This window comes from Diabrotica virgifera, chromosome 9 (genome assembly GCF_917563875.1).
Source record: "Diabrotica virgifera virgifera chromosome 9, PGI_DIABVI_V3a".
In the NCBI taxonomy this organism is placed as follows: domain Eukaryota; kingdom Metazoa; phylum Arthropoda; class Insecta; order Coleoptera; family Chrysomelidae; genus Diabrotica; species Diabrotica virgifera.
In genome coordinates this window covers 211,884,840-212,170,246 of record NC_065451.1, presented here as the reverse complement: position 1 = coordinate 212,170,246, position 285,407 = coordinate 211,884,840, and the positions used below count along the sequence as shown (strand labels likewise).

Here is a 285,407-nt window from a genome sequence, read left to right as displayed (position 1 = left end):
TAACAATTTTTTTTAAACATTTAAAGATTATGCAAAAAAATGAACAATTTATATTTTGTCGACAAAATATTAAATAGGCATCACACCTTTATAATCTATCTAAGTTTGATCAATGTCTCATGATTATTCTGGTTGTTATTGCGACTGTAAATTGTTAATTAACAATTGAATTGTTGCTAAAATATTCGTTTCATTTTAACCGGCTTCTGAATTTATAATCTATATCAAGAAAGCTTTTATTTCACCAAGCTATATAATTATTAATAAATAATTACTGGCCCAAAAAAGTTATTTGAAAATTCGAGATTTTGTTGGGAAAACCCACGTTTTCCGAGGAAAATTTTCGTCGGAGCAAATCGGGAAAAACATGTAGAATTAAATTGGGGTGAATTTTTATTTGAGTATTTTTGGTGTAAAGTTAAAATCTTCGGAGTTATAGAGCAATAATTGAAAAAAATACGATTTGTCGGCGCCATTTTGTTTATAAAAAAAGTAGCACACTATCTGTGGACTTTGCATACCTATATTAATAATATATAGGATCTTATAATTCGATTAAAGCAATAAAATTGCTGGTAAATAACTTTTCTTTGTACTTTACTAATTAGACCAACGTATTATAACTATTTTTTTTTCAAAATTTAAAATTTATGCAAAAAAAAGAAAAATTTATATTTTGTCGATAAAATATTAAACAAGCATCTCATCTTTATAAGTTTGATCAATGTATCATGATTATTTTGGTTATTATTGCGATCGTAAATTGTTAATTAACACTTGAATTGTTGCTAAAATATTCGTTTAATTTTCACCAGCTTCTGGAATTACAATCTATGCCAAGAAATCTTTGATGTCACTAAGTTATTTAATTATTGATTAATAATTACTTACCTAAAACTTTATTTGAAAATTATCGTTTTTGTTAGGAAAACCCGCATTTTCCGAGGAAAATTTTCGTCGGAGCAAATCGTGAAAAACATATCTCTATGCAGAATTTAATGGCGGTGAATTTTTATTTGGGTGTTTTTGTTGTAAAGTTAAAATCTTCGGAGTTATAGAGCAATTATTGGAAAAAATACGATTTGTCGGCGCCATTTTGTTTATAAAAAAAGTAGCACACTATCTGCGGACTTTGCATACCTATATTATTAATATATAGGATCTTATAATTCGATTCCATCAATAAAATTGCTGGTAAATAACTTTTCCATGAATCTTGCTAATTAGCCCAGAGTAGAGGTATAGTGTGAATCACATGAAAGGAATTTTAATATGAAGATCACATCACAGAAATTTTAATTTGACAATAGAATAAAAAGTATCAGAGAACAACTAGAAGATCCAGAGGAACTATGAAATAAATTTAAAATACAAGTTAACGAAATCTTAATAACAGTGATTATAGAAGTAACTTAATCAAGAAAAATAAATGGATGACACGACATCTTGAAATTGATGGAACAAGAATCGACTTATAAAATTTAATGAAACAGAAACAGACATCTACAGAGAAGAATTAAAAGGGAGATCAAATTAGCCAAAGAAAAATGGATGAGAGAAAGGTGCGACGAAATGGAGGATGTGATATCTAAAGTATAATTCAATAAGCGATGCAGGGCATATAAACAACGATAAATTTAGCAGATAATTGTTAAAGATGTTCCAAATGAGTCTACTCGTTCCGATAAGTAACAGTATAATTATGACACTTTATTAATTTTTTTCTTTTCCCAACTATTAATGTTTATTGCATAGTAAATAAATTATTGTTATCACTGAACACATAGGATGTGAAAAAATGATCCGATTTATAAAATTAATGAATATTTTATGCATACATGCAAGTAACAGTTCTTCAAAAATATATAAAAACTAACCGAAATGTCCATCTTTATTTCGTTACTGCGTCGGCAGCTCATACAGGTTCGGACAAGATTTAAGTAGGTATTATTTCGGTATAGGGCTTTTCATCGATTGTCATTTGTTTCGAGCTTCTGTCATATGTTGTATAATCTGTGTATAATATTAATATACACGGATTATATGACATATGACAGAAGCTCGAAACAAATGACTGTGAATGAAAAGCCCTATTAAAATTTTGTAATTTGAATCGATTTGTTAGTAAATTTTTAGTGGTCTTGTTGGTTAAACGACAATAAATTTTATTTATGCTGTTAATGTTGAATTAGCAATTATTTGTCGTGCCATTTAAAACTATTTAAGTATATATTTTTATTTGTATAACGACTCTATCTGTACGTGATTGTGATTACAGTAACAGTAGTAACCACGTATTATTTCAATAACAGATAACAGATATTGAAACCAAAAATGTCATCCACTGATTCTGCTGATGAATTGGTTGAAAATACATGGAATCCTCCTCGAAAACGCAGTAAAAGAAGCCCTCTTAGCGTTGAAGTTAAAGAAATAATTTTAAATGTTTTTAAATGTGAAAGACAAGAAAATCCCGGGATAGTGGTTGAAGATATGTATTGTGAAAAAAGTGGCCAATAAAGTTGAAGTTTGTGATAGAAGTGTTTACGCTGATCAAGGAATACAAAACGAATCATCAATTCGCTGAACCTTAGGGCTTGTTTATATGCAGGCGGTTTGCCAACGTCGACGTCGCGGTTTACCTGAAAAACCCAACCGCCGTGGTTCAAGTTAACATAGAAACAAATGCAACCGCTCAAAATCGTACATATACAACCGCGAGTTTTACGCGGTTTACCAGCGTTTAAACAGGTTAATCGCGACGTTTACGTTGGCAAACCGCCCTATCTAAACAAGGAATTAAACCTATCATTAAACCTAAACCTCATTGCTTGACTTTACGTTTAGTTCTGATGACATTTACAGTAATATGCATTCCCCAAAATTTTCAAATTTAGATAAGTTAACAGTCACGAGTCACGACATATTAATAATTAATTATGAATATATAATATATAGGGTGTCCCAAAACTAGCGGAACGGTCGAATATTTTGCGAAATAAACATCGGATCGAAAACTGAAAAATACATATTCAATAATTTTCAAAAATCTATCAAATGCCATCAAACACCAACCCCCACTACACCCCCTGGAGGTGGGGTAAGGGGTAACTTTAAAATCTCAAAGAGAAACCCCCAGTTTTTAATGCAGATTTGGATTCATTACGTAAAAGTAAGCAACTTTTATTCAAAACATTTTTTCGAACTGTGGATAGATGGCGCTATAATTGGGAAAAACGATTTATCCTGATACCATAGGTAAATTAGAAACGGTCTAATATCTCGAGAAATACACTTCCAAATGAGAATCCAAAAAACAGGTTTTTAATATTTTTCTAAAACTTATCGATAAACACCAAACATGACCCTTCAACCCGCCCCCTGGATGTGGGGTGGGGGGTTACTTTAAAATCTTAAATAGCAACCCCCACTTTTTATTGCAGATTCGCATTCGTCATGAAAAATTAAGCAACATTTATTCAAAACATTTTTTAAAATAGCATAGATGGCGCTAATAAATGGTATTTTTCCAATTAAAGCGCCATCTATCAACAATTCTAAAAATGTTACGAATAATATGTTGCTTAATTTTTTATGACGAATCCGAATCTGTAATAAAAAGTGGGGGTTGCTATTTAAGATTTTAAAGTTAACCCCCACCCCACCTCCAGGGGGTAAGTTGGAGGGTCATGTTTGGTGTTATTCGATAGGTTTTCGAAAAGTATTAAAAACCTTTTTTGTTTGTTTTCTCATTTGGAAGTGTATTTCTCGAGATATTAGACCGTTTCTATAATTTACCTATGGTATCAGGATAAATCGTTTTTCTCAATTATAGCGCCATCTATCCACAGTTCGAAAAAATCTCTTGTAATCTGCAAATCTCAGTAACGAATCCAAATCTGCAAAAAAAACTAGGGGTTTCCATTTGAGATTTTAAAGTTACTCCCCACCCCACCTCCAGGGGGTGTAATGGGGGTTTGATGTCATTGTATAGATTTTTGAAAATGATTGAACACGTATTTTTCAGTTTTTCGATCCGATGTTTAGTTCGCGAAATATTCGACCGTTCCGCTACTTTTGGGACACCTTATATATTATTTCAACATAATTGAGTAATGAGTATTTTTTTGTTATTATTTTTATGAAACTTTTTGGAATTGTACACACAACTAAGTATATCAAAAATTAAAAATAAAAGTTATATTTTTTGTAGGCACTCTGTACATAAAATTGTTGGCAAAAAAATAAATTCTTGGGTTTTTCGCCCTGTATAAATGGTTCCTATTATCGGATATCAACTAAAACAATCAGGTTCTTTGTCGAGCACTTTTGCAAAATTAAAATATACATTTCGTATTTTATATGATAATATATATTCTGACTAAACAAAAAGATAATCCTAAATGCGGCCCTGTTGAGGCCTACACGTGGTAATATTTACATCGCCCTGCATCGCTTATTGAATTATACTATAGATACGACTTATTTAATGTGCACAAAAAAGTAAAAGAAATAAGCAACATATTTAAAAAACGAGTTACCTCTACTAATTGACAATATCAACAAAATTATTGTAAATGAGAACGAAATAAGAAAATAATGGCAGCTGTAAGTATAAGTGCCGGCGCAAATTGATCTTAAGCGAACACAACCTGGCACCGGCGAGGTGCGTAGAGAGTTCTGCGCATCCTAATATCAGTGAATACAGTGCCAGGTCTAGCATGCGAACGTTTGTCATCGGCGTACAGTTTTCTGGTGTCGTGGGACGCGTAACTCAATTCTCAGTTGCGGTTTTGTTTTCGAGATGGACGTAGAAAAGCTAATATAACTCGTTCGGAATTACTATTATTATAAACAACACTGATTGTGATTGGATTGTCGTTGCAAAAACTGCTTACCTATTACATATATTTATATCTTGTCTACATATTTTATTTTTAAGCATGAACAAGCCCGGTATGATGACACATTTTATTTGAGGGTTGTGCGATATTCACAGATATGCTTAACGGTTTTTAATGATAATGTTGTGTAGATTTAAGAAATGAATGATATTTACAAAATTTTTATACCTATAGAAAAAGGATTACGTCATCATTTGTGACATTGTATTTCTAGGCCTGGATCCCGCGTACCAACAAAAAATTGATTAATAGCAAGCTGAAAATTTGTTAATAACTTAACGGTGTCTCGTCAGACAAGCTTTGATGTACGGGAACACTGAAACAGGGGAAGTTTTAATTGTGGAACAGGTTAAAAATTTGGAACGTCAGACTACAAAAACGTTCCATATATTTTGTCGGACAGAACTTCCAATTGATTTGTGACCATTTCATTAAACTCTCATGGAAAAATTAGACTGGTGTTTATCGCTAACTGGGCATTTTAATGAGTGAAACAGGAAGAACATGTCAAATAACAGGAATCATGTTGGTTAGTAATAGCAGTCTGATTTTTGAATGGGAGTTTAATGATAGGGTAACAAATCGATTGGTTGTTCTGTCCGACAAAATACATGGGACGTTTTCGTAATGTGACGTTCCAAATTTTTAAACTGTTCCACTATTAAACCTTCCCCTGTTCCAGTGTTCCTGTACATCAAAGTTTGTCCGAATAGACACCGTTAAGCTACTAACAAATTTTCAGTTTGCCGGATCCAGGTCTATAAAGTATGTTTTGCTTTTAAAATAAAAGGTGTCCTTCATTTTGTGTAGGTTCATTTAATAAAAATAAAAGTTAAGTTTCTGTAATACTTAAGAGGCGGCATTTCGAAGACTTGCATCATATTGAAAAGATGTACCGCACGGCTCTGTAGTTAGTGTGGCTTTTGCCAATAAATCAAAGTTATGCGTTTACAAGAGCATATTATTGTTTTCACCCAATTTTGAAAAAAATGTGAAAACTTTGATTTGAAAAATAAGGAGCACCATAATGTGTCATAATTATAATCTCCTTTATACAGATCAAAAAATTGTTTAGTATGTATTTCTAAATCCACACAATCATTGGAAACTGATTCATGGTAAAAATATCTATTAATGACACTGTTATCGACAAAGTCGATCAATTTTAAACTTGTCATCATATATTTATTAGACTTTTGTTTATCGTTAAAAATTAAATGATGGTTGTGAATTGTATTTTTTGTAAAATAAAAATGTATACCATTTTTATTCAGTCTACTACTTCGTCTGTATTTTTTGTGTTATTTAATATTTTAGCAAAAACATAATCAGCAAAAATCTTATTTAAAACATGCGAACCGTTTTTGCAATCACAATCAATGCAGTGTTTAACTTATGCTTGTTATTATAAAGGTTGTAGAAATAGAATACTCAGTGTAAGATATCTTTTTATGCACCCCGCTTATGATCAAATTCGATGTTTTCGAAAGTCATACCGCTACGACTACTAGGGACGTGTAAGATATTTTTAAAACGTTACTAGTTACATGTACGGAACTACCGTTTTTTAGTTGCCTACTCAATTCAGCACAAGGATCAGATACATCAGTATTTTGTAATCAGTATTTGTACTCAGTACCACTGAGAACCGGTATCAATAGTAACCGTTACACGTTTGCACTTATTTTGCCCGTCTCTATTCGTTACTGCGACAGCCGACGGTCGGGTTAGCTTGTGTTTAATATGCGGCACGCTAGAAAAATAACTGCACAGGTCACCCGTCCCACCGGCGCAGGTTGTGACTCACTTAGGTTCAATATGCGCCGGGACTAAGAGTTGTTGAAGATGAAGAAATAATATCGAATTCTACCAAAATTGTACTGACTGCCCAGAAATTATTAAATCAGGTAGAACACGCTATAAAAAAAGCTTAAAGTGAGGAAAGCATTGTCTAGGTGATACAGCAACTGAGTTGGTGAAGATAACATAAAAGTAGTAGTAGCAGTGGCGGAGCGTCCTTAGGGGCCGGGCCCCACCAAAAAATATGTAAATTTTTAGTTACGATTCTATTATACAATATTTTATATAAATATGCATTAAATAATTTATTTGTTCATGCATATCGTTTTTTCTCGTGATATAAAAATAAAATATATTGCACAATCACGCACCGTACTTCTCTATTAATTGTCACCATGCGCTGCACTGGCCGCATAGAACCATTCGATAGGGCGTTTACCCTGGCCCTTGCTCCAAACAGTATTATTTCTTTGACTAGTCATTGCAGTCACGTAGGTACCGGCTGTATTGCATTGCATGTTCTTCTGTTATCATCGATAATCCTAGGCAGGCCGTATAAGATGTTTAGGGGCCTGTTTTGTGTGGCCCTTCTGTGTAGTTAATACGCTGTTTCGGTGTGATTACGTTAATTTAAAATGAACAAAGTAGACTATTTATTACAAAGTCCTTTTTATACGTTAGGGATAGAGGAAAAAAATGAAATTAAACGATTAGGTGTAATAAATAAATAAAAGATTAAGTAATAAATAAACTAAGTCATTCGTTCTTCTTTTGGCCTTTAATTCGTCCAATTTTGAACCTAGGTTTCCTCCATTCTTTTCTGTTTCCAGAGCGTTCCTCCTATCTTTTTAATGTCATCTCCCCATCTCATCTGGGGTCGTCCCCTTGCTCTCTTTCCTGCCCAGGGTCTCCATTGTTGTATCGTGATATTCCACCTATTGTTCGTTTGTCTGGCGTTATGACCTGCGAAGCTCCATTTTAGCCTGGCTTGTGTTGTCCTGCGTCTTTGACTTTTGTTTTATTTCTTACCCAGTTGTTTTGCTTTGTGTCTGTTAATTTTACTCCTAACATTGTCCTCTCCATGGCTCTTTGTGTTTTGATTATTTTATCAATGTTTGCTTTGGTCAAGGTCCATGTTTGACATGCCTATGTAAGAATTGGGAGTATGCACTGGTCAAACACTCTTGTTTTTAAGTATTGTTGTAATTCGAACAATTAAGTCATTAATATGAAGAAAAACTTTTATAGCTATCCATAAAGTCAGGTGGCTTAACCACATAAAGTAATAAGAGGATATCCCATTACTTAGGGCATCCAAAGTAACGTTCAGTATCAAGCCTCCCCATTTGTTATGTCCTTCGATGGGGAGAGGTGGTAGTATAGCTTGAGGGTCAGATAGGTACCACTTCATCACGGAGTGTGACCGGTTTGATCTTCGGACATGTGGGTCCCACTGTTCCATTGGAAAACATATCTCTCGAAGCTGGGGTTGTACGAGTATGTGTGTGTGCGTGTTATTGGGTCAGTTCAGTACAGTACCTGTATATATTTTTTTGATCCATGTTTTTCATTCTTCGTTTTTCTTATTGTAATTTCGTCAAATTTATATGCGGTCCAGGCCCCACTAACTGAAATTGTCACGAGCCGCCACTGGATTTGAGTGATATTTTTTAGTATATTATAGCTTTATTCTTTAAGAATATCGATGTAATAATATGATTGCTAAATATTTATGTGTCATTGTATACCGGTTGTAATAATGATAGTGTGTTTTTTCCTCAAAGTTTGAAACACCCTGTGGAATATTCTAGCGTATATAAAATATTGAAATTAAAACTCAACTGTAGCCTTAGGCTTTCTTAACATTTTGCTTTTCGATTCATTCGCTTATGTTGGATAATAAAAAAGTTTCTAAATAAGTGCGACAAACTTTAAGGGGTAATTCTGCATGAAAAAATCATGACCGGTTGCTTTATAAACATATTAGTCTAGTAAAATAAAATTACACTACATGTAAATCAAAATGTAAATTCGTACAGGTTGAAACAAATTTTATATCAAAGTTTAGGTGGGTACAAAAGGTATTTTCAAGAAAGTATCCAAATCATACTAGGGGATCATTGTTTAAATAATTAAAAAGGGGTCATTTTGGCAAAAAAATTACTTTTTTAACGGCTGAGGTCATTCAATTACTAATGAAGGTCTATAGGAGTGTTTTCTGAAAAGTTAAAGGATATATCTTTCACATAAGACTTACTAAATTAAATTTGACCCCCCATTTATTTAAATAATTATACATAAAACTTTAAAAACAAATTTGCATAAAAATATTTTTAGCGTTTTAAATAAGCACTATAAAATATCCTATTTTACAGGACAAGTTGCGCTATGTTATCAGTATTAATAAAAAAAAATGGTCCAAAAATATTTAATATTTTTGGAGATATTGAATTTGTTTATTAAATGTTACTCTATTTTCAATTGCAAAAACGCGGTTGTTGCCAAAGAAATATTCACCTATATTAAATCTTATTATTTTCATTTTTATGTATGTTTTCGATAAATGTATTGATACATTCAAATTTCAATTAAACTTCCCCCTAAAATGGCATTTGAAAATTATTCAAATTTGTTTATAATTTGTTTTTTTTAATAACGTCGCGGAGATTAAATATTTTGAAATGCCGTTTCGATCATTGCATTCCTGGGAATTTTTCACTAATTAACAAATTTTTTGTCTTTTTTTTTCCTCTTCTTTTTTTTTCTTGGAGTTATATTAGTACAGGCCCTTTTATGGTTAAGTTTCATTAAGAATGTCGAATCTCTAAGTTTTATAGATTCCAGACCTAAGAATATTAAGATTTAACTAAAATCACTTAAATAAAATGTGGCTACTTACTGAGTTACAGGATGTTTTATTTAAAAATTTAAAAATTATTTTTACCAAGTACTTTCAAACTATTTGACGTATCCTTATCATACTTGGCAGAAAGTGTGGGTACTATACAGTCTACTAAACTGCGATAAATAAAAGTTTCTAGCTACTACCAGAGGCGTACGACAGGGGATAGTTAATGGTTGACCCTTCCCAAATTCTACGCCACTGAGGGAATTACTATTTTAGCGAAATTGTTCGATTCTCCAATACTTTCTATGTAAATAATATACTCTTTACTGGTAACGATTAATTAATTAGTTTTCGAGATATTGGACGTTAAAAATTAAACGGCATATTTATTTTGATTCATTCATTCATTCATTTTAAACTTCCAATATCTCTCAAACTGATGACTTTATCGATACCAATAAAGTTATTTACATATAAAGTATTGGAGAATCGAAAAATTTCGCTAAAATAGTAATTCACTCAGTGGCGTAGGATTTGGGGAGGGCCAATCATTCACTATCCCCTGTCGTACGCCTCTGGCACTAGCTAGAAACGTTTATTAATCACAATTTAGTAGGGTGTATAATAGCCAGACTTTCTGCCAAGTATGATAAGGATACGTCAAATAGTTTTAAAGTACTTGGTAACAATAATTTTTCAATTTTTAAATAAAACACCCTGTAACTCAGTAAGTAGCCACATTTTATTCATGAGATTTTAGTTAAATCTTAATATTTTTAGGCCTAGAATCTACAACTCAGAGATTCGACATTCTTAATAAAATTGAACCCTAAAAGGGGCCGTAGTAATATAACTCCAAGAAAAACAAAGAAGAAGAAACGACAAAAAAATTTTGTTAATTAGTAAAAAATTCCCAGGAACCCAATTATCGAAACGGCATTTCAAAATACTTAGTCCCCGCGACGTTATTAAAAAAACCAATTATAAACAAATTTGAATAATTTTCAAATGCCATTTTAGGAGGAAGTTTAATTGAAATTTGAATGTATCAATACATTTATCGAAAATATACATAAAAATAAAAATAATGGGATCTTAAACAGGTGAATATTTCTTTGGCAACAACCGCGTTTTTGCAATTGAAAATATAGTAACATTTAAAAAACAAATTCAATATCTCAAAAAATATTCAATATTTTTCGACCAATTTTTTTTGCCTAATACTGGTAACATAGCGCAACTTAGTCTGTAATATAAAATATTTTATAGTGCTTATTTAAAACGCCAAAAATAATTCTTTGCAAATTTGTTTTTAAAGTTTTATATACAATTATTTAAATAAATAGGGGGTCAAATTTAAATTAGTAAGTCTTATCTGAAATATTTACCCTTCAACTTTGCAGAAAAAAATCCCATAGACCTTCATTAATAAGTGAATTACCTCAGCAGTTAAAAAAGTAATTTTTTTGCAAAAATGACCCCTTTTTAATTATTTAAACAATGATCCCCTTGTATGATTTGGATACTTTCTTGAAAATATCTTTTGTACCCACCTAAACTTTGATATAAAATTTGTTTTAACCTGTACGAATTTACATTTTGACTTTTTTTTATTTTATTAGGCTATATGTCGCAAATGCTTTGTTTCCGAGATACGGGATGTTGCATTTTTTTCTTACAAACTGACGATTTATTTATTGCTCTAAAACTAGTTGAGATATACAAATGAAATTTGGTAGGTTTTAAGAGGTAGTTATTGCGCATTTTTTGACATACAATTAAAAATTTTATATTCACCATTGGCGTGCATATGGGTATAAACATTTTATATACATCCCGTATGCACGCCAATGGTGAATGTAAAATTCCTAATTGTATGTCAAAAAATGCGCAATAACTACCTGTTAAAACCTACCAAATTTTATTTGCATATCTCAACCGGTTTTAGAGCAATAAATAAATCGTTAGTTTGTAAAAAAAAAATCAACATACCTGTTATGTTTATGTTTATAAAGCAAACGGTCATTATTTTTTCATTGAAAATTACTCCTTAAAGTTTGTCGTACTTATTTAGAAATACCCTGTATTGATGAATAACATGGCTAGTTGTTAAAGTACCTAACTTTTTTATTATCCAACATAAGCGAATGAATCGAAAAGCAAAATGTTAAGAAAGCCTAAGGCTACAGTTGAGTTTTAATTTCAATATTTTATTTACGCTAGAATATTCCACAGGGTGTTCCAAACTTTGAGGAAAAAACACGCTATCATTGTTACACCCGGTATACAATGACACTTACCTCTTTAGCAATAATATTATTAAATACATCGATATTCTTAAAGAATAAAGATATACTAAAAACATCACTCAAATCGGACAACAGGTTTAAATACGAGACATCAAAAATGTCCCATTTTTAAGGTGGTGTGTTAATTTTGATAGTGTATTTATGGATTACCAGCGAAAGCCGACTTGATCAACCAAAAAGAAGATGTATTTGGTGATTTTTCTAATGACTTTCTTGGGTGTGAATCTGTCTTTTTAGTTTACTCCTGGTTTAAAAACAAACCATTGTGTAAATTGAAAGATCGTCGTGTAAATAACTGAATGAAAGTAGGTCATTTATTTTACCTGAAAACATTAAAAAATTAATACAAAAATAAAAACCAACCATGTTTTATTAAAATTTATTGAAAAACAAATACAAAACAGAAATATAAACCAATACTTCATATTTTATCAAATATATTTTAACAATAACAATGGAATTAAAATACTACACCCTTTTATCAAAAACTATATCGTACACTTGATCAAAAGTACCGACAAAATGTACTTCTAAACCTTCTGTTATAAACGCCGGTAAATCGTTAAAGTCTTTTTTGTTTTCCTCTGGAAGAATGATGCACTTAACACCTGATCTCTTAGCCTAAAAAAGACATATTTCATTTTTCTCTGTGTAGAATATCGAAATAAAATTTCGCGAAAACTACTGCATAATGTAGCATAGCAACATCGTAGCAAAATAACGATAGCTTTGTTCGCAGACAGTCCATACTGGTTTCTGACCGTTTCGCATACCCAGTTCCGTTTTTAAGCGCTTGAAAACGGAACTGCGCATGCGAGACAGTCAGAAATCAGTCATGAGTAGTGTGACCAACTAGCCCGAATTACGAAGTCGTGTCCCGGACAAGGCTTCCGGGCCATCCGAATTTTCGACGTTTTAGTAGAATCTAGTTTAGTAGAATTTAGTTTCTATTTTGAAATTTGTAATACGTTATTCTTCTAAGAAATTGGTGAAACGAAAAAAGTTGACAATTTCTGGAGTGTGAGACTAATACCACATTGAAAACGCATCCATTTTATATCGTGATATTATAGTTCTACGAAAACTCAAACTTTGGACTTTTTTCGTTTCTGTATTTTAAATATTGTCCTGAAAAGACGATTCAAAAACAATATGAATTCATGTATAGGTGTACACATGAATAAGCTGTCCGAGGCATGCCGCATGCAACGATGTAATGATGGCTGATAAATGTTTTTTTTTCTGTTTTTGGAAAATGGACCCGTTTTTCACTGAAAAGTCCCGGATTTCAAGTATTTTTTTCAGCCTTGTCCCGAATTCGACTAAATTGGAGTTGGTCACACTAGTCATGAGCAGTGTTCGCGCAGTACATTTCGAACGTATTCAGAGTAAGTTCGGGATTAGTTTCCAATGCGCAGGCGTCAACGTAAACTTATCCTGGACATGCTCAGGATTTTTCGCTCCGCGAACAATTTTCGGATTCGTAATGTAATGACGGGTTGCATACATTAAGGTTAGAGAAGGAAGCGTATTGTTGTCCCTTTCTTATTTCGAAATCAATGTCAAAAAAATGCAAATGCAACAAATTTGTATGTCAACAAAGAGAAAGAGAATAAAAGCAACAGGCAAAGGATTAACTTTCTATTCATCAATGCCTTTCTTAGAAGTTAGAAATTTGATTAGCGTCTTTCTTTATTATTTCCACATTATTTCGATAATTTGGTATTTCCACGCCGAAATCCGGCTTACATTTTTGTAGAGAGTAAAAGATTGTTATGTATCACTTGGAAATGGCAGCTTGATATTTAGATATAAAAATTACCTTTAACTTACTGGGGGTTGAACATTATCTGAAGGAAGGAATAATTTAGTAAAGCAATCATTTCCAATTTTGATATTATATGTATTGAATTTGATAGGTTGTGGCATTGTGGCATTCAGTAGAAGATTTTTTTAGTCAATAACTAAGAAATTATAGTACCCTTTGCACAAGTAGTATTTTTATTATTTTTTTATCTATATTTAGGTGTCATATGCAGCAGCTTAACTTTTTAATTTTTAAACCTTTTTTATTAATTATTAGGTAGACTATGCATTTGCAATTTATTTAAATTTTTGCAATTGATTATTTCTGTTTTAACTTCATTATTATTATTATTATTTAAATATATTGACGATTTATGTAATTTTAGTAAATTGGATTGTTACTGTTTTGTTTTTTTGACTATAAGCTTTCTCGATAAAATTGTAAAAATTTTCATGGCAATAAAGCATATTTTTATTCTATTGTGTTGTGGTTTATTACACCACAAAAATAATGAAATATAACAATACACAAGAAATAGTTTCAGAATACGTTTGATGTGTTGTTTATGTTTCATTATATTCAATAAGAGACTAATAATTTAACTCATAAATTAAACTGAAAAATAAACCACAAGAATATGTAGGTACTTATAAGCTCATCTAGATAGAAGAAATTAAGTAAAAACAGAGTACAATTTATTGTAATACATACTACCGTAATAGATAATTATCGAATATCGAATGAAAATAATACTAGAAAAGGTACCTACTTATTTATAAACATACTAATGGAAAACATTGACAAACACAACTAAAAAAGCTTTAATATAAAAAATATTAAAATTTGTTTGAAGAATATTTAAATGATACAACACTTCTTTACATAATTTTAAAACTTTAAAAACCAGAATCCACATCTACAAGTTGTTTAACAAAACAATATTTTAGGTTAAGAATCGGAAGGAGTAAGAACAGAATGTCAAGAAATTCTTCCCAAATATTTTGTGCGCCTGTGCGAACTTAAAATCCGAAACAAGATCCTCGAACGTCGAGAGCGTATCCCGAACACGTTCAGGATCTTTTTTCTGTACTGCGCGAACACCGAATTAAAAATCCGGAGGGTGTTCAGAGGGAAAGATTTGAACTCCGCGAACGCTCGATTTTGTAATGCGCAGGCGTTCTCCCTCTGGGTATACCCAGGACGTACAGCGCGATCAAAGCTATGGACTGTCAGCACGAACCTTACGAACAAAGCTGATAGCAACTGGCACAGCGCTGTTGCCAGAGTTAAAAAATATCAAATTTTCCGAGAATTTAAAAGTAAGGGATTTTTTAAATTTCTAATAAATTACAGCTTTATAGATTTTACAAAACAAGTAATCGTCAACGTTAGTTTGGATTATCACTATAAAAGAAATTGAAAACCACTTACAGCTATCGTTTTTTCCTTGATACCGCCGACAGGCAAAACTTTTCCCATCAGGGATATCTCGCCCGTCATCGCAACATCTTGCCTAACGGACTGATCTTTGGCTAGCGACAACAACGCCGTAACTATCGTACATCCTGCACTGGGGCCATCCTTCGGCGTAGCACCTTCAGGAACGTGTAAATGTAGATGGCTATAACAAATAAAAAATACTTAAACACCTTAAACAGTCCATATTTAACCAAAGAACTGCTAATATGACATACATGACCTCATTTGTCAACTTGCAAGTCATGTGTTAACTGTCGTAAGTCATTCAACGTCATGTGTCAACTTTCATAAGCCATTCAACGTCATGTGTCAACTGTCATAAGGGACTCAACGTTAGGTTTGTTCCAACATGAACTTTTGGACGGTCCAGAAACCGTCACGAAACTACTTGTACCGTTTGTTGTGCGCATGTTCGTAATTGTATCGCCCAATTATCGTCCCATGACGGTAATCATATATTTGTCATTTTTGTTGGTGACAGATTGTGTGCTTTTAGTCGATCAAAGGCTCAAAAACTTTAAAGAATTAAATCCTAGTGCGCAAGTCAGTCCAACCAGCACATTATGCATTTGCCCGATTACTGAAATGATCATCACGAAACCGTCACCGAAAGATCACAATTCTTGTTGGAACAGTGGGAAGGACGATCCGATGACGATCATATTTCTGTTGGAACGGATTTTGTTTACTGCGCAGAAGCGTTACCGTTTCGTGACGGTTCTCGGTCGTGTTGGAACAAACCTATAGTGTGTCAATATATTAACCTTTTACTTACTTTTTTTGTAAAAATTGGTTGCTAGGATCGTTCTTTAATAGAAAATTGCGGGCTACTGTCATCGCTATCTTCGCAGACTCTTTCATAACATCTCCTAAGTGTCCAGTTAGTTCTAATGTACCGTCCGTATCTTTTTCGTTAGACTGTTTCCTTGTCGTTGTTTCTATATACAAAGTGGAGCCTCCTAAAACATTAGAATGATCTCATTGGTTAAAAATTGTCCAGTGATCACATAAAAGGCTAAGAATTACTGAAGAAATGCTTCTTAAATATTCACTTACCCATTGCTGTCCAGGCTAAGCCCATTACGACACCAGGAGGGGTTACTGGGTACATTCTATCCTGGGTAAATACTGGTTTTCCAACGAATTCTTGAAGATTCGTTTGATCGACTTTCACAAAATTCGATTCATCTTTTACAACTTTATACGCTACTTTCCTCACGACCTAAAATTGATATAAATAACGAAAAATTAAAAAAAATCCCATAGTGTCAGATCAGTCGAATAAATTGGACAATTTGACACTTGACAAAATTTACCTTTTCAATATGTTTCTGTAAATTTCTGACGCCGCTTTCTCGACAATAACTTTTGATTAGCGAAGTAAGTGCGTCGTCTTCAACTTTGATGGTCTCGTCTTTAAGTCCGCTATCTCTCATCGCTTGAGGCAGTAAATATTGTTTGGCTATGGCTAGTTTTTCCTCTGCTACGTATCCGGACATGTCGATCATTTCCATTCTGTCTCTAAGCGGCTCTGGAATCGTTTCCACTATATTGGCCGTACAAATAAATAATACTTTTGACAGATCGACGGGGACGTCCAAGTAATGGTCCAGGAAATTCGCGTTTTGTTCCGGATCGAGCAGTTCTAACAGTGCTGAACTTGGGTCGCCCGAATAACCCCTAAAATGAAAAATAAACAATTAAATCACTAATTTTTATCATTTAAGCTATCCAGATGCACACTTTTAATATAAATCGCTGGAAACTGCGAAATTTATAAGTAAATCAGTAAAAAACGGAAGCGATCCATCTCTTAAGAGGCTTAAATTATAATGCAAAACGCTAAAAACATTCAAATTATGATTTAAATCACTTCAAAACGCACAGTTTAGAATTAACATCGCCCCAGACGGAGTAACTTATAATTGTAATCACTAAAAAGGTTCGACATAAAATTTAAATCGCTAATAAAGCAAAATTATAAGTTAAATCACTCAAAAATGCGAAATTTTTACTTTTACATTCGAAAAAGGAAAAAACTTTGAACCATAAAATGTTTAAAATAAAATTCAAATCTTTTTAATAATCGAAAAAATGCATCTTATATTTAAAATTTTAATTCAAATCACTATAAAACGGGAAATTTACCATTTAAATAGCTAAAAAAAACTTAAATTATAATTTAAATTACTCAAAAATACAAAATTTGCAATTTAATCCTCTAAAATTTTAAATTATAATTTAAATCACTCAAAAATGCAAAATTTATAATTTATATCAAGAAAAAAAGCGTTACTTTAAATTTAAGTTACTGAAAACACGTAAATTATAATTTATACCGTCTGAAAATACCAACCTTATAAATCATATAATCAACAATGTTTAAAAATCAGTAAAAACGTGTGTATTGTAATTTAAGTTGCTCAAGAATGTGAAATTTATAGTTTAATAAACTAAAAAACTCAAATTACAATTTAAATTACCTAAAAATAACAACTTATAATTTAAATTGGCGATAACAACTTAATTTAAGATCTAAATTCCTGAAACATGCAAATTTTAATTTATCCTGTTTAAAAATACGAATCTTATAATTTTTATTGTCAATATTGTGCAAAAAAAAATCGTTAAAAATATGCTTATTATAACTTAAATCACTCAAAAATGCACAACTTATAATTTACATCGGGGAAAAAGCATAACTTAAAACTTAAATAACTCAAGTTGTCAAAAATTGCAATTTAATCCGCTAAATAACTCAAATTATAATAACTGAAATCTCTCAAAAATGTAAACCTTTTAGTTATACAGGCGATAAAAGCGTAATTTTCAATTTAAATCGTTGAAAAACTCAAATTATAATTTAAATGTCTAAACAATGGAAAAATTGTAAATTGCTGAAAATTACAAAACGCGTCCATCCTGTAAATTTAAATCACTCAAAAATTAAGAATTTATAATTTATGGCCGGTTGTTCGAACGCTAATCAACAATGATCACTATCAAATATTTAATTACTGTCACCAAAACTGTCAATGTCAACTTTTATTGGGTTGCTGAAGACATAATTGATTAAAATTATGAGATTAGTTAATCAATTAACATAACAATTATTAACATAATTGATTTAGTAATTTCATATTATGTTTTCAGCAACCCAAACAAAGTTGACATTGACAGTTGGTGACAGTAATTAAATATTTGATAGTGATCATTGTTGATTAGCGTTCGAACAACCGGCCCTAAATCTACTAAAAACAAACAAATTATAATTAAATCGATCAAAAATGCGAAATATTTAATGTAATCCGCTAAAAAACATCAAATGATAATTTAAATGATAAAAGGAGTCGAAATTAAAAGTTGCATCAAAACTTACTTTCCTATTTTGTCAACTTCATCAATAAGTACTAAAGGATTTTCGGTACGGGTCTTTTTAAGGCACTGTATCACTTTTCCTGGCATGGCACCCACGTAAGTCCTTCTGTGCCCTTTAATTTCAGCCACATCAGTCATACCACCAACAGAAAATCTAAAATACTCCCTATTTAAGGCTCTGGCGATGGAACGAGCTGAAAAATAATAATATAAATGATAATAACAAGACTGGAATTTGATTATAAACTAGAAAAGTATTTCTAATAGTCATTTACCTATACTAGTTTTTCCAACACCAGGAGGTCCGTGGAAACACAATATTTTTCCTTGTGTGCTACCTTTAAGTTGACTTACTGCTATAAATTCTAAAATACGCCTTTTAATATCTTCCATTCCGTAATGGTCTTGATCTAGAATCTCAGAAGCTCTTTTCAGATTCAAGTTTTCCTCGCTGTGTACTCCCCAAGGCAGTGAAGTCAACCAATCTAAGTAATTTCGTGTTACACTAAAATATACCACATGTACATTTAATAAAAATTCTAGAAAAGTCACTAGAATATAACATAGACACCTACCATCTCTTCGTCGACTTCAAAGCAGTCTAGGACAATGTTAAAAGACCCAACTAACAACGCAAAACGTAAGCTCGTGCGTTAGAATTCAAGGAGAAAACTCTACATTCTTTGACATTAAGCCCCGGCGCAAATTGATCCTAAGCGAACACAACCTGGCACCGGCGAGTTGCGTAGAGAGTTCTGCGCATTCTAATATCAGTGAATACAGTGCCAGGTCTAGCATGCAAACGTTTGTCATCGGAACACAATTTTCTGGTGTCGTGGGATGCGTGACTCAATTCTCAGTTGTGGTTTTGTTTTCGAGATGGACGCAGAAAAGCTAATAGAACTCATTCGGAATTACTATTATTATAAACAACACTGATTGTGATTGGATTGTCGTTGCAAAAACTGCTTACCTATTATATATATTTATATCTCGTCTACATATTTTATTTTTAAGCATGAACAAGCCCGGTATGATGACACATTTTATTTAAGGGTAATGCGATATTCACAGATATGCTTAACGGTTTTTAATAATGAATCATTTTTAATGATAATGTTGTGTAGATTTAAGAAATGAATGATATTTACAAAAATTTTATACCTATAGAAAAGGGATTACGCCATCATTTGTGACATTGTATTTCTAGGCCTGGATCCCGCGTACGAACAAAAAGTTGATTAATAGCAAACTGAAAATTTGTTAATAGCTTAACGGTGTCTCGTCAGACAAACTTTGATGTACGGTAACACTGAAACAGGGGAAGTTTTAATTGTGGAACAGGTTAAAAATTTGGAACGTCATACTACGAAAACGTCCCATGTATTTCGTCGGACAGAACTTCCAATTGATTTGTTACCCTTTCATTAAACTCTCATGCAAAAATCAGACTGGTATTTATCACCAACTGGGCATTTTAATAAATCCGACAAGAGAACATGTCAAATGACAGGTGATAAATAGCAGTCTAATTTTAGCATGAGAGTTTAACCTTTTAATGGCGGCTATACGAAATATTTGGAATAAACAGATAATATGTAAAAGGTCTATTGATTTTGACATATTTTAATAGATTTTGAAGTAAAACAAAATATTGCTGCTGTATTTTGTCTTTATCATGTTGTTCCCATTTTGGGAACGTTGGCATGTAAGGTATTATGTATTTTCTAAAAATAAAATACTTAACTGTTTGAAAAAAGTCTAGTATTTTTATAGTACACAACACAACGCCCTTGGTTAGTGCCTTCGGGAATGTGATTCATCCCGTCAAATTTTATGTCGCTTAGAACAGGGGCAGATGGACCGCCTTTTCTTTTTCTTTGACCTGAACCTGCTTTTACAAGGGCTAGAGCAACGTTTCTGCGAAACTCAAGGTGTGTTATATTTGCATTCTTATGTTGAAAAAAGCGAAAAGCTGCCACAACCGCCAAATTCAATCCATGAGCAATCAAGTTCCACCACCATTTTTTTGATCCAAGTCGGGGACGATAAGAAGCAGCTAAACGTTCAAAAAGGTCAACCCCACCCATTCCAATGTTATATTGTCTTATCAAATTTGGTTGAGTTACATCTTTTATGTTCAGACTTCACTCTTCTGGTGGAATTTTGAACAGGGGTTACTAGAAAGCTTGCTTACATCGCTATCTGATTTGTAATCATAGGTCCCTCGATCTTGTTTTTTGATGGTTGAGGATGAAACTAAAGAACATTTGTTGATCCTATTTTCTCGAACTGTACCACAAGCCCGTATACCGTTTTCTGGTAAAGATTTCAGAAGGGAGTAGCTGGTAAAAAAATTATCGAAATATACAACATGGCTTTTCTTATTTTGCAGAATTTCTAACATAATTTTAGCTGAGTGATGGCCATGATATGGAACCATTGATTCATCAATGCTTACATGTTTATGAAAAACTCCAAACTGCTGAATATTAATTTTTCGAAAAGTGGTCAAACTTTAGCTACTTTTGAGTGAGCTAAATTAGAGTTATCACAAACGTGAAGATATCTTTTTATTTTTCTGAATTTTTCACGGCTCATTGTTTTTGCAAGGTTTGGAGCCTGCATGTCATCCGCCGTTGACCAGTAGTCATTTTCGTCGAGTAGATGATGATATCCGCTAATCAGGAGCAAGCCAATAAACTGACGAATATCTTCATCAGAAACTGTAAAATTTTGAAAATTTTGATCCCTTCGAGCGTAAGTTTCGCTTTGATTACGTATAAAACTAATAATTTCTGGAGTAAAAAACAAAGAGAATATTTCAAACTCCGTTTTACCCATATGCTCGGCTCTTACTTTAGGTGGATCTTGGGCTTCTTGCTGGATTGCCACTTTTTCAGATTTCCTCCTTTTTTGTGATGCTTGACTTCCAACTGATTCTTCTTCGTCATCTGATTCTTCTTCGTCATCTGATTCGGCATCACCATAATGAATTTCTACCTCTCCAGGAACCTCTATTGGCATGTCAACCACGTCCAAAATCTGGTCCTCAAGAGTGTCCTCGTCACTATCAATATCTCGGTCTCCTGAAATGGGAGGAAGTATTACAACATCAATGTTAGAGGATAATGAGGTTTCCACATCTTCCAAAGCATCCCGTACACATGTGTTCTTCTTGAACAGCTCTATCGACTGTTTGTTATTCCTAAATTCCTATTATCACTTGAAAGGCGATTGCACTAATCGTTATTGCCCTTGAAAATTTACGAGCTAACAGAAACGACATTATAATTTATTAGGGTATATTAGGTACTCAATGATGCCAACGTTCCCATTTTGGGACATGGCTAATTCCGACAATTTTTTTCAAAAAGTAATGAAAGAATTCAAGCGCAGTATAAACTATTTACTAAGGTAGTCAATTGGCTACCTTACTTGAAAAAATAATAGCAATAGAATAATTTTTGCTGACTTGATGGCAAAAACCGTAAAACGAATCAAAAAATTGAATTTTTGTGCTTTTTACTTTTTTTTTAAGAAAATGAACCCAAATCTAAGTAAATTTTTTTGATAAACTAGCAAGCCCCTTACCTTTACAAAACATTATATAGTGCGATTTACAAAAATAATTGCATAAACAATCAAAAAAAAAATGTTTTAATAGGTGTTCCCAAAATGGGAACGTTGGCAGTTAAAAGGTTAATGAAAGGGTAAGAAATCAATTGGAAGTTCTGTCCGATAAAATACATGGGAAGTTTTTGTAGTCTGACATTCAATATCTTTAACTTGTTCCACAATTAAAACTACCCCTGTTCGTGTTCCCATACATTAAAGTTTGTCCGACTAGACACCGTTACGCTATTAACAAATTTTCAGCTTGCTATTAATCAACCTTTTTTGTTACGCGAGATCCGGGCCTATTCGTTTTAAGTAACCTTTTTTTTTAATAATGTGTTCTTGTAAAGGCATATCTGTTATCGCCGTTTATTTTGTCTACGAGTAGGTACCTAATAAAGTTATTAGAATTTTAATGACAAAGCGGTGTTGGGTTTTGATTATATTGTACTAATATTTATTTATCACAGTAAATTGTACTTACCATTCGTATTAAGTTACTTTCCGATTTTCTCCCATACTTCGTCTTTAAGTTTCGTCCTCATGTAATCCTTGTGGCTGGTATCATATACAATGGATATATTTCGTGTTGATTTCGATATTACCATAAATTTAGTTTTCTTTATGTTCAAAGATAGTCCATATTCTTCACTGCAGTCTGCTATCTTATTCACCAATGTCTGTAGCTCTTCAAGTGTTTCTGCGATCAGAACGGTATCGTCGGCAAATCTCAGATTGTTTAATCTAACACCATTTATTTTAATACCTATGGATTGCTCAGAGAGTGTTCTATTCATTACGTCTTCGGAATAGAGATTAAACAGGGTTGGTGATAGTATACACCCTTGTCTCACACCTCGCTTTATTTCAATTTCTTCAGTGGTATTATTCTCTACTCTCACTACTGCTTTCTGATTATAGTACATATTTGCTATTAGTTGGATATCTCGTTTATCTAAATTCTTTTCTGCCAGGAGTCTGATTAGATGATCATGCCGCACTTTATCAAAGGCATTGTTATAATCTATGAAACACATCAGATACAGATACATCAGTATTTTGTAATTAGTATTTGTACTCAGTATCTACCACACGCTACCACTGAGACCCGGTATTAAAAGTAACCGTTACACGTACGCACTGATTTTGCCCGTCCCTCTATTCGTTGCAGAGACAGCCAACGGTTGGGTCTTGTTGTGATCAATATGCGTTGCGCTAGAAAAATAACTGCACATGTCACCCGTCCCGCCGGCGCAGGTTGTGACTCGCTTAGGTTCAATTTGCGCCGGGGTTAATAATGGTCTAAGACAGGGGGACACGCGTGTCTCCTCTTTAATATTGCCTTAGAAAAAGGCAATCAGTAAATTAAATATTAGAATGAATGAAACTATTTTTAATAGATCTACGCAAATTCTCGCATTCGCTGAGGATATAGCTATAACGGTGCAGTGTTTTATAAGGCTTGCGGATGCGGCAAGTGAATTAGGACTTGTGGTAAACGAGGAAAAAACCAAATTAATATATGTTGGTTTTAAAAACTCCCGAAATATCCAACAGATAATTCAAATTAACAATCACACCTTTGAGCAAGTCAAGGAATTCACATATCTTGGATCGCTAGTAAACTCAATAAACACGAAAAGCGATGAAATAAAAAGACGCATAGCATAGCAATAACAAACAGAACTGTTCACGGTCTCCATAAACATTTAAAAAATAAAAATATAAAACGTGCAGTAAAGCTCAATATATACAAGACTTTAATAAGACCGGTTTTAAGACCTTATCTCAAAATGATGAAAGACTTCTTGATATTTTTGAGAGCAAAATTCTTAGAAATATTTTTGGGACCGTAAATGAAATGGGCTATGGCTTAGACAAGGAAAGAGAGAGGACGGGTAACACTCATTTAATACACACGTTAAAAAAGTGAAGCCAGTTTTTGGTTTGTTTGTCACCAAAAACATGGCGGTCACGTCAAATATAATGGGTTGCCAGTGGTGGATGTTCGTTGAAGGTTAAAATTTCATAAAAAATAAAGTAAATCCTCATCTAAAATTCGTAATAAAAACATATGTATGTATTGAAACATATGTACGTAATATGAGCAACTTAATAAAACATTTACCGTACACAAATTCTTCATTTTAAATACATTTTATGTTTTCATTTTAAATACTGAATGCATAACAATACCCCAAAGATACGTCGATGATCAAAATCTCTGGTGACGGTTTGGCTTCACTTTTGGTCATAGGATTACTCGTCCTCTCTCTTTCCTTGTCTAAGAGCTATGGCGTCGAAGATACAACATTATCAGTTATACAACGATCCAGATATTGTGAAATTCGTTGAAGTGCAGAGACTTAGATGGGCTGGATACATTGCTAGGATGCCAGATCACAAATACACTAAGAAATTAACGGTTTCAAAACCAGAGGGCACAAGAAGTAGAGGACGACCATGAGGAAGATGGATTGATGATGTGGAAGAAGACCTAAAGATTCTAGCTAGGGGTCAGAAGATGGAGGAAAGTTGCCAGGAATCGACAGGGGTGGCGACTTCTTTGAAAGCAGGCCAAGATCCACAATGGATTGATGGTCGAGCCATTTAATAATCATAATGATGATGACATTTGTAATAAAATGTCTTATTTCAATGGCAAAATGACAATTATAGCAAAGATGCAACAAATATAGCAAATACTTACTTAAACTCAGAGCTATGGCTTTCTAAAAAGTTTAATTTCGTTAATTCTTCATCTATAACTGCTGAAACGGCTGAGGGTAACACTTTATCTTTAATCCTCTCCCGAAATTTCTCACCAATGGCATCTTTATCATCTTTTTCTAATCCTAATTCCTTTTTTATTACCTAATGAAGTAAAAAAATAGATTACAATTAATATTTTGAGCATTATAAAAATAACTGAACGTTAAAAAAAGGAAACGAAGATGATAATAATGAAGCAACATAGAAATACACTGATTTCTATGAGTTAAACGAGATAATAGGCAGATTAAAACAAAATTAGAAGCTTCAGAAGCCTGGAAAGGAAGTTATAGTTAGATCTAAATAACAGATACCAAATTATGTTGAATATTACCTTGAGCTGCTCCTGTAAAATGTATTTTCTATGATGCTTTTTAACTTTTTCTTCCACTTCTCTTCCAATTTTTTGCTGTAATTTTGACAGTTCATACTCTTTCTTCAGTAGGGACAGTGATAACATCAGTCGTTTGGGAATCTGCAATTAGAATAATTTTAATGAGACTAATTCCAAAACATATTAAATATAAATTGAATATTATTAAGAAGAATACAATGTGCTTTTGAAAATGTCTGTAAAATGTGTTTTGTAATCTCTATGCTTAATACAGCAAGTTCTAAATAATAGTACTTACATCCATTTCTTCCAACACTTCCTGCAGTTCTTTGCTCTCTGCTGCAGTTAGCGCAGCCCCCAAATCGCTTAAATATACAGGGTTATCTACAACTCTTTGGCCTTGGTGCATCATTTGCTGCAAGCTATCTCTATACAACGGATTTAAACTTATAATATCTCTAATAGTTTTGATAACTTCCTGGGTGAGAGCTTTCACTTCTTCTGTTTGGCGGAACTTGTTGTGAACTACGTTTTCTACTTCAGCCATCAGTAAGCCTTCAATTAGAGGTTTCGCACTGGCACTGGGGGTAGCTTTTGGGTCTTTACTTTCAGTTTGCTCTTTAGTTTTAGTAGATTCTATTGGGGGTTTTACTACTCTATTGTTGCGTAATTTCCTTCTGGGTTTTTCACTTTCGGTTTCCTCTAAAATGGGTATATTACTTACTTAAACTATTATCATTGCTATAACAGTACATCAAATGTGTATTAATGAGTAGTTGTATAGAAATTGTTGGACAAATATTAATGAAACTTGCAATTCTTGGTAAATTATAAAAAAATGCTTACCTTTTTGCTCTTCGTTTTCAAAAATCTGACCAGTTATCTTAATTCGCCTATGTGCCATCACAACCAGTCTTAAACGATCTCCTAAGTCTTGCATTTCATGAATTTGAGCAAAAACTCCTACATCGTAAACATCACTGATATTACTGACTACCTCTGAATCATTGTCTTCTCGTTTTTTAAGGAAAATACCACAATACGGTTGGTTTAACTTAACTTTTCGTCTTAAGAGCTTAATAAGTTGTGGATTTGTTAGTTCAATTAGCTTGATAAACCTTGGAAATACTAAAATAAAAGCAGAAGAAAATATGTTCACTATTAGTTTCTAGAAAGGGTAGATAATTACAGATATCTAGGAACAAATTTTTGGAAATTTGTTAGTAATAAAAATAGCAAACCTAATATACCATCAGTTATATGTAATCATCAGTCATCATAAGCCATCAGTTAATGGCATTTCTATTTCATCTATATATGAAAAACTTTCCATTTTGGATAGCAACAAGGGGCCAGGTCTAGATGGTCTTCCACCTTCTTTTCTTAAACACTTAAGCTTTTTACTTTCTAGACCTCTTTTTCACATTTTTAACCTGCCATTAAAGACCGGGGTGTTCCCAGCCTACTGGAAAACTAGCTTTATTGCCCCAATACTCTATTCTGGAGATAAGTCTCAAGTGAACAATTATCGTCCGATTAGCATTCTGAGTTGTATTCCCAAAGTCTTTGAGAGTCTTGTTTGTGACTATTTGTCAGCAAGTTTAAAATGCTGTTTCATCGACCAGCAATTTGGATTTCTCTCTAGCCGCTCCACTGAACTTAATTTATTGACATTTACCGACTTCCTTGTGGAATCTCTTGAAGGTGGCTTCCAGGTTCATGCTGTATACACAGACTTTACAAAGGCGTCTGACCGGGTAAATCACAAGATTTTAATCAATAAGTTGAGAGGTCTGAGTATCCAGGGTGATCTTTTAGAATGGTTGTTATCCTACCTATCTGAAAGAATACAAAAAGTACATGTTCAGGGTTTTCAATCGTTTGAAATTACGGTACCATCAAGAGTGCCACAACACAAGGGTCACATCTTGGACCCCTTCTATTCAATATCTATGTTAATGATATTGCCTCTTGTTTCCACTTTGATTTTTTCCTAATGTTTACTGACGATTTAAAAGTATTATTTGAAAATCGAGAAAGATGGTGACTATCAAAAATTACAATCTAACTTGGATCGGTTGAGCTATTGGTATTGGTGTGATAGCAACGGAATGGAACTTAATGTTAAAAAGTGTCACTTAATGGTTTTTGGTCGAAATAAAACTCCTACAAATCATATCTATACTATTAAGGATTGTCCTTTAGACTCTGTATCTCAGATAAAAGACCTAGTTGTTGTGCTCGATTCCAGCTTATCCCACATCCCCCATATCTCATCTATTGTCTCAAAATCACTTCAACTTTTAGGGTTTATCAAACGTTTTGCAAAAGACTTTCTAAATACTTATCCCATCCCTAAAAGTATTGTATTGTTCACTTGTGAGACCTCACCTAGATCACTGTTCATGTGTTTGGTCTCCACACTATAACACCCATTGAGAGAGTTCAGCACCAGTTCTTAGGATTTGTTGCATTTAAACAAAACCAGAGGATTGATGAAATTAACTATTCTAATATAGAAAAGTCACTCAACATAACCTCTCTCCAAATCCGACGCATGCATAAGGATCTCACAATGTTTTATAATATACTACACTCCAATAATTTTGGTCCTCAACTATTGCAGAAAATTAGCCTCCGTGTTCCCAGTAGACAAACGAGGCTAAATCAACCTTTTTACATTACACCCCATTGCACTAACCATGGACGCAACTCCTTCATGTCCAGAACATCTAGGTTTGCTAACCAATATTCGGAAGGTTTAGATTGTTATAGTTTTCCAAATGAGGTGTGCAATAAGCTATGAAAAATGAAAACCTCGTAAATAATAATAAACACAACCTCATTTAAGAAGAAAAACACGTATATCAAGATATACGAGGTTATCATAGTTACTTGGGCAAAGGCTCTATATACTGCAAGGATATTTACGTGTTTTTCATAGTTAATATTTGTATTTCCAATTTAATAGCAACATTTAACACTTTTAGCTCTGTGCCAATATCTGATATTTTTCTCAATGTGCTCGAATTAAAAATACGTAACGTAATTTTTGTTTTTAGGTTATATTATGCAGAAAATCAGTTTTTTGCCTCTCCTGTAAAATTGTAATTTAATGAGATACGAGGTTTTCACACTAAGCGATCGATATAGAGATTAAGAATTTGGAAGCTTGCGAGCCCTGGTGTTATCGAGGAATGCTATGAATATCATAGATAGAGAAGATTAGCAATATTGAAGTCCATGATAGGGTTAATAAGAGGGAAGAAATTATACAAACAATTAAGAGATGGAAGCTTGAATATTTTGGTCATGTAGTAAGAAGTCCTTGTTATAATCTGCTGTTTTATTATAGAGGGCAAAATAAAAAGTAAAAGAGATGTAGGCAGAGGACGAATCCTCCTGGTTATGAAATCTAAGGGAATGGTTTAGTCTCAGCTCTAACCAACTATTAGTTGCTGTAAGTAAAATAAGAACTGCCATGTTGATATCCAACCTTCGATAGGAGATGGAACATTAAGAAAAAGATTAGTTTCTGGTATTGTTACCTATATTTTTGCTAATGGCAATAACAGGAACATGCGGCCAGACTTCTGGAACTGCTACAGTGGCTGGAAGTTGGGGATTGAAGTTTTCTTCAGCTGCTGGTGCCCCATCTTCAGGGCCATCAGGAGTTTTTGTGGCAAAGTGTCTAAAAGCTACTGTTTCTCTAGGAATTAACAACTTTCGTTGGAATAAACTAGATTTTACCGTCTCTTTTCGAAAACTTATTCTTAATCGACTTGAGGAGTTATTGTAAGAGGTTATAGGAGTATTTTGCGAAAGTTTGTAACTATATCTACGTACAGTACATCCTCTTATAGTAAGTGTTTGGGCAATTCTTGTCAATTTGACAAAATTCATTGCTCTGCCTTAAATTCTGAATTGAAAAACTATCTTATGAAATTACATGCAATTATTTTAAAATTTGAACTACTTCTAGAAATTGACATGTCAAAAAGTTAACTTTTAAATCAGGACTGCCAACTGACCTGACTGCCAACAGTGCCAATAGAAAACAGAATAGTACTAAAAAGAGAAATGAAAAAGACCCTTAGACCTTCAAATGAAAAAGACCTTCAATTTTTAAAAAATTTATTTCTAATCACCTTGAACAAAATACTTGCAATTTGAACCAACATTAAATATACAAGAAAATAGGAAAAATCGCATAGAAAGAGCTATCTTCAATGGAGAGTTAAATTTCCTGTATAATTACTCTGCTTTTATATGATATAATTGCAATACGTGACCTAAAGATAACCCTATACCCTATTATTGAAGATTTGTAAAAATGTATTAATTTTTTATTATTTATTTTAAATCAATGTTACAAAACGACGACGTCCTGCACGTCTGTTAAATTGGTTGTATAACTTACAGGCACATAATTAAATGACATTTGTGTCATTTATTGTAAACAAAATATTTAGGTTTTTTTTTAAAATAGAATAAATAGTGCTATAGTACTGATAGATAATAAAGTCAATATAAATGTACATGTGCAATAATCAGTTTTATAATTAGTGTAGTGATAGTGATAATGTCATCCGCCGTGAACCAGGAGGTGTATAAGAAGTTTAAAAATGCTAGAAAATTGTTAAGTACTGATAGTACTGATTCTACTGTTCAGGTCAGTATTGAATATGCAGTTAAGTGGTTATATATTGTGTCTGAACATCATTTTCATCATTGAAAATTCTTCTTTTTCCTCAGCTTTTCTTTTTTCAGGGGTCTCTGTTCCTTGCTCTTCTTCACCTCTCAGTTCTGTCCATCCAGTCTTCTTCACTGAAACCTATCCCTCTCAAATCACTTGCACCACGCAGTCCTCCCATCTTCTTCTCGGTTTTCCTTTATCTCTCCTTCCATCAATTTCTAACAACACCTCTATGGATCATACCACATAGCTTTTATTTCTAGCTCTTGAAGGTGACCAAATCATTGCAGTTTTTGTTCTTAAATCTTTTTTTTGAGATTGTAGTCACTTCGGCTCTTTTGCTAATCACGTTGTCCTTGAACCTATCCCTTCTAGCCTTACCCAGCATATACCTTAACGTTTTTATATCAGCTACTTCCATTGTCTTTTCCTGAATCTTTTTTATAGTCGATACTTCACCATCATACACCAAAGCACGTCTGACCACACTCTTGTAGGTATATCTTTCCTTTCATCCATTCTTTGATTTTTCGATCACAGAGAACCCCACTCATTCGCTTCCAGTTAAACGAACCAGAAGCGAATAAGCGGGGTACTCTGTGTCTGTGATTCAAAAATCAGGGAAGGAAAGATGTATCATCATACAACAGTGCTAGAGGCAAAAAGTGAATATTATATACTAGTACCCCACAATTTTTAGTCTAATTCATAGAATATTTTCTTTAGGTCGATGTTAGAGAAGATGAAGAACAACTCATTAAACTACAGGAGATTATTGACATTTTTGTAGCTGCTGGATACTTTAGGGCCAGAATTAAAGGCCTTTCTGCATTCGATAAGGTTGTTGGCGGAATGGTATGGTGTATAGAATCGTGCAATGTTGAATTAGACGTTGATCTGCTGTTTAGAGAAAACTTAAGCATTGGTCAAAAAATGTAAGTAGACATATTTCACTTATTGATAAACGTTTCACAACTCATTTAGTACAACAGTGCGTCTTCTCCTTATTATTACATGTTACATAGTTCAAAATGATCCCCAGTTCTCAATATTTCATCAGTTAAAAGTATTTTAATGTCAAACATTCACAAGTTGTATAAATTTCAATGTTTTAGAGCTTTAACAGAAAAAATCGTTGCAGTTTTACCAAAAATTAAATGTCCACGTAACATAGAACCACATCAAATCCAAGGCTTGGACTTTATTCACATCTTTCCTGTAATACAGGTAACTAAGATTAAAATTAAGACTGTAGTTTTGAATCTTGTCAAACTACATACACTAAGCATCACAATTAAGGCACCACCTTAAAAATGGGACATTTTTGATGTCTTGTATTTCCTAAACCTGTTGTCCGATTTGAGTGATTTTTTAGTATATTATAGCTTTATTCTTCAAAAATATCGATGTAATAATATTATTGCTAAACAGGGTAAGTTTCATTGTATACCGGGTGTAACAATGATTTATTTATTTATTTATTTATACGGGCAAGCCCAATTCGGTAATACATTAATAAGATATTGATAATTACAGTGTTGAATATATAAGAATACAATGAGAGAGTACAAAACATTTAAAAAGACATGACAAAGTAAAATAATTACAAAACATTAATTACTAACAAATAACAAGGTTATGACATTGCTAAATATTTAATTTGGTAAATGGTTCTTAAAAACATCAACAGAGTTACCAAAAAGTAAAAGGTCACCTAGGGAGTTAGCAAGTCTTAGTGTTCTAGGAACAAAAGTAAAATATGCGTAATTATATCTATGAAAAGAAATATGAAAGGTTTGAATTTGTCTTGTTGATCGTGGTGGAACAAACAACAATATTTTAGCAAGGAGTTCAGGGCAGTAATATATGCCATTGATAATATTAAACAATACTGTAAGATCTTTACGCTTCCTACGGACATCCAGAGAAGAGATATTCAAAAATCGTTCCATATCTGTATAATTATAATTGATGTGTTTTTTGAACCCAATATATCTAAGAAAATTATGTTGAACACTATCAAGTTTGTTCTTGCGGTGTAAATAATGTGGGGACCAAACTGGAGAACAGTAGTCAAGGTGCGTCCTGACTAAAGAACAATAGAGCATTTTAATAGCGAACACGTTCGTGAAATCACGAGTTGTCCTTTTAACAAAGCCAAGCATTTTCATGGATCTTTGAGTAATATTGTTGATGTGATGGTTAAAGCTCAGAGAGGAATCAAGAATAACACCTAAATCTTTAATTGAGTCTACCGTATCCAATAATTGATCATTTAAGGTATAATTAAATACTGATAAATGATGATTCCGACAAAACCGGATAATGTGACACTTGTTGACATTCAAATCCATCCCATTATCAAGACACCAGTTGGCTAAATTATCTAAATCTGATTGCAATGATATTGCATCATCTTGATTATTAATGATTTGATAACATTTAAGATCATCAGCGAATAAGAGAGCAGAAGTGTTAGAGAAACAGGTGACGATGTCGTTAATATACAGGTTAAACAAAAGTGGACCCAAATGAGAGCCCTGAGGTACACCAGAGGTTACTAGAAAAGTGTTGGAGTAATTATGATTAACCCTAACCTGATGTGTTCTATTTGTTAGGTAACTGCCCAACCACTTCAACACAGAACCTTCTATGCCATATAATTTGAGCTTATGTAACAAAAGATCATGGTTCACCCTATCAAAAGCCTTGGAGAAGTCAGTATACACTGAATCAATCTGCAACCCCCTCTCCAAAGCTTCAGACAAGGTATCAACATAAAGCAACAAACTAAGTTCTGCTGATTTACCACAAGAAAATCCGAACTGTTGAGAATTTAGTATCCAAGAGCAGTCATAATTAAGGTAATCAGTAACAATACTCTCAAATACCTTGGGAATTGTGCCGAGAATAGAAATAGGACGATAATTCGTTATGTCAGCTTTATTACCTGCTTTGTAAATTGGAGTGACATAGGATAGTTTCCAAAAGTCAGGAAATTCCCCCAACTGAAGGGATTTGTTAAAAATATGATAAAGCGGCCGAGACAGAATAAAAGAGAATCGTTTAAGAAAAATGGGAGAAATACCATCTGGCCCAGGTCCCTTATTGACATTAAGAGTTGAAAGTTTTTCGTATATTTTTGAAATTGGTATAATATAGGAAGATACACAGACCTTAGACTGTATTAAATTGTCATTATGCTTAAGAGTTTTATTACTAAAAACTGAAGAGAAATGGCTAGCAAATAAATTTGCAATATCGTTGCCATTAGAGGCTAGTGTATTGTTGAGTGACATTGAGACAGGCATACTATTATTTTCTTTCTTACTGTTTACAAATTTCCAAAAATTTTTTGGATTAGCTTGGATCGAAATCTCAGTTGAATGTATATAATTAGCATAACAATTTTTTGATAAAATTTTGCACTGAGCTCTAAGTTGACTAAAACCTGCATAATTCTCAGGAGACCTGTTACTCTTGTAAATTAAATGGGCAGTCTTTTTGTCACATATTAATTGTGTAAGTTCACTAGAATACCAACCAGGAAATTTCTTTGTACAAACTTTTTTCAATGGAACATACATATTAAGCACACAGTAAAGAATATCATAGAAAGTACCTATCATCTCGGAAAGTTCTTTATCACTTATAAGACTGTCCCAATCAATTGCTTCTAAGTATTGATAAATGCAAGGAAGATTAGCTTTATGAAAATCATAGTAGTATTCACCATCGCCTGCAGTAGTGTTTTGATCAAAGTGTAGCTGTAAGATAGTTTCAAGTGGAGGATGATATAAGTCTGGAGGAATCTGTATATCAACTGCCGAGGTTATCACAAGCTCTTCTGATGAGAGAACAAGGTCTAGAATAGCGCCTCTAGAATTGACAATGTTATTTGATTGGAATAGATTATGAAGAGCACACATATTTGAGATAACACCAATCGCCTCCGTTTCTGCAAACGATGTATTAGGTTTAGCAGTTGCCGATGAGCAAAAGTCTTCAAGTTCCCAATCAGCTGATGGCAGGTTGTAGTCACCAAAGAGGTATAATTTAGAATTTGAATATTGTTCACCTATACTAATAAGCTGATCGAAGTGCACTTGGTACTTGTTAGGTGTAGACTTTGGTGGAATATACAATGCTCCCAAGATAAACTTACCACACAAGTGAACAAAAAGTTGCTCAATGGAGGAATCTGACGGAATAATTTTTACGGAAAATTTCTTCTTAGTGGCTATTAAAACTCCTCCTCCTCTTACAAATTTGCTAGATTCAGGTGTACGATCTTGTCTGAAAATGTTGTAATTTGTCAATCCAAGTTCAGCATCATTGAAATCGGCAGTAAGCCAAGTTTCTGTAAAAATGATTACATCGTAGACGCAGTTTGACACATTAATACTTAAATCAGTTAATTTGGTACGGAGTCCTCTAACGTTTTGGTAATAAAGAGATAGCTTGCCCGGGTTTAGTGGTTTTTTTGGTTCCTTTGGACAATTTTTGGTACGTTATTGATATATTTAATTATTAGATCTTGTTCACCTGCATCTTGACGGGCTAGTAGTTCAGTCTTGACAGTGTCAAACAGTTTCCGTTGAGTAGGTGTTTGGTCAAGAGATATGAAGATCTTTTTCTCTCGACTAACCTTTATCTTGTTTTTAATTATCAAATGAACATCCTCATGATAGTGTGTTTTTTTCTCAAAGTTTGGAACACCCTGTGGAATATGCTAGTGTTTATAAAATATTGAAATTAAAACACAACTGTAGCCTTAGGCTTTCTTAACATTTGGCTTTTTGATTCATTCGCTTATGTTGGATAATAAAAAAGTTAGGTACTTTAACAACTTGCAATGTTATTCATCAATACAAGGTGTTTCTAAATAAGTGCGACAAAGAAGGTGTAATTCTGCATGAATAAATAATGACAGTTTGCTTTATAAACATATGTCCGCAAATGCTTTGTTTCCGAGATACGGGATGTTGAATTTTTTCTTACAAACTGACGATTTATTTATTGCTCTAAAACTGGTTGAGATATGCAAATGAAATTTGGTAGGTTTTAAGAGGTAGTTACTGTGCATTCTTTGATATACAACTAAGAATTTTATATTCATCATTGGCGTGCATACAGGTATTTTTTATCTAAAAAACCATTTACCTTTACAAACAGTTCTCAGAGCTCCGAACTCAGTCCCAGATACTTGCCAAGCGTGACTATTTAAACTTTACATTGTCTACTGAAAACTCTCTTCCCGGCGGTCTGAATAAGTTTTGGTCTTTTATCAATAACAAAAGAAAATCAAATGGAATTCCTTCTGAGTTATCTCACAACGGTAAAACTAGTTCATCTGGTAAAGATATTGCGAATTTATTTGCTGATTTCTTTTCATCAGTTTACTCCTCTGTTGTTGTTGATTTCCCCGAAGACATCACTTCTTCACCCTTAAACCTATCATCATGTAAACTATCCATCTCTGACATTTACTCTAAATTGTGTAACCTCAATCCTTCTAAAGGCCCGGGACCTGATGGCATCCCATCAAGCTTGCTCAAGTACTGTGCATTTAATTTAGCTCGGCCATTATTTCTCATCTTTAACAAGTCTTTAGCTAGTGGAAGCTTTCCAAATGTTTGGAAGACCAGTTTCCTATTGCCCTTACACAAAACAGGTGACAAAAGTCTTGTGTCCAACTATAGACCTATTAGTATCCTAAACTCTATTCCTAAACTATTCGAATCACTTGTCTGCGATTTCCTTACACCCTCCTTGAACGGTGTTCTATTGGAACAGCAGTTTGGTTTCAGGCGCCATAAGTCAACTGAACTCAATTTGCTGACATATACTAACTTCTTACTGAACGCCTTGGACGAAGGACTACAGGTACACCGACTTCTCTAAGGCTTTCAACAGAGTTAATCACAATATTCTATTAGAAAAATTGCAGCGATTAGGGATACATGGTTCACTTCTGCTGTGGCTTAGGGAATATCTTCTGGACAGAAAACAAATCGTCAAGCTCTACAGCTATTTTTCCTACGAAATAGTTGTCCCTTCGGGCCTACCGCAGGGATCTCATCTTGGACCTTTGTTGTTTAATGTTTTTATTAACAATATAAAAGACTGTTTCCAATATGCGAAATTTCTTTTATTTGCTGACGATGTTAAGTTTTACTGCCACATTAGGAATCCACTCGACTGTTTAAGGCTTCAGTCCGATTTGAATCGGTTGAATGAATGGTGCAGCAACAATGACATGGTTCTCAACTCCTGCAAATGTTTTCACATTTCATTCACGCGTTCGAAAAGTCCTATCTCTTTCACATACAAAATAGGTGATATAAATATCACAACAGTCACATCCATAAAAGATCTTGGAGTTACACTTGACTCTGGACTATCTTTCAATATTCATATAAGCAATATCATCTCAAAATCGCTTCAACTGTTAGGTTTTATTAAAAGATGCTCCCAAGACTTTAAGCGGTTGAGATCGCTTAAAATGTTGTACTGTGCAATGGTGAGGCCAATCGTGGGATTTGCATCTTGCGTCTGGTAACCCGCCTATGAGACATACAACTGTAAGATTGAAAGGATCCAGCACCTATTCCTTAGGTTCGTCGCATTCAAAACAAACCATAGAGACTGGAATTATATGGATCTTGAACTAGAACTTAACATTGACACCTTATCAAGCAGACGGAAAAAGAAGGACATGTACATGTTGTATAATATTATAAATTCAATTCACGACTGCCCTGAGCTCCTGGAGGAAGTAGGTTTACATATTCCCTCCAGAATCACACGTTCAAGATCTACGTTTCATACTCCCATCAGCAGAACTAACTTCACTGCAAATTCTTTCATCTCGAGGGTTTCTAGACAGGCAAATGCTTGCTCCAATTGTGTGGATTTCTTTGCGGATAGTTCGCGATTTTTAAAAACGCTAAAGGATTGCACCCTCTAGTTTTATGTTCTTGAATATTTTAAACTTGTGATTATATATCTTTACCTGTTATTTTTACTTTTTGACTTGCTTTATTGTCGTAGTGTTTATTGTATCTTATTGTATTTTACGTATATTTGTAATATTTTGTTAGTTCTTCATATCTTCTGTAATGTTTTATTGCAATGAGCTTTGCTCGTAAATATATATAAATAAATAAATAAATAAATAAATTATACGAGTATATTTTAGATATATGCCGCATGCATACCCATGGTGAATATAAAATTCTTAATTGTATGTCAAAAAATGCGCAATAACTACCTCTTTACACCTACCAAATTTCATTTGCATATCTCAACCGGTTTTAGAGCAATAAATAAATCGTCAGTTTGTAAGAAAAAAATCAACATCTCGTATCTCGGAAACGAAGCATTTGTGGGCATAATATGTTTATAAAACAAACGGTCATTATTTTTTCATGCAGAATTACCCCTTAAATTTTGTCGCACTTATTTAGAAACACCCTGTATTTATGAATAACAGGGCTAGTTGTTAAAGTACCTAACTTTTTTATTATCCCACATAAGTGAATGAATCAAAAAGCAAAATGTTAAGAAACCCTAAGGCTACAGTTGAGTTTTAATTTCAATATTTTATATAAGCCAGAATATTCCACAGGGTGTTCCAAACTTTGAGAGGAAAAAACACTACCTATCATTGTTACACCCGGTACACAATGAAACTTACCTGTTTAGCAATAATATTATTACATCAATATTCTAGAAGAATAATGCTATAATCTGCTAAAAAATCTCTAAAATCGTGCAACAGGTTTAGTAAATAGGAGACATCAAAAATGTCCCATTTTTAAGGTGGTGCGTTAATTTTGATGCTTAGTGTAGTAGGGATTGCAAAAAACTTATTGATTTTATCATTTTAGTGGTTAGTGAAAAGATCTTTGGAATGCCGAGAAGAAGTCGCTGCATTTGTAAGAGCTTGTGCTATCGAGCAGTTCAACAAAAAGTTTCACAGTCCAGACCAAAATCAGGAAAATGTAAATTTACTGAAAAATATGAAGTTACTGTCCGAAGTTTATAGGCCTCGGCGGTATTATAAGAAGAAAAGTTCAGCCCCAACTTCAACTTTATCCCAAATACAGTCGACTCTGTTGGAATATGGACATAGTGATGGTGGGATAGGAGATTATTCGATGTTTACTGCTAAAGATAAAGAAGGAAGTGATGATCAGGTATGTAGATATTTTTTGATACTGGTCAGAGTATTTATCCTTGTTTATTTATGTTTTTCAGGAATTTGTAGACTTGGATGATGAACATAAGGAGCAGCTTATGAAACATTACACGTCTCTGCAGTTTGAACTAACATCGGTAAGTGTCACATAAGTATAAGTTGACAGAAATGTCTGAAACTACCAAGGTCAAACCGATCTAAAACTTTGGTTATGCGACGTTGTCAGGTCAATCAGTTTTCAAAGGTTTTTCGGTTTTTTATTTATTACCTGTTTCATAGTAAAGTTTCCTTCTTTAGTGCAAATATTTGGTCTGTTGTCAACGTATTGGGTGCGTTCGACCGACCACAGCAGCTGGACAGCTGAGTAAGCGATAGCGTTTAGACGACACCACTGGAAGTCAGCCGCTGTGAGATTTACTAAGCTTTCCCTATCAGCGCTAAATACAACTACTCAGCCGATTTGTGCAGTCGTCCGAATGCATCCATTGTTTCCTGCCTGATATTTACCCAATATCTTTATCGTGTATTGATTTATAGCCCAGTAAATGAACGGGAAATTCGGCGATACCGTGTAATTTTCAGGGGCAACTCCGAATTGCATGAAAATTTGGATTTAGGTTCTACTTACCCTCCACTTCAAAGTTGAAATTGTGCCGTTGGTTGCTTTTACTTGGGGGGTGACAGTCACCCCTTCTCGGGGGTGAAAAAACATACGTTCAAGATAAGACCGGAAATGGATAAATTGACTTATTTTCAGCAACTTTTGTTTTATAGAGTTTTTTACGTAAGTCAATACTTTTCGAGTTATTTGCCATTGAAAATGTTGATTTTTCGACAAAAAAAAACTACGTTTTCAGACGGTTTTTCGCAAATAACTCAAAAAGTAAATATTTTATCGAAAAAAGTATCCTTAGCAAAAGTGTAGCTTATAAAAAACCCAAAAAAATGGGGTATTAGTAAAGTCTATCAATCAAATAAAAACAAAGTTGTAGCTCATGAAAAATACGTTCCTATTCGTCTAATTCCAAATCGAATATTTCAAGGTGAAATCACCGAAAAATTAAGCACTTTTCGGGAAAAACCCATTTAAACGTTTTTAAAGTGTTTATAAAAAGCTTTGTTTTAATTGTTAACAAAAGTTTTAGCATTAAAAATAAGCGAGTTGCGCTCAAAATAAAGTTGGTCCTCTTTTTTTTTGTAAAAATCATGAAAATCTCGCCGTGTTTAGCTCCCCAAATGAAATTAATCTCTACCGCTTTACAAACAATTTACTTACCTATCTATTTTTTATATGATCTGTCAGTCTCACCGGTTTAAAGTGTTTATTTTTGAAAGGATTATAATTGAGAAAGCTTGAATGGGTCACTAATCACGAGTGTATGCAAATTTTGAACAGCCATATCTTAACAAATTTTTGTCTTACGGAGAAACAAAATGAAACTAGCATATTTATAATAGCAAAACCTACATTTTTTTACTCTTTAAGATTTTTCTTTTCACTAATACTTTTTAAGTTATTTTGCAAAAATGAAATTTTTCAAAAATTTTTAGAAACATTTTTTTTACTATAAAACCAAATGTTTTCAAAAATAAGCACTTCAAACCAATCAAACTTACAGATAATATATATACACATACAGTTAAAATAGATGGTAAAGCCAAACGATTAATTTTATTTAAGGTGCTTAATAGAGGGAGGTTTTCACGATTTTTTTACCAAAAAAAAGGGGTCAACTTTTTTTTTTTCAGTGTAACTCGTATATTTTTGATGCTGTAAACTTTTGTAAAAAACAAATAATAAGCTTTTTTTCGATACTTTAAAAATGTTAATAAGATTTTCCCGAAAAACGCTTCTTTCTTCGGTGATTTCGCGTTGAATTATTCGATTTGGAATTAGACGAATAAGATCGTATTTTTCATGAGCTACAACTTTGCTTCTACTCAATTTGTAGACTTTAGTGTTACACCATTTTTTTTGTTTTTTCATAGGCTACACTTTTGCTAAAAATATTTTTTCGACAAAATATTTACTTTTTGAGTTATTTTGGAAAAACGGTCTGAAAACTTAGTTTTTTTGTCGAAAAATCAACATTTTAAATCGCGAATAACTCGAAAAGTATTGACTTACGTAAAAAACTTTATAGAACAAAAGGTGCTTAAAATAAGTCAATTTATCCATTTCCAGCCTTATATTAAACATGCGTTTTTCACCCCCCGAGAAGGGGTAAATGTCACCCCCAAGTAAAAGCAACCAACGGCACAAATTCAACTGTGAAGTGGAGGGTATGTAGAACCTAAATCCAAATTTTCATGGAATTCGGAGTTGCCCCTGGAAATTACACTCCAAAACGGTCATTTATTGGGCTATTAGCTTTTTTCTATAATTTATGTAGCTATCTCTTTCTGTAGCCTTTTCCCTCTTGCTTTTATCATTTCGTCCGATATTTCTGCTCTTCCTGGACTTTTTTTATTCCCTTTTGTTGTTTTTTTCCCTTATTTTGTTGTTTTTAGTCCCTTTATTTCACTTTCTGTTTCTTCATTTGTAGGTATTTGTAAGTATATAAAAGAGATAAAAGAAAATGTTTCAAATAAAATTTGTTCCTTAATAAAAAGCAAAGAAAGAAACGTTTACTACACTTAAATTGAAGAATTAGAACTCAAGATATTGTAAATTTAGTGCACAATGCAAATTGCAAATTGCAAAATACATAAGTATTTTTTGAAGCTTTATCGATCGTAACTCGGCTACTACGCATGCAAACGAGCCTTAGAATGTCTCATTCTAAAGCTTGAATAAGCTTCCAAACAAAGTTTGTTAAATTACATTATCTTCATTTGTTTTAAAGTTATACCCGTTTGAAGTTATAATTTTCTTTAAAAAAATGTACATTAATTTGTTTATAAGGGCTTCAAGCAAATTTGAGCTATAAACATTTATACTTTAATAAAAAATATTGATAGAAGAACTCAAAAGAAACAATTTGAGCTTATGAAATTGTTCGTAAGTTTATTTTTGGCCAAGATATCGATATTTTAATGGGGCGCTATGAGTATTTTCGACTATGAGTCAAGTATTTTTCTACGCTTTATCAATCATAACTCGGCTTCTACGCATGCAAATGAGCTTTTAAAGGTCCCTTTTTAAACCATAATTGGTAGACTAAGCACTTAATTAATAGACATTTCCTAACCGCAAAATATTCTTGTTCTTCTATTATTATTAATGTTCATTAAAGTATAAATATTGAATGGGTTGCATATGTGAGTCCATATTAAATGTAGTAATGAAACACAGACTTACTCACAATCATTTAATTATACTTTGACGACCTGTTTCGATCTCTACATTATTCAGATCATCTTCAGGTCGGCGTTACAAGTAGTTACATGCTACAATTAAAGAAAACCAGAGTTAGAACATTGTCTGGTTGCACAGATGCTAATAGAAAGCCAAATTTGAAAAATTTTTTGAAATAAAGATTTGCAACTGTTGACATTTCAGAAATTCGATACATACAAATGCACACCTACGAGAAACAGATACTCATAAGCATGTATAAGCACATGGATGCATGCAGTTTATGACTATTTGTTGAGACAAGGGTAAAACTTTAAAATATTAAAAAAACTAATAAAAATATTAATCAAAATTACATATGCTTCCAAATTCAAAAAATAATAATAAATAGTAATATTGCTTTGATCCACTTACATGCCGATACAAGGGCTGCGTTGCCAGTTCGTTGATAACATGTTTATACATCCAACTTATGCTAATTAGTTTGCTGGAAGAGGTACAGGGCAAACAGACATGTTACGTAAGGTCAAAACACAGTAAATTTTTTGATTTTTTGACCTGAAGATGATCTGAATAATGTAGAGATCGAAACCGGTCGTCAAAGTATAATTAAATGATTGTGAGTAAGTCTGTGTTTCATTACTACATTTAAAGTATAAATGTTTATTGCTTAACTTTACTAAAAACCCTTATAAACAAATTAATGTACAAATTTTTTAAGAAAATTATAACTTCAAACGAGTATAACTTTAAAACAAATGAAGATAAAGTATGAGACCTTGAAAAGCTCATTTGCATGCGTAGAAGCCGAGTTACGATTGATAAAGCGTCGAAAAATACTTGTACTTGTACTTGATAGTGAGCCGATCTTGCGCCTCATAGCGCGCCATTAAAATATCGATATTTTGGCCAAAAATAAACTTACGAACATTTTCGCAAGCTCATAATGTTCGTTTTGAGTTCTTCTATCATTATTGTTAATTAAAGTATAAATGTTTAGAGCTCAAATTTGCTTGAAACCCTTATAAACAAATTAATGTACAATTTTTTTAGGAAAATTATAACTTTAAACGGGTATAACTTTAAAACAAATAAAGATAAAATAATTGAGCAAACTTTGTTTTGCAAGCCTATTAATTAAACTTTAAAATGAGACCTTCTTGCTTGCGTAGAAGTTTAGTTACGATCGATAAAGCTTCGAAAAACTTACTTATTTTGCAATTTGCATCGTGCACCAATTTTACAATATCTTGAGTTCTAATTCTTCGATTAAATGTAGTAAACGTTTTTTTCTTCGTTTTTTATTAAGGAACAAATTTTATTTGAAACATTTTCTTTTATCTCTTTTAGTTTATGAGCCAGAGCCTTATAAACAATTAAATTGTTTATAACAAATTTTTGACCACTCGGATCGAAATCCACCCCCGACATTTGTAATCAACAGCCAAAAATCCATAAGAAACCGTTGAGTTTGTCCATCAGAATTGAAAAGGACACGGTGACCTCTATTTGGCGCCTAGACTAAAAGTTTTGAATCTATTTTAATAGAAATGTGAAATATGGATCATTGAATTCCCATTAAAATGTTTTAGGGCGCAGGCGTCCAGTCCAGGGACCAGCTGCTGATTGCTTCTCTGGAAGAGAAAAAGCAATTGTTTACCGAAAAATGCAAAGAGTTTAAGATAAATAAAGCATCTTTAGATAGTGACATTAAAAGCAAAGCCAAAGTTTTACAAGAATTAGAAAGTAAACAAAAAGAAGCTGAAGTAGCTTTAAAAGAACTATCTCAAGAAGAATTGGAAAGTTCAAAGTAAGTAAATAGTAATTAAAGATAAATAAGCTTAATAAATACACCAAATTGTTGTTTTTTGCTATGTCATTTTTTGTTTTAGAGTGAAAGAAATAGAAGAGCTCATTATGCTGAACGACGATTTGAAAACACAAGAGACTCAATTCAAGGAGCAGTGCAAGAAAGAACTGTCAAATTTAAACAATCAAATACAGTAAGTCACTTTTATAACATTTCGAACACACTTTTATCTGTTTTTGTTTGTATATGTATACTAAGGATTTCCACAGTTTTCACTGTATTCCTTCACTCAATAATTCTCTCCAGTTCTTTCTGTTTTGCCAGTCCCCTTCCTGTAGATTTCTTCTCTCCATTGCTTCGTCCACTTCATCTCTGAAGGATCTTTGGGGTCTGCCTCTCTTCCTTCTTCCTATCGGCTCCACTCTGTTATCCTGTTATTGTTGTTATTTGTTATTCTGTTTTTTGTCTGCTTTCCTAACAAGTCCGTACCAGGTTAATCTTTCTGTTCTGTATATATGAGTTCATTCCCATTCTTGTGTTAATCTCTATGTTATTTATTCTATCTCTTCTTGTTATTCTGCAGCTTGTCCTTAGAATTTCTATCTCTGTTGTTCTGATTTTGTTTTTGGATTTCGTATTTATTACCCAATTTTGACACCCATAAGTCAGGATACTTCTTTTCATGGTGTTGTTTATTCTTCTTTTTGTTTTTATACTGATGTCCTTATCCCACAGTACCGGGTTCAATTTTCGTATGCAGTTTTTTTGTTTGTCCTAGTCTATTTTTAAAACGTTTTTATATACTTGGCTTGGTTGTTGTCACGGTCTCCGCAAATTTTGTAATTCATTTTAAAAATAGTTCTAGGCTACCTAGGTACCTAAAATTTTCAGAATAGCTTAGAACTAGCTAACAATGCAATATTTAACTGCTATTATACAGCGTGATTTATTAGTGGGGTAAAGCTCCGTAGATCCGTTATAGTAATTAATAGCGATAAAAGGTAATAACAAAAATTGCAGCCAACTTTGAACTTCATATTACAAAATTAGTTAGAATGTTACAGGGTGTTCGATAACATAGTGACAGACCAAAGTTATGTTTTTTTTTAAATGGAACATCCTGTATTTTATTTTATATTCAAAATCTTCTTAAATTCTCCATTACAAAAATATAAACGTTTAGTATGTTATACAGGGTATTTACAAAGTTATATGAAAATCGTAACAAGTTTAACTCCCTGTATAAATAAAAATAAGCACAACGGCAATGCTTTATTAATCCCATATTTTTTTATTTATTGTAAAAATTTTCATAAATAATCGATATTGCTAATTTTCTTTATATTGAATACAGGGTGAGTCAAAACGCAAGTACATTTTTTCAATTAAGTATTTTCTATGGGAATTAAGCCACAATTCTACTAAAAAATGAATTTATTAACGTTTCGAAGCCCAAATCGGGTCAAAATACAAAATACTATATTATACAGTATGTAACAAAAATACAGGTCATAAATTTAATCACATATTCTGGGACCAAAAATAGTTCGATTGAACCTAACTTACCTTAGTACAAATGTGCATATAAAAAAAGTTACAACCCTTTGAAGTTACAAAATGAAAATCGATTTTTTCCAATATATCGAAAACTATTAGATATTTTTTATTGAAAATGGACATGTGGCATTCTTATGGCAGTATAATTTTAAGAAAAAATTATAGTGAAATTTGGACAACCCATAAAAATTTTATGGGAGTTTTGTTCCTTTAAACCCCCCCCCCCCAAACTTTTGTGTACGTTCCAATTAAATTATTATTGTAGTACCATTAGTTAAACACAATGTTTTTAAAACTTTTTTGGCTCTTAGTACTTTTTCGAAAAATCAGTTTTTATCAAGATATTTTGAATATTTGTCAAATCCACCACATATTTGTATATGGTTAAGTACGATTATGGAGACTTGGTAATAATATGAAAATTTATGAATGATTTACATTTTTAGGTATATTTTGCACCATATTAAAAAAGAAGCCATATCTCGATAAAACGTGCCTTCTCGAAAAAATCCGAAGAGGCAAAAAAGTTTTAAAAACACTGTGTTTAACTAATGGCACCGCAGTAATATTTTAATTGGAACGTACACAAACATTTGGGGGGTTTAAAAGAACAAAACCCCCATAAATTTTTTATGTAAACGTATTAAAAAATAAGTCTCAACTCGATAACAACTGCCTTATCGAAAAAATACTAAGAGGCAAAAAAGTTTTAAGAATATTGAATCTAACTAATGGTACCACAATAATAATTTAATTGAGACAAACACAAAAGTTTGGGGGGGTTTAAGGGAACAAAACCCCCATAAAATTTTTATGGGGTGCACAAATTTCAGTATAATTTTTCTTTAATATGTTCCTACCATAAGAATGCCATATGTTCATTTTCAATAAAAAATCTGTAATAGTTTTCGATATATTGGAAAAAATATATTTGTAACTTCAAAGGGCTGTAACTTTTTTTATGTGCATATTTGTACTAAGGTAAGTTAAGTTCATTCGAACTATTTTTGGTCCCAGAATATGTGATTTTATTTATGACCTGTATTTTTGTTACACCCTGTATAATCATAGTATTTTGTATTTTGACAACGAATTCCGATTTGGGCTTCGAAACGTTAATAAATTCATTTTTTAGTAGAATTGTGGCTTATTTCCCATACAAAATACTTAATTGTAAAAATGCCACAAGGAAATAGCTTCAGAACTACATTTTTTTTTAGTAATTTTAAATGAAACACCCTGTATTTTATATCACTATCGAAAAGTACCATTACCATACTTTAATTTTTATATAACATTCCCTATGTCTAAATTTATTAGTTTTCGAGATATTTTCATTTTTCAGAGCAAATTATTAATTGCGGGTCTAGGGGCCGGTTGTTCGAACGTTAATCAAAAATGATCATTATCAGATATTTAATTACTGTCACAACTGTCAATGTCAACTTTGATTTTGTTGCTGAAAACATAATTATTGAGTACAATTATGAAATTAGTTAATCAATTATGTTAATAATTGTAATGCTAATTAATTAACTAATCGCATAATTATAATCAATTATGTTTTCAGCAACCCAACCAAAGTTGACATTGACAGTTATGACAATAATTAAATATTTGATAGTGATCATTGTTGATTAGCGTTCGAACAACCGGCCCTAAATCTATCCAAATTTTTGGCAAGCCATGGCTGAATTGTCTAAAACTGACAATTTACGATTACTGATTATCAATCTGTAATCAAAGTTGGTTACAATTTTTGTTATTAACTTTTATTGCTATCTATTACTATAACGGATCTACGGAGCTCTTCTCCACTAATCAATCAGCCTGTATGGATAAATCGTTTTTTTTTATTTCAAACTATTTTAAAAATGTAACTAATACAATGATATTTTAAAGTACGTTAATAAATCGATAGCTACAAATTGATGGTGGGTCAGTGGCATTAGATTGCAGATCGAGAGTTTCCTAGTTCGAACACGACTGTTACGTATCTTTTTTTAATTTTTTTAATAAATAATTAAAAGTTGATATACTTAAAATTCATATTTTATAAGTTAATTATTATATATACCATTTTAAACAACCGTGGTATTATAAAAAGTACTTTTTTATACTAGTGTAATTTTTGGAATTATAATTTTAAGAGTTAATACACCTACTAAAAATTCATACTTTATTCTTTCGAAACATGTTGTGTCCTGTATATAACAAAACCGTGTTATAAAAATTACTTTTTTATTATAGTGTAATTTTTGGAATTTTAAGCATTTCATATCGTCAAATTATTTTATACAGTCATTTTATATCGTTAAATATACAGGAAAGAAATGAAGCACATAAGAATTACATACTCAGACGTACTAGAGAGAGAAAAACAGAATTTGAGAACAAAAGACGAAGAGCAGATAAACTGTGTAGGCAGAAAAAGAGAAAGTACGAAAACCAACGGATACTAAACATAGAGAGGGAGTTTAAGGAAAACGAAACACGTAGTGCATACCAACTTATTAAACATTTAAGACAGGGATACAAACCGAAGACTAGCCTCTGCAAAAATAAGAAGGGTGAAATCATTAGCGATATGGACGAAATTAAGATAACCTGGATGACATATTTTAAGGAAGTATTAAACAAAGGGGCACAACCACCATTACAACAACAGAGACAGCAGCAGGCACGGCAGGAGGTACAACAACAAGAGCTGGGGGAAGATGGAGAAGAAAATGAATTAACTAGACCCCCAACGCTAGAGGAGGTCCAAACGGCAATCCACATACAAAAAAGCCATAAAGCACCGGGAATAGATAAAATACCGGCAGAACTACTCAAGCAAGGAGGAAGGAATTTGACACAACAGATGTATCAGCTAATACGAGAGATATGGATAGAAGAAGAAATCCCCCAACAATGGAAGAAAAGTATAATCTGCCCTATTCATAAAAAAGGAGACAAACTGTTGTGTCAGAATTATAGAGGAATCTCTTTACTTTGTTCGGGATACAAAATATTCACAAACATCCTTAATCGAAGACTTCAACCTCTCACGGAAAAAATCATCGGGGAATATCAAGCAGGGTTTAGGCAAAATAGATCTACCATTGACCAACTATTTACAGTTAAACAAATACTAGCCAAAGCATGGGAATATGACATGGACGTTTACAATCTCTTTGTAGATTTTAAACAAGCCTATGATTAAATAGATAGAACAATTCTACCTAATATATTGGAAGAATTTGGCATACCATCAAAATTAATACGACTAGTGCAAATGACAATGACAGAAACAGAAGCACAAGTATGTATTCAAGGACAGATCACTGATGCGTTTACGATAACGCAAGGACTGAAACAAGGCGACGGACTGGCTCCAACGCTTTTTAATCTTGTTCTTGAATATGTAATTAGACGGTTGACGGTAAGCGGAAATAATAAGCGGAAATAACATACTTACAAACAAATCTACCCAATTAGCAGCATACGCGGATGATATAAACATAATGAGCAGAACAATGAATGCAGCGGAAGAAACCTACGTTGAGTTGAAACAGAGTGCAGAAGCAGTAGGGCTAGCAATAAACACAAATAAAACAAAACTACTCATACAAACCAGATCAAATAGACCGGCGCAACAACACTTTGTTGACGATATAGAACATGTGAATAGATTCACGTACCTAGGAATGGATCTGGTTGCAGGCAGTGAAGAAGAACCGGAAATAAATAGAAGGCTTGTGCTGGCAAATAAAGCATATTTCACGATGGGCCACATATTCAAATCGCGAGACGTACACCGGAAAACAAAACTCCGGGTATATAAAACAATAATCAGGCCCATAGTAAGTTATGGCTGCGAAACATGGGTGGTGACACAGAAATCTGCCAATGCATTAGATGTGTTTGAAAGAAAAGTATTACGTAGGATACTGGGCCCAATAAGGGAAAATAACAACTGGCGAATTAGGTATAATAGAGAAATATACGAGCAATATAGCGAACCAACTCTAGCACAATACACTAAACTGCAGAGATTACGGAGGGCAGGGCACGTGGTCCGCATGCATGAGAATAGAATCCCCAGAAAATTGCTGAATGCAAGAATGCAGGGAAGAAGACCGGTTGGAAGACCTAAAAAGAGATGGGAAGACGAAGTCGATGAGGATGCCAGTAACTTCCTGGGAACGCGTTCATGGAAAAGAACAGCGGTAAATCGAAATGATTGGAGAAGCTTATTGAAGGAGGCCAAGGCTCGATTTGGGCTGTAGTGCCATTGGATGGATGGAAATTATTTTATGTTCTCTCCTATAAATAATAAAAAGGGTTTTATTATAAAAAAGTTCTTTTTTATTAAAGTGTAATTATTTATAGTCTTCTTCAGTTGTTTGATATTATGAAACCTAAATACTTGTACTTGTCTGTCCTTTGATTTGTTTACCTTCGTCTATTTCCAACTGTTTTAATTCTGCATTCTCCGTTGTTAGGTATTCAGTTTTCTTAGGGTTCATTTCCATTCCATTCCTTGTATATTTCTGTTCCAGTTTTCTCATCGTAAACCTGAGGTCATCTTCGTCTTGGGCGATCGCGTCAGCAAAATTTAGGGTATCTAGGTATTCATTCCTTATTGGTATGCCCATTCCTTCGCACTTTCTTTTTTATGCTGTCAGGGTTTTTCCAAAATATTTTTAACAGGGTAGGGGATATGGAGCAACCTTGTAGCAGTCCCTTTGTCATCTTAAATCAACTGAATGTTCTATTGCCCATTTGACTGCTAGTTTGTTATTCTTGCAGAGTGCTTTTACTACTTTTATATTGTTTTTGTTTACAGAAACGTCAAAAATGCCAAAGTTAACATTCCAGTAGAAAACCCTTCAGTGGTAATGTCAGAATTGAATGAGTTGTCCGAAAAAAATGCTTCCATGAGGATGAAGTTAGCCAAAGTGAATAGAGATGTGGCTATATTGCATCGACAAATTGATGATATTCCGAAGAGAGCCGAATTGGCACAGTATCAAAAGAGATTTGTGGAATTATACAATCAAGGTAGGTTTTTTATTTAAGATAACTATTAAGGAAGTTTTTTTGACGTAAAATTCTTCTTCTTCAAGTGCCATCTCAGCGACGGAGGTCGGCAATCATCATAGCTATTCGGAATTTAGAGACGGCTGCTCTGAAAAGTTCATTTGATGACACAGCCACGATATTCTACGTCTCCCTATGCTTCTTTTTCCTTGAATCTCTCCCTGCATATTCAATTGAAGCAAGTTGTATCTCTCTCTTATAACCTCTTCGTTTGTAACGTGTTCTGTATATTTTCAGAATTCTTCCATACACCCACAGCTCGAATGATTCCAGTTTTTTCATTGATGCCGCATTCAAGGTCAAAGCCTCCATTCCATAAAACAAAGTCAATAAAACGTAGCCATTTCTATGCTGATTTTGATTTCCTGTAAGTAATCACCTGTGGAGTTGATCATTGTTCCAAGATATGCATATTGGTCTACTCGTTTGACATTGGTTTCGTTTATGAAGAGATTCTCGTTATTTCTTTGAGTTTTCGATATTCTCAGAAATTTTGTCTTTTTGACGTTCATTGTTAGACCGTATTCTTGTCCACACTCCTCTATTCTGGTCACCAGCCTCTAAAGATCCTCAATATTTTCGGCTAAGATGACAGTGTCATCTGCATATCTAATTTTGTTAATGGGAACTCCATTTACCTTTATTCCAGTTGTTTCACCCTCAACGCGTAAAATTAGAAAATAATAAAATATCTGTAGTAAAATTCATGACAAGATTTCAGTGTTGGCTGTTACAGATAATGTAAATCGAATATCAGATAATATTACAGTGCTGTACGATTTCTTCCTTCAGTCTTGACGTATTAAATTTTAGTTAACATACTAATAAAACGACAATAGGTAAAAATGAGGCAAGTTCAACGAACTGTCAACACTGATGGAATCGCCATAAAACGAAGTTAATGGCGTCAGGATGAGATAGAAGATAATCAGGTAAAGTAGGGAAGATAATCGGACAGTGCTAGTCAGGTACGTTGTAGTTGTAGCAAATTTTACCTGACAATTCTCTGTCTCTCTCATGTCTCTCTAGAAGTGCTAGAACCTCTCTCTTGTATGTTTGTATGTTGGCGCCTATCTCGCTTCACTGTTGGAATGGTACGGGGCCATTCCATCAGTGTTGACAGTTCATTGGGCAAGTTAGCCATTTTATTGTCTTTTACATTTTGGACGAACAAAAAAAATTAGCAAGAAGTAAAAATAATCAACACTTATCAACAAAATAATTATTTCACCGGTTGTGTGATTTCGCCCGATTGGTGCTTTTTAAGCTCCATTCCTTTTTATTTTCTATTTTTATTCTCCACTTAGGTATCTTCATTCTGTTGATATCCTCTCTGATCTGAACTTGCCAACTGCACTTTCCTGTATTTTCCCTACGATCAGAATTGTTTTCACACTCCAGGTTCTTGTTTTTACTCTATTTTTCTTGTTCTTTGCTTTTTACTTTAATTTGTACTACTTCGAATTTCAGTTTTCTCAATTTCTTTTTCTATGTTTCCTGAGTTATTTGTTTTCATATCTTTTTCGTTTTCCTGGTCCGTTTCTTCTGCGTCCCTTTTTCTTCTTTGTAACAGTTTTTGGATCTTGTTAGTGTTGAGGTTTCTTTGTTTCATTTCTTTTCAACTTTTTATTCAATTGCCAATTTGTCAAAGCTTATTTTAACTGTTTTTCCATTTTCGCTTTCTTTGTATGTTCTCTGTCTTAATACTTTTTTTTGCATTTTTCCGTCGATAACTCAGAAGAATTTTCCGTCACTGATTGCAGATGGACTTATAGTATGATACAGTTGATCCAAAAAACGGCACAACCCAGACATCCAAAGTGAAAGTTATCCTTTAACACCAAATTGTTCTATATGGTCCGCATATTGTTCATTAAAAAGTTACACCATTTTGATCGTCCGGTTTGGGGGGGAGATGGGGGAGAAGTCGGTAAATTAGTAGTTTTTTTACGTTTTTCGTCAATATTTCTAAATCTATGCTTTAGCGTAAACAATGTTCTGTACAAAACTTTTCTACATTCAATTTTAAACAAAAAAAGTCCTATGCATAATCCTTCTAAAATGAACCGTTCCAAAGTTACGGAGGTAGTATATTATAATTGGTCCAAAAAAAGGCCTAACCCCTTCATACCAAATTAAAGTGTTCCTCCAACACCGAATTGTTCTGTATGGTCCACATATTGTTCAGTAAAAAGTTGCACTATTTTAAGCGTCGGATTTGGGGTGGAGGGGAGGGAAAAAGTCGGTTAATTAATAGATTTTTAGATTTTTCGTCAATATTTCTAAACCTAAGAGGTTCAACGTGAAAAATATTCTGTACAAAAATGTTCTACACTAAATTTTAAACGAAAAAGATCCTACGCATAATTGTTCTAAAATCAACGGTTCCAGAGTTACGGAGAGTGTAAAGTGTTTTCCATATTTTTTACACTGTTTGGACAAATTATACCATTATTACGGAAGAGACTAATGTTTTAACAGGATTTTGTTGTCTAAATATAATTTGCTATTTCATTGGCCGGTGGTATGTTACTAATAGGCCCTTGAAGGAACGTCAACTTCACCAATACAAGAGGCTTCTACAGGCTCAGGCCATATAAATCTATGGTACGGAGAAACCTAACCTGAACTTTTTATGGACAATATCGCATGAATATCTTTCCAATAGTAAAATTTTTGTTTTAAATTTAATGTAGAACGTTTTTGTATAGAATATTGTTCACGCTAAACCGCTTAGGTTTAGAAATATTGACGACAAACGTAAAAAAACTACTAATTTGTCGACTTCTCCCCTCCATCTTCCCACAAATCCGACACTCAAAATGGTGTAACTTTTTACTGAACAGTATGTGGACCATATAGAACAATTTGGTGTTGGAGGAAAATTTTTACTTTGGATATCTGGGTTAGGCCTTTTTTTGGACCAATAGGGAACTTGCACATTTTTTTTTATTAGATAATAATGTTCAGTTTTGTTTAAAAATGAGATTTTCAAAATTTCACGCTTCAAAAACTCGTAATAACTTAGAAATACATATTTAAAGTCTTCTGCGGTATAAAGTAGTTCAAACGGCCCGTGACGTCACATAGTTTTACATTAGTTTTTATTATGGTTATATTTCGCTGTGTCTAGGTACACGATAACGTGTACGCAAATAAAAAAGTTAGGTAGACGCGAATTAAACTTCATCAAGCCAGTGACGTCATTATTTAGCTTGCGCAGTGACTATATATTTTGGTACATGCTATTTTGATATGTTTGGTGTTTGTTTGATAGAAACATATTTGTTTCTATCAAAAGGGAAGGGAAGCAGAACTATTCAAATGTTTCAAACTTAATTGTAATAAATCAATGTATATATAAAAGTATATATTTAGGTTAGCAAAATAATTATATGTATTTAGTTTACATGACATGTAGGTACAAAATATTGTTGAAATAAGTTTTATACGTTAGTGAATTATTATAATCAACTATTCTAAATGCAAAATAAGCCACAATTTAACTAAAAAAAATATTTTATTAACGTTTAGACGTCCAAATCAGATGTCATTGTCAAAATACAAAAATTAGTCAGATTAAATAAATTATTAGAAAAAATTTTTTACTAAGCAACAACATTTTTGTTTAATTTAATAATATTTTGTATTTTGACAACGACATCCGGTTTAGAAGTCGAAACGTTAATAAAATCAATTTTTTAGTTAAATTGTGGCTAAGTTCTCATTTAGAATAGTTGATTACAAAAATGCCACAAGGATAATAGCTTCAGAACAAGTTAATTATTATTGTGAAAGCTTTAGGTCTTCCTTTTATTTTAATCTTTTACGGTAATACTATTTCATTTATAACTAAAAAAATATATATTAATTTATAGTCTCTTGTCTTTTTCGTACTGTTTTAAAATGTTTAAACTCATTAAAAGAACTAAATAATTGTCCACACTCCGTAGTTAATTTAAAAACAAACACTAAACAAATAAAAAATAAGAAATCACTGACACTCTAACTTTTTTATTTGCGTACACGTTAGCGTATACCTAGACACAACCTTATATTTAGGTATATTCTTCTTCTCCTTCTTTAGTTTATTGGCCTCCACCTACTTGGGTATTTGGCAAGCTCATCGTCGTGGAATAAGTCAAAAATATTTATATTCTAATGACATTTATCGTATATCATTGTAATAATATATACCAGTTTGTTAAAATTGTAGTTTTATACTGTTTTTGAAGGAAAGGAACGAAGGTTTACTATTGAAAATAAAACCATTTTGTAAAAGTACAAATTTTCTATGAATAGGTCTAACGATCAAAAACACTTGTAACGTCACATAAATATATTTTCTACTGACGTTTATAACGTCTAATTTAAAATTCTGTTTACTTTATTGGAAAAATGTAAATGTAAAACCAAGTGACGTCACGATGCGTTTTGGACCACCTGTTTTAATTTGAATTTTTAATCGTCTTTAGGGGCCAAACGAAAGACAAACAAAACTTTTTTATCTTTGATACATGTTTTAAATTATGTTCTGTTGTGATTTATAACATTTTTTTCGAATTTAAAAATTTATGCAAGTTCCCTATTATACTATACTACCTCCGTAACTTTTTAACCGTTCATTTTAGAAGGATTATGCATAGGGCCTTTTTTATTTCAAATTTAATGTAGAATATTTTTGTATAGAAGGTTGTTCATGCTAACCGCATAGTTTAAGAAATATTGACGAAAACCTAAAAAACTACGAATTTACCGACTTCTCTCCCACCTCCCCCCCCCCCAACCCAAGACCGACGCTCAAAATGGTGTGACTTTTTACTGAACAATATGTGGACCATATATAATCTTTAGACCTTCTACCCTCTCGGGTGTAGGTATTAACGTGTGCTCTGTTAACACTGCACAAATCTCTTCCATTGTTTCCTGTCCTGTGCCATCGCCTTTGCTTCGTTCCATGCTATCCCTTTTTTGTCTAGAATCCTTGCCATCACTTCGTTCCATGTCTCTCTCGGTCTTCCTCGACTTTTTTTTTCCTGCACCTTCGTTTCCCATATCTTTTTAACTGGTACTTCTTTCTGTAGTCGTTGTAGATGCCCCCACCAACTTAATTGTCTTTTTTCAACATACTCCATCATTGTCTCGATTTTCAATTCTTCTCTTATGTAGTTATTTCTTACCCTATCCCTTCTAGTGACTCCTTGAACTCTGCGTAGATACCTCATTTCTGCTGCCTGTATCTTACTTTTCTGTTGTCTATTTAGTACCCAGGATTCACATCCGTATGTAAGTACTGGTCTGTATATAGCCTTAAATGCCTTGATTTTCGTATGTTTCAATACTTCTTTCTTGTTAATAATTGTTTTTCCTATTGCGTGGTACAGTCTATTCACTTTATCAATTCTTTTGTTGATCTCAGCTCCCTGTCTACCTGTTTCTTCAAGACCATATAGAACAAGTTGGTGTTAAAAGATAACTTTCACTTTGGATGTTTGGGTTTGGGTCTAGTTATACCATACTATTAAGCAGTGGCGGCTCGTCAGAGGAGGCAAGGGAGGCTCAGCCTCCCCATACATTTTTTACACACTCTATACTGTTTTGTTTATCATGAATCGCGAAAACAACAATTACTCTCACTATTATACAACGTGTAAATTCCATATTATCACTAATTATCTATACGTACGGAGCATTAGCATTAGAACGCATGATCGCGTCTCAGTTTTATTACATATTATTGTAGGCAGGACCCTGGGTTATCCCGAGATGCACGAACGGAGCCGAGAAGCCCAGCTTTCTCAGTTGCTAATGCTCCGTGCAGCGCAGCAGGCGTTTAAGGAGAGCCGGTCTCCTAACAGTGGCATCTACGGCGCCATCACACGCTGCCCGGAGATATACCAAGGGAGGCAGTGTAGCTTCTCAGCTCCGTTGGGTGGTTGGGTGCGTCTCGGGACAACGAATTTTAGGGTCCTGACTAAAAATACATAATGAAAAATCTAAAAGTGCGAATTTTGTTATGAAATTTGGTATGTGGGGTTATAATAATATTTGGAACAACTTGCTCAAATAACTTTTTCCGATATCTCTAACTCAAAGCAAAATATCGGTAATTTATCGTGTTTTTGAATTCGCAGTAGGCCGCGTTTAGAATTAAAAAAATTCAGTTGAGTATCTTAAAAAATTTGAAGCTTCATTTATGTATGGACTGCAAAACTTCAAATCTGTATTTATTTTGATATGCATAGGTATCTATTTACAAATAGATGGAATTGTTAACAAATAAACGACACAAACTTTGGTATTAAACTTTTACTATTAGACTAAGTATTTTTAAAATGATGATATCATGAAATTATGAATTAGGATGATATTATGAAATGTAAATAAAAATGGTCAAAAGATGGGGCCTTAAATTACATTTTTTGGCGCATTTTTTTGCTAGTGCAAATTTGTCTAGATATTTTACAGTTAGGTATAACCTCCCCTATTGTAAAAATCACGAGCCGCCACTGCTATTAAGTCTGCCACCATATAATTACTCACACCTTAACACTGAAAACTTCAAGTGAATGTTACTACAAAACCGATTTATATTCCTAATCTAACGTACGTTTATATTTGTCCTACTTCAGTTGCCGTCAAACACAAGGAAACCAAGCAGTATTACACTCTATACAACACGTTACTCGACACCAGAGTGTACATGGAAAAAGAACTATCCCTACTCAACTCCATTTCCGACAGTTATCCCGAAGCCATGAAATCGTCCAAAGGCAAAGACGAATTCCTGGAGCAGTTCCAAAACATCGTCGAAAATGTCTGCCAATCCAAACTGAAAGCGGAACAGAAATTGAACAGAGAGAAACAGACTCGTGATCAGCTCAGTACTGCCTTGCACGTGTTGGTCGAACATCAACGCAGGTATGCTACTGCTATTAAACAGTTGGGATTGGAGTATAGGAAGCATGAAATGCTTATTAAGTCGAAGGAATAGTTCTTGTATGGACGATTTTGGAATATAAGCTTCGAATGTGGCAGTAGGAATTGCTTTTGCCGCTTAAGTAGGGATATGGGGATAATGTATATGAGCAAGGTTTACTGTATCCCTTTTCTTATTATTTAACCAGAATTTAAAAAATTATATCAGCTAGAATGCAATATACTCAATAAAGTTATTTTTATATACTCATGTTTGGTTTTTTTATTAAATACCCTTTACCTCGTTACCTGGAAATATTACAGAGGGGATTAGGGCAATAGGGACTTTTAAACTTTGACAGTTGGTTACGGCCAGATGGTGGAAGGCATATATGTCAAATTGTTTGCCATAGTCATGTTGTTTTGCCAAATCAACATGGATGGATAGAGCTGACAAAAACACGTGCAACTTATAAAATTGTTTAAATTTTGAAATGCAAAGAGGTACAAAGCAAGAAAGAAGCTCTGTGAAAGTCAAATTTTCCCTAACCAATTGGGGTTCATAAATGTTGTTGGTACGAGGGAGGAGAGACTACGTCTTATTTCAGAGATGCAGAGACGTCAATTGCAACGTAGATGTGCATGTCTGGTTGATTACGAGAAAGCGTTTGATCGAGTACAGCACGCCAAGATGATGCAAATACTAAAACAAGCAGGAATTAACAACCGAGATCTGAAAATAATTAGAAACATTTAGTGGAATCAGACCGCATACCTCAGAATTGAAGGTGAACACACCGAATATGTGAAAATCATGCGTGGAGTGTGGTAAGGGTGTATTCTGTCTTCTCTAATCTTATAATCTCTACTCTGAAAGAATATTGGGCGAAACTGAAAAAGTTATTCTACTAAAGCGGTATCGGCTAAATAACATCTGATATGCAGGTGATACCATACTATTTGGGGACAACCTAAAAGACCTACAAATCCTTATGAACAAAATAATGTATATTAGTCAACACTATTAGTCCAAGAGGCAGGGCTGAAAAATCTCTTTGAATTTACTAAAGCTAGATTTTTCACAGTTGATTACTGTGATTGTGTAGAGAAACATACTGCGGTCGGTCAAGCGAAACGTAGCACAGGGGTTACTGAGAGGGTATCAAAGTTGCTTTCCTACGAAGGTAATTAAATCCATTTACTAAGGCTGCAAATCAGTACACACATTCTGAATTAAACATAAATAAAAGTTTGTATAGTCGGTCAGCTGTATGACGGGACAGCTGGTCGGTCGGCCCCGGTGAATGTACAGGGTTATTCACTATATTTTGACCCCCTTGTAAACTGCTTTATTTACAGAATTAGAAAAAAATGTAACCTACAAAAGTTATTCGATTTTTAAATTATGATTTTTTGACATATATATCGTACTAGTGACGTCATCCAGTTGGGCGTGATGACGTAATCGACTATTTTTTTAATGGGAATAGGGGTCGAGTTCTAGCTCATTTAAAAGTTTATTCAATTCCCTATTCAGTAATATAAACATTAACATGATTAATTTTACAGGGTGTCCAAAAAATTTTTTAATTATATTAATAATTGTTTAATTATTAATTCAAAAAAAATTTTTGGACACCCTGTAAAAATAACGATCTTAATGAATAGAATAAAATAGAAGAATAGAATACTTTATTTGTCCTGCAAGATCATTTACATGATATAGGATACGTCAGTTTAAAATACAAATATATGCATATATAAAATATCACTTAAAAATTATTATAAGATAAAATACAAACAGTACATAGAATTAATTATTTACATCACCCATATATTCGCTTATACTATAGAAACAATTTTTCAATAGGTACGATTTTAGTTTGCCTCGAAATTTATTTGGGTTTATTTCAGATCTAATACCATTAGCAAGATGATTGAAAAGTCTTATACCCATATAGTCCATTGAAATGTTACATTTAGTGTGCATTTCTTAGAGGAGTCAATTTTATTTTTTTAATGTGTAGGGGGGTTCAGTAGAAGCTTAAGTTCAAGTTTTTGGGGTTGAGGCCCTTGTCCCCCGGCCGCCATCTTGGAAAAAGTGGTACAAAGGGCTTTCGCGCTGTGTCTCGTAAACTAGCTACCCTACAGAAAATTTAATTTTACATAAAATGAAGCAAATTAAATTTTCTACAATTTTATATCTATTACTATTTATCGTAAAGTGACCAACAAAAAAGTTATAAACAAAAATAGTAGAAAATTTTGTAAGAAATTTCCTTTTGGAGGTTATAACTTTTTTTACGTTCATTTCACAATAAAATAACATCAAAGCGATTTCGTAGAGGATTTTTCAATAAACAATTTTCACTATAAAGTTGTTTAATTTTATTTATCATCTAGGTTTTACATCGCTCCAAACTTGACCAGATTCTGGAATTCTCGTAGAAAAATAATGCTTTTCTATCTATATATTAGACGAGCGGCATTAACCGTTATGCCAACCACGAAAATCAAATTTAAGGTGAATGATCAATTTTGGTCTATTTTTATGTTTTCTAGGTCGCTGAATCCGAATATGAAGTTTATTTTTATCTAGAGTTGGTGTACCATATTAAAAACATAAATTTTATACAAAAATGCCAAAAATCAATTTTGATGATTTTACCTCGCTGTATCTTTGGTCGCTGTAAATATTTCCTTTTAAAAATTTTACTGTGTCATCTTTGAGGTATGTAGATAACAATGAAATTTGTCCAAAATGTTTAAACACATTAAAAAAAGAGTTGTTAATTTATTAATATTTTGTCATCATATTTCGTTAGATTCATGTTTACTTAAAAAAGTTGAGTGACAAACTTTTTAGTTTATAATTTTAACCAACACAACAATAAAATATAGTTCATGAAGAAGTTCTTTGGAAAATTTTGAGTCAAAATATGTATCTAATAGGAAAAAAGTTATGTTACTTCATATACAAGCGGCACACCCCAAAAAACGCTTATATCTCGAGATCCTGACCACGGTGTGGTGAATGGCTAATTTTTATCATACTTTATGATTTTGATATCAAAAATCGTTTTTTTGCTCTGCTTAATAATTTTGCGGTTGCGTCATTCTTCTTCTGAAGCGGCGAATTTGTCCTCAAACAACTTCTTGGGCCTTTTTTATATATGCTTAGAGTTATAAGTTTTATAGTGGGAAGAAAGGTCAAAACAGATTAATAATAGCATAGGAATGTTAAAATCATAACAAATTGTATGAATAAAATATATATATATATATATATATATATATATATATATATATATATATATATATATATATATATATATATAGATAGAAAAGTAAGCCTAACTTTTGTTTTTATTGTATCCCTATGAGTATTCGAGAATCTGGTCAAGTTTGGAGCGCTGTAAAACCTATATAAATAAATAGAATTAAACAAATTTATAGTGGAAATTGTTCGCTGAAAAACCCTCACAAAATTGCTATAATATTATTTTATTTTAAAATGAACTGAAAAAAAGTTAAAACATCCAAAAGGAAACTTGTTAAAAAAAATTTACATATTTTTGGTTATATCTTTTTTGTTGGTCACTTGACGATAAGAAGTAATAGAAACAAAATTGTGGAAAATTTAATTTGCTACATTTTATGTTTAATAGATTTTCCGTACGGTTGGTAGTTTACGAGATGTAGTTGCGAAACCCCTTTGCACCCAGTTTCCAAGATGGCGACCGGGGGACAAGGATGGCGACCCCAAAAACTTGAACTTAAGCTTCTACTGATCCCCCCTACACATTAAAGAAATAAAATTGACTCCTCTAAGAAATGCAAGGTACGGCCTAAAAAATGTAACATTTTAATGGACTAATATAATACTTGGATTTTTCGTATCGTCCAGTATTATGTTTTGGTAGTCTTATAAAGTCATTTTGTCTAGTGGGGTACTGATGATAATAAGAGTTTGAATGAAACGTAGTTATATTAGATTTTACATACAGTATACATTTAAAAATATAAATAGAAGTTACTGTTAAAATGTTATATTTTTAAAATGTTGTCGACATGAAAACCTGTATGGCAAATTGAAAATTAATCTAATTATCCTTTTCTGAGAGACAAATACTCTTGTAGCACTCACAGCACTACCCCAAAGATTTATATTACAGGCCAAGTGAGAATACACAATTGCATAATAAATATTCAATAACTGTTCAATTGTAAAAAAAACTTTTTAATTGTAAAATTCGTAATCGCTACTATTTATTTTCTTGCAAACGTGATTAATTTGAGATTCCCAGCTCATATTACTATCTAGATACAAACCCAAAAGTTTAGTGGTAGTTGTCGAATGAACCATGCTATCATTTACTTTGATAGAGAACTGATGACTTGAGTTAGATCTATAGTAGAATTGCATGCTAGTGGTCTTTTTAGCATTAACAACCAAAGCATTCTTTTTACACCATCCTGTAAAGTCTTCTGATATAACATTCAGTAAGACAGTTAATTCCTCAACACTTGAAGCAGATGTAGCAATAGTTGTGTTATCTGAATACATAAATATGTTATTTGATCTGACATATTTGGGCATATCATTAACATAGCATATGAATATTAAAGGTCCCAGTATTGAACCCTGAGGAACCCCAATATCAACATCACCATAATATGATCGACAGTCATTAAGTTTAACGAGAATTTTCGTAGAATGTAAATATGATGACAGCCATAATGAGAACTGACCCCGAAAACCAAATTTTTTTAAATTTCTCTATAGCAACTCTTACGTTTATAGTATCAAATGCCTTTGAAAGATCAAAGAAAAGTGCACCCACAAAATCACCCCGATCCAGTGCATTGTGAATGAAACTGAGTAATTCAGCAGTAGCACCCTCTGTTGATCTTCCAGGCAGAAATCCGTGTTGGTTAGAACATAATATATTGTATTTATTAAGGAAGCTATACATTCTTTTGTATACACATTTCTCACAAAATGTTTAGAGTACTGTATAGAGAGTTGAATAACCTTTCAAATAAGCTAGCACACGTACACGACCACTATTCCCATTTAAAAAATAGTCGATTACGTCATCACGGCCAAATGGATGACGTCACTAGTACGATATATGTATATGTCAAAAAATCATAATTTAAAAATCGAAAAACTTTTGTATGTTACATTTTTTTCTAATTCGGTAAATAAAGCAGTTTACAAGGGGGTCAAAATATAGTGAATAACCCTGTACATTCACTGAGGCTGACCGACCGGCTCTGTCCCGTCATATAGCTGACCGACTATAATAACTTTTATTTATATTCAATTTACATTGTGTGTACTGATTTTCAACCTTAGTAAATGAATTTAATTACCTTCGTAGGAAAGCAACTTTGATACCCTCTCAGTAACCCCTGTTCTACGTTTCGCTTGACCGACCGCAGTATGTTTCTCTACACAATCACAGTAATCAACTGTGAAAAATTTAGCTTTAGTAAATTCAAAGAGATTTTTCAGCGCTGCCTCTCCGTCTATATGGACTCGATATAAATGTAAAGAAAACAAAACTCATGATAATTAGTAAGAAAAAGATAACAGAAGGTCAACTCTACGTCAAACAAACCCCAGTAGAAAGAGTGAAGCACTAAAATTACCTCAGCACCATAATAAATGAAGAATGGACCAACAGCTAAGAGATAAGAGCATGCATCGGAAAAACTAGATCCACCGTCAACCGGTTTGGGGGTCTTCTTCAAGAGCTACAAGCTTTTCTCTTGATATAAAAGAAAGAATGTTACATCTTCTGTGTACTCTTTTATGACTTGGAAGCATTTGAGGCCCATTTATGGGGGTTTTGGATATACTTTGAGCTCTATACGCTTAACACCATTAGAGGAAAGGCACCAAATTTGGGACACTTTTTTTGAAAAACAAATATAAAACAGAATATTCAAAATTTTTAAAACATTTATTTCGAAAACTTAAATTTAGTGTTTCTACAAGACAACAAAAAATAAATAAAGCGAATAAGACATATATTTTTGCAAAAAAAATACATTTAATTTTTTTGCGACATTTAATATTAAAAATAAAAGGTCGCTTAATTTGATATAGCCAGGTATCCAAATTTGAGACAGGTACCCCAATTTGAGATACTATTCAAAAAAGCCCTTTCCTTCGCAGAAAAGACAAATAAATGTGCTGGACTTTATTTCTCCACAGTCTTCATGTGCTCACCTGCCACATTAATAACACTTTGCCCATCGTTCTCCATATTTATCGTCGGAAAATTTTCCGGTGCAAAATAGACATTCCGCGTCGTTCTCTCCACTTTCGTCAGACGATGAATCAGCTAATGGAAAGTCTTCGCTGCTATCTGAACTTGAACTCGAAGAAACTTTCCGTTTCCTTCTTGATGTTTTGCCTTTTGATGTAGAAGGTTGACCTGCGTCTTCGTGTACTGCTATTTCTTCTTCGGACGTTGCTGTTTTTTCTGATCTAACACTTTTTGTTGAACTGTTTTTTTCTGGAGCTAATACACAATCCAAGTTTAGCTGGGGTACTAGTTTTTTTGCTTTTTTCTTCTGCAAACTTTGCTCTAATTCTTCTTTGTAGGGTGTTAGAGTAATTACTGAAGCCTTTCCTGATCTGGCATGTGGCTTTTTAATGGTGTCTCTTTTGTATATAGGGATCGGACAGATGTCTTTCGGAGACACAAGTTGTTGATGAGGTAGTGGTGGACTAGGAGTTCTATGTTCTCGCATTGGATGATTTGGTTGTTCATGGTTTGGTTCTATTATTTGTTCGTCCCTTTCGTTTTGTGTTTCCAAGTGCTCTTGAATTCCAAATTCAAAGTCCCTAAGAATATGGCGACAAATAGGGACCAGTCCAGTTTTTCGGAAACCATTGCAAGATATTTCCATCGTCGTTATACGCTTTACAAAAAATACTGGCAATGGCATAAGGCGACACAACACTCAACTGATTTTCTCTAAGCCAGTTTTCTATTTCTTGTGCGTAGTAAGTTTTCAGCGGTGCCACAAAAGCAACATCCAACGGTTGCATTTTATGTGTAGAATGTGGTGGGAGGCAAATAATCGTCACATGATTCTGTTTGGCCAAATCTATTAGAGCAACGTTTCTAGTATGAGAATAGTGGCCATCAAGGACGAGAAGAACAGGGTCTGTAGCTGAAGGTTTAGTGAATTTTATGAAGTGTTGTAGCCATCTAGTGAAAATATCGGCCTGTACCCAACCTGACACATGGCATTCTGCGACTGCTCCAGTGGGAGCTCCTAGCATCAACTCTGTTTTCATATTTTTTCTAGGGAAGATTAATAATGGTGGTACGAAAACTCCTGCAGCATTCATACATGAAATAACAGTAATCAGCTTGCCCCTTTCTGCTGAAGTAAGTGACGAAACCTGCTTCTTCCCTCTCAAAGAAATGACTTTGCTATGTTTGTGCTGAACAATTGTAATACCTGTTTCGTCTACATTGAATATACGTTGTGCAGAGTTAGTAAGCTTAAGATATTCTGGTTCATACAGGTCAAAGAACTTGGATACATTTTCATGAGTAAACGATTTTACTCGAGCAGATGACATTCCCTGAGGAGTACGCATTGAAAGCGTCGGATGCCTTTTCAGAAAGAGTCTCAACCATTTCTTTCCGGCTGATTTTTTGACTCCGCTAAATGGATGTGGTATTGAGTTTCGTATTGCAAGTTGAAATGCCAGTCGTTTTATATCACGCGCTCTTAGCCCGAAATAACGTTGCTCCATAGTTAGGACATACTCAACCAACTCATTTTCTAATTCCAAAGGAAGAATAGGTCGGCGGCCAATTGATATCCCGACGAGTTCTTCTGGAGTCTTGTCTGATTTCACATATCGTTCTAAGGTACCTTTTGGTACTTCAAAAACTTTTGAGGCCTTCAAATAGCCCATCCCAGATAGCACGGCACGTCCCGAGGACGTCTGTTTCAGGTCCCACTTAAGTCCGAATGTCCGGGGACCTCAATCGGACGTCCCCAGGAATTAGAAATCCGGACGTTCCCAGGAAGTCCGTTTACGGACATCGCCAGGACGTCTGTTTCAGGTCCCACTTAGTCAGAATGTACTGGAACCTTAATCGGCAGTCCCCAGGAATTACAAATACAGACGTTCCCAGGAAGTACGATTACAGAGGTCCATGGGAATTACGAATCCAGACCAATTCAGGAAAAATGTCAGTTTACGAGCTGAATGGCTCCGTATCGTGTATAGAAAAATTGACCCAACCTTTTTTCTGGTTTTATTTAAAATGCCATAACGTTTTTAGGACTTCATTTAATTTTTTAATAATCCAGAAATTAATTAATTACATACCTCTCATCAATATTTTAGTTATTTTAATTTGTTTCGGTTGGATGGTTGCAGTGAATGCCTGTCAACGATCAACGATCAACGAGGTGTTGGCGGTGGCGTGTGGCGTGGGTGTTTGTGTTTTGTTATTGTGTTTCTTGTTCTTGTTTCTTCATTTCTTCTGTACTTCTGTTTGATTTCATAATTTCATCATTTGCTTTGATCACTTGATGGTATCAACTTGGCGATAATTAAATTGGATATTAATTATTATTAGCGTGAATTCTTGGTAAGTTTTTAAGTTATTTTTATACTTGGTTTTCTTTGCAAGATACTTACTGGTTTATCTGCTAGCTGAGCATATTTTTATTTCTATAGGTCTTGTTAGTTTTGTATGTTTTGGTTGAGCAAAATTTTATTTTTAAGTTTTGTTCCTTTTGTATGTTTTGGCCGTAATTAGATATTCATATCCTTGGAATCATTAGTGTGAATTCTTGGTAACTTTCTAAGGTTATTTTTATACTCCCTTTTTATTAGCAAGATATTTAATTTTTTATAGTTTTGTACATATAGCAATGTAAGTACAAGTACAATGCAAAAGAATTACATGCAGGCAAAAAGAAAGAACAATGCTACTTCTTTCTACTTCTTTACGTCTGAATAAAAGAAGTAGACCTGTTCCAGTCACATCATTGTTGAGAGCCATGAAATATCCAATGTTTCTGAGAAACCGTCCAACAATGAGCTTCAGAATGTTCATTCAACTGACCAGCAGAGAACTGAAGATTCTGTAAAACCTAAAGATTTTTAGTGGATTGGGCTTTGCGTCACAAAATAACTCGTACAGCCATTAATGATTTATTGAAATACTCACAAATTACCTTCCAGAACTTCCTACTTATGCAAGAACATTATTAAAAACGTGTAGAGAAATACAAAGAAAAACTGTCCCACCTGGAGAATATCATCACTTTAGTGTAAAGTCTTGTTTAGAAACGTTATACATTCAGAATATTAATTTATTGAAAGACAAAAATATTTTTAAACTTGTTATTAATATTGATGGTTTACCTTTAGCAAAAAGTAGTGGTAGTCAGGTGTACCCTATTCTGTGTAAGTTGAAAGGAACAACATTTGTAGAAATGATTGGTATTTATCATGGCTATGAGAAGCCAGCCTGCAGAGGCTAATGTTTTTTTAGACATCTTTGTATCAAGCCTTATTTACCTTATAAATTATAAAACGGTATTGAAATAGATGGTCAAACATTTTCTATAAAAATTAATTCTATTGTTTGTGATGTACCAGCAAAAGTTTTTATTACATACACAAAGGGTCATTCTGGTGATGCTTCATGTAGCAAATGTATAATTATTGTGTACGTAAATTGTGTATGTAAATTATTAATTTTCAATTGGTATCTATTATAGGTAAAAGACATCAAAATTTGGCAGATCAAGCACTTATAATTTTATCAAAAGAGTAATGTCAACTATATTGGCAGACAGTCTTATTATTGAGTATAGTTGGCTGGGTCGAAAAGGAAAACGTAACCTTGAGAGTACGATGGTGGGAAAGCTGTTTGCATGTGAGTATTATATCACAATAACTACCACTTAAAAAGATATTTTAAAAATATGTGTTAGATGAACTCACATATTTAATTCATATTATAATCAAACACAACGCAACAATATTTGATTGTGCTTTTGTTTTTCAATAACTGTTAATTCTAATTTATAAAATTTATTTACAAATAGGAAACCTCTTATTTTCAGCAATATAATACTAGTATTTTCAGCAATATGTAGATTGGATAGCGTAGCAGGACGAACGGTTGGCCGCACATCACTTTGCCTTGATGAATGTGAGTTAAATCCCCAGCCCGTTGAAAGGAAAACAAAAAGGCTAACATGTCAGTTTAAAATTCATAAGGCTGATCAGCCTATGTGATGGAGCAGTACGACAACTGATAGGGCATGTGGCTCAGTGATACTCCCTCATAGATCCCTACCGGAAGGATATATAATCATATATTTTCAGCAATATAATATAGTAAACACTGACTAAAAATGTAATAAAACTGTAATGTAACAAGACAATCGATAGCCAGTAGTTATTTTGTATAAAAATTAATTATTTTAAATATATTATAGTGTTTATTTTTCAATTTTAGCTGCAGCTGACAAAAGTGGTATTTCGCCAAACAAAAAAACGGAGGAAGCGATTAGAAGTTATATGAAAAGGGGAAAGGAGAGGCTGACTGCGAAAGAAAATAAAAATATGAATTAACATGAATATTATTTATGAAATTTTAATAAAAATTTGTTTAAAATATATTTGTTTTTTTTTTCATTTTAAATGCAGATTTCATCTTTAAAAGTTTCAAGTAAATTCAGTATAAAACAATTTAATATTTCCTTTTTGACATTCTTTAAGAGCTTAGGCGCAAAATTTTGTGCCAGTGCTTTTTAAATACATTCATTTTTTTTAATCCTGAAAAAGGATTTTTGTAAAATTTAAAAACTGAATGAAACATTACATTATTACTGAGGGCCGAAAGTTCCTGAAAACTTCTATAATGTTTATTTTAACAAGTTACAGGGGTAAAAAACAGAAAATTTAGTGTGATTTTTAATATCAAATATCTCATTCAAAAGAAACTTTGTTTATTTTAAGGGACTTTCGGCCCTCGGTAATAATGTAATCTTTCATTCTGTGTTTAAATGTTTCAAAAATATTTATTAGTTTTATCAGGATTCGAAAAAAATGAATGCATTTAAAAAACATTGGTGCAAAATTTTGCGCTTACGCTGAAATTTTATAAAAACTTTCGGTAGGCAGTCCCAAGGAGGGTTTGGTCGGCCGTTCCAAGGAGGGTTTGGTTGGACGTCCCAAGGAGGTTTTGGTCAGACGTCCCTAGGAAGTCTTGCTCGGACGTCCTAAGGAGGGTTTGGTCGGATGTCCTGAGTACGGATGATTTTGTAACATCCGACGTCCTCGGTATGTCCCGAGGATGTCCCAGGACCTGAAACGTATGTCCTCTGGACGTACGAATGTCCTAGCGGTACGTCCCGGGTAAGTCCCAGGGATGTACTTGTGCTGTTTGGGATCTCTCTATTTCTTACTGTATTTACAACCCGTATCATATCATTTGCATTCCATTTTTTATTTTTTAGCGGCATCTACAAACAAAAAAATCATAAAAATAAAAATTTTACACAGGGTCCTAATTTGAGACACTCTCAAATTTGGAACCTACAGGTGTCTCAAATTAGGATTTTTCCGTCAAAAAATAAAACGGATTTTTGTTGGTTATGTATGCCACATAATTACCGTTTAATTTGCATAAAATGTACTAACTAATATTAAACTACCAAAAAAAATTACTGGAATAAATGTAATCATCTTACCTCGATGTATTGTAAGTTTTTATAAATTCTGAAAAACTTTGTGTATGGTGTAAATCAAATTAACGTCGACAAAACAACAACGGTCACTTCTAAGCGCCAACTAAAAGCAGATCTACTACTAACTTCACAGAATGATCAGTTTTCAATATTTTCACTAGATGTCAACCCATCGTACACAAATATACGACGGTGTCTCAAATTAGGCGCCTGTCTCAAATTTGGTGCCTTTCCTCTACTATTCATCGATACCCCCCAGAGACCATCAACTAGTTGTAACCCCTCTTAGGAACATCCTGGTTACACCTCTGTTTGAGATGTGGCTGTATCGGAGAATACTTAAAGATTTACTGAGTCACAAATGCGAAATCCTTCAGAAGAATGAAGAAGAACCGAAAGGTACTGACCATCATTTATACTTCGAAAGCTACACCTATGCCTACTTCGGATACGTATGCGAAATGCGAAATGAATCCAGATATGCGCTGTTACAAGCCATCCTTCAAGGAGAAACGTTTAGAAGCCGAGGTCCCAGGGGCGGCCCGTCGGGGTAGGCAAGGTAGGCGCCGCCTACCCTCTTCAAATGTAGTACAATAATATAAATTATTAATATAAATTACTTATTTCAAAATTGTAATTTATAAATTTTGACACAATACCTACAATAAAATAGCAAAAATTATCCAAATTATTTTTAAAAATATCCAAAAAATTTTCTCCGTAGTTATAATAATAATTGTACGCTACTTGTAGTATCAGTAGTACTGTATAAGATTCTATATTCTTCCTTGGTCAGGCACTTGAAAACGTAGCCTGAAATAGAACGACGCCAACACCAAATTGACGTGCGATCTCTCTCTGTTTACGCGAGCAGGCCTGCTGCAGGTCTGCTGGTACCGACCGTATAGGGCTTTTCATTCACAGTCATTTGTTTCGAGCTTCTGTCATATCTCGTATAATCCGTGTATATTAATATTATACACAGATTATACAACGTATGACAGAAGCTCGAAACAAATGACAATCGATGAAAAGCCCTATTCTACGATTTTGAAAGCGCGGATAGGCAGAGTCTTATAGCCGGACCTACAAAATTTTATCAGTTGCTTCTCTTGTGTCTTGTGAAACTGTTTTAAATAATTTGTTTTTTGATTTTGGCTGTTATTAGTAGGTTAAGTATTGAATAAAACTAGGTAGGACAATTTAAATTTGTTTATGAAAACTGAATAATAAACAGGTAAATTTGAGATCGGTCTATTGAAGGGCATTTTAATTTTATATTAATTTAGTAATAATTCACTAACGACAAATAAATCTGTGAACAGTTATTTGTCAGTCGTCCATTATATTTTTATTGTGTTTCAATACAATTTGGATAATTTAAAGTTAATCTGACGAATTGTGTTATTAGATTATATAGATAATTAAAAATTTAAAGCGAGGTTAATTGTTAACTTATCAATTTATTCGAAGAGTAAATTATTATTTGATATATAAATAAAATAAGTAATATTTGACGTTGTTGAAACGTAGGTGTGTTAGTTTTATTGGTGGAAAAACTTTAGTCATCGAATATGAATATTTTAAACGATGTAATATGCAGTTTCATCGAGACGCCTTTTTCAAGGCGCCAAAATCAAGAAAGATCAGAAATTATTTCAATGGGCCGGCCTTTACCAAATTTAACAATTTTATCCACAGATAAGACAAAAGACAATCGACCATTTTCGAGATCGTTTAAAACAATATGGTATGAAAATCATAAATGGCTAAGCGGAAGTTATTTTAAAAATTCACTTTTCTGTTGGCCTTGTCTGTTGCTCTCAAATTTGAAGCAAAATGTTTGGGTGAGTCAGGGATATTCAGATTTGAAAAATTTATCAGCTAGTGTAAAAAAAAACATGAATCTTCGAAAGAACATTTAAACAATTGCTTAGGTTTAAAACGGTTAGAAAAAAATAAACAAACTATCGACAGTGCTTTAGCTGGACAAATTTCTCTATCTAATAAGATATATTATAATGAAGAAGTTGAAAAAGATTGAAGAAGTTGAAGAAATTGATGTTACAATTCTGTTAGTAAAACAAGAACTTGCATTTCGCGGTCGTGATGAGAGCCATAATTCTTCAAACACGGGTAATTTTAAAGAAATTTTTAATTTAGTAGTTAAACGCGATCAGGAAATCCAGGATCATGTTAAAAAATAGAAGGGGTGTTCACGGGTTTGTCAAAAACAATACAAAATTATTTAATAGATTGCCTTGCCGATTACGTAAAAAATGAAATTTCAACAGAAATTAATGAAAGTCAATTTTTTTCTATACTAGCGGACGATACTACTGATATAACCGAAAAATCACAGTGTACTTGTTTTGTTAACAAAGTTGATCAGGTAACAGAAAGATTTTTAGGGTTTTTTGATGTTAGCGAGAATAGATCTGCAGACGCTCTATATAGTTTAATTTCAAACGTGCTTGAGCCATATGATTACAAAAATAAATTAATTGCTCAATTTTACGATGGTGCAAGTGTAATGGCTGGCTCTTTAAACGGATTACAATCAAAAATGAAAGTAGATGCTCCAAAAGCAATTTTTACACATTGTTGCGCTCATAGATTACATTTAGTATTGCAAGACGGCTCAAAATGTATTACAAATTGTAGGATATTTTCTGTCGCCTACCCGAAGTATATGTGTAGCCTACCCGCATACTGAGGTCACGAGCCGCCACTGCGAGGTCCAGGAACAAGAAGAACACCTTAGTTAAAGAACCCCTGAATCTGGTTTAGCACAACATCTGTGCAACTTTTCCGCGTTGCTACAGATAATATAAGGGTCATTCCATTTCAAATCACTCAATTTTGGAGCAAAAAAAGTTTTGGACCTCCGATTTGTTTGAAAATTGGTATATATCTTCTGCGTGACGTAAAAATAAGATATTTAAGGTCAAAAAATCTTCTGCTTTTTAAACGCTTTTATTTAGTTCAATAGATTGCGTCAAATTTTTGGATGTTAATTTGAGTGCCTTTTCTCCAATGCAAATGAATGAAAATTTGCAGACATATGCATTCGCGGTGACAATACACGAATAGACAACAAAAAATTTTTGTTTATGTTTATTAATTGTTTAAATAAAAAAAAACGATTTTAATGGAAAAAGGCCTAAATTCTCTTGTTTTTTACAATGTAGAAACTTGAAACTTTTACGGATTGTAGCTAATGATATAACCTATACATAATTTCACTCTTTACGTTAATTGTTTACGTTATGCGTCATAAATAAACAATAAAGTTTTAAATTTTGAACACTCATATATTTGTTTATACAGTACGATGCAAGTGAAAGGAATAAATTCGTTATTTCGTAAAAAGGCGACTTGAACCCTGGAATGCTACCTGGGGTACACTTGTACCCCAACCTTGTTTGTAAGTTACACCAATTTGCAGTAGTGGGTGTAGAAAATATGAAAATAAACTTGTGAATAATAATATAATAAAATATTTTTGTATACAAAATAAATTCTTAGCATGTTATCTTAAGATTGTTTTTGTCATAAGTTCTTAAAACATACATATATAAATATTTTAGGTCGATTTTATTTGGGGTACCACTGTACCTCGATGTAGCAGATTGAGTTTAGAAAATAAGTGTAGCAATGCAGGGTTAAGGAAAAATCCCGAAAGAGGTCGATTTTATTTTTAAATTACGATATTTTGGTATATAGGTATGTCATACTAGTGACGTCATCCTTCTGGGCGCGATGACGTAATCGATGATTTTTAAACGCTTTTATTTAGTTCAATAGATTGCGTCAAATCTTTGGATGTTAATTTGACTACCTTTTCTTCCATCCAAATGAATGAAAATTTGCAGACATATGCATTCGCGGGAACAATACACGAATAGACAACAAAAAATTTTTGTTTATGTTTATTAATTGTTTAAATAAAAAAAAACGATTTTAATGGAAAAATGCCTAAATTCTCTTGTTTTTTACAATGTAGAAACTTGAAGCTTTTACGGATTGTAGCTAATGATATAACCTATACATAATTTCACTTTTTACGTTAATTTTTTACGTTATGCGTCATAAATAAACAATAAAGTTTTAAATTTTGAACACTCATATGTTTGTTGATACAGTATGATGCAAATGAAAGGAATAAATTCGTTATTTCGTAAGAAGGCGACTTTAAGGAAAAATCTCGAAAGAGGTCGATTTTTATTTTGAAATTACGATATTTTGGCATATATGTCATACTAGTGACGTCATCCATCTGGGCGCGATGATGTAATTGATGATTTTTTTAAATGAGACTAGAGGACATGCGATAGCTCATTTGAAAGGCAATTCAATTCTTTATTCAGTAATGTAAAAATTTATATAATTATTTGTACAGGGTGTCCAAAAATAATTTTTTAATTAAATTATTTGACAAAAAGAAGAATGTATGTAATTTATTTAACTCAGAATACATTTTATAGTTGCCCGTAAACAGAAAAAATGTGTATTAAAGAAATAAACATTGCTTTTCGATTAAATTAAATAATAGCCACCTGCCTCTTGGAAGTTTTAACATTCAATTTAAGCGAAAGGCAATGATTATTTGTGATATAAACATTTTTGTCTGGTTCATGACAGCAGTAAAATGTATTTTAATTTAAATTTAATAAGTTACACACATTCTTCTTTTTTTTAAACGCTTTTCGTTAGTTCAATAGTTTGCGTCAAATCTTTAGAGGTCAATTTGCCTGCCTTTTCATCAATGCAAATGAATGAAAATTTGCAGACATATGCATTCGCGGAAACAATACACGAATAGTCAATAAAAAAATTTGTTTATGTTTAATAATTGTTAAAAAAACGATTTTAATGGAAAATGCTTAAATTCTCTTGTTTTTTACAATCTAGAAATTTGAAATTTTTACGGATTGTAGCTAATGCTATGACTATACATAATTTCACTTTTTACGTTAATTGTTTACGTTATGCTTCACAAATAAACAATGAAGTTTTAAATTTTTTGCCGATTCCGACTAGTTTTTATGTTTGTATATCATATGTTTTATATACATATTTTAATAAACATGACGATACATTTTAATGTTTGAAAAGTGTAAGACTAAAAAGTAAAAAATAAAAAAATATGAAAAAAAAGTTTTTAGGAAACGCTTTTCTTTAGTTCCGGGTGACTAAAATTATAAATATTAAAAAATCAACTAAAAAGCAAAAAATAAAAAAAATTGAAAAAATCCAACACATTCGTTAAAGAAAAGCGTGGGGCGAAAACCGTTTATTCGATGAAGACGCCCCACGCTTTTCTTTGACGAATGTGTTGGATTTTTTCAATTTTTTTTATTTTTTGCTTTTTAGTTGATTTTTTAATATTTATAATTTTAGTCACCCGGAACTGAAGAAAAGCGTTTCCTAAAAACTTTTTTTCATATTTTTTTATCTTCTAAAAATGTTATTTTATGCGATTTTACAGTGATTTGGTATTTATTTATACAAATTTGCATTTTCTATCGTAAAGTATCAATGGAAAACATAATATTTTAATAGAAGGGACTCAAAAATGTCATTATATGGCATTATAATAAGTTACTTTGATTCAAAACAAGTTTTTGATCAAATATAGTGTAGAAAACGTTAAAATACCGTTTTTTACATTTTTCTCCATTCCCAAAATACATCATAATCGATTTGGCTGAAAATTTGCCCACAGATAGACAAAACATAGGAGTTTAAGTGGTTAGAAGGATTTGAATTATATTACAATACCAAAAAAGTGACATGCAGTAATATCAGACTCAAAAGTATATTAGTCCAGTCGGGATAGCATTTGAAAATCATTTAACACGTATTTTTCAGTTTTTCGATACGATGTCTATTTCGTGAAATATTTGACCGTTCCCCTACTTTTGGGACACCCTATATATTTCACCCATTATTTGTGCGAAACTAATAAAAGTTTATCACGAAAACGATTAAACCACACTGATCCAGTGTGTATTTAACTAGATATATAACAACATCCTATATAAATAGTTATTGGTAAAATTTGCGTGTACAGATGGAAATTATTGTCAAATCTACTGATGAAATCATTTAACAATAGTCTATTGTCATTCTCTTCTTTACAAAAACAGAAATTACTAAATCAATAATACATTATCCTATTATTCTATTTGGAATTTATAAAAATATCTATCACATCAAGATATTAAATTCCTTTTATAATATCTGAAAATACCTTCTTTATGAACCTAGTCAAGTTAAAGCTTTACATATTATTTATAAAGAAAAAGAACGACAAAATTGAACGAATCTAAAAAAATTACCACCAGTTTTGGTATTTCTAGTTTTACAATAATAAAAGCTATACAACCATTTCATAGAGTTAATATGGCTTACAGACGGAATAAAAATAATTCAAAAAAATGGAAAGAAAGCTTTAAAACTCAAGGAAAATTGTTTTTTGAGAATTCTACATTACATGGTGTCAAATATGTTGCAGAAAGTGGTCGAAGTTTTATGGAAAGGTAATCATTGTTACAATATTTAGTAACATTAATACATCATCATCATCAATCTTCCATCAACATCATCATCAATCAGCCAATCCATGATTCAATGATTCGTCTTGTCCATCGTCCATCTTGTCTTGCCCAGTTTCACTTAAGCTTCTTATTCATTCGATGACGTCTTGAACTATTTACCTGATTTGTTGGTTTCTTATGTGGTCACGACGGCTCACATCCAACATTGCACGTTCTATGGCCCGTTGTGTAACTCAGAGTTTATTTGCGGATTTTTGAGTCAGTATTAAAGTATTTGCTCCATAAGTTAGTTCGGGCAAAACACATTGGTTATAAACATTTCACTTGAGACACAAGCATCAGTGAACAGTTCGCTTACTGATTTTAGTAGGATTTCTCCTCCTTCTTTTATTGCCTTAATAACGAATCCATCATCACCGGGCGAGCCATGGTTATTTATTGTTTTCACCTAATTTTGAAAAAATTTGAAAGCTTTGAATTATCCACGTTCGTCTGTCCGTCTGTCTGTCTGTCTGTCTGTAATCACAACTCCTCCGTCAATATACCAGCTAGAATGACAAATGAGGTGTCAAATGAAAGCTTATAATCCAAGGATGGTACTAAAGGTGAGATATTTGACCTAGGCTGTCTGTCCATCGGTCCGTCCGACCACGAATATAACTCATCCGTCAATATACCAGGTAGAATGACAAATGAGGTGTCAAATGAAAACTTATAATGCAAGGATGGTACTAAATGTGAGAAATTTGACCTAGGCTGTCTGTCCGTCCGACTGCGAATATAACTCCTCCGTCATTTTACCAGGTAGAATCACAAATGTGGTGTCGAATGAAAGCTTATTATAATTCACGGATGGTACTAAATGTGCGATATTTGACCTAGGACTTCCGGTTTTAGAAATGCGACCAGAAGTACTGTTTTAAAGTCACTGGAATAGTACACGTGATATATTATTCGACGCTACTTCGCAAGAAGAGAACAAATATATATACTTCCGGTTTCATGACTCTCTGTTCATCTGTCTTTCCGTCCGCGAATACAACTCCTCCATTATTAATACAGATAGAATGACAAATGAGGTGTCGAATGAAAGCTTATAACCCAAAGATGGTATTAAAGTTGAAAAATTTGACATCGGACTTCCGGTTTTAGAGTTGCAACTATGGAGACCTGTAAGAAGGAGTGGAAACGCAATGCATCGTTTATGGGCTAACTTTTCAACCTCTAATTCAACTTTCAGCAATCGCCGCTAGAGGCGCAAGTGTTCGAATAGGTGCTACAAATACATTAGCTCTTATGGACTTATTTAAAATTTAACTCATTTTATTTTTGTTTTTAGCGTAATTAGACATTAATTTATTGGTGGATTGTAGCTGAATATGTTTTATGCCAAAAATAAATTATTTTAACCTTATAACATATCGACGTGTGGTAAAAAGTGTATTCATTGTAGATGGAGATGTGACATCAAATTTAAATTTGTCATTACTTTAATATGTAGGACAGCTTATTTTGAAGCGGAAATATTTTGTCACATTATCTAACTGCCACATTTATATACCAATGGTATTTCAACTGCAAATTAATTTTTTAATATCTGTAACTGATATCAAAAAGTTTGTTAGTTGAAAAAATTGACTTAACTGTACGTAATTGTTTTTAAAAAGTTTAAAAAGTTATTTAAATAATTTGAAGTTTATTGATCAATTTTTTTTAATTATTCTTTTTATCAAAATTTAAACTGCTTTTTCTTTTGAATACTATCATTTATCTATATTCTGAAAGCTTACCTATCAGATGTTTAAATTTAGTTAATAAAAATATATGTCTATAAACTACGCAGACGATAGTCTGACTTTTATAAAATTAATGTTAATTTTTGTGAAATATTTTGTCTGAAAAAATGCATTGTTTCGACAGAAAAACTTTCCAATATCCTCCTACTATTATCCCTATAATTTTCAGGTTAAAATAAAAACCAATAATAGGCACAAATTTTATTTACACCGAAGGAAATAACATACAAACGAATAGGTATAATCCATGAACGTTATAAATAACATAAAGACAAATATTTATAAAAAGTCTTTATTAACTTCATTAAGTTCCCTTTTGAATTTTTTATCGGAACGATAACTCGATATAAATCCCGGTACGAAGCAAGTTCTTTTAGTGTAAGCTTTCTTGGCACTCATATTTAAATAATATTAACCACCAAAACCAATAATCTTATATTAACTACGAATAATTAATTATTTTCGAAATTTTCACATTCACTCCAATGCAAAAGTAGCATCTATCTCTACGCCACCGCCGCCCTAGCGAGAAACCAAGCAAACAGGCAAAATCGTGTACAAAAATTTCAAGGTCGTCCTATCTCGATTCCTCTCCTCTGTGTAGGTCTCCATAGTTGCAACCATATGAACTGTTCTAAAGGCACCGGAATAGTATAAGCAATATATCATTCGACGTGTCTTAGCAAGATGAGAAAAAAATTTTGGTTTTGGTTTTTATATCATTTCCGCTTAAAAGTTCTAACCAGAAGTGCCGTTATAGTCGCAGAAATAGTACATGCATCAATCGAAGCGTATTGAAAAGTTGAGTTTTAATCTTTATTTTCTGTTGTGAAGTCATTTCTGTTTAAACAATGATGACCCAAAGTTTAGTCAAAATGACTCAAGATTAGTAAAATCATATAAAGATCGACGCAAAGTTACACGAAGCGTTCAAATATCGACTTCCGGTTCTACTTTCGATTACTTTGGGTGAAAACCTAGGACTTACGAATAGGCTATTGACTATGTACTATATTAGAAAGGAACTACAACGTTAACGGGGTTTTATTATTTCATATGGTCAATGAATCTCTATATATGAAAAAACCGCGGAGTGCTACCATTTAAAGAGGTGCGTTTTTGAGAAATGGGTGAATTAGTCCCTGGGCACAGGTTACATTAGGGTGAGTTCTATGCACTTTTGGTACAAACACGTCTACATAAAAATTGTTTCTGGCTAAATTTCCTATCTAAATATAACTTTTAAAAATCAAAGATACCTTTTTTTACAAAAATATATTCAAAAGAAAAAGCACAAAGAAACCCAAAAAAAAGAAATTTTGTTCTTTGTCCCATAACTTTTGTCCACGGGGATATAGGTATAGACATTGCTTCACAGAAAAAAAAACATATTTTGTCAATATTTTGTCTTTAAAATGATGTTTGATAGAGGTCATTAGGAGTTATAGTTTTCGAAATATGATTTTTCAAATTCGCCACTCACAGCAATTTTGGGCAATTATCCTTGTTATTTTGAAAATATTGTTCTGTAACTTTTTTCTACGTAACTTTAGGTATATGCAATGGTACATGTTATAGGAATAGAAATCAATTACCTTTAAAATGTTCTACTGTATAATGTTGTACGACTTCTTTTAAATAGGTTATCTTTTTCAAGACTTTATAATTTTAACGAATTTTTATATTTTTTACGATTATTTTTTAAATTTCCCATTATAACTTTTTTTTCTACATTTATGTATATACTATATAATAAAAAAGAAAGCTTATTCTATTTACTTTAAAATGGTGTATTATAAAAAATTCTAGGATTATTTTTGAATAAGATATGCTTTTTCAAAATGTAATAAGTACTTGCAACGATTTTTTATTTTAGGATTGTTTTTTAAATTCCTCATTATAACTTTTTTATGTGATTGTGTGTTATGATTGAATCTTATTTTTTATAGGTAATACTTTGAATCCACTTGACTCGGCCGGGCAAACTTCAAAATATGGATTAATTCCAATATTTACTGTCAAAGCTCTTGCACCACAAGCTTTGCTTGAAAAAATAGCATGTAAATGTACCAAAGAATGTACAAAAAACTGCGGTTGTAGGAAGATAGGAATTAGTTGTTCAATATTCTGCAAAGGGTGCATGTACATGGGTACTAATTGTGGGAACTCTAAGATAACTGAAGTGTCAGAGGAAGATATTGAAGCTAATGCTAACGAAGAGATGGACTTTGATTTTGAAATTTTTTTAAATGTCAACGTTTAAATAATGTTAACTAAAGTGATGTTTTATAAGACTAATGTTCATGTAATTTTTGTAAAAGAAATAATTTTAAATAATACATGTAAAAAAATATTAAAGAATCACTCGGTTTCCATTACGTATTTAAATATAGATGATACACCATTTTAAAGAACAGAAAGTAAGCCCTCTTTATTGAGCAATATATAGCTCCCAAAATTGCTGTGAGTGGCGAACTTTGAAAAATCATATTTCGAAAACTATAAATCCTAATTACCTCTACTAAACAACATTTTTAAGAAGAAATGTGTAGGTTTTTTTCTCTAAAACAATATCTATACATATATCCTCGTGGACAAAAGTTATGGGATAAAAAACAAAATTTCTTTATTTTGGGTTTCTTTGTGCTTTTTCTTTTGAATATATTTTTGTAAAAAAAATATCATTAACTTTAAAAAGTGATATTTAGATAGGAAATTTAACCAGGAATAATTTTTATGTAGATATGTTTGTACCAAAAGTGCATAGAACTCATCCTAATGTAACCTGTGCCCAGGGACTAATTCACCCATTTCTTAAAAACGCACCCCTTTAAATGGTAGCACTCCGCGGTTTTTTCATATATAGATATCCATTGACCATATGAAATAATAAAACCCCGTTAACGTTGTAGTTCCTTTTAGCTATCTTATTTTGAATATAATCAATAGCCTAGAAGTCCAATTACTTGTTTCCTTTAAAGTTGTTTTTACTTCTGATTCTGTAATGGATAAAGTCCCTTAAATTTATGAGATTAATTGATGGATTCGACCGTTACTTGATGGAAATTAATTTTATCTAACAAAAAAACACTGAAAACGTTTACTTTCTATACTTCCACAAAATTTATTACAACTATGTGACTACAGCTGTTTCGGCAGAGTGCCTTTCTCAAGTGATTTAGTTTACAATGGTTTGCCTATTTAAAGTCTTTAACTGAAGAGGTTGAGGAGTGGGGAGCTGTTTGTCTCGAGTTGGTCATTCAGAATTATATCTGTATTTTTCAATTTATTAATTTCCATAGATTCTAATAAAGATAGCTTAAGGCCTTTATTTTGAATATGCAGAATTTGAAACTGTTCATTAAAAGAATGATTATGATCTAGAAGGTGAAGTAGGTATGTAGAAGTGTCAGTTTTTCTATTGTTGAAAGCCCTTTTGTGTTCTGCTATCCGTTTGTCAAAAGTTCTGCCAGTTTGACCCATGTAAGTTTTCGGACAGTCACCACAAGTTAGTTTGTAAACACCACTCTGTAGTTGTTTTCTCTTTCGGCTCTTATTGTTCTTAATATATTTGCTTAAGTTGTTGTTAGTTCTGAAAGCTGGTGTTATTCCTTTCTTTTTTATGTATCTGGCTGTTTTTGTTGTTATATTGCCAGTATATGTGATAGAGCAGAAGGTACTGGGTTATTTCTGTGGTGGTGGATAGACTAATTTCAGGGCTTTATTATGGAGCTTTTTGTTTAAAATTTTGTTAATTGTTTTTTCGTAAACAATGGCTATAACGGAAAAACAATTAATAAAATTTTAAACCAAAAACTCCATAAGAAAACCCTGAAATTAGTCTATCCACCAACACAGAAAGAACCCAGTACTTTCTGCTCTATCACATATACTGGCAAGATAACAACAAAAATAGCCAGATACACAAAAAAGAAAGGAATAACACCAGCTTTCAGAACTAACAACAACTTAAGCAAATATATTAAGAACAATAAGAGCTGAAAGAGAAAACAACTACAGAGTGGTGTTTACAAACTAACTTGTGGTGACTGTCCGAAAACTTACATCGGTCAAACTGGCAGAACTTTTGACAAACGGATAGCAGAACACAAAAGGGCTTTCAACAATAGAAAAACAGACACTTCTACATACGCACTTCACCTTCTAGATCATAATCATTCTTTTAATGAACAGTTTCAAACTCTGCATATTCAAAATAAAGGCCTTAAGTTGTCTTTATTAGAATCTATGGAAATTGATAAATTGAAAAATACAGATATAATTCTGAATGACCAACTCGAGACAAACAGCTCCCCACTCCTCAACCTCTTCAGTTAAAGACTTTAAATAGGCAAACCATTGTAAACTAAATCACTTGAGAAAGGCACTCTGCCGAAACAGCTGTAGTCACATAGTTGTAATAAATTTTGTGGAAGTATAGAAAACAAAACGTTTTCAGTGTTTTATTGTTAGAAATTATGAGATTCCTTACTCCTGTCGGAAAATTGTCTTTGATCTTTAGCTTGTGGAGAGGTCTTTAGAAAAGTATCTAGTTATTTTGAGTGCCCTGTTTATCTATTGTTCCCTTTCCGTCTTTTTCTCTCGGCTTGAGTATTTCTTTTTTATTTTGAGTGAGTTTTCTTTTTATTATCTTTAAACCTTTGTTCTCTTCTACTGTTTGAGTAATTACATTAGTATTATATCTTCTTAGACCTTTCCTAATTTCTGTTAATATTCTTTTATTTAGTTTTCTATATTTTTCTTCGTTTTCCTTTTCATTACCGTTTAGGTTTCCATTAGAGCTTTTGTATCTTGTTAATATTTTCGCTTCTGATGTCATTTTTCTTTCAAAATTTGAGTTGTGCCAAAAAATATTAATTTTTTCATTCTAAAAATATGTTTATAACAATTCTCGTCTAGATTCATGTGGTTTACCTGGATCACCATTGGCATAGTGACAACAACAGTGATTATTGTAAATCTCTGGGAAAAATTTCAAACCAATCCAACGATCACTGGATTGGATACGGACTTTCACAATTGGGATGTAGCTTTTCCCGCTATAACGATCTGTCAACACATCCCAACCAGTGAAGAGAAGATTAGGGAGTTTATTGAAGTTCATCAGCATAAGTAAGTTGATAAAATGAAGAATATAATAAATGAAATATTTGCTATAGTCTATTTTGACGTTTATGAAGAGATAATCATATTAAGCTTCTTAAACAAGGTCGATTGTATATGCCTTTTCTTCTTTAACTAGGTATACATCTACTTTTTGTGCAAGTTACTAGGTATTTTTCCGTTATTTCCTCATTGATTTCTACTCACTAGCTTTTAGTTGTCATCCTGGTCTGCTTTTACTTTGAGATTCTCATTCTAAAACTAATCTGAACATTTTACACCCATACCTCGCTTTATGGCCTAGATACGTTCCACGAAACATAGCCGTAAATCGAAATGCCGTATAACGAATCAATGATTCTAATACAAATTCATAAAAATTTAATGGGAGCGGTTCCAAATTTGTTAATTTTATTTATTTATTTATTTACTTATTTATTTATTTATTTACGGGCGAACCCATTTTACAAAATAAGTACAATTCTAAAACAAGTACGATAATTTAAAAAAATACAATTAACATGTTAAAGGTTTAAAACAAAATAAAACATGTATAAGCTAAAAATTACAAGACAATTAACCCTCCGTTAGTCGCTATCGGTGTCACACACCGACGACAGAATTATTCATTCGGGATTTACAAAATAACTGGTTTTTTCTATCGCCACTTTATGTACCTCTTCCTATCAACTAACCTCGTGTTAGTATACATTCTAACATACTTGGGTATAGTTGTGCGAGTTTTATAGCTATTTTCGGTGCAAGACTCCATAGCGACTAACGGTGTGGTTATTACTTTATTGGCATAAATTGCAGTTCAGGTAAAGATTTAGCATCTTATTATTGCATTTTATCGGTAGTTATTGGTCAAATCTTATTTATAGATGTCCTTTGAAGCCGAACAAAAACTTTTGTTGGAATTATGGGAAATTGTTCCTAGCAAATATTTTTATATTACAAATAACAATATGTACTATATTGTTATATTAGGGTTTTCATTTTATGTCTGTTGTTTTTCAATAAAATATGTTCAAAAATATTTTTCAATCATTCCTATACACAATATAAAATATTTGTATGAATTTTATATCAATAACTATTTTTTTTTTAAATTGTCGGTCTCTGACACCGTAGCGACTCTTGATGCTCCGTTAATCCTAGCGACTAACGGATGGTTAAGCATGAAAGTACACAGACAAATAATATAAATAATAAACATAAAAAGTAGGTACCTACATCCGATAATATTAATTTTATGACATGGTTTGTCGTTAAAAATGCATTTTATCTGTTTTTTTTTTAATTAAAAATACATATAAAAAAAGCACATGCACTGGTATATAAAATAATATTAGATTCCAAAAACCAAAAATGATCTACAAACTCCAAGCTTTCTTGTTGGATCTCTATATAACTGGTAAATGATTTTTATTTAGTCCTGTAATAGGGCTTTTCATCGATTGTCATTTCTTTCGAGCTTCTGATATATGTTGTATAATCTTAGTATAATATATGTATGACATATGACAGAAGCTCAAAGCAAATGACTGTGAATGAAAAGCCCTATAGGCCTTAAATTTTCGGACAAATATATTAGAAGTGGTTTTAGTGTAAAATCACAAGTGGCATTTGCACCAAGTAGCAAAGTTAATCGTTCTTTAGACCATTTATAACCAGGTGCAGATTTTTAGGTTTTTGAAATGTACGTGCAATCAGGCATTTGCTTCCAATAAATTCCTGTTTCGTCTACGTTAAACACTTGGTCAGGTTTATAACCACGTTTAATAATAATTCTCTTTAAAATGTTGATATGTTCCTTAGATGCGTCCTCATCTCATTTTATTTTTAAATTATGCATAACCAGTGAAAATAGAAACGAGTGTGCATCAAGATTGCGTTTGCTCGAGAATGACAACATAAGGCAGTTATAGCGAAATATTTTAGGCCGTAAATCGAAAGCGTACCGTAATTGAACAGGGCCGTTATAGCGAAATTCCGTATACAGAGCGGCCTTATAGCGAAGTATGGGTGTATTTTCTTTCATTCATCTTACCTGGATATACTGAATGAGTGATTGCTATAATTATTCGGATCCTCTCATCTGTTTAATCCCTTTGATACTTTATCTTCTAGTATTCCTGCTGACTGTCTCCAGAAATTTATTTTTTATGGCTCTGCTTTTTAGTGTTTCTTTAAGGGCTACACCTCTGTTGACTCCCGTTTATCTGTGGGTTGAGTGGAGCTGTTGCGCAACTTTCACGCAATATATTGCCTTGTTCTTCTGCCGATTGGTGATTTACCTCTTGCTTTTTTGGTTACACGAGCCTCCCCGAGATTGATTCTTGGCTGATTACTATTATTGCGTTAGCTTTGTGAGATGAGATTGCCATGTTAAATTATTTTGCGCTCATGTTAAATGTTTCTGTGAACAAGTCTGCAGACTATGTTCATCTTGGGCTATCAATATTGCGTCGTCTGTGTAAGAGTATTTTTTGTTTTCCATTTTGTCTCCGTTTTATTTGTTGACACTTGATAGATTAAATTGAAGAGTATAGGGCTCAATGAGTCCCCCTGTTTAATTCCTTTGCCCTAGGTAATGGGCCTATAGGATCTGTAAATTGTCCATATATTCTGACTTCCATTTTGTTTAAAGCTTTAATATTTATTATCCGCCAAATATTAAAAAAAAGTTATAGAGTTCAACAAGTCGTGAGTTTTATATGCTTAAATAAAGTCTTCAATAGAGTTAAGCCTTTCATGTAGTTGAAAAACTGAACACCAAGAACTACACGTATACGTAGGAATCGGAAACTAACTGCCAGATCTAGCTAAACTAGAAAACGTTGAATATTGTGCGACTCATTCTGATTATCATTGGGATTCTATTTAGTTTCATTATTAACTAATCACAAAAAATCATAAAAAGTGGTAATTTCACACTCGTGTGAAATGCGATGAATCACATACATAACAAAATTAACATTGACGAATAAAAAACAGTGCAATTAAGTTTAAAAATCTATTGGCCAGGTAAGAGCCGCCCCCTGGTAATTGATTCACTTATAATAAATTAAGTAGGTGGATCGTTTAATGAACTTTAGGTAGGTACACGGTTCTATTTTTGTAAGACTCTTTTTAACATTATCTAGAAATCAAGGTCCAGAGTTTCCAACAATCTTTATAATCTTATGAATTATTGTACGAATTGGAATCGATCGAGTGGGATATTGTATACTAAATAAAGTAGTGATAGTAGAGAGGCAAGCAGTGGCGGCTCGTGATTTTTACAATAGGGGAGGCTATACATAACTGTAAAATATGTAGACAAAGTACTAGCAAAAAAAATGCGACAATAAAATGTAATTTAAGGCCCCATTTTTTTTGACCATTCTTGTTTACATTTCATAATATCATCATAATTCATAATTTTATAATATATCATTTTAAAAATAGTTAGTCTAATTGTAAAATAGTCCAGAGAAATAAGAGTGTTCTCGTGACACATCCCCCTCCAGGCCGAAACCAAATTTTTTGAGTAGTATGGACATGTATATTAATAACCTTTATGTTTCCTGTAGCCGATTTTGATGATATACGTAGTTATAAACAAATGTAGAAAAAAAAACGGTAAATTTTCGCTTTTTTCGTCTATAACCAAGTTAAGCATTAGTTAACCAAGTATTAGCTAAGCATTATAAGCATTAATTAAGCATAAGTTAACCAAAAAAGTTAAGCATTTTAAACAAATTTGCGAGTAAAAAACTCATAAATCGTCTAAAAAATTTCAATTTGGCGTTCGCTGAATGTGTCTATCCTTATTGGTTGCTTAGAAAATTGCAAAATAAATAATAAATTTTGAGTTTTTATAAATATTCATAACTTATGTAAAAATTAACTTAGAACCTTCTTATTACACGAATTGCTGAGACTTCTGGTGCTTAAATTATATTTTAAATTTCAAAGCAATTGGTCAAATAGTTTAAAAGTTATTTAATTTGTTTATCCCAAATTAATTTTTTTTGCAACATTATAAGTCAGAAAATTATGAGGTTACAGTAAGACTTTTGACAGTTTATGGAAGAAAAACATTTATAATATAGACTTAATTAAAAAAAAATGACAAAAGTAATTTTAAACAGTGTAAAATTATTTTGCAAAAACACGTCGATTTTTTGCTTACTTATAACTTATAAACAATTAGAATAACGTTTTAACCGTTACCCGTAGAAAAATTATTTTTTCATATTTGGAAAAACTAAATTTTTATACACATTTAGAAAGAAAAGAATTGTCCTAGGACAATTAGGGACGAAGTGGACGCCCTTTTTATTAATTCACATGTTTTGCAAAATAATTTTGCAGTATTTAGAATTTTTTTGTCATTTTTTTTATTAAATTAATAGTATAAATCTTCTTCTTTCATAAACTATCCAAACTTACTTATAGCGTTGCAGAAAAAATTAATTTGGGATAAACAAATTAAATACCTCTTAAACTATTTGACCAATTGCTTTGAAATTTAGGGTATAATTTAAGCACCAAAAGTCTCAGAATTCCGTATAATAAGAACGTTGTAAGTTAATTTTTACATAAGTTATGAATATTTATAAAAATTCACAATTTATGATTTATTTTGTAATTTTCTAAGCTAACAATAAGGATAGACATATTCAGTGAACGCCACATTGAAGTTTTTTATACAATTTATGAATTTCTCACTCTCAAATTTGTTTAAAATACTTAACTTTTTGGTTATAGACGAAAAAAGCGAAAATTTACCGTCTTTTGATCTTCATTTGTATATCATCTATGTAACTCATAACTATGTATATCATCAAAATCGGCTGCAGGAAATATATAGGTTATTAATATAGATGTCCATACTACTAAAAAAATTTGGTTTTGGCATGGAGGGGGTTGTGTTACCCACAGGATATTTTTTTTCCTTATTTCTCTGAACTAAAAGTGCAATACCAAAGTTTGTGTCATTTATTTGTTAACAATTCCATCTTTGTAAGTAAATATGCATATGAAAATAAATACAGATTTCAAGTTTTGCAGTCCATACAGGTTGAAGGTTCACATTTTTTAAGATATACTCAAATGAATTTTTTTAATTCTAAACGCGGCCTACTGCGAATCCAAAAACACGGTAAATTATCGATATTTTGCTTTGCGTTACAGATATTGGAAAAAGTTATTTCAACAAGTTGTTCCAAATATTATTCTAACCCCACATACCAAATTTCATAACAAAATTCGCACTTTTAGTTTTTTCATTATTTTTAGTCATGACCCTAAAATTCGTTGTCCCGAGATGCACGCAACGGAGGCGAGAAGCTAGCCAGCCTCCCTTGCTAAATCTCCGGGAAGCGTGCGATGGCACCGTGGATGGCACTCTTAGGCTACGGCTCCACGGGCTGGAAATTGACGCTAGCAGTAGCCGCAAAACGAACTTAAGGTTCCGCAGAACGGAATAGAAATAGCCGAACTGTACCGACTACGCACAAGTCCTGTAGTCGGTACAGTTCGGCTATTCCTATTCCGTTCTGCGGAACCTTAAGTTCGTTTTGCGGCTACTGCTAGCGTCAATTTCCAGCCCGTGGAGCCGTAGCCTTAGGAGACTGGATCTCCTTAAACGCTGCTGCGCTGCGCGGAGCTTTAGCAACTGAGGCTTTCTGGCTTCTCGCCTCAGTTCACGCATCTCGGGATAACCCAGGATCCTGCCTACAATAATAATGAAAATACTGAGACGCAATCATGCAATGCTCCGTGCGTATTGATTATTTTTGTGATAATGTGGAATTTACACTTTGTATAATAGTAATATTGCTTGTTGTTTTTCGCGATTTAAGATAAACAATTCTTCATCTCATTTATAAACATGTTAAATTATATAAATACAAGTTGTAAACTAGGAATAATTTGTTAATTTGGTTTGTAAAAATTAAAAAGAAGAAAATATATATAAAAAAGAACATATAATAAAATAATAATATCAAAAAAAATAAATAAAAAAATAGAAACAAAAAAAAGAAACGAAAAATAAAAAAACAAGTAAAAAAATAACAAAAAAATAGAAGTAAAAAAAGTGATTACCACAAATTAAAATATATAATAAAAAAATATATAATATAATAATATGTTGTATCAAAAACATAATATTGTAGTACTTCCGTTATGAAATAAGAAATTTATGATATGAATCTGCAATCAGTCACAAGCAAGTCTGGCTAAAAAAAAGATAAACAAAACAGTGTAGCGTGTGTAAAAAAATTATGGGGAAGCTAAGCCTCCCTTGCCTCCTCTGACGAGCCGGCACTGGAGGCAAGTATGCTAAATGTGCAATTTCTTGAGCGTTATGGGGACTTATTGGGTTATGAAGCCTATTACAAAAATCCAAGGTAGCTGAAGACCTAATGGTTCCAAAGCAGCATGCGTGCCAACCTACGTTTTAATTATTTGTCTTAATATTTAGGCTTTTTTATACGAAAGGACGATGAAATAGACAATGAATGTCTGTATTGGACGGAAAAGTGTTCATTTTAATGACTTAGTTTTAAAGTAATTATGTATATTCAAAACTATTTTGTTTCATAGAAACGAAACTGACATAGCCGATTTAGACTTTTATACGAAAGTTGCTCAACTTTCAATAAACACATGGAGCCAGTTCACACAATCTTACTCCCAACAGAGTTTTGTAGACGTGGAGACAGATATGAAAGAATTGGTATATAATGTAAGTATTTGTATATTATACCGTGTGTTTACTTTTAAATTAGATATAGAAGTATACCAAATACATGGCAACACTGCTTGCCCGCTTCCCACACCCGAGTCGCACCTATCTAAGGCTGATTTATGTTAGGACGGAACGTGCACGATACGTGCCGTAGAACAATAGAAAGCGCACGTCGCAGCACATCCCCGGAGTCGCCCCGTTCCGTTGTATGATAAACTAGCCAATGCTTTTCATATCAGACGATTTTTCAACGTGGTCCGTAAGACAACCGTGTAGTCCACGTCCCCGTTCTAACATAAATCAGCCTTTATTCAGTCATTCATTGATTTTAAAGTGGCATTGCAACCATAGGCTTAATTCGGGGGTGGCAACTGCCACCCCAAAGTTTTGTACCCTCCTATTTTGCCACCCCAAAGATTGACCCATAGAACTAAATTTTATAAATAAATTATGTATAAAAATTAAGTTTCAGGCTTTTTGCTGTGGTGGTAGAGTTATTTTTTATTCAAAAAATTAACTTAAAAAATGTGTTATTAACCCTCGGATGACCAAGGGGGGTAAATTTGGACCCCAATGCATGTTTTTATTTAATAAATTCAGAAATATTTTCAATTTTAAACTCATTATTTTTTTATTTGACTTTAATATTATTCTAGATGCCCTCTTATTTTTTAAAATAAAAAATTCCCTATATTTTACGAAAAAAAAATATTTTCTGAATTTGGGGTCAAAGACTAACTCCCTTGGCCTTCCATGTTCCAATTTTATATTAAGTGAATACCGTCTATTATGTGAAATTGTATGTAATAAACATTTCAATATTGAAAAAAAAATGTTTGCTAAACCTGTGGCGACGTAATTAGTGTATATTTGGAACAGGAAATTGAAAATAAGCTGCAGGAAAACAATTTGGATGTACTTAACCACCTGAGCCAATTGTTGTGAAGACATGAAGTAGTGGAGGAAAGCATTAAGTTTGTTTTAAAATACTACTCTTTGGATGAGAAGTTACTTTTATGTGGAATGAAAATTTTTCATAACATGAAAGAAATTAGACACAAAACAGTTGAAGAAAAATCGTCAGTATTTGTGGAAAAGGCTCTAAAAATGTCTCGCTTATGACATTTGTAATATTCAGGCTATTTTTCACGATACAACTAAACTCAGCTGCATGGGTGTGAAAGGACCTTTTCATGTCTGAGAAGATTAAAAACCTACACCAGAAACTCTAGCGGCCAGGAAAGAATGTCTGTATTGGGGCTTTTAGCCATTGAAAGGAAAATCCCAGTCGATATTGAAAGTGTCATTGATGTATTTAATATCCGGAAAAGGAGACTTCATTTAAGTTAGATTTGAATCCATCACCTCTAAAACACACATTGTTTCTCTTGTCTTACTAAAATACTATTGTAAATAAAAGACTATTAAAGGTTTGAATTATTGTATTGAATTTATAAGATTTAAACCTGTATCCAGTAGAATCCTAGGTTGATACACAAGATTGGGGCAGATATTGTAAAAAATCGAAAATGAGGATGTGTACAGCCGGTGTGTATAGGTATAATAAAATAGTGTATACATTGCGTTAAACTATTCTACTTTGCATCCAAAATTTTCAAAATCCCCCCCCCCCCCCCAAACGCCCCGGTAGGTTTTGCCATCCCAATGAAATTCGTGAAATGACGCCTATGATTGCAACTGATTATCATAAGCAATGTTGCCGATTTTAGCGCTTCTTTCAGTCGCTTATCTCTAATCGAAAACTAAACATATGGTATGAAATACTCTCAGGTATATATTTTTGATATTTTTGTGTATGCCTATTTTTTTATAGATTTCAAACAAATGCGATGACGTGTTTCAAACTTGTTATTGGAAATCCACTGCTTACAATTGCTGTGATATATTCGATTTCGTCTTCACAGAGCATGGATTTTGCTACACATTCAATTCTAAACATTACGATAAGCATTTCCAAAAGTAAGTTGCCCTAAATACTTATAAAAATAAAATTCCTAGGTACAAGTTGAGAGAAATATATGAAACCGCCAAGGTCAGATAGATCCGAAAACTTTAATTATGCGACGTTGTCAAATAAATCGGGTTTCAAAGGTTTTCCGGATTTTTCGGTTTATCTGGCAATGTTGCAAAACCACTAATTTCGAGCACAATACATTTAAATGAATGTTTACTCTATGTACCGACGCGTTTAATTATTGAAGTTCTCTCTCCTTGATTTAAGTGACCTTTGCGATTTCAGATATTTTTTTACAACTGTAGTACACAAAAGGATTTAAGATTTCCGATACTGGGCCTCCTGGTTGAAAGACAGGTATCCTAGCCACTAGACCATATTGGATGTTAGGTATGGAGATGAATACTTGGCATATGAGTTCTAGTGTAACAATATTAAAATAACTATGATTTTTGGAATAATAAAACTCAATGCATCCATGTAAAAGCTGTTGAATATTGCATTGTCATCCTGAGCTATTCTAAAAATTTCAGATGTCTAGCTAGCCGGGAGGTATGTTTAAAACCGATTACAAGATTTTTCTCGGACAAAGTGACAGATACAAAGAACAAGTGAAGTAAATAAAAACGTTTTAAAAATGACACGAATCTTCGTAATTTGATCTGATTTGACTATTTGTATTTTAGATCAGCTGACTATGAATTTAAAAAGAAATATATACAGGAAACAGATTTAAAATGGTCATTGACGTTTCAAGTTAAGTCAACTGCATCACATTTTTCTGTACGTATTTTTTTTTTTTTCAATAAAATAAGAATATTTTTCAATACAGACTGCTACTTCTGATAATTGTCTTCTTTTGTTTTGTCCTTTATTATTTGCTAGTTTTTGCTATACTCTTGTTTAAAAATAAAACATTGCAATATTTTCTACTTTGGAGATATTTGCCTTTTAGATATTTATAATAAACTCCAATGAAATCACAGGAATCGATTTTAAGCCACAGCATATATGGGATTTTAGAATAGACACCATATTATTTTCTGTTAAACAGACTTATACTACTGAGGACACTTCACAGCTTAACATAAAACAGAGACACTGTGCTTTTGAAAATGAGGTGAAAATACAGGTGAGAAAATATTTATTTGGTTTATTACTTATGTTTGTAGCACAATCTCCCGTTATCATTTATTATTGATACCAGTGATTTTACCTGTCGCCATGAGACGGGGATCTAAATAACATCATGTACCGGGTGTCCCAATAAGAATGGCTCTCGGCCATATCTCAGGAACCGTTTATAGTAGAGCTTTGAAATAAAAAAAATTATAACAAAAGTTGCCTCAGGAAATGCCTGGAAATTATTTTCATAATTGTGGGTCCACCGCTAGAGGGCGTAATTGAATATCAAAAATAAAAAAATCTAAATTTTACAAAATTTTCCTAATGAAGGGGCACTGAAAATTCGATTATTGTATTCTTCATCAAATTCTGCGCATATTTGATTTAACAAGTTTAACTCTACCTTTGCAAATAAGAGGTGGGGGTGAGTGGAAACCTTGTTATGAAAAAATGGCTGTAAGTCCGGTTCTGCTAAAACAAATTTTGAAAACTGGGTCTTGTTGAAGACAGATCTTTTTCTTCAATGTAAGCGTGATAATTTTGAACCATCCTAATAAGTAATAAGCCAGCTGGGAGGCGTTATTTAATTTTTTTCAGAAATCTAGTTTTCTTTGGAAAATATTAAATACAAGTATGCATTTTTAATCATACTTTATAAAATTAGATTAAATTAGCAATAGAATAGTGAAAACCGCATGTCGATACCTTTTGTCTATCTCAAGATATCTCGAGAAACGTGTAAATTTTATACATAACTGTTACTATCACCGGTAAACTAAGTTAATGAAAAGTAGTGTGCTGTGGAAAAAAACAAAATAACATTTTCCAGATGTCAACGTATAAAAATATAATTAATTAAAACAACAATATAAAAAGAAACAATACTATTAAAATTAAATATAACACAGAACAAAAAGAACTACTTAGTGACGACCTAAATATTCAAATTGTTGCCCATCATATACTACTCTAGAATACATTATCCAGAGAATACTAAACGCCATTCAAAGCATATCGAGAGCAGAAATTGAGACTGCTGTTCAATCTACTCTTGAAAGAGTAAATGTTTTGCAACGAAAATGATGGGCAAAAATTTGAACGTTTATGTCATCACTAAATAGTTGTTTTTATTTCTTTGTAATAGGGCTTTTCAACGCTTCTCATTTGTTTCGAGCCTCTGTCATATGCCGTATAATCCGTGTATAATATTAATACCTATACGAGATATGAACGAGGCTCGAAACAAATGAGAAGCGTTGAAAAGACCTAATATACGTTGACAGCTGGAAAATGTTTCTTTGTTGTTTCCATAGCACACTACTTTTAATGAATTATTTCGTTTACCGGTGACAGTAACAGTTATTTTTTTAAATTTACACGTTTTGTAAGATATCTCGAGATAGAAAAAAGGTATTAACATGCGGTTTTCGTTATTCTGTTGCTAATTTTGTCTAATTTTGTAATATGGTATTAAAAATGCATGTTTGTATTTAATATTTTCCAAGGAACACTAGATTTCTGAAAAAAATTAAATAACGCCTTCTAGCTGGCATATTACTCAGTAAGTTGGTTCGAAATCATAACTTTTACATTGATGAAAAATATCTGTCTTCAACAAGACCAAGTTTGCAAAATTTGATTAAGCAGAACCGGACTCACAGCCAGTTTTTCATAACAAGGTTCCCACTCACCCCCACCTCTTATTTCCAAAGGTAGACCTAAACTTGTCAAATCAAATATGCGTAGAATTTTATGAAGAATACGACGATCGGATTTCCAGTGCCCCTTCATTAGGAAAATTTTGTAAAATTTAGATTTTTTAATTTTTGATATTCAATTACGCCCTCTAGCGGTGGTCCCACAATTATGAAAATAATTTCCAGGCTTTTCCTGAGGCAACTTTTGTTATAAAATTTTTTATTTCAAAGCTCTACTATAAACGGTTCCTGAGATATGGCCGAGAGCCATTCTTATTGGGACACCCGGTACACTGTACAGGGTTATTCACTATATTTTGAGCCCCCTGTCAACTGCTTTATTTACAGAATTAGAAAAAAATGTAAAATACAAAAGTTATTCGATTTTTAAAATATGATTTTTTGACATATACAAAGTACTAGTGACGTCATCCATCTGGGCGTGATGACGTAGTCGACTATTTTTTTAAATGAGAATAGGGGTCGTGTGCTAGCTCATTTGAAAGGAAATTCAATTCTCTATTCAGTAATATAAACATTAATATAATTATTTATACAGGGTGTCAAAAAAATGTTTTTTGAATTAAATTAATTGACACAAAAAGAAGAATGTATGTAATTTATTTAATTTAACATACCTCTTACTGCTGTTAGAAAACAGAAAAATAAATGTATTGCACAAGTAAACATTGATTTTTGCTTAAATTCAATGTTCAAACTGCCAAGAGGCAGATGGGTGGCAGCTTGAATATTGGATTTAAGTGAAAAGTAATGTTTATTTGTTCAATAAACAGTTATTTCTGTTTTCTGACAGCAGTAGAATGTAGTTTGAATTAAATAAATTACATACATTCTTCTTTTTGTGTCAATTAATTTAATCTAAAAAAAAATTTTTTACTTGTATAAATAATTATCTTAATGCTTATATTACTAAACAGAGAATTGAATTACCTTTCAAATGAGCTAGCACTCGACCCCTACTCCCATTTAAAAAAATAGTCGATTACGTCATCACGCCCAAATGGATGACGTCACTAGTATGATATATATGTCAAAAATTATGATTTAAAAATCGAATAACTTTTTCATTTTCCATTTTTTTCTAATTCTCTAAATAAAGCAGTTTACAGGGGGTCAAAATATAGTGAATAACCCTGTACATATATTTTGACATTCAAATGTACATAATAATTTATATCTTAATAACCTCATATTATGGTAGGGGAGCCCAAGCGGGGATTTTTGCAGTTACTCGAGCGCGTCAGATTATCATATGGGAAGAAACCTGGGACCCTGCAGATGTACATCTACCATATATTGGCTCTTAACACAGGGGAATTCGTTAAAACTCGAAATTGTCAGATTAAGATAAGGTAAGTTAAGTACATGCAAAAGAGTGTATATTTCAAAAATCTGACGATTTGAGCCGGGCGTAAGGAAATGGGTGACTCCCAAAGTTTCACAAGAAAAATGCGAATATATCGCGAAATGAATGACAGATTGAAAAACTAGAAAATAGGTGCACAATATTTTTTAAAAATCTATCGACTGATAGCAAACACGACTTTCCACGGAGAGGGGTAGGGGGTAAATTTAATATTTTAAATACGAATCCCGCGATATTTCGCGAAATGAACATCAGATCGAAAAAGTATAAAATACACTTAATCAATGTTTTTGAAAAATCTATCGAATGGTACCAAACACGACCCCCCACGGAGGTGAGGTGGGGGGTTACTTTAAAATCTTAAATATGATCCCCATTTTTATTGCAGATTTAGATTTCTTACGTAAAAATAAGTAACTTTTATTCGAAACATTTTTTCGAATTATGGATAGATGGCGTTATAATCGGAAAAAACGATTGTTGGAAATGGAAAATTAAATTAAAAAATGGCAAGCGCCCGCTAAAATGGAAAACTTTATTTAACTTTTTTTGGTTTTAGGACCTACTCTTCACAACCCAATAGGTCGCCATTACACTCGAGTGACTGCACATTTAGCATACTTTGCTCCCCTACCAGTCTCTGTAATACATTGGTCAAAAATAAAATCATAGAGATAGCAAAGCATACTTTAACTGCTCTTTATATAATATATTGTATCGGATGTTGAGTACGGAGTCTGGATTATAAATATCTTTTAATCACTAAAGTATATATAAAAATCAAAATAAGATTAATGGAAATTAAATTAATAAACATAAAATAAAATATAAATTGCTAATCATTCATTCAAAATAAAAATTGGACAAATAAATGGAATGCGCAGTGCAACCGTATCTAATACATGAAATAAGGAAATTAGCAGAAGAAAAAAATCTTGATATTACATAATATATGCATTCAGGAACCATACACAAAATTGAATAAAGTCCCACACATGCCTATAACTGCACAATGTGCGAGCGTAGGAGATAATCCTATGGCTGTAACCATAATTTTTAACAAAGATATGAAAATTCTATTACTAAGACAATACATTGGAAGTATTTCATACACTTTGGCAGAAATTTAACACAACCTTATATTCTTATTAACAAAACTTTCTTAGCAACATAAAATACCATAAAATTTCAAACTCCCATATTAAATTAGTTGTGAAACAAACTGTGTAATAAAAAAAAATTCAAAATGCAGAAATTCGACAAAAAAAACAGCAAAAAATTCAACAGGCTGACAGCCACAAAAGTAAACAAACCAGAAACGTCACAATGTAATTAAAATCTGAAAACATTCCTAAGCATTTTGACTCTTTTCTTTTTTTTTTTTTCTTCCTTATTGGCTTTGGATTACTTGATCCATTCAGCCACGATAGATAATAAATTACTGTTTGCTACAATATTCCAAATATAATACATTGCATTACATAATACATTAGGTACATGTGCGCACATATAATACTTATGCACGCACATACATACATACATACAGTAGAAGTGGAAACATTTAATTGACCAGTAGGTATACTCCTCATTCATGGCCCTAACCAACTTAAATTAATTTACAAATAATTAAATCGACAAAAAAAAAACTACATGCTAATACTAAATACTAATACTAAATGCTAATAAATATATGTTTTTTTTACACAGCGATAAGGCTTCAACCCGGATCAACCCCGCGGAGGTTTACACCCTCTTTGTGTTTTTAATTTTTTTTTCTCTTTTTTATTTTTTTATAATTTATTATACTTTTTTTTTATTTATTTAATTTTTTTTTTGAATAAGATTTAATTTTTTTTATACATTTTTTTTGTATACATATTTTTTTGTATAATTTTTTTTTTTTTTTTTAAATTTTTTCAATATAAACTTTTATACAATTCTATTCTTATTACCTCCCTGCAAAATCTACTTAATGAACTTTCACAGGGAGACAATATTACATAATAAGGATAAACATAAAAAAAACAATAATTATTGCTAAACACATTCAACCGGACTCATTCAGTGTAAGTTAAATTTTCCTCTTAGTCCTTTTTAAAAACTCCCAGGTGATTTGTTTAATTTTAGAATTTCTACGAGACAAATATAAAAGAGAAGCATTATTTTGTGGGAAAGGTATTTCTTCTTGAACCAGATTGTGCATCAAAAACTTAATTGCAAAATCATTATGTTTGCATCCAAACAACCAATGATTAATATCGTCAACATATCCATTGCAATCGCAAAGATCTGATTCGGATAGGTTAAATCTATAGAGGTATGACTTGATAGTGGCATGATTAAAGAGACATCTAATAAACATGGCATATATATTTCTATTGGGATAACTTCTGATAGCAAAAGGCTCAGTAGGTAAACTAGGATGAATTTTGGTGTAGAGATTGTTGCTTCGATTGCAGAAAGCGTGCCACTCAATATCCCAATTTTGTTTCAAACTTTTCTTGCGAGTAGCTGTTAGATCGCTTCTATTTAGCCAAGTTATTTCCGATCCTTTTAAGATTGCCTCTTTAGCAAAAAAATCTGCTTTTATGTTACCGGAAATACCAATATGTCCTTTTACCCAGACGAAAGTTACAGAAGTCTGTTTTTCCAGTAGCTTTAGTTGGTTTTCTAAAATTTTGACGACAAGGCTATTTTTATATAAATGTTTACGTTTGTTTTCTAGAGCTAAAAACGAAGATCTTAAATCTGACATAATTACAACTTGCTTGTTAGAAATTTTTTTGTTGACAGCCCATTCTAAAGCTTGATAAATCGCGAACATTTCTGCAGAGTATATGGAACATCGTTTATCTAACTTGAACATCAAGGATTCTTGGTGATCCGGAATATATACAGCACATCCAACTCCCAATCTTGATTTTGAACCATCCGTGAAAATCCTGCATGGATTATCAAGCTTGGCTATATGTTGCTGAAAGTAAACTGGATTCTCATTGTCAAAATTTGGGAACCAAACATTAACATTGGCATAAGATATATTAAAACTCGATTTAAAGAAAGTTAATTCACCTGGACTGTTTAGGTGCTGAGAAACGTTCGAGTATGCCACTGCTAAAATAGGAGAATTCCTGTTGTGCCACCATTTGTCGACAAGATTAGAAACAGAGATGTCACATATTTTTTGTAGTAGTTCAGTTTGGTTGTAAGATTGGCATTTAAGAATAAATTTTTCAGCCAAAAATAGTCGTCTTAAATGTAAAGGAGGCTCCATGGATTCAGCTAAAAGATTCTCTATAGGCGTAGACTTGAGCGCACCTAGAACTAACCGCAGAGCCTTATATTAAATGCGATCTAGTTTTTTAAGGCGACTGTTTGTGGCAGATCCATATAGAATGCTTCCATAGTCGAGAATGGATCTGGTATATGCACGATAAAACATTAAATTAATTTTAGGGTCAGCACCCCATCGATAGCGATTAACTACTTTAAGAATATTTAAACTTTTCTCACATTTTATTAAGCACTTATTAATGTGTTCATCCCATGTTAACTTGGTGTCCAATGTAATACCAAGATAAGTGTAGTGCTTATGAACCGGTATACTTAGGTTGTTAATCATAATGCTGGTCATAACTTTTCTTTCTCTTTTCAATATACTGAGACTAGAGCGTTCATAAAAATAACATGTGTTTTTACTTAATAACAGGCGGTAGCTGGTTTGCCTTTAGTTTCATGCGTGGAAGAGAATGATGCTAGATAAAAATTATGTGCAAAAAAAGAATCCTGAAATCAAGTGTATCGAACCTAACCTATAATATTTTCAGATCGACGATACCTATTCTTATACAGGCTGTACTACTGAATGTCGCATGAATAATGCTATGAAACTTTGTTCTTGTATTCCATTCTTCTATACAATAGTTAATAAAAACTACAGACACTGCAGATTTGATGAAATTAGTTGTATTAATGAACATTTGGAAGAGATCAAATCTGTGGATAAATGCAATTGTCATTTAGGATGTCTGCATACGGTTTATGAAATTGAAAAACTGGACACTTTGATGTAAGTATATTAAACAAAACATTTAGTCCAGAAAGCCACTGCGCACCCGCTAGGAAAAATATTCCGATTAGGATTTTTTGCACAATCTTACTCAAAAAGGACCTCTTTTATCAAATTTGCATGTTGCCAGGTGCAAAAGTTAGTCAAAAATTTTTTAAACGTTTTTTATTTTGTTGTTTTCCTAAAATTATTTTTTTTGCATCGAACAAAGTTTTTTAGTTTTTTTTATTGAAATTAAAAAAATTGCGAAATCGGCAATTTTTAACCTTCAAAAACTATGTGAAAATCTGAAAATGTCAATGTTGCCAAAGTCGATAGATATTTTTTAAACATCGATTGACGAAATCCCGAAGAGTTTTTTGCGATACAGTATCGGAACCCCTTTGTTTTTTAATTGCTAATCAAGCGGGCGCGACACTATTTTCAACCGTGTTACATGTATGTAATATGCGTAAATATATGTGCGGAAAAAATTCTGATTCATTTTTTTTTTACCATCTTGCTTGAAAAGGTCTCCTGACAAACAAATTTTCCGTACAAACAAAAGGTAACAAATTTTCATGTTGCCAGGATCAAAAAGGCAGTCAAAATTTTTTAAAAACGTTTTTTTTTGTTTTTTTCTAAAACTATTTTTTTTGCATCGTACAATTTTTTAAGGTTTTTTGGATCATGACAAATAGAAAATATCTTAAGTGACTTTTCTTTAGTTTAGCGAGATATAAGCGATTGAAAATTTAAAAATTGCTCAATCGGCCATTTTTAACCCTCAAAAACTATGTGAAAAACCGAAAATTTCAATGTTACCAAGGTACGTAGATATTCTATGAGCATCGATTGATGAAATCCCGAAGAGCTTTTTGCAATACAATATCGAAAATCCCTTTGTTTTTTAATTGCTAACCAAGCGGGAGCGATACTATTTTCAAGCGTTGCATGTAAATGTAATCGGAAAATATTTGAAATTAAAAAAATTGTTTTAAAAATTTTTGACCCATTTTTGACTCTGGCAACATCCAAATTTGTTAATAGGGGGAACCATTTTAAGCAATATGGTAAAAAAAATTGAATCGGAATATTTTTCAGCACATATATTTACGCATATTACATATACATGCAACGGTTGAAAATAGTGTCGCGCCCGCTTGATTAGCAATTAAAGAACAAAGGGGTTTTCGATATTGTATTGCAAAAAACTCTTCGGGATTTCATCAATCGATGTTTAAAGAATATTTACCTACCTTGGCAACACTGAAATTTTTAGTTTTTCGCATAGTTTATGAGGGTTAAAAATGACCGATTTCGCAATTTTTTAAATTTTATTCGCGTATATGTCAAAAACTATCAACTTTAGAGAAAAGTCAGAAAGAACCTTTTCTGTTTGGAATGATCCAAAAAACCTAAAAAAACTTTTTCGATGTAAAAAAAATAATTTTAGGAAAAAAAACAAAAAAAAAACGTTTAAAAATTTTTTGACCCACTTTTGGACCTGGCAACATGCAAATTTGCTAAAAGGGGTCCTTTTTATGTAAGATTGTGCAAAAAATGCGAATCAGAATATTTTTCCTAGCGGATGCGCAGTGGCTTTCTGGACTAATTAGCAAATCCAGATTAAAAAAATTTGAAAATATCACAAGGAAAAATTCCTGTACTGGCTGTATACCATAAATCACAAAAAATAAAAACCTTATCTTGTAAAATGTATATTTAAAAGCCCTAAAAAGGGCTGTATCACATTGCCTTTACCCGTACATTTTGGTGGCTTAAAGCATGTAAGCCTGTGATAACACTGATTATGGAACATTGATTCGAAAACGTTTTGTTGTGACACAGCCCTTTTTAGGGATTTTAAATATACCTTTTACAAGATAAGGTTTTTATTTTATAAAATTTTGCTTCATTTTCACATTTTTTCTTCCTTTTCTTCTTCGGTTTTTTTCCCAATATGAATTCGCCGTTTTCATCCTCTATATCACTCTATTTTTCCCAGCTATCTTCTATGAGATTTCTATCTAATATACCATTTCTTTTGTACGTTTTCCGTCTTGTAGCAGGTCTTCACCTCCATCTTCTTCACGGCGGGTCCCAGTCCAATATTCTTTTCGGCCACCTCATCATCATCATTCTCTTTGCCTTATCCCTATGCAGGGTCGGCTTCCCTAATTGCATTTCTCCACGCAATTCTATCTTGGGTCATATCAATGTTAATCCCCTTTACCAACATGTCCTGCCTTATCGTCTTCCCCCCAGGTCTTCTTTGGTCTTCCTCTCCTACTCCTTCCAGGAATCTACACTTCAGCTATTCTTCGTATTGGGTGATTAACGTCTCGACGTTAAACATGACCAAACCATCTCATTTTGGCATCAATTGGTGCCACACCTAGACTTCCCCTAATATACTCATTTCTAATTTTATCCTCCTTTGTCACTCCACTAATCCATCTAAGCATTCTCATTTCCGCCACATGCATTCGTTGTTCCTCTTTCTTCTTCACTGTCCAACATTCAGTTCCGTACATCATAGCTGGTCTTATGGCTGTTTTATAGAATTTTCCCTTCAGCTTCATTGGAATTTTTCTTTCACACAACACACCACTCGCTTCTTTCCACTTCATCCATCCAGCCCTAATTCTACTGCATGCATTTCCATCTATTTCTCCATTACTCTGTAATACCGATCCTAGGTACTTAAAACTATTGCTTTTCACAATCATTTCACCATCCAAAGATACCATTTTATTTGTAATAACTCCATCTTTAAATGAACATTCCAAATTCGTTGTTTTTGTCTTACTAAGTTTTAAACCTTTTTCCTCCAGAGCTTGTCTCCACTATTCCAGTTTTTGTTCTAAGTCTCTTTCACTATTTCCTATTAACACTACATCATCAGGATACATTAGGCACCATGTAATGCTACCTGTAGTTTCGCTGGTATCTGTTCCAACACTAATGAGAATAAATAAGGACTAAGCACCGAGCCTTGGTGCAATCCTACTTTCACCTGAAATTTATCAGTTGCTCCCACACCTGTCCTAACACTAGTCGTTACTCCCTCATACATATCTCTCACAATCTTTACATATTCGCCAGGGACTCCTTTCTTATTGAGTGCCCACCACAGAATCTCTCGAGGAACTCTATCATATGCTTTCTTAAGATCAATGAATACCATATGAGCGTTGGTCTCTACATTCCTGCATTTTTCCATCAGTTGCCTTACAATGAAAATTGCATCTGTTGTTGATCTGCCCTGCATAAAGCCAAATTGATTCTCGGATATTTCGGTTTCTTCACGTATCCGTCTATCAATTACTCTCTCCCATATTTTCATGGTGTGACTAAGTAGTTTTATAGCCCTGTAGTTTGTACATTGTTGTATGTCTCCCTTGTTTTTGTAGACAGGAACTAATATACTGCTTCTCCATTGGTCTGGCATTTGTCCAACTTCCATAATTCTATTAAATAAACCTGCTAGCCAACTTATTCCTGTCTCTCCCAATGCTCTCCATACCTCTCCAGGAATGTCATCTGGTCCGACTGCTTTTCCTTTTTTTTTTTTTGAAGCGCTTGAGCCACTTCCCTGTTTGTTATTCTGGTAATCATTGCTGTTACTGTCTCCGTTAACTCCACAGGCTGTCTGTCAAATTCTTCATTTAATAAACTGTCAAAATACTTTCTCCATCTCTTTTTGACATGTGCTCTGATATTATATGACCGTACTACTGAAGAGCTGGTTCTCTTTTCCAACTTTTTTGTGATGGACTATTCTACTTTCTAAAAAAGGGGTAGTTCCCTGGATTGGCTGTATACCTTATAGTTAAACAAACTGGAACATGAAGTAAAAACCACTTCTATGTAAAAGGTATATTTACTAAAAATTTTTAGAATCCCAATGGATTCAATAAAATGAGTTCATCAGAACGTTTTCAAACCTATCGATCCATCATCAGTGATTTGAATACTTGCAAAATAGCCCCAGAACCAAACAATGGTTGTGATTATAAATAAATCTACATTATGTTGAAATAAATTTAAAATGGCTAAACGCCGATGTTAAAGGATTAAACCTCTGGGAACATGGTGAAACTCTACCCGAGGACCCAATCAACCATCTTCGGTCAACGATGACTACTATGGCGTTTAGCCATTTTAAATTTATTTCAACATAATGTAGATTTATTTATAATCACAACCATTGTTTGGTTCTGGGGCTATTTTGCAAGTATTCAAATCACTGATGATGGACCGATAGGTTTGAAAACGTTCTGATGAACTCATTTTATTGAATCCATTGGGATTCTAAAAATTTTTAGTAAATATACCTTTTACATAGAAGTGGTTTTTACTTCATGTTCCAGTTTGTTTATTCTACTTTCATTCTGTTCCATATTTGCTCTGTTCTTATTCTGTCCTCTCTGATAGAATTGATATTGTCATTAGTTTCTTTAACTCTCACAAGTTTATACTTGTTCTTTTGACCTTTTTTAGTATAACCTTGATCACAAACACTACAGGATTATGATTTATTTATCTCAACTTTTGTAAAAACTTTTAGGCCAGACGAAGAAGGGGAAGGCAACTCAAAACTAGAGAATAAATTTGTATCTTGGCCAATGGTGCGCTACAAAAGAGAAGTTCTTTTCGGCTGGGTAGATCTATTAGGTAGATTATTGTCGTTGTATAAAAATATAATATGCCAATCTAATAGAGGTGAACATTATTGGAGAAACAAATTATCATGATTCAGAAGATCTACTCCTTTTTGTGAGGAATTTTTTTTTTTTGTAAGAGATAAATGAATTTTTATTTTATTATTCCTAATTCTGTTATCTTCTTCGTTTAATAGCGTTCTGTACAGGATTTATATTAGCATCCAAAAAATAAGAGTAATCCATATCGATTTAATTTTTAAAAGTCTCAAACAAATATTATTTACATGAACTGTTTACATTACGTAAATGGGTGACATTGCTTCTGCAATGTAGGCCACTGGTTTTGAAAACAACGGAGTCAGCAATTATGTACTATTAGTAATTCACGGTCACATTCAAGTATGAAATCATAACAAACAATTGGGATTTATTTATAGATACGTAGAAAGTAAAGAAAGAGATTATTCATTATTCAGAAACAGACGTGGTTAGAGTAGAGACATTATCCATCCCGACACCAACTAGTTACTGTCGTACATAGTGTTCTAAATAAATATATTTCGGTAATTAGTGTTTCAACTAAATCAACCCCATCATCGGGAGTAACAACCCCCGTACCAAGATAGTTCTTTATAGAATACTCATTTCTTCCTTTTTATAACATCCATCGGGACCCGTTATTATAAACATTCAGTTGGCAGGCTATTGCAGTCCAAGACAGATCTAATTATTATTTCGTGTAGGGACATATGATGTTTCCGGACAGTTAGATCCATGTTTATCGACTTTACATCGTTTAATTTAATACTTCTAAGTATGTAGTCTACAATTTAAACCAAACCATGGTTTGGATTTGCCGTTATTAGTGCAAGTACTTCAAAGTTAACTGAAGATGGACTGATAAGTCCGAAAACGTTTTTCCTAAACAACTATTGTAGTTCATTTCCATTTGGATTTTTAATTGAATTTTTAATTAAATACTTATACCAATTACAACAGAAGTTTTTTGCTTTGATGTTAAAGTTTTTTAGTAATTAATTGTTTCTCTATTATAATTTACCCTCTCTAGTTTGGCACTTTATATACGTAAAAATCTAGTACCAATAAATTAATATTTAATTATTTGTATAGTGTCTTTTGGGGGTATAGCAGGATTGTTTTTGGGATTTAGTCTTCTCTCTGCAGTGGAAATTCTGTATTATTTCTCCATAAGAGTTTACTGTACCACAAGGCAAAAGAGAAAGACGGCATCTGAAGATAAGTTTAAAAAGTACAATGAGGTAAAAAACATTTGAATTATTATTATTTATGTATTTTTTATTTAAATACATACTTGTTTCAGAAATTTCTGGTTCCTGTTCCAGTGTATTATAACCAGAGAAGATTATCTGACCTAGTGCTTTCCAGAATGACAAATGATAACAACTAAATTTGTTAAAGAACTTTGGGACACAAATATTCGTATATGTGTTTAAATATAATAAATATTTTAGAAGTACAATATAAAAAATAGGTTTTTTTATTTATGTGATTATATTAAGGCGATTTTGATTTTTAAATTTGTCAAAAAGTACTTGCCTCATTTTCATTTGGATAAAGCTCTAGTTTCGTATTTTTGGAAACAATAAAGCAGATTTTTTTATCAACATTATCTCAAGAGAGTGAGAATAAGTTGAAGTTTGAAGCTCCAGTTTGTTTCTTAAACTTGTTGCCAGTCGGCAATAGTCACTCGAGCCCTGTGAGCTCTCGTATCTATTACCAGGCAACAAGTTATCAAAAAATTGTCGCATTATTTTCCTATTTATTCTTACTGTAGTGTGATATTCGAAAGATTATCTTTTAATACTCACATATAAAATTCATTATACTCAGTATAATAATAATCTGACTGGACAGAATTAAACACGTGATGAAAAATATTATCTACTACACGATTGCAAATTAAACTCATTAAAAATAATCTCGGGAATATTTTTTTCAGGAAAGGCATGCCTGATGGTTAAAGAAGCTGGAGAAAAAGTCGGCGGAAGTTGGCCTTAAAATCTACACTAATAAGACAGTAAAGATGAGAATAGGAATAAGTAAACATGGCAAACTACACAGGGTCGCCCAGACTAAGTTATCCAGGCTATATCTCATAAACGAATAAAGATTTTCGAACAGGACAAAAACTGGTCTATTCCATTTGTAATACACTTTCATACGGCATAGAAAAAATCATCCCCTAAATATTCATCCCTTAGTTACAACCCCTAACTTTAATTTTTTTTATAGCACCCTATATATTTCTTTATAGTTTTGGATGTGATCTTCTATCGTCTATTTAACAGATTTTTTAAATATAAAATAGGTTTGTAAATAATCAAGAAAATATCAGTTTATTTTTTATTTTTATTATGTGTTCCAGACTAATTTATCCAGGCCACATAACAGTATAAAGAGGGACAGTAGAACTATTCTCCGAAAAATTGGAAGGAAAATCTTTCAACGCGCATGGCGACCGCGGAAGGTTCCCAGTCGCTAGACTACCACTCTTGCATTGCTAGTCGCGTAGAAACGTACGGGTTTTAACAGGGAAAACCGCATCCCCCACTGGTGATTTACCAATTGCGTACTGTCGGTATTACTTCTTGAGATCAAAGTGCCGACATAGAAGAGGTTTTACTGTCCCTCTTTATACTGTGTCCAGGTTATATCTCTTAAACGAATAGAGATTTTTGAATCGGACAAAAACTGATATATTCCATTTGTCATACACTTTAATATGGATTAGAAAAAAATCATCCCTTAAGTATTCATCCCTTAGTTGCAACCCATAACTTTAATTTTTATTAACTATCACATAATTAACAAAAATAAAAAATAAACTGATATTTTGTTGATTATTTACAAACCGATTTTATTTTTAAAAAATCTGTTGAATAGACGATAGACGACCACATTCAAAATTATAAAAAATGTACAGGGTGCTATAAAAAAAAATAAAGTTAAGGGTTGTAACTAAGGGATGAATATTTAGGGGATGATTTTTTATGCACCATATTAAAGTGTATTACAAATGGAATATATTAATTTTTGTCCCATTCGAAAATCTCTATTCGTTTAAGAGATATAGCCTGGATAAATTATTCTGGGATACATAACAGAAATAAAAAAATAAACTGATATTTTCTTGATTATTTACTAACCGATTTTATTTTTAAAGAATCTGTTGAATAGAAGATAAAATACCACATCGAAAACTATAAAAAAATGTACAGGGTGATATTAAAAAAATTAAAGTTAGGGGTTGTAACTAAGGGATAAATATTAAGGGGATGATTTTTTCTACGCCATATTAAAGTGTATTACAAATGGAATAGACCTGTTTTTGTCACATTCGAAAATCTGTATTCGTTTAAGAGATATAGCCCGGATAAATTAGTGTGTGGGACACCCTGTATATCAGTCAAGAAGAAATAAAACAAGTTAAAGATCTCGGCGTCTAGCCAGCTTTTTAGAGCAGCTGTAAACAGAATACAGTCATGATGATTGCGAAGGTAATGGTCTAAATAAAAATAATTATTTTTTTTACTTCCGATATAGTTTCGAAACCTTTCTAATGTTTCTTTTTTTTTTTGAGGAATTTAATATTGTGGTGGGTTGTTTTGGTTCTTCTTTCCTTTAAATTTAATGCCGTAAAAATTGTTTTCTTCACATTTTTTTCACTTTTTCGATGTTTACCATTTTTTAAGTTGTAAACCTATAATTTTATATCTACAGTGCCGTCTATGGAATATGATGAAAAATCTTGACCTTGTCACAGACCTTGTTATCATAATTATTGACGTTTAGTTGTCAGTGTCTACAATCAAATATAACCACTAAATTCAAGTTAATTTAATAATTGTTCTAATGTTGGAAAGATTCCTATTTAGAGATGGATATTTAGATTTCGAAACACCTGTAGCAGTAGCATTCTTTGCAGGACTATGTCGGTTTCTATATTTACTAGTGAGCAAAATAATACCAACTAAATCGCCGGAATACCATTGCAGAGTCATAAGTTTCATCCATGGATTCATAACTGCGTTCGTTGGTATAAACCAGTGCTTCCTCGTGGACAACCCATTCTACCACCCCTACTGGCGCACCACCTACACTCAATCCATTCTGTTAGCCTTCAGTGCTGGATATTTCATCCACGATTTGATATGGATGTTGGAGCACACGAGGGATGAGAGGGTGTTCATAGCACATCACTTCTACAGTGCATTTACTTTGGTACGAATCCTTTTCAAAGGTACTTCCGGAGCTCAAGCTAGTTGTTCTTTAGGAATATTGGAAATAACGAATCCTTTTTTACAAATGAGGTGGTTTCTGAGCTCGGAAGGCAAGGATGATACAGCGTTGTTCACGTCCATAGAAATAATGTTTTTTTCTGTGTTTCTCGTTATAAGAATTATGGTAGGGGGTTATTTACTGAAGATCGTGTTGACGCATCCTCAAAATGATTGGGAGTTTAAATTTATGTCTTTATCAATGTATATTTTATCATGGGTGTTTTTTGTTAACATTCTTCAATACATATTTGGTAAATTCAAGGATCCTAATAAAGATAACACGTAAAAAGAGTACAATTTATTTTTTATTTCTCTGAAGTATGATATAAAGGGTGAGTCTCTGAAAGATGAATGGCCTTGAAAAGATTATTACATAGCAGGAAGTAAATAGACCGGAAAAATACTATGTGAATTTTATAAAACACAGTAAACAGTTGGTTTCCGTAACGGGTTTGGAACGAGAGAGGCACTGTTTGGAATGGACGTACTTTCACTCTAAAACTCAGACTCAGACTCTCAAAGATGTCGAGATATATCTGTGTAGACATATACTGTTGTTTTTTTGATTTCCAAAAAGCATTTGATCGTGTTAAGCACTCTATATTGATCGAAGCTCTAAGAGACATTGGCTTGGACGGCAGAGATGTTCGAATAATTGCTTTATATTGGAATCAAACATCAGCTTTAGTAGATGGTGTGAAATCACAGGCTCTTAATATTAAAAGAGGAGTACGGCAGGGATGCCTCTTGTCACCCCTGCTTTTCAACGTTTACTCCGAAAGAATTTTCAGAAAAGCACTTTCTGAAAAACATGAAGGAATACTTGTGAACGGTGAAGTCATCAATAATTTGCGATATGCGGACGATACAGTACTCCTAGCTTCTAGTCAAGAAGATCTGCAAACACTGCTTGATAGTGTCGTTGAGAGTTGTAGGAAGGCAGGTCTGGATCTGAACATACGGAAAACCAAAATACTCGTAATAAGTAAACAACAGCATATAAAACCGTCTATATATGTAAATAATACCAAACTTGAGCAAGTTGATAAAATCGTTTACCTTGGACAGCAATTAAATTGTAACGCAGAAAATCACGGCGAAATTAGATCTAGAATAGAGCAGGCTAGAGCCGCTTTTAGAAGGATGTCCAAGGTGTTATGTAACAGAGATCTAAAATTGGCATTGAGGATCCGCCTACTTCGCTGCTACGTGTTCTCGGTCTTACTTTATGGTGTCGAGTCCTAGACTGTGAATAAAATCGATCTAAATCGCCTTGAGGCTTTCTAAATGTGGTACCTACTATAGAAGAATTTTAAGTTTCCTGGGTGGAGAAGATTCGAAACTCCACAATACTAGAATAAGTAATTGACATTTTTTTATAAATTTAAAAAAAAATTTCGACCCGGGCAGATATTATTTCAGATTTTTTATGTCATTCTAAACAAAAAAGGTCTTTTGTAATTTTTCTCTAAAATTGATCATTTTCTAGTTATAAACAATTTCTTCTTCTTCTTCTGCTTCTTTTATATAGAGAGTACTGCCTGTTTTTCTTCAACGGTGCCTTTCATTCTGCCCCTAAGTTGCCATTCCATCTTTTCCTTGGGCGTCCTATACTTCTTCTGCCTAACGGTGACTTGTACACATACTATTCTTACTATCCTTGATTCAGACATCCTGCTTATGTGCTCATTCCACTCTTCTTTTCTGTTCTTTACCCAGGTATTTATATTGGCTACCCTACATATGCGTCTGATTTCCTCACTTCTTACCCTATCCTGTAGTCCTTTTCCAGCAATCCTTCTTAAGATCTTCATTTCGTTGGTTTCCAGATGTCTTCTTGTTTTTAAAACTGAAATAAACAATTTAAAACTGAAAAAAGAACGAAAGATGACGATTTTCAAGGCTCAAAAACATAAGTATAAAATATTATTTTTGAAATTACGAAGTACCTAAATTCAAGTTCAAACCTTATTCTATCAGTTCTTGATCATTCTTTTGGACTTATTTCATTCTGAAACATTGTTTTTTAGTCGTTAATGCCCGTCTCCCCATAAGAAACCTTTCTCATTAACAATTAAAAAAATATGTTTAATAGCCACTTTACACTATGCAAGTAATTGCGAAATTTATTGCACAAGTTCTTGCAGCAAGAACTTCTGCAATAAGTTGCAACTAGCTTTCTGCAATAAAGTGATTACACGGTGCAAGTTTATTGCATAAACTGACATGAAATGGACAGAAACTTTGACATACCATTTTTAGGTTATGTTGTTTTTATAAATTAAAAATGTAATTTTTGAGTAGAGTTATCAGATATATTATCAGATATATAGAGTTATCAGATATATTATATAAAAATGTTAGATTATAATTTGAGAAAATTATAATATGTATTATGTATAAAAAAATCAATTAATACCTAATTCAAGTAGGGGAGATATGCCTGAGACGGCATACTTTTTTTTAAATGTTTTGTAATCGATAACCGATAGAGTTAGACATGTAATAAAAATCAAAGTCAGTACTAGGACCATTTATTTTACATAAATATAATATTATTTTTTAACAACCTACATATTGTAGTTTTTTTCTGAAAAAATAAATTGTAAAGTATTACATGTGCCATCTCACCCACATACATATGGGTAAGATGGCATACCCTTGAAATAAAGGCACTAATCTCGACATAAGTCACAAATAATTTTTTTGTAGTCTTGGGTACACCGGCACATTCGGAATATGACCACTTGCCACAAATTTGGTATATTAGTCAGGTTTCTCGAGAACGAGATAATGAAAAGAGGCCATTACAAAAAATGCAAGCAGCATCTTCCTTGTCACTTGTCTCAACATCGACGGAATCGATTTTATCGGTTCGAATTCCTCTTAAAACGACCCATAACTGTAACGATAAACTTCAATCATATAACAAAATTAATGCAGTGTAAAAACGCATAAGGGTGAGATGGCCTACCTATGCCATCTAATCCACATGCTTACTATGCCATCTCAGGCAACATTGCAATCATACCTTTTTTTTAACCTAATTTTTCTTAAGCATATTTTTAAGATATAAATCGATACAGACGTGATAGGCATAAGGTAAAAGAACATCACAAAATTTAAAAACTTAACTCAGGTGTAAAGACTCGCGAATTATAATGTGATATAAAAAAAGTCAATAAATATTTTGTCCTACTTAATTAACATTCCAAAGGCTACTGCTGTCAAAATAAAACTAACATGCATAAGTTCAACAATGTTTACAAATTTTAACTTGAGGAACTGAAAACTGTCACATTAGGCACCAAATTTGGAATAGTTTTCGAAAAACGCGTGATATGCCATCTCAGCCAGTATGCCGTCTCAGGCCCTACATATACCTATAATACATTATTCATTTACAGAAGGAAAAAAGTTGTTAAATACAAAAGAAATAAAAATAGAATATAGTTTCTTTAATCCCTATGTTGCATAATTAAAGTTATCCGCCAGAATACTGTTATCTGTGAATTGAAGTCTGAGATTGGTAAAAAGTACCTCTAGTTTTGTCAAAAATTGTTTAGTTTGAAATTTAGTATGACAGAATGTCAAAACAAACAGTGTAGCCTTAAAAGTTACTAAAAATATAACCAAATTGCAGAAAAAATTGCATGAAATATAGGACATGTTCTATTTAGCTGCAACTTCTTGCAGCAAGAAATTGCTGCAAGAAGTGCAGCTTTTCTGTGCAATTCGCGTATGACACGATGCAATTTCTACTGCTGCAAGAAATTGTGCAATTAATTGCGCAATTAGTTGCATCGTGTAAAGTGGCTATTAGAATAAAACATGGCTAAAATTCTTATCGAGACCTCATAGAAAAAGGTTTGGACTTGAATTTATGTACTCGATGATTACAAAAATCATATTTTTTACTTGTGTTTTTGAGCCTTGGAAATTGTCATCTTTCGTTCTTTTTTCAGTTTTAAATTGTTTATAACTCTAAAACGATCAACTTTAGAGAAAAATTACAAAAGACCTTTTTTGTTTAGAATGATCCAAAAAATCTGAAATAATATCTACGCGGGACGAAATTTTTTTTAAATTCATAAAAAAATGTCGTTTTTTAATTATTAATTAATTATAGTTGGAATAAGATTAGTTCGGGCAAACCTTGTTTCTTGTAATTATTAAAATGCTAAATTACATATCCAATAATTTTCATCCATTAAACAGATTGGTGCAATTCGACCTACTATAACGATCACGTTACTATAAAATAATACGATCCATGCGTTCTGTGTCTGTAAACAGTGACGGTTTAAGGCATCATGGGGCCCTAGGCGGCCATAAGAAGTAGGCCCCTTTATAGCGACCATTTACTTAAAACAAATTTACAGTTATTTATATTGTTTTGGGAAGTAGTTACTCCAAAAATAAATTACGACAATGTAAAAAAGATTATTTTTCTTTTTTTTTACATTTCGCAACAATTGCTCATTAATAGTCCATAGCTAATATCCCAAAGAAAAAAAGGGATATTGTGTCGATATGTGATTTTGCCCTGGGTATGAGTACCACCCTTTCGGGGGTGAAAAAATATACATTCAAAATAAGTGCGGAAATGGATAAACTGATTAATTCTAAGTAACTTTTGTTCTATCAAGATTTTTCACTAAATCAATACTTTTTGAGTTATTTGCGAGTAAATATGTTCATTTTTCAACACAAAAAAACACGTTTTTAGACGGTTTTTCGCAACTAACTCTAAAATTAAGTATTTTATCGAAAAAATATTCTTAGAAAAAATATAGCGTATACAAAATTTTAAAAATTGGTGTATGTATGAAGTATGTAGACCCGGTATAAGCAGAACTGGAGCTAATGAAAAGTAGATTCTTATTCGACAAATTCCAAATCAAATATTTCAACGTAAATAACCAAAAAATGAAGCACTTTTCGGTGAAAAATCATCACAACTTTTTTAATTGTTAAAAAAGTTTTATTTTTGTTTTTTTTTTAAACAAGTTTCATGTATCAAAATTAAGCAAGTAAAGCTTAAAATAATGTTGATTCCTTTTTTTGGCAAAAAATCTTGAAAATTTATGAAAATCTTGAAAAAACTTATAATTATTTATATTATTATTTATACGTATTATTACGTATATTATTTATATGATCTGTAAGTTTCACCGGTTCACAGTGCTTATATTTGAAAACATAGGGATTTAAAGTAAAACAAATTTTTTGAAATTTTGAAAAAAATATATTTTTTTTCAAAATAACTTAAAAATTATTAGTGGTACCAAAAATCTTAAAGAGTAAAAAAATGTAGGTTTTGCTTTTCTTAATATTTTAGATTACTGAAAATAGTTTCTATCCTTGTGGGATCGGTACTCACCGGAGGGACCGCAGACGTTCGGATAAAATTAGCGTCTCTTTGCAAAAACAATGACGACGTTGCTAAGTAACAAGACATTTACTCAACACACACACTACCAATTACACTAGGTACCTGATTGAAAAAATCCACTGTACCATGCCAATGGCCATTAGTTGCCGAGGCATTAAGCCAAATAAAAAAAATTGCATACACTCGTGATTAGTGACTTGTTCAAGCCCTTTCTACTACAGCCCTTCTATAAATAAGCACTTTATACCGATAAAACTCACAGAGCATATAAACAATACATAAGTAAAGTAGCTTGTGAAGCGGTAAGGATTAATTTCATTTGGGATGCTAATTAGGGTGTTATTTTCACCAGTTTTTTTTACCCAAAAAATGGGATCAACTTTATTCTGAGCGTATCTTGCTAACTTTTTATGTTAGAATTTTTTTTTTTAAATCAAGAATAATGCTTTTCCATGTTTTCCATGAAGTTTTCCATGAAAAGTGCTTCATTTTTTTTATTATTTCACGTTGAAATATTCGATTTGGAATTTGACGAATAAGAATCTACTTTTCATTAGCTGCAACTCTGCTTCTACTGGGTCTATAGACTGCACACATACACCATTTTTTTCAATTTTTTAAAAGCTATATTTTTGCTAAGAATATTTTTTCGATAAAATACTTACTTTTTGAGTTATTTGTGAAAAACCGCCTAAAACGTGTTATTTTTTGTTGAAAAATGAAGATATTCAAGTATATTCAAATGGGAAATAAGCCACAATTTTACCTAAAAATGATTTTATTAACGTTTCGACGCCCAAGTCGGGTGTCGTTGTCAAAATACAAAATAATGTTATTTTGACATTATTTTGTATTATTATTTATTATTAACATTATTTATTATAATATAAATTATAATTAACATTACATTACATTATTTTGTATTTTGACAACGACACCCGACTTGGGCGTCGAAACGTTAATAAAATCATTTTTAGGTAAAATTGTGGCTTATTTCCCATTTGAATATACTTGATTATAAAAATGCCACAAGAAAATAGCTTCAGAACAACATGAAGATATTCACTTGCAAATAACTCGAAATGTATTGACTTGATGATGAAAAAACTTTATTGAACAAAAGTTTATCCACCTCCGGACGTATTTTGACGGTATATTTTTTCACCACCGAGAAGGGGGGGACTCAATCGTAGAGCAAAAACACACATTAGCACAATATCACTTTTTTCTTTGACATGTTAGCTATGCTTATATCAAATTTCATGTCAATCCAAACTCTTGTTTCAAATCCAAAGGTTCTTTAAAATCCGGAGGTTTTGCCATATTTTACCGTGAGTGAATGGACTATAAGGCCCATTGGAAGGTAGAAATTTAAAAAAATAACGTACCATACCAAAATAATTACCAGCTTCTAAGCAAAATTTGCTTGCAAAATTGATTACCAAATTGAGGGAATGATTAGAACATGGAATAAAAAAATACCTTTGAAGATAACTGGTTAATTTTGTCTTGAAGTCGGTTGTATTTTCCTGATATTTGACAGAAGACAAAGCAAAAAACTGAGTTTTGTTTTTGTTTTTTTGTCTCAGTTAGCCCTATTTGATTTTTTTAACATTTTAAACTTTTTTTTTAAATACTGCTTAAATAATTCAATATTAATTAATGCATTTGTATGGGATGCGGGCCCCATCAAGGGGCCCTAGGCGGCCTCCTAGTCCGCCTAATGGTTAATCCGGCACTGTCTGTAAATCGTGCGTTCCATGGGTTATTTTGTTTACTGTGCAGGACGGTGATCGTTACATGAACGGTTTCTCGTTGTGTTGGAACAAACCTTTAAGAATACAAAAAGAAAATGAGATGTTAGCCACAATAACAGCCAAAATTGAAAACTCGGTCTCGACATGACGAACCGTGACAGCATATGGACTGCTGCTACTAATTTTACAGAGAAAAGTAAAGGGAAACGTGAAACAACCACAAATATTTTTAAATCAGCAGTGTGCAAAGTACAGATTGTCATTATGGTCGCCAACATCTGAAACGGATGAGCACTACAAGAAGAAGAAGAAATATGGTCTTAATGGTGAGTCTGCGATTGATATAACAGAAAAATGTCGTTTAGAATATCTTGATAAGCTATTATTTGGCAGGAAGTAAACAAACCACCCAAACCAAAGAAGAAAAAAAAAGAATGTGTGTGTACTTTGTACGCACGTAAGAAGTTATACTTCTTATATAATTTAAAAGAAATAAATATACTTAACAGGTTATTTGTATTTTATTTAAATATTAAACTAAATTTCTTACCTACCCCTTTTAAAATTTTTTTATTAAAACAATACCAAAAATAAAAAAGAATATGGATCGTCCGGGATTTGAACCGCTCTACCACTGAGCTATTTCCCTTTGCTTTGACAGGTTACAAGATTTCTCATTTACTAAAAACACTAATATATCCCTTTAATGACTTATTTGCGCTGACAGCGCTGATACATACATATATCTTGAAAGATTAGCAACGAACTAGATACTGTCTGAGTGCGCATGCGCCCGGCTTTTATAAAATTTCCCTCTAGATCGTAAAGAAGTATAACTTCAAAAAAAGTGGCAAGAATAGGATACAAAAAATTAGTAGTAGACGACAGGGAATGAAGATGGGATGAAAAGAAGGAGCACCTGTACGAAATAAAAGAGGGGAAACTGCAAAAGGGGTGTCAAAAAACTAATAACTAGTAAAGAACAAAGGAAAAATAGTAACGACATGACTACAATACGGGCGATGATTTTGGTGAAAAAAAAAAGAAGATATCAGGAAAGAAAACAAACGAACAAGTCTTAACATCCTTAAGAACACTGCTATAACATAAAATCTATCTGATTTCTTTATCTATTTCCTGGTGATATCTAAGTGTCTTGGGAATGTTGAAAATATATATTAGTAACAAAACAAATACACAATATTCTTATTATTATTTATTTTATCCTTCTGAAAAAAAAAACAGTTGTTCCAATTAATAAAGTCTCACAGTCCATTTGTAATAAAAATTTAACATGCTATCTAACTATTCATTTATCTGTAGCGTTTGGGTTTGTGTAGCTAAAGCCTTGGAACTGAGACTGGTCGATGGTCTCCAAAATTTGTACTTCTGTTATTGGCGTTATTTTCACAGCTTCTTTGGTAAAATTCGTGTCGAAATACTGCGTATCTAAAGGATGCCTCTGAAAGAAACGAAAGGAAAATTATTATAAAGTCTTAGAAATTATAAAGAAAAGCGAGATGTTCCTGATCGAAGTACGAAATTATATACACAAGGAATCATTTCATAAACAGGTAGATCTCTTGTTTATGTAATTTTTTACCTTGAACCATAGCACCCCGCTTAGTTGAATATTTGAGTCTATTAGGTCTCTTGTTGAACTATATATTTTTTAACCACTTTAAATATTCTACTCAGCTACCATATTTTATGCTGCATAAAAATTAATACATGTTTCAAATATTTCTTACCAAATTTGGTTTGAAAGGTGGTTCCAGCTGTCGTGCCTCCAAAGCATTCCAATCTAAGTGTCGGAAGAAGTTGTGATCTCTAATAAGACCATGTGGACTGAATCTAGTGCCTAATCGTTTCGACTGATCTTTTTCTAATAACTGAAAAATAAGGAATAACATAATAAACAACAGAGTAAATAAACAAAAAAAAGTAATATCATGTAAATCGACAATTTTGAAGAGAATGAGAGAACAGAAAAGATTGTGTGTACCGGGTGTCCCAATAAGAATGGCTCTCGGCCATATTTCAGGAACCGTTTATAGTACAGCTTTGAGAAAAAATATTTACAACCAAAGTTTCCTCGGGAAAAGCCTGGAAATTATTTTCATAATTGTAAGTCCACCGCTAGAGGGCGTAATTGAATATCAAAAATTAAAAAATCACTATTTTACAAAATTTAACAAATGAAAGGGCACTAGAAATCCAATCATCGTATTCTTCATAAAATCCTGCGCATATTTGATTTCACAGGTTTCAAAAAATAGCTGTAAGTCTCCGGTTCCGCTAAATCGAATTTTGCATACTTGGTCTTGTTGAAAACAGCCCTTTTTCGTCAATGTAAGTGTCTTATTTTCGAAATAGCCTAATAAGTAATATGCAAGCTAGGAGGCGTTATTGAATTATTTTCAGAAATCTAGTTTTCTTTGAAAAATATTAAATACAAGTATGCATTTTTAATCCTGTATTACAAAATTAGACGAAATTAGCAACATAATACCGAAAACCGCATGGTCGATACCTTTTTCCATCTCGAAATATCTTAAGAAATGTGTAAATTTTAAACATAACTGTTACTGTCACCGATAAACGAGATTGAGGAAAAGTAGTGTGCTATGGAAAAAACAAATAAACATTTTTCTTATGTAAACGTATACAGGGTGTCCAGAAACTCTACCGACAAACGAAGACAGGAAATTCCTCAGATAATTTTAAGACAATTTAACCAAATTCACCTAGTCCGAAAATGCTTGCTAAGGGAGCTAGAGCTCTTTGAAGATGGCGTCTTTTAACTGGTTTTTCTTTAATACCTCTAGAACGCTTCTAGTTAGAAAAACGAAAATTGATACACAGATTTATCTTCCAGAGATAAATCGGTTCCATCCATTGTGAATTTCTAGTACCAGGCATAGGCGTCCGTTTTGGGTAGGACAACGGTTATTTTATCGCATAACTTTTTTGTCAATAATTTTTAAGCATTTTTGATACTGGATTATTAAATTGTAAGATATTTCAGTACTAAAAGGTACTCTTGCTTTAAGTCGGTAGGACACACCGTTTTCTGGAAAAATCGATTTGAACATTTTTCGTTTCCTGAACTTGAAAAAAAAATGGAAAAAAAAATTCAAATAAACAGTGTACTTTACCAACTTAAAGCAAGAGTAACTTTTAGTGCTAGAATATTTCATAATTTAATAATCTAGTGTCAAAAATTCTTAAAAATTAAAGATCAAAAAGTTATGTGATAAAATTACCGTTGACCTACCCAAAACAGACGCATATGACCGGTACTAGAAATTCGCAATTAATGAAATCGATTCATCTCTGGAATATAAATAAACGTACCAGTTTTCATTTTTCTAAGTAGTTTTTTTTTAATTTTTTTGTTGATATTCAAAAAACGAAAAATTTTCAAATCGATTTTTCTAGAAAACAGTGTATCCTATCGACTTAAAGTAAGAGTACCTTTTAGTACTATAATGCCTTATGTTTTAATAATCCAGACTCAAAACTGCTTAAAAATTAAAAACAAAAAAGTTATGCGATAATATGTCTGTTGCCCTACCCAAAACGGACGTCTATGACGGGTACTAGATATTTGCAATAGATGGAATGGATTTATCTTTGGAAGAAAAATAAGTGTACCAATTTTCCTTTTTCTAAATAGAAGCGTTCCAGAGATATTTAAGAAAAACTAATTACCAGACGCCATCTTAAAATAGCTCTAGCACCCTTAGGAAGCATTTTCTAAATAGGTGAATTGGGTTAAATTGTCTTAAAATTATCTGAGAAATCTACTGTCTTCGTTTGTCGGTAGAGTTTCTGGACACCCTGTATAATTAATTAAAACAACAATAAGACAAACAACACTAAACAATATAACAAAGAAATAAAAGCAACTACTTACTTAGTCTTAGTGACTGACTAAGCCTAAATGTTCAAATTGTTGCCCATCATTTTCGATGCACGCATTTACTCTTTCAAGATTAGATTGAATAGCAACAGATTCGACTGTTTTAGACTTTTATTTGTGGGGACGGATTAAAGACCTTGTTTTTGCCGCTAGGCCCACTACTCGAGAAAACATGATCTAGAATCTAGAGAATACGAAACCCCATTCAAAGCATTGCGAAAGCAGAAATTGAGACTGCTGTTTAATCTACTCTTGAAAGAGTAAATGCTTGCACCGAAAATGATGGGCAACAATTTGAACATTTAGGTCGTCACTAATTAAGTATGTAGTTGCTTTTATTTCTTTGTTATATTTTGTAGTGTTGTTGGTCTTATTGTTGTTTTATTTAATTATATACACTTAGATATGGAAAATGTTTCTGTTTTTTCCATAGCACAGTTCATTTCCTTAACTTCGTTTACCGGTGACATTAACCGTTGTTTAAAATTTACACGTTTCTTAAGATATCTCTAGATAGAAAAAAGGTATCGACATACGGTTTTCGGTATTATGTTTCTAATTTGGTCTAATTTTGTAATACAGGATTAAAAATGCATACTTGTATTTAATATTCTCCAAAGAAAACTGGGTTTCCTAAAATAATTAAATAACGTCTACTAGCTGGCATATTACTTATTAGGCTATTTCGAAAATAAGACTCTTACATTGACGAAAAAGATCTGTTTTCAACAAGACCAAGTATGCAAAATTCGATTTAGCAGAACCGGACTTACAGCCATTTTTTTTTCATAAGAAAATTTCCACTCACCCCCACCTCTTATTTGCAAAGGTAGACTTAAACTTGTAAAATCAAATATGCGCAGAATTTTATCAAGAATACGATGATTGGATTTTCAGTGCCTTTCATTATGTAAATTTTGTAAAATTTTGATTTTTTAATTTTTGATATTCAGTTACGCCCTCTAGCAGTGGACCTACAATTATTAAAATAATTTCCAGGCTTTTCCCGAGGCAACTTTTGTTATAAATATTTTTTCTCAAAGCTGTACTATAAACGGTTCCTGAGATATGGCCGAGAGCCATTCTTATTGGGACACCCGGTACTTATGATGCCAGTACAGAGTTTTCCAAGTAATTTACATCTCTGTCCCCCTTGGCGCTATAGCCCAAGTCGAGCCCTGACCTTCCCCAGTATCCGCCTCCAAGTATCTCTGTCCCTGGCTGCTCTCCTCCAGTTATCCACCTTCAACATCTCTTTGGCATCGGTTCCCACTAAAGAGACATAGAACTTTTTACCACCATTAAAAGGAGATCGGCAGTTCGAGTTTGGCAAGCGAGGCGAGAGGTCGTGTGGCAGGTGTATTGGCGATAAGGTAATTTCGAATTCGAAACCTATCACAATAAAAACACCGGTTTTTTAAAAGACCTATCGTTATCGATAATCGTTAAACTTAAAAAGCGTTCTTGTGCGAAATAAAAATAAACTTCTAAGTGTATAATAATAATATTTATATTAGTGCTGAGGTTAACATTTAATTTAAAATGGCCAGTGGCGGAACAGGAACAATCCGAAAGGAAACCTATAGAAAGAATGAAGAACTATCTGATAGTGGCGACGAAGAATCTAAGAAGAAAAAATATAAAGAAGATAAATTATATTTTGAAAAGAGTAACCTGACGAGACGAACACCGAATAAAAGCAACGACACAAATGAAGAGATGATAAAAATGATGCGGGAAGTTATGTGGAAAAATGATGAAATGATGGCAGAAATAAGAACCATACGGAAAGACCAAAAAGAAACGATGGAATATATTAAGGAGCTGAAAGAAAAAAACGAAAAATTGGAAGAAGGTTTAAAAATGGCAAACAATAGAATAGAACAATTGGAAAAAGATAGACGGAGAAATAATATAGTATTAAAAGGCCTAACACTAGATGCTACCGACGGAAAGCCTGTAAAGGAGTCAGTAGAACACTTCATAGGAAGAAATCTGAAATTAGAGGTCAGACTGAGAGGAGCGGTGAAGATCGGCGACCAAATCTTTGTAGCAGAAATGGAAAACCTAACGGATAAGATGAGTGTACTAAAAAACAAAGGAAAACTGAAAAATCTACAGGGACAAAAGGTGTATATAGAATCAGATTTAACAAGAAAGGAAAGGGAAATACAAGCAAAAATTAGGAAAATGGCAAAAGAAGAAAAAGACAAAGGTAATACTACGAAGATAGGATATATGAAACTGGAGATTAATGGAAAGGAGTGGAAATGGGACCATAATAAAGAGAAACTTATACTAACTCACAGAAATATCGGGGAAGGGACTTCAAAAAACTAAAAGAAAATAATGAGACCGGACCCACAACAATGACAACCAAGGCAATGAATGGGAAAAGCGATAGGGAAAAAGATGATGCAAAGGTAAACAAGGATGAAAATAGGAAAAAGGGGAAAGCTAGATTGCAGAAAAAAGGAGAGATAAAAATGGGAACATGGAATGTGAGAAGCATCAATGGAAAAGAGGAAGAACTGGTAGAAGATATGATAAGACAAAAAATAGAAATACTAGGAATAACAGAAACGAAGATGAAAGGAAAAGGTCTTAAGAAAATACACAAAGGATATTGGTTACTTTGGGTAGGAGCGGATACAAAAGAGAGAGCAAAAGAAGGAGTCGGGATAATAATTGCACCGAATAGACTACAACACGTTATAGAAGAAGCATATGTTAACCAGAGAATATTATCGGTGAAAATTAAACTGATGGACGAAGAAATATGGACAATAATAACAGCCTACGGAGTAAATGAAGATGCAAGAAAGGAAGAGAAAGATAAATTTTTCGAGGAGCTCCAAATGCAAATTGATAATGGGGAAGAAAACATAATTGTAATGGGAGATCTAAACGGTAGAGTCGGAAACAACAACAGCGGAATAGAGGAGTGCATGGGAAAAGAAGGAGAAGAAATGCTAAACAGAAATGGTGAAAGAATAATAGAAATATGTATGGAGAATAAACTAGTTATAACAAATACAAAATTTAAACATAAAGAAGTACACAAATACACGAGAGTACAAGACAGCAGAAACGAAAAATCAATCATAGATTACTTTTTGGTAAGCAGCAACAAATGGAAAAGAGTACAGGATACGAAAGTGAAAAGAGGCTCGGAGATTGGCAGTGACCACCATCTAGTAATAATGAGAATGAGAACAACAGAGGAAAAAGAAGAAAAGAGAAGAAAGGTAGTAAATGAAAAAATAAAAAGTTACAAATTAAAAGAGGAAATGTATAAGAAGAAATTCCAAGAAAAATTAGATAATACTTTGAAAGGTAGGGCAAAAAATACAAATATAGAAAAAAAATGGGAATATCTAAAAACCAGCATAATCAAAGCAGCTGAGGAAACTTGCGGGAAAGCAAAAATAGCAAACACTAACATGAGGAGAACAGAATGGTGGACGGAAGAAATACGAGAGAAAATAAAGAACAAAAAAGACAAATGGAAAAGATACCTAAGCACAAAACACCCGGAAGATTACGAAGCATATAAAGAAAAAAGGAAAGAGGTTAAAATAGCGGTGAAAGCAGGAAAGGAAAGGTCATGGGAGATATTTGGACAAAAAATGACAAAAAATTATAGGGAAAACCAAAAACTCTTCTACGGCGCATTAAAACAACTCAGACAAAAGAAAGAGCACACGATGCCGAATATAAAAGACAAGAATGGAAACGTACTAACAGAAGAAAAACAAATAATGGAAAGATGGAGAGAACATTTCAAAGAGCTAACTCATGTAGACAAGGACAACATAGGGGAGATACAAGAAAGGAATGAAGAACAACAAGTGGAATCCATAACAAGAGAGGAATTAGAGAAAGCAATAGAAAGAGTAAAACTGGGCAAAGCACCAGGCAAGGATCATATCACCCCGGAAATGATAAAATTCATGGGGACAGAGGGAATGGATAGCATGAAAGAACTAATGAATGATATCATAAATAGAGCAGAATTACCAAAGGACTGGAAGAAAGACATTATATTACCAATACACAAAAAGGGAGACAAGAGAAACTGTAATAATTACCGAGGTATCACCATATCAAGTATCCCTGGGAAGGTATTAGCAAGAATACTAGAGACAGGAATAAAAACACAAATAGAAACAACTATGGAAGACACACAGTGTGGATTCAGGAAGGACAGAAGCACGCAAGACCTAATATTCACATTAAGACAAGTAAGTGAGAAGGTAATCAAGAAAAATAGAGAGATACATATGTGCTTCATTGACCTGGAAAAGGCGTTTGACAGAATCCGAAGAAAGGACGTTTGGAAGACACTAACAGAAAGGGGAGTCGACAGACACATAATAGAAGTAATAAAGGATATGTACAAAAATAATACAAATACAGTAAGAACCAATAACGAGGAATCCAGAGAATTTTCTACAAGTCAAGGCGTCAAACAGGGATGCGTGCTGAGTCCACTGCTATTCTCAGTGGTACTGGATGAAGCGATAAAGAAAGCCAAGAGAAGAATGAGAAAACTAACATTAGGATACTGGCAAATGAAACAGACTCAACTATCGGAGCTACTATTTGCAGACGACATGGTATTGATAGCAGAAAACAGAGAAGACTTACAGAACAATCTTGAAATCCTAGAAGAAGAACTATCAAACATAAATATGAAAATTAATACAGAGAAAACAAAAACAATGATAATTTCAAATACGAGGAAGACACACGCAATAGAATTAGACGGGAAACAACTAGAGCAAGTGGAATATTTTAAATACCTAGGAGTAATAATCGAATCAAATGGTAAACAAGACATGGAAATAAACGAGAGAATGGGACGAACAGGAAGCTTATTTAACACTATGAAAACAACATTTTTTGGGAAAAAAGGGATACCGGAAAAAGTAAAAACGGCAGTCGTTAAATCAGTAGTTAGACCAACAATCATGTATAGCAGCGAGACATGGACATTGACGGGGAGACAAAAATCCAGAGTCAATGCTATGGAAATGAGGTTCCTGAGGAAAATAGCAAACAGAAAAAGGACAGACAAAATACGAAACGAAACAATTAGACAAAACCTAAAACTAGAACCAATCAATGAAAAAATAGTAGAAGGACAACTTAGATGGTTCGGGCACGTGTGTAGAATGTCGAACGAGAGGCTAACAAAACGAGTGTTCGAAACGAGAGTGCAGGGGAAAAACAAAAGAGGGAGACCAAGAGTTATGTGGGTAGATGAAATCAGGAAAGAAGTCGAGAAGAAGGGATTGACATTGGAAAGTGCAAGAAACCTAGCGCAAGATCGGAAAGCATGGAGACTACAATGCCAAACTCAACTCCACCAGCCTTACACCTAAAGGTAGAAAGGCTTAGGACTAAGTAAAGTAAAAGGAGATCGGCAATATATTTGAGCCACATACTTAGAAATGATAAGTATGAGTTATTGCAGCTGATTATAAAGGGTAAAATCGACGGAAAAAGGGTCCTGGTCTTCTTCTTCTTTTTCAATCCACTAATGGATGTTCGCGATCACGTTTGACTATTTTCTCTATCCTCTGCAGTATGTATTAGGTATCATATGTTTCTTAGCCCTGTCCATTGTTTGACATTAAAGAGGCATGACATTTCCTTCCTGCCCACTCTGCTTTTTTCTTCGATCTTTCTTTCATTAAGGTTTGCAGAAATTTATATCTTTCGTTAGATGACAAAAATATTCCGACTGAAAAATAATTCAGCGACTGGACCGGGACAAATATACAAACGCTTTTAAGAAAAGCAAAAGATGGAGACTTTGCAATGGTTATAACTAGAGCTCGGGAAATATGTAAAATGCATATTAAGTGCATATTTGCATATTTTGGATAAATTTTATAAGTGCATATGCATTTATTAAAATTGCATATTTTCAGATTTTTTTTACCTCAAACAGAAAAGTTAACCACTAAGAGAACTAAACCACTCTTTGGTGACATCCTTATTCTCTGCCTTTTGCAATTTATAAGGCAAGGAGACGACGAATAAAGGATACGAAGGGGACTCTACAATATGCAGTAACATTTTGTTAGTGAAAAAATTTGTTATTTTTAAGTGATGCTGAGCCATATATGACTAAAGTGGACAATATTTAAAATTATTTGTTTCAAATTTGTTACTTGTTTAGCACACGCTTTAAATAGAACAGCAGAAACTGTAAGGACAGGCTTTTCCAATGGCCAATACCCTTGTATCAAATATAAAAAAATATTTTAAAAGCTCTTATGCGAGTAGGTACAGGTATAGGTCTAACTAAATATCACTTACCTAATGTGACTTGACCACCTGAACCTATGATAACTAGATTGAGAACATGGTTAATTCTGTAAATTTCATAATCGATAATTTTGAGAGAATTAGAGACGTCATTTGTAGTTTAGATATAGATAACTCAGGTGCTTTAAAAAAATGTGTGGATGTATTAAAAAACATTATTAAAAAGATATATGACACATATCCAAACCAATTTTGTAAATATTGCGGAACCAATTACTAAATTCGAAAAGCGAAATATTATTTCATTAGACCAAAGTATTGAAATTATCAATTCATGAGGGCTATCAAGAGAAATGAGGGATATCAAGAAATAATTCAAATAAATAATATTATGAAGATGGGGAAATATGAAGGTAATTTAATTTTATAGATAGAACCCTCAATTGTTCAATATTTTAAGTTTTCTCCTGTACCTTCATGAGAAGTAGAAAAAAGTTTGTTTTTTGAAAAATGTGAATTTTTCCGTGTATAAACAATTATTGTTACATATGTTACAGTTCAAGTTGATTCTCAGTTAGAGTTGACTCCAACTAGTTGGAGTCGACTCCAACTGAAACGAGCAGTAAAAGTTGATTTTAAAAATTTAAATCAACTTTTACTAGTTGGAGTTGACTCTTCCTGGATCGATTCAGTAAATGTTGATTATACGAGAATCTCAAGTGCATTTTTGATGAGTGTGCGTTTCTTTGTTTTGACCGTTTCATCTACTTGTTAGTATAGCCTGTAACGTCGCCCCCTTTAGGTAAATTATTCTGATTCGATATTTTGCACAAACTTACTCAAAGAAATACATCCGTATAACAATCCTTATAACAAATACACAGGGTGTCACGCGACACCGCGGTCGAAAAATTGTTTAACCAATTTTTGTTAACCAAATTCACAAAAATAATTTTTATCTACTCTATTTCATATTATGTAAAGCAGCGGTTCTCAATCTGTGGTACATGTACCACTGGTGGTACATATCATTATTTGCGGTCCTGCCAAAGACAAACCATTTTCATTTCCAATAATGACACGAGCCGTCTCACCGTGCCTCGGAGAGCACGTTAAGCCGTCGGTCCCCCTGGGCTAGAGTACATCGACACTAGTTACTTGAAACAGGGTTAAAGATGTAATTGGCGCCGGAACTGCCCGAAAGGCAAAAATGCCATACGATATTATATATTATGAAAGTCAGAAACTAAAAAAATCAAAAATTAAAGCTACCTCTATAAGTATAGTCCTGAAAGAATCAGATAGTAAAAAGAGAAAAATCAAAGAAGCGGCTCTAATTATGCTAAATGAAACCAATTGTGTCGCAAATTCCTCGGTAGAATGCAGTAGGATGTGGTTACCCATACTGAAAGAGGAAGTCAATAGAAAGAAAATACCAAGATTAGTAAGTCAATAATATCGAGCTAATACATATTTTATATTTTAGTATTACTTATATATCTAATATTATTAATATTATTTATAATTTAAACATGTTACAAGTCAGAATTTGGTATTATTTTTTGAGAGTAAATTAATGTAAGACCAAATACTTACGATGTCGGGATAGTATCACAGGGTTTTTCCTGGTTTTCCCTTGTGATTTACTATGAAGTCTCTAACGCGAGAATTTTACTGTCGTTGCATTTGGTTGTCTTTTTAAAGACATATCACATGCTATAATTTTTTATGACGGATATTCTTGAGTTGGGGTTAATTTCATGTAATCGAATGAACTATCTTTCAGTAAGTCGTCCCAGGAACGCAACTCATAAATATTGGCAATATCATTTTAAAGTCTTCTACTTTAAAATGTATAATATATGTCTGAATTGCCAATATAAATGAGTGAGATTAAATAAATTATTAGAAGAATTTTTTTGCTTAGCAACAACACTTTAGTTTATTTTAGTAATATTTTGTATTTTGACAACGGCACCCGATTTGGGCGTCGAAACGTTAATAAAATTATTTTTTTCATTTTAATTGTGGCTTATTTCCCATATAAATAATTTACCTCTATAAGATCCTGAAAAAATTTTTGTCATTATTTCATTAATAAGATATTATTTTTAATTATCAACAATGAGCGCTAAGCGTGTATTGAGGCGGCCGTCAATGTGAGTGCGAGTGAGATTCACCATTGGACGGCCGGAATGGTGCATCTCTTTAGCACTCACCATTGACGGCCGCCTAATACGCACTTAGCGCTCATTGTTAATAATTAAAGATAAAGCTTAGTAATAAAATACAGTCCTCTCTCTCTATAACGATATGCAAGGGATCGAGAATTTTCATCGTTATAAGGAGAGATCGTTATACAGAGAGAGAGAGAGAGAAAAAAATCGTTATTGTAATAGTAATCATACTGTACTAAATAACTTGTGTTAATTTTCTCTATTGCCCGAGTTATCGATAACTTTTCTTTAACCGAGAGTACTCTACGCTTTTTCGAAAACATCTTGACTGTTCACAGACCGAGATACAACCGAAATTGAAACTTAGAAGTCGTCAATAGTCAATAGAGGACAACATCTGTGTGAAAACAGTTAAGGCACACCGCCCGAACGATAAAAGCGTGTAATACTCAACTTTCTGCATATCGGATTGAAATTTGAACCACCAAATTTTTGCTAAATTAGAGCCACAAAATGAATCACTCACTAATCACTTTGTATCAAGTTACACCTACGCAAGAGCTTTTTCAGTTATTCCCTGTGTTTCAATTAAGTGTTATCTTTAATTGGTAAAATTCTCACGGTTTAGTTATCTTAGTTATTGCCAAACGCAAATGGTTATCAGTTGTTTCTTGAAAAGTGATGTCATCGAATATTGGAAAGTTATCGTTATAAAGAGAGAACGATATCGCTATAGAGAAAGAATTAATACATTGTCCTTATGACGAACCAAACAATGTTTAGTATTTTGATCGTTATAGAGGAATTATCGTTATATTATATAGGTCACTCTCTGACTTTCATAATAAAATAATGGATTTTAACCGAGTTATTAAGCTTTGAAAATGGCTATTTTCGCATTTTTCAAATTTTAAATCGCATATAACTCGACAACAATCAATTTTAGAGAAAAATCACAAAATACCTTTTTTGCTCAGACTAACCCAAATGATCTAAAAAAAAATTGTTCGAAGTGAAAAAATTATTTTTGTGAATTTGTCTAAAAAAATTGTTTAAACAATTTATCGATCAATGTACTGCCTGGCACCCAGTAGATTTGTTATAAGGACCTCTTTTTGAGTAAGTTTGTGCAAAAAATTCGAATCGGAGTAATTTACCTAACGGGGGCGACGATACAGCCTAGACTAATTTGAACATATTCAGTAACATTTAATTTCTAGAATCGGCTGTTGTGTGAATCAGAATCAACTTTTACTAAATGGCATTGGGAAGAGTATACTTTTCCTAGTTGGAGTCTACTTTTACTAGTAAATGTTGAATATAAATCTTCATTTTATATTTATAATCAACTTTTACTGAAACCAGCCTTTTTGAGTTGACTCGAACTAGGAATAGTCAACTCCAACTGGATAATCAACTTGAACTGTAACATATACACCTCTCAGTTTTTCTGTAGAAAATTTAGGAAAAATATTTAATAATGTATCTATAGTTTTAATTGTAATGATAATATAATAAAGAATTATGATGATACATATGTATAAAAATAAATGAATATAATGATGTAGGTAATAGAAATTTCAATAAATATTTTTGTGACTTTAGCATAAAATAAATATTTTTTTATTTAGCTTAAATGCCTCGACAGCTAAGACCATTGGCATAAAATATAGATATAATTAAATACCTTCAAAACAAGTATTTCTGCGTTTTTTATTTATATGCATTAAATGCATAAAAGCATATTTTAGTGCATATTTTAACTATTTTTTGTGCATATTTGCATGCATATTTTAGGGTTTTTTAAGTGCATATTTCCCGAGCTCTAGTTATAACCAACCTTAATGGAGCCAGCACTAGAAGAAGAAGCATCCTATCTCTTCTAACGTCATCATGACCTAAAGTTCTCCCAAGAGCATTAAGGTGATACAGTAGCGATCAACAGGTAGTCAAAACGCGTTCCAAGATTGCGGCTGTAATTTTGAATATTTTTTCGAGATATTTGGCACACTTATTCGTAATATAATAAAGAATGGCGGTACAGAGCCCAATTTGAAAAATATATTAATATGTGGAAATTACTCTGTAATTAAATACAATATTAAAAAAACGAGCCTGTACCGCCATTAAGAAGAACAAATAAATACACTTTCTTCAAATAAACTTTTTTATCCCATGCCTAGATTTTGTGTCATTTTGGAACTACTAATGAAATAAAAAATTTTAGTAGTTCCAAAATGACACAAAATCTAGGCATCTGATAAAAAAATTTATTTGAAGAAAGTGTATTTTTTTGTTCTTCTTAATGGCGGTACAGGCTCGTTTTTTTAATATTGTTTTTAGTTACAGAGTAATTTCCACATATTAATATATTTTTCAAATTGGGCTCTGTACCGCCATTCTTTATTATATTACGAATACGTGTGCCAAATATCTCGAAAAAATATTCAAAATTACAGCCGCAATCTTGGAACGCGTTTTAACTACCTGTTGATCTCTACTGTTTCCTCTTAAATAAATATATGATTTTTTTGATTTTTAGTTCTAAATTCATCATTTTTTAATGTTAATTCTAAATACCTTTACTATCTTACCTTGGTTAAAATATCTACGGCATATGTGGAGAGGTGCTTTGGAAATACTGGCTTTTCATTACAAATTGACCAGAAAAGTTCGTCTTCATCACAACCACTAAAAGGAGATTGGCCAAGGAACATTTCATATAACAGAACTCCAAACGACCACCAGTCTACCGCTTGATTATAATGTTGTCCTTTGATAATCTATAAAAAAATATTTGTGTAATACTTATTTTCTCCATTTAAACCACTTAACGTACCATCCCGTGTCTAACACGCAGCCCGTGTCAGACACGTAAAATTAGCTATTTACCTGTTTCCATACGTTCGACCGTAGTACTAGTCCATTCTTTCACGGTTTTTGCTCTAAATTTTAAAGAACCGCTTGGATTGACATGAAATTTGGCATGCGTATAGCTTACACGTTAAAGAAAAAAACTGATATTGTGCCGATGTGAGCTTTTGCCCTGGGGGTGACTTTCACGCCCTCTTGGAGGTGAAAAAATATATGTTCAAAATAAGTCCGGAAATGGGTAAACTGACTAATTTTAAGTAACTTTTGTTCTATAGAACTTTTTCGCCAAGTCAACACTTTTCGAGTTATTTGCGAGTGAATATGTTCATTTTTCAACAAAATAACCACATTTTTAGACAGTTTTTCGCAAATAACTCAAAAAGTAAGTATTTCGTCGAAAAAAAGGTTTTTAGCAAAAATATAGCTTATAAAAAAGGAAAAAAATGGTGTACGCATTAGGTCTCTGGATCTCGTAGAACCAGAGTTATAGCCAATGAAAAATAGATTCATATTCACCAAATTTCAAATAGAATATTTCGACGTGGAATATCCAAAAAATTAAGCACTTTTTGGGAAAAACCCGTTATAACTTTTTTAAAGCATTTAAAAAATCTTTATTACCGTTTACAAAAAGTTTCTAGCATTAAATTTAAGCAAGTTACGCTCAAAATAAAGTTGATCTCTTTTGTTTTTGCAAAAAAAAATCGGGAGGACCAACCCCTAATTAGCAACTTAAGTGAAATTAATCGTTACCACTTCACAAATTATTTTACTTATGTTGTGTTTATATGATCTGTAAGTTTCATCGATTCAAAGTGCTTATTTTTAAAAAATTTGGTTTCAAAATAAAATTTTTAAAAATTTAAATTTTGAAAAATATCCTTTTTTTCAAAATAACTTAAAAATTGTTAGAGATACCAAAAATCTCGAAAAACAAAAAAACTCAGATTTGCCTTTCTGAATATCATGTATTTTTTTGTTTTTCTGTTAGACAAAAATTGATTAAGATTTTTTGTTTCTAAAGGACATCGCACACATTTTATGGAAAATATGTCACTCAAATTCAATAAAATTTATACGAATAGATTCGTTTTAAATTAACGGTCAAATCTTATCATTGCGCCAACTCTTAATTATGATTAATTACGGCGCAAATTGCAATTAAAGTTTATCGAAATCACATTTTTTGAGTCAGTAAAAGTGTCAGTTACAATTACTACTGCTCTGGGTGCTATTCACAAGAGCTTAAACCCCGTTGGGTCTAAGCGGATTAGTGAAACTAATCCGCTGATTTATGGAGTACCGACAATTTGGGTATTTTAAAATATTTTTTCTCTCTCTAACTTATGTACGTACCCATTTGATTTCAGATTAATTTATATCAATGTCTGCTCTTATTATTGAAAATATAGAGTTGGCGCAATGATAAGATTTGACCGTTAATTTAAAACGCATCTATTCGTATAAATGTTATTGAATTTGAGTGACATTATATTTTCCATAAGATGTGTGCGATGTCCTTTGCATACATTCGTGATCAGTGACTCGTTCAACCCTTTTTAACTACAGCCCTTTCAATAATAAGGACTTTGAACCGATGAAACTTACAGATCATATAAACAATATATACACGGGTCAAGAAACTTGTGAAGTCGTAACGATTAAGTTCATTTAAGATACAAATTGGGGGTGATTTTCTCGATTTTTTTACCAAAACCAAAGACTAACTTTATTTTGAGGGAAACTTGTTTAATTTTGATGCTAGAAATTTTTTTAAACAAAAATGAAGTTTTTAAAGACTTTAAATAAGTTGTAATGAGTTTTCCCCGAAATGTGCTTAATTGTTGGTTATTTCACGTTAAAGTATTCCATTTAGAATTTGACGAATATGAACCTATTTTTCATTAGCTATAACTCTGCTTCTACTAGGTGTAGAGACGTGATGTATACACCATTTTTTTTTTAAATTTTTTACAGGCTTTATTTTTTCTAAGAATGTTTTTTCGACAAAATACTTACTATTTGAGTTATTTGCGAGAAATAGTTTAAAGCGTGGTTATTTTGTTGAAAAAATGAACATAGTCACTGCCAAATAACTCTAAAAGTATTGACTTAGTGAAAAATTCTATAGAACAAAAGTTACTTAAAATTATCCAGTTTATCCATTTCCTGACTTTCCTTGGACGAATATTTTTTCACCCCCGTGAGGGGGTGAAAACCACCCCCAGGGCAAAAGCACATATCGGCACAATATCACTTTTTTTCTTTGACTTGTTAGCTATGTGTATGCCAAATTTCATGTCAATCCAAGCGGTTCTTTAAAATTTAGAGGTTTTGCAATATTTTACCGATAAAGAATGGACTATATAGCGCCATTCAAACATTTTATGACGGTTTTCGGTTCATAACGACTTTATAATTTATTATGTTATTTTTTAATGTTATTAAATATTTTGCTATATTTATTACTTATACTATAGTCTTCTTGTATTCAAAAATACTTAAGAATGAGGAGGAAGATTGTAAAATCTGGTAAAAATCAAAGGAAAAAAATGGACTTACAATCGATTTTATTATAAACTGGACGACTCCCTTATGGTCCCTACAATTTACAAATGCTGCATTTCTTCTCCCTTTTTTACTAGTTAAGTAAACTTTTATCGAAGACCTGAAGATGAGCTGAAATTTCAGAGCCAAAGCCGACCTTCCAGTTTATAATAAAACCAATTGTTTCTTTCTATTTTTTCTTTTTACATTATTTGAAAATATACTCAGATATATTCCCAGTTGTTTGTGTTATTAGTAGGTACGTACCTCTGGAGCCATATAATCAGGGGTTCCACAAAACGATTCAGCCATCCTATCTAAAAATATTTGAAGCTGGCACATGCCAAAGTCTGCCAATCGGGCGTGCCCATCAAAGTCCAATAGTATATTATCTAATTTAAGATCCCTAAAACGTAAAAATATAGCTTGAAAATAAATTATTACAGTAAGAATTAAAAAGAAAAAAAGTTTTAAACAAAAGCTTCAAAACACATTTCCAAATAGATTTATTTCGGAAGCTCGATATTTCGTTAACTGTTCATGCCTGTCTTGGACTGCACCTTGGACCCGCATGCTTAGGGCTAACTAATTTATTAAATTTGTTTACTAGTTTATTTAAAAGTGACAGGCATTACAGACAATTAGTCCAGAGAAATAAGATTTTTCTCGTGACACATCCCCCTCTAGGCCGAAACCAAATTTTATTGAGTAGTATGGACATCTACAGGGTGCGCCAAACCTCTGGTCTTCTTTGATTACGGCTAAACTATGAGATATACAAAAAAATGTTTATAACAAAACTAATGTGTATCAAAGAGGTCTATAATTTAAAATTATTTTAAATTATACAGGGTGAATCAGAACGACGGTATGAACCAAAGTTGTATTTTTTTAAATGGAACACCCTGTATATTAAATCATTTTTTAATATATTATTTAAAAATATGAAAAATTTGTATAAGGTCTTATAGGTCTAAAGGTAATAATTTTCGAAATATTTACATTTTTATTGAGAAAAATGGTAATATTTATAGGGTTGTGGATTATGTTTCCAAGGAAATAAAAATTTGGGTGATAGGTCAAAGTTTTTAAAATATAGTGTTATTTTTAAATAATTTAATATTTTTTACTTTTAGCCATAAAATATACAGTGTGATCACTATTTGCAAATACAAAATTTTCTAATTTTTTTTAAATGGGACACACTGTATATTACTTTTGCGTTTTGTAGTAAATATTACAACCTTTCTTTTGGTATAAGGTTGTATGTACCTAGCATGTTTCGTTTTGTAGATATTTAAAAAAAACCATAGATTTTACGTGTTGGCGGATTTTTTATTTAAAAATTTTTTTGCAAAAAAAAATAATTATAATCTGGTTTTAGAAACATACACTAAAATATAAAATATGAAGATAAAAACGTAATTAAAGATTAAAATAAATCATATGCTAGTACAATTCAATTGAATTTAATAACTTTAAATTATTTTACAAAAAATATTTTACCATATTAATGAATGCATAAATTAGTTAGTAAATTAAATAAATAACCAAATTTTAATTCAACCGTAGTAATTTTTCTACTACAGCAACTTTCCTGTGCCAAATTAATTGTTAGTTAAATTGTATTTAGTTAAACTTTTAATTTACCTTTTAAATTTACTTACATACATCTTGAGAATATAAAAATTATTATAAAGTATGCTTTGAAACAAATGAATGTTAAATGTATCATCCAAATTATTTATTAAATAGTATTTACTGGTGTCACAAAAACTGGGAATACTTTTGTAGTTGAAATTTTTGTAACAATTTTTTTTATTTTAAATTTTAATTTTTTAACCGAAACATTTTTGGATATGACATTTGTTTTGGGCGAAACCATTAGAAATTATTACCAGATTTTGTGGCACGAGTAGGTACATAGATACTATTTACTTCTTAATATACTTCCATAACGTTCATTTGTTTCAAAGCATACTTTATACGTTCTCAAGATGTAGGTAAATTAAAAAGTTATTAACTGATCTTACTCGTAAATACAATATAACTAACAATTAATTTGGTATAGGAAAGTTGCTGCGGTAGAAGAATTACTACGATTGATTTAAAATTTGGTTGTTTGTTTAATTTAGTAACTAATTTATGTATTCATTAATACGGTAAAATATTTTTTGTAAAATAATTTAAAGTTATTAAATTCAATTGAATTGTACTAGCGTACGATTTATTTTAATCTTTAATTACGTTTTTATTTTCATATTTTATATTTTAGTGTATGTTTCTAAAACCAGATTATAATTATTTTTTTGCAAAAAAAATTTTAAATAAAAAATCCGCAAAAACGTAAAATCTATAGTTTTTTTAAAATATCTACAAAACGAAACATGCTAGGTACATACAACCTTATACCAAAAGAAAGGTTGTAATATTTACTACCAAAGGCAAAACTAATATACAGGGTGTCCCATTAAAAAAAAATGAGAAAATTTTGTATTTGCAAATAGTGATCACACTGTATATTTTATGGCTAACAGTAAAAAATATTAAATTATTTAAAAATAACACTATATTTTAAAAACTTTGACCTACCACTTAAATTTTTATTACCTTGGAAACATAATCCACAGCCCTATAAATATTACCATTTGTCTCAATAAAAATGTAAATATTTCGAAAATTATTAACTTTAGGCCTATAAGACCTTATACAAATTTTTCATATTTTTAAATAATATATTTAAAAATGATTTAATATACAGGGTGTTCAATTTAAAAAAATACAACTTTGGTTCATACCGTCATTCTGACTCACCCTGTATAATTGAAAATAATTTTAAATTATAGACCTCTTTGATACACATTAGTTTTGTTATAAACATTTTTTTGTATATCTCATAGTTTAGCCGTAATCAAAGAAGACCAGAGGTTTGGCGCACCCTGTATATTAATAACCTACATGTTTCCATCAGCCGATTTTGATGATATACATAGTTATAAACAAATAAAGATCAAAAAACGGTAAATTTTCGTTTTTTTCGTCTATTACCAAAAAGTTAAGCATTTTAAACAAAGTTAAAAGTAATGAACTCATAAATCGTATAAAAAACTTCAATATGGCGTTCGCTGAATATGTCCATCCTTATTGGTTGCTTAGAAAATTGCAAAATAAATCATAAATTTTGAGTTTTTATAAATATTCATAACTTAGGTAAAAATTAACTTAGAATCTTCTTATTACACGGAATGCCGAGACTTCTTGTACTTAAATTATATTTTAAATTTCAAAGCAATTGGTCGAATAGTTTAAAAGTTATTTAATTTGTTTATCCCAAATTTATTTTTTTTTGCAACACTATAAGTCAGAAAAGTATGAGGTAACAGTAATACTTTGGAGAGTTTATGAAAGAAGAGCATTTATACTATTATCTTAATTTAAAAAAAAAATGACAAAAAGTAATTGTAAACAGTGTGAAATTATTTTACAAAAACATATCTTTTTTTGCTTAGGTACTTATAAACAATTAGAATAACTTTTTAACCGTTAACCGTAGAAGAATTATTTTTTCATATTTAGAAAGATTGAATTTTTATACACATTTAAAAATAAAAATAATTTACTCTGGGCTAATTAGCAAAATTCATGGAAAAGTTATTTACCAGCAATTTTATTGCTGGAATCGAATTATAAGATCCTATATATTAATAATATAGGTATGCAAAGTCCGCAGATAGTGTGCTACTTTTCTTATAAACAAAATGGCGCCGACAAATCGTATTTTTTTCAATTATTGCTCTATAACTCCGAAGATTTTAACTTTACAACAAAAACACCCAAATAAAAATTCACCGCAATTAAATTCTGCATAGAAATATGTTTTTCACGATTTGCTCCGACGAAAATTTTCCTCGGAAAATGCGGGTTTTCCTAACAAAAACTATAATTTTCAAATAAAATTTTAGGTAAGTAATTATTAATCAATAATTAAATAACTTAGTCACATCAAAGATTTCTTGGTATAGATTGTAATTCCAGAAGCCGGTGAAAATTAAACGAATATTTTAGCAACAATTCAATTGTTAATTAACAAATTACGATCGCAATAATAACCAAAATAATCATGATACATTGATCAAACTTATAAAGATTATAAAGATGAGATGCTTGTTTAATATTTTATCAACAAAATATAAATTTTTCTTTTTTTTTGCATAATCTTTAAATTTTGAAAAAAAATAGTTATAATACGTTGGTCTAATTAGTAAAGTACAAAGAAAGGTTATTTACCAGCAATTTATTGCTTTAATCGAATTATAAGATCTTATATATTATTAATATAGGTATGCAAGGTCCACAGATAGTGTGCTGCTTTTTTATAAACAAAATGGCGCCGACAAATCGTATTTTTTTCAATTATTGCTCTATAACTCCGAAGATTTAAATTTTACACCAAAATTACTCAAATAAAAATTCACCCCAATTTAATTCTACATAGAGGCATGTTTTTCCCGATTTGCTCCGACGAAAATTTTCCTCGGAAAATGTGGGTTTTTCCAACAAAATCTCGAATATTCAAATAAATTTTTTGGGCCAGTAATTATTTATCAATAATTATATAGCTTGGTGAAATAAAAGCTTTCTTGGTATAGATTATAAATTCAGAAGCCGGTTAAAATGAAACGAATATTTTAGCAACAATTCAATTGTTAATTAACAATTTACAGTCGCAATAACAACCAAAATAATCATGAGACATTGATCAAACTTAGAAAGATTATAAAGGTGTGATGCCTATTTAATATTTTGTCGACAAAATATAAATTTTTCATTTTTTTGCATAATCTTTAAATGTTTAAAAAAAATTGTTATAAACAAATTAACATTTCTTAGAAATTGTTTATTATATTCTAATTTTAAAAAATACTTAAAATGCGTATTTCATAGGTCTTGAAAATGAATGCTTTAAAAAAATTTTCCAACCATTTGCAAAAGAGTTAGGAAACAGCAAAATAAATATACGATATCTCCATTGTTTATAATTTGTTTTAATTGTTTCAAAGCTTAAAAGAGAGTCTATGGTACAATCTAATTACTCACAAAGAATGTCAAAAATTAGTGCAATGGTTATATCTTAATCAAAGTTTAAAAATACTTTTTTTTGTAATTTTTAGCGCGAAAGTAGGCTTTGTACAGAGCCGGAGATAAAATGTTCACTCGAAGCGACTGACACGCTTAAACTCGCTCGAGTTGTGTATGTGGGCGGGTAGCTACGGTACTGTATTATTCTACTTTCGCGCGTGTAAATTACAAAAAAATATATTTATAATCTTTAATTAAAATATAACCATTAAGCTGATAATCGATATTGTTTTATAAATAATTAGCTTGTACTTTAAACTCACTTATACGCTTTGAAAGAATTAAAAAAAATTATTAACACCGTAGTAATAGTATGTTTACTTTGCTGTTTCATAACTTTTTTGAAAATGGTTGCAAAAAAGTTTTAAAGCATTCATTTTCAAGATATTTGAAATGCGCATTTTAGCTATTTTTTAAAATTATAATATAATAAAAACTTTCTGAGAAACGTTAATTTGTTTATAACTATTTTCTTTAAACATTTAAAGATTATGCAAAAAAATAAAAAATTTATATTTTGTCGACAAAATGTTAAATAGGCATCTCATCTTTATAAGATTTCAAAGTTTGATCAGTGCATCGTAATTATTTTGGTTATTATTGCGACCGTAAATTATTAATTAACAATTGAATTGTTGCTAAAATATTCGTTTAATTTTCACCAGCTTCTGGAACTATAATCTAAACCAAGAAGGCTTTTAAGTCACCAAATTAGTTAATTATTGGTAAATAATTACTTATCTAAAACTTTATTTGAAAATTAAAGATTTTTTTGGGAAAACCCGCATTTTCCGAGGAAAATTTTCGTCGGAGTAGATCGGGAAAAACAAGTCTCTATGCAGAATTTAATCACGGTGAATTTTTATTTGAGTGTTTTTGTTGTAAAGTTAAAATCTTCGAAATTCTAGAGCAATAATTGAAAAAAACACGATTTTCGGGCGCCATTTTGTTTATAAAAAAAGTAGCACACTATCTGAGGACTTTGCATACCTATATTATTAATATATAGGATCTTATAATTCTATTCCAGCAATAAAATTGCTGGTAAATAACTTTTCCCAAAAATGGCCTATTCTCCGATAATCAGCCCAGACTAATTGTCCTAAACAATTAGGGACGAAGTTAGCCCCCCTTTTTTTAATTCGTATGTTTTTTCAAAATAATTTTGTAATATTTAGAATTATTTTTTGTTATTTTTTTTAATTAAATTAATAGTGTAAATCTTCTTCTTTCATAAACTATCCAAAGTATGTAACTTCATCATTTTCTGACTTACAGTGTTGCAAACAAAATTAATTTGGGATAAACAAATTAAATAACTTTTAAAATATTTGACCAATCGCTTTGAAATTTAGAGTATGATTTAAGCACCAAAAGTCTCAGCATTCTGTGTAATAAGAAGGTTTTAAGTTAATTTTTACATAAGTTATGAATATTTATAAAAACTCAAAATTTATGATTTATTTTGCAATTTGCTAAAAAACCAATGAGGATACACATATTCAGCGAGCGCCATATTGAAGTTTTTTATACTATTTATGAGTTCATTACTTTTAAATTTGTTTAAAATGCTTAACTTTTTGGTAATAGACGAAAAAAACGAAAATTTACCGTTTTTTGATCTTTATTTGTTTATAACTATGTATATCATCAAAATCATCTGCAGGAGACATATAGGTTATTATTATAAATGTCCATACTACTCAAAAAATTTGGTTTCGGCCTGTAGGGGGTTGTCTCACCAACAGGATATTTTTTTTCCTTATTTCTCTTAACTAAATATAGGTGGAAAAATGATTTTTTATATATTTTTTAGTATACCTATTTTAATCTTTATTTTGAAATAAATCAATTATTTTGTGTGTGTTTATGTGTTTTTTCTTGGTGAGTTTATTAATATTTATAAAATATAATATATTTGAGGGCCGACGTAGCTCAGGCGGTAGAATGTTTGACTCGCATGCTGGAAGGTCGGGATTCGAAACCCAGCACCGGCGAGAGCAGCTAGACATTTTTAAAAATGTCTATAGGCCCCCAGGTCAACTCAGACTGAATAAAATGAGTAGGTACCTTGGGTAAAACCAGGGGTAATAATAGGCGGTTGAAGCGTAGCACTGGCCCTGTTACCTCCTTGTATATCGTAGGCCGTAGATATAGCAGACTACCCTGATATAACCTCAAAGCCGCGTCAGCGATATAAAACGGGAGACTATTATTATTATTAATATATTTGTATATTATAATATTAAAAGACTTACCTATATATTATCCCCCTATTGTGTAGAAATTGAAGACCTGAAATGATTTCTGCTCCGTAAAATTGAGCTTGTTCCTCAGGAAAACTACCCCCCGTCGTTATATGAAACATCAAGTCTCCACCATTTAAATATTCCATCACAAAAAACAGGTGAGACTAAAATAAAGATGCGTTTCAATATATACAAAATAAAATAATATGGTCGAATATAAAATATGGATCTGCCCATGTACTTTCTGGTTTACTGTAAAGAGACCGAAATCATTAGACCGAAAGCAGTAGACCGAACTCATTAGACCGAAAAGCACTTTACCGAAACCTCACTAGACCGAACAGCAGAAGACCGAAAAGCAGTTCTTTTTACTTGTCGCAGTAAAAGAGATAAAACTAATGTAATTACAACTAAATGTTATTTGGATGGTTATTATAAACAGTTAAAATGGTGTTAACGTCACTCTACCCTTAATTTATTTTTACCTTCACTAATTTGTTTAACGGATGAAAATTATTTTATATCAGACTGTACAGTGTACAGAGTTACAATTTACACAGTCTATACAGTGCGTCCATAAAGTAACGCATAAATTCATTATTTCGTAAACCGGCGATATTAAGAAAAAATCCCGAAACCGGTCGATTTTTTTTTAAATTCCGATTTTTTGGCATATATATCATACTAGTGACGTCATCCATCTGGGCATGATGACGTAATCGATGATTTTTTTAAATGAGAATAGGGGTCATGTGATAGCTCATTTGAAAGGGTATTCAATTCTCTATTCACTAATATAAATATTAACATATTTATTTATACAAGGTGCCCAAAAAAACATTTTTTTCATTAAAATAATTGAGACAAAAAGAAGAATGTATGTAATTTATTTCATTCAAAATACGTTTTACTGTTGTCAGAAAACAGGAAAAAAGGTTTATTTGACAAATAAATATTGTTTTTCGCTTAAATTCGATGTTAAAGCTGCCACCCACCTGTCTCTTGGCAGTTTGAACATTTCGTTTAAACGAAAATCAATGTTTATTTGTCAAATAAAATTTGTTTCTCTTTACTGACAGTAGTAAAATGCATTTTGATTTAAAATAAATTACATATATTCTTCTTTTTGTCTCACTTATTTTAATTTAAAAAATGTTTTTTGAACACCCTGTATAAATAATTATGTTAATGTTTATATTATTGGATAGAGAATTAAATACCCTTTCAAATGAGCTATTACATGACCCCTGTTTCTATTTAAAAAAATCATCGATTACGTCATCACGCCTAGATGGATGACGTCACGAGGATGACATATATGCCAAAAAATCGTAATTTAAAAATAAAAATCGACCTGCTTCGGGATTTTTCTTTAAAGACGCCGGTTTACGAAATAACGAATTTATGCGTTACTTTATGGACGCACTGTATAAAATAATACAAAAAAAATACAATAAACAAAAAGACAGATATACAAAATCTTAGCATAATTTACTGCAAACTTTTTAAATTTATTTACGATTTCGGTCTAATGCTGTTCGGTGTAGTGAGGTTTCGGTAAAGTGCTTTTCGGTCTAATGAGTTCGGTCTACTGCTTTCGGTCTAATTGTCGCGTACCGTACTTTCTGTGTACTACTCTATGCGCATCATCAGGGACATTTCGTCAGAAAAGGAGGATATCCCAAAATTTTGTAGAAATTTACGTAAAATTAACAACATAAATAACACACACTGGAGAAAGGACAAATAGGCTCAAATATTTGAAGAGGTTGAATTGTTCGGAGTTTCGTGGTACCTGCTATTCACCTCTTATCATCGTCACACCAAACTCCTAACAATGTAGCCTCACTCAAATATTTTAATCTGGTTGGCCTCTTTTTAACAGAAATTCCATTCAAAACGTTATTTACTTTGAGGCAGATATTTTTTGTGCTAACAAATTTTTTAATTAGGTACATATAGCACAATCCAGTTCAAACGGATTTAGATCCGGATGGTGTGGTGGTAGTCTTAATAACTCATGTCCAAAACTTCCAACAATACGGCCAATTGAATACTTAACAAATTGAGGCTTATGTACCTACTTTAATTAGCTCATCTAACTATGGACGAAGTATTTCATCACTGTATGCTATATTAATCTATTTCACTTAAGGTACGATTCCGACAATAACTGGAGACGGCAACTGCAGACGTCAGTTGCAGTTGTCGCACTTTGCACTATTAATTTGTATGAGACTGATTCCTACATTTGACTGCAACTTCTGTCCGACAGAACGTCAGTTGCTAATAATTATACAAATTAATAGTCCAAAGTAATGACGTCTATCATGGTGACAACTGTAACTGCCGTCTTCACTTGCCGTCTGCAGTCGTTGTCGGCATCGTACCTTTAGACGTATAGTCCAGGAAGCGAGCTTTTAACCTCGCAATTTTTACAGAATGGATCGATTTGCTTGAAAATTTGAGGATGAGTAGTGAAAAGTCCAAGGATTAAAATCTATATGAGGCCGAAAGGCGCTTTTATCATGGGGGTGGTTGCCACCCCATCTCGGGGGGTGGAAATTTTTAATTATATTTTGACCGCAAAATTTGATAAAAACGTTCATTCTAAGCAAACAATGTATACATTTTTTTGATAAAATTAATAGTTTTTGATTTATTTGCTATCGAAAGTGTTAGTTTTATATCGAAAAAATCAATGTTTTTCGAGGTACTCATTTACGTTTCACTCAATTTTTACCGTAGAAATAGCTATTTGTATAACAAGGGAGGAAAGTGCTACTTTTCCTCCCGAGAATGAAGTTTACTGCCCGACGCGTAGCGGAGGGCAGTAATCATTCAAGGGAGGAAAAGGCACTTTACTCCCATGTTATACATATGGTTTTTCCACCTTCCTCAAATAACAAGTAATTTTGTCATTTTTACTTAATTTATTTATGTAAATAACCAACAAAATTTATTAGAACTAAAACTAACAACAAGTAGGTACAATATAACTGTCAACTGTCAAATATAAGTCAAATTATTAATGTAAACATTGTTAAATCAAAATAACAATTTTCTGTTTTTTACCATTCTGCGAAATACGTATTATAAATAAACGTTAAAATGTATAGATGCTTACGTAATAGAAAATAGATATTGTACAGGGCGTCAATAAGTTATATTTCATGAATGAAATACCATGACGTCAGTTTTACTTTTCCTCCCTAGGGAGGAAAAATATTTTCCTCCCTAGGGAGGAAAAGTACAGCTTTGCTCCCTACAATCAGGTCCGGAAAAGTATACTTTCGGTAGAGGTAGGTGGAAAAAATTTTTTCAAACCAAGTTGCTGGGAATTAAATAACCTAAAATTTCATATTTAAACATTTTTTCGTATCTCTGATGCTAATCCTTCTATTCTGAAGAAAATGGCATTTTTACCAAACTAAAAAAATTCGTTATTCGATTTGAACTCCATTTGTTTTTTAAATTAATCATTCCAAGCCAATCAAACTTCTAGAATCTATTAATAATACATAGCTAAAGAAGAACGAATAAGGTTAATTACTATCCAATTGGATTTCTCCTTTTTTTTTTCAAAAAAATATATTGATTTTTTAACCGTAACTTTTCATTTTTTATCTTAGAAAGCTTGGTAAAAAAAATGTTGTAGGTCTTTAGAAGACCTATAAGGCGGTTAAAACTAAATCTTTTTAAAATCCTCAGTTACAAAAAGAGGTGACTTTGAAAGGATTGGTAAAGGTGGTTTTTGTATGTTATTACAAGTTTTAATTATCAATAGCTCACTCAATTTTTGCCGCAGAAAAAATTTTTGTAAAGCGAGTTCTTGGGAATTAAATAAGCTTGAATTTCATATTTAAACATTTTTTCGTATCCTTGACGCTAATCTTTCTATTCTGAAGAAAAATGCATTTTCTACCAAACTACAAAAATTCGTTATTCGCTTTTAACTCCATTTTTTAAAAAACTAATTATTCTAAGCCGGCCAAACTTCTAGGACCTCTTTTTTTTTCTTCTCTGATTCTGGCTTTGGTTTAGAACTAGAACCTTTAGCCACGTAATTGTATAACTTATCACTAAGTCAGGGGAGTAATGTGTAGTGTGTGTGTTGAGTAAGTGTCTTGTTACTTTGCAAAATCGACGTCATTGTCTTTGCAAAGAGACGCTAATTGTTTCCGAACGTCTGCGGATTAATAATACATAAATAAAGGACTTCTAGGACCTATTAATAATACATAAATAAAGAAGACCAAATAAGGCCCATGATTAATTTTAATTAGGGTGATGATTAGGGGGTTTTGTCTGATCCCTTTTTCGCTGAAAAAAATAGGAACTGACATTCTTTTCATTGTAAGTCATTTAATATTTGAGCTAGAGACTTTTTTTTATTTCTGGAGATAGATATTTTTAAATACTTTTTTGCACGATTGATCATTTTTGACTGTTTACCGTGACAGATTTTACGTCAGTAGGTGACATTTACTAGCAACTCGACGGTAAGTAATCCAACTCGACGGTAAGTACTCCAACTCGACGGTAAGTAATTTACTTACCGTCGAGTTAAAAAATCTCTTAATTTTAATTTATTTTTTGAAAAAATAAAGAAAACTGACGAATTATTTATTAATATTGAAACTTATGGTACAATTTGTTAAATTATTTAATGAAATCCCACTTGTTTGGGCAAGCTTCTTCCCAAGCCCGTTCAATTTCTTCAAATTCACTTTCGCTCATATTTTAATTTATAATAATCAAAATTGTACTTAAAATTATTGACAACTAAATAAAAACTCAATTCTCCATTGTTGTTATGCACCCTAGTTACTACCTAACAACCAAAGTATCTATCTTGATAAAATGAATGAAACTAGTCGATATGACGAAAATGTTTAATTTTATAATTTATAATGGTATCAATCGTGCAAAAAACGTTATAAGCATGTCGAACGTTAAGGGTAACCGATCTCAGACAATAATTGGAGTCGTCGCTCCGCTCCTCCTCCAAACAATTGTCTTCGATCGGTATAAAACCCTTACCGTTCTCCATACTTAATATACTATAAATTAGTTTGAACAAGCTTTCCTCGAAAAAATGCATAGTTTTCCCGTCTTTTGACTCTGAAACTATAATATTTAGCATTTGACGAAGAAGTGCTAACATATAATAAAGTATAGCTCGATTACTGTTGGTCTTGAAGAATATTTAAAAAAAGAGTTTTGTTTATTTTTTCAGAAGGTACATTTCTATTAAGCAAAGTTGTTTTGATAAAACGAAAACTTCTTGAGTTATTAGCAGAAAACTGATTTAACACATTGATTTTTTTGATATAAAACTAACATTTTTAATAGCGAATAAATCGAAAACTATTAATTTTATCAAAAAAATGTACAGAAAGTTTGTTGCTTAGAATAAATGGTTTTACCAACTTTTGCTGTCAAAATATATTAAAAAATTTCCACCCCCGAGATGGGGTGGCAACCACCCCCATGGTAAAAGCGTCTTTCGGCCTCATATAGATTTTGATCCTTGGACTATCCACTTTTTATTCTTAAATTTTCAAGCAAATCGATCCATTTTGTAAAAATTGCGAGGTTTTGTCATATTTTAAGCTTCATTACTTGGACTAGTAGTTGTATATCTGCTTTTTTTAGATGTGTAAGTTGAGTTTCTATCTTCTCGTTTATATCGAAATAGTAATTCATCTACACCTGTCTCAAACCCCATTAAATTTCACACATTAAAGTGACGTGTAATTTAATATGAAAATATATCAGAAATTACTTGCGTGGTGCGACTAATTGAAAAACATTCATTTCAGATTTAGATAAGACATAATATTTATATCTGCAATTTGTCACCGATTTAATAACTACGTAATTATGTACACAGTTATAATTATTATTTAATGTACATAATAATAATAATAATAATATAGAGTTTACTCCTGTGGGAGTTTTTTGTCAGTTCTTCTATCAGGCGCGGCCCCCTGCGAATGGGGGATGCTTTCTGGGTATTCGTAGCGCCAATACCCAGAGAGTAGCAGGGATACTTGCCGTGGAACAAAAACTGACACCTGGCAGTAGGTATAAAATGCACACCCATGAGAATGGAGAATAATAATTTATGTTTAGGATCGCTGCCTGGGGATCGCCAGGGCACGTATGGAGCCGGCGCTGGACGTGACAGCATGCGGGACGTCGGTGGCAGGGTGTTGAGAAGGCGGGCCCCTGTCATACAATCAGCTACAGCCCAACCACAACCACAACCACAAGCGAGCCAAACAACAACAAGAGCTCCACCCGCCGAAGGTGCTGCGCTGGATCATCAGCCGGCGCCCACTCAAGCGGGACGACCGAGGCAGCGCATGAAATGGACTGTGTCCATTAATGAAAACATTTTGCGCTTCTACTACAAGGTGACAAACCTCGGTCAAGAAACAATCGGCTACCGACAACAGCTGTATGCCGAATTTTGCAGGACGTACCCAGATATTCAAGTATCGGAGCAACGAGTATCAGACCAATACCGGGTAATTATAAGAAACAACCTTATCCCAGAGGCTAGACGCAATACCATCAGAAGCGAAGTCGAACGGGAGATTCAGAACGATGTTGTAATTGAAGATCAAGTCCCTGTTGAAGTTCATGGGCAGATTCTTGAGCTTGCCATACAAGAAACTCAACCTGACAATACAGAGCAGGAAAACAACGAGTTACGTGATAACCTAGTAAGCGAAATGGCACGTGCGGTACAGGAGTTTAATGGAACAAACCCACTTAGCAGACCACCGCTACCACGAATAAACTCTTGTAAGAAACTAGGTGCGCTGTTACAAATTGTGAACACTGAAGTCCTACCCAATTATGTCGCAGAAGCTCACACGTTGGAATATTTGCATATGCTAATCTACTGTGCAGCAACAGCACTTGCTAATGTAATGGGCGTTAACATCAGAACACGACGGGTTACTAATAACGAAAGAACTGGTAACAGAATTGCACCTTGGGAAAAAAGACTGCTCGGAAAGATTGAATTACTACGTAAGGATATTGGTATAGTCACAGAATACATACGAGGTGTAACAAGTAGAAAAGTCATCAGGAGAGCTGAAGAAATAATGCTGAGTACCGCAAGACACTCAAGATATGATCCAGAAAACAACACAGCCCATCAGTGTCTGGATACATTAAAACAAAAACTCTCCGTTTATTCAGGGCGACTAAGGAGGTACAAAGTTAGTAACAACCGCAAAAGCGACAATGCTCTTTTTGAGAGTTCTGAGAAGGCGTTCTATCAAAAACTCAATTCCACTGTAGAACGTGTCGATAAGACTTACCCAAGCCAAGAAAAAATTCATGAGTTTTGGGGAAATCAACTTTCCACGCCAGCTGCTCTTAACAGCAATGCTGGATGGATGGAAGATATGACACAAAACTGCCAACACTACATTACTACCCTTTACGAACCCTTCACTACTGAAGAAGTCTCAAATATCATCAAAGAGCTTCATAACTGGAAATCTCCTGGACCAGATGGAGTTCAAAACTTTTGGCTCAAGAAGTTTTGGAGTGTTCATGAATGCGTATCAACATTAATTAATCATGTTATTTCTAATCCGCAGGATATACCAGCATTCCTAACTCAGGGTACCACTTATTTAATACCGAAGGATCAAAATAACACCCAAGATCCAGCCAAATACCGCCCAATTACTTGTCTTCCAACTTTGTATAAATTGGTCACATCCTGTGTAGCCCGGCGTATCTACCAACACTGTGCTCTAAACAATATCATAGAACCTCAACAGAAAGGATGCGCTAAGGGTTCCATGGGATGCAAAGAACAACTCATTATCGACTCAGACATTTCTAACCAGGCATATTCCAAAAAGAGGATTCTTTTTACTGCCTTCATTGATTACAAGAAGGCCTTTGATTCAGTGCCGCATGAATGGCTTATAGATATATTGAGAATATATAAAGTCGATGATAATATAGTGACCTTTTTAGAGCATATAATGACAGAGTGGAAAACTAGAATTCACCTTCAAATACCTGGTGAAAGTAACATCGAAACTGAAAATATCGTAATCAGCCGGGGCCTGTTTCAAGGAGATTCGCTGAGTCCTCTGTGGTTCTGTCTAGCTATGAACCCACTATCTCAGCTATTGAATTCCTCAGATGCAGGTTTTAGCATCAAAAATAACAACAATGTGGTGGCGAAGCTTAATCATTTATTGTACATGGATGATTTAAAATTAATGGCTTCCACTCGAAACCAACTCGATGAGATGCTAAAAACTGTAGAAACTTTTTCTAATGATATTAGCATGCACTTCGGACTAGACAAGTGCCGTATTTTAAACATAGTCAAAGGAAAAGTACAGCCCGGAGGATTCGATATGCAAAATGGCCAGAACATCGAGGCCATGGGTGAAAACGATATGTATAAATATCTTGGAGTAAAGCAAGCGCGGAGAATTGACCATAAACAAATGAAAACAGAGATAACTACTGAGTTTATACGAAGGGTAAAACAGCTGCTTCGCTCACACCTTAATAGTAGAAATTTGTTTAAGGCACTAAACACCTACGCATGTTCCGCGCTTAGCTATTCATTTGGCATTGTTAAGTGGACAAAAACGGACATAGAAAATCTTCAGCGAAAAGTAAGAACGCACCTCACAAAGGCACAAAAACACCATCCAAAAAGTGCAGTAGAAAGAACGACATTACCGCGGAATTTAGGAGGAAGAGGACTTATGGATATAGGTGAGCAATTAGACAAACAAATTGCTAATTTAAGATCTTATTTTCAGATGCAGGCTGAAACATCTACTCTACATCGCGCTATCTGCGCAGTAGATGACACAACACAGATAAAACTGAGGGAAGCAGAAATGCACATAAACCACCTTACTAAGGACGAAAAAGTGCGCGCCTGGATGGGTAAACCTCTGCACGGGCGACATCCCAATGAGGTCAGCCAAGATTATGTCGACAATATAGCGTCGAACTACTGGTTGACATCAGGAAAGATGTTCCCTGAAACGGAGGGTTCATTACTGGCCATTCAGGATCAGGTTATACCAACCAGAAATTACCTGAAATATATCATCAAAGACCCTCATGTTCAAAACGACAGATGCCGATATGGATGTCAAGCCCAAGAAACCATCCAACATCTTACAGGGGGCTGCCAGGCATTTGCTGCAACTGAGTACAAGGAACGGCATGACGCAGTGGGAAAAATCCTTCATCAGGAGATAGCTATCAAGCTGGGACTTCTTCAAACCGACCACCTTCCATATTATCAATACGTCCCTGAGAGTATGCTTGAGGATGGCAACTACAAGCTATACTGGGACCGCACTGTTCTCACAGACCAAACAGTGGCGCATAATAGACCAGATCTCGTATTAGTTAATAAATTAACGAGACAAACAACCCTCATTGATGTGGCGATTCCTAACAACAATAATCTACGTACTAAATTTACTGAAAAGATCGCCAAGTACAGAGATCTGGAAATGCAAATACGGAGACAATGGAGAATGCAAAGTACCCAGACGATACCGATTATTATGTCTACTACTGGAGTCATTCCGAAGACCCTCCTCGAAAGCATAAAAAAGCTGGGTCTTAATGAACATCTTTATAAGACCATGCAGAAAGCAGTACTACTCGCAACGGCCAGATGTGTACGAAAATTTTTGGGAGATACACCTGCATACCAAGTCACCTAGGGCTCGATAACACGGAAAGAGTCCCACCAGAGCTCAATCCTTTTGATACCGTAGGTATCTGGGATGAGTAAATTTTCCCCTTAGAGGGAGTGTGAGCCGTATGGCTAAATCTGGATAATAGAGTTTATTTATAGCAAAAAAATTTTTACAATACAAAAGATATATAACAATATATAAATAAACCCAGTTTCTCACAGAAGTTGTGAGCCACATGGACAACAACTTGTACGTGAGGTTTGAGTTTTTTTAACACTGTTCTAAGTACAAATTCTAATATTTTTACAACAATTTTACAAATTTAAAATAGAAATATGGAAACTTCTGATAAACTAAAATTAAAATTAGTAGAAAAAAAGAATTACTTATCTAACATTTCAGTTCCTTACTTTTTTACTTTTTACAACATACAACAATTAAATTTCAACAATTTTACAACATTAAAATATAAATATGGAATCTTTTGACAGATTAAAACTAATAAAACACAAAATTATTTATCTAATTTCAGCTCATTACTACCTATTCACTAATTCACGTAATTTATGTCTGTTACCATGGATCCACTTTTTTAAATTTTTTATAATTGTATATTACTTTAATGGTAGACGGTAGCTTATTGAAAATTTTTGGTCCCAAAAAATCAATGTAACGTTGGCCGATTGTTTTTTCTTTTTTTGGCACTAATGTTGTTAAATTTCTATTTCTGGTTTGGTAAGTATAGTGGGTACAATCCAGAAATGATTTCTCGTTGTGTAAATACAATAAAGATTTGTAAGAGTACAACTGGTTTAGATCCATGAAATGACTGTCAGTAAATAACTGCTCCACTGAAGACCTTATACCCCTTCTATATATTACTCTAATAATCCAATTTTGTATAATGTTTAGATTTTTAAGGTGAGCATTGTAGGCTCCACCCCAACCAATAATCCCATAGGCTAATTGTGATTGTACTAGAGAAAAGTATAAAGTCCTCAAGTGGTGAACATCCAGGAAGTCGCGAAGATATTTAAATTTTGATAGTAATCCTCGTATTTTTTGGACTACATATTTTATATGGTGATCCCATTTTAGGTGTCTGTCTATTATAATACCAAGGTACTTAATGCTTTCTGTATCTGGAATTTTTGTATGGTTGTCAATTTTCAGTTGGTTGAAGCTTGGCAACCCAGCGGTGTATGATGAAAACGGCAAGTATTTAGTTTTTTCAACGTTTAAAGTTAACTGGTTATGTTGAAACCATTTTTTTATTTTTACAAAGTCCATTTCGACAGTTCTCTTTAAATTTTCCCAGTTGTTACTACTGTAAAAAATTGCTGTATCATCAGCGAAACTTATGATTTGGCCTGAGGTCTGTAATGCAAGTAAGGTGTTTATGTAAACAGTAAATAAAAGCGGCCCCAAAACCGTTCCCTGAGGAACTCCATAAGTCACAGTTCTGGTCCCGCTCATCCTACCATTCACAGTTACCTGTTGCTGTCTATCACTTAAGTAGCTTTCTAACAAATTTAATACCACACCTCTTATGCCGTAATTATTTAGTTTTTTTAACAATATCTTGTGGTTTACAGTATCAAATGCTTTAGAAAGATCCACAAATATACATAAAGAAGCTTTTTTATTATCTAAGGAATTATAAATATTTTTTGTCAACTTACCTATTGCATTTTCTGTAGACCGTCCCTCTCTAAATCCATATTGATTTTCGGATAATATATTATGTTTCTTGAAAAATTTATTTAAACGAGATTTTATTATTTTTTAGATTATTTTACTGAGATTCGAGGTTAAACTTATCGGTCTGTAGTTGCCAAGTTCAGTACGATCACCATTTTTAAAAAGCGGTTTAATTATACCTGTTTTTAATACATTGGGAAATATACCTAATCGGAAACAGTTATTGATTATATACGTCAATGGTTTAGCAATTTGTTCTGCAACTTCTTTTAACATTTCTGATCTGAATGTATCTATACCTGGCGATTTTTTATTTTTTAGCGTGTGTATAGTTTTTATGTACATATACATATCAAAGAAGACACAGTAAGGGTACGAAGAGTACAATAGAATAAGGAATGAAACACATGCACTTGTAAGAAGAATTAAAAATGACCCCTGAGAACGTTTCTCAATAGATGTGGAGCATGATTTTTTATGGATTACAATTTAATGTAACGTGTCAAAATGACGATTGTTATATTTTGTCTACCATCGTTTATCTTATTCAATTTTCTTAAGAAAAAAAAAGACACTGCGTGTATAATTTTAACTTCGTTCTAATGAAAAAATCTTTGTTTGCTGTGCCAATAAAATCACTGTTATAGTTTCTCCTCCCAGATTAATGCTTTCCTAAGTATTCTGTGTTTACGATTGTATTGTGAAACCTCTGTACAAAAGAACCGTTAATTAGGTAAATTTACCGTGGTACTGAATGGCTTGTTTTGAACTTTTATTGCCCTATGTGAGGTTGTTTAGTTAAACGCTGCTAATTCAGTCTGGACACTTTTATAGAGGCTAATCCCTCAAAGAAGTTATCGAAAAATATCCCGTTATGGATCATCCTGTCCCAACAGTTCTGTCTAATTTTTAACCACACATCAAAGTAGCGGTTTCCCTCTGAAAATTTTTCATTTTAAAAAGGCATATCTTTTAAATCTAAATTTAAGGATGCAAGTCTGGATCAAACCAAAGCTATTAACCAACTCTATCAGCTTTAAAAATTGGACTTGAATAGAAAAAACATTAGGATACCTCGAAAATATCTTCTTATGACATACGAAATACCTAAAGATAGCAAACGATAAAATAGAAAATAGCAACAAATCCAAAGAAGATCCAAGCCGTTATCTTCAAAAAGAGAAGGGATAACCCAGAAGAACAACTACTAGTATAAGACAGACCCATCGAATGGAAAAACGAAGCCTAGGAAGATTGTATAAATGCCTAACGTTTGCAGTACATGACATGTAAATGTACAATTCAAAAGACACAAGCAGCAAGAGCGGTCATCAGAAAAGTCACAGGAAGTAAAAGTAAATTAACAACAAAAAGGAATTTCAGAGTAATAAATAGCATTATCTTCTTCTTCTTCTCCTTCTTCTTCTTCTTCTTCTTCTTCTTCTTCTTCTTCTTCTTATACTTGTTGTAGATCTGTCGAACTGTTAATTCCGACGTTGAAGTATTTCTTGAGAGGTAGACTGCCAGCTATCTCTCCAACTTTTTGGTGGTCTCCCCGTTGGACGCTTGCCAGCTGGTTTTCCTTCTAGAGCAATTCTTGGTAGTCTGTGCTCCTCCATTCTTTTTACATGACCTAACCATTCTCTTCGTCTTTGCCTGCCCCATCTGACTATATCTTGCACGCCACATTATTCCCTGATGATGTTTTTTCGTAAAAACTACCCATAATCATTACCCGTAAATAAATAGCATTATACTACCCGTAATCACATACGCATCGCTCGCATGGAGACACACGTGCAAAACAAAAGAAAGAAAATACAAGCAGCCCACTACAAGTGATTGACGGAAATAACAAAAGTTCTTAGATTTGTAGCTGAACGCGTCCTTAGACCCGAATCAAGTAAAAGTACAGACCAGATCCTGCGAGAATCAATAGGGTATGATGTTTTCCATAGATGAAAATACAGAAGACCAAAGCAATAAATAATAGGAAACGCTTAAACAAATAATTAAGATGACAAAATAAACACGTAGCTCTATCTGAAAAATCAATGATGTTCAAATCGCAAGAAGATAAACAGATTAACCAGAGTCAGGCATCAGGAAGATAAATAGATTTAGACACCCTTCTCAAAAAATATAAAATACAAACAAAAACCGGCCTCGGCAAACCAAAAAAATTAGAAGACTGCATCGCGAAAAAAGTACTATAGCAAAAACAAAAAAAAACAGGATGGAGGGGCCCAAAGACTCGAGCGCTGAGTCGCCCAACTGAACCCAGTTCGGAGCGGGGACACGGGTCCCGGGTACCTAAGCAAAAGCACAATGGTACATGAATTAAGATGATAACAGGTTTATAGCGCCTCACACTCTCCAACCTAAATAGGAGAAGTATTTCATGTGGGAGTCCTTGTACTCATGACTCCCATGAGACAAGCATTTTGCCGATTTGTAGTGTCAGCGTGTTAACGGGTTGTGGAGGATGGTCTGGAGCATTGGGGCGAGGGGGAGTAGTTGCTGATCTACTCTGGTCAAGATCCTCACCGAAATGAATTGTACATGTCATTTTCTAAGGAATGTGCATGTCTGATAGGCTGGGTTCGATTCTATTGCTTGCTTGCTATACAATTTTCAATATATTGTATCTATATTTTTGTCCAAAATGAGTACTCTGCTCTAAATGATTTCCTTCATTTGGCATTTGTATAATTTTTTTATGTAGGCAGTCCGAGTATTTTACTGACGAAAATTGAAAACTCGCTGACGTAGGTAGGTAACAGTTGTTCCATACATCAATTCTTATGATTTATTTGTTTCATGAATTTCATATTTATAAACAACTGCTGAGAGATATTATTAACCGTGTGTAAGGTGGTAGACATAATTTTTGTATAATTTTAAAAAGCCGCTGTTATTTTATTCCCTGCAGCAATTTAATGACCCAACTATACATAGTTTCAAAAGTTATGCACCGCCCAAAATCTTTGCTATAATTAACTATTTTCAGAAACTCCTGACATACCTAGATCATTTATAAAAAAAATCACATAACGGTTACAGATATTTTTTGTCTTAAAAAAAATACTGTTTTTTTTAATAACAAATTAAAATAGCCCTGTCGTCATGGGGTACAACGGCCTCCTTAATTCAGATGGACTTATCCAAGTTTTTTTATGTATTTTGACCGGTACAACACGAATTTTTTGTCGATAAGATTGTTATAAACAAAGAACTTGAGAAATCACATAACAGCGATTTTTCGCAAAACAAAACATTCTTTTGTATTTTTTGGGTCATTCTAAGCAAAAAATGTTTTTTCAAATTTTCCGTAGGATGCATAGTTTTCGACAGAAACGCGGTTGAACTTTCAAAAAATCGCAAAAATTTCAATTTTTGAACCCAAATAACTTTTAATTAAAAAATAAAATAGCAATTATGCTTACCGCATTTGAAAGTTCAAGTCAAATTCTATCGGTTTTGATTATTTTCATTGCTAAAAATTAATTTTTTTATTGCTAAGCAAAGCTATAAACACATAGTGCTTGAATGATGTTTTCAATGCATTTCTCATTTAAATTCGAACGAGTAGACGCTCATACACACCATTTCTACCTCGATTACGTACATTAAAATGCATGCATTGGGCACGGGAAACACTACGTGTTTATAGCTTTGTTTAAAAATAAAAAAATTAATTTTTAGCAATGCAAATAATCGAAACCGATAGAATTTGACTTGAACTTTAAAATGCAGTAAGCAGAATTGCTATTTTATTTTTTAATCAAAAGTTATTCGGGTTCAAAAATTGCAATTTTTCGATTTTTTGAAAGTTCGACCGCGTTTATCTTGAAAACTATGCTTCCTACGAAAAATCTTGTAAGAACATTTTTTGCTTAGAATCACCCAAAAAATACAAAAAAAAATGTTTTGTTTTGCGAAAAATCGTTATGTAATTCCTCAAGTTCTTTGTTTATAACAATCTTATCGACATCCGGATCAACTGTTACCCAAAAAATTCGTGTTCTACGGGTCAAAATACATAAAAAACTTGGGTAAGTCGTAAGTCCATCTGAATTAAGGAGGCCGTTGTACCCCCTGTCGACAGGACTAAAAACTAAAAAATATATTTCTAATTAAAATGTTTAATATGGTGTATCTTCATCATTTTCGATGCAAGCCTGCTAATAAGTCGATTAATCGTTTCCTGTGGCAAATTCTCCCATTATTCTCTACAGGAAATTGTAAGTTCATTATGGATTCTAAGAGGATTCTTTCGGGCATAGACAGCTCTGGAGCTTCGGCGGAGCTGAAAACGGCGAATACCTTCTGTCTTAAGCTAGTTATTACGGGCTTGAGTCCTATGTGGGCGGTTGTTATCAACCAAAAATACAAAATTTTCACCCACAGCTCCTCTCCATAATCCCACATGAGGTTCTAAAATCTATGTGATGTACCTTTGTCCTGTTAGAGTCCCGTCAATAACCACTAATTGCGTGCGTCCACCTGCCACAATTCCTGCCCAAAACATAACTTATTATACATAATTAATTAAACATAATTTAATAAACTTAAAATAAACAAAAGGAATTCGTAATTAATAAACAAAAATGCTCGATGTGAATGAGGTTTTATTATTATTTTTAATTAATTACACATGATGTTTGAAGTAATAAAGTTTAGTTAGAAGTAACAAAATAAAGTTTGTAGTGCAACAGTTACAATCTTAAATTTGTTTATCTTATAATGAATATAACAGCTTTATTTTATTTACATTCAAAACAACCCTGTATTTATGATTGGGTTTGTGGTGGTTCCAACTCTATAGGTGTTGATTAAATAAAATAAAATAAAATTAAAATTAAATAACATTAAATAAAATGAAAATAAAATTAAATAGAATTAAATAAAAGTAAATAAAAATAAATAAAACTGAATAAAATTAAATAAAGCTAAAAAAAATAAATAAAAGTAAATATAATCTAATAAAAATAAATAAAAATAAAATAAAAATTCCATTTTTAAAATAAATAAAATTTAATAAAATGAAAGAAAATAAAAAAAAAGAATGTGTGTGTACTTTGTACGCACGTAAGAAGATATTCTTCTATTATATAATAGGTAATTTAAACGAAGTAAATATACTTTATATACTACAACAGAAAGAGCTATGGAAAGAGCAATGTTAGGTATACGACTGTCAGATAAAAAGAGGAGCGACTGGGTAAGATCAAAAACAAAAGTCGAGGACATAACAACAAAAGTTGCCAAACTTAAATGGAGCTTTGCAGGCCACACTGTTAGACAAAAAGACCAACGTTGGAATGCCACGATACAACATTGGAGACCTTACCAAAGTAAACGACCGAGAGGAAGACCACAGATGAGATGGGTTGATGATATTAAAAGAGTAGCCGGAACGAATTGGAAATATGTTGCTCAGGATAGAGACCGATGGAAGGAGTTGGGAGAGGCCTATGTCCAAACGTGGACGATAGAAGGCTAAGAAGAAGAAATATACTTAAAAGGTTATTTGTACTTATTTTATTTAAAAATCAAACTAACTTTCTTATCTACCACTTTCAAAAAAGAAGAATATCTTCAAAAATTATATAATAATATATTTACAATCATAAAATCTATAAAAAAAAATAAAAAAATAATAACTTGCTTGGGGCTTCAACCCACTTCACGTCTACCGCGCCGTACGAAAGTTGACGCCATTTCAAACTGCACCAAACTCTATATACGTCATGTGGGAATATACACAAACTAAACGTTTACACCGTAAATTTATATGAATTTGATAAAATTATTAGTTTGATTTTTGTCGAAATAAAATACAACAAAATATAGAGTAGAAAACGATATATGAGATGAAGATTTGTAGAAAGTTTGTTTATGTAAAGATTTGTCAGATTATGTAAATTAAAGCATTGCCTACTAATAGGTAACTACATTATTTTGTTTACATTTTCCAAATAAATAGGTATTGAAACTATTAGGTATTTCCAACTGAAACATTTAGAATTACGTACCTGCGGCTTTTAAAAACTATTTAAAAAGTCACTATAATTGAACAATAATTATTGACAGATCATTTCAAAATTTCAACACCCAATCAGAGTCCGTATAATAACTAATACCATGCTATCGGTGTGCGCATGCGCGCGGATCAATCAAATTTTACCCTCAATCGATTCGCCGCTAAAGAAGAATATCTTCAAAAATAAATGGAAATAAAAAATAAAATAAACGAAAATAAATAAAACACTTAAATTAAATAAAACTAAATACAATTAAACAAAATAATCAAAATTAAATAAAATTTTATAATTTGCTGCTTCTTCTTTTCGTGTGCTCAGAATCTTTCTCCTGCTTACGGTTCGTCAGAAAAGTTCCGTTTAGAGATTTTTTTGAAAATTTCGCAGAATTAAAAAATTCATATTTTGCCCAATTTGAGTCCTAAAGTTAAACTGTTCCACTTCTCTTCTATGAAATTTGTCGCTCGTTCTTCTTCTGTCGTCAGAATATTTCTACGGCTTGAGATATTGTATTTCGGACATCGATCGCGCTAGAGAAAAAATTTTAGTACGGTTCTGCTTGGAATTCAGCAAGGCGTCTACCTACTTAATTTCGTATTTTTTACGTCATTATTATGAGAGTTAGGCGTACAATTTCATATAAATCGGTCAAACCGTTTCGGAGGAGTATGGTAATAGACACTGTGAAAAGAGCATTTTATACATATAGATGTAAAAATTTTGGTGGCTACTAAAATGACTATATAAAACCGTATAAACCTTCCTTGAACTTCTACAAATAATTCAACATCAAAATTAGCCAAATCTAGTCTGGACAAAGCACAAAATTCCAAAACTGTTAAGAGAGCTTTATGTGTTCTTGACCCCATTGGAGGCGGTGCAAAACATGTCTAAGTTGTGGCGGGGGAACCCTTATTGGTCGACGACTTCAAACCTGACTCTAAAATTCTTCTTCTTACTGTAGCCAACTATACTCTAACGCCTGTAGCATGCCTGAAATCTCGTTATAGTCCAGAAAGCCACTGCGCATCCGCTAGGAAAAATATTCTAATTCGGATTTTTTGCACAATCTTACTCAAAAAGGACTCCTTTTAACAAATTTCCATGTTGCCAGGACCAAAAGGTGGTCAAAAATTCTTTAAACGTTTTTTTTTTGTTTTTTTCCTAAAATTATTTTTATTGCATGGAAAAAAGTTTTTTTAGGTTTTTTGGATCATTCCAAACAGAAAAGGTCTTTAGTGACTTTTTTCTAAAAATGATAGTTTTTGACATATAAGCGATTAAAAATTGAAAAATTGCGAAATCGGCCGTTTTTAACCCTCAAAGACTATGTGAAAAACTGAAAATTTGAATGTTGCCAAGGTAGGTAGATATTCTTTAAACATCGATTGATGAAATCCCAAAGAGTTTTTTGCAATACAATATTCAAAACTCCTTTGTTTTTTAATTACGAATCAAGCGTGCGCGACACTATTTTCCACCGACAGTATGGTGCAAATAAAAGGAATAAATTCGTTATTTCGAAAATCGGCGACTTTAAGGAAAAATCCCGAAACAGGTCGATTTTTATTTTTAAGTTATGATATTGTGGCATATATGGTATACTAGTGACGTCATCCGTCTGGGCGTGATGACGTAATCGATGATTTTTTTAAATGAGAATAGGGGTCGTGTGGTAGCTCGTTTGAAAGGTTCTTCAATTCTCCATCAAGTAATGTAAACATTTACATAATTTTTTATACATGGTGTCCTTCTACTTATTTTTTTGTCAAATAATTTAATTTATTAAAAATTTTTTGGACACCCTGTATAAATAATTATGTAAATGTTTATATTACTGAATAGAGAATTGAAGAACCTTTCAAATGAGCTAGCACACGAACCCTATTCTTATTTAAAAAAATCATCGATTACGTCATCACGCCCAGATGGATGACGTCACTAGTATACCATATATGCCACAATATCATAACTTAAAAATAAAAATCGACCTGTTTCGGGATTTTTCCTTAAAGTCGCCGGTTTACGAAATAACGAATTTATTCCTTTCATTTGCACCATACTGTCGGTGGAAAATAGTGTCGTGCACGCTTGATTAGCAATTAAAAAACAAATGAGTTTTAAACATTGTATTGCAAAAAACTCTTCGGGATTTCATCAATCGATGTTTAAAGAATATCTATCTACCTACCTTGGCAACATTCAAATTTTCAGCTTTTCACATAGTTTTTGAGGGTTAAAAATGGCCGATTTCGCAATTTTTCAATTTTTAATCGCTTATATGTCAAAAACTATCATTTTTAGAGAAAAGTCACTAAAGACCTTTTCTCTTTGGAATGATCCAAAAAACCTAAAAAAACTTTTTGCCGTACAAAAAAATAATTTTAGGAAAAAATTAAAAAAAAACGTTTAAAAAATTTTTGACCACTTTTTGGTCCTGGCAACATCCAAATTTGTGAAAAGGAGTCCTTTTTGAGTAAGATTGTGCAAAGAATCCGAATTAGAATATTTTTCCTAGCGGATGCGCAGTAGCTTTCTGGACTATTAGAGGGCTGGTCTGAACGTAGAAAAATTTCTACGAATAAAATTTCTGATATAATAAATATCTATTCTATTGTTCATTGGTAACTCGGGGACTACCAGAGCGAACTCTATTCTAATATTCTATTCTGTATCGAATTTATTGCCAGAAACTTATTCCACAACCGTGAGATATCATTCTGAAAACCACCCACTCTTTTCGCCACGAACCAAAATGGCCTTCTTCAACTAATGCGATAATTCTTACACTGTCCAACTCAGAAATTAAATTACGATTCATTAAACCACGTTTTCACAAATTTTACGAGAATACATTTTTTAAATGTTTACACCTTGCCAACACAAGTTAATTTTTTTTACATACATACATACACATACATAATCGGTTGCCTCTTTTACCATTAGGTGTCGAGGATTCCTCCTTTATATAATACTCTCTGCAAATTTACGCCACTTCTTCCTATCTGCTGCTAAAACTTTTGCTTCTTGCCACGATGTTCCTCTTTTCTTGAGTATTTCGTTTACACTAGTGTTCCAGCTTTTCCTTGGTCTGCCCCTCCTGCTTTTACCCACTGCTTTGGCCTCCCATGTCATTTTTACTTGTCTCTCACCACTCATTCTTATCATGTGTCCAGCCCATTTTAACTTCTTTTCTTCAACTTTTTCGTTGAGCGATTTTACCTGTAATTCATGTCTTATATCTTCGTTTCTTCTTTTGTCTAATCTTCTTGCTCCCACCACTTTTCTTAAGTATCTCATTTCTGTAGCTTGTAATCTTTTTCTTTGTCTGTCATTAAGTACCCAGTTTTCTGCCCCATATATTGTAATTGGCATATATACAGTTTTATATACTGTCATTTTGGTTTTCCTCGATATTTCTTTTTTGTTCAGGAAATTTTTATACAGTGAATAATAAGTTCTCGTTGCCAATTTTATTCTGTTTCCAATTTCATCTTCTTGTGTACCTTTGTTGTTTAACATTATTCCCAAATACTTAAAGAGGTCTACTTGCTCGATTTTTTGCCCTTCGATTTCAATATTTACAGTTGCTTCTTTGTTGGCTATTGTCATTACTTTAGTTTTCTCCATATTTATTATTAAGTTGTAGTTTTTTAGTTCTTCAGCCCAGATTCTAATGTTATCTGCGAGAGCCTTTTCAGTTCTTGCAACTAATACAATGTCATCAGCAAATGCACAGGCTTCAATTTTTATTTGTTGCAAATTTCTATACCCTATAGCGCATTTTTTAGTTTTTTTCCAACACTTTTTAATAACTTCATCCATAACGGAAATAAATAACAGTGGGCTCAACACTCCACCTTGTCTAACCCCGTCGTTATTAGAGAATTCGCCGGAGATTAAGTTACTTGTCCTGACCTGGTTTTTTGTGTTGACATACAAACTTTTTATTACACTTACAAGTTCTTCATCTACTTCCTTGTTTATCAGGCTTTGCCATATTCCTTCTCTATTGACCATGTCAAACGCCTTTTTCATATCTAAAAACGCCAGGTACAGTGTATCGTTTTTTAACAGTGTTTTTTCAGTAATTTGCTGTAGTGTGAATATATGATCTTGTACGCTGTGTGATGGTCTAAATCCACTTTGTATATCCGCCAGTCGAGGCTCAACTATTTCTCGTAGTTTCTTTTCTAGGATAATTTCGTAGATTTTCAACGCTGAGCAGAGAAGTGATATACCCCTATAATTACTGCACTCTTTCGTGTCTCCCTTTTTGTGTATAGGCAGTATTATTGAAATGTTCCAATCCTCTGGGATTTTTTTGTTTGTCCACGCTAAATTTAGTAGGTCATGTAATTCTTGTTTACCCTGTTGTCCAAGATATTTCAATAATTCAGCATCTATTCCGTCGATCCCTGCTGCTTTACCAACTTTTAGTTTTTCTAGTGCATCTTCAACTTCTTCCATCTTTATTTTAGTTTCATAAACGTCTTCTTGCCCTCTTTCAGGTGTTTCGTCTGTTATCTGTGTGCAATTCTCTGCTGTTGTATTTTCATTGTTTAAAAGCTCCTTGAAATATTCTCTCCACCTTTCTATAATGGGCTCATCCTCAGTTATTATATTTCCGTTTCTATCTTTTATCTGCTGTAGTTTAATTTCCGTTTTACTTCTCATATTCTTTAATACTCTATAAAATAATTTTGTATTTTGGGTACTATTTTCTTCCATAGTTCTTCCAAATTCTTCCCAGGCGTTCTGCTTTTCTTGTTTTATCCTTGCTTTAACTTTGTTGCGCTGTTCCTTGTATTTATCGTATGCCTCTTGATTTCTTTTTTGTATGTACATTTTCCATAGCCTTTTCTTTTCTCTGACTTCTTTTTTAATATCGTTGTTCCACCAGCTTGTCTGCTTTTTATGATTATTTCTTCTGGTATACCCGCAAACTTGCCCTGCTGTTTCTAATAGTATTGCCTTAAATCTGATCCACTTTTCTTCCACATTTCTACTTTGTCTTCTCTTTTCAATCCTTGCAAACTGTTTTTCTGTTTTTTCTATATACTCATTTCTTGTTTGCAAGTTTCTCAGCTTATAGGTTCTTATTCTTCCGCTATAGTTTTTGTTTTGTATCTGTTTTCGGTCCTCGACTTTGTTATTATTCTTGAATACTCCTTCTAGTAGATAATGGTCACTACCTATATCATAGCTTCTTTTCACTCTGACATCTTTAACTTTACTCCTTTTTTCCCGAGGAACAATTATGAAGTCTATTATTGATTTTTCATTTCGCTGGGGCATTGCTCTTGTTATCTTGTGTATTTCCTTGTGTTCAAAGAAAGTGTTGGCTATAACTAAATCATTATCTATACAAAACTCTAGCAATCTTTTCCCGTTTTTATTAATTGTGTGTTCTCCGTGCCTACCTATAGCTCCTTGCCATTTCATGTTTTCGTTTCCCACTCTAGCATTGAAGTCTCCCAATATTATGAGTGTTCCCTCATAATCTTCTACTGTCTGCTGTAGTTGTTCCCAAAATTGATTTTTGTCGTTTGCTTTGTCACTTTCGCCAGGTGCGTATATTACAATCAAAGTTATAATATCGCTTTTACTACAATTCATTGATACTTTCAATAGTCTCTCATTGATGAACTCCCAATTTCTTATACCTTTTACTTTATCTTTGGGTATCAAACAGGCTACTCCTGCTCTGGCCCATTCAGTTTCCTTTACACCACTGTATATTAATAGATTTCCATCTCCTATTATTTGTGTCCCAGCTCCCTTTTTTTTGTCTCAGTGATGGCTATTGCAGCATAGTTTGTGTTGCTAAGGGTTTCTACTAATTCTAACTCTTTTCCACTTATTCCTCTAACATTCCATGTCGCTGTTCTCCATACTTCTCCTTTCTTATCTATAACTTTCAGTTCCATTTCTTTTTCCGTTTTCATTGCCGAATTTGTCGTCGTTTTGTCCGCCTCTGCTTTTATTAGTTTTTTGGATTAGCTCTGTTGCTCTCTTTTTCAATTGTGCCAGTTTCCATATTCCATTTCCATATTTCATCATTTATAATGATCTTCTGGTATTTAACTTTTACAACATTACCTTTTTGCCTCTGTTCATTTGCATATTCTCTTAGTTGTTTTTGAATCTCTCTTTCTTGGATCGTATAGTCATCATCAATAAAAAGTTTTCTTCCTTTAATATGTCTTAACTTGTTCTTATTTTTCATTATGTCTGCTTTATCACCATATGTACTCAATTCTAACTTGCACATTCTCTTATTCAGTTTCGTTATCTCTTTTATCTCACACTTTGTTCCAAGAAAAGTTTGCAACTGATTCTCTATATCTTCTTTTAGCTCTATAGTATCTCCTGCAGTTTCAAATCCGGTGATAATAATGTTATTTCGACGTTCTTTCTTTTCCATAGCTTCAAGTTTATATTCTAGCACCCTGATTTTAGTTTTCATTACTTCATTTTCTCTTCTAATCTCTTTTACTTCTTCCAAACTCTGCTTCCATTCACTTGTTAAATCTTTGACAATTTTTATTAATTCTTTACGCTCAGTTCTCATTTCTTTCATTTCATTTGCTATCTCTCTCATTCCGTTTGTTACTTCTTTAACCATCTCGCTCATTTCATCCATTCCGTATTCCTCTGATACGCCTATGGAATGTGTAATATGTGTTGCCTATCTGCTAGCGCCAACGATCATCTACAATTCAACCTTGCGGATAGATAAATCGCTACCCACAGATAAGACGCCACGTTATTTTGATTTCAGCCTACCTCGAATATTATTAGTCCTATTGTATCACTAACACTCTCAGCACTTTGTTGTAGTATATTATTTGCTCACAGTTCACTCTTACAATTTCTAATTCTCGATATTTCCGAAATTCGGATGAAATATCAGAGCACTCAAAATTGCGTTGTTTATCAACACAGTGGCGTAACATCCTTAATTTTTTTTATTTAGCTTAATGCCTCGACAACTAATGGTCATTGGCATGGTACAGTTGATTTTCCTCTCAGCTAAGATATACGTAGCTTTTGTGCTAAGTAAATGTCTTCCTACTTAATAAAGTCGACTTCACTGCCTTTACAAAGGGACGCTAATTGTATTCCTCCGGTGATTATCGATCCCACAAGGATAGAAATTATTTTCATTTATTAATTTTTAATAAAGAAAAATGTCCTATCCAGCTGGGATTCGAACTCACAACCTTTGGATCCAAAAGTAGGCTCTCTTACCACTGAGCCACAAAGGAGATAAAAAAATATGTGTATAAATAAAATAAAAAACAAATAAAAAAATATGAAAAAAAAATTTTAAGAAACGCTTTTCTTTAGTTACTAGTGACTAAAATTAAAAATATTATAAAAAAAGAATATGTGTGTATTTTGTACGCATGTAAGAAGTTATACTTCTATTATAAATATGATTTCTTAAAAATAAATATACTTTAAACAGTTTGTTTTAATTTTTTTTAAACACCAAACTAATTTTGTGCTTACCGCTTTCAAAAAAAAATAAAAAAAGTATAGGATTGCACTGGATTCGAACTCAAGACCTCTCGATCTCTGGCCGAATGCGATACCAAATCCGCTACGACGACTGTGTCTGTATCGGTTCGGACGTATTGTCGAAGCGAAGATCGGTGGAATATGCGCGTTTTATCAATGAAATTCGATATTTTTAAGATATTCCAGAAGCCGCTAGAGATAAAATGTTTTAATGACCTATTAATCATTCATAAATACTCAACGGATATTAGTACAGTTAAAATAATTAAGACGATAACCGGACAACATTGATTTAATGAGTAAAATTTAGTTTTTTTTTACTTTAATGACAAAAAAGCAAGCCCATTCGCAGAACCCAATTAAAAATTATTTTGCACATCATATTTGAAACATTATTTGGTTGAAAAATCTCATTTTTGTTGGCAAAAAAAATATATTAATTTGTTTGGACTAAATTACAGTTGTGCTTATCTTAAAAAGGATATGTTACTATCAACATTCGCACAGTGTTGCCAAACTGAATTTTGTTATTTTGGGTGTAAATTTTTTCCACGGATCTCCGAGGGTACAATACCTAATGACAATTCACGGTAACAAACAGACAAGGTGAATAAATATACAATAAAATGTTTTAATAATACTCATCTTACTCCTGAGGAAGACAAATCCAAAGACACAAAAATTATAATAAATATTTGATGGATTCGACCGTTACTTGATGGAAGTTCATTTTATCTAACAATAAAACACTGAAAACGTTTGTTTTCTATACTTCCACAAAATTTATTATAACTAAGTGACTACAGCTGTTTCGGCGGAGTGCCTTTCTCAAGTGATATAGTTTACAATGTGTTTGCCTTTTTAAGTCTTCAACTGAAGAGGTTGCAAATTAGCAGCCTACCATAGCATGATACATAGACTGACAGAAATTCCCATGACAAAAAATAACTTCGAGATAGAACTAAACATCATTAAACAAATAGCAGTAAACAACGGCTATAATGAACAAACAGTTAACAAAATTTTAAACCAAAAACTCCATAAGAAAGCCCTGAAATTAGTGTATCCACCACCACAGAAAGAACCCAGTACCTTCTGCTCTCTCACATATACTGGCAAGATAACAACAAAGATAGCCAGATACATAAAAAAGAAAGGAATAACACCAGCTTTCAGAACTAACAACAACTTAAGCAAATATATTAAGAACAATAAAAGCCGAAAGAGAAAGCAACTACAGAGTGGTGTGTACAAACTAACTTGTGGTGACTGTCCGAAAACGTACATCGGTCAAACTGGCAGAACTTTTGACAAACGGATAGCAGAACACAAAAGGGCATTCAACAATAGAAAAACAGACACTTCTACATACGCACTTCACCTTCTAGATCATAATCATTCTTTCAATGAAGAGTTTCAAATTCTACATATTCAAAATAAAGGCCTTAAGCTATCTTTTTTAGAATCTATGGAAATTAATAAACTGAAAAATACAGATATAATTCTGAATGACCAACTCGAGACAAACAGCTCCCCACTCCTCAACCTCTTCAGTTGAAGACTTAAAAAGGCAAACACATTGTAAACTATATCACTTGAGAAAGGCACTCCGCCGAAACAGCTGTAGTCACTTAGTTATAATAAATTTTGTGGAAGTATAGAAAACAAACGTTTTCAGTGTTCTATTGTTAGATATAATAAATATATTTACTAAAAACACTAATATACAGGGTGTTTCATTAATAATTGTCCATATAGTAACTGGAGAAACCTTAGCACAAAATACGAAGATTTAACCTAAAACACTTAAATAAAATGTGGTTCCTTATCGAGTTACAGGGTGTTTTATCTAAAAATTTAAAAACTATTCTTGCTCAGCATTTTAAAACTATTCGACGTATCCTTTTCATACTTGGCAGAAAGTGCGACTACTATACATCCTACTAAATTATGATAAACAAACGTTTCTAGCTACTACCAGAGACGTACGACAGGGATAGTGAATGGTTGACCCTTCTCAAATTCTACGCCACTAGACGAATTACTATTTTAGTGCCATTTTTAGATTCTCCAATACTTTCTACGTAAATAATATACTCTTTATTGGTAACGATAAAGTCATTATTTTTCGAGATATTTGAAGTTAAATATGAAAGGGCACAGTTATTTTGATTAATTTATGATATGTATTTTATGATTCATGATATGATTAAAATTTAAAAATTATTTGTACCCAGTACTTTAAAACTATTTGGCGTATCCTTATCATACTTGGCAGAAAGTGTAAGTACTGTACACCCTACTAAATTAAGATAAATAAACGTTTCTAGCTACTATCAGAGGCGTACGACAGGGGATAGTTGCTGGTTGACTCTTCCCAAATTCTACGCCACTGATGAAATTGCTATTTTAGTGTAATTTTTTTATTTTTCAATACTTTTTTTGTAGATAATATACTCTTCAATCGTAGCGATAAAATTTTTAGTTTTCGAGATATTTGAAATTAAAAATGAAGCGACACAATACATTAATCAAAATAACCGTGTCGTAGCATTTTTAACTTCAAAGATCTCGAAAGCTAATGACTTTATCGTTAGGAATGAATAGTATATTATTTTCATAGAAAGTATTGGAGAATCCAAAAATTGAACTAAAATAGCAATTCCTCCAGTGGCGTAGAATTTGGAAAGAATCAACCATTCACTTTTCCCCGTCGTACGCCTCTGGCAATAGACAGAAACGTTTGTTGAACATAATTCAGAAGATTGTACAGTACCTATACTTCCTGCCAAGTATGAAAAGGATACGTCGAATAGTTTTTAAATGCTCAGCAAAAATAGTCTTTAAATTTTTAGATAAAACACCCTGTAACTCAGTAAGGAACCACATTTTATTTAAGTGTTTTAGGTTAAATCTTCGTATTTTTTGCTAAGGTTTCTTCAGTTACTATATGGACAATTAATAATGAAACACCCTGTATTCTTTTCACACCTTTTCTTGCACTGATATATTTATACATAACTAGAAAGATTTAGCAACTAAACGCCATACTGTTTGTGTGCGCATGCGCGCAGTATTATGAAATTTTACTCTCAATCGCGCCTAAAGAACTATAACTTAAAAAATCAACTAAAAAGCAAAAAAATAAAAAAATCAAATTCGAAGGATAATTCGAAAAAAAAACTGTTAGACGGATTAAATACACAAAAATCTCACACATTCGTTAAAAAATTGAAAAAATCTAACACATACGTAAAAGAAAAGAGTGGGGCGAAAACCGTTCATTAGATGAAGACGCGCCCCACGCTTTTCTTTAACGAATGTGTTAGATTTTTTCAATTTTTTAACGAATGTGTGAGATTTTTGTGTATTTGGTCCGTCTAACGGTTTTTTTCGAATAATCCTTCGAGTTTGATTTTCAACGAAAACTTTTCGTTTATAAATTTGCAAAAGTCTGTGTGTTATTGAGTTGCCGCTCCTGCAATACTTAGAGCAGATGTATCGATGGATTCTTATGTAGTTTTGTCTTCTGAATCCAAATCTGAAAACGGCATTTAGATATCTCTAACCGTCTTCGAGATAATCGACCTCAAAATCTAAAATGTGACGTCACAATCCGGTTATTTCCTACCACGGTTATTAGACTTTATTACGGTTGTCTTGTCCGACGGTGGTGGGGAGACTTATATTTTTGACTTTACGTCACAAGAGTTTACATTCCCATATTTTTAAATTATTTTCGATCATTGAATGTGTGTTATTGTGTATATATGTGTATTATTTGTGTTATTATGAAATAATAAGACAAATAGTACACATTTTATCTTATACCGGGTGGTGAATCGTAAAAAGGGCCATAGGAAACTCAATATAATATTCTGAATTGTTGAATTCCTGTTTCCCTAATTATTTTACATCAAAAGTCATAAGAGAATACTTGTAGAGAATTAAAATCTGTATTAAAATCAAAAGTTAAAATTGTTCTACGATTTAAATGCATTCCAAAATTTTGAAAAATATGATACATTTGCCACAATAGGCATGCGTGTAAAAGTAAGGCCACACGTTACTATTTAACTGACAGTGCTCATACCACTGACTGAATAAAAATATCTTTATTATTAATCCTTTCTCCGCAATTGAGGGTATCTTATCAACTGTATTGTTTTTAAACAATAGATGATAAAATAAAAATATTGACAGTTCAAAAATGTGAACATTATTGCATTGTGTGTGGCCTAAGTTTGGGCTGAAAACTAAAATGTATTACATTTTTACAAAATTTTGGAATATGTTTAATTACGTAGACCAATTTTAACAGTTATTTCCAATACAGATTTCAATCCTCTTTAAATAGTTTCTAATGTCTTTTGATGTAAAATAATTATTAGGGAAGCTGGAATTCAACAGTTCAGAATTTTACATTGAGTTAATGCAAAACTTTGACGCATGTCAAAATTCTCAATGTGTTTTAATTGTATTCATTTTTTTCGAATCCTGAGAAAACTAATAAATATTTTTGAAAAATTTAAACTCATAATGAAAGACTACATTATTACCGAGGGCTGAAAGTCCCTGAAAACTTCTATAATGTTTATTTTAATAAGTTACAGGGCTGAAAATAAAAGAGAAATGTGATATTTAATTTCAAATATTTCATTCAATAGAATCTGCTTGTTTATTCTAAGGGGCTTCCGCCCTCGGTAATAATGTAATCTTGCATCCTGCGTTTAAATTTTTCTAAAATACTTGTTTTTCTCAGGATTCGAAAAAAATCATATTACGATTCAAATGACAGTAAACTCTCGTGACGTAATCTCACCCTTAATGTTCATTGGTTAGTCGATTTAGGCAACCGTAGTAATGTCTAAGAACCGTGATTTCCTACCACGCACTAAACGTCAGCTGAAATATTTGATTAAGAAGTAGGCTACTTTTTTTAACCTGAATTTGTTAAGCAAAGCAAATGTTATTATTTACATTTGAGTTTGACACTTCATGAATGTCAAACTAAATTTTAAATTATTTAGCTATAAAATATAAATGACATTTTATAGTGAATTTAATTATTATATAAAATAATATGTGTAATAAATGTATAAAAACACAATTTGAGTATATTTTGAAAGCAATAATACATATTATACTATATTAATAATGAATCAGTAGAAACGATTATATTTAAATTTGGTAAATTATAACTCCACTCGACCAGCGCACGACCACACAACTCGAAACACAAGTACGCAAATACGGTTGCGTGAAGCGTGGCGCAAAGCCGTGGAATTTACGAGACTCGCTCGGGCTGTAGATCCAAGTAAAGTTCATCAGTAAAAAGTATTTTTATCATGTTATGTATCTATTATTTATTTTACAACATTGGAAAATTGTTATTTACAATGTGGTTTGGAATAAAAAAATATGTTCTGATATATGAAATTACATCCTTCTAATGCAAAAAAATATTTGACGAATTTTCTCAAATTATGGATACCAACATCATTTTCATTTATAACTCTTGTATTTTTAATTTGACGAAGAAAAGTTATTCTTCATAAAAATCTCTTCTTGGTCTAATATTTATGATGCAACCAACCATCATGAATCCAATTTTATTAATTTTATACGAGGTATGTAAAAAAATATGAATTTCGAGTAAAGTATCTTTATAGTTCACAACATTTAAATTAGAATGATATACTTGCACATTAAAATTAAAACATAATTTTTAATTCTAAACAGCTTTTCGTAATAGCAATTTTCTATATAATGAATTTAAATACGTATATAAACAAAGTTTTCGTTATGATAATGCTCGCATTTTCAGCTTGTTTTTTATTTTTTTGCTTTTTAGTTGATTTTTTTTCTAATATTTTTAATTTTAGTCACTAGTAACTAAAGAAAAGCGTTTCTTAAAAATTTTTTTTCATATTTTTTTATTATTTTTTACTCTTTAGTCTTACACTTTTCAAACATTAAAATATATCGTCATGTTTATTAAAATATGTGTATAAAACATAATAATATGATGTACAAACATGAAAAGTAGTTGGAATCAGCAAAAAAATTGAAATTTTATTGTTTATTTATGAAGCATAACGTAAACAATTAACGTAAAAAGTGAAATTATGTATAGTTCATATAATTAGGTACAATTTGTAAAAGTTTCAAGTTTCTACGTTGTAAAAAAAAAAAGAATTTAAGCATTTTCCATTAATATCTTTTTTTTTATTTACACAATTAATAAACATAAAAAATGTTTTTATTGACCATTCCTGTATTGTTTCCGCGAATGAATATGTCTGCAAATTTTCATTCATTTACATTGAAGAAAAGGCAGTCAAATTAAAGTCTAAAGATTTGACACAAACGATTGAACTAAAGAAAAGCGTTTAAAAAAGTTGTATTTTATAGTATTATGAAAAATACCTACTCCATTATTATGTGATATGGATACGGATTTATAAAAGTGTAAAACTGGTGAATACGAGGGGTGATACACAACTTTTGAAACGATGTGTATTTTATACCGACGACACATACTTCACTCATTAATTCTACATGACCGTGAATTGTCTGAGTCGTCGTCTTAAATCAAGTTGGCTTCTATAATTAGACAATAAAAATACTATGCGGAATAGAAAGCGATTATTTCATCGAATAAATTATAGGCAGACGTCCAATTTTATAAAAATATGTTTTTAATATAAAAAAAAACGTTTGTTTATTTTTCAGCTATGATCTGATTTTTGTTGTTTTCAAAACATAAGGTAAAAATAAATAAATATAGATATAAAATATAAATATACATGTAAAAATTTAAATAGATGAGGGGAAAAAGTTTTTTGCGATACATAGTACTATTCTCAAAATGTATGTAGTATCTTGTAGACGAGTTTGACCTTAAAATTAACTTTTACAAAACAGTTTTCAACCCTTAAACATATAATTTTTTAAAAAGAGGGTGGGACACTTGAAAATTTTAATCTAAATTTTATTTTATTTTTCTTATTATAATACAGATTTATTGTAGGTTTGAATGATCAGGGTTAGCATCCGGATAGATTACACAATAAATAAATTTCAAGTTATAGGCAGACGTCCAACTTTTATAAAAAGATGATTTTAATATAAAAAACATTTGTTTATTTTTTAGCTATGATCCGTTTTTTGTTGATTTCAAAACATAAGGTGAAAATATATAAATATAGAATATAAATATACACGAAAAAATTTAAATAGAAATTTAAAATGGGAAGGTTTTTGGATAACGTTGTGGCCTGAGGGAGAAAAAGTTTTTTACAATTTTTTAGAATTCTACATTCTAAATATTTAATATTAAATTAAATATGTAATAATATAATCATATTTTTGAGATGTGAGAGTTGTCATTCACCGCTCTTAATGTGAAGACTGATTTTTTTCACTTAGCAATCCACGTGCCTCGTGGGAGTCATTATAGTGCCCCAGGGCCTTATCCTTAGGGATTATGTCCATCCTTTGGATTTCATAATTAATTTTACAATGTAAGACATTTAGTCAACATTTAGAGGATTTTAACCTCTGTAGCCCTTTTAGGGGTTTTTAAATAAATATATCTTTTATAAAGAAAAATTTTTCATTAAATTAACTTTTAAAAGGTCTAATAATTTGGAGACTGAACCTTTCATGTAACTCTTTGCTTTTGGCTTTTCTTTGCCTAATAAGGATCGCTCATTTGCCAGGCTGTCACACTGACATAAAGTGTGCCCTGCCGTTTCTCTTCTAGGTAAAAAAGAATCTGCATGTGATCATCTGCCAATCTCAAGAGCAACTGCTTATTAAGCTTACAGTCCCCTGTTAGCAAACCTACTATGACTTTGGCCGTTTTCCTGTCTTGACATATTAGGTCTGCCGGAAATTTTGGCGAATGTTTTGTAATGAACTGTTTTGCCTGTCTTTGTCCTGGTAATCTCTTACACAATTTCAGAGATTTGTGAGCTACACACCTTCTCGTAGCATTTCTTATTACACTTTTGCAACGCCACAAAACCTAGGCTACCGTAACCGTGCTACGGTCTCCTAGGTTATTTAGGGAGCCTACACAATTTTTACAATTTTTAGTTTAAAACTGATTTTACAGAATTGAATGCTTTAAGCTCAGCCTGGCTATCTGTGAAAATGGCAATTATTAAACGATACGTTCTTTTCTGCCTTTCTATTTCTTCACGCAATGATGGATTGTTGTTTTTCTGCTTTCCGAAAATTGTGACATACTTAGATAGACTTACTGGGAAATGTATCCTTTGTTTTGTCCCTACTCTACCTTCTCCCTCCTACACCCTCAGATGTTTTTGAGCCTTCAGTGTACCAGGTAGCTTCCCCTTGTATAGCTTCACCTCCCTTCCACTCTGTTCTGTCTAGTATATTAATTTTTAATTTAGGTGTGGCATGTGGCATAATAATGCCACATGCCGCCATTCTGCATGCTGACACCGTAGACTTCAGATGGTAAGGTTTCTTGACCTTACCATGATCAAATATTCGTTTTATCTAATGTAATTTTTCGTGTGAACGTCCTTTGTGCTTGTAATAGATGTTTTTAACTTTTCTGACCATAAAACAATAGCTGGGTTGAGCATTTTTCAACAATCAGACAAGGTTTTTTTCCAATTTTTTCCCATCAATTAAAAAACTGCTTAAAAAAATAGAAGTATTTTTATATCATACATGGGATACATCTCTCTTCATAGTGGTATTTTGAACCTTTTGACCATAGCTCTGAAGATGGCTTTATAAGCCGAAAGCGCTCAGCTAGGAAGTATTTAATTTACACACTTCAAAAGTACACTTCTCCTTATTTACCTGTATTCATAAGTGTGTAAAAAACTATTTCAGTCTTTACATTTATTAATTTTTAATTTATCGTCAAAACTATATTGTCATAGCTGTTGCATCAATGGGTTGCCCCATTATAATATCGGCTTTTAGCTCATTTATTAGCTTTCTATTATGAAGCTATATTAGCTTTCATTTCATTTATTATTTTCTATGCGCCTAGCTCATGTGTTGGTGGACTATGTATTAATCTGTACATCATATCATACCCATCCCTGCCGTAAGCTTAATGGATTAGAGTACCTATTTAGATCTTTCGTGGTCAAATTCTGAAATTATTATAAACTTTTGGCGAGTAGAACAGTGTCATCTACACAACGTTTGTCATTAATTATGATTCCGTCAGTCCAAGTATTCTACAGGGTGCAAATCACACACCGAGACGTCACCTAAATCGATTCTTTTGAATTCTGAGACTCATTCTATAACTACAACTAAAATATTTGTTTACTTTCAAGATTTTTGTGATAAATTGAAATTTCTTACCTCTGTCTGAAAAGTGCAAAGTAAATGGCACAAAAATGGATGTCTGGTTCCTAAGGCTAAAACTTTTCTTTCAATTAAAGTACACTCGACGTCATTGTCTTCAACAATCACATCTTTTTTGAGACATTTTACTGCATAGTAGTAATCAGTGTCTGTTAGTTTGGCTAATAGAACCTGAAAGAAAAATTTACAGTACAAATATCAACTTTTAAGACATCATATATCAAAGAAGTTTACAAACAACTAAAAAGTCTGATTAGGTATACTTTAAGGTAAATAGTGTTTAGTATAAATAAATTAAAAATAAATTAAAATAAAGACTAAATAAATTAAGGTTAAGGAAAATTACATTACTGTATAAGATGAATCTATACTTCGTCCAATTTACTTACCGTTGCACGTCATCCGCGTCATAGCTTGTAACATGATACCAACACGAAATATTTAGGCGGTAGGTGTGTTCTTTTTTAGAATCATTATGATACTAAAAAAGAACACACCTACCGCCTAAATATTTCATGTTGGTATCATGTTACAAGCTATGACGCGGATGACGTGCAACGGTAAGTAAATTGGACGAAGTATAAAGTGTCAGAACAAGCTGCAACAGATAAAATGATAACATATACTTACTTTACCAAAACTTCCCTTGCCAAGTACTTTGAGGAAATCAAAGTCTTCTACGGCATATTTCTTAAACCTAGGAATGGTTGTAGCAGGTGGAATTATTTTATCGGTTGGAGGAATAAATACTTCTTCTTCTTCTTCTGCTATTTCCGATTCGTTTGAGTTCGTGGTCACCGCCTCCCTTTGAGAAACTGAAAATACAAAACCAGATTTAAAGCACGACAAAATTAGCAATAAAAAATCAATATAGTGTATCGATATAGTTTAGTCAAATACAGTGCAAATAAGTCATATAGGTCATATAATTGCATATCCAAGCTCCCTACAATCTGGAAGACGATAATTAGGCTCATAGAGCACGTTTCTTTAAACCTTCCATGTAAAAATCGGTATCAATAGACTCTTATATGTTATTTATGTATCTCTACTTCTTCAGACACTCGGGCTAATACAAATTCAAACACGAAACGGCCTGCGAATAACTCCTGCTATTTCCCACTTAAAGTAGTTAGCGATTAAGGCGCCATCTACTTTGAAGGCTTTAAACGAAAACGAGAAATAAACATAAACGAGAAATATTGAAGTTGGGGTTAAGAGTTAGGTAGGCTAGATACTACGTTTTATCGACTCTGTTTTATGAAATGGAAACTTGGACCTTGATTGCGGCATCGATTAAAAAACTAGAATCATTCGAGTTGTGGATGTACAGAAGAATTCTGAAAATATCGTGGACACAACACGTCACAAACAAAGAGGTTCTGAGAAAGATGAATAAAGAAATGGAAATCTTAAATACAATCAAAACAAGAAAATTAAAATATCTCGGACATATTACACGCGGAGAAAGATACAACTTGCTCCAATTGATTATGCAGGAAAATATTCAAGGAAAAAGAAGCATATGGAGACGCAGAATATCATGGCTGCGCAACCTCAGGGAATGATATGGATGCAGGCCCGCCGAGAGGGGGGTACAGCCTCAACATTTTAGGGGGCCCGGCGATGTAAGGGGTCCGGCGTAGACCAGACCAAAGACGTAATTTTTCTTGTTTTTTTTTGCTCCACACTTTATGTGCAGAATGCGTTTAGTTAATACTCAGCTATATTTAATATGACCTTTACCTCTATTTTGAAATATAGTGCATAGGGCTTAGTATTAAGGTGACTGATAATTTTAAGTCTGACTCAATATTTCGCAGTGAAATATTTAATACTGTCATAGATTGTATAATAAGCAACTTACCAGAAGATTTAATGCAGCAATTGAAATTCATTCGCTATTTAACACTTTATGGACATTCTGAGATAAAGATAATATTGCGATTAAGATTAATATTAAGAATATCAAGAAAAAAAAATGATATACTGTGCGATTTTTATAAAGAAGACGATAGAACGATATACAAGGAGAATATTTGTGAATCTCAACTTTCTCCAATAGATTTACATAATAAAATTAAATATCCCAAATTGGAATCATTATTTCGTAACGTCGTTATAGAGTCAAGAATATTTTGGACATTACCGGTGGTAGTCGTAAAAGGGAAAGATCCTTTAGTTTTCTTTCTCGCATAAAAAATGCTATGAGATCTACAATGAAACAGGGTCGGTTAACTGACCTAGCATTATTTGGTAAAATCATGCGATTTTTCGAAAATTATAGATATCTTTGCCAGTCAAAAACTCGAAAAGTACCGGTATTGTAAATATTTTCACTATTATAAAAATATAATCAAAGTTTAATAAAAGTTATATTTGAAATGTTTCTTATTATTTGTTATTGATAATTTTATTTCTATAAAAGTTACACCATTTTTTTCGCTCTTCACTTTTTGCTGGGGTTCCGCTCTTCACTTCTTACCGGGGACCGCGCCCGTTCATCCCTCTCGGCGGCCCTGTACGGATGTACACCAAATGAACTTTTCAGAGCAGCCGTCTCTAATGTCCGAATAGCTATGATGATTGCCGACCTCCGTCGCGGAGATGGTACTTGAAGAAGAAGAAGGGAATAAACCTAAACAAAACGGAGCTATGTGCTTAGATAATATAGGTATACATACTTTGAGAGAATTAATAGAATAAAAGAGATCTTTGTGTATAGATTAATGCAGAGATTGACCGCTCTAGATTAAAATCTTACTTAAAGATCTACTTTCTGGTAAGTTCTGTGTTGTTACTCCAAAATCTAATATGCTCCGGATATAAAAACCTTCTTACCACCCAAAAATTTGCTGAATCGCTTTTTTTCTAAGTGGAAGCCTGAAGCCATAATGTAAACCGAAGTCTAAGCATATTGTCTTTGATATTTTAAATTTAAAACGGTCACGTAAAACGATCTGCCAAAAGCAACAAAACAAACATAGAGCACCTTGACACTAACATATTCAGCGGTCTGTTTAGTCGTTGTCTCAATTTTACAGCGCGTCCTATGTATTTAGTTAAGAGCAACTCAAGCAATTTATCATTTCTATTTTTATCTGGGTTTGGCTAAAGCTGAACTTTCCGAAAACAGCAAATTATTCCAACTTACCTGTATTCTATTAAAACATTTTAGTCCAACTAATGAAGCTTAAAATAGGCCAAAACCTCGCAATTTTTACAGAATTGATCGATTTGCTGGAAAATTTGAGAATAAGTAGTGGATAGTCCAGGGAGCAAAATCTGTATGATGCCGAAAGGCGCTTTTACCATGGGGAGTTGTTGCCACCCCATCTCGGGGGGGAGGTGGAAATTTTTTATTATTTTTTGACCGCAAAAGTTGGTAAAAACATTCATTCTAAGCAAAAAACGTTCTATACATTTTTTTAATAAAATTAATATTTTTTAATTTATTCGCTATCGAAAGTGTTTTATATCGAAAGAATCAATGTTTTTAATAAGTTTTATGATAATAACTCCAAAAGTTTTCGTTTTATCAAAACAACTTTACTTAACAAAAATGTACCATTTGAAAAAATAAACAAAACCGTCTTTTTTAATTTTCTTTAGGACCAAGTAATCGAGCTATACTTTATTTATATTTTAGCTCTTCTACGTCAAATGCTAAATATTGTAGTTTCAAAGTCAAAAGACGGGAAAACTGTGCATGTTTCAAGGATAACTTGTTGAAATAATTTAAAGTATTTAAAAATATCTATCACCAGAAATAAATAAAGTCTCTAGCTCAAAAATTAAGTGACTTATAAGAAAATAATTTCAGTCCCTATTTTTTTCAGCGAAAAAGTGATCGGAAGCAACCTTCCTAATCACCACCCTAATTAAAATTAGTCATTGGCTTATTTGGTCTTCTTTATTTATGTATTATTAATAGGTTCTAGAAGTTTGACAGACTTAGAATGATTAGTTTTTAAAGAAATGGAGTTAAAAGCGAATAACGAATTTTTGTAGTTTTATAGGTTTTGCCCAAATGTGGTGCGTTTAATTTTATTAACAAATTATGGTAAAATTAGGTATTTTTCAGGAATTATTAGAAGCCCTGTAAATAAATTGATAGTGTTAAGGTCTTCTCTGGTGTATTTTTGGTCGCTGAATCGAATGCGACTAGTCGCGATTACTCAAAATATGTTCTGATTTTGTTAATAACAAAATAATTGTTTATCCACCGAAAAACTCGAAATGCGCTATCTACAGCAAGTTTGTAATCTTTTTCATAGTATTTTTATACGCTAAATCGATTGCCGCTAGTCGTAATAGCTTAAACCACGTTCCGACTTTGTTATTAATAAATTATTCCAAAAATAACGGTTTACAGTACGTTCACTCACGGTTTTTGCTGTAAATTTTAAAAAACCATTTGGATTGACATGCAATTTGGCATACACGTAGCTAACATGTCAAACAAAACAAGTGATATTGTGCCGATGTCTGCTTTAACCCTGGGGGTGACTTTCACCCCTTTTCGGGGGTGAAAAAAGAAACCTTTAAAATTAGTCCAAAAGTGGATAAACTGATTAATTCTAAGCAACTTTTGTTCTATACAGTTTTTTCACTAAGTCAATACTTTTCGTTTTATTTGGTTTTTTTCTTGAAAAATGAACATATTCACTCGCAAATAAGTCGAAAATTGACTTAGTGAAAAAACTGTATAGAACAAAAGTTGCTTAGAATTAATCAGTTTATCCAATTCCGGACTTATTTTAAAGGTTTCTTTTTTCACACCAAAACGGGGTGAAACTCATCCCGAGGGAAAGATCACAAATCGGCACAATATCACTTGTTTTGTTTGACATGTTAGCTACGTGCATGCCAAATTTCATGTCATTCCAAGTGGTTTTTTTAAATTTAGAGCAAAAACCGTGAGTAAACTTACTATAAACCGATATTTTTGCAATAATTTATTAATAACAAAGTCGGAACGTGGTTTAAGCAAATAAGGCCAGTGACAATCGATTTAGCCTATAAAAATATTATGAATAAGACTGTATATGCTGTAGATAACGCATTTCGAGCTTTTCGGCGAATAAACAATTATTTCGTTATTAACAAAATAAGAACACATTTTGAGTAATCGCGACTAGTCGCATTCGATTCAGCGACCAAAAATACACCAGAGAAGACCTTAAAACTATCAATATATTTACATGGCTTCTAATAATTCCTGAAAAACACCTAATTTTACCATAATTTGTTAATAACAATTAAACGCACCACATTTGGGCTTTCAGACCACTTCCATTGGATTCAGCGACCCAAAAATCTATAATATATACCACCATCAAATCGCTTCGAGCTAAAAGTGCCCACGGGACCCCCTATGTTGCGACTAGACTACAAGCTGAAGATTTCAGCAACATCTGGGTTGTGCTGAGAAGCTACAAAATATAGATCAACGGGATCAAAAACCAAAATATATTTATTTGATTTGGTACGAGAATTATTAGTCTTTCGCCAGTTGTCAGTACACGTGTTAAATTAGTTAAATACTAGCCATATTTTTTGTTTCTATTTATACAAAATGTACAAAATTCGTTCATTAGACAAAGATATACGCAAAATAAGCTGGTCCATAAATTACAGTTTTCTTAGTCATTAGCTTAAAAACAGATATATACATGCATAAATTTAGTCGGCATTATATAAGTGTGTCGTCGGTTTCGTACCTTCAGTATATTTCATAGAGATTTATTATTTTTCACTGAATTTGTAAAAGCGGTATATAAAACACATTAATCTCACATCGAAACTGTTATTTTCCTGAAAATGTTTTATTAGTAGACCGTGAATTGCCAAGAGAATAAAAACGAAAGATTGATAATTTTAGTTTAAAAAAAAAAGTTATAACAAAAATTTTCGTATACGATCAAGCAGAATTTGGAGACCTTCAATATTTTTCCTGACAGAATTACTGAATCCTTTGATTATCTACTTATATTAAGTAGTTCCCCGTTGATTTTTATTCCATATGGCTGTCTCTCGAGTGCCTTTTTAAAAAACTGGTCCGAGTAAGCACTGAACAATGTTGGGGACAAAATGTAACCTTGTCTGTCTCCTCGTTGTATAAATATTTCGTCGGTGTAGTTATCTCAAATTTTTACGATAGTGGTTTGATTCCAGCACAAATTTTTAATGACACTAATATCTTTCTGATCTATTCCTATATAGTCCAGGGCGGATCTGTTTTGAGATGGACGTTGAGAGGTGACTCTAATTTTTTTGCAGAAATTGCTTGGAATTAACCTATATATTAATAATAATTGAGTTATCCTCCCACTCAAAAAGGTCCGGAACATTGTTTAAATAATCAAAAACACAAGGATTGGCATTTTACGTTTTTCAACCATTTCTGCTATACTTAGGACCTTAGTATTTCACCAAGAAAATCTTTATGATATGATAAAACAATGCTGTAAAATTTAAGATCGGTTTAATAGATTTTGCAAAATAAATTTTGCAATCCAGCTTTCGCAAAAAAATTCATTTTTTTTAATGTTGCAGGACTGAAAATAAAACAGATAACAAATTAAATTGTTTTTTACAAATAAAAGAATACTGTACCTTTCTTTTGCAAAATTAAAATCGGTTAACTACCACGGCGTCAGGAATGTTTTTAAATAAACATTAATTTTGGGTGCTATGCGCAGGACAGCGGAGTTCGATTCACACAAGTTAATTTCTACTAAAATTTCTTCCAATCTTTATCTAATATATTATTTTCTTACTCTATATTTTGTTGTATGTTCATATTTTAATTCCACAAAAATCAAATTAATTTGATTATTGTTTTTGAAAAATTGTTCAAACAATTGCATTTGTTTAAAAATAATACACTTTTATTTTCTAAGTTAAAATATATGAACAAAGAAAGTTTTTGCTAAAAAAGTGTTATTTCAAAGGACAGAGTAAGTGTTTCTATTTTGAAATAAACAGATTTGTTTATTTATTTCGAAATGTACTAAAAATTAAAATTTATCAACTAAAAAGGGGTAGTTCCCTGGATTGGCTGTATACCTTATAGTTAAACAAACTGGAACATGAAGTAAAAACCACTTCTATGTAAAAGGTATATTTACTAAAAATTTTTAGAATCCCAATGGATTCAATAAAATGAGTTCATCAGAACGTTTTCAAACCTATCGGTCCATCATCAGTGAATCTAAAATCAAATAAGTAATCCCACTATTAAAATTGAAAAGATGGTTGAAATTGTGAAAGTTAAAAAATGTGGTTATGATTACTTACTTGAATACCTGCAAAATAGCCCCAGAACCAAACAATGGTTGTGATTATAAATAAATCTACATTATGTTGAAATAAATTTAAAATGGCTAAACGCCGATGTTCAGGGATTAAACCTCTGGGAACATGGTGAAACTCTACCCGAGGACCCAATCAACCATCTTCGGTCAACGATGACTACTAAGTGTCAAAGCTATGTAAGGAAATGCTTGATGTGACATTGACAGTTGAGGAAGAAGGTAGTCGATTTTCAAGGAAATTTAAAAACAAAGTCATGATCCAAGACGAAGATATGGTAAAGATTTTAATATCTGAAAATGTCTGTTAGATTTAATTAACAGATTTAATTAGATTAACTTTAATTAGATTAAATTAGATTTAATTAGATAATAGATTTAATTAACAGACATTTTCAGATATTAAAATCTTTACCATATCTTCGTCTTGGATCATGACTTTGTTTTTAAATTTCCTTGAAAATCGACTACCTTCTTCCTCAACTGTCAATGTCACATCAAGCATTTCCTTACATAGCTTTGACACTTAGTAGTCATCGTTGACCGAAGATGGTTGATTGGGTCCTCGGGTAGAGTTTCACCATGTTCCCAGAGGTTTAATCCCTGAACATCGGCGTTTAGCCATTTTAAATTTATTTCAACATAATGTAGATTTATTTATAATCACAACCATTGTTTGGTTCTGGGGCTATTTTGCAGGTATTCAAGTAAGTAATCATAACCACATTTTTTAACTTTCACAATTTCAACCATCTTTTCAATTTTAATAGTGGGATTAATTATTTGATTTTAGATTCACTGATGATGGACCGGTAGGTTTGAAAACGTTCTGATGAACTCGTTTTATTGAATCCATTGGGATTCTAAAAATTTTTAGTAAATATACCTTTTACATAGAAGTGGTTTTTACTTCATGTTCCAGTTTGTTTAAAATTTATCAATCATTATCAAAGGTCATTGGAATGCCCAATCAGAGCGAACGTATCCTGTACTACGCGTAGCACCAAAAATTAATGTTTATTTAAAAAAATCCTGACGCCGCGCCGTGGTAGTTAACCGATTTTAATTTTGCAAATTGCAGATGAAAGGTACAGTATTCTTTTATATTTAAAAAAAAATCAACTTGCTGTCTGCTTTATTTTCAGTACTGAAACATTTTTAAAAAATTATTTTTTTTTTGCGAAAGCTGGATTGCAAAATCTATTAATCCGATTTTAATGAAATTTACGGTATTGTTTTATCATATCATAAAGTTTTTCTGGGTGAAATATAAAGGTCCTAAGTGTAGCATATATGGCTGAAAAACGTAAAATGCGAATATGTACTTGTTTTTATGGTTTTTTTCGAAATTATTGCTATGTTGCAACAAGGGTGACAATTTTTAAAATTTTCAGTTAATCCATCCTATATGGTAGGAAATTTAATTATACCCCATTTCACGAACATACGACCCTCTTGGATTATCGCGACAACGAATATTTTACTGTGCAAAATATGAACAACGAAAGTAAATTGCAAATTATATTGTTGTTTATTGGAGTAATTATTAGAGCAAAATACTTTCGTACTTCTTATGTTGCACACCATACGTGGAATACACCATACGCAACTTTTATGTCGGAGCAACTTTTCTCGAAAATGAATACTTTTAAAGTTATAATCAAAAAACCAAGAAAAAAATCGGATTTTCCTTCAATTTTTGACATTTTGATTATTTAAACAATGTTCCGGACCTTTTTGAGTGGGAGGATAACTAAAATATTATTATATGAGTTATTTTTAAGCAATTTTTGCAAAAAATATGAGTCACCTCTCAACAGAGACATTAGTACAAATGTACTAATATTTTTACAGATGCGCCCTGGTCTAATATTTTTTAACACTTGCATTAATTTTACATGCTGTACTTTATCGAATGCCTTTTCGAAATCCACGAAGCATGCAAATATATATTTTCTTTGGTAATAGGATATTTAGCACAAAAAGTGCCTTCCTGGTTCTCATAGCATTTCTAAAACCAAATTGGATATCTTCGAGATCTTCTTCGCATTTGTGTCTAATTCTGTTCTGAGTTAACTACAGGCTGGTTTTCCAGAAGGATTAGATCAGTTTACAGAAATGCAAAGATATTTACTTAAGTTATCATAGGTTATGCCAAAGCATTTGACTGTGCCAAACATAGTACCATGTTGAACATTTTGAAAAATAAGGTTTGAACAGAGAAAAATTTGCCAAAATTGTTGTAGATTTTGGATATTAGAAGAAAAAAGCGAGCATAGAGACAAGTATATAGAACGAAAAGAGACATTCTGACTTAAACAAATAGCAATTATATGCATAAAATTCGTAAAATAAATTGCACTTTAAATATAGGGAGTAGAAAAATATCTTGCCGGTACATGGTTTCAAAAGTAAACAAGAAAAACTTATTTTAATCTGGTCTGTCACACGTGGTAGGTTTAAAAATTTTGGCCACATCCAAAATAAACTTGGCATGGGAGTATCGTATGCATTAAAAATGATTGTTCCTCAAATAGGTTTAGTAGTAATGCTCTTAAATTATTATTTATGGGATCTAAAAGGTAGATATTTATTGTAAGTGTTTTGGTACAAATTTTAAAGATTTACCAACAATATAAATATAATATTTTTGTGAAAAACTATAATATAGAACCAACAGAATTTTCAGTTTCATTGTATTTCTTAACTGTTGTCTTCACTTTTTGCCAGTTAGAAAGAATATATATAGAAAGTCAAGCATAGTATGAGGTGCTGTACATCGCGATTGGACCAATAAGACAGAATATATACTAATATATATACCAATAAGTACATAACTAAGACCGTTAGTCCCATAAGCATAGAGCCCTTATGACACGCTGCTGTATTTATTTTTCTGTGTGATTGTATTCTGTTGGTTAAATCCTATCATTTGAACTGAGGTGCGTTACGTACAAACATGGTAAATGTTCTAACGAGTGGTGCGAATCAGTATTTTGGGAAAGGCCAGATGAGTTAAGGGAAAGGTTTCTCTAAGAAAAGGCCGTCCTCTAGGACGGCCTAGAAAAAAGTGGAAAGATGCAGTCAGACAAGATCTGGAAAAATTGGGAGTGAGACAATGGGAATTAGTGGCAGAGGACCCACAAACATGGAAGGCAATAGTAAACGAGGCAAAGACTCACGAAGAGTTGTAACACCATTGATGAGAATGATAACTGAGGGTGTGTAGAAGTGAATGAGAAGTTAAATATAAGCCTTAGAACAATACCTGAGAAACAAATGATAGAAAGTCGTGAATTCCATGGAATATAAAGACAGATGAGTTGGTGGTGGTACATGTAAAGATTGGACAATGATGCTAGTCAAGTAGGTATGGGACGCTAAAATGCAAAGGAGAAGAAAACTGGAAAGTGAGACAATGGGAAGTAATGGCACAGTACCGACAAACATGGAAGACAATAGTAACCGCTGCAAAGACTCATGAAGAGTTGTAAGTAACGCCATTGATAATGATGATGAAGTATACGCAGCAATTACAGAACCATTGTTCTTATTCCTCTTACAATAAATATTAAATATCTTTACCTGCAGCTTTTTTGCTCTTTGAGTTTTCAAGTTTTTTTCTATAGTTCATACTTGCTTATGTGAACTTCTTTGTTTGTTAATTTCTGGTGTTTTTCTAAACGAAATCAACTAGTTTTCCTTATTTTCACTAAGCGGCTTATATCGTACCTACCCAAACCACTGAATACACTGAAGTCACAAAAGTTTGTTAAAAACAAAAGAACACATGTCAAGCTATTATTGTTTTCATACCAAAGGTATAAGTCATACCAATCTTAAAATATTAGTACTATCACAAAATGTGACAGCGCATTTTTGAACGAAATGTTTACTTGTTTAACGTGAGAAAAGATTTGGTTATTAATGACTTCCCAATTTTAACAAGTTTCCCAAACAACAGTGATTAAAATAAACTAATTGTTATCACGTGCTGAAGCCTACAAACAACAGCATCTGTTTGAAATTTTGTGAAAATTTGGATAAAATTAACTTTTTCTACAACCACTTAAAATGTAAGGTTTTTTTATGATAATTGAAAATGTCCATTCATTTATTTTTTGTATTTTATTAATAATTGTTTTTTTAAATGTAAAAAGCTCATAAAATTGTCTCTTATTTAGTTATAACATTTTTGAAAGGGGTTATGTAACGCAAAAAGACTTTAATTATTTGATATAAAAATTCTTTCCTGTTTCTTGTTTCCTTTTTTTTTGCTTAGTGTCTCATAGACTCACAATCGTTATTTATGTACTTCGTCTTGTTTATGTCACAACAAGATATTTATACAAAAAAAAAGAATAGCAGAACAATGCAGAAATACATATCATCTAAAACAATGGAGTCAAGGAAAGCTGGGCAAATATTAAAGCAAACATCTCAGATTCAGCTAAAGAAACTCTGGGTGAAAGAAAGGTACAGCTCCCGGAGGCATATTTACAGATGCTAGCGTGTGTAGACACCAGGGTGTTGAAATCAGTTAGGGTTTGGAAAAACTGTGCATTTACAGATGCTAGCGCGTGTTGACACCACGGTGTTGAAATCAGGTACGTTTACAGATTCTAGCGTGTGTTGACACTAGGGTGTTGAAATCAGTTAGGGTTTGGAAAAACAGTAGTACAAATACTAACAGATTTGGACACCAGACTGTTGAAAGCAGCTAGCTTTTTTAGTGGTTATACATGCATAGATGCTAACGGCTATTGACATTGATTTTATATACCTACTGCTGTGGAAAAATATTTAAGTGATCTAGGTATTAATAAATTAATTAAACGTTGTTGGGATATAAACAATAATATATTTATACAAAAGAACAACATAAAAAATAATGTTGTTTTGAAGTGATTTCCTTGTGGCATTTTTATAATTAACTATTTAGACGGGAAATAAGCCACAATTAAATTGAAAAAAATAATTTTATTAACGTTTCGACGCCCAAATCAGGCGTCGTTGTCAAAATACAAAATACTACTAAATTAAACAAAAATGTTGTTGCTTAGTAAAGAAATCTAATAATTTATTTAATATGACTCATTTATATTGGCAATTCAGACATATATTATACTTTTTAAAGTATTTTTTACTAAGCAACAACATTTTTGTTTAATTTAGTAGTTTTTTGTATTTTGACAACGACACCCGATTTGGGCGTCGAAACGTTAATAAATTTTTTTCAATACAATTGTGGCTTATTTCCCATCTAAATAGTTAATTATAAAAAATAATACATATATTAATGAGCAGATACATGCCCTTAAGCGTTAGGTTGGTTCTCTGTGATGTTTCTCATCAGGTTTCTGCTTCTTTTTTTCCTTTTGCTGCCTCGGTTTTGGAAAAACAGTACGTTTACAGATGCTAGCGTGTGTTCATACTAGGGTGTTGAAATAAATTAGGGTTTGGAAAAACAGTACATTTACAAATACTAACAGATTTGGACACCAGAGTGTTGAAAGCAGCTAGCTTTTTTAGTGGTTATACATGCAATATGCTAACGGCTATTGACATTGATTTTATATACCTACTGCTGTGGAAAAATATTTAAGTGATTTAGGTATTAATAAATAATTAAATGTTGTTGGGATATAAACAACAATATATTAACACAAAGAACAACATAAAAAATAATGTTGTTCTGAAGCTATTTCCTTGTAGCATTTTTATAATTAACTATTTAGATGGGAAATAAACCACAATTAAATTTAAAAAAAGAATTTTATTAACGTTTCGACGCCCAAATCGAGTGTCGTTGTTAAAATACAAAATACTACTAAATTAAACAAAAATGTTGTTGCTTAGTAATACATACTTTAAAATGTATAATATATGTCTGAATTGCCAATATAAATGAGTCAGATTAAATAAATTATTAGAAGAATTTTTTACTAAGCAACAACATTTTTGTTTAATTTAGTAGTATTTTGTATTTTGACAAGGACACCCAATTTGGGAGTCGAAACGTTAATAAAATTATTTTTTTCAATTTAATTGTGGCTTATTTTCCATTTAAATAGTTAATTATAAAAATGCCACAAGGAAATAGCTTCAGAACAACATTATTTTTTATGTTTTTCTTTTGTGTTAATGTATTATGGTTTATATCCCAACAACGTTTAATTATTTATTAATACCTAGATCACTTAAATATTTTTCCACAGTAGTAGGTATATAAAATCAATGTCAATAGCCGTTACCATCTATGCATATATAACCACTAAAAAAGCTAGCTGCTTTTGTACACTCTGGTGTCCAAATCTGTTAGTATTTGTAAATGTACTGTTTTTCCAAACCCTAACTGATTTCAACACCCTGGTGTCTACACACGCTAGCATCTGTAAATATGCCTCCGGGAGCTGTAAATAAAAGAAATTCTCTCTCAAATCGAAAAACTCTGTAGTTCTGTACAGAGAAGGAAAATGCAAGAAAAAAGCTTACTTGAAGTACATGTCGAACAATACACAACAAGCTTACGAAGATCACAAGAGAATAAAAAATGAAACACATGCACTTGTATGCATTAAAAAAAGCACTGGGAACGCTTCCAAAAAGAACTGGAATCAGCTTAGCAGATGAGCACCAAGGTTTCCTTACGAGACAGTCTTGTACATATGCAATATTGCAGAGAAAGAATAAGAATACAATAGACCCGCATTCCTATGTTTGATCGACTTAAATAAAGTATTTGACAAAGTTATACTTACATAAAGATGTATACATAATATGCATAAAACGTTTATCAACACAATAGATGAAAGTCAGAATAAGACAGTCAGCTATTCAATTTAATCATGGATGAAGTTATAAAGAGCGTCAATAAAGGAATAGGTACGGAATGAGGTACAATGAAAATAAAATTCTCTGTTATTCTGATGATCCAACACTGATAGACCAAAACAAAGATAACCTTCAAAGGCTAGTTCACAGACTTAGTACAAGAGCAAAAGAATTTAAGATAACGATTTCAACTAAGAAAACCAGAACAATAGTATAGTAATCAGTAAAGAACCGATAACATGTATACTGGAAGTCGATGGAGTTAGCATTGAACGTGTATCTAATGGAAATAAAGTGCCTAAGGAGACGTGCACTGTACAGCTACGTTGAAAAAAAAATAAGAGATCAAGTACAAAGTGCAAATAGTAACAAGATGCCCTAGGAACACTATATGGCGTAGCCGAAATATTAACAGTGACATTTTTTTATATACACTCACCGGCAGAGAAAACGGGCACCCCAAAAAATGGGTCATTTTTAATGTCTTGTATTTCGTAAACCTGATGTCCGATTTAAGTAATTTTTTTAATATGTTATAGCCTTATTCTTTATCAATATCGCTGTAATAATATTGTTGCTAGACAGGTACATTGTCATTGTATACAGGGTGTACGAATCAAACTGTGTTTTTTTCTCAAACTTTGGAACACGCTGTGGAATGTTCTAGCTTTTATAAAATACTAAAATTAAAACTCAACTATAGCCACAGATTTTCTTAACATTCTGTTTTTTTATTCATTCGCTTATGTTGGATAATAAAAAAGTTAGGCACTTTAACAACTACCCCTGTTTTTCGTCAATACAGGGTGTTTTTCAATAAGTACAACAAGCTTTAAGGGGTAATTCTGCATGATAAAATAATGACAGTTTGCTTTATAAACTTATGCCCGCAAATACTTCGTTTCTGAGATAGGGGGTGTTGAAATTGTTCTTACAAACTGACGATTTATTTATTACTCTAAAACGGTTTGTGATATGCAAATGAAATTTGGTAGATTTTAAGAGCTAGTTATTGCGCATTTTTTGGCATACAATTGAGAATTTTATATTCACCATTGGCGTGCATACGGGATATATCTAAAAGATTTATACCCGTATGCACGCCAATGGTGAATATAAAATTCTTAATTGTATGCCAAAAAATACGTAATAACTACCTCTTAAAATCTACCAAATTTCATTTGCATATCACAAACCGTTTTAGAGCAACAAATAAATCGTCAGTTTGTAAGAACAATTTCAACACCCCCTATCTCGGAAACGAAGCATTTGCGGGCATACTTTTATAAAGCAAACTGTCATTATTTTATCATGTAGAATTACCCCTTAAAGTTTGCCGTACGTATTTAAAAACACCCTGTATTAACGAAAAACAGGGGTAGTTGTTAAAGTGCTTAACTTTTTTATTATCCAACATAAGCGAATGAATCAAAAAACAGAATGTTAAGAAAACCTGGGGCTATAGTTTGGTTATAATTTCAGTATTTTATAAAAGCTAGAACATTCCACAGGGTGTTCCAAAGTTTGAGAAAAAACACAGTTTGATTCGTACACCCTGTATATAATGACAATGTACTTGTCTAGCAACAATATTATTACAACGATATTGATAAAGAATAAGGCTATAACATATTAAAAAAATTACTTAAATCGGACATCAGGTTTAGGAAATACAAGACATTAAAAATGACCCATTTTTTGGGGTGCCCGTTTTCTCTGCCGGTGAGTGTATATACAGTGTGTCAATTTTAAAACTTACAATGGCTATATCTCACGAATAAAAGCTGAAAACGAAAAATGCTTGAAACCGTTTCTAGGATAGTAAGGGGGAACTAAAATGACATGAAAGAGAACTCACCCCCATCAACCCCCTAGGCCCCACCCACACCAACCAAAAAAGTTTAAATTGCAAACCCCTACTTGTGATACATCATTGAAAATGCTATAAAAAATGCTATCCAATGGTATAAATAATAATTATACAGGATGAAGCCATAATTGTGAAACTTAGGCTTAAATTAAAAATTTAATGAGGTTTTGTTGAAATACAAATTTGATAAAAATGTCAATTATGTAAATGTTCAAAGTGGGTTCCGTTGTTTTGTAAACAATAATACAGTCTATTTTCAAATTCTGCACGACATTTGACAAATGTTTTTCTAGTAATAGGGCGACATGCTTCAGTAATTATTTCTCGCAATTTCCCAAGTGACGCAAGTTAAGTTTTATAAACAACTGATTTAAGGCAAAAATGGCAAATTAAGTTTTAATTAACAAAAAAAGTACGAGAGGACACTTACCATTTAAAATAATAGTCCGGGAGATAGCACTACAAATACAAAAGTCATAGTAAGCCAGCTGATATTAACACCCTGTATAATTATTATTTATACCATTGGATAGTACTTTTTATAGTAGGATAGTATATTACTTTTTTCTATGGGGTTACCCTAAATCAGTTGTTTATGAAACTCAACTTGCTTCACTTGGGGAATTTCGAGAAAGAATTACTCAAGCATGTCGCCCTATTACTAGAACATTTGCTAAATTTCGTGCAGAATTTGAAAATAGGCTGTATTATTGTTTACCAAACAACGGAATTCACATTAAATATTTACTTAATTGACATTTTTAATAAATTTGTAATTCAACAAAACCTTATTAAATTTTTCATTTAAGCCAAAGTTTCACAATTATTGCTTCACCCTGTATAATTATTATTTATACCATTGAATAGCATTTTTATAGCCTTTTCAACGATGTATCACAAGTAGGGGTTTGCAATTAAAACTTTTTTGGTTGTGATGGGTGGGTCCTAGGGGGTTGATGGGGGTGAGTTCTCTTTCATGTCATTTTAGTTCCCCCTTACTATACTAGAACGGTTTCAAGCATTTTTCGATATCAGCTTTTGTTCGTGAGATATAGCCATTGTAAGTTTTAAAATTGACACACTGTATAATCATTTATTAACAATCAGAATTTCATATTCTCTAAGTTAATTTGATAACAAGCACTATAACAAAAACTATAATATTGTATCCTAATATGGCGTGATGAGGTACAGTTACGATCATTGAATAGTTTACAGGCTTACGTATCTAGGAGCCGATTTTTTAAATTTTTACCTCGTTTAAACGCACCTTTTACGTCAAAGTGACGTAACCAGTGGTGTTCCTAGAATAAGTTAATTAAAATTAAAATATAAAAATAATATAAATATTAATTTGATTAGTTTGCTCAGTCAAAAAAGGTCTCCTTGGAGCTGAACAATTTATCAGTCCTCTAGGTTTAATTCTTCTACGTGCAGCGCAAATCTGCTCGGAAACGCTGTCTCTTTTTGAGCTGTGGCAAGAGGAGATTCTCTCAAACAATCTACTAACATCTCATCCTGTTGATCTGTGGAGATCTTCTGCCCTCTTGAACCGCCCAACCGCGCTATAAAGTGAAAGTTATCCCAACTTTGTTTGATTGTCCATATGCACATATGACTCACGTTCAAATCTGCAGCAACGTACGTTAGTGACCAACCTTCTTCGAGTTTGGCAATAGCTCTTGCTTTTTTCGCATCATTTAAATGCATTTTAACCATTTTGAAGGAGTTTGGCATCGTTCTATTTTATTTTTCAAAACTCGCGAAATCCTTGACAAGCACTGACTTTTTGAAATTTTTTGACTGACATTTATCAAATCCGTACGACACTGCAATTTTACAGTATTTCAATATAAAAATTAAAGTGTAAACTATTCAGTGATCGTAACTGTACATCACCCAGCGGTTTCACCTCAGTTTCAGCGAAGATCTATGGGCCATAATCTTCGCAATCTTCTGTTGTTTATTGGCAGCAGTAGTGGTAATATTAATTGGTTGGGGTGGCCTTCCAATTTCTCGTGGTGTCTGTTGGCTCTATTCTGAATCACTGTACTGACTAACGGGATGTTAAGGTCTCCATTAAGTGTTTGGTTCACAAACCATACATACTTATAGACGTTTCACGACCATGTTAATCTTTCGGATCGAATTAACGCCATCTCTTGATTGGAATGGGAACTAAATTGACAAATTTTAGTTACGTGAGAATTTCAAATTATAAATTTTGCGGGATTTTTGATGAAATTTAGCAGGAAATTAAAACAACAGAAAGACAGTTCAATGTTTTATTCCATATTTTACTGAAAACTTCAAATATTCCAATTTGTTTTCAAAATGCTAAACACTACTACTGTGTCACGTGAAAGCACTGATGTGTATCGAGTTGAATGAAAATTTTTGAAAGAATCTTGTACATAGGATGATTGTTTAGATAAATATTACCTTATAATCTTTTACAAACTTCCAAAAATATGTAGGTCCGTAATGTTGATGACACACTTGTCTATTGGAATAAACTGTTTCAGGATCTATTATATTGTTTTTTTAATGTGGAGAAACACAACACGGGATGATCAATGTAAACTAAAAATTCTACTCATAAAAATGGAGAGGAGGTTAATACACTTATTAAAATTGTGATTAAATTTAATTAAAAACGTAACACCACTATAATAAAATAATTAAGCCACAAACTGTAAAATAAAAAGTAAACAAATTAATTTAATTGTCAACTGTCAGTTGTTAAATATGACAAGAGAACTGACTGACAGCGACATCTCTGGATTGGAATGGTAACTAATTTGCTGTCTTGACCTTGACAATTTACGTGAAACGTCTATGAGTATGTATGGTTTGTGGTTTGGTTGGAAATGTAAGTTACATGATAAGTGACATAATAAACAGTGACATGAAATCAAGAAATATGTAAGGCCAGTATTGGGACCGTGAAAGTTCGGCAAAGCGACACCTATTTCTACGCTCTGCAACTTTATTCGCACTTTTAATTATATTGGCAAATTATATTAGTCCTGGTTACTGGATAATTGTCAAGGTCATAGCCCAAAAAAATAATAAGTAAGAAGAAAAAAATAAGATTCAGGTTATGTTATTAAAACGTAAACAATTGTATGTAGTAAATAAAATTAGTTATTCAAATGCAGTACTGCAAGCAAAATACAATTAATTAAATTTACCTTTATATACCGGGTGTCCACTTATATTTTCCCCCATTTTAACTGCCTATAACTTCTAAACAGCTTGAGATAGAAATATGCGGTTTTCGATGAAATGCTTTATTTTAGTAAAAGTTTTGTCTGAATGGATTGAATTTTTTATATCGCTTTCAAATACGAAAAGAAAAATGGCGGATTTTTTAAAAAAACGTTGTTGACTTTTTTTAATGGAACACCCAGTATATTTTTTGTAAATTGAAAGAAAGGTCATTCACCTATCCAGCGATATAAAGTTTTTCAAAATCGGTTGTCAAATCACTGAGTAATTAATTTTTAAAATGAGCGGTGCAACGTGGATATCACATACCTAAATAACATAACCCAGTATATTTCTCAGTCAACGACATAACTAAGCAAAATGATATTATGTTATGTGATTTCCACATTGCATCTTTCATTTTAAAAATTATTTGCTCAGTCATTTGACAACCGATTTTAAAAATTTTAATATCGCTGGATAGGTAAATGACCGTTTTTTCAAGCTACAAAAAAATATACTGGGTGTTTCAATAAAAAAAGTCAACAACGTTTTTGTTTTACAAAAATAAGCCATTTTGTATTTAAAAGCGACATGAAAATGGTCATTTTCCTAAAAACTTGAAAAAAACGTCATTTCCCTATCCAACGATATAAATTTTTTTAAAATCGGTGGTCAAATTACTGAGCAATTAATTTTTAAAATGAGAGATGCAATGTGGAAATCACATAACATAATATCAATTTGCTTAGTTATGTTATTTAGGTATGTGATATCCACGTTGCACCTCTCATTTTAAAAATTAAGTACTCAGTGATTTGACAACCGATTTTGAAAAACTTTATATCGCTGGATAGGTGAATGGCCTTTCTTTCAATTTACAAAAAAAATATACTGGGTATTCCATTAAAAAAAAGTAACAACGTTTTTTTCAAAAATCCGCCATTTTTCTTTTCTTATTTGAAAGCGATATAAAAAATTCAGTACATTCAGACAAAACTACTAAAATAAACATTTCAGCGAAAACCGCATATTTCTATCTTGAGCCGTTTAGAAGTTATAGGCAGTAAAATGGGTGAAAATATAAGTGGACACCCGGTAATAATTGCATATCATATCAATATTGTGGAGCAATATATAATTTTTCCTCTTCAATGACAGTAGATATGAAATATACGTCAATTTGACAATTTCAATTGACAATATGAATTATTTAAGAAATTTGCAATATTTCTCAGCTATTCGCGCACGATTGTTTCACGTATCAGTTCCAAGTACTTGCACACCGCGAATAACAATAATAATGACGTACACATCAGAAGCAAGACCCGACACATCTAAATCACAGAGTGCCGGAAACAGCAAAAATGAGAAAACTCAGACTCAGAAGAATTATAAGAAACACACTGAGAGACCGTTTTTTACTTGCCAGTTAAAAAGCTTTTTCTTTTAAGTGAGAGTTTATTATTTTTAACTATTTTTACAAGGTGTTCCCTAGAGGATCTTGGAATTCAACGAAACCTAAAAATGGGATTTATTTTTGTTAATGTTCTAGTAGTTATATCAATTTCTAAGTATTGTCTGCTGATCTCGTCGTTTCGGTAAAACCAGAGTAGACACCATGATTATCTGAAAATAATCGTATTTTTAGACCTTTAGAAAATATTACATATCTTAACACTCACAGGAATACACAGTTTACTTTATGAATATAAACTCATCAAGACAAAACCAAACCCTCTAAATTACAAAGCTATTAGCAATTATATTGGTCTGTAAATCTTCATAATGTTTAGATGAGATGCCTGTTATTGTAGAATCCAGAGTGTTTTTGTAAATAATTGATTACCACCATAAGTTTCAAAAATCAGACTAAATCATAAAACGGCTAAAAATAATAACCATCTGGTTGCAAGTGAAAAAAAAACAGATCATTGGCAGACGGATTTTATGTTCCACATTTTATAAGTGATTTTGTCAAATCTAAACAGTTTCGAAAGATAGTTGAGGACAGAACATTACTGTTCTTCTGTATTTATCACTACCTCGTCTTTTTGGAAGGTGTAGAAGGTGGAAAATTTTTGTTAATGTAGGTAATCACTTGGTGTTTCCTTGTCTCTGGGGCCTTAGCTCATTCCCCTTATCTTCCACGCTTTTGAAAAAACTCACACTCCGTTGTCATGTAAAATTTGAAGTTTTCAGCATGGAATTGAAATTCGAAAGTTGGTAAAATTTCGGGAAAACTTTTAGAGAACTAAAAGACTAAGTTCTCACTCTAATGGAATGTAAAACAACATAATGCTATTCAACACCCCACCAGAATGAAAACAATGGGAACCTTCTCTGGTTACACCTCCGAGGCTTCTACAATTTGCAAGCCATACGGATGCTGAGACTAAGGAAGATAAGGGAATTCTACAATTTACAATTCACGTCCCATCTGCTCAGCGCGGTAAAGTTCCAACGAGAATGGTTCCCTACGTACTCCAATCAGAGTAAATGTAAATCAAAAATGAATAACCATTTTCAATTTCGTTGCAAATCGAAGATACCACCGAACCATATTCTAGTCCAATCAGAGAGTGCATCAAGCACCTCCATCGGTTTCGAAACTTATTAGTCTCTCATCAGGAGGCACATATGCTGCTCTCCCCGATCCAACCAAAACAAACCCCAGCGTGCAGTCCCGGATTGCAACGAACGAAATGGCATAGATGCCCTAGCGGCAACTGCTACCAAAAAGACTAAGTTTTCACTCTAATGGAATGTAAAACAACATAATGCTATTCCACACCCCACCAGAATAAAAACAATGGGAACCTTCTCTGGTTACACCTCCGAGGCTTCTACAATTTGCAAACCATACGGATGCTGAGACTAAGGAAGATGAGGGAATTCTACAATGCTGTGCGCTGAGCAGATGGGACGTGAATTGTAAATTGTAGAATTCCCTCATCTTCCTTAGTCTCAGCATCCGTATGGCTTGCAAATTGTAGAAGCCTCGGAGGTGTAACCAGAGAAGGTTCCCATTGTTTTCATTCTGGTGGGGTGTGGAATAGCATTATGTTGTTTTACATTCCATTAGAGTGAAAACTTAGTCTTTTTGCTAGCAGTTGCCGCTAGGGCATCTATGCCATTTCGTTCGTTGCAATCCGGGACTGCACGCTGGGGCTTGTTTTGGTTGGATCGGGAAGAGCAGCATATGTGCCTCCTGATGAGAGACTAATAAGTTTCGAAACCGGTAGAGGTGCTTGATGCACTCTCTGATTGGACTAGAATATGGTTCGGTTGTATTTTCGTTTTGCAACGAAATTGAAAATGGTTATTCATTTTTAGAGAACTATTCGGCAGCAAATATTTCTTGGGGATTTTTTGTCCGGGATTTTTTGTGGGAATTTTTTGTCCGGGGATTATTTGTACCGGGATTATTTGTCCGGACCCCCTGCATTTTATATTTTTTCCTCATTCAATCATCGTCCATTTCAACTGTTTCTTCTCTTTTGTTTTTAACAGAAATTCTTCTTAATTATTTTGTCTGATTTCTTCATTTTTGTTTGTATTCATTTTGGTCTTTCCATCAATACTTCTAAAACTTTTATAAGGCTAATGTCTATGCTTTTCCCGTATATGTAATAGTGCTAAAATGTGTAAGTTTAACTCTTGAATTTATTTATTTCTTTTTTCTAAATAATTTTTTATTTAACGCATAATGTTATCTGTTTCTTCTTTTTGTTATATTTTTATAAATTGAGACTAGCGTCAAAAATGAAAGAAACGCAAGGAATAACAAATGAAGAACGATATGAAATCCTTCCGATGACCAAATAAGCCATTGGAAAGTAAAATATTCAGATAAATAATTATAAAACAAAAAACCGTAAGATAGAAGGATACAAGAAGAAGAAGAGATAGATAACCTTATCAAAGAAAAAAAGAAAGCTCACCAAAAGTGGCTGACCGCAGGAGATCAGGAAGACAGAAAAGAATATAGAAGCCAAACGTACAAAAGAAAAAAGAAGTAAAGGGCAGAAAAAAACAATTTTTGGCAAACAAAAATGATAAAAAAGATAGAGATAGATTAATGGGATGGTCAGCAGCAAGGGGGGCATGGAAAACGTTGAGGAACTTCAGTTAGAATACCTATGAAAGAATAAAGATACAAATAATAAAATTGGATGATGGATTCATTCATTTCAATTCATTTTATAGACTTCAAAAATAGGCGAAACACTTTATAACCCCCCAAAAACCACGTTTTTTCATGGGCTTTGCGATTTTTTAATAAAGGTGGTTTTTTGGAGGTTTAGAGATATTTTGCTTAATTTTTAAATGTCCTAAAAAATTTGGTTTGATCTATTTTGAAGTCTAAAAAATGGAGAGATCTCCCAAAACCCCTAAAAATCCAATAAACAGTTTTTTTGGATTTTTGAAGATGGCGCACCTTATGGAAAATCTGAAAAAATCGGAAATATATATGTTTTATAAAATACACAAAATGAAAAAAATTAGACTTGCAGCCACCTTAAAAAAATACGCTTTTTTCCAAAAAAAATGCATTTCTAGTACACTTATGTTATGTACACTCACCTACGGGTCTATAAAATTGTGTAAGTCTCGTGGTCTCCACTATGCGTGTAAATTTTTTGCTGTCTAACAGTTTTTTTCAAATAATCCTTCGAGTTTGATTTTTTTTTATTTTTTGCTTTTTAGTTGATTTTTTTATATTTAAATTTTAGTCACTTGTAACTAAAGAAAAGCGTTTCTTAAAAAAATGTTTTTCATATTTTTTTATTTTTTACTTTTTAGTCACACTTTTCGAACGTTAAAATATATCATCGTCATGTTTATTAAAATATATGTATAAAACATATGATGTACAAACATGAAAAGTAGTGTGAATCGGCAACAAATTTGAAACTTTATTGTTTATTTATGAAGCATAACGTAAAAAATAAAATTATGTATAATTCATATAATTAGCTACAATCTGTAAAAGTTTCAATTTTCTTCATTAAAAAAAACAAGAGAATTTAAGCATTTTCCATTCAAATTGTTTTTTTTTTATTTAAACAATTAATACACGTCAAAAAATTTTTTGTTGACTATTCGTGTATTGTTCCCACGAATGCATATGTCTGCAAATTTTCATTCATTTGCATTGAGGAAAAGGCAGTCAAATTAACGTCTAAAGATTTGACCCAAACGATTGAACTAATAGCCCGATCAAAGAACAATCTGACCCCAAAAAAATAAAGGAAGGATGAAAATTTGGAAATAGGTAGTTGAAATTGTCTATTATTATATAAGAAAAAGTTTACAATTCTACATCCCCTCCATCTCTCGAAGATGAAAAATATACATTCAAAATAAGACCGGAATTGGACAAAATGACTAATTCTAAACAACTTTTCTTCTATTGAGTTTTTTCACTAAGTCAATACTTTTCGAGTTTTTGTGAGTGAATATTTTCATGTTTAACAAAATAAAACATGTTTTTGGGCGGTTTTTCGGAGATAACTCAAAAAGTAAGTATTTCAGCGAAAAAAATATTCTTAGCAAAAATATAGCCCATCAAAAATTGAAAGAAATGGTTCATGAGGTCTGTAGATCCAATAGAAGCAGAGTTGCAGCTAATGAAAAGTAGGTTCTTCTACGTCAAATTCGAAATCGAATATTTCAATGTGAAATAACCCAAAAACGGAGCACTTTTAGGGGAAAATTTATTTTAACTTTTTTAAAGTGTTTAAAAAAAGGTTTATTTTTGTTTTAAAAAAAACTTGTAATATTACAAGTAAGCGAATTACGCTACAAATATTGTTGGTCCCTTTTATTTTTTGGTAAAAAAATCGCGAAAATCACCCCCTAATTAGCATCACATATACGTTTTAACATTACCACTTCACAGGTTACTTTGTCTGTGTATTATTTATATGATCTGTAAGTTTCATCGGTTCAAAGTGTTTCGTTTTGAAAAAGCTGTAGTTAAAATGGCTTGAACGAGTAACTAATCACGAGTTTATTCAAATTTTGAATAGCCATAGCATAACCAATTTTTGTCTAACAAGAAAACAAAAATCAAAAATATTCAGAAAAGCAAAACGTAGGTACATTTTATTACTGTTTGAGATTTTTGGTATTCCTAATTGTTTTCAAGTTAATTCCATAAACAATTACGATTTTTTCAAAATATAATAAAAGAATATTTTAAACCCAATTTTTTTCAAAACTGAGCACTTTGAACCAATGAAACTTATAGATAATATAAACAATACATAAGAAAAGTAACTTGTAAAGCGGTAACGATTAATTTTATTTGAGAAGCTAATTAAGGGGTGATTTTCGCCATTTTTTCCAAAAAAATAAAAGGGACCAACAATAGTTTGAGCGTAACTCACTTACTTTTAATGTTAGAAGTTTTTTTAAACAAAAATAAACCTTTTTTTAAACACTTTAAAAAAGTTGTAATGAATTTTCCCCGAAAAGTGATCCGTTTTTTGGTTATTTCACATTGAAATATTTGATTTGAAATTTGACGAAGAAGAACCTACATTTCATTAGCTGCAACTCTGCTTCTACTGAATCTGCAGACTTCCCGAATACACCATTTCTTTAAATTTTTTATAAGCTATATTTTTACTAAGAAAATTTTTTTCGCTAAAATACTAAAAAATTTTTTTGGTTAAAAATGAACACATTCACTCGCAAATAACTCGAAAAGTACTGACTTAGTAAAAAAACTCTATAGACCAAAAGTTACTTAGAATTAGTCATGTTATCCAATTCCGGACTTATTTTGAACGTACATTTTTTCACCCCCGAGAAAAAATTTTTCATCCCGTATTTTCCAATTTTTGTAAAATGGAGGGATGTAGAATTGTAAAGTTTTTCTTATATAATAATAGACAATTTCAACTACCTATTTCCAAATTTTCATCCTTCCTTTATTTTTTGGAGGTTTTCGTAAAATTTTGCGTTCCCTGATCGGGCTATAAAGAAAAGCGTTTAATAAAAGATATGAATTAAAAGAACGATAAAATTATAACAAAATTTTAGAAGATAGTAATTTCAAGTATTAATTTTTTGAACTTACCATTTAATTTTTCTGGAACTGTAGACCCAAAACCCGAATCATTCGATCGCAAACTAGCACTAGTGTCTTCAGTCGACGTATTATCGTCACTATCACTATCATTACTGTCATTGTCTTCAGACGTCGTCGGTACCAAAGCGGCAGCACTGCTGCGTTTACGAGGTCTAGGATAATGCCTTCCCTTAATTAGCTTAGGTCGCGCGAATATCTCCACAGGACACTCATCAAACTGTTCAGGCTTAGCCCAAGGATGCATCCATTGCGTAAGACGATTAGACTGAAGAGGAACGAACTTTTCTGTTTGCTCAGGCTCAGGTTCTGGCTCTGGAGTTGGTGGTGGAATAAAGACGACCAAGTCTGGATCATCCTTGATAGATTTTTTTAATAGCGATCGTTTGGAGAGTATTTTGATAGATTCTTTCCTCTTTTGCGCTGCTTCTGATGTTTCTGCTTCTTCGGAATCATTTCTTTGCGGCACTGACTCCGAAATATTTGCTGATTCTTCTTCAGTTGTAACTGTATCTTCTGTTGAGGTTAATTCTTTTGTAACAACAGTTGATTTGCTTGGACTTTCTTCAAAGCTATCCTCTGCTACGCTACTCAAAGTAGGACATTTACTAATATTGTTCTCATGATTATTCTTCTTTTTCTTCACTTTAGGCTTCAGCTCTTTTATAGTTTTACAATTCTGTTTAACGCTTTGTTTCTGTATGATGATATTCTCCAAACCAACTTCTGTTTGTGGAACAGCAATGACTCCTTTGTTCAACTTTTCTTTGTGCTTAGCTGGTTGGACATTAATCACAGCGTTAATTTTAAGCTTTTTGTCCATTTTATTTGGTTTTTCTACTTCTACTTCCACTTGGTCGATCCGTGCTACCAACGTCTTCTTAGGAACTACTATGTCTTCAACACTTCCAGTGATCACTGGTTTAATCTTGAATTTTATTTCTTGGATTTCTACGTTAGATATGTCTTTCGGTGTCTCTGGTGGTTTTGAGATATCTTTTGCTTCTATTTCTTCTTTTTTGTTTAGTATAGAGCTTTTGCCATGCTTATCTAATACCTTATCCTTGTTGTCTTTATTTAATACCACCAAAGAGCTTTTATCTTCTGCTTTAACTTCTTTTTCTTTCAATTTTTGTTGATTTAATAATTTTTTATTCAAAATATTTGCCTTCAACTCATTTGCTTTTTGTTCAACTTGTAATTTTTTTAATTTCAAATCTACTTCAGGTTTGACTCCAGTTGAACTAATGTTACTGTCGGAGTTAATTTTCTTTTCCTGTTCTTTATTTACTGGTGCAGATTCTTGTACCTTTACTTCTTTTTCTTTTTCCTCAAGTTTTGGTTCATTTGAAGATAGTTTATTGTCTAAATTTATTTTTTCTTCTTCTTTCAATACTGGTGCAACTTCTTGTAATTTTGATGGAAGTTCCTCTCCCTTTTTCTTCAAATTTGTTGGGAATTTTTGTTGGGTATTATTATTTAATGTAGTTTTTGGTTTAATTTCTATTTTGTCATCCTTTTTTTCTGTAGTCTTTATTGGTAGTATTTCTGGATTTACTTCATCCATTTCTTTCTTTAATTTCGGCTTTAATTTACTATCTTCAGTACTTTCATTCTTTTTAAAATTCTTCTTTAAAACATTTGTACTATCAGTGTTGGTTTTTGGTTTTACAACTTTATCTTTTTTGGATAAAATATCTGGTAAGCTCAAATCTTCCTTTAAAGCAAATTTATCAGTTGTTTTTGAATCTTTTTTCGGTTTTCTAATATTCAAATCAGACTTACTTTTATTTAGTTGGACACTGTCTTTCATGGTATGATCTTCATCAACTTTAACAGGTTCTATTTCACTGGTAACTTTGTTTTGGTCGTCTTCAGGAACTACTTCCAATTTTTCTATTTCATTTTCACTTTTTTCAAAAGATCTGAATGCATTATTGGAACTGTTGTTGAAATCTGAAAGATTGACCGAAACTACTGATTCATCTGAACTCTCGGTTTCTTCTTGACTGGACAATATTGAGTTTAGTATGTTGAGATCTTCCTGGGAGATTTCTGTAGACACTCTTCTAATATCCTTCAAAAGATTGTCACTCGAAAACGACTTGCTTTGTCGTCTCTGGATTTCCACAGGTTGTCCCGGATTAAGATCATCAGAGATATTTTCTAACGTTATAGCATTACAGATATCACGGAAGCTAGAAGTCTTTTTAGGCAAATATTTCTTTGGTGCTTCAACAATGGTAGCAATATTTTCTTTGCTTCTACTACGTATCAAAAATTTCTCTTTAAGTATCTCACCTTTTGTCTTTTTCCTTGTTTTAACTTCGTTGATTAGCTCATTAGGTTCGAAGTTGTCTCTCCATGTTTTGAAGGCTCCAATTTCTTCTTTGACTGTGTCAGCATGAACTGTTCTGATTCTTACAGTTGCTCTATCTCTTCTTATTGTTGGTTGTGGCTTGGATTCTTTAACTACTTCGACTGGTTGCTCTTGAACGTATGGTTTAGGTTCTACTTGCTTTAATCTTGGCGTTTTCTTCTCGTACTTCTTGTATCTATTTACAGAAACATCAATATCAGCTGTATTTATTACCTTGATAGGTTTGATGGTTCTTGAAGATAAATCCGTAGGGTAAGTTAATTTTGGAGTGTTTAGTCTTCTGTATGGTGAATTGATTTCTGATATGGTGGAAAGATGAGGTTTATAAACACCGGGATAGCGCGATAAAGGTTTTGGATAACTGTTTATGTAACTAAGGGACGAACTATTGTAATGGGGAAAGCTTAAAGCACTCACAGTTGGCAGACTGTACAGGTCCGAATAATTCGGCATTTTTGAATCGACAGGTCCACAAATATATTAATTACACGTGATTGTGATTTGTTTCTAAATGTCAAAGCACTATTTATTTTAATCGAGATGATGACATTTGTCGCGGGTTTAATCTCCGCAAAACATTTTTGTCAAATTTTTCGTTCAAGCTCGAAATATTGTCAAACACTTTTTACGAAATAGCCGAAATTATTGCTTCTATTTACCGCATTAAGTCTCAAGAAAAACTAACAATTCAGTGTGGATCTTTCTAAAATTACTATTTTTATCCCGTCTATAATGACGCAGGCAAGTAGTTGTGGCATGTGGTGCCAAAAACACCTGTATTAGTATATTTTCGTTCTTTACTACGAACTCTAAACTGGCCGTACCTATTCTAATGTCGGGATTCGGAAATAGAAGCTGCAATTAGTTCTGTATCACTTTAATCTTGACCTTCCCTCTTCATATCGTATTTGAAATTATTTATATGGTGATATTTCTTAAAATTATTTGGTAAATTCATCACAGGAATGGAATTTGCAAATCTAGACTAATACCTATTATCTAGCATGTGAAAAAGTAGTTTTGAAACGATCATATAACAATGTCAATGTTTTCCACACGATAATTCTTGGAAGAAGTTAATATACTGCGAGGCATAAGTTATGCGAGGGATATAGAAAATTTTGCTCATTTTCATAGTTGGTTTTTTCGTGAACAGATTAACGGATTCCGCTATTTTTTTATGATACATATCGATTTAGCTGCTCTTGACACATTTTTGCTTTCAGTATTGATGTTAAGGAATCTATTCTCCCCTTCATTCAGGAGCATGGTTCCGCGGATTCCGCGGAACCAGGGCCCTGGCGCCACAGGGGCCCCCTCTAACGCGCTCTTTGCTTTTTTTTTCTAATTTGATGGGAACATTTTGCACTACACAGGTACACAATAGAAAATGTAACTTCTTAATAAATTTTTATTTTTGTGCAGGTACCTACAGTCGGAAAAATGAAAGCATATCCATGAACGAACATATAAAACACGCTGTATTTTCCTGTCACCGTGTCATACAAAAAATTGGCCAGCGCAAGTACATGTAACAATAATCATTACATGTACTTGCGCTGGGCAATTTTCTTTGTGACACGGTGACAGGAAAATACAGCGTGTTTTATATGTTCGTTCATGGGTATTCTTTCATTTTTCCTAATGTACTTATAAATAAAAACGGAGAATACCTTTGAATTTTTTAAAAAATTTGAAAACAAAATTTATTAATAGACACAGGGAAAACGTTTGTAAAGTTCTGTACTTGTTTACCTGCTGAAACAGAAGCCCTGGTTTCAACACATGTAAAGAATTACCGCCTGTATCTTCTAACTCAAAAACTTATATTTATATTAGCACGTTTCATGGATTAGTTGTAAATAGGAAGTTGTAAAAATTTGGAAATTGACACAGTCGTTGCAAGTTTTATACACTGAGTGTTATAAAAATATGCTTTTATAATGCTTTTTTTGTTCGTATTTATAGCATCATCATTCTTAAGCTTTTACTTTTAAGTAATTCTTGATAACAATGATAACTGAACTTAAATTTATCACAAGGAAAAACTCCTGTACTGGCTCTATACCATAAATCACAAAAAATAAAAACCTTATTTTGTAAAATGTATATTTAAAATCCCTAAAAAGGACTGTATCACAACAAAACGTTTTCTGAATCAATACTCCATCATCAGTGTTATCACAGGTTTACATGCTTTAAGCCACCAAAATGTACGGGTAAAAACCCTTAAATTGATTTTAAACAGTTGGGGTTACATTATATAATATGATTTTAAAGGATGTTAAAAATATTTCCAGATTAACCCCTGACATTACATGACATCAACCACATTGGTTGGAAAATTGTAGGTAGAACCTTACATGGCAAAGTTTAGGTGACAACTAAAGCTCGCCATTTAAGGTTCTACCTACAATTTCCCAACCAATATGGTTGATGTCATGTGATGCCAGGGGTTAATTTGGAAATATTTAACATCCTTTAAAATCAGATTACATAATGTAACCTCAACTGTTTAAAATCAATTTAAGGGTTTTTACCCGTACATTTTGGTGGCTTAAAGCATGTAAACCTGTGATAACATAGATGATGGAATATTGATTCCGAAAACGTTTTGTTGTGATACAGCCCTTTTTAGGGATTTTAAATATACCTTTTACAAAATAAGGTTTTTATTTTTTGAACTTAAATTCTAAATATAAACAAAAGTGAGGACAACTGAACTAACAGGTTACGTATCAGAAAATCTCGCCGTTTGATTAAATATATCAACCCCACAGTTATCCAAGGTTTTATTTTTGTCATTTTTTTTTATATCTCTAAGTGTTTTATCTCCCTAGAGGTTTGTATGTAATTATTTAACTTATTTATAAATACATGCAATGTAAATATATAGAATTTGCGAATATATTTTGTTGATGTAATTTGCATTATAATATTCATTTTTTAAAAGCTGTTTTAGTTTTTCGATATTAAGGTTTTTAATTATGACTGGAGATTTAGATGAAGAAAATTTTTGATTTTCATTATTTATAAAAACGGCTGGAGTAAGTCACTGGAGTAAGTACTGTTTTAAATTAGCTTGAGTTTTTATAAATATATGATGATTTATATTTAATGTTTATTAAAAGCTTTTATTTAATATAATATAGTATATTCGCTAATCTGAGACACAAGTCTACATTACAATCTTATGTAATAACGATGCTCTAGAAATAAACAAGCACGAGGAGCACTCCCAAATCATGATTTCGGAGTGCTCCTCGAACATTCAACGTGTTTTGGTTTGTTTATTTCTATATAGTGCATTTTTATTGTGATTGTAGTGTAGACAGATGTGTCTCAGATTAGCAAATGGACTATACAATGTGTGTTTTTATTTCAAATGGAACCAGGGCCCGCGGATATATCAGTACGCTACTGCCTTCATTCATCTTTTGTTTATATCTTTTCCTTCTTTTCCCATGTTCGTTATGGTTTGGTTTATCTAAGGCTTTTGTACAAGAGCAATATCAAATGAGGCCATGAGAGCCAGAGTGGCCTAACTGATTTTAACATTACTGTACATAATCAAAGAAAATGATCAGAAGCTATCAAGGTCAGATTGTTTTAGTAATTGTATGTTGACCAATAATGATTCTTGGTCAACATAAAACTACTAAAACAATCAGAGATTGTTAGCTTCTGATCATTTTCTTTGATTTTGTAAAGTAATGTTAAAATCAGTTAGGCCACTCTGGCTCTCACGGCCTCAAATGTCCTTCCAACTGCTACAAGGACTGCCGAGGCTGCCTTGCTGTGTTGGAGTTTATTCTTCACTTGCAAGTCTCTGAATTTTACTCTACCAAGTCTGCTTCAGATTTCTGAAGAATTCTTGATCTAGAGAAAAGCCTAGGAGATGTTCTATATTTTCCTTCTTAACGTCGACCAGTTCTATATCCTCAGCATCGGATTCAGATTTATATACCTTACAAAGGCATTTGGCAGAGTGAGTTATATTTTATTCTTTTTGTTTCTCTTGAGCCTACAACTTATTTTCCTAATGTATTATGTCCTTCAAAATATCCCAATATTGCTCAATCTTTATTCCAAAATTGTCTGGCCTATATCTGACAGTTTCTAGTTTATTGCCCCAGCTTCCATTAGTTTAAGTTTCCACAATTCGGATATAACGTGACTCATTTATAATATTTTTGAATCTTCTATTTGAATCTTTTTTAATGTTGATTTTATAGATTTGACCCCAAGCTGCTGATTCATATATTATGGCTGGCATGATGATATTGTTTACCATTCAAAGCTGCATTTTCAGGCTTAACTTGTTATTTCATCCAATGCACGAGATCTTCCAATAGGAGGTCTTATCGTGCTTCTAAATATCTTTGCACTGTTGACATGTGGTGTATGTGATTATTTCGTCCATTAGTACTCTTACCATATTTTGTGCCTGTTTGGACCATTCTATTTGTATGTTGAACCAGTGGCGGTTCTAATCCGGGGCAGGGGGCTGTCGCCCCCCTTTTTTACAGGACTTTGATTTGAAAAGGTTACTACAAAGTAAAAGATATGATAATTTCTTTGATAAGCTGGAAACAAGCTTGTTGTGTAGCTGAAAAAGCGGAAATAAAAACTCCAAGAGACTCTGATAACCAAATGAAGCGTAACTGGCAAATACCAATAAAATTTAATGATTCAGTCATCATGACTTCCACATGACAAAGATCTATGCATAATGATGAAATTCTGTTCAAACAAATGTTATTCGAAGTGCTAAACCATAGATAGGCGAGCTTGAACGCAGGTTCACAACCAATCCAGCTGTTTTTATGGCTTTTGAATTTTTAAATCCATCAAGCACTGAATTCCTTATAACTGACCCTGCATGCAGTTTTTCAGAGCAGTACAGTATGTTCTACCCTAGAGAACCTACTGTCTTACTCGCTGAAGTCAAAGATGCAATTAAATCACTAAAGAGAAATAAATCCCCAGGCATTGATTCAATACCATGTGAAATACTACAGTTACTAGGTGACAAAGGATTATATATCATCCATTCTTCTATCTGTGTCGCTGTTTGGAATTCAGGAAAATGGCCATCTGATTGTTGTACCTCCATTTATATCCCACTACACAAAAAAGGAACTACTACCAGATGTGAAAACTACCGCACACTGTCACTAATAACACATTCTAGTAAAATCTTGTTGCATATCATCAAAAACAGATTAAAAACTTATCTACATTACCAAATACCTCAGGAACAAGCGGGGTTTGTAAAGAGTAAAGGTACAAGGGAACAAATCCTGAACCTGAGACAACTCATTGAAAAGTCTAGAGAATTTCAAGTACCTATGATTATATGCTTCGTTGACTACCAAAAGGCATTTGATTGTGTGAGCTGGATGAATCTGTGGTCAATTTTAATAGAAATGGGCGCACCAATGCACCTGGTGACACTTATTAAAAATCTGTACCAGTCTAATATTTAGAAGCTGATTAGAAGTTCTCAAACTAATTAAAGACCGAGAGAGGTGTTAGACAAGGATGCGTGTTGTCACCTGACTTATTTAACATTTATGGTGAACATGTCATGAGGATGGTTTTAGAAGGATGGGCCGGTGAAGTGACAGTAGCTGGTAGGAAAATCTCCAATTTAAGATTTGCTGATGACACTACACTTATAACAGAAAATGAGCAAGAGATGTTTGATCTTCTGCGAAGAGTTGAGTACGAAAGCAATAAAGTTTGTCTGAAAAGCAATAAAGCTAAGACAAAAATAATGGTGGTCGACAGATTTGACACTATTCAACTGACTAACATATTAGAGGAATACCAGATAGTAAACACCTTTGTCTATCTCGGGTCTAGTATAAGTAACGATGGTAACTGTGAAGCAGAAGTTCGGAGACGTATTGGTATGGCAAAAAATGCGATGAGTCGCCTAACAAAAGTTTGGAAAGACAGATCTATCTCTCAAAATATCAAGATGAGACTGGTGAATGCCCTTTGTATTCTTAATATTTCTATACGGAGCAGAGACTTGGACTCTTCGAGCATGCGAACGCCAAAAAATTGATGCCTTTGAGATGTGGTGCTGGAGAAGAATGCTGCGCATACCTTGGACAGCTCATAGGACAAACGTTTCTATTCTAAACCAACTCAATATTAAAAAAAGGCTGTCCACAATATGTCTGCAACGAATTCTACAATTCTTTGGTCACGTGGTTCGCAGAGGTGACGACAGTTTGGAGAGATTAATTGTTTCCGGGGAGAAGATCAAGAGGACGATCACCAACTAGATGGTCTGACCAAATAAAGCATTCAGCTGGAAACTCATTCTGCGAAGCTCTTAGAGCAGCTGAAGATAGAGACCAGTGGAGAAACATTGTTAGGAATATTGGAAGAAATCACGATCCTCAGTAATGGGGAAACGACAGGAGAGAGACAGTATGTTCATTAATACAAAATATCTTAAGTATGAAATTGAAATGACAAAAGAGGTTTTCCATGATTTCAAAGAAAAAATAACATATTTTTATTTTGATTTAATTACACAAAAAATGTTGTATCCTGAGCTTTCAAAATTGGCCTAGCTTTTAAGCTTTTATTTAAATTACCACTATCTGTAACGAGTGCTGTAGCTGAAAGAAGTTTGTCCACAATGAAAAGACTCAAAACTTATCTGCGCTCTACTATGACAACTAATCGACTGACGAACCTTTCAATAATATGGATAGAAAGAGAAGAAAGTGAAATATTGATGAACAATCCAGATCAAATTATAGACATTTTTAGTAAGGTTGGCCAGAGAAGATTAAATTTGTAAATAAATGTAAACCTTGTCAACAATCAGTAAATCTGTATAAAATAAAATGTGTTGTTACAATTTCTCATTTTAGTCCAGAGAAATAAGATTTTTCTCGTGACACATCCCCCTCCAGGCCAAAACCAAATTTTTTGAGTAGCATGGACATCTATATTAATAACCTTTATGTTTCCTGCAGCTGATTTTAATGATATACATAGTTATAAACAAATGAAGATCAAAAAACGGTAAATTTTCGCTTTTTTCGTCTATAACCAAAAAGTTAAGCATTTTAAACAAATTTGAGAGTAATAAACTCATAAATCGTCTAAAAAATTTCAATATGGCATTCGCTGAATATGTCTATCCTTATTGGTTGCTTAGAAAATTGCAAAATAAATCATAAATTTTGAGTTTTTATAAATATTCATAACTTATGTAAAAATTAACTTAAAACCTTCTTATTACACGAATCGCTGAGACTTGTGGGGCTTAAATTATATTTTAAATATCAAAGCAATTGGTCAACTAGTTTAAAAGTTATTTAATTTGTTTATCCCAAATTCATTTTTTTTGCAACACTATAAGTCAGAAAATTATGAGGTTACAGTAAGACTTTTGACAGTTTATGGAAGAAGAAAAATTATACTATTGACTTAATTAAAAAAATGACAAAAGTAATTTTAAACAGTGTAAAATTATTTTGCAAAAACACGTCGATTTTTTGCTTACTTATAAACAATTAGAATAACTTTTTAACCGTTAACCGTAGAAAAATTATTTTTTCAGATTTGGAAAGACTGAATTTTTATACACATTTAAAAAGAAAAACAATTGTCCTAGGACAATTAGGAACGAAGTTAGCCCCCCCTCTTTTTAATTCACATGTTTTTGCAAAATAATTTTGCAGTATTTAGAATTATTTTTTGTCATTTTTTTTAATTAAAATAATGGTATAAATCTTCTTCTTTCATAAACTATCCAAAGTATTAGTGTAACTTCACCATTTTCTGACTTATAGCGTTGCAAAAAAATTAATTTGGGATAAACAAATTAAATAACTTTTAAACTATTTGACCGATTGCTTTGATATTTAAAATATAATTTAAGCCCCTCAAGTCTCAGCAATTTGTTTAATAAGAAGGTTCCAAGTTAATTTTTACATAAGTTATGAATATTTATAAAAACTCAAAATTTATGATTTATTAATTTTCTAAGCAACCAATAAGGATAGACATATTCAGCGAACGCCATCTTGAAGTTTTTTATACAATATATGAGTTTCTCACTCTCAAATTTGTTTAAAATACTTAACTTTTTGGTTATAAACGAAAAAAGCGAAAATTTACGGTTTTTTGATCTTCATTTGTTTATAACTATGTATATCATCAAAATCGGCTGCAGGAAACATATAGGTTATTATTATAGATGTCCATACTACTCAAAAAATTTGTTTTCGGCCTGGAGGGGGTTGTGTCACCAACACGATATTTTTTTCCTTATTTCTCTGAACTATTTATTTATTTAGTGTTTAATATATTTTTATTTAAAGGTATGTTGAATTGATGTTTTTGGAGAAGGATTGGTAGTTTTCATTGATCAATTAATCAATGTTATTTCATAAGTGTGCTGAAACGGATGGAATTTCGAAAATTCAATTAATAACTATCTTTTTGTAGAATTGATTTTTTGAATGTTTACATCCCCTCTCAATAATTGGGGTTTTTGAGAACCAAACGAAACCACCGGTCACTCAAAACCTATTGTGACTTGCCCCCCCCCCCCCAGTTTTTTTTCAAGTCTTTTTTGAAACATGACTGGGAATTCTCTGGATTCTCTGTGATTTTCCATTGAACGTACCAATCTTCTATACTTCGTCCAATTTACTTACCGTTGCACGTCATCTGCGTCATAGCTTGTAACATGATACCAACACGAAATATTTAGACGGTATTTCGTTTATACACGAAATCATAATGATTCTAAAAAAGAACACACCTACCGCCTAAATATTTCGTGTTGGTATCATGTTACAAGCTATGACGCAGATGACGTGCAACGGTAAGTAAATTGGACGAAGTATAGCTGATGTAGCGCACGTTATAGATATCTTCTCGATTGGTTTGGATTCAGATTTCCCGTTGCTATTACTGTATCATCGACAATTTGATTCAACATGGTTCTCAGGATGGTTGTTGTGTCTGTTATAATAATAATAATATCGTATGGCATTTTTGCCGGGGAAATCCTTTCGGATGTAAATGGCGCCATTTACATCTTCAACCCTGTTTCAAGTAACTAGTGTCGATGTACACTAGCCCAGGGGGACCGATGGCTTAACGTGCTCTCCCAGACACGGTGAAACGGCTCTTATCATTTTAGAAATAAAAAATTATTGTCGTTGGCAAGGCTCGAACCCGCGTGCTCAGGCGTATGAGGCCAGTGATCATGCCGTTGAGCTACGGCCGTTCACAAGTCGTGTCTGTTATGTAGGTGGTATACAGAAAGGGTGACAGAACTCCCTGTGGCACTCCGCACTCAATAATTCTGACTTCGGATAAAATGTGTCCTTTCTGAACTAAGACGCTCAGGATAGGAAGCAGGATGAGAAAATATGGAAAAAGTAATAAACAATAGTACTACACTTGGTGGTTTTAATAATTATAAATAATAAAAATAAATCGATTGTAAATAAAGTTATATATCTATTTCATACTAGAGAACAGATCTTTGTTTAACAAGTACATACAGATAAGTATTGTCACGTCAAATTTTTTATTGTCGAACATATTTATAGGCCCTTATTGTAGAAAACGCATATTGGAGGAACCTTAAGTTTGGCTTTAATTTGTTCCTAAAAATAAAGAGAAACATATTAATAAATAATAATTTCGTTATAAAACTAAACAAGAGCCGTCTTATATTTCAGTTCGTTCAGAGAGCGCCACAACCACCTTAACTGGTTTCGAACCTTGTTAGGTTCTCATCAGAAAGTGCATATATGGTTATCTCTGAACAAACTGAAACAAATCAGGCTGCTAAAATCGATTCACAAAGAAACAAGATGATACGGATGCCGCGGTGACATCTGCTTAAAACAAGCGAAAGTTTCATTTTATTAAAATTAAAATAACATTAAAATTAAAACTTTTCATTGGAATGTTACCGCGCTGGACAGGTGAGAAGTGGGAAGCAGCTTTTAGATCTCCCTCAGCCTTATTTGCTCCAGCATTCGTTGGTTTACAAATTTTAGAAACCACGAAGGTGTTATCAGATAACTTGGTCCCAATAAAGTTTTATTTTTAATAGTATTTTAATTTTATTAAATATTTCATATTAAAAATAGATCTTTCACTTGTTAGAAACATATTCGTTATTGGTCTAGGAAATATTTATTACCTATTTTTGTAGCGAGAGGCTTCATAATAACATTCAGTCTGTATTAATACTACATAGTGTAGGAAACAGAGGTTAAACCTTGCAAAATGGACACAAGTCCGGTTTTATTTTTTTTTCTGTTATATCAAGGGGTACTTATTATAAGACTAACTTTTTCTGAAAAAACTTCGCCCCGGAACCCCCTTTTTCACCCCTTTAAAGGGGATAATTTGTGGTTTTTGCGAAACGTAGCCCTTACTGTACGTTTTGCAAAAAATTTACTTAATAGTAAAATGAAGAAGACTATATTTTCTACGATTTATTTCCCGACAGCATATGTCTATCATCCACCGTTTAGCGGGGGTGGCGCCCCAAAGTTAACAAGTTTTTAAAAAAGATGTTTTAAAAAAAATATATTTTTCCCTAACTGTAACTGAAATTAAGAAGAATTCCTACGGCAGTTATTCACAAATAAGTGACTGATTTTTTGGTGTAGGTTTTACTTAAGGGTAATTGTCCTATTTTTAATTACAGGGTGTTACATTTTAAAAAACCCCTTTTTATACCATCTGAACCGTTTATGCTAGAATAAAAAGACTTTCAGCGATTACCCATGTACTGGTGATATTTACAAATTTGTCTAATGCACCCCCATTTTCCCCGTAACCACCCCAAAAAAAAAGAAGAATTAATAAATAAAGTGATTTTCTTGGAATCCTTCACACACAATGCCCTTTATTAATATGCTTCATATATTATTTTGTGCACGTTATTATTACCTATGCATGGACACCAAAAGCGATTTCCTAGCGCAAAAAAAAAAATAAATAAAAAATGGGGGGTTGAAATTTTTTTGTTTTCTGTTTTTTGATCCGTATGAGCATATGCTTCATCAATAGTGCTTTTCAAAAATATATATGGTTATTGCAACATTCCTGCGGAAACCACCCCTATCCTTGAAAATATACTGCAGAAACTACCCCTATCCCTTGGCGAGGATGCTTTTACGATTTTCTCATTACCTATGCATTCTTTTTAAACAAAACTTATACAAGGTTAAAGACCACTATTTACTCTAAAAATTAGGTCCTATTCATTTTTTTCGTATAAGCAACCGTTACGGCACAGTGGCGCCGTAAACCTCATATATGCTTTGGCGGGCTCCAGTTTTTGTTTTTTTTTTCGTCATCTGTTCGTTTTATTGATAAAGTACTTATGTAAAATAAAACAACACAGTGTAACCTACAAATTATGACCTATGCATATTTTACATTATTTACTCCCCAAAGCCACAGTGGTGGCCCAAAATCAATTTTTGCATATTTTCGCCACCTACACGCATTTTATTTCATTAATGCTACCTTAATAGCACAATATTCACCCCTAAGTGGTCGCTAAGCAGTGGCGGATCCAGGGAGGGGTGATGGGGGCGATCACCCCCCACCCCTCTCAAACCAAGTGATATTATATTTAAAGATTATAAAAATATTCATTTATTTTTATAGAAATACTTACATTATATTAATATTATTTTTATAAGAATGACTTTTTATGCTTTCGCGACAGTGGCGGATCAAGCATCGTTAAGAGGGGGTGCCAATTGGCTAAATTTCTATAAAAATAAATGAATATTTTTATAATCTTTGAATATAATAATATAATATAATTTCACTTGGTTTGAGAGGGGGGGAGGTGATCACCCCTCCCTGGATCCGCCACTGCTTAGCGACCACCTAAGGGTAAATAATGTGCTATTAAGGTAGCATTAATGCAATAAAATTCGTGTAGGTGGCGAAAATATGCAAAAATTGATTTTGGGCCACCACTGTGGCTTTGGGGCCAATATTGTAAAATGTGCATAAGTCATAATTTGTAGGTTACACTGTGTTGTTTTATTTTACATAAGTACTTTATCAATAAAACGAATAGATGACGAAAAAAAAAAACAAAAACTGGATCCCGCCAAAGCATATATTAGGTTTACGGCGCCACTGTGCCGTAACGGTTGCTTATACGAAAAATATGAATAGGACCTAATTTTTAGAGTAATGGTCTTTAACCTTGTATAAGTTTTGTTTAAACAGAATGCATAGGTAATGAGGAAATCGTAAAAACATGCTCGCCAAGGGATAGGGATAGTTTCTGCAGTATATTTTTAATGATAGGGGTGGTTTCCGCAGGGATGTTGCAATAACTATATATATTTCTGAAAAGCACTATTGATGAAGCATATGCCCATATGGATCAAAAATAAAAAAACAAAAAAAAATTTCAACCCCCATTTTATTTATTTTTTTTTTGCTACAGGGGTTGCACTAGGAAATCGCTTTTGGTGTCCATGCATGAGTAATAATAACGTGCACAAAATGATATATGAAGCATATTAATAAAGGGCATTGTGTGTAAAGGATTCCAAGAAAATCACTTCATTTATTAATTCTTCTTTTTTTTTGGGGTGGATCCGTGGAAAAAATGGGGGTGCATTATACAAATTTGTAAATAGGACCAGTACATGGGTAATCGCTGAAAGTCTTTTTACTCTAGCATAAACGGTTCAGATGGTATAAAAAGGGGTTTTTTAAAATGTAACACCCTGTAATTAAAAAAGGGCAATTATCCTTAAGTGAAACTTACACCAAAAAATCAACAATTATTTATGAATAATTTCCGCAGAATTTATTCTTAATTTCCGTTACAGTTAGGGAAAAATATATATTTTTTAAAAACATCTTTTTTAAAAACTTGTCAACTTTGGGGCGCCACCCCCGCTAAACGGTGAATGATAGACAGATGCTGTCGGGAAATAAATCGTAGAAAATATAGTCCTCTTTATATTTCCATAAACGAAATTTTTTGTAAAAGGTACAGGAAGTGCTACGTTCCGCAAAAAACACAAATTACCCCCTTTAGAGGGGTGAAAAGGAGGGTTCCGGGGCGAAATTTTTTCAGAAAAAGTCAGTCTTATAATAAGCACCCCTTGATATACCAGAAAAAAAATAAAACCGGACTTGTGTCCATTTTGCAAGGTTCAACCTTTGTTTCCTACACTAACATGTTTCATCAGACTTATAAAAACATGCTTTAATATGTGCAATTCATAAAAAAAAGATTATAAATTTGTATACCACACAGACAGACGCTTCCCACATGACAATTTCATGTTCTTAGTAGATTCATAGAACATACTTTTCAGAAAAAGTATATACTGAGAATGTGCGTAATTACCATTGCGAATGTGCAGAGCAGATACTGAGTATATACTACATTACAGTACTTAAACGTTCTATGTATATACTTAGAATGTACTACCGCACTTCTTTTCAGTATATACCAAGAATGTTCTTTTTAGAACATTCCAAGGACGTGCTATAAACCTTCTATGTGTATACTTAGAACATACTACCGCACATCTTTTTAGTTTATACCAAGAAGGTACTTTTTAGAATATTCCAAGGAAGTGCTATAAACCTTCTATTTATATACTAAGAACGTACTACCGCACATCTTTGTATGGGAAGAATATTATATTTTTAAGAATATTCTAAGAAAGTGCTATCAAGTGCTATATTGCTTAGAAGTATGTTTTCAGCATCACCTAATCTCATCTTAGGTTCTACTGGTTCTACCAAATATCTATTTACATATTTTAATTGCAAATGAGAATGTAGTTAGTACCTACATTCTACAATATTACTTAAAAAGTAAGTACATATTTATAAATTTTAGTTATTTATATAAATCATTATATAATATTTAGCTAAACTAAACTATGCATAATAAGTAACTAAAATTTATATAATACTTATATGTACTTACCTATTTAAGTAATATTGAGTTATCAAAATAGATTATATGTATTTTGAAGCACCGCAAACAAAATAAACAGATTATGTATGTTCTTTAGTCCTAGTCCTACTATATACTACATCATTCGCCTTCATCCTTAACACTGCATAGATCGAGATCCATAATGATACAAATAATGAAATAATGCCTGTTTTCTTTTTCATATTTTACGGTTTTTTCCTACCCCTGATCCATTCAGGGTAAGAATAGAAATGGTCAGAATATGATGGGGGAGGGGGGGGGGTTATGAATGTATTGTGGAATAACAAAATCGGTGTTGCCAAACGGAGAGAAATTTCCCTTTTTGCGGGAATTTTCAACATAAAAGGTGATAAAGGGAAAAAGTTAACTCAAAAGGGAATTATTGTTCCAGTCCAAATTGTAAAATATTAAGAAAAAATCAAAATATTTGAAAATAATTCAACATATCTTCTCAGATTTTGTAAACAGGAGGGAAGTTTTTTTTATAAAAGTGGGAATTTTTAAGGTAAGTTGACGGAAAAAGCTTACTCGACGGTTGGCAACGCCAAAGCCTTTGGTTGCTTTGGTTGTGCAGTTTGGCACGTTTTGGTTCTGCGAAATGGCTTATTGAATTGAATGTACCTAAATTCAAATTCCAAGGATGTAAAAATACTAATGATTCATGATAAACTCGAAATGGTAAAGTCATTTCAATTATGAAAACGAATTTTTAATAGTATCTATGTAAACGTTAATACAATTAATGTTTAAACTTTTTTACCCTACAACAATTTTGAAATGAAATTCGTCCAATACTACCTACATACATAAATTTTATTAATTATGTATTCTAAAAAATAACGAAGTTGATAATCTATAAGGCTAATATTATACTTCCTATACATACAAATTATTTTTAAGATATTTTAAAAGTATCTACTTATAAGTATGTGTTAAGAATGTAATTATAAGTATGTGTTAAGAATATTCGATAAAGGTATATTCTAAGAATAAACTTTTACGAATATTCCGAGATCCTACGTACACGAATATACTTAGTATATTCGGTACGAGAATATACTCTGAAGTATATGCAAAGAACATGAAATTTAGAATGTTTTTTAAGGTAGATGCTATTCTTGTACTACACATATACTAAAAAGAATATACTCCGACGAATGTTGGTAGTATATGCTTAGAACATGATGCGAACATCATTGTTATGTGGGTTAAAGAATGCAGGCTAGATTATAGGTATACAAAATTGTTATACAATTACTTAGAGGCAACAACCACTGTCAAATTACATACTATAAGTAATCGCATAAAAATAAAGCGGGGGTTAGACAAGGAGACCCAATTTCACTGATACAAAATTACTGCGAACAACGTGAAACTGCAAGAGTTGTTGGAAGGAGTCTGTATGCAGTTCAAAATGTGTACCAGCACTATGAGAAGACTGGTCTAATAACCAGAAGGCCAGGATCAGGGCGAAATCGAATCACAACTCAAATAAACGCTTGGTTTGTAACTTTGCAAGTTTGCTAAATACACTCACCGGCACAAAATTTCGCCACCCAAAATTTTTGGTTAAGTTTGACAATTTATAACTTTATTATTTGTGCTCCAATTTTTAAGATTCTTGTACCAGTTTGTACCAGATTCTGATACATACACTGACCACATGGTACCAAAATACACATTTAATAGGAACTTCGGAATAGAAATCAATGACCGAAGGGAATGGAACAGCATCAGTAGCAAAATCAGGGGAACGATCTGGTATACAGACGGATCAAAAACCGATGAAGGCACTGGAGCCGGTATTTTTAGTGAAACAGAGAATGTAGAACTCAGTTTCTCACTAGGAACATACACAACTGTGTTTCAAGCGGAAATGTACGCAATTCTGCAGTGTGTCGCAATGAACAACTTGAGGGCCTATGAAAATAGACGGATCAATATACTCGCAGACAGCCAAGCATCACTGAAGGCACTAATGAGCCCGAAAGTGACGTCAAGGCTGGTATGGGAATGCCGGCAAGAACTGGAAGAACTGGCCGAAAGAAATAGTGTAACTCTATTCTGGGTGCCAGGACACACCGGGATAGACGGTAATGAGAAAGCAGATGAGCTGGCAAGGAACGGTTCATCAACTTTATATTTTGGCCCAGAACCTGCTCTTGGAGTACCTAAAACAATAATTAGGGGACAAGTCAGGGAATGGGTCAAAAACACACACAGAGAATACTGGGGGAACGTACCTGGTCAGCGACACGGGAGGCCCTTAATAAGGGAACCCTCAAAACTGAGAGCTGAGGAACTAATAATATTACATAGGAGTCAGCTCCGCATAATTACAGGTCTTCTCACGGGTCACTGTGCCCTGAAAGGACACCTGAATAGAATTGGGCTGTACGAAGGGAACCTTAACTGCAGACTGTGCAATAGGGGAACTGAAACAGCATATAATGTACTGTACGAGTGTGAGGCTTTGGATCACAAAAGGCAGGCTATTTATGGACAACCAAAATTAACCAAAATTAATTTAATTAATTAAAATATGCTTGCTTGCTTGCAAAATTAAGTCCAGCAGAATATGCCACCCAACCCATGCTAGGGATGTACAATTTGGTACGTGGAACCAAGCTTGTGGATTGGGTGACATAAAAGGTAGGATGGTTGGCACAATAAGCCCATGAGGCTGCAGTGCCATCGGAGACATATGTCAGACGACCTCCAAAAAAAAAATCAGTCTGTAGGTGCATGTATTGATAACTTTTGGTATTATTCTAGTAACAAAAAAATTTTGCTTGCATGGCATTATACAGGGGTCAATGGAAGTGCTGTATTTTCCCCTAAATTTAAAAAATTCTACGGAAAAATGGAATAGCTGATTTTGTTTCATAGTCCTGTCATATTATCCCAGAGGTATCACTAAAATTTAATTTTTTGAATTATCCAAATATCTCTTCTCTTGTAAGAGCTGTACCATTTTTTGTAAATAAAAACACTAAGTGACTCATAAAATAGATGTTGGATTGATAAGATTAGAATGGCCCACATACAGCCCAGATCTCAATCATATTAAGCATTTATGGGATGAATTAAAAAAGAGCTATTCGCGTCATCCTAGGCCTCCAGAAAATTTGGTACAGTTATGAACCTGGAAGAGGTATATCGGGCTATTCCCCAGCAAGGATAACACATCTATATTCGATGCTAAACAGATTGTGGGCAGTCGTTGCTGCAAAAGGTGGACATACCCGCTATGGAATTGTTTTGTTGTTAATTTTGTTTTGTTTTGTAAATTTTAGTGCGTTTGATATTTTTAATTAAATAAACCTTCAAAGTAGTGTTTTTATTGACAGCTCCTACAAGAAAAGAGATATTCGAATAATTCAAAAAACAAAACCTTAGTAATACCTCCAGGATAATACAAAAGTAGTATGAAACAAAATCAGCCCTCCAATTTTTCCACAGAATTTTTGAAGTTATACTTCTTTAGGCGCGATAGGGAGTGAATTTTTATTATTCTGCGCGCATGCGCACACAGACAATATGACGTTAGTTGCTAAATCTTTTAAGTTACATGTATCAGTCCAAAAAAGGTGTGGAAAAAATATGTTAGTGTTTTTAGTAAATATATTTATTATAATTTTTTTGTCTTTGGATTTGTCTTCCTCGGGAGTAAGGTAATACGTATTATTTAAACATTTTTATTTAATACCTACTTCACTTCGTTTATTTGTTACCGTGGTTTGTTATAATGTCCGAGAAACCGTCAAAACAATGCCTTCGTAGCCTCATTGGTACAGCATTCGACTACGTATCGAGAGGTCCCGGGTTCAAATGCGGACAATTGCTGTCTTTTTTTTAATTTTTGGATATTTGGAAAGTGGTAAGTAACTATTAAAATAAGTTTAATATTTATTAAAATAAAAATAAACTGTTAAAAGTATTTTATTTCGCTGAAATCGTATAATAGAAGTATAACTTCTTAGGTGCGTACAAAGTACACACACATTCATTTTTTAAAATTAGGAGAAAAACAACGCTTCCATTCACTTCGGTATAATGCCATCTAAGCAAAAATTTCTTGTTACCAGAATAATAACAAACGACATCAATACATGTACCTACAAACTGATGCAAGAATCTTGAAAATCGGAGTAAAAATAATAAAGTTATAGATTGTCAAACTTAATCAAAAATTTTGGCCGCCGGAATTTTGTGCCGGTGAGGTGAGTGTAGAAGAGCCTCTGCGGATTTCTTACAAAATCAACTTCAAGACGTGAGAATTGTTAATGTTAGGGAATGGACCGTTAGAAAAAGACTTCGAGCTGCTGGATTATCTTGCAGAAAGATGACTACATGCCCACTGGAATGCCATTGGAATCCTCCATTGGAGTCATGTAAATTGGAGCAACGGACTGTTTTCAGATGAGTCGCGTTTTTGTCTCAATGGGTCAGACTAGCAGCGGCGCCGTCGAGTATGGAGAAGACTCGGAGAAAGATATGCTGAGGCTTGTATTGATGAGGCGACTCCCATGTGGTGGTGGGTCGGTCATGGCCTGGCAGGAATTTCTTCACAAGTACGCACAGAGTTAATAGTCTTCATACAAAATGGCTACATTACTGCTAGCACATACATAACATGTGGCATTTTCATGCAAGATAACGCTTGATCTCATACTGCAAGAGTTATCAAATAATATTTTGATGAAGTGGGAATTGGACGGTTTGATTTGCCACCACTCAGTCCACACATGAATCCTATCGAACATGTTTGGGATGAGTTAGTATGGGATGAGTTAGATGACAAGTATCCGAAGGCATACACCCGCTATATGAACTGCCCAGTTTTTTGCCGACCAGTGTATTTATAGCTTACCTGTAGCTCAGGCTCCAATTTTTTGAATTGTATGGTAGCTTTTTGTTTGAACACTGCGCAGGCTAGGGGTGTAGCGAAAGTTAGGCAGAATCCTAGAATACCAATCGAGACGGGTAAGTTCATCTTTGGATATTTTCGTAGGAATCCTTTTCTTTCCAACGAGTTCATTATAATGGGAGTGCAGACTAAAATAAAATATAAATAATATCAATTAAATGGATTTTAAAGAAAGAAGTATGGTTTGAAAATTTTGAAATTTTAGAATTTGTTTATTACTTTAAATGAAAGTACATAACCTCAGGAATACCCTCAGAAAATTTCAGATTTGTCGGAGCAAAATTACGGGAAATACGGCATGTTGAATATCCGTACCTTCGACTCAGTTTGCAGTAGCTTGAGTGTATCTAGTGAGAAACGTTCAACAGCTATTCCCTTTCTCTTTTGTAAATAACTCCGCAGTTCAAAAACTAATTCCGGTGTGCATCACTTTACGATTTCACAAACAAAAAGTAATCAAAAATAAAAGTTGTAAAAACTTTCGATCTACCTGAAATTTTGCATAGATTTTCTCTAGACATCTCGTGAGGTAACGCTGTCGAGATATTTTTTATTTTATGCTTATTTTTTGTTTAACAATAATAAAAATATATTGATTTTCACCCTTTTTTACAAAAAAAAAATTGTCTTTTTGACTTCTGTGTGATACTAAAAACTGAAAAATTGGTAAAAAATAAAAATCTTAACAGCATTACCTTGAGAAACTCATAATCTAATAAAATCTTTTCGAATTTTTTGTCTCACATGATCCAATGAGGAGTTTTAATGTCCACCGCAAAATCCATTTTTTGGAGATGTCTCTAAAAATTTGCCACCGTTGGTTGGCTTATTTTTCAATATTTTGCTTTGAATTTTTTTTTTTTGATACTCTTAGAATTATACTGAATATGTCTATTAATTTTAAAATAAATCACTTCACCATAATCTCAAAAAAAATTCACAAAAATGTGCTTAAAATGTTGATTTCAAACCATACATCTGCCCCTAAGTGTACTACATACATCACTTTTCATCTAATTATTACACTTCTAACAAATTTTTGATTAAATAAACAAAGGCTGTGTTCTAAAACTATAGAAATCAAGGTTTGTTATCAATAGAAAACCAGAAAATACCTTACCCATGCCAGGTAGTGCCATACATACTCTACTGAAAACAACCTGGGCAATTCCACTTTGAGCTGCCCTTTTTGAGTATCCTAATTTGTTGTTATTTTCATCGTATACTGGGGTTCCTTGCCGCAATTCTCTAAAATGTGGATGTAAAATTATATCTAACAATAAAACACTGAAAACGTAAAATTATATACTAATCATAATAATACCTACAACTAATTACAATGTTCTAAACAAGGTTCTGGTTCATAAAAGGCTTATATAGTGCCAATGAGGATGAAGAAACTGAGAAGACATCAAGCAGGTTTTCGTTCCAAAAAGCTTTCGAGTACATATGTATCTTTCGAGTTATCTTAGAACAAGATAACGAATGGCAAACAGACATAACTTTAAATAGGCTCTCAATCGCATGAACAGGGTACATGAATAGCAAATTTATAGGGTGTTAAGACCATTTGAACTATTAGCAAAATATATTAACTTGATTGAAAGGTGCGGGATCCTGAAAGGTGCGGTATCGGAATGACCTTAGACAGACTTGAAACGAAACAGTTATCGTGATTCGGACATGGCGAGAATGATTAACTGTAAAGAGGGTATGGAAAGAAGCATCTGACAACAAGCGACGAAGAGTTAGCAAGAACATGGAACGCGGATATTGGAAAGGCTTGCGTAAAAAGAAATATTGGATGGAAAGAGGCAGAGAGAATAGCTACTGACCGAAAGGCATGGAGACGTCTGATTTCTTCATTGACCTCGACACCGCGAGGTATAAGAGGACAGCTTGAGTAAAATTAATAAACTGGAACAAGCAAGGGACATTAGAGGATATATCCATAGAAAGCAGATTAAACTAGTGTTTTAATTTTCTTCTGCACTATTCCTAATAGCCCAGTAAATGAACGGGAAATACAGCAATACCGTGTAATTTTCAGGGGCAACTCCGAATTGCATGAAAATTTGGATATAGGTTCTACTTACCCTCCACTTCAAAGTTGAAATGGTGCCGTTGGTTGCTTTTACTTGGGGGGTGACAGTCACCCCTTCTCGGGGGTGAAAAACATATATTCAAGATAAGACCGGAAATGGATAAATTGACATATTTTAAGCAACTTTTGTTCTACAAAGTTTTTTATGTAAGTCAATACTTTTTGAATTATTTTCGATTGAAAATGTTTATTTTTCGACAAAAAAACTACGTTTTCGGACGGTTTTTCGCAAATAACTCAAACAGTAAATACTTGATCGAAAAAAATATCCTTAGCAAAAGTGTAGCTTATAAAAAACTGAAAAAAAAAAGTGTATCAGTAAAGTCTATCAATCGAGTAAAAACTTGCTTAATTTTTCGTTGATTTCGCGTTGACTTATTCGATTTGGAATTAGACGAATAAGAACGTATTTTTCATTAGCTACAACTTTGCTTTTTCTCAATTTATATACTTTACTGATACACCATTTTTTTTTGTTTTTTTATAAGCTACACTTTTGCTTAGAATATTTTTTTCGATAAAATATTTACTTTTTGAGTTATTTGGGAAAAACGGTCTGAAAACGTAGTTTTTTTGTCGAAAAATCAACATTTTCAGTTGCGAATAACGCGAAAAGTATTGACTAACGTAAAATTTTTTATAGAACTAAAGTTGCTTATAATTGGTCAATTTATCCATTTTCGGATTTATTTTAAACAGGCGTTTTTCACCCCCTGAGAAGGGGTGACTATCACCCCCCAAGTAAAAGCAACCAATGGGACAAATTCAACTTTGAAGTGGAGGGTAAGTAGAACCTAAATCCAAATTTTCATGCAATTCGGAGTTGCCCCTGAAAATTACACTCCAAGACGGTCATTTATTGGGCTATAATAAATTGTGATAGACTAGATCAGCGGTTCTCAACCTTTTTGAGTGATGTACCACCTACAGTTATTTTTATTATTTTGGGTACCACGTATATTTTTAAATTGTATTATCAATACTTACCAAGTACCTACTACTATTTTAATTTTTTCTGTGTTTTGTGTACCACCGCCAATAATGATATGTACCACCAGTGGTACATGTACCACAGATTGAGAAACTCTGGACTAGATTATACAAGAGGTAACTGATGATCAAACATATGTATATACAGTCGAACCCGCTTATTGGAATAGACTTCCTGTCAAGCAAAAGTATTCCTTTATCGGGGATATTCCAATAACGTATCAGTGGTGGTTAGTAAAAATGTTTTGAAGTCTCAAATTTCTATTCCTTAAACCGGGATATTCATACAACCGGTATTCTAATAAACGGGTTCTATTCTATTTCAAAAATAAGAATACTCACTGTGCCCTCATCATTGGAATGTTTATACAGTTGGCAGCTGCTACAGCGACAAATGGTACCATTCGGCCAATTATACTGGGCATGGACTAAAATAAAAATAGGCATTGGAAAAAATGTTATAAAAAAGCCATAAGAAAATAAGGTAATTGTTTAAGATTGTAAATATTTTCATAAATGTTATTTATGTGTTCTAGTATTTCTGTCATTTAGATTCCAGTTTGGACATCAAACCACCATTTATAGAGGCTTGACACTACAACATGGTGTTAGTCCTTGGTTTGTTTTTATTGTTTCTTTTTGACTGCATATTATATTGCAGACTAGTATAACCATGCAGTAACCTCATAAAGCTGTGGTAATTTGCTCTGTGTGGCACGTAGCTCGAAGTAATAGTCTTTATTAAATTGAACAATAATAAGTTTGAAACAAATGATGACAAGATCTTCAAAATCTCTTTCTTAAGTCTTAGTTATGCTTGAAATAATTTTTGTACCAATAATTAAAATATCTTGAGACGCAGTTTTATTGAAAACGCGTTAAATGCTGATTCAAAGGTACCATGTTACAATTGTGATGTACTATGCACAGTCCATGGTACCATAGTATAACTGCCCAAAACCCTAATTCAGTTTGACATCTATTTAGTCTTCAGTAGGTTGGATCAAGATCACACCTATGTGTGGTGCTATGATCGTGCAGGTCTCCTTTTAACAAACATAAGGTTCTCAAAGATATATACAAGGAGGGTACATTAAGAATTCCCAGAGTTCTATAAGCCAATCTGCAATCATCCCTAAACAAGGCAAGTAATGTTACAAGCCTGCAACAACTCGCATAGCCTTACATTGCAAACCAAAGACTTCCGGCATTCACATATATGATTTTACTAAGATACTGTTGACTCCGTTGAAGCTTAGGCTCCAGCTATACCCCAAGATACTTCACACTTGTCACATCCCTTTTTTCAACCCGGGTATCTCTAAGAGCCAAAACAGCCCTTATTGATCTTTGCTTCATTAAGCATTAACCTGTTGTCACAGAACTATTCTTTAGTACCCGACTGTGCAGACCTGGAACCCTTAAGAGAGTTAACAAGTATGACCTGCGAAGGAACCAGTTTGTAGTTAGAATACCAAATATTTCAACTTACCTTCGTTAAACTATTTAATCCTAACGCTGTACCTACAGCTCCCGTGGTAGCACATAAATAAGAAGTTAATATTTGCCTAAAAAATACATTAGGTAAATATTACTTTTATTAAAATTTGTATATACCTATTTTTAAGCTAGATAAACAATTCCACTTACTGATCTGTTTGTACTATATCTCCACTTCTGTTGCTATAATTGACTAGAGCGTTAAATGACTGATTCAGCCACTGCCAGAACACAACCGCTGGTATACTCCTGTAGAATGTTATCATTCCTCCTGTGATAAGCATATTGGAAGGAACTTGAGCCGACATTCTTCCTAGGACGAACATCTTTTCGCCGGTGTCGGGATGAAACGCCGAATCGTATAAATTTTTGGCTCTCCATAGTTTGTCTTCGGTTAGGCCTTCGATACGTTCGTTTCGTCTGAAAGTGTGATGAAGATTACAAAAATCAATTATACTTATAGTAACTTAGTAAAGATTTTCTAGTAAATAGTAAATTGTTTTCGTGTATAGCCATAGAAGTAGATGGCTCTTTGTTCGCTTACCACTTGAGTGGGAAACATTCAAGAGACGTTTGTTGACCTTTGGGTTTGAGTTTGAAATCAGATATCCGTACTTGATGAGATCTGTTGGGACCGAAATGTATAGTGCGGTTCTGTTACCTATTTCAACGCAAAGACTGACAAATGCCTGTCATAAATACATGTCAATCATGTATCATGGGCCCGAATAACTAGGTAGTATGTCTGACTTCCACGCAGGTAGGCGGGCGTTCGAAACTCAGCGCTGGCGAGAACATCTAGACATTTTTAAATGTCTATAGGCCCCAGATCGACTCGGCCTAAATAAAAGGAGTACCTTGGGTAAAACCAGGGGTAATAATAGGCGGTTGAAGCGTGGCACTGGCCCTGTTACCTTCCTTGTATACCGTAGAACCTAGATATAGCAGACTACTCTGCTATAATCCCAAAGGCGCGTTAGCGGTGTAAAACGGGACACTATCATTATATTGTTTTCAATTCAATTAAAAAAAATGCTTGCATGTACTTGGTGGTGGACCTTTTGAAGGCGTTTGATAGAGTAAGTATTGTATAAGATAAGACATTATCTGGAGGAATAATCACATAGGCATAGGAATTAAAGGGAGAATATATAAGACCTGCGTAGGACCAGTAATGACTTACGCAATCGAAATCAGGGAATCAATATATCGAGACCACTTGGCAGACCTACCAAACGATGGCATCAAAGCTTGACATCGGAATTATAAGACATAATAATTGTAAAAATTAACAGGGCTTATAGACTGGGAGATAATATACAGAAGTTCAGCCACGATTTTCTAAGTCCTGCCTTTTGCAATACTGGAAGGGTAGACGATGTACTTACAATCTGTGGAAACATCCACAAATTTCCTGTGATATTTTCCTGTAAAAAGTAGATTTTCCCAAAAAATAAAAATAGGGTTTTGCGATGAATTTCTAAGTCCTGCCATATCCGTAGATAGACAAGATACTATCGATTTTATGAATAAAATTTTTTGGGCAGGAGGGTTACAAACGGGGTAACGGAGTATATATGTATACAAACATGTAAGGAAAATAATGAAATTTTCATGATTTTCTAGGTCCTGCCAACTAAATAAACTAAACATATTTATTTCAAAATGATCAAAAAAAATATTGGCATGACGTCTCCTAATGTTTAAGTATACTTGTCCCTTGGAAAATTCTGCGGAAAATTTTCACCCTGATTCCTTGATTTTCTTAGTCCTGCCTTTAAAAAGTTATAATACTCAAATACAATCAATACCTTTTCGGTACTCGGCAGGAAGGTTAAACGGTTCTTGTAAGACGGCAGGAGTCCTAGATTTGTAAGAAAATTCGTGAAAAAGTCAACGATTTTCTGAGTCATGCCATTTTGCACATGTTTCAAGAATCTTAATATAAGTCTATTTACAAAGAGGCAGGATGGTTTTATGGTTATTTTGTATACAGGGTGGGGCATTAGTGTGACAAAGTCCAATTACTCGTTTGTCGTAAGATATACGAAAAAAGTTATTTAAGTAAAACATGGGCCACAGATAGGACTATTATTTAACAGTGTATTCTAATATACAGGGCTACCCGTTTTCACAGGGTGACACAAATTTATGTTTTTTTTTTTAATGGAATACCCTGTACTTTTGGATTCTACTCGATGTTCTCTTTAATAAAATATAGTGTTTTGAAATATTATACGAGGTAGTTTAAAATATAATTACGTTTTTTTGTTAATTTTGTAGGAGCATTCACACCCTATACATATTGTTAGTGATTTGATATCCAAACTTCTATTTATTTATGTTTAAACGATTTTTAATATAGTCTACTATTGTCAGTTATTAATAGTATACCAAAATGTTTAATTTTAGTATACGGGGTTGGTTGACACTCGGAATGAGTATTTTCTGAGTTTTCTTAAATGGGACACCCTTTATTTTAGTATTATAATAAAATGATATTTTATGGTACCTTTTTATTTGTTAAGCATTTTCTATACCATATTTAGATATTAATTTCGGCAGTAAATTGATACAGACAGATTACTCAGGTGGTTTTTGGGGTTTCTGAACAAAAATGTCACATTAGAACAGATTTTTACCTAGTGGTCGGGGTGACTAATATACACGCCATATTCTTAAATTTCGAGGCTTTCAGACACTAAAGTGATGCAAGTAGATTACTCGAGGAGTTTTGTGGTTGCTGAACATGAATACGCCAACAGAATCGACCTCCAAAAACTCTCTAAATTCGAGATCAGTCACCCTGGGCACCAGGTGCTCCGAGGGTCGGTTGTAATGTCATATTCGTGTTCGGCCATCCCAAAAACCCTCGAATAATCTGTTTTCTTTAATTTATTGCCGATATCTCACGAAACTCTAGATGACGTGCCTTAGCAGCAACTCTGGGCACTAGGTGATTCGGAGGTCGGTTCTGCTTGCGTATTCGTAACTCCATAAACCTCCCAAATAACAAAATTTTGCTCTTAATACACTGATTTTGACAGGTTTATACACTTTTGGATGCATGTTATGCACTGAAATGCAATTTCCATCCATTTTTATATTGTACACCTTTTCCTGATGTTATCCTGAACACAATGCAAAAAGTTGCAAGTAGATAGATGCTGTATTTAAAAATCGATTTATTCTGGTGTTGTTAGTGTTAGTACATTTTACTATCAAATATAGTAAACAATATCAGGACAATATCTACAATCCTACAATATCAGGAAAACCAGTTGAGTGCGGCAACTTAGCGCCTGTTACATGCGTATGTATGAATTTTTGAACTAGGTGAATTGAGTTAAATTTTCTTTAAATTATCTGAGGGATCTCCGGTTTTCGTTTGCTATGAGAGCTTCTGGACACCCTGTCTAATATAATGGGTAGGTAAATTCCCTACTATAACCAATAAATTGTAAAAATTGTTTATTTACTTTTATTGCGTTTAGTTAGATAAAAATATGATCAAATCACTTAAAATAAAGATGTTACAATTTGCTATTAGATTTGAAAAGTGAAATTATTCAGGAAAATAATATTTAATAGGATACGATTGTTTTAATGATATACAAATTCATTTTTTGTATGATTCATCTTTGCGGTTATCCTGCCAAGTTGTAAACGGTTTTAGATTAGTGTTTTTTAAGCATACTCGACATGGTATGACTCAGAAAATTGTGGTGATATGAATATGTTTGTATAACACCCTGAAATAATTTTACAGACACACAATTTAATTTTTTTATACGAAATAACTATACAACCATCCTGCCTCTTTGAAAATATATTTATATTAACCTTCTTGAGATATGTACCTACGAAATGGCATGACTTAGAAAATCGTTTAATTTTCCACGAATTTTCTTACAAATTTTTTAACTATATATAGTAAAAAAGGTGTAACTAAACATCCTGCCATTTTGAATAATGTCTACTGAAATTATTTATTTTATAACAAAATTTAATTTATGACTTAGAAAATCACGGAACCAGAGTGAAAATTTTATACAGAATTTTCCAAGAAACAAGTGCAGTTAAACATTAGGTGACGTCATGCCAACATTTTTTTTTGGTCATAAAACATTTTTTCTTCATAAAATAGATAGTATCCTGTTATTCTATGGATATGGCAGAGTTCATCGCAACTCCCAATTTTTTTTTCATGGAAAATCTAATTTTCATAGGAAAATGTCACAGGAAACCCGTGGATTTTTCCACAAATTGTAAGTACCTTCTCTAACCTTCCAGTATTGCAAAGGGCAGGACTTAGAAAATCGTGGTTGAACTTCTGTTAAGATCTCCCGGTTTATTAGTCCTCAATTGAAAGGAAGAAGAAAAAGACATTGTTTAGTAGGTCGTTGATATTTTTAAAGTTTTCTTTGTCCAAGTTTATTATTTTAAACGTTGCTATTTGTGCAACGTTTAGAACTAATCGTGGTGTAAAGATTTATTGAATTTTATTATAATTTTCTGTCGTTTTCCTATTCTTTTTTTATTCTTTTCAGTAAGAATTATCTGTAATTATGAATTCTTCCATTATCTAGTGTATGGTCACATTACAATTTTAAAGGCACCAATTATTTTAAATTATTACCCTACAGATAAGAATGTAATAAGACGCTTTTTTTTTGAAAAAACTTGTTTAGTCTGCGAGGTGTTGATAAATTGTATTTCCAACGATAATATAAATACCTACAGAATTTAGTAGACTGTAGGGGCGTCATTTGATAGGGTCAGGGGGGGCATTTGCCTTCCCTGACCCTGAAAATGACTGAAATTTACAAAAAATAGATCAATTTTGTATTATGTTTGCATATAAATGTATTGTATTATTGTGTTTTCAATTTTATCAATCAAAGGCAAAATAAAAATTAAATTAATTTTTTTTTTAAATAACGCGGGCACATAAATTTGATACACCCTGTATATTGATCTGTAAATATTTATTAGAATTTAGTTTGGATGTAAGTGGATTTCTTTTTTTATGAGCTTTCCGATGAACCAGTAAATACTTTTGTGAATAATTAAAGTGAAAAGAACGATGTATTTAAGTTTAAAATGGAAAAAGATTGTTTATTACGGGAACTGTAGAATCCACAGGTAGAGGTAATTATCATTTTCTAGAAAACTGGTTTAAAAGAAAGTTTGGAATTTTAATATCTTTGTTTCACCCCGAGTAAATGTTGTAGAGTTTCTCCGAAAGTAATTAGGATGGTCGGAATAATTTTGTAAATGACTGTTTGTTTGTCGAATGGAAAAGAGAAATGTTTCTGAGTCTTGGAAATTTGGAAGGGGAAAAGTGGTTTGAATGTTGAGTGAATTTGAAAAAGAAGGCATTATGTTATTGGCATCGCTGAGGAGCAGTTCGATGTTTTCGTGGATAGATAGTTAGCAAGTACCAGTGGTTGTTTGATAGTGGAGAATAGTGCTGAAAAGTGGAACGAGAGACAGATCAAATTGAGACGAAATACCTCTTTGATTCTGTATTATTGTGAGAAGGAGAGTAGAGAATTTTTGGAGTTTTGTTTGAATCGAGTACTGGTTAAAAGAGGCCTGGCTTGTTGGAGAATTGGTGCTGGTATGCTGATAGTTTTGAAGCTGGAGAACGGAGAGGGCTTTGATAAGTAGCCTTTAACCTAGTCAACGAGGGAGAGCTGTTTTGGGTCACGAGAAGACATCAGAGAGAGTGAAGCAAAAGGTCAGTCAACTTATGTGAAAGATATATTTATGTTCGGAAACTAAAATTTTGAGTAAAAAGCGTAGGAATTAAAATTCCAATATTTCAGAAAGTAAATAGGGAGTATAGCTAATCTTGCGAATACATAATTTGGTTTTGTTTATTTTGTTGTACCAAAGTCATCGGGAACAAACCGATAATTGTTTTTTTTTAACTAGAATAAATTTAAATGGTAGAAATTTCATTCGGACATCTGTGTCCACAGGTTTTAGATTTGATAGATTTTTAGAGTATCGATTTTGATAAATAAAAGACAATTCTGTATGTTTATTTTATATTTTGCTTTATTTCTTTTCCCTATTTTATCCCGATTAGGATCAACTAAGAGATAGTGAACCCACGAGAGAAGATAAGTATAACGTAAGATAATTTAGACATTTTCTTGATATTATAAAAAGGCACCCTGAGATTTTTTATTCATTTTTTATGTATAATTTGCGACAATTAAATAATTAATCAAATAAATAATAATTAATATAAAATTATTAAGAAGCAGATCATAACAGTATATATAATTTCCCCCCCCCCCCCTATCAAAATTTCAAATGACACTCCTGGCAGACTGGTCTTTTACATTATTTTACAATCATTATTATTGCTACTCCAGTTTACTCAAATTTATCAACACACTAACACACTATAATAAGGGACCTGAATTTGACGATAATTTAAAATTTTAACATTTGGACAAAACGAAAAAGAACAGAAAACGAAATAGTTATTTTAGACCAGGGCGCATCTGTAAAAATATTAGTACATTTGGACGTTGAGAGGTGACTCAAATTTGTTTGCAGAAATTGCTTGAAAATAACACAAATAATAATATTTGACATATATTATTAATAAATAATAATATTTGAGTTATACTCCCACTTAAAATGGTCCGGAATATTTTTTAAATAAACAAAATGTCAAAAAATGAAGGAAACATTCGATTTTTTTCTTCCTTTTTTGATTATAACTTTAAAAGTATTCATTTCCGAGAAAAGTTGTACTGACGTAAAAGTTGTGTAATTAAATTTCCTACAATATAAAATTAGTAAAAATTTAAAAAATAGTCACCCTTGTTGCAAAATAGCAATAATTGCGAAGAAACCCTACAAAAACAAGTATTCGCATTTTACGTTTTACAACCATTTATGCTACACTTACGAACTTCATATTTCACCCAGAAAAACTTTATTAAACAGTAAAACAATACTATAAATTTCATTAAGATCGGTTCAATAGATTTCGCAAAATAAATTTTGCAATCCAGCTTTCTCAAAAAAATTAATTTTTTCAAAATGTTACAGGACTGAAAATAAAGCAGATAGCAAGTTGATTTTTTTTTGCTTATAGAAGTGTACTGTACCTTTAATTTGCAATTTGCAAAACTAAAATCGATTAACTACCACAGCGTCGGGAATTTTTTTAAATAAACATTAATTATTGGGGCTACGCGCAGGAGAGCGGATAGTTTGCTCTGATTGGGCATTCCAATGACCTTTGATAATGATTGATACATTTTAATTTTTATTATATTTCGATATAAATAAATAAATTTGTTTATTGCAAAAAAACACATACTCTATCCTTTGAAATAAGACTTTATTTAGCAAAAACTTTTTTGTTCATGTATTTTTACTTAGAGAATAAAAGTTTATAATTTTTAAACATATGCAATTGTTTAAACAATATTTCACAAACAATAATAAAATTAGTTTGATTTTTGTGTAATTAAAATATTAAAATACAACAAAATATAGAGTAAGAAAATAATATATTAGACAAAGTTTGGAAGAAATTTTGGTGGAAATCAACTTGTGTGAATCGAACACCGCTGTCCTGCGCGTAGCACCAAAAATTATTGTTTATTTAAAAAATTTCCTGACGCCGTGGTAATTAATCGATTTTAATTTTGCAAATTGTAAATGAAAAGTACAGTACACTTCTATAAGCAAAAAAAATTCAACTTGCTATCTGCTTTATTTTCAGTCCTGCAACATTTTAAAAAAATGAATTTTTTTTTGCGAAAGCTGGATTGCAAAATTTATTTTGCAAAATCTATTAAATAGATCTTTATGAAATTTACAGTATTGTTTAACTATATCATAAAGTTTTTCTGGGTATAATATGAAGGTCCTAAGTGTAGCATAAATGGTTGGAAAACGTAAAAGTCTAATATTTGTTTTTGTATGGTTTTTTTCGCAATTATTGCCATTTTGCAACAAGGGTGACTATTTTTTAAATTTTTACCAATTCTATATTATAGGAAATTTAATTACGCAACTTTTATGTCAGTGCAACTTTTCTCAGAAATGAATAGTTTTAAAGTTATAATCCAAAAACCAATAAAAAAATCGAATTTTTTCTTCATATTTTGACATTTTGATTATTTAAAAAATGTTCCGGACCATTTTAAGTGGGAGGATAACTCAAATATTATTATTTGTGTTATTTTCAAGCAATTTCTGCAAAAAAATTTGAGTCGCCTCTCAACGTCCATCTCAAAACAGATGCGCCCTGGACTATTTATGAAACAGTTAGTAAAGTATGCTTTTTGCGAACGCACGCGATGTTTAGAGCACGAGAGACAAAGGAGCGAGTGCTATAGATCGCGTAAGTTCGCAACAAGTACTTCACGCACAGTTTCATACAATATTTTATCTATGATGAACAAATAAAAAAACTGTAACTCTTCGTCACTGGAATTAATTTCTATTCTACAATTTTTAGAATTTGAAATTTAAAAATTCTAACTTCTTTCAAACCACAAAATTGTCAAAACTTTTGTCGTAATTTATTGCTCATTATGTCATCACCATGACAACGCGAAAGTTAAGGATATTTGATTATATGAAAGTGTGTCAAAAACAGTGTGAAAAAGTAAGTCCCATTTAAAATACTTTGTTACTTCACGCAAACTTTTAAACACTTCACGCACTGCTCTCTATAATGACAGTTTTCACAAACTAAAAACTTATACATTATATGACATGGAGTAGATAAAATAAAAAGTGGTACAGTAATCGGTACAGTCGACTATCGCGATGCTTCATACGTACTATGTTGTCTGTATTTTTTATACATTTCGATAATATTTAAAAAAGATTCACATGTTTTATAACGGACTCCCCTCGTCATGTAAATTGAATTTTCCAACAGGTTACTGTGACTGCAAACCTATTTTCCATGCTTTGAAGGCCTCAAAAATATCAATATATATTTTTAAAATAAACAACATTTTCATATTTTCCTTTTCTTTTTCAGGTGAGTGAATTCCAGAATGCTGACAGTTAACCAAAAATTATAAGTAAGTGCCATTCAATATAATTACTTGAAATTTTTAACTAGAAAGATTAAAGTAGAAGTGGTACAGTAGATGGTTCTGACGACTATCGCGAAGCTTCATACTATTATATGTGTTCTGCATCTTTTACAGTTTTTGATAAAATTGAAAAAAATTGACATGTTGTATAACGGAGTCCCCTCGTCGCTTAAATGGAATTTTCCAACTGTTTACTGTGACTGCGAATCTATTTCCCATGTCTTGGAGGAATCAAAAATTTCTAAAGTTTATTTACTTTAAAGAAAATTGTAATATAGTACAAAAGTAAGATAAATAATTCTTTCTTACCTATATCTGTCCACTATTGATTTAGCTTCATCTAGGCTTTTCGACGAGGCAAATATGTTTAATGGATTGGTCGTAATGAAAAAATGTTTAGCTCTTCCTACGTAGGTCTTCTGATCATATCTTGGTTCATCGATGTTTATCCCTTTTGGAACTGAAGCCATCGTTATACTTAAACCTGCAAATCAACGACGTACAAAGATCAGTAAAGATATTAATGAAAAACTAGTCGAGAATGAATTAATATCGGGAATCCGACAGGGAGATAACTTAAGCCCACTATCCTTACTCTATGTAGGCATTCAAATATTTATAAGGTTCTATGATTAGTAGAGAGCGGAATATATGCAACACAACATTACCAAAATATGCGCATATACAGGGTGAGGCAGATAAAGGGCCTATTAGAAATATCTCGAGAACTAAAGGTAAGAAAATCATGAAAATTTTTATACAGGGGTTTTGATGTGTGAACTATTTAATGAAAATATTTTGGTCTCTTTGTTGCTTCCGGATATACCGGAAAATGATTGTAACTTCGTTTTTTTAAATGGGACACCCTGTATATTTTTACATTTTTGGATTCTCCTCGATTTCTTCTTTCTTTAAATATAAGGTTTTGTAATATTATACAGGGTAGGTTAAAAGATAATTACTTTTCTTATTAATTTGACATAATAAATTCTATTTATGTTCAAATGATTTTTAATATAGTCTTCTATTGTTATTAATTATTAGTATAGCTAAATTTTTCGTTTTAGTATACAGGGTTGGTCGAAACACGGAATGAGTATTTTCTGAGTTTTCTTAAATAGAACACCCTGTATTTTAGTATTGTAATGAAATGTTGTTTTATGGTACATTTTAATTACTTAAGCACTCCCTATACCTAACTGCTTTAATTTGTGAGTTATTGGTGATTCAAGCAAAATATTAATTGCAACACAAAATATGTGAAATTGTATTAGGTTGGCCGTGAAAATATTCAATCACATGTAATTTTTTGGAAATAAATACATATTAATCTAGACTGATACTTAAAATTTCCAATAATGGTTGAACTGTCAAAATACCATCGAAGTTAAGATTTTTGGTGCGATTAACAATTAAGCACAAATTAAAGCAGTTAGGTATAGGGAATGCTTAAGAAATAAAAAAGTACCATGAAATATCATTTCATTACAATACTAAAATATAGGGTGTTCCATTTAAGAAAACTCAGAAAATACTCATTCCGAGTTTAGACCCACCCTGTATACTAAAATTAAAAATTTAGCTATACTAATAATTCCTAACAATAGTAGACTATATTGAAAATAATTTGAATATAAATGGAGTTTATTATGTCAAACTACTACAATCCTACAGGGTGTGAATATTGCTACGAAATTAATAAGAAAACTTAAATATCTTTTAACCTACCCTGTATAATGTTATAAAACATTATATTTTAAGAAAGAAGAAATCGAGGAGAATCCAAAAATGGCAAAATATACAGGGTGTCCTATTTAAAAAAACGAAGTTATAAGCAACTTCCGGTATAACCGGAAGTACCAAGTAGATGAAAATATTTTCATTAAATAGATCAGTCTTCAAAACCTTATTATTCCAATTTTCATAATTGAGTTACCTTTAGTTCTCGAGATATTTCTAATAGGCCCTTTATCTGCCTCACCCTATATATGCATTACTTTTACTACAAATATGCAGGTATTTTTTCTAAATTTGTCTAAATATGCAAATGCATATTAAAAATACTCAAAAATAAAACAATATACCGGGTGTCCACTTATATTTTCCCCCATTTTAATTGCCTATAACTTGTAAACGGCTCAAGATAAAAATATGCGGTTTTCACTGAAATGATTTATTTTAGTAAAAGTTTTGTCTGAATGGATTGAATTTTTTATATCGCTTTCAAATACGAAATAAAATATGGCGGATTTTGGGAAAAAACGTTGTTGACTTTTTTTTAATGGAACACCTAGTATATTCTTTTGTAAATTGAAAGAAAGATCATTCACCTATCTAGCGATATAAAGTTTTTCAAAATCGGTTGTCAAATCACTGAGTAATTAATTTTTAAAATGAGAGGTGCAACGTGAATATCACATACCAATTAACCAAGTTATGTGATTTCCACATTGCATCTCTCATTTTAAAAATTAATTGCTCAGTTATTTGACAACCGACTTTAAAAAATTTTATATCGCTGGATAGATAAATGACCGTTTTTTCAAGTTTTTAGGTAAGTGACCATTTTTTATATCGTTTTTAAATAAAAAATGGCGTAATTTTGAAAAAAAAAACGTTGTTGACTTTTTTTTATTAAAACACCCAGTATATTTTATTGTATCTTGAAAAAACGGTCATTTACTTATCCAGCGATATAAATTTTTTTAAAATCGGTTGCCAAATGACTGAGCAATTAATTTTTAAAATGAAAGATGCAATGTGGAAATCACATAACATAATATCATTTTGCTCAGTTATGTTATTTAGGTATTAGTGTAGGAAACAGAGGTTGAACCTTGCAAAATGGACACAAGTCCGGTTTTATTTTTTTTCTGGCATATTAAGGGGTGCTTATTATAAGACTAACTTTTTCTGAAAAAATTTCGCCCCGGAACCCCCCTTTTCACCCCTTTAAAGGGGGTAATTTATGGTTTTTGCAGAACGTATCCCTTCCTGTACCTTTTACAAAAAATTTCTTTTATAGAAATATGAAGAGGACTATATTTTCTACGATTTATTTCCAACAGCATCTCTCTATCATCCGACGTTTAGCAAGGGTGGCGCCCCAAAGTTGACAAGTTTTTAAAAAAGATGTTTTTAAAAAAAATATATTTTTCCCTAACTGTAACGGAAATTAAAAAGAAATCCTGCGGCAATTATTCACAAATAGATGATTGATTTTTTGGTACAGGTTTCACTTAAGGGTAATTGCCCTTTTTTTAATTACAGGGTGTTACATTTTAAAAAACCCCTTTTTATACCATCTGAACCGTTTATGCTAGAGTAAAAAGACTTTCAGCGATTACCCATGTACTGGTGTTATTTACAAATTTGTATAATGCACCCCCATTTTTCCCCGGAACCACCCAAACAAAAAGAAGAATTAATAAATAAAGTGATTTTCTTGGAATCCTTCACACACAATGCCCTTCATTAATATGCTTCATATATCATTTTGTGCAAGTTATTATTACCCATGCATGGACACTAAAAGCGATTTCCTAGTGCAACCCCTGTAGCCAAAAACAATAAATAAAATGGGGGGTTGAAATTTTTTTTTTGTTTTTTGCTTTTTGATCCATATGGGCATGCTGCATATGCATGCTTGATATGCTTCATCAATAGTGCTTTTCAAAAATATATATGGTTATTGCAACATCCCTGCGCAAACCACCCCTATCCTTGAAAATATACTGCAGAAACTACCCCTATACCTTATCCAGCATATTTTTACGATTTTCTCATTACCTATTCATTTTTTTTAAACAAAACTTATACAAGGTTAAAGACCACTATTTACTCTAAAAATTAGGTCCTATTCATTTTTTTCGTTTAAGCAACCGTTACGGCACAGTGGCGCCGTAAACCTCATATATGCTTTGACGGGCTCCAGTTTTTGTTTATTTTTTCGTCATCTGTTTGTTTTATTGATAAAGTACTTATGTAAAATAAAACAACACAGTGTAACCTACAAGTCATGACCTATGCATATTTTACATTCTTTGCTCCCCAAAGCTACAGTGGTGGCCCAAAATAAATTTTTTCATATTTTCGCCACCTACATGCACTTTATTGCGTTAATGCTACCTTAATAGCACAATATTCACCCCTAAGTGGTCGCTAAGCAGTGGCGGATCCAGGGAGGGGTGATGGGGGCGATCACCCCCACCGCTCTCAAACCAAGTGATATTATATTTGAAGATTATAAAAATATTCATTTATTTTTATAGAAATACTTATATTATATTAATATTATTTTTATAAGAACGACTTTTTATGCTTTAGCGACAGTGGCGGATCCAGCATCGTTAAGAGGGGGGTGCCAATTGGTTAAATTTCTATAAAAATAAATGAATATTTTTATATTCTTTGAATATAATATCACTTGGTTTGAGAGGGGGGGAGGTGATCACCCCCATCACCCCTCCCTGGATCCGCCACTGCGTAGAGACCACCTAAGGGTAAATATTGTGCTGTTAAGGTAGCATTAATGCAATAAAATGCATGTAGGTGGCGAAAATATGCAAAAATTTATTTTGGGCCACCACTGTGGCTTTGGGGAGCAAAGAATGTAAAATGTGCATAAGTCATAATTTGTAGGTTACACTGTGTTGTTTTATTTTGCATAAGTACTTTATCAATAAAACGAACAGATGACGAAAAAAAAAACAAAAACTGGAGCCCGCCAAAGCATACATGAGGTTTACGGCGCCACTGTGCCGTAACGGTTGCTTATACGAAAAAATGAATAGGACATAATTTTTAGAGTAAATAGTGGTCTTTAACCTTGTATAAGTTTTGTTTAAAAATAACACATAGGTAATGAGAAAATCGTAAAAACATGCTCGCCAAGGGATAGGGGTAGTTTCTGCAGTATATTTTCAAGGATAGGGGTGGTTTTCGCAGAGATGTTGCAATAACCATATATATTTTTGAAAAGCACTATTGATGAAGCATGTGCCCATATGGATCAAAAAGCAAAAAACAAAAAAAAATTTTCAACCCCCCATTTTATTTATTTTTTTTTGCTACATGGGTTGCACTAGGAAATTGCTTTTGGTGTCCATGCATGGGTAATAATAACGTCCACAAAATGATATATGAAGCATATGAATAAAGGGCATTGTGTGTGAAGGATTCCAAGAAAATCAATTTATTTATTAATTCTTCTTTTTTTTGGGGTGGTTCCAGGGAAAAGATGGGGGTGCATTATACAAATTTGTAAATAGCACCAGTACATGGGTAATCGCTGAAAGTCTTTTTACTCTAGCATAAACGGTTCAGATGGTATAAAAAGAGGTTTTTTAAAATGTAACACCCTGTAATTAAAAAAAGGGCAATTACCCTTAAGTAAAACCTATACCAAAAAATCAGTCAATTATTTGTAAATAATTGCCGCAGGATTTCTTCTTAATTTCCGTTACAGTTAGGGAAAAATATATATTTTTTAAAAACATCTTTTTTAAAAACTTGTCAACTTTAGGGCGCCACCCCTGCTAAACGGTGGATGATAGAGAGATGGTGTTGGAAATAAATCGTAGAAAATATAGTCCTCTTCATATTTCTATAAAAGAAATTTTTTGTAAAAATTACAGGAAGGGCTACGTTCCGCAAAAACCACAAATTACCCCCTTTAAAGGGGTGAAACGGGAGGTTCCGGGGCGAAATTTTTTCAGAAAAAGTTAGTCTTATAATAAGCACCCCTTGATATACCAGAAAAAAAATAAAACCGGACTTGTGTCCATTTTGCAAGGTTCAACCTTTGTTTCCTACACTATATGTGATATCCACGTTGCACCCCTCATTTTAAAAATTAATTACTCAGTGATTTGACAACCGATTTTAAAAAACTTTATATCGCTGGATAGGTGAATGACCTTTCTTTCAATTTGCAAAAAATATACTGGGTGTTCCATTAAAATAAAATCAACAACGTTTTTTTCAAAAATCCGCAATTTTTTTTTTCGTATTTGAAAGCGATATAAAAAATTCAATCCATTCAGACACAACTTTTACTAAAACAAAACATTTTAGCGAAAACCGCATATTTCTATATCGAGCCGTTTAGAAGTTATAGGCAGTTAAAATGGGGGAAAATATAAGTGGACACCCGGTATTAAATATAAACATTTATGTTTAAAAAATTCAACCTACATTTATGTTTAATACATATTTATTTTTCACATAAAAACAAATGAAATGACACACAAAAACCGATATTATAATTAAATTAAGAATCTAAATTATAGTATAAATTTTTAATCAAATATTTTTCAAAATTTTCAACTAGCAACTTTTGCCTTCTATCACCAAAAACGTGTTTGGACACAGAAAAAGTTCGTTCTACATCTACTGATGTTATAGGATAATATTTTAATTTAGGTAGTAAACTAATTTGCCAAGTCGTAAGATATTCAGAAAAGTTGCCTTCAAAAATACGTACAACTTTCCTCAAACAATCGAAGCCCTCATTTTTTTCTAAAACATTTTTTAATTTATTTCTAATTGTAATCCCTGTATTTCCGGGAATTTTTTGACAATGAGCAGAAAAAGTGTTAACATGATTAACCGAATCACTTAATTGTAAATTCCTTTGTTCTAATGACTTTATTAGATCTGGTAAAAAATGAAATGTGAAAATGAATGTAACTTACGATTTTGGAACAAGCCTTGCAAAATACTTTGTCTCCACTTAGCTTTAACTCGGGAAAACACTTTATCCAAGCACTTTTTTGAATGGTAGACATATTTAAATTTAATATATACCAATCACTTCAAAAACACTAAATACGATACAACGTTTACTTTAAACAAATGTTGGCCGGAAACTGACAAAATAAATATTAGACCCTTAAAGCAGGTGGGTACCTACGACTTGCTACGCTAATAAAATAATATTTTTCTGGAAACACCCATAATTGTTAAATTCAGGTAGTAATGGGAAAGTCCAGATAGATAATATTGAGCGATAGATAGATAAATAACGAGCTCGTTCATATCGAAGTTATAAAATTCCAACTAAGAGAGGAAAATTTTAAACTTTTATATAATTTATTTTTAAAATATGCAAAATAAATCGTAGCTTAAATATGCAATGTTGTGTTTGTTGTCTGAAAATATGCAATATATGCATATATATGCACTTTGCATATATTCCGCTCTCTAATAATTAGATTTTAGGTCTCACTTTCTTCAATTTATTCAACGGTGTAACCAGGATAATCCTAAGAGGGGTTACAACTACTGGCTGGTCTCGGGGGGGGGGGTATGAAATAGTAATTGTGTTAAGCGTATAGAGTTCAAAGTACATCCAAAAGGGCGGTTATAACCCCCAAAACCCCCCTGGTTACGCCAATAATTAATGGATAGAACCATCGTCACAAATCCACAGCACAAAAAGCATATTTTCTTCTTCTTTTTGCATCATAAACCTAAATGAGTCTTCGCCTGTCTGGCTATGTCCCCATTGTCCTATATTCATGGTTTTTATGTCATCTTCCACATCATCCAACCATCTCGTTCTAGGTATTTCTTTTTTCGTCTTCCTATCTGCTTCCATTGTAATATTTTCTTTGTTGTTTTTGCATATTCTTGTCGCTGAACATGTCCCAGCCATGACGGTTTGTGATTTTTCACAAATCTTACAATATCACACCCTCCATTCAATTTATTAAGTTCATTGTTTCTCCTGATTCTTCACGTGCCCCCTTCTTTTTGTACCGGCCCATATAATTCTCTTAGTATCTTTCTCTCGAATGTCCTGAGTTGGCTTCATTTTGTTTTGTCATTGTCCAGGTTACACAACCAAGGGCTACTACGGGTCTAATCAATGTTCTATAGATAATCATTTTCTTTTCGTTTTTGGTTCTTAAAAGCATATTATAACAAAGAATTTACTACGGCCGTTACCGATTATGGATCCTTAGTTTCAACGCTTAGGGTAAGAACATAACAAGTGGGTCGAGGCGGAGGTGTAGGTCGCGGTAGATGCTACTAGTTAAGTCGCGGTCGATATCGACAGCACATAGCAAGGAGGTCACCTGCGCTGTCAGTCGAGCTAGAACCACTATCAAGTGAAGTAGTTTAATGAAATTTGAATGACAAAAAGACTGTGCTTTTGCGATGTTGTGTCAGTCAAGTGATGATAGTGATGAAATGCCAGCTATAAATAATCAGATGCTCCTTCATATTTCAAAAATTTACTGAATTTAATTACAGTCGAACCCGCTTCTTGGAATAGCCTTTGTATGTACCAGGCAAAAATATTCTTATAACTGGGATATTCTAATAACCGATCATTGGTGGCTAGTCGAAATAAGTGTACCGAATATACGTAATAATATTATTTACATACTATGCCAATGTGTAGTTTTACATACTATATATGCCAATATGTAGTTTTACATACTATGCCAATATGTATATCATATTTATATATACCTACATAATCAGTATATGTAAATGTTTTTAGGTCTTTTTACGTCAATAATACAGTAGTGTAACTACTACTTATCTATGTATGTGTTAAATAGCAAATTACATTATATTATGTATGTGAATGAATACAGTAGCAGTAGGTAATTAATATAAAATGTATGCAATATGTAGATATGTAAATATTTTCTTATTAAAATGCATATAACAAAATTACTTATTTTTTCTTGAGAAATTATTGGTAATTATAGTTTTTTATTGTTAATCCGTGTGGTCATCCTTAATCCATTGGTTTAATGGAACTTTTATTGGCGGCAAGAAATGGATGAATTTAACAAAGCCAAAATTCACATCTTGCAAACAAGTAGGTAAATACTCTCTGGGTGAATTCTAAATAAACTGCTTCTAACAATTTTATAGCAGGCAACAGTGCATTTGTGTAGACAAATAAAAACTACTTTATGACCCTTGCATTTTTCGGCTAAATATCGAATTGGTAGGTACTCGTAACAAAGTAATAAATATTTATTACCCTAATAATATCTAATCCAGCACTACAGGCCTTGACGACTGACCATAATACCAAACATAATCTAAATTTTTAGTAAATTCTAAAAAAAAATATTCGTTGACCTGCAATATATGCTAATAAGCGGTATTATCTAATTAGAACCTATTCCAATAAAAGGATAAATTTATTAAGGAGTAAATGGAAACGTTTCGGGAACTTGAATTTATATTCCATGAACCGGGATATTCCTGTAACAGGGATTCTAATAAGCGGGTTCGACTGTACTTTAGAAATTCAAAAATAAACTGAATACAAAAAAGGGATTATACAGAGAGAGTCTGTAATTTGGAATAAATTCAATATCTCAAATACTAATTGTTTTTTTGAAAAATGCTCAGACCCGTCGATTAGTATTTCAAATTGTCCTTTTTGACATACAATAATAATGTATACAGGGTGTCCCAATTTAGAGATATGACGTCATCGTTGATTTTCTTAAATGGCAACACTGTCATTTTGATAGCTATTTTGATAGGGTGTGTAAAGTTATACGCAACTGCAAAATATCAAATTTTTATTCTCTACCATTTACAAGATAATAAAAAATAACAAAGTTATGTCTGTAATTTGGAATAAATTCAATAATTAAAATACTAATTGTTTTTTTGAAAAATGCTCAGACCCGTCGATTAGTATTTCAAATTGTCATTTTTGACATACAATAATAATGTATACATGGTGTCCCAATTTAGAGATATGACGTCATCGTTGATTTTCTTAAATGGCAACACTGTCATTTTGATAGCTATTTTGATAGGGTGTGTAAAGTTATACACAAGTGCAAAATTTCAAATTTTTATTTCCTACCATTTACAATATTTTACAAGATAATAAAAAATAACAAAGTTATGAAAAACAAGTAATCAAATAATAATTGAATTTAATTATTTCAATTAAGCAATACTCATAACTCATAATGTTGCCCTCAATTATTGTCAAATTGTCAATGGGCAACGTTATCAGCATTTGCTTAATTGAAATAATTAAATTCAATTATTATTTGATTACTTGTTTCTCATAACTTTGTTATTTTTTATTATCTTGTAAATGGTAGGGAATAAAAATGTGAAATTTTGCAGTTGTGTATAACTTTACACACCCTATCAAAATAGCTATCAAAATGACAGTATTGCCATTTAAGATAATCAACGATGACGTCATATCTCTAAATTGGGACGCCATGTATACATTATTATTGTATGTCAAAAATGACACTTTGAAATACTAATCGACAGGTTTGAGCATTTTTCAAAAAAACAATTAGTATTTTAATTATTGAATTTATTCCAAATTACACACATAACTTTGTTATTTTCTACTATATTTTAAATGGTAGAGAATAAAAATTTCATATTTTGCAGTTGTGTATAACTTTACACACCCTATCAAAATAGCTATCCAAATGACAGTGTTGCCATTTAAGAAAATCAACGATAACGTCATATCTTTAAATTGGGACACCCTGTATACATTATTATTGTAGGTATGCCAAAAAGGACAATTTGAAATACTAATCGACGGGTCTGAGCATTTTTCAAAAAAACAATGAGTATTTGAGATATTGAATTTATTCCAAATTACAGACTCTCTCTGTATAAAAAGTATCAACTCAGATAGCGCAGGTAATGACAACTTATCTTCGAACGGACCAATCATAGGGAAGCATCCTTGTAGGCCGCGCAGTAGACATCCATGTAAAACAAACTCATTTTATTTTAAAAAGCATCGATGTAAACCTCCTGGATGGTATCGCGCTAAACCTCCACCGCGACTTACCTGCTCTGTTCTATTCCATTCACTGCAATTTGTTTGTTTTACATGGATATCGATATCGACCGCGACCTCCACCTCCACCGCGACCCACTTGTTCTGTTCTTACCCTTAGAATCGTTCCAACCATCTGATTGTAGACCTCTATCTTCAATTAAACTATTTACTTTTTGTCTTTACAATCTTTTTTGTCTGCTAATTTTGCTGTGGTTGATGGAAGTTTATAGACTAAGAGCCGCTATAAGTGAAAATTCTTAATCATTTTAGGCACGACGGGACCCTATAACTTAAATAGTAGAACCTAAAAGAAAACGTTTGAACACTGTGCCGTCACTTTTCAGTGGCACATGCGTCTACAGTGGCGCATCAAACTTTCCACTTATGGACGGGATACATAAATTAAAAAATACCCTCCCTAATTACCAGAATTTAATTTTTTTCATTTTTTTAAGTTTTATGTGATTAAGACATAAGATTCATCGTCATTTTAACCCACCACCCCCTTCTCCCTGCCCCCACCATCAAAAACTTTATTTTTTGATTTTATTTTTTGGTGGGATGCAATCAATTTTAAAATTTCAAAAAATTTACACGCATAGTTAAGGATTTTATAAAACACGTCTATTTTTTATAGACCTGTAGGTTGAGTGTACATAACCTCAAAAAAATTAAAAAAATTTTTTTTTGAAAAAAAGTATATAACTTTTTTTTTGGGGAGAGCTGCAGATCTAATTTTTTCTTAGTCTTATGTATTTTATCAGACACTATATTTCTAATTTTTTTCAGATTTTTCTGTAACGTTGGTCACCTTCAAAAATCCAAAAAACTGTTTTTTAAGGGGGTTTTGGGGGGTTTGAACGTGTTTTTCTGATTTTTAAATATTCTAAAGAACTCAGTTACTTCAAGTTACATATAACCTATAAAAACAAAATTGATTTGATATACAGTGGAACCCCGATAAGTCGGCCCCCGATAACCCGGAAGTCCGGCTAACCCGGACCGATTTTCATCAGACAAAAATTTAACAAATAAACAATTTAACAATTTTATCAAATAAAAATGTATGTAGGTCAAATAATATTTGAGAGATAATGTGTATTTGTGTAATTTGAACACATATAAGTATGTATTACAACAGTAAAAATGATTCATGCACACGGCGGCAGGCAGAGCGACCGTCTCAGCTTATCGGAAAGAACAGGCACCTGTCTGTATTCCTTTTCCGTTATTTATGTCAAACTGTCTTAGCATTGTTTAAAATAGACGTGACTATTTAAAAATTCTTTTTTAAAACAATGGCCTTAGTCTGTTCTTAAATAACAACATTGTTTTAATCACTTCCGTTCTGTAATCGTGCTTCAGATTGTGTTTGCCTGATTTTTGTCTACGTAATGGTAACAAAACTGTAATGTTAACAAAACGTAAAAATGTTGTGACAATGGAAAAGAAACTAGAAACATTAGGTAGGATTGATAAAGGCGAATCTTTAAAATAAATTTATTGCAGCATCATAATATGATATTATGATACCATAGGTCTGGATCCCGCGTATGAAAAAAAAGTTGATTAATAGCAAGTTAAAAATTTGTTAATAGCTTAAGGGTGTCTAGTCGGATAAACTTTGATATATGAGAACACTGGAACAGGGGCAGTTTTAATTGTGGAACAGGTAAAAAATCTGGAACGGTCAGAACACGAAAATGGTACATTTGTTTTGTCCGACAGAACAGACATAAACTCTCCGAACAGAGATTAAACTCTCATGCAAAAATCAGACTGCTATTTATCACCTGTCATAATTCCTGTCATTTGACATATTCTACATGTTCCACTCATTAAAACGCCAATTTGGTGATAAATAGCAGTCTGATTTTTGCATGAGAGTTTAATCTCTGTTCGGAGAGTTTAAGTCTGTTCTGTCGGACAAAATACATGTGCCGTTTTCGTGGTCTGACCGTTCCAAATTTTTAGCCTGTTCCACAGTTAAAACTTCCCCTGTTCCAGTGTTCCCATATATTAATGTTTGTCCGACTAGACACCCTTAAGCTAATAACAAATTTTCAGCTTGCTATTTATCAACTTTTTTTTCGTACGCGGGATCCAGACCTACCATATTATGGTGTCGGTACATCTCTACAGTATGACTGAGTTTTTTACCAAGAAATGAACAAAACTCTACACTCTATACAACTATACGTAATTTAGATGTGTACTGTGCATATGTGTTTCATGTTTTTGTAATTATAATGGAGGTTATTTATTAATTTTTACTATATTCTCCGGCTAACCCGGATTTTCGATAACCCGGATCGGCCGCGGTCCCGATTAATCCGGGTTATCGAGGTTCCACTGTATTATGAAGTCTATAAAATAGGGAAAATCCCCCAAAACCCCCCAAAAAACAGTTTTTCTGATTTTTGAAGGTGGGGAGACTTACGGAAAAATCTGAAAAAAATTTAAAATATAGTGTTTAATAAAACACACAAGATTAAGAAAAAATTAGACCGGCAGCTATTCCTCAAAAAAAGTTATACGCTTTTATGAAAAAAAAATTCTTTTAATTTTTTGAGGTTATGTACACTCTTCCTATGGGTCTATAAAAAATAGGTTTTATAAAAGCCTCAACTATGCGTGTGAATTTTTTGAAATTTTAAAATTGATTGCATCCCACCAAAAAAAAATAAAAACGAAAAATGAAGTTTTTGATGGTGGGGGCAGGGGGAAGGGGGTGGTGGGTTAAAATCACGATGAATCCTATGTGTTAATCAAATAGAACTTAAAAAAATAAAAAAATATTAATTCTGTTAGTAAGTTCTGTTAACTTTTAATTTATTTATCCCGTCCATAAGTGGAAAGTTTGATGCGCCACTGTCGACGCATGTGCCACTGAAAAGTGACGGCACAGTGTTCAAACGTTTTCTTTTAGGTTCTACTATTTAAGTTATAGGGTCCCATCGTGCCTAAAATGATTAAGAAATTTCACCTATAGCGGCTCTTAGTCTATTATTGTAAGATTTATTTTGGTCATCGTTGATCATTCATCACTTCGACATGGCTATACCATTTTAGTTTTGTCCATTTCATAGTTTCCAAGATGCCCATGTGTATGCCGATACGCACTATGATTTCAATACTTCCTTTTATATCTTTCCTAGTGAGTTGACATCTTGTCTATCGGTATAAAGATTATTCAGGGAATAAGTAAAAAAAAGATCTGGTACTTCACGAGATGTACACCTTGAATAGTGAACTTGCATAAAACTTTAAATTCGAAAAAAATGTTATAAATCAAAATCACAACAGAACGTAATTTAAAACATGTATCAAAGATAAAAAAGTTTTGTTTGTCTTTCGTTTGGCCCCTAAAGACGATTAAAAATTCAACTTATACCAGCCAGCCCAAAACGCGTCGTGACGTCACGGGGTTATATGTTTACATTCGTAAACAAAATTGTATATAATTTTAAATTAGACATTATAAACGTCAGTAGAAAATACAGTTATGTGACGTTACAAGTGTTTTTGATCGTTTGAACTATTCATAGAAAACTTGTACTTTTACAAAATGGTTTTATTTTTCATAGTAAACCTTCTTTCCTTTCCTTCAAAAACTGTATCAAACTCCAATCTCAACAAACTGGTATATATTATTACAATGACATACGATAAATGTCATTAGAATATAAATATTTTTCCTTTATTACGCGAAGACGAGCTGGCCAAATACCCAAGTAGGTGGAGGCCAATAAACTAAAGAAGAAGAAGAAGAATATACCTAAATATAACCATAAACGGAACCATATAGTTAAACTCTGCGACATTACGGGTCGTTTGAACTATTTTAAGATACAGAAGACTTTAAATTTGTACTTCTAACTTATTATGAGTTTTTGAAGCGTGAAATTTTGGAAATCTCATTTTTATACAAAACTGAACATTATTATGTAATAAAAAAAAATGTGCAAGTTCCCTATTATGTGTTTAATCGTTGATGATTGAATACGTGTATTCAATCGACGGTTTAATATGAAAAATAATAAAGAGTTAATTTATTAATGTACACTTAAAATATATGTAAATATAGGTCAAATTAACTGCAATATGACTGTAACATAATTTTTTTAATAGTTCTTAACCTTTTTTATCATATTTACGGCTTCACAAGTCCAAAGATCAGATTGTTTTATATACGAATCACATTTAACTGTTTGACTAAACTAAAAATGACTATATTTATGTTTGTTTATGTCTAAATATTTTTAAATCGTCAACAAGAAAATAATGGTTTAAGAGAAGCGTTCGAAATTGTATTAAAGGAAATGAAGCAAATAAAGGATCAATAAAAAATAAGATAGCTATAATGAATAAAATTAAGACAGCTATGATGGTAACCAACGTTCTGAAGGACATATTACCTACATGAAGAAGATAATAAAAAGGCACAAAATTATTAATAAATAAGAAAAAATGCCGAAAAAAAAACACAAATTAAACCATACATAAAACATTGGAAACAAGCTGTTAGTTAGATAGATATTCATCATCATTCTCTTTGTTTTTATCCATATGCAGGGTCCGCTTCTCTAATTATATTTCTCCATAAGTTTCTATATTTGATTCATAGTATTATCAATTACCTTCTTAGACATACAGAGTGAGTTTTATGTATGGAAACACTCAATTATTTCAAAAACGGCTAACACGATTTTTATAGATTTTGGTAGGTATGGGTTTTCTAATGCGACCGATATTATAGTGCTAATTACATTGTTGTCATATTTTCCGTTTTTCTGGAAATCTAATGAACTTTCTTATTTCAAATGGAACACCCTGTATATTTTTTGTGTTTTGAAGTCCCTAAGAAATACTAATAATTTTTCATGTTATATGCCCTATACCTAAATACCATAATTTCGGAGTTATTGCTACATTTATTAAAAAAAAATTTAACAAATTATGAAAATCAATTTTTTTGACCCGGGTAAACACTATTTTAGGTTGTTTGGATCATGGGGAACAAGAAAGATCTTTTATAATTTTTCTCTAAAATTAATCGTTTCCGAGTTATAAACAATATAAAACTGAAAAAAATCGATGGATGACGATTTTCACGGTTCAAGAACACAAATAAACAATTTTATTTTTGAAACTGCGAAGTACCCAAATTCAACCTCAAGCCTTATTTTATCAGAAACCGATAAGTAATTGAAGATTGTTTCATTTTAAAACATTGTTATTTTAAATGTTAATGCAGCCCGATCGCCCGTCCTCTCATATGCACTTCATTAAAAATTAAAAATCAATGTTTTAGAATAAAAAGAGACAAAAAATCTTATGGTAAGCTATCAGAAGAAGAGTTGAGCTTGAATTTAGGTACTTTATAATTTCAAAAATTATATCTTTTACTTCTGTTTTAGAACCTTAAAGATCGTCATTATTCGATTTTTTTCAGTTTTAAATTGTTTATTACTCGAAAACGATTAACTTTAGAGAAAAATTACAAAAGATCTTTTTTGTTCCCAATGATCCAAAGAACCTAAAATAATATCCACCTGAGCCGAGAAAACTGATTTTTATAATTTGTTTAAATTAAAAAAAAAATTTTAATAAATGTAGCAACAGCTCCGAAATTATGGCATTTAGGTATAGGGAATATAACATGAAAAATAATGAGCATTCCTTAAGGACTTCAAAACGCAAAAAATATATAGGGTGTTTCATTTGAAATAAGAAAGTTCATTAGATTTGCAGAAAAACAAAAGATCTGACAACAATGTAATAAGCACTATTCTTTTTCTCATTATCATCTTTCAGTGCGTCACAGTTTTTCGATTTCTTTCTAACGTATTAAATTGTATATGACAGAAAAAAGGCACATCGGTGATTACTTTGGTAATTATTTCTAGTTCGGTGATTATTCTAGTTGTCGATAGATGGCGCCATAATAAAAAAATATTTTTTTTTAATTAGATAATAATATTACAAATATAATCTGTATAATTTATAAGACTCTATACAAATTAAAGAAAATACCATTTTATAAATGCAAGAAACACATTTGATTTGTTTTTATTCCAAATTGAAAATAAAATGTGACAACTGTCAGATTTAACTAAAATGTCATGTTAGAATAAATGTCATAAATGTGTATTATCACGGACCTACCCTTTTTCCTATCATTTGTTACGCACTGAAAAATGATCATGAAAAGGACAATATAATATCAAACGCATTAGAAAAGCCCTACCTACCAAAATCTATAAAAATCGTGCAAGCCGTTTTCGAGATAATTGAGTGTTTCCATACATAAAACTCACTCTGTATTCTTCTTAAGCGTTTCTCACTAAGTATTTTCTGGTCTTCCTCTCTTTCTGCTTCTAGGAGCTCTCAACTAAGCAATTATATGCCTCCTATTGCAGACGTAAAATAGTCACTGACTATTACATGATTAACTTCTTTTGTCGAGTCATGGCCTCCCCCAGCCTCCGCCTCTGAGTATCTCTGTCTCTGGCTGCTCTCTTCCAGTTATCCACCCTCAATATATCTTTAGTAGTTGTTGTCACTTCGTTTATCCACCTCTTTCTTCTTCTTTAAGTGTTCTATCATTATCCATTCTTATATGGTGATCATTTCAGCGCAATTTTCTTTCTTTGTAATATTGATACAATTCGTTGTTGAACCACTTGTGGTTGACAATGATTTTTGGTGGGAATAAGGTTCAACCAAGAGTACAAAGTTTACTTGTATTAATTTAAAGAAAACGAGGACGAAATATTATTCAACCAATCAAGAAAAATAATGAATATAGAAAAGAAAATAGAATAAAAGATACAAAGTTTAAAAGAAACATGCAGTACAAAAGATAACAACAAATAGAAATAATACAAATACCAATAAAAAAGACATAGAAAATATAATAAAACATTAAAAAAAACAACAAAATTTATCGAGTAGCAGAAATAATATCAGAAATGACAAATGCAGAAGGAGAGGCTCTTTAAGATATAAAACGAAATTTAAAAAAAAAATGGAAATCGGAAAATTATCTGAAGATTAAAGCTTTTGGGTCACGTTTCGATACAAAACTAAAAACAGTTTTATCTTATTTTCGGCCCAATATCACCCAGAAATCTTCTACTAAAACTACTCTTATCTCACCTTTGACTATTTCCAAATGGTTTTTATTTAAAAGGCGCTTATCACTAATTATTCAAAAATGTATATACGAGTACATAACTCTTGTTTGTGGTTTACATATTTCTACACTTATTATTCTGTATAGAAATTGGTATCTTTTTCGTTAAATTAGTTATCAAAGTTCGACCTTGCGGTTGTTTGAATATCCATAGGCGTGGAAACTGTCACATAATAAAAAATTACTAAAATCCTTTATAAAAGGTTTCTATATTTTATTAAAATCCCTAATAAATCGATAAAAAATTATACTAATCTCCCAGAAAATGTGTTGGAAGTCCTCATCTCACTGATTAATGATTCTTTTGAGAAAGGCAAATTTCCAGAGTGCCTAAAGACTGCCATCATCATTCCTCTTCATAAGGGTGGTGAAATATCTAATACCTGCAATTATAGACCTATTGCACTACTACCGGTACTCTCCAAAATTATTGAGAGACTCATAAAAGCCCGACTTATGTCCTTTCTCGTTGAAAACAACATTTTATCACAAAATCGGTTCGGCTTTTTAAATAATAAATGGACCACCGATACCATGTTTTCTGTACTACATGGGGTTTATCAAGCACTTAACAATAATCTTCACACTGCCACCGTTTTTTGTGACTACGCCAAAGATTTTGATTGTGTAAATCACAACATTTTGATAAAAAAACTAAATTTCTACGGAATTCGAGGTATTTCTTTGAGTTGGTTCCAATCTTACTTGGATGATAGGAAACAACTGGTTAGAGCAAATGATACACACTCTAGTCTCATTGTATGTGGGGTACCTCAAGGATCAGTATTGGATCCTCTATTTTTCCTTATCTTTATTAATGGCATCACTAGTTTAAAAATCGATGGAAAAATCTTTCTTTTTTTTTGCTGATGATACCATTATCACTTGGAGCAACTCAAATATTGCAACTCTTCATGCTACTATAACTTCTGATCTACTTACAATAAAAACCTGGTCTGACTCTAATTTACTCTCGTTTAACGTACATAAAACAGTAGCATTATCGTATAAAGGGGCTCTTCAACGCTTACCTCTTAATAACAGCCAGATCAGTACTGTTGATTCTGTAAAATTTCTTGGTATTTTTTTAGACAGAAACCTTAAATGGTCCCTCCATATTAATTTGTTAAGGAATAAACTATGTTCAGCTTGCTATGCTATAAGATCTGTTTCGAATGAACTCAATTTAGTATCTTCCAAAATAACATATTTTTCTTTGTTCGAGTCACATCTTCGTTATGGTCTTCCTTTTTGGGGTTCTGGTACAGCTGCCAGAAAGACCATATTATGCAGTAGAAGATACTGAGTTAAGACCTTTGGAAAACAGAAAAGAACAAGGTAGACAAAGACCAACCTATGATAAATCTATCATTATTTAAGTTTCCTAGTAACAATTTTTTTTTATTATCCGTTTACCTCCAAAGTCTTTCATTTGTGATTATTTTTGGCCACAATCTCCACTAAAGTGCAAATATTTGTTTATAGTCTAGTAAAATAAAATTACACTACATGTAAATCAAAATGTAAATTCGTACAGGTTGAAACAAATTTTATATCAAAGTTTAGGTGGGTACAAAAGATATTTTCAAAAAAGTATCCAAATCATAAATGGGGATCATTGTTTAAATAATTAAAAAGGGGTCATTTTTGCAAAAAAATTACTTTTTTAACTGCTGAAGTCATTCAATTACTAATGAAGGTCTACAGAATTATTTTCTGCAAAGTTTAAGGGTAAATATTTCACTAAATTAAATTTGACTCCCTATTTATTTAAATAATTATACATAAAACTTTAAAAACAAATTTGCAAAAAAACATTTTTAGCGTTTTAAATAAGCACTATAAAATATATTATTTTACTGGAGAAGTTGTGGTATGTTATCAGTATTAATTGAAAAAAAATGGTCCAAAAATATTTAATATTTTTTGAGATATTGAGTTTGTTTATTAAATGTTACTCTATTTTCAATTGCAAAAACGCGTTTGTTGCCAAAGAAATATTCACCTGTATTAAACCTTATTATTTTTATTTTTATGTATATTTTCGACAAATGTATAGACACATTCAAATTTCAATTAAACTTCCCCCTAAAATGACATTTGAAAATTATTCAAATTTGTTTTTTTAATAACGTCGCGGGGATTAAATCTTTTGAAATGCCGTTTCCATAATTGGGTTTCTGGGAATTTTTCACTAATTAACAAATTTTTTTGTCTTCTTTTCCTCTTCTTTTTTTTTTCTTGAAGTTATACTACTACGGGCCCTTTTAGGGTTAAGTTTCATTCTAGACCTAAAAATATTAAGATTGGTCTAAAATCACTTTAATAAAATGTGGCTACTTACTGAGTTACAGGGTGTTTTATTTAAAAATTTAAAAATTATTTTTACCAAGTACTTTCAAACTATTTGACGTATCCTTATCATACTTGGCAGAAAGTGTGAGTACTCTACAGTCTACTAAATTGTGATAAATAAAAGTTTCAATCTACTACCAGAGGCGTACGACAGGGAATAGTTAATGGTTAACCCTTCCCAAATTCTACGCCACTGAGGGAAATACTATTTTAGCGAAATTTTCTGATTCTCCAATACTTTTTGTGTAAATAATATACTCTTTACTGGTAACGATTAAGTCATTAGTTTTCGAGATATTGGACGTTTAAAATGAAACATAGTTATTTTGATTCATTAATAATTCATTCATTTTAAACTTCCAATATCTCGCAAACTGATGACTTTATCGATACCAATAAAATTATTTACATACAAAGTATTGGAGAATCTAAAAATTTCGCTAAAATAGTAATTCACTCAGTGGCGTAGAATTTGGGAAGGGTTAATCATTCACTATCCCCTGTCGTACGCCTCTGGCACTAGCTAGAAACGATTATTAATCACAATTTAGTAGGGTGTATAATAGCCACACTTTCTGCCAAATATGATAAGGATACGTCAAATAGTTTTAAATTACTTGGTAACAATAATTTTTAAATTTTTAAATAAAACACCCTGTAAATCAGTAAGTAGCAAGCGCGGCTCCTCCTTAGGGTCAATTGGTCAATGACCCCCCTAAAATAATCTCATAAAAATACCAATTTTATTAAAAATATCTTTTATCTAAAACTTCACTCTGAAATATAAAATTCTCTCTCAGCAGTCTGCATTGGCAAAACAAATATAATAGATATAATAACGTCGCGCCTCGCGCTATACACAAGCCCGTGGCTGGGCCGTATTTTAAATTGTCTATATACAGTTCTTATGGCTTATGGACAAATGCATGTAAAATAGAAAAGAGACGGCAGATAGCAATTTCGTGGGCGAGAGTGGGAGTGACCTTTCCGTCGTATACCTCTAGTAGAGTCGACGGCCTCACGTTTAGTTAGTTACCGTCTGCTGACCGCACTTCACGGCAGGTCTATATCGATCGCGGCGTATTTGCGTAATTTATTTTGTTTTGTTGGATTTTTTTGTGATTGTAACAAAAACAAGATGAGTGTTGTTGACGAAATAATTGCCTTAAAATCTGCTGGAACACTAAATTATGAACGGCGGCTTGAGAAAAAAGAAAGTGGTCGACCAAAACCAAACATGAATTTAAAACAAACAACAAAGGATAGGGGTAAGGACATTCAAAGATATTTTAAAGAATCAATGTACAATTTGTGTGATTGGATTTGTGGCTGCAGTGTGAGAAATGCATTTTTTTGCTATCCGTGTTTACTGTTTTCGAATGACGCTGTATGGGCGAAAAATGGAGTAACTGACATTAAGCATTTAAAAGTGAAAATTACAAAACATGCCTCTTCAACTACTCATATAAATTCATCAATGAGTTACGCAAGTTTAGGACGTGTTAACATAAGACAGCAACTTGATAGTGTATATCGTAAATCTGTGCATGACTTTAATGAATTGGTATCTAAAAATAGGTATATTTTAAACAAACTAATCGACTGTGTAAAATTTTGTGGAGTTTTCGAAATTGCATTGCGCGGTCATGACGAAAGTGACAGCTCCAATAATCGTGGAATTTTTCTGGGCCTTATCGATTTTGTTTCTGAACTGGATTTAATGTTTAAAGAACACATTGAAAAAAGTACAGTATTTAAAGGAACATCGAAAACAATTCAGAACGATATTTTAGAATCAATGTTAGCCATTGTGCATACTCATATCATGAAGGAGATTGGCCAGACAAATTTTGTGGCCATTCAAGTAGATGAGACCACAGACAGCTCCAATAAAACGCAGATGATTATCATATTGCGATATGTATTAACTGGTATTGTACATGAAAGATTTTGGAAATTTGTTAACCCCCTAGGTACTACAGCACAACATTTAACTAATGTAATATTGGAAGAACTTCAATTATTAAAAATTAATGAAGCACCTGAAAAATTGATTGCCCAAAGTTACGATGGTGCATCAGTCATGAGCGGTAAACTGGGAGGAGTACAAACAAAAATTAAAGAAATATACCCAAATGCACACTTCATTCACTGCTATGCCCATCAATTTAATCTTATCCTCCAAAAAGCGGCGAGTCAACACAAACCGATAAAAATATTTTTTGCAAATTTACACGGATTTTCGTCCTTTTTCGGCCGATCTCCAAAACGTACGATGGTTCTGGATAGAGTGGTTAAAGTAAGGCTACCTAAAGCTGCGCCTACTCGATGGGCTTTCAATACAAAATGTGTTGAAATTGTATACACTTATAAAGATGATTTAAAATCTTGCTTAGAGGAAATTATTGATGAGGAGCAAGATGGTAACAATATAAATCAAGCAACTGGTTTAAAAAGACATTTGGAAGATGAGCATTTTTTATTTTGGTTAAATTTTTTCCATAAAATAATGCCCCATGTTGATATATTGTTTAAACAATTGCAAATGCGAGACATTGATGTTATATCTGTCAAAAATTGTATCCTGTCTTTTAACAACAATATCCAAATAATTAGAAATACTATTTTGGAATCAGAAGTACCAAGCACATCAACAGCAAAAAAAAGAAAAACTACTGCAGAGGATCCAAAGCGACGAACTGCACTTGAAATTTGTGATATTATTATATCTGAAATAAATCACAGGTTTAGTTTCAATGATCATCTCATGATTTCACAGTTATTCTACATAGAGAAATTTGAAGCATACACTACCAACTTTCCGCAAAATATTTTAAAAATGGTGACGGCTAATTATCCCACAGTGAATATTTCCAAACTAAAATCGGAACTTGAAGTCTTATATTGTCGTGAGGATTTTCGCAATAGTGCTGGTGCAGTAGCCATACTTCAGCTTTTTATTAACATGAATTTGTCTGAAACATTTTCTGAAGCAGTGAAGTTATTAAATATTTTGTGCACACTCCCTATGACAACCGTGGAAAGTGAGAGATGTTTTTCTACTTTAAAAAGAGTAAAAACATTCCTGCGTAATACGATGGGACAACCTAGACTTAGTGCCTTGTCTATGCTGAGCATCGAGAAAACGCTTGTCAAGAGCATTCCAAATTTCAATGAGAAGGTCATAGACTATTTTGCAGAACTAAAGGATAGAAGAATTGACTTAAAATATAAAAATATTTAAAGTAAGTTTCGTTTTAATAAATTTACAATTTATTATACTATAAATATTCCTATCTATATATCAGTCAATAACCTGTTCATACCATTTTTCCTATATTTTTTAAAAGATTTACTCTAAAAAAAGACAAATTTAATTTTCGGAAAACTAGGGTAAATAGTATTGAGTTTTATCTAAGTCTGTATTTTTTATCTAAAATATAAATGCTAAAAGATCTTTTAAATACTTTAAAAAATCAACAGTTTGAAGTTTTCAAACCAAAATGACCCCCCTGAAGATTGACCCACGAGCCGCCGCTGGTAAGTAGCAACATTTTATTTAAGAGATTTTAGTTAAATCTTAATATTTTTAGGTAAAAAATCTACAGCTCACAGATTCAATATTCTTAATGAAATTTAACCCTAAAAGGGCCCGTAGTATTATAACTCCAAGAAAAAAAAGAAGAAGAAAAAACGACAAAAAAATTTTGTTAATTAGTGAAAAACTCCCAGGAACCCAATTATCGAAACGGTATTTCAAAATACTTAATTCCCGCGACGTTATTAAAAAAAACAAAATATAAACAAATTTGAATAATTTTCAAATGCCATTTTAGGGGGGAGTTTCGTTGAAATTTGAATTTATAAATGCATTTATCGAAATTATCGATAAAAATCAAAATAACGAGATCTTATTCAGGTGAATATTTTATTGGCAACAACCGCGTTTTGCAATTGAAAATATAGTAACATTTAGTAAACAAATTCAATATCTCAAAAAATATTAAATATTTTTTGACCAATTTTTTTGCTTAATACTGGTAACATAGTACAACTTTTTCTGTAAAAAAAGATATTTTATAGCGTTTATTTAAAACGCTAAAAATAATTTTTGGCAAATGTGTTTTTAAAGTTTTATATACAATTATTTAAATAAAGAGGGGGTCAAATTTAATTAAGTACCTAAGTCTTATGTGAAATATTTACCCTTCAACTTTACAGAAAATAATCCTATTGACTTTGATTAGTAAATTAGTAATTGAATGACCTCAGCAGTTAAAAAAGTAATTTTTTGCAAAAATGACCCCTTTTTAATTATTTAAACAATGATCCCCTTGTATGATTTGGATACTTTTTTGAAAATATCTTTTGTATACACTTAAACTTTGATATAAAATTTGTTTCAGCCTGTACGAATTTACATTTTGCCTTTTTTTTTTATTTTATTAGGCTATTATAAAAAATTTGAATCAATACAATAAAACTGATTTCACGTTAGCTTGATAGACACGCAGTTTTATTCTGGCGCTGAGGTCATTCTGGTAATGAGTTAAATTATTTTTTTTTTACTTCGGGAAATAGTCAAACACAAAATATGAATCTTCTCCGCCACTGAGCTTATACGTATGAGTCTTAAACTTACTTAACATCCAGAGATAAACGATATTATTTAACACATAACTGTTATTCAATATTGAAACACTGTTACTGTTATCAATAATTCAGTCTCATTCAGAATCTTATTGAAATGGTTTAAGACATTTCCATAAAATTAATTTATTGCCCCAATTAATTTGTGATTAATAATTTATTATTTTTGTGTTAAAACTTGGTTAAAACACAATAAACACTAATCTAAATAGGTATATTTATAAAATATTTTTATGATTGTAAAGGTATTTTTTCTTGTAGCATTTTACTTAACTCATCTTTTGGCCTTAAAAAGGCAAATCGAAGGAAATAAAGAAGGATAAAGCAAAAAATGTGTACCTAATATAAAAGCTATGCTTTTAGAATGGAAGAAGTAAGAAAAGTCTTAACATATAAAAAATTGTAAGCAAATATGTACACACACCCAAACTTATATGGAATCACTTGATGCGTCTTACGCTGTGTCTAGGTACACGCTAACGTGTACGCAAATAAAAAAGTTAGGTACACGCGAATTAAACTTCATCAAGCCAGTGACGTCATTATTTAGCGTACGCAGTGACTTTATATTTTGGTACACGCTATTTTGATATATCGATACCTCACTTCAATAGCGTAACAAGTCCAAAATTAGAATATGTGAGAAAACGAAGAAAAAGAAATTTCGTATTTTATATTCTATATATTTTTTTCAATTTTCATTTTTTATGAACGAAAATAAGTAATTTAGTTTTATAGGACTGTAGAACATTATAGTGCATGAAAATATTTAGATAATATTTGTTTAAACTAACTGAAATTTAAACTTTATTGACATTGTTACACTATTGAACTAAACTTTTTTCTTGAATTACGATATAAATTAGCTACTTTTTGTAAATCGAGGTCTGTCTGGCGATTATAGGATTTGAAATAAAATTAACTTATCAGAAAATTAAACTTTTATTTTGAAACAAAATTAAATAAATACAAATTATTCGGAGTCAGGCCCCTCCTCTACTCCATCTTTTTCCGGTAAATTTGGTAAAATGGCCAATAAACCTGTCTAATGGCATTTTCATTACAAAGATCCAGTAGATCTTCCTTTCTATTTTTATCGACTGAAGGGCTTTTTTGAAGACTGGTTTTATCTGGATTTTCTTATTTTTTCCTTGATTCCTAAGTTCTTTATTATTTTGTTTGATGTCAATAGTCTTGAAAGTATCTTCTGCATAAGAAGTTTTATAAAAAATTATATTCGGGTGCATTTTTTCTATTTTGATAATTTTTAATTCATTCCAAATAACTTTTTCTTTTTCCGTATTTTTACTGAAATTTTTAGGTACCCATTTCGCTACTTAGTGACTATAAATCATAAATATCTTTCATTCACATTGTAGAGAATCCCAGTTTTTTTTGCTGATTTGAGTATACTTGCCCATATGTGCAGGGACGTAAATTGGACAACTTTTAATAACACGCTTTTTCTCTCTTTCTATGGTGGCATGCATTCTATCACCTTCATTTTGTGTGTGACCTTTCACTAAAAATTTGTATGTAATTGTCTTGATTTTGTCGACATGCATCACACAGAACAGGTAGGTACATACAAACCAAAAATTTATTTTTATTTTGTTCTGCGCAGTTATCAGAGTAGAAAATGACATGTTCTTTGCATGCTTCACTTTTCAAAAAATTATAGATACCGGTACCAATTTCATTGGCCCTCCTCTTTGCAATTCCTCATGTCAGAAAAAGCAGTATCCAATTTTTGATTTTATGTCAAACACGGTAAAGTTGTAACTAGACAGTCTCCGTTTATAATAGAGACTACTAATTTCACCACAAGAAGTAGGGAGAATGGCTTGAAGATCGAATCACAACACTTGAACCTTTTCACATGATTACAAATCTTAAATGTTTTCTTGTCAGCTTAAATCTTTCTCACTTAAATACGCTTCATTTGCTTCTCACTTCATTTTTTTGTTCATCATTTCCATTTGTGTAACTAGTACATAAGTTACATTGGTCTTTTTTGGAAATGTGAATAACTTTATGACCGATGCATTTTCGTTGATTTCTTGAACTCTGGTTCTTGCCAAATGTAAGATGAATGCACCACGGTAGTTAAAAAGCGTTTTGGTCATATTAGTTAATTTAAATTCACTCATTTTTAAATAAAGATGTAACAACTAAGAAACCGTGTGTCGCGTGTCACATTGAAACAATAATCCTTCTTGCTCAATACTGTAACAAGTCAAATTGTTACACTTTTGAGCTAAAACATTTATAAAGGAGTTGTTACATAAATTGATTACGCCCTCTACGAACTAAAAGACGAATTTCGACTTATTTCAATATTGAAATTGGTAGAGATATGTATGACGAATGCCATGATTGCAATAACTAAAATTTGAATTTTTTTGACTTGTTACGCTATTGAACTGAGGTATCGATATGTTTATTGTTTGTTTGATAGAAAAATATTTGATATTATAAGGAGAGGGGAAGGGAAGCAGAACTATTCAAATGTTTCAAACTTTATAATGTAATAAATCAATGTGTATATAAAAGTATTATATTCACGTTAGCGAAATAAATTTTAGTTGACATGAAATGTACAAAATATTGTTAAAGATTTGTTTACTACGTAAGTTAATTATACCAGTTTATAAACTATAAACCAATGCTGTTGTGTTTATTTCTATTTATATTATACAGGGAATTGAACTTGTTACCATTTTCATAGAAAATATGTTAATATTGGTAAATATCCTATATAACATAATAAACCTTTATATTTTTGTGATGGGGAAGTTAAGAAGATTTCGAATATAAAATAAAATATAGGGTGTTCCATTTAAAAAAACATAAGTTTGGTCTGCCACTATGTTATCGAACGCCCTGTAACATTTTAACTAATTTTGTAATATGAAGCTCAAAGTTTCCTACAATTTTTGTTATTAAATTTTATTGCTATCTATTACTATAGCCGGTCTACTGAGCTTTATCACACTAATCAATCGCCCTGTATCTTTTATCTTAATACTTCTGCTACCGTTAATCATGAATTTTCGTCTCTTATCTTTTTCATACTGTTTTAAAATAATGTTAAACTCATTAAAAGAATTAAATAATTGCCCACATTCCATAGTTAATTTAAAAAAAACACTAAACAAATAAAAAGAAAGAAACTCTTTACTAATCAATATTAAAATGTGAACACAACGCGATTAGACAAATTCCAACACTCAACACTCGCGGTATATACTTACCACAGCATACACGTGGCTCAAGTTAGCGTGTATGCAAAAAACCAGTATCAGTGCACGCTAAATAGTGACGTCACTGAATTGATGACTTTTCGCGTGTACCTAACTTTTTTTATTTGCGTACACGTTAGCGTGTACCTAGACACAGCGTATTTCTTATTGTTTCGTGCAAATTTGAAAAAACGAACACACAAAGTCAAACAATATTTATTTTAAAGCAATTTAATAACAAATTCATAACAATTAAATACAACAATAAAGTATTTAACAAACAAATTGAAATTAGTGGTTTTCAAGTTAATAGCATAAAAAAATTCAATGGAAAACAAATTATGTTTAAATTGCTTTTATTTTTTTTTTGTTTTTTTTTTTTTTGTAGTCAGTGTTATCACCTCTAGTCCTTATGCAAGCTTCAGTTTGCATGGGCACGCTCCTAATCAAATTATCAACATGTTGTTGTGGTAGGTTGCTCCATCCTTCAAGAAGAGCTTGTACTAACCGTGAGGTGTTTTGTGGATTATTCTGGCTAGCTCTAATTTTTCTTTTAAGCATATTGCACAAATTCTCTATAGGGTTAAGCTCGGGTGAGCAAGCAGGCCACTCCAAACAAGGGATACCTTCTGCTTCAATGATGTCTCTAGTCACTCTAATGGTATGTGGAAGTCCATTATCATGTAAGAAAATTAAATTTTCTTCTGTTGCACCTCTCCAGAGCCTAACTACAGGTTAACAACATACCTGTGAACAGTTAAAGTTGATTGGATGAAAATGAAAGGGGTTTTTACGGATCACAATTCCTCTCCAGATCATTACACTTCCTCTTGTATATTTGTGAACAGATCTGACAGTTTTCGTTCTTGCTTGTCTTCCTCGACCTCTAAGTATACGATTTCGTGGGTCATCTGATTTTACACAAATCCTGACTTTTTCTGAAAATAGCACATTTTGTCAATTCCCAATGTTCTAGTTTTGGTGGTGAAGACACCAATTTAGGCAATCTATCTTGTGCTTCTTGGATAACTCGTGAGATCAAAACTGTCTCCTGCTGTATACTTCTTGGCACGAACTCTTCTTCTTAACGTTTCAACTGAAAGAGTTACACCTATAGCTTCCAAAAGCTGCCTTTGGAGCTGCAGGTAAGATGGTTGGGTGTCTTCTAGCTGAATGGACAAGTAAACGATCGTGGCGAGCCGTTATTGCTTTTTGGCGACTTTCCCTTGCTTTATTTTGAGCTTTCTTAGTCCTGTTACCTAGCATAGGTTTTGGACAGAACGCCCTGTGTTACGCCTAGCTCTACAGCTATGTCTCTCTGAGAACATTACTTTCTCCACAAGACCAATAATCTTTCCCCGTTGTAAGTTCTATAACCCCATATGACGCATATCTTCGTTTTTGGACGCAAAAGTTAGTTTATTTATTTTCGTTCAATTTTCAACACAAGCAAATAACCTATACCGTAGGTACCAAGCTTTACTCTGATTGTCTCATCGATTTGTTTATTTTCAATAAAAACCTTTATTCTTCGCAACAATAACAAGTTTTTTCAAAAGAAATAAATACTACTTTGAAATACATGGTGATTACTAGGGAGCGGATTTATATGCGATCAATTTTGATGAAATATGCGCATATATATGCGGTAAAAAAAAAAGAATCACCAGAATTATAGGTACCTACCTACTAAATATAATAAAAGTAAATAAAATTCGGATTTCCGGGTAAACCATCCTTCATCACTTTAACATCCTACAATCATTTTATAACGGGTTACTATAAGCAATATAAGTACTTTGTGTAAAGATCGGGTATTTTCTAAGAAAAAATGAAAGGCAGTGAATGCGGTATATTGTGATTGCGCGCAGCGGTCAAATACCTCCTGGGGTACTCTACACTCTAATACCCGAAAGTTAGGTTTGGACCGAAGGGTTAGGTCTTCCTCCTTTGAAAATTGTACTGTATAATATATAATATATATAATATATTAATTTTTTAATTAATTAATTTTTTAAAATTAGCAAAATTTTCGTTCAAAACGAATAAGAAGTAAATAAAACTTAGACACCCTGTTGAGAACCCTGACCGCTGCGCGCAATTGCAATCTGCCCAGTGAATGAGCCGTCCTCTTCAGGTAGTTCTCGAATTAATAGATACGTCAGCCTGTGCGGGGAAATATTTTGTGTCATACTAAAAAATTTTAAATTTTTTTTGGACTTAAATGTTTTTTAATAGGCACAAAATATGCATGTTTCTTTAAAAATATGCAAAATTTAGTAAAGTTCTCAAACATGCGAAATATGCATTTAGCATAAAATCCGCTCCCTAGTGATTACATATAAGTTTGGGTGTCTGTATATCTGACATAACTATCCTAAAATGATTGTGAGACATGAACATTAAAAACCGAAATGCTTAACAAACTAGAACCATTCGAATTGTGGTGCTAATGGTGCTATCGATGGACCCTAAAAATATTGTGGGTTTCGCACACTTCCAATGAAGATGTTGTTAAAATGATGAACTCAGAACGTCGGCTCATAAACATCATAAAGAGAAGAAATTCAGAATACTTCGGCTACATAATTACAGGACTTATACCATCTACTTCGCCTTATAATACAAGGAAAAGTGGAGGGAAAGATATGGATTGGTCGAAAGAAACTCTCATACTCTCATCTTTACGGTTCCACTGTAAAAGAATTATTTCGCGCCGCAGCCGATAGAGGAATGGTTTTAGAAAATTTTAAACATTATGACGGCCAACGTCTTAATACGGACACGGCATCTAACGAAGAAGAAGAAGTAATAGGTAGTTAGACATCTAAATAGCAATAATATTGGTATATGCAAGATAAGAAAAATAGCAAGAAGAAGAAGATAATATTGATATGGAAAGCCAAACCTCAACTAGAGATAAAGACAATACAGGGTGTAACAAAAATACAGGTCATAAATTTAATCACATATTCTGGGACCAAAAATAGTTCCATTGAACCTAACTTACCTTAGTACAAATGTGCACATAAAAAAAGTTACAGCCCTTTGAAGTTACAAAATAAAAATCGATTTTTTCCAATATATCGAAAACTATTTGAGATATTTGATTGAAAATGGACATGTGACATTCTTCTGGCAGTAGTATCTTAAAAAAAATTATAGTGAAATTTAGACACCCCATAAAAAATTTATGGGGGTTTTGTTCCTTTAAACCCCCCAAACTTTTGTGTACGTTCCAATTTAATTATTATTGTAGTACCATTAATTATACACAATGTTTTAAAAACATTTTTGTCTCTTAGTACTTTTTCGAAAAGTCGAGTTTTTATCGAGATATTTTGAATATTTGTCAAATCCACCACATATTTGTATATTAAGTACGATTATGGAGACTTGGTAATATATGAAAATTTATTTATGATTTACATTTTTAGGTATATTTTGAACCATATTAAAAAAGAAGCCATATCTCGATAAAAGGTGCCTTATCGAAAAAATACAAAGAGGCAAAAAAGTTTTAAAAACACTGTGTTAAACTAATGGTATTGCAGTAATAGTTTAATTGGAACGTACACAAACATTTGGGGGGTTTAAAGGAACAAAACCCCCATCAAATTTTTATGTAAACATGTTAAAAAAGAAGCTGCAACTCGATAAAAACTGCCTTATCAAAAAAAAAGCCAAAAAAGTTTTAAAAATATTGAATTTAACTAATGGTACCACAATAATAATATAATTGGAACGTACACAAAAGTTTGGGGGGTTTAAGGGAACAAAACCCCCATAAAATTTTTATGGGGTGCACAAATTTCACTATAATTTTTCTTTAAGATGTTCCTGTCATAAGAATGCTACATGTCCATTTTCAATAAAAAATCTCTAATAGTTTTCGATATATTCGAAAAAATCGATTTTCATTTTGTAACTTCAAAGGGCTGTAACTTTTTTTATGTGCATATTAGTACAAAGGTAAGTTAGGTTAATTCGATTTATTTTTGGTCCCAGAATGTGTGATTTAATTTATGACCTGTATTTTTGTTACACCCTGTATAGTAGGGGAGCGAAGTATGCTAAATGTGCAGTCACTCGAGCGCTTTGGGGACCTATTGGGTTGTGAAGAGTAGGTCCTAAAACCAAAAAAAGTTAAGTAGAGTTTTCCATTTTAGTGGGGACTTTCCATTTTTAATTTAATTTTCCATTTCCAACAATCGTTTTTTTTTAGATTATAGCGCCATCTATCCATAATTTGAAAAAAATGTTTCGAATAAAAGTTGCTTATTTTTACGTAAAGAATCCAAATATGGAATAAAAATTTGGGGCTCCTATTTAAGATTTTAAAGTAACCCCCCACCCCACCTCCGTGGGGAGTCGTGTTTGGTACCATTCGATAGACTTTTCAAAAACATTGATTAAGTGTATTTTGCGGTTTTTCGATCTAATGTTTATTTTGCGGAATATCGCGGAATTTGTATTTAAAATTTTAAATTTACCTCCCACCCCTCCCCGTGGGGGTCATGTCTGATATCACTCGATAGATTTTTGAAAAATATTGAAGACGTATTTTTTAGTTTTTCGATCTAACGTTCATTTCGCGAATTATTCGCTTTTTTTGTGAAATTTTTAACTCAAATCGTCAGATTTTTGAAATATACACTGTTTTGCATGTCCTTATCTTACCTTATCTTAATCTGACAATTTCGAGTATTTTTAAGGATAGATTTTTTCGGGCCCCCCTTAACGAACTCCCTGTGTTAAGAGCCAATATATGGTAGAGGTAGATCTGCAGGGCACCTGGTTTCTCACCATATGATAATCTGGCGCGCCCAAGTAACTGCAAAAATCCCCGCTTGGGATTTGGGTTCTGGGGTTGGGCTCCCCTACCAATAGGAATGACGACAATTTTAGAAATAAAAATGGTAAATGATACTAAATATATGCTTACCATTGAGCCATACCATATCTTCATTTGCAACATAGATATCCCAATTTCTCACTGGTATAATAATTAAATTTTGATCGCGGTCATAATTTAGCAATTACCATTAGTAAGGCAAAAGCAAACAATACAAAAATTTTCTCAAGGACAATCAAAATATTTTTTATATTTTACGTTGACATAACATATTTTTCTGTACGCTGTCAGAACGGTTTGTTTTTACTGGAAAATTACTTAGGAAAACTGTAGCGAATGACAAAAATATGGCATTTAGTTAATGTAATTTGTTAAAAAAGAAGAAAATGTTATGAAGTTTTCTGCAAAACTGAAAATTAGTTTAATCATTATAAAACTATTTTTTCTTCTTTTAAGGCGGCAAAGCTTTCCTCATTGTCAATATTTGTTAAATTAATTACATCCCCAATTAGTCGGTCAGATAGCCTAGCGGTCTGAGGCGCTAGATCGAATTACATCGTTCTAATTGAAATATTGTGAAAATATAAAGGTACTATAATACTCATGAGCGAAATTCATATTTTTGACACACCTCGTATAAAATTAATAAGAGTTGATATATCATGAAGGTATCTTAGATTTTATACCATGCAGAGCTTTTTATGAAGAATAACTTTTTTTCGTAAAATGAATAATAAAAGAGTTATTATATTTGTAATAAATAAAAACGATGTCGGGTACTTATTCGAGAAAAATTTGTAAAATAATTTTTTTTTTTAATTAGAAGCATGTAATTGCACATGTTTATCTTAGTTTTTAATTTTAAACAACTTTTCATAATAAGAATTTTCAATATTCAGAGAAATAAAGGTATTTTACTCTTGAACGAAATTCATATTTTTTTACTTACCTAGAATAATTGATAAAATTTGATATCTGGTTATCCTATTAACAATAAGGAGGGAGAGCGTGAGAGGTAAAGGAAGCAATAAGGCCATTGAACGATAGAAAATCACCAGGAGGCGACAGCGACAGAATACCGAGGACCACATCTGACCAAACAACTATTAACGCTGATCCAAAGAATAATTGAGCAAAACAGAATACTACAAGAATGAAAATCTAGCATCCTGATACCTCTGTTCAAAAAGGGAGACAAATGAGAACCGTATAAGTACAGAGGAATTAATTATTTAAACACAACATTAAAATTAACAACTAAAGTGATAACAAACAAGCTGAATAAAATTATAACATTAGCAGAAGAACAACAAGGTTTTAGGTCGGGAAGATCATGCACTGACGCTATATTTATAATGAGGCAGGTTCAAGAGAAGTCATTAGAATACAACAAACCAGCATATTTATAGTTCGTGGATCTTAAGAAGGCATTTGATAGTATCAAATTGAAGGGCGTTGTCCACTTACTGTACGCAGGAGAAATGTCCACTGTCCACTTACTGTACGCCTCTAGAAATAATCAAAAACTATCTAAAATATCTACCAAAACAATACAATAAAAGTAAAAGTAGAAAAAGAACTAACTGACCCAATTGAAGCTGGTAATGGGAAAGGCAGGGGGATTCCCTGAGTCCTTTGTTGTTCAACCTGATCATGGATTAAATAATAAAAGAAGTAAGAACTAAAAAAGAATATCAAATGGGATTCAACTTGAAATAATGTGCTATGCAGACGATGCAATACTAATCTCTAATAGGTGAGCCTACTGAAGACGCAAATGAAGGTAAATGAAGATTATTTACAACGTATGCTGCATCAATTTTATATAACCGCCAGAAAATTAACATGTTGATTCTCCCAAAAAAAGACAAATTGCAAAAAGACAAAGACCAAAAGTAAGCTATGGATGTGAAACTTAAACAATAACTTAAAATCTGTAAACCCCCTAGACATCCTTAAAAAGAAAGTTACTAAGACGAATACTGGACTATAAATGAGAACAACAGGTGACGAATCAGATACAATTATAAAATATATAATATATACATATTTATATATAAAGAACCACCTTCATTTCAGTATGCCCTCGAATAGCGTCTTCAATGGACAAGCCATGTATTTAAGATGGAAGAAATCTAGATGCCAAAGAAACTGTTGAATGTAAGACTGGAATTAATTAAATAGTCAAACTCAAATTTATGGATTTTTTTCGTCTAAAAACCAATCATAACCACAATAATTTCAATAAATGTCAAGTCATTTTGGGCACCTAAGTTAACCTTAATTTTTCAGCCAATAAATATAGCCAAAAACAGTTGATTAAATGATTTTTCAAGTAAATATTTTAAAAAGTAATAACCTTCTCTAACAATATTCCCTTAATTTGACCTCATATTCACTTCACCAAACCTCAAAGATATCCCATCAGTGTCTCTTTTTTATCACAATATTTAATTTTCTATATAAATAGTTTAATTTTTTTCACTATTTTAACTAAATCTATCTAAAATGTTTTCCCGAATTTTTGCACGGTTATGTAAACCGTGATCTCCGAATAAAGGGGGTAACTCAGTCGCCAAGCGCTAAAACATTGATTTTATGACTTTGTGTGAAGGGTTGGGTCCTTCCTATAGCGGGTGTCTAAAAAATATATATACTTACACGAGGTATTGGTTAAATAGGTAACTCGAAAACGTTACAATTAACAAAAAATAGAAATGTTTATGTTTTTAAAAAATATATTATTTGGAAATTTATCACAATGATTCAATTTATCAAAATATGCATGTATACATACTTCATTTGATATTTCGACTTACAGATCGGAAATCGTTTTTAAAATGATGTTTTCTGAAAAACTATAAACACAATATTTTCAAAACAAAAACACATAATTTCAATTTTGTTTGGATCACCGAAAATACATCATAAAAACATGTTGTACACATTTGAAACTTTATTGTTATAAATTCGGATTTACAGTTTGGTTAACTTTAAAAAATAGCAGTAATTATGGGAAAAAAACAAAAAATTGATTTTCCTTTTAAAATTTTTCGACCCGTTAAACATAACTTGCAGCCTTCATATTCCCCCTAGAAAAACCTGAATACAACTGAAATGTTTACTAAATTTGGTTAGGATCGGTTTAATAGCTTTTCCATAATAATTTTCCAATCCAGGGGCCGCAAAAATATTTGCAAAATTATCCTGAGCCCAAAATAAGCACTTTAAATAGTCAAAAAAACTTCATAGAAACAAATGAGTTTTTAACCACCACCTTAACTTTAAAAAAATCCCTAGGCTCTCATAGTTAACCGATTTCAAGTCTTCAAAGTGCATCTGAAAGATTTAGCTTTTCTTTATACATAAAAAAAATTTAGACTATTTAAATTATTTTTAAATTTTTAAATATTTAAAGTACCTACCTATATTTATTGTGGACCCAGCTTAATTTTGTAAAAATTTGCAATATTTTTGCAGACATTGGACTGCAAAATTATAATCTAAAAACTATTAAACCGATCCTAACGAAATTTAATATTAATAATAATAATTACAATAAAAATAAGAAAATTACAATATCTGGGACACGTAATGAGGGGACAGCGATATAAAATGCTAAGACTGATAGTACAGGCATGTACAGGGAAAGAAAAGAGGCGGAAGGAGTATAGGAAGAAGGAGAGTGTCATGGTTTAAGAATTAAAGGCACTGATTTAAACGCAGTTCTATAGAACTCTTTAGAGCAGAGGTAGATAGAGTAAAGATAGTGCTGATGATATCCAACCTCCGATTAGGAGACGACACTTAAAGCAGAAGAACGAAATTTAGCACACATTTCAGTCGTATTATGAAGATTTCCTAAGCTGAATATGCTCTCTAGACCAGGGCGCATCTGTAAAAATATTAGTACATTTGGACGTTGAGAGATGACTCAAATTTTTTTGTAGAAAATGCTTGAAAATAACTCAAATAATAATATTTGAGTTATCCTTCCTCTCAAAAAGGTCCGGAACATTGTTTAAATAATCAAAATGTCAAAAATGAAGGAAAAATTCGATTTTTTTCTTGGTTTTTTTATTATAGGTAACTTTAAAAGTATTTATTTTCGAGAAAAGTTGTACTAACATAAAAGTTGAGTAATTAAATTTTCTACAATATAGAATTGGTTATAAATTTAAAAAATAGTCACCCTTGTTGCAAAATAGCAATAATTGCGAAAAAACCATACAAAAACAAGTATTCGCATTTTACATTTTTCAACCATTTTTGCTACACTTATTAGGACCTTCTTATTTCACCCAGAAAAACTTTATGATACAGTAAAACTACTGTAAATTTCATTAAGATCAATTCAATAGATTTTGCAAAATAAATTTTGCAATCCAGCTTTCGCAAAAAAATTCATTTTTTCAAAATGTTACAGAACTGAAAATAAAGCAGATAGCAAGTTGAAATTTGTTTTGCTTATAGAAGTGTACTGTAACTTTTATTTGCAATTTGCAAAACTAAAATCGATTAACAACCACGGCGTCAGGAATTTTTTTAAATAAACATTAATTATTGGTGCTGCGTGCAGGACAGCGGATAGTTTGCTCTGATTGGGCATCCCAATGACCTTTGATAATGATTGATACATTTTAATTTTTATTACATTTCGATATAAATAAATAAATTTGTTTATTGCAAAATAAAAACACATACTCTATCCTTTGAAATAACACTTTTTTTAGCCAAAACTTTCTTTGTTCATATATTTTAACTTAGAGAATAAAAGTTTATTATTTTTAAACATCTGCAATTGTTTAAACAATATTTCACAAACAATAATAAAATTAGTTTGATTTTTGTGGAATTAAAATATTAAAATACAACAAAATATAGAGTAAGAAAATAATATATTAGATAAAGATTGGAAGAAATTTTGGTGGAATCAACTTGTGTAAATCGAACACCGCTGTCCTGCACGTAGCACCAAAAATTAATGTTTATTTAAAAAATTTGCTGACGCCTTGGTAATTAATCGATTTTAATTTTGCAAATTGCAAATGAAAGGTACAGTACACTTCTATAATCGAAAAAATATTCAACTTGCTCTCTGCTTTATTTTCAGTCCTGCAACATTTAAAAAAATGAATTTTTTTTGCGAAAGCTGGATTGCAAAATTTATTTTGCAAAATCTATTAAACCGATCTTAATGAAATTTACAGTGTTGTTTTACTATATCATAAAAATCTGAGTGAAATATGCAGGTCCTAGGTGTAGCATAAATGGTTGAAAAACCTAAAATGCGAATAATTGATTTTGTATGGTTTTCTTCGCAATTATTGCTATTTTGCAACAAGGGTGACTATTTTTTTTAAATTTTTAACATTTTTAACCAATTCTATATTGTAGAAAGTTTAATTACGCAACGTTTATGTCAGTACAACTTTTCTCAGAAATGAATAGTTTTAAGGTTATAATCAAAAAACCAATAATAAAATCGAATTTTTCCTTCATATTTTGACATTTTGATTATTTAAACAATGTTCCGGACCATTTTGAGTGGGAGGATAACTCAAATATTATTATTTAAGTTATTTTCAAGCAATTTCTGCAAAAAAAATTGAGTCACCTCTCAACGTCCATCTCAAAACAGATGCGCCCTGGACTACTCAGGTTGGGTTAAAAATTAACATATCTAAGAAAATGCTAATGACAAACCTGGTCCCCAGTGAAAACATTGTCATTAACGACTGCGAAATGGAGTTTACGGAAATGTAAACCCATCTGCTTTTTGACAGATCCCGCGTAGCTTAAGTTAAAAATATAATAATTATACAAACACTAGGGTAGGGAATTATTTAGTTTGACAATGAATAACACTAGAAAACGTTAATTATAATTAACAAACAGTTACATACCTGATACAATATGCTTCCTAGCATTTGTAGAACAATATAACCGAAATTTTTCCAAGAAAATGTGGACTACCTGGAAAATGACACTAAAAACATAAACTTGTTCATTATTTTTGAAGCTATTTTTAAAAACCTCATTATAACTACAGTTTCCAGTTTCTTAATCATTTTCAACGTTCAATAAAATGAGGCTACTGTACGCTATATTTAAAACACATAGGTAGGTACACCTTTTAAATTTTCATATTTCAAAAAGTTGGAAATTTTGCAACTTTTGGCAAACTTTTCCTACATTTTTCAGGTAAAAAAAAATCGTCTAACCGAGATGTATAATTCCATTTTATAAGAACGGAAGTAAGTATTTTGACGTAATTATAGTTTGAAAAAAGTATGGAAGACATCAGAAATGCTGCGAATAGATGGAGAATATACAGATCAGTTCAAAATCATAGGGGAACTGAGAAAGGGTGCATAATTTCACCGCTGATATTCAATTTGTATTCATCAGAGCTCATTTTTGAAGAGGCTCTAAAAGATATTGATGAAGGTATCTCAGTAACCTGCTGCGGTATGCAGATGATACAATAGTGTTTTCCAATACCATAGAAGGGCTGCAAAACTTAATGAACAAAATAACGAAAACAAGTAGAACATATGTACTGAATATAAACACCAGCAAAACCAAGCTAATGATCATCAGCAAGCAAAACATAACTGGAGCAAATCTGTATGTGAACCAAATGAGAATTGAACGTGTCTCACAAGACATAACTACTTGTAAACTATAATCAATGAGTCGTGGAACAATACCCAAGAAATTAGATGTCGCATCGGAAAGACAAAAAGTGCATTATCAAAACTTCAGGCTTTTGAGCTATGGTACTTACTTTCCGTGTCCGGAACACCAACAACTTTAAATTCTATGTTTCCAATTGTTGGCCACATAGATGGCCCTGTCATTTGCTATAATTAAGTCTTCTTCTGTGCAGGTCTCTCTCATCTATGTGCATGATAGTAGATGCCGGCTGGTCTGAACCGCGCCACAGTCGCAGGTATTGTCCTCCTGGTATCCCCATTTTTTCAAGTTACTAGCACAACGTGAAACGCCGGTTCTTAGTCTGTTTAGAGCTTTTCAAGCAGCATTGTGTCCAGCAGCCATTTCCTCTGAGGGAGGAAAATGTGTCGCGGTCGCTGACGCTTGCCATAGGTGTATTCGGCGCGTCTCTGGCGCTTCGAGGATGGATCTTGATGTTTTCAGGAAGATTTTCCGAGATCTTAGCCTGCTTGGATGAGTTTGGTGGTCATATAAGGGGTGTCTTCGGTCCGTCTCCTGATTTTTTCGTTCTACCTCTGACGTGACCTTCCTCCTGATAGGTGGTGGAGCAATCCCAGCTATGGGGTATACCTCTTCGATAGGTGTCGGTTTCACGCAACCCGATATTATACGGACCGTTTCATTTAGAGCCACGTCGACGTTCTTTACGTGAGCAGAGTTTGCCCATACTGGTACTCCAAACTCCGCGGCCGAAAAACATAATTCTAAGGCAGAAGTGCGGAGAGTGCGTGGTTGTGCTCAGCATTTTGTATTAGTTAGCTTGCGGATGATATTATTTCTGGCACTTACTTTCTTCTTGACATCTTGAGAGTGGTATCGGTAAGACAGATTCTATCCAGATGGACGCCAAGGTATTTTGGCGTCTCGTTGTGTTCCAGCATCTGACCACGCCATTCCACCTCCAGCGGCCTTCGAGCATGCTTGTTTCTAAGGTGGAAAGCACATACCTGGGTTTTTGTAGGATTGGGTTTCAGATGGTTTTTATCGTAGTATAGAGCTAAGTCTCCCAGAGCATCTGTCAGTTTCACTTCGACTTCATTGAAGGTTCTTCCCTGAGCTGCTACAGCTGTATCATCAGCTTAAATAAATTGCCTTGTTTGTTGGTGTATGGGTTGGTCGTTGGTGTATACGTTGTATAGAATCAGCGCGAGGACACTTCCCTGTGGTAGCCCTTTTTTTTTGGTCCCTCCACCGACTGTTCCTGGACTGGAGCGTTACATAGAAACGTGTATTCTGGAGGAGACATTTCACTAACCTTGTTAGTCGGAAATCCTTTGTAGTTTCGTAGAGTTTTGAGAGTAGCCGTTGGTGGTTAACTGTGTCATATGCGGCAGTTAGGTCTATGAACGCTACTCCTGTTATTTCTTTCCGTTCAAAACCATCTTCAATATGTTGGGAGAGATTAAGAATTTGACTGTAACAGCACTTTCCGGGTCTGAATCCTGCTTGTTCTGAAATAATTTTAGTCTCCACATATTCAGCGATCCGGTTCAGTAACTTTCTTTCAAATGCTTTGAAAAGGTGGCACTATGGTCGGGAGTTATGGTTGTTCAGAAGGATCCTGAAGATGCCATGGACAGACAAAGTCACCAATGAAGAAATACTACGGAGGATAAACACAACCGCATATTTGATCAACATCGTGAAGGGACGTAAGCTGCAGTACCTACTTGGGACATACAATGAGAAATCAAGGCAGATACGAGCTACTCCAATGCATTTTGCAAGGTAAAATTGAAGGAAAATTGCCCCAGGATGAAGAAGAATATCCTGGCGTGCTAACCTGCTGAGAGCATGGTATAGAAAGACCTCAACACAACTATTCCGTACAGCAACCAACAAAATCATCATAGCCAGAATGATCGCCAACGTTCGGAACGGACAGGTACCCTAAGAAGAAGAAGAATGGAAGACATTTGTCCATTGATTATTCCTATCAGTAAGTTGTACGATATTTGAAACGACAATGTCCTGTATAAACTTATTTTCTATCTTGGGTAAATATTTTGGTTGATAATTACGTTGATCATAAAATACAAACGACGAAAACACAACATTTACTATACAATGTGTTACAATAATGTTACAATACTATACAAAAGACATAAGCCAATACGATTTTTAGAAATAATTTAATAGGATAATTTTATTTTTCATAAAAACTATTATATGTAAATGAATTATTTACTATAAGTTTATTGAATAATCATATAGTTATCATAAATATTTATGTATTACAATAAAAATTACCTCAAATATTCCTAAAAAAATAAAAAATTGGAAAAAATTGTTTAAATAAATTAGATGCATAGAATAATAAATTAGATAAAAAATGCATATTTATAATGTACGCGAAAAGTACATACAAATTAAAAAAAGAAAGAAACGTCGAAATCCATAAAGAAAAACCAGAGATACAGTTAACAGCTCCTTTCCCCTCCACTGGTTTCGCGAATTTCAAAGCCGGCCGATTTTAAGGACCACATTTTCAAGCTTTGTAGACGTTCAATCCGGAAACGTGTTGATTTTTATTTTTAAATTATGATTTTTTGACTTATGTATTATACTAATTGACGTCATCCATCTGGCCGTGATGACGTAATCGATTACTTTTTAAATGCTAAAATGGGTCGTGTGCTAGCTCATTTGAAAAAATATTTAATTCTCTTTTCAGTAATATAATTGTTAATATAATTATTTATAGACGGTGGCCAAAGAAAAATGTATTTAAACAAATTAATTGACACAAAAAATTATTTTTTGTAATTGCTTTAATTCAAAATACATTTCACTGCTGTCAGAAGACAGAAAATAATGTTTATTTGACAAATAAACATTGTTTTTCGCTTAAATTAAATGTTCAAACTGTCATCCACATTTGTTTGAATTTGAATATTTAATTTTAGCGAACAGCAATATTTATTTGTCAAATTAATATTTTTTGTCTTCTGATAGAAATAAAATATCTTTTGAATTACAGAAATTATAAAAAAATAAATTTTAATTGTGTCAGTTAATTTAATTAAAATAATCTTTTTGTCGCCCTGTATACATAATTAAATTAGTATTTATAATACTGAATAGAAAATTGAATAATCTTTTAAATGAGCTATCACACAACACCTGTTGTCATTTAAGAAAATCCTCGATTACGTCATTGCGCTCAGACGGATGACTACGGCACTAGTATGATACATAATATACCAAAAATCATAGTTTAGAAATAAAAATCGACCGATTTCAGGATTTTTCCCATTTTTCCCAATTCCAATTCCATGTGTGTGATTTTCTCTCGACGTATGTTGTGTTGTCTAACTTTGGAGACCTCATTTGTCAAAATACGTAATTAATAATCACTTTATTAATAAATTATTAATATTTTCTTAATTACTTTAGCATTTGAAATTTTTCTAATTATTGTTTTTACAGTATTAGGAAAATTACTGCAATGACTGTCACTAGGTACCGGTTTAAAATTGAATTAGGAATGTATCGTTTAAAAACGTTTATGAATAGATTAAACATTTTAAGTTACTACTGATCTTTATCGAAACAATGAACCTTTATCAGATTCAGTGGTTTTTATTTATTACAAACCTACAAACCTACGGTTTGTTATCTTAATTTTGAATTCCTTGTTCCTCGTTTGCGGTTGTTTAGCTGTGACATGGGACCTGGGTGACGTCATAGAACAACAACAGAAATCGCGGTGTTGCCACGTGTAACAGAACTATGGAATTATAACATATTTTTCCTTTAAATTTTAATAAAAAAATAAGTATAATCTAATCGTTAATCGTAACATATTTTTTTACGAACCACAAATGGATCTTGCGAAGAATGTTCAGCATACGGAAATGGATCTTGCAAGGTACGAAAAATTTAATACCTGGGCTATATCCTGACCCTAATAGCACAAGGACGTCCAATGGACGTCCATTGGACGTCCTTCACGGACTTTAGGGACGTCCTTTGGACGTCCGTTTTTGTCCGAGGAACGTCCTTTATACGTCCTATTTTGGTCCAAATGTCGCGCTACCGAACGTCCATTGGACGTCCATCTAAGGTCCTAGGGGACGTATATTGGAACTTAATCGGACGCAAATTGGACCTTAATCGGACGTCCTAGGGGACGTAAATTGGACCTTAATCGGACGTAAATTGGACCTTAATCGGACATAAATTGGACCTTAATCGGACGTCCTAGGGGACGTAAATTGGACCTTAATCGGACGTAAATTGGACCTTAATCGGACGTAAATTGGACCTTAATCGGACATAAATTGGACCTTAATAGGACGTAAATTTGACCTTAATCGGACGTAAATTGGACCTTAATCGGACGTAAATTGGACCTTAATCGGACGTAAATTGGACTTTAATCGGACGTAAATGGGACCTTAAGCGGACGTAAATTGTACCTTAATCGGACGTAAATTGGACCTTAATCGGACGTCCTAGGGGACGTGAATTGGACCTTAATCGGACGTCCTAGGGGACGTGAATTGGACCTTAACAGGACGTCCAATTTTGGTCCAAAGGCCAAGTTGTTAAACGTCCAATGGAGGTCCACCTAACGTCGGAGGGGACGTTCGGTGGACGTCATTTGGGCATTCATAGGATGTCCCAGTTTGGTCCAATGTCTTGCTGCTGAACATCCATCTAACGTCCTGGAAGGTCATTCGGTGGACGTCTAGCGACGATATTTAGACCTGTGGAGAATGTATTGTGGGAAATAAAAAATATATTTTTTAAGGAACTTATATTTCATCTTATATCAAATTACAATTATTGGATATTACAGTATTTACATTAAATTACAATACACTTCTCCAAGAAATTAACGCACCACCTTAAATATGGGGTATATTTGATGTCTCGTATTTCCTAAACCTGTTGTCCCATCTAAGTGATGTTTTTATAATATTATAGCCTAGGCTATAGGTTACCTCCTTAAGCTTGTCATGCTGTAATATATGTATATTATATCATATCGCTCTCTATAGTAATGTGATATAATATATATTACAGTATAGCTCCCTGTGCATGACAAGCATAAGGAGGTAACATATTCTAGGGCCTAGGCTAGAATATTATAAAAAAAATCACTTAGATGCAACAACAGGTTTAGGAAATTCGAGACATCAAAAATGCCCAATTTTTAAGGTGGTGCGTAATGGGCTGTATATACAGGGTGTAACAAAAATACAGGTCATAAATTAAATCACATTATTCTGGGACCAAAAATAGTTCAAATGAACCTAACTTACCTTGTACAAATATGCACATAAAAAGTTACAGCCCTTTGAAATTACAAAATGAAAATGGATTTTTTCGATTATATCGAAAACTATTAGCGATTTTTTATTGAAAATGGACATGTGACATGTGGCATTATTATGGCAGGAATATCTTAAAGAAAAATTATGGTGAAATTTGTGCACCCCATAAAAATTTTATGGGGGTTTTGATCCCTTAAATCCTCCCAAACTTTTGTGTATGTTCCAATTCAATTTTATTATTGTGGTACCATTAGTTAAATTCAATATTTTTGTTTCTTAGTATTTTTCAGATAAGGCAGTTTTTATCGAGTTGCGACTTCTTTTTTAATATGTCCACGTAAAAATTTTATGGGGGTTTTGTTCCTTTAAACCCCCCAAATGTTGTATGTTCCAATTAAACTATTACTGAGGTACCATTAGTTAAACAGAGTGTTTTCAAAACTTTTTTGCCTCTTTGTATTTTTTCGATAAGGCACGTTTTATCGAGTCTGGCTTCTTTTTTAATATGGTTCAAAATATACCTAAAAATGTAAAGCATAAATAAGTTTGCATATTATTACCAAGTCTCCATAATCGTACTTAACCATATACAAATATGTGGTGGATTTGACAAATATTCACAATATTTCGATAAAAATTGACTTTTCGAAAAAGCAATAAGAGGCAAAAAAGTTTTTAAAACGTTGTTTAAATGGTAGGTACTACAATAATAATTAAATTGAAACGTGCACAAAAGCACATTGTTTTCGATACATTGGAAAAAATCACTTTTCATTTTGTAACTTCAAATGAGTGATAAAGGCACAGAGACTTAGATCACGAGGTCACATTGAAAGGATGCCAAAAACGAGGACTCCGAAAAGGGTACTAAACTACACTATAGCTTCAAGAAAGAGAAGAGGAAGACCGGAAAATAGATGGAAGCAAGAGGTCGAAAAAGATTTGGAAAGAATGGTGTTACAGGGTCAGAAAAGAAAAATGAATAAGAGGAAGGAATGGAGAAAAATCACATATCAAGCCAGAGAAGATCTCAGTACATAAAGAAACGTGAAAATGAAGAAAAAACAAACTTTTCAAGCCATGGGCCTCTAAGGCCCTTGGTGCTATTAATATATAACTTCAAAGGGCTGTAACTTTTCTTTTGTGCACATTTGTACTAAGGTAAGTTAGGTCCAATCAAACTATTTTTGGTCCCAGGATATGTGATTAAATTTATGACCTGTATTTTTGTTACACCCTGTATATATATAAAGGTTATATTTGGTTCTTGGGACATCAAAGTATATTTTTTAGACATTCCCTGGATATAGTCACTGATGTGACATACCTCCGATTTGTTTTTTCATGAGTTTTGTAAGAGAGACTAAAAACTTTTTTATGGTTACCTCCTGTTTTCATATATTTTTTGACATGTTTTGTAGTAAATTCAACTATCTATTTACTACAAGACATGTCAAAATTTACATGTGAAAGCAGGAGATGATCCTAAAAATGGTTTTTCGTCTCCTACAAAATTCATGAAAAATCAGATAGGAGAATTTGTACATTACAATTCTCTGATGTTTGGGAAAAAGGGCTTAAGTCAGAAATGCACATCGATAATGTTTTGATGATTTCTGGACCAGAAAAATCGGCTCTTTTTATTGGTACATACAGTTTACGTCTACAACAGTTTTTTGCTGGTCCAGAAATCATCAAAACATTAGCAATGTGCAATTCTGACTTACGCCCTTTTTGCCAAACATAAAAAAAGCAATCTGGTCATAACTGACCAATGAGCAATTTTAATTTAACCTAAATTACTAATGTTTCTTAAAATGAAGAGCTTACCCGATAGCGTCTCTTATCTAATCTAACAAGATCGTGCACTATTCTAACATACACAGCCACATCACGCACTATGCTCTGCTTTTCACTATCACCTATCACTCAAACTAGTTCAAAAGGCTTTGTCCTCTTCAATCTTCTAGTTTGCCCAGTAGTATCGAGGAGGATTTCCTCAATATTCTTGTACTTATTTAAGTTGTTTGTCGGGATTCCTGCTATCTTCTTGATGATTATATCCAGGTTCCATTCCTAGGTATTAATATTTGTTTATAAAGTAATAACTTATTATGCATGGACAATGTTGTTTCTTCCAATTAGCCAATACACTTTTTATATCTTTATTTTGGTTATATCTGGTTTTTTGTAGACCACTTTCAGCTGATTCTAAAAAAAATTAAAATGAACGGTAATTTTTCTATTCTTTACAATTAAAAATCAAAATATTTACAGGTAATACATGCATAAATGATTCGTTTCATAAAGAAAATTGAAAACGGATTTTATAATACTTACCCAGCCATAGCCAAAACTAGCATACTAAACAGTACAGTTGAGTACAGCAAAAAAAGCCACTAATTTCCATTTTTCACCCCCTTATCGATGCATTTTTTTTCCAATCAAAATTTTTACTAAATTTTTAGGTTATCTTATGATGAAAATGAAATAATTGATGACTTGATGACCAATGACCACGCGACGCTACATAGATACTCGCGCGGCAAATTTGAAAATGAACGCAAATTGAATAGTAAATGGCCTCTCTTTAGAGTATGGAAAATTTTACCCCTCCAGGAGGACATTGTACTCTTTTCATAGAATATCTTGTGGTAACTTTCCAGCCATAATTTAATCAGATGTTCACGGAATAGAACTTTGATAGTAGAATTCCTGGAATGTTTTGTTGTTAGGGGAAACTTTTATTTTATTTATTCTTGAATATTTCCTGTTGTTAAACATTGTAACCAATAATTTACAAATAAGATTTTCATTACATTACATGAAATCAAAACATGTTTTGGATATTAAACTATATAGTTTTATAATTGTAATAATTTAATATACAATTTTGAATTAAGATTTAATCTTTCGATCTAATCGATTTAAACTACAGTAAAACTTGTGTTACCGGCCCCCTGCCAACACCGGCCACCTGTACTAACGGCCAGTTTAAAAATTCCCCACACTAATTACAGTAAAACCTGTCAGTAACGGCCGCTAAAAATGAAAAAGCTATTGGCCGATATAGAAAGGTGACCGCTATTGCCAGTTTTTGTAGTCTAGATATAATTGGTTTGGGGAATTTTTAAACTGGCCGTTAGTACAGGTGGCCAGTAACACAGGTTGTACTGTATATCTAGGCTACAAAAACTGGCAATAACGACCACTTTTCTATATCGGCCAATAGTTCTTTCATTTTAGTGGCCGTTAGTGACAGGTTTAGAATTATTTTGCTATTTGATCTCGTAATTGGTATAATGTGTCCAATATAAGCGTTCATAAAACGTCCGTATTTCGTCCAGTATGGACGTCCAAAGTCGGACGTCCAAAGGACGTCCATATTTATTCCGTCCGAAGGACGTCCATATTTATTCCTTCCGAAGGACGTCCAACATGGGACGTCCGTTTATAGTCCATGGACGTTAGGACCAAAAATGGACCTATTTTGGACGTCCAAATGACGTCGTGTGCTATTAGGGAATTGTCCGTATTTCGTCCAGTATATATATACGTCCATATTTGTTCCATCCGAAGGACGTCCAACGTCGGACGTCCATTTTTATTCCGTCCGAAGAATGTCCAACGTCGGACGTCCAAAGGACGTCCATATTTATTCCTTCCGAAGGACGTCCAACGTCGGACGTCCATATTTATTCCTTCCGAAGGACGTCCAACGTCGGACGTCCAAAGGACGTCCATTTTTATTCCGTCCGAAGGACGTCCAACGTCGGACGTCCAAAGGACGTCTATATTTATTCCTTCCGAAGGACGTCCAACGTCGGACGTCCAAAGGACGTCCATTTTTATTCCGTCCGAAGGACGTCCAACGTCGGACGTCCAAAGGACGTCCATATTTATTCCTTCCGAAGGACGTCCAACATGGGACGTCCAAAGGACGTCCATTTATAGTCCATGGACGTTAGGACCAAAAATGGACCTATTTTGGACGTCCATTGGACGTCGTGTGCTATTAGGGGAGAGGAGAAAAATACGCAATCCCTCAACTAATTATCCAAGGAAACATTGAGGACAAGAAAGGAGCAGGTCTCAAAAACATGTGGCTATGAAAAATAAAGTACTAGGCAGGCATAAATAATACTGGCGAGCTTTCGTATGTCAAAAAATAGACAAAAATGACAATTCGCGAACGCAACCAA

The 285,407-nt window shown here is 32.5% G+C and overlaps 6 protein-coding genes across 9 annotated transcripts; 3 read left to right on the top strand and 3 right to left on the bottom strand.

Moving 5' to 3' along the window:
- Window positions 1–12,224: 12,224 nt before the first annotated feature.
- Window positions 12,225–29,256, bottom strand: LOC114326101 (lon protease homolog, mitochondrial). The gene is made up of 12 exons (XM_028274326.2): window positions 28,798–29,256; window positions 26,096–26,377; window positions 25,548–25,951; window positions 25,250–25,390; window positions 24,854–25,017; window positions 18,801–19,030; window positions 18,527–18,719; window positions 16,464–16,827; window positions 16,204–16,369; window positions 15,923–16,106; window positions 15,100–15,289; window positions 12,225–12,482 (listed from the first exon to the last, which is right to left on the bottom strand). The coding sequence occupies exons 1-12, from the start codon at window positions 29,150–29,152 to the stop codon at window positions 12,330–12,332; spliced, it is 2,826 nt and encodes a 941-aa protein (XP_028130127.1). The 5' UTR covers window positions 29,153–29,256; the 3' UTR covers window positions 12,225–12,329.
- Window positions 29,257–29,688: 432 nt separating this feature from the next.
- Window positions 29,689–57,087, top strand: LOC114326102 (coiled-coil domain-containing protein 93). Its single transcript, XM_028274327.2, has 9 exons — window positions 29,689–29,921; window positions 30,672–30,880; window positions 31,061–31,172; window positions 37,838–38,146; window positions 38,208–38,285; window positions 43,039–43,256; window positions 43,339–43,449; window positions 49,645–49,859; window positions 56,531–57,087. The coding sequence occupies exons 1-9, from the start codon at window positions 29,832–29,834 to the stop codon at window positions 56,890–56,892; spliced, it is 1,704 nt and encodes a 567-aa protein (XP_028130128.2). The 5' UTR covers window positions 29,689–29,831; the 3' UTR covers window positions 56,893–57,087.
- Window positions 57,088–74,898: 17,811 nt separating this feature from the next.
- Window positions 74,899–105,166, top strand: LOC114326086 (sodium channel protein Nach-like). The gene is made up of 10 exons (XM_028274308.2): window positions 74,899–75,121; window positions 81,856–82,068; window positions 88,660–88,801; window positions 90,639–90,784; window positions 91,466–91,562; window positions 91,735–91,911; window positions 98,816–99,057; window positions 103,610–103,716; window positions 104,838–104,986; window positions 105,049–105,166. The coding sequence occupies exons 1-10, from the start codon at window positions 74,985–74,987 to the stop codon at window positions 105,133–105,135; spliced, it is 1,497 nt and encodes a 498-aa protein (XP_028130109.2). The 5' UTR covers window positions 74,899–74,984; the 3' UTR covers window positions 105,136–105,166.
- A 2,374-nt stretch (window positions 105,167–107,540) lies between these two features.
- On the top strand, window positions 107,541–108,325 carry LOC114326087 (TLC domain-containing protein 5-like). Its single transcript, XM_028274310.2, has one exon. It carries the CDS (start codon window positions 107,601–107,603, stop codon window positions 108,312–108,314), a length of 714 nt encoding a protein of 237 aa, XP_028130111.2. The 5' UTR covers window positions 107,541–107,600; the 3' UTR covers window positions 108,315–108,325.
- Window positions 108,326–116,383: 8,058 nt separating this feature from the next.
- Window positions 116,384–204,136, bottom strand: LOC114326103 (FK506-binding protein 5). The gene is made up of 8 exons (XM_050662421.1): window positions 201,057–204,136; window positions 175,367–175,551; window positions 174,734–174,907; window positions 140,380–140,534; window positions 133,250–133,388; window positions 130,156–130,344; window positions 116,932–117,072; window positions 116,384–116,642 (listed from the first exon to the last, which is right to left on the bottom strand). The coding sequence occupies exons 1-8, from the start codon at window positions 203,896–203,898 to the stop codon at window positions 116,490–116,492; spliced, it is 3,978 nt and encodes a 1,325-aa protein (XP_050518378.1). The 5' UTR covers window positions 203,899–204,136; the 3' UTR covers window positions 116,384–116,489.
- An 8,751-nt stretch (window positions 204,137–212,887) lies between these two features.
- On the bottom strand, window positions 212,888–275,159 carry LOC114326104 (sideroflexin-3). 4 transcript variants are annotated; one of them, XM_028274334.2, is made up of 8 exons: window positions 275,092–275,159; window positions 236,382–236,556; window positions 227,131–227,400; window positions 226,973–227,048; window positions 225,823–225,908; window positions 223,507–223,634; window positions 222,330–222,514; window positions 212,888–213,104 (listed from the first exon to the last, which is right to left on the bottom strand). In XM_028274334.2, exons 2-8 carry the CDS (start codon window positions 236,540–236,542, stop codon window positions 213,042–213,044), a joined length of 969 nt encoding a protein of 322 aa, XP_028130135.1. In that variant the 5' UTR covers window positions 236,543–236,556; window positions 275,092–275,159; the 3' UTR covers window positions 212,888–213,041. The 4 variants fall into 4 exon arrangements, with proteins under 4 accessions (XP_028130135.1, XP_028130134.1, XP_028130132.1 ...); XM_028274333.2 differs by lacking the exon at window positions 275,092–275,159 and adding an exon at window positions 271,545–271,734; XM_028274331.2 differs by lacking the exon at window positions 275,092–275,159 and adding an exon at window positions 269,276–269,432.
- Window positions 275,160–285,407: the final 10,248 nt, after the last annotated feature.

What these genes read in the sequence shown, in the direction of transcription:
- LOC114326101 (XM_028274326.2), bottom strand. Translation starts at nt 29,152, where the DNA reads ATGAATTTTGTCAAATTGACAAGAATTGCCCAAACACTTACTATAAGA. An exon ending in AGCCATAGCTCTGAGTTTAA is followed by an intron (nt 19,031 to 24,853) that starts GTAAGTATTTGC and finishes GGTATATTTTAG; the next exon opens with TGTAACACGAAATTACTTAG. An exon ending in TACAGAAACATATTGAAAAG is followed by an intron (nt 16,370 to 16,463) that starts GTAAATTTTGTC and finishes TATCAATTTTAG; the next exon opens with GTCGTGAGGAAAGTAGCGTA.
- LOC114326102 (XM_028274327.2), top strand. Translation starts at nt 29,832, where the DNA reads ATGTCATCCGCCGTGAACCAGGAGGTGTATAAGAAGTTTAAAAATGCT. An exon ending in GAAGAATTGGAAAGTTCAAA is followed by an intron (nt 43,257 to 43,338) that starts GTAAGTAAATAG and finishes TTTTTGTTTTAG; the next exon opens with AGTGAAAGAAATAGAAGAGC. An exon ending in TGTGGAATTATACAATCAAG is followed by an intron (nt 49,860 to 56,530) that starts GTAGGTTTTTTA and finishes GTCCTACTTCAG; the next exon opens with TTGCCGTCAAACACAAGGAA.
- LOC114326086 (XM_028274308.2), top strand. Translation starts at nt 74,985, where the DNA reads ATGGCTTACAGACGGAATAAAAATAATTCAAAAAAATGGAAAGAAAGC. An exon ending in TGAAAGAATTGGTATATAAT is followed by an intron (nt 88,802 to 90,638) that starts GTAAGTATTTGT and finishes ATTTTTTTATAG; the next exon opens with ATTTCAAACAAATGCGATGA. An exon ending in AAAATGAGGTGAAAATACAG is followed by an intron (nt 91,912 to 98,815) that starts GTGAGAAAATAT and finishes TAATATTTTCAG; the next exon opens with ATCGACGATACCTATTCTTA.
- LOC114326087 (XM_028274310.2), top strand. Translation starts at nt 107,601, where the DNA reads ATGTTGGAAAGATTCCTATTTAGAGATGGATATTTAGATTTCGAAACA.
- LOC114326103 (XM_050662421.1), bottom strand. Translation starts at nt 203,898, where the DNA reads ATGCCGAATTATTCGGACCTGTACAGTCTGCCAACTGTGAGTGCTTTA. An exon ending in AGTTCCAGAAAAATTAAATG is followed by an intron (nt 175,552 to 201,056) that starts GTAAGTTCAAAA and finishes TTGTATTTTCAG; the next exon opens with TTTCTCAAAGGGAGGCGGTG. An exon ending in TTTGCACTTTTCAGACAGAG is followed by an intron (nt 140,535 to 174,733) that starts GTAAGAAATTTC and finishes TCTTTATTTTAG; the next exon opens with TCTCACCTGTTTTTTGTGAT.
- LOC114326104 (XM_028274331.2), bottom strand. An exon ending in GATTAAATAGTTTAACGAAG is followed by an intron (nt 225,909 to 226,972) that starts GTAAGTTGAAAT and finishes TTTTTATTTTAG; the next exon opens with TCCATGCCCAGTATAATTGG. An exon ending in TATGGCACTACCTGGCATGG is followed by an intron (nt 222,515 to 223,506) that starts GTAAGGTATTTT and finishes ATTTTATTTTAG; the next exon opens with TCTGCACTCCCATTATAATG.